Genomic DNA, 252,102 nt, shown 5'->3' with positions numbered 1-252,102 from the left:
GCAGAGCATTCTGTGACTCTGAGCACTCGCAGGAATTCTGTGCCCCACACAGTGCCAGCACCCTGGGGTGCTGCACCCTCTCTTCCAGCTCCCAGGTGTTTCCCCGAGGATTCAGCTGCTGGCTGACAGGACCATGATCTGCACAGATATGGGAATTTTGAACCCCAAGGTGTGGGTGAAGATGACTTCATGGAGGAACAACAAAGTCCCTTGCCTGGTCAGCAGAGAGCTGCTGAGCTCTGTGGGCTTAATCTGGAAACCGGGATATTCCAGGATATACACTGAGGGCATATCCCCTTTTAAGTCAATGAAAATGTGTGTTGATAGAAAATCTTTGGATATCCATACAGAAAGGTCCCATTGCCAGGCTTGGTCAGTGGATGCTGCCTGTTGGCACAAGGTGGCAGCCCAGCCCAGCTTATTTTCAGAAGCACCTTTGCAGGGGAACCTGGGCCCTGGCATGACCTGCCTCTGTCCCCCAAATCTGGGTGCGTGTCCCCTGCAGGATGCTGCCCCTCACCCTGCCAGGGGTCAGAATTGCAGGAGGGACAAGTCCTGCTACAGGGGGCAGCCCTGCCCATGCACACGCAGAGGCTGCATTTTGGCTGTCCTGGCTCTGCTGTACCTTTTCTCTATGAGGGGATGTGGGGACAAGGGACATGCTGGTGGGCAACAGTCCTTCAGCTCCTGGACTAGAGAAGGCTTGGCGTGAGGTCACTCCAGGTACACAGCTGCTGCCAGAATCTTCTTTCAGGGGTTTTCTGAGCAAGAAGGAGCAATGTAAACATAGGGGAAATTAGCCAGCACAGGAAAAGGGAATGATGGATTCTTCTCTGCCCCTGTGTGAGAGTGGGGACACTTCGGAATTTGTGATAACCAGTCCAAGGTGAAGGTGTTACAATGCATTTTGAGTGTTCATGGACTTCTCCCCCTGAGGTGCCCATGCACCTCCAGTAAAGGGATGGAGAGACTCCTTACAAAGTCTGAATGCTGTGGGGACTCCATTGTTTTGCCACCTGTTCTTACCTCTCGGTGTCCACTATATTTCCATATACTATTGCTTCCCCTGAATATGGCAGGTTGGAGGCTGATTTGTGCCTGAAATTCCCTGTGAATATGTTCAATGATACAGCTGTGAGGAGGCATGGCAGGTTCACATTTCTTCCCTCCATCTGTGCTTGCCCTGCAGGTGCATGGTGTATTTTTTTAAGAACAAGAAGAGCTGTGAAGTTCCTGACAAGAGATCATTCAGGGGGTCTCCCTGATGGTGCCTGGCTGAGTTTTGGGGTTTAGCCAAAGCTGTTGTTTGTGCATACATTACTGGACCAACTCTGTTTTGATGTGCATCCTTTCATATTTTGTTTGCTCATCTGTAACGGGGACACATGAGAATGCCATTGATGTGATAGATCTTCTTAGAGACCCATTTACATTTCCTTTGGGTTTATAGTCAAATCTTATGCCTTGTTTTCATCATCATCTAAACCTTGACTTCCTAAGCCAAGAGTTGGGCACCCCCAACCCTTCCTGTCTTTGGAGGGCCCCACTTTCTAGGTGCTGCACCTTAAAAACCTTTTCTGTGATAGGAGTTGCCCCTAGCTTCTGTAGAAAACTATGGCAGAAATATATGCCTCTCTGAGCAATTATCTTCCCTTCTGTGCATCTTAAGCTCATCTGCATCTACATTCATAGTGGAAAACAGGTGAGAAAGAGCCCACAGAGCCACGGGTCAGATCTGAGTAAACTGGTCTAGTGGAAGGGGTTCCTGACCATGGTAGGGGGATTGGAAGGAGATGATCTTTCAGTCCCTTCTGACCCAATCTTACTTCCAGAGTGCCTGTGAGCATCCAGAAAAATCCTGTCTGAGCACCCATGTGCAGACAACTGCTCAGTGTGCTCAGATATGCAAACACACCCAGCACCACAGCGTGGGCATCGTTGCACTTGGGGGGCAGCACATAGCAGAGAGGACAAACATCCCTGCCCCAAATCACTGCTTCTCATGGCCTGTCACCTCTGCTGCACTGGGCTGGGACCCTTCCCAAGGTTTCAGCGTGCTGCATGTAGGCTCAATGGGAGCTGCTTGCTCCAGCTGGTTTGCTGGACAGAGAAATGCCCACACGGACTGTTACTTCTACCTTAGTTTTCTCACTCAAAGGGACATTTGGGAACAAACTGCTCTCAAACTGGGTCTTTCCAGCTCCCAGTGCCTGGCTCTGCCTCTCATGCCTGTCCTTCATTTCAGTGAACACACTCAATCCCTCACCAGGCTCTTGGGAGGATTGAGAATTAAATGATGCAAAAATCCCTGCCAGCTGCCCGCATGGGGCTCTCGGATGAGTCTCACTGGCTCAGCGCGGGCGGGTGCACAAAAAACGAGGTCACAGCCACGGGGGAGGCAGGAGCCATGGCCCCCAGCTCCAAGCACCACAGCTACCCCTGTGCCAAGAGCACCTACCAGGGTGCAGATCCCTGGCACTGTGCTGGAGAGGCACAAGGAGGCCCGGGGGCTGACTAAAGCCCTCATACCCATGGGCTTTTCATTACACTGCTGGAGGATGCTGCAGCCATGCTGGCAGTGACAGCAATGTTTGGGAAGTGGTTTTGGGCTCTCTGAAGGAATTTCCAGCCTGGATGACCTACCTCCATATCTTTCACTCTTAGATCTGGAAAAGTAAAAAAGCACAAGGATAAAGCTCTTCCTAGCAGAACTGGTTTGATTTTAGTTCAGAGAGAAAAAAAATCATTACACCCTGTATGTGACATAGCACTGATAAAACACAGAATCACAGAATAAGCTGAGTTGGGACCCACAAGAACCCACAAGGATCATCATGACCAGCTCATGTTCCTGCACAGGACATCCCTAAGAGTCACACCACGTGCCTGGGAGCATTGTCCAAATGCCTCTTGAACTCAGATGGGCTTGGTGTTGTGGCCACATCCCTGGGGAGCCTGTTCCAGTGCCCAACCACCCTATGTATGGAGAACCTTTTCCTAATATCCAACCTAAACCTCTCTTAACACAACTTAAGGCCATTCCTTTGGGTCCTGCCACTGGTCACCACAGGATGATGATCACCCTTGTGACAGGTCATGTCAACTTATGCCACTAAAGGAGTCCTTTGTGCACCACCTTCAGGCTGTGGAGGCCTAAAGGCACACACAGAGTGTAGTTCTCATCAGCAAAGCTTTCCAGTGTGAATGCTCAAGGGCCAGGGGAGGAAAAGATCACAGCTCTCTTGTTCCAGATACAGGTGGCTGCACTGCAGTGGGAGGCACTGGGCTACTTTTGGGGTAGTCATCCCCAGGCTGTGCTCTCTAAAAATGCCCCACAGGGACAAACTGTTTCCAGGAGCTGGCTTCTTGCCCCAACAGGGCTGGCCTTTTTTCCCCTCTGATCCCTGCAGGTGGAAAAAACACACAGGAAAGCGGAGGGGTGCATGTAGTTCCCATAAAAATGTTGCTCAGTGGCCTTGCATCCACTTTAATGCTGAATGGGTGAGGAAAGAAAAGAGGATAATGTTCATGAATTAAAGTTACAGCCCTTTCCTCCTCTGCTGCTAATCCCCATTCAGATTTAATCAGACAAAGAGTCCTCTGGTCTGAGCTATTGCAGCAACAGCCTGCTCCAGAGCGGCTGTGCCTCAGCAGAGCTGTTGTGCCAGCTCACAATGAAAGGACAAACGTGGCTTTGAGAGGTTGGGATCTGAAACACAGGAGCAGGTAGAGACAAAGCCAAGGGGCATTGAGAAAAATGTCAGACAATGCCACATGGATCTGTGCCTGATAGCTGAGCTAACCAGTCAGGTTACATTTTGGGAGTGTTGCAAGAGGAGTGTGGAGGGATGCTAAAAACCTCAAAGATGACAGGCAGATAGTGGAGAACTGGGAGAGCTGGATGAAAAACACAGGAGGTTCATGTGGTTTCTCTTTAGGACTGCATCAGCCAGATGGGTCCAACATTTGGCAGGGAAAGGATCCTTTGCCACAGAGCTCAGAATAGCTCAGATTGGAGTTTTGAACAGACTCATTTGTGTGAGGGAAGGGGGAAAGAGTAGTGGTGTTTTCCAGGAAGGCTCTGCAAGACCTTGGTCAGGAGGACATGGTTTGAAGTTGACATGTTGGTTATGGCCTGAAAAACTGGCAGGATGATAATTCTGTACTCCGCCATGGAAGGACTTTGTGAATATGAAGAGCTCTGCTCTAACTGGGTTGAACTTGAGGCCAGAGGATGTATCTATGAAGAGAAAATTGTAGGACATTAAGCTTTGTTTTGGACAAAGAAATCTTGGTCTGGGACAAAAAGAAATCTGTAAGCCTGATGCTTTGTGAGGTGGTGCCAGAGGTAAATCATTAGATTAATCTCATGTGACATTTGCCTTCCTCTGAGCTAACATTCCCTAATGGTCAATAAAAGGAGGTATTTTCAGGGTATTTAACCTAGTTTGAATATTCTCTTCAGGGTGAAGAGGACTGTTATCAAAAAGTGTATGCATGGATTATAAAAAGGACACAATGAAAGAGCTCAGAGACACCTGCAGACACCTGCATTTGCTAAATCCTGACCCAGAGAGAATCTCACAGAAGCCTAGGGGCATTCCTGCTCCAATGGACAATGAGGGAATGAGCAATAACGACACAAAACACTGAATCTGTTGGAAAACAGGGTCTCCAGGAGAAAAGTGTGGTCAATGACCCAGAGGTGAAAAATGAGAGAGGGCAAATCATCTGCTCACCCTGTAACACTACAGCAGGACTGCAGCAGGACAAAGACAGGGCTAGAAAATGTTCTCAGGACCTTTGCCAAGGAACAGAGCAGTTCACAAAATCACAGAATCAGAGAATATGCTGAGTTAGAAGGGACCCACAAGGATCATTGAGTCCAACACTTGGCCCTCCACAGGACACCAAAAGAGTCATACCATATGCCTGAGAGCATCATCCAAAATTGTACATGTTTGCACAAACTCAGTGTCAGGATAAAGCCAGATCTCCTGCTTTTGCTCCATGGCCAAGGCACTGGCACACCCCACTGCTGGTGTCGATGGCAGGAGTGCCACGACCTTCCTGAAGAAGTGCCTTTATAAAGACATCTCAGGGGCACAGGAACAGTCCTGGCAGCAGAGTGATTTTCAGGTGTCAGCCTGGCAGTGGTGCCTGCAACGCAGAGAAAAGAGACTCAAGCAGTGTGTGGCAGGTTCCACAGAGCAGAGGCTTTTATTAGAGCAGGGCCCTCTGTGAAGGGAGACAAGGACAGCAGCGAAAACAACGATTTATATAGTGAACTGGGAGGGTGGGGAGAAAAAAAGTAATGAACGGGATACATGTAACTTGGGAGAGTGACAGGGGAGAAACCAATGGGATACAATACATTAACACAGAACAACAAAGGATCCTGGGCAGGAGGGTTTCCTCACCCTGCCTTAGTGTGCTCCACTCAAGGGCTGGCTCTCCAGCGGAGAGCAGCCACTCCCTTGCTGGCTGATTCCTCAGCTCCTACACCCCATACCCCAAACAGCAAAAGCTGCCTGAGTTGTGGCATAAGCACTCAAAAATGTAGAAATTATGAGGCTGAGAGTACCCAAAGCTGATGGTTTAGGAATAAGGTGCAAGGATAAGTTTTGAGAAACCCCTGTGTGTAGAGGGGAGAGAGGAAGTCCTTTGTCTTCCTTTCATTCTCTGAGAGAGCTGCCAGCTCCCAGCTGTGCTGCTTGCTTGGCTTTTGGCCCAGACTCTGGAGTGTATCACAGCCCCCCTTTTCCTTGCTGTTGGGAGGGGCTCCTGGTTTGGCTGATGGCCCAACACACACCTAAAGCACTAGAAAAGCTCTGCCCTTCCTTACAGAAAGATAAGATATGGTACAGTTTCCAGCTCCCCCATCCCCACATTCAGACATAATTAGTACTAAAACTTAGTGTCTATGGGGTTGGCTGCAGAGCATTCTGCAGTTATATGTTTTGGTGTGTGAAAACTCACTCTGCCAGCATGGAATTGGTGAGGCCACAGGGCAAAACTTCCACTAGATGACACCAGAACTGGGCAGTTTTCTGGTAAATCCTCAAATTACAAGCAACCCCCAAGAAACAAATTAGGTTCAACCTACAAGGCTCCAGGATACCTCCAACCACTCAAACATCCAATCCTGCAGGGAAACATACCCTTTATTGCTGCTTGGTGTTCTCTTAGCAGATCTTTGCACAAAAAAAGCAGAACCTGGGCTGCTCAGTAGTAGGGAGACGTCTAGAGAAACTTGTCTACCTTATGGGAAGGTGTATTTACATAGGGATGCTTTTCTTCTACATCTGTGTTGTCTCTGTAGGGTACCCTAGTGCTAGAACATCAATGGCTTTTTTGCAGTCAGGCTTGTGATGGATGCTGCCCGCTGCCATCAGCCTGAGGAACTGAGTTTTCCTCTGTGAATGTGTCAGCCAAGGCTTGGCTTTAAGGAGCTTCTGGATGCAGAATACAGCACCAGTATCACCATATGGGAGCAGGAGGCGATAGCTGGCTGGATGAGAGCTGCAGACTAGAGGGGAACTGCTGGGTATGGGAAGAGGCAGACAAAAGATAAAATTCCTATGATAGAAGCAAAAATTGCTTTATCTGGCATCTATGTGAGACATCAGCATTTTTGTATGACACAAATATTCCATGGTAGATAATGGCAGGCAATTAAGAATAAAAAGGCAGGGAAAAATTATTGTATGTGACTAAAATTTCCTTCATTTTGGATGCTGACTTTTCTTAGATTTGTGTAGTTGCAAGTGACCATTTTTCCGAGCAGAATTTTCTGTGTTAATGCATGTAGCTCTGAACATGAAAGCAAACAACATCTGGAAGCAAACTACTTATGATGAGTGCCATTAAGAATTTCAATCTGGGAACCACAAAATGATCCCTAGCACATGTAAATGACTCCACCAATCTGTTTCTTTCCTATCCACTAAGCATGACAATGACACTATGTTTCTTTTCCTGGTTGGGGGTCTTGCTGCTTACCTTGGCTTTATGAGCAGGCTTGAATCAGCATCTCCCCAGTGGAGAGATGGCAGGAGGACTCCCACTACCACAGGCAGTACCCCAGCCACACAGGCAATACCATCCTAAAGGAAAGCTGTGTGAAGTGAAGCCATTCATAGAACCACAGAATTCAGACAACCCCACTGCTATGGGCAGGAACATATTCCATCACACCAGGTTGCTCATTGCTCCATCCAACCCAGCCTTGAACACTTCCAGGGGCAGAACATCCGTAATTTCTCTGGGCAACATGTGCCAGTGCCTCACCACCCTCACAGTAAAGAATTTATTTTTAATATCTAAACAAAACCCACCCTCTTTCAGTTTGAAGCCATTCCCCTTTGTCCTGTCACTGCATGCTCTTGTGAAAAATACCTCTCCATTGTTCTTGTTGGCTCCCTTAAGGTACTTGAAGGCCTCAATAAGGTCACTTCTAAGGCTTTTCTTTTCAAGGCTGAACAATTCCAGCTTTCTCAGCCTTTCCTCACAGCAGACACACTCCAGCCCTCTGATCACCTTGGTGGCCTCCTCTGGGCTCACTGCAGCAGGTCCCTGTCCCTCCTGTGCTGGAGCCCAGCTCTGGATGCAGTGCTCCAGGTGGGTGTCAGCAGAGCAGAGCAGAGGGGCAGAATCCCCTCCCTGCCCTGCTGCCCACGGGGCTCTGGATGCAGCCCAGGACACGTTTGGCTCTCTGGGCTGGCAGTGCCATGGCCGGGGCATGTGCAGCCTCTCAGCCACAGCTCCCCCAAGCCCTTCTGGGCAGGGCTGCTCTCTGTTCATTCCACAGCCTGTGCTGATTCTCCAAGCTCTGGCAGCATTTAGTCTCCCACTGGCAATGGAAACAGCCTTGATAATGACTAGAAATCCTAAAACCATCAAATAATTTAGAGTCAGGCTCCCTAGGGAAGTGTAATGGCATATGCAAACGGTTACCTAATCACAGTCTAATTACCCAACTGGAATTTGGCCAGGATGCTGAGACTATGAGTAGTACCCCAAGGAAAGGGTTTTAGGGTCTCTGATGAGTGCACACACTTGGGATCCTGGCTCTGTACACTTAGCAGGAATTGTAGAGGGGCAGAAAGCATGCCTGGTACTGCCAAAAAACCACTATGGGCTAAGCAAACGATATTGCAGGTAGGTTACTTCTTCACAGCCTTATACTTCCAGAAATTAAACAGCCACCTCTGCATTCCAGCAGCTCTTAGACTCCCCAAAGATTAACTGTCAGGGGCAGCTTTTGGTTCAGATGGTGGGCCAAGGCTTAACCTTCTGCTGGGTATCCCTCTCATGATCCTATCCAATTATGTTGATGGATGTCACTACAGACTGTGTGGCTTCAGTGCCCAGATTTGAGAAACTTCACAGATGAGGAAAGGGAACATCATCTCAGGAGACTGGGAAAGTTTGTTTCCCACAGGTGCTGGGAGGCTAGACCTGAGCAGCTTTCCAATCCCTCCTACACCACTCTGCTTTCCATCGTGGCACCTGACCTTATCTCAATTGCATTACTGTGTTGCTGCCTTTTCCTCCAGGATTGTTTTCATTTTTGTGTGTGTCCCGATTCATCAGTAAGAATCGCTAGGTTGTTGCACAAGGCAAGACCTGGCAAACTCAAGCCAGTCTAAGGCATTTTTTGCATCCATGTTCTGACTGTAGGCTGTGAGAGAAGCTTCAGCTGAGCCCTTCTTAGGCAGATGGGAAGAGATGAGGAGAAGCAGAAGCACGGAGGGAAATGACAGCCCTGGAATCAAGGAGGTGCTTTTCAGAGTGAAGATGGGGATTGAGGGTGTTGGTGGCTCCTGCTCCTTCCCTTTGAGTGGGTTCAGACAAGTCTCCCAGGTTTGCCGGGGGATGGCTGTGGAGCCACCGTGTACTGCAGAGGCATTGCAGTGAGGCTCAGGGCTGCCCCATCACCCCGCAGTTATAATCCAGTGACCAGGGACTGCTTACCCTCCAGCTTTCACAGCTTCCTGCCAAGGCAAACCATGACCGTGGCAGGATCCTTGCAGACCCCTTATCACAGTGCCAATGTTTAAACACCCTATCTGTCCCAGGCTGTTTCCCTCCAACCTTTGCTGATTTTCCTAAGCAACTTTATGTAACCAGCTGGGCTAGATTTCCATGAGCGTAGAGCAAAGGCTTATTGACCTTGTTTGCTGTTTTATAGATAGAAAAGAAAGTTGGAAGAGCAGTATTTCTTCTTTTATTTTTAAATTACATTTTATTTCTTTTTATCCTTGGCTCTCAGAAGAGGGTCAAAGAATTAATGGATGATGTCCATTCTTATTGTCACATAAAATTATAATATCCAGCCCTGGAAACACAAGAAATTTGGGGTTGTTAGCTAAGTTTTGAATTTTGCTTTTGTATTTGCATTTTATCAACTTATTTAATTCAAAGATGTGAAATAGTCCCCAAATGACACCCATCCTCTTCATGGTGCTTCTGAAGGGAAGATTTCAAGAGGATCTTCTATTTCAGTTATTCTTTGAAGACTCACCCTCTCAGACCTGCCATCAGAGATAGAAGGTGATAAAGAGTTATGGTCCATAAAATAACTTTCAGGTTGTAATGCTGCATGTTTTGTGACTTATCTTCACCTGCAGTTCACTCTGTTATTAAGGGAACTGTGCCCCACAGCTGCCAGCACACTGTATTGTGGACACAGGTATGTAAAATGTGAAGACTCCTTAATTTTAATTTTTTTGTTGTTTAAAAAAATGTTTTGAGGGAGTAATGGGAAAAAAATTACAATATGGACAGGGAGATATTTCTTAATTACTTGTTAATGCTTGTCATACACTGCAGTAATCAGCAGCACAGAGCTAGATATTGCATGGGCATTTAATTAAATGGATAAGCTTCTCTTATCTTTGAATTTAAAATTATTTTCAAAATAATTTTTCTAAATCCTTTGGAAAAAGGGCTAAAAGGGAGTGAAAATCTGAACTAGAGAGACTTCTGGTGAACTGGGGAGAACAGAACTGCAAAATGCTTGGCTTTCTGCACACCTCTTTGAGGAGGCTGGTGGCGAAAAGCATCACAACAGGGCTTTTACACCATTACTGCAGCTCCAGAAGCTTGGAGGAGGGAGGGCCAGCTTCCCTGCCTGGCTGCCTGCTTTCCCCTCTTCCTTCAGGTAGCAGGAAGGTATGGTACACATGCACACTGCAACGCCAGCACTATGGAAAAATTTAGCTGGAAGGTTAAACAGCCTGTTTGCATAGGAAGTGTCGGTCATTTGGCCTCATCTAGAGGGCTGGTGGCTCTCCTGCACTGTGTGAGGTTGGCCTTTCCCTGCTACGCACTTTATTCCTCCGGAAAGTAATTTTACAAGAGCACTATAAAAATTCTCTGACAAAACCTGTGTTATATGTAAATACAGTTAAATACCCTCCCGTATTTTTCATGGGTCTTACCGAAGCATTTTTTTGTTTTAATGTCGAAACCCCTCTCCTGCCCCTGCTGCTCTCAGGTAGCAGGTACACTAAGACAAAAATTCACGTCAGGGAGGAGAAATTCTCAGCTGCCCCACTTTTCAGCAAAGTGAAAGACATCCAGTATTCCTCAGGGGTAACTTTTATGCCTGTGATTCTCTTCCTGCAGGTTGACTGACTTGGTGGCTTTTTGGTGTGGGATGGTGATGCCAGTCAAGCAGGCAGAAGAGCCCTTTGTGGTCTCACGGTGCTCCTTCCTCAGAGCCGATTGCTTCTGCTGTATTTGCCAACAATTTCAACTCTGACAAATAGCTCCTCTTTTGTGTCTGACAAATGTTCATCTTCAAAGAATAAAAACTACAAAAGCAAGAGAAAAGCTACTCCCCTAGGCTCCCCTATTGAAGTATAACCTTCTGCACCGCTCAAATATCTGTTAATGTGAACAGAACAATAACTGAAGACACAGCTGTAAGGCAGGAAATGAGCCTAGGTGGGCTAAGGGGATTTTGCACCTTGCCAAGTTACTAGTGGCTCTTCTTGGAAAGGGAAAATATCTGATTTACTTGAAATAAAATATTTATTGACTCCCTTTTAAGAGGGAAGCCATACTTTTAGACATGAATCCAGTCAAATAGAGTATGGAACAGCAGAATGGGTGTCACCTGTTCCTGTAGAATCAGAAGGTGCCCATCTCACAGGACTCCATAGAGTGTGCACCAAGACCAGGCAATACTGGTTTTATCCTGATGTGGCCAGCTGTGCACAAGACATGCCACTTGTACTTGAGAAGTGCTAACTCAAACTGAAAAGGTGCAAACCACAAGTAATACAGTCAGAAACAGGAATCCCTAGACTTTTTGGAAAATTTTTTTTTTTTTTAATCTGAAAAAGCAAAATTAGAAGATGGAGTTGCTGGCTCATGTCTAAATATTAGAAAGACAGAAACACTACTTTAACTGAAAGGTGAAGCTGGCAGAATGATGAACATGAGTATGTTGGGATGTTGGAATAGTTCCAGTAAAATGGCACAGCAAATACCCAAGCTGTTTTTAAAGGAGACAGAGCTGAGGAAAAGGGGCAGTGTGACTGTAGAAACAGGGGTTCTGATCCCAGGGGGTCTCCTCAGTCCTGTGTCCCATAACACTATCAGACTGCCAGAAAGTATGTATGTGTTGAGCAGGGATAGTGAAGCTAAATGCTGCCAAGAATAAATATTGCTCAAAGTACAGTATTTTTGCTGATCAGAACAATCCTTTTAGCCTAAAGCAGAGGCTTTCAGGGCACGTGAGCATCCTTCAGCTCGTGGATATGCTGTGACAGAAATAGTGTGTCCACCAGGATCAGGGAAATGATTGTGCCTATGTATTTTGCACTGGTGAGACCACACCTTCTGTCCTGTGTCCAGTTCCGGGCCCCTCAATTCAGGAGAAACATTGAGGTACTGGAGTGGGTCCAGCAGGAGCTGGGAAAGGGTCTGGAGTCTGAGGAGGACTGAATGAAGGAGCTGGGGATGTTTAGCCTAGAGAAAAGGAGACTCACAGGGACCTTATCTCTGAAAAGAGTGGTATTGCTCTGACAGTGACCTGAAAGGAGGGAGTAGCCAGGTGGGGGACAGTCCCTTCTCCTTGGACATTTGGAGGAATGCCTTCACAGAAGAGGAGATTAAACACTGGAATGGGCTCCCCAGGCAGGTGTGGAGTCACCGTCCTTGGAGGTGTTTAAAGAAGGACTGGACATAGCCCTTTGTGCCATGGTCTGGTTGACATGGTGGTGTTAGGCCACAGGCTGGACTTGATGCTCTCAGAGGTCTTTTCCAACCTAATTGATTTCATGATTCTGTGATACCTGCTTTTGGGAAAGCAGCAATAGTGGCACTGTGCATGCTGGCTAGGTGAGGGATCACTGGCAGACAGCATCAATCCTAGCATGCTTGGTTAGATCTCAGAGAATTATCACTTTTGTGAACTCTGCTTTGCTGCTCACTGCTTGGACAGACAAAGACCCACACTTCATGTGTGTAACTCTGAGTGTAGTCTGCAGTATAATCCTACTGCATTGCTCAAGGAAAACTGCCTCATCATTAACAAGAAATGCCATGTCTGGGATGCTTGGGATAATTGTATGAGAAATGGGTTCAGTTCTATCAACTCTGCCATGAGCAGTTGAAAGACTTTTCTGCAGAGCAGCTGTAATTGAAAGATCAGTTCCCATGGAAGCTACTCTCATGTAGAGGGTTTTTCCCCCTGAGATGAAAGGACCCCTCCTGCCTCTCTAGCCTTTTGAATACGCATTTGTAATCTAAAAGCTGGCAGGTGTCTTTGCGCTGTTTTAAATGTTTATGCAGTGTCAGTGTCCATGCATCTCATCATCTCTAATGTATTTATAATCAGGACACCCTTTGATACCTCCTTCCTTAAAACTTATCCCCACCTCCATTTTGTGGGTGGAAAATTAAGGCACGAAAACTGAAGCCTACCCAAGTGGTCATGCTGTGCATGGAGGAAAACTAAATTGCTGCAGAGAGTTCCTGAGCATGCCACAAGGAAAGGCTCAGTACAGGGACTTCTGTGGCACAGTGATGGGTTAGACAGGACAGTTGGAGGGGGTCTGCTTCAACAGGCAATTAAAATTAAGCCACAGATTAATGCCTCAAATTTCCAGACCACTGTCACTTCCAGATGTCATCAGTGTTTGGCTGCTTGTTTGGTGAGGGCTGATGCCCTGTCCATCTTGCCACAGGTGCAGAAGTCCTATCCATTCCCCAACCTTTAACTTTTTTTGAACATTTTTGAGTGTTAAAAGCAACATTATAGTTCATGTGTAATTGAGAGGATGGCAGGCTGCCTCCCGGTACATTTCATGTATATGGTGTTTTTCAGCTAGTGCACTGACTATACACTGCAATCCATCCCAGAGAATGGTGCATTTCAAGATGTTATTCAAATGTGTATTGCACACAAGTAAAACACCACACAGGGTTGTAAAAGAGATCAGTTGTCCCCTAGTGGTTGTGCAAATATTACATTTTATTAATAAAGAAATTGATCAGAAATACCAGTGAAAGCCATTTCAGTAGCCTGTTATTTTACAGCCAAATAAATCTGAGGGCTGCCTCCCAATATCAGAATATCAATCAACTGCTTAGTCTATATTCAGCACTGAATTCCTGCCAAATGTCATAGGGTAAATGAAAAGCTTTTTTTCCTTATCTTTAGAGCTTAGCCCCAAAAACCAGGTCTGAGATGATTTTTTTTCTGTCAGTTGCATAACAGTAAAAATGGTTTAAGAGATCTAAACCCTTTCATTTAAAATAAAGCCCATGCGGGTTTGCTACACACTAACTTTCAGCTTGACCCATTCTCTAGCAATAAATACAAAACTCAAAAAAAATGCAGAACAAGAAGAGAAGAAGCAAACACAGTTTATAGACTGCAAATATAACTATAGTATTGCTCTCTGAACAGGGAAAGTAGAGCAAATAGGCAGGTATAAAACAGCTGGCAAGCTGCAGTGACTGGAGTATCACCCATTTATTACTTTCCTATTCAACAGCAGGTGAACTGAGACCAATGGCTGGGGTCTGGGTAGCCAGAGAAAATTAACTCTTGCTCTTCAGGGAGTAAAAAAAATCAGGTGTCACTTTGGAGTTGACAGTAATGCCTCTGTTTTTTGTTTGCAAAATACCTTTTGTTGTTCAGAAAGGCAGATATTCTCAGTGTGTACGGAAGTTACTGTAGTGTGCTCACTGCATTCTTTTTTCTCCTTAATTCAGCAGAAGTCTCCAATAAAAAAAAATACCCTGCTGATGGAGTGTGCTGTCTGTGCTACCAGAACACACTGTCAGTTGCACAATTTAGATCTGGTCTGCTGCAACAGGCTTTAGGGCTTTGCTTCTAGTTAAGCATTTGTGAAGCTGGCATTCCCTTCTGTGGATTTTTAGAAACAAACTTGGGAAGACCAGTCATATTTAATAGCTTGAGAACAGCAAAGAACTTGGGAGTTTTTAACCCCTCTTTCTACTGCAGCTTTTCTATCTCTAAGCTGTTTTTTGTATTTATGACAACAATGTCCAAAGGAAGAACTAAAAACAATAACAGAGCAAGATCCATTGGGGAGTGTCACTTCAGCTGGGAAAACATAAGGAAGTTGATTTCAAAGAGCAAGCATAACTTAGAAGAAAGGTAACTCTACCTTGCAGAAGTTTTGCAGCAATGACTTTACCTTTCTTCCAGCCTATCTGAGATGGAAAGGAGAGGAGAGATGGACGGACACAGAAGAACAAATGATTTCTTTTGATTAGACAAAGTCTGGTAAAACATTTACGTCTAATTAGACCTCAGAACTACAGGGAAATCATAACATCTGTGATAACCCCAGCATTCACTGTTACTGTTGGTGGTGAGAGATCTCATCCTAGCTACAAGACATTTACTTAATTGCCCCACTTGCTAATAATGCATTACTATGATTTTAAAATGCATATGACATCATCTGCCCTTGATGAGATAATTTGCCTATTCTGGTAGCATTTACAAGCTGTAGGCAAGATAGGGACTTGCTGTACCAGGTGCTGTGTGACGCAGTCTGTGACAATTATGGCCTCGAATGTTTTAATTTTTAAATTAGGACAGGCAGAGCAATGGGGCCCAGTAAAGGGAGGAGAGTAGTCATGATGAGATTGTGTGGTTGTGGCAGAAATTAGCTTATGCACAGTTCAAAGGATTTTGTTTGCAACAAGGCTGCAAAAAAGACAGGAAAGGAAAGGCATCAGGGCAGCTCAGGGACCTCTCAGCACACCTTTTGCTATTGAAAAGCTCTTAGGCTCTGAAGAAATGCAAAGGAGCAATAGAGATCTGAAAAGGCCAGGGACATGGCACTATACCCTCAGACACATGGGAGGTAAACAATGGACTTTGCAGAACGAAACACTAACTTCCCTTCAAGTTAACTGGAAAGCCAGAGGCGTGCCCAGCTCACAGGTGGGGCAGCCTTGGATGCTGTACTGCTACAGTGCTGGAACTCTTACAGCCTGCTGCTGCTGCTGCATGTGATGAACACACAGAGAAGCCAAGCAGAGCTTTTGAGGAGTCTAGCAGCATTTCAGCAGCACTAAAGCCACTTCAGGGGCAAGAAGAGGAGATTTCTTCCCTGGCTGCCTCAGTGCTGGCACTTGCAGCTCCCTGCACTGACAGTTCCCATTCACACTGCTAAGTGGAAGTGTTCCCAGTCCCTTGAGTCTGCCTTTGATAACACCCTTAGCACACAGTCTGGTTGATTGTTTGCAGGAATATCATGGTTTATCCTTACAAGTGGTTCCTCTTGGTATCTCAGAGATATGTATGTTTTTGCCACATTCCCTTCACTGATGCACTTCTGGGCAGCAAACATAAAGGCAGAAAGATCTGCTGTGCAGAAATTAAATCTCCCTTGTCTAGGTGTGAACCTTGGGAGGATTGGTTGGTTTTAGAAACACCCAGCTAGGAGTCTTGTCCTTCACACTCTCTGCAGGCTTTCGAGTTATTCTAAATATTAATGGAATAGCAATCCCATTATGTGATATTTTGCTGTTGAGTTTCACTTTCAGAAATTATTTGCTAGATCTTCTGTTTGGAACTCGAAGCACATTCTGCAGTGTTGTGCTATTTATAGTTTGGGATGAAGCAATACTAAAAGCATTAGAGGCAATCAGAGAAAACTACTAGAACTGGACTCAAGGGAAACCACCTCAGGAGGTTCTTTCTGCAACAGGCAGCTGACCTGTGAGTTGCTCAAGCAGAAGATGAGGATGCAAACTTTGGAGGGGCCTGAGATAGACTAGATAAGCAGAGAGACAGACTGGGCATTACCTGCCACACAAGCATGAGGGTTCTGGAAACCCTCAGAGCTGGCTGGCCATTGTAGCTGGGAGGGTATGGCGACAGAGCTTTGGGATACAGTAATCACATTGCTTGTCCTGCTTTTCCCTAGGTGTTGGCTTATGGCTTTTTCCACGTGGGGAGGGTACAGACAGCTGCTGCTGTGCACCAGCTGAGATGCTTCATCATCAGCTAAGCTCCTTGATCATCAGTGGAGATGGGGAAGGGTCTTGACGGGAAGCCATGTGAGGAGTGGCTGAGGTCACTTGGCCTGTTCATCCTGGAGGAGACTGAGGGGAGACCTCACAGCAGTTTACCTCTTCCTCAGGAGGGGACAAAGGACAGGCAGTCCAGTGACAGGACCTGAGGGAATGGCCTGAAGTTGTGTCAGGCGAGGTTTTGGTTGGATTTTGGGATAAAGTTCTTCACTCAGAGGGTGGCTGGGTACTGAACAGGCTCCCCACGGAAGTGGTCACAGCACCAAGTCTGACAGAGTTCAAAACGCGTTTGGACAATGCTCTCAGGCACATGGTGGGATTTTTGGGCTGAGCTGTGCAGGACCAAGAGCTGCACTCGATGACCCCATAGCGTTTCCACACACATTCTATAATTCTTACGCTAGCACACCAGAACCTATCCGAGCACTCCAGCGAAGCCACATCCAGGGCGTTCCTCCTTCATCGAGTTCCCTCACCTTTCGGGAGTGAAACAAAAGCCTGAAAAGAAGAGACGCTAAAGCAGCAAAGCCCCGCGCCCGAGCGCAGCCCGCTCCCCCTCACGCGTCCGTCGTCACTCGGCCCTGCCCCGGCGGGACGGCCCCGCCCCGGCTGAGGCGCCGCCGCCGCCCGGTGTCCGCGGGGCGGCATGAGGAGAGCCGGGGGCGGCTGCCGGGGCCGCCATGTCGCTGCTCTGCGTGCGAGGTGAGCGGGGCGGCGGAGCGGGGGGACACGCCTGGGCAGGGTTTGGCTTTGTCCTGGCTGAAGTGGGTTTCAGCCTCCCTGGAGCGGGGACGGGCGTGCCGGTGCCTCCCCGCCTGAGCCGCGGGCGGCCGCGGCCCGGCCGCCACCTGCACCCCTGGGCCGGAGGTGCCGCATGGCGAGGGAGCAGGTGCGGGTCCAGGAGCGGCGGTCCCGGCCGGGGCGGTCCGGAGCCCCGGGAGGAGCCGTGGCTGACTTTGGGAGTTGGCTCGGACACGAGTTGAATCGCCCAGCGAGCGGCGCGGGCAGGAAGCAGGCTGCTGTCACTCCGTATACTCGCCTTGGAGCGTGCATTGTTATTTCACATACATTCCTAATTACCTCCTCATCCTGTTATCGAGCCTCGTCCCCTTGCTGAACAGGTTGCGGGAAGCCGGCACTTTCTCTGCGCAGTGTATTATAGTGCTGTCTCCGGTTTCCCATTTCTTGCTGCCTTGTGCTAAAAAATAATGATAAAGAAATCCGCAAAAATAAATAAAAATGATAAAGAAATCCGTGGGGGAAAACCATCTGCCAGGGCTCACGCTACTGGGACGTGTTTCCCTGCACTGAACGCCGCGGTCACAGGGCGTCCCCGAGTGCAGCCGTGCCCTGCGGCTTAAAAGTGTAGTTTTAATGTTCTCAGCTCCTTTGCCAGGAATGATAAAAAAACTGGCACTGCTGGCAGTTCAGCTCTTCTGTCACACACACAGGTTTACTGATAACCACTCCTTATCCAGCTGTTCGTCACTCTTTGAGTCAAAAGCCCTGTGTTGGTGATGCCCAGCAGAGCATCTTGAGATGTGCTCTTTTGGGGAGAGCGCTGTTTTTGGGGAGTGTTTCTGAATTAAGTTTCAGCCCTTTTATTAAACACGTGTTGTGTTTAAGGGCTTAGGAGAGGTGCACAAGTGCAGAGTGTATCTTAAATGTGCTTTTCGTACACTTCTGTGTAAAATGTGAAGTGCAGACTTGTCTAGCCCATTTTGAAGGTTTTGCCAAAATCTCTTCATTGAAGCTGAGTGTTACTAGCCAAAGGATGCCTATGTATTATAGGTTTACATATACATAATTCTTTTTGGTGGTTCATTCTCAAAATGTTTTCAGAGTGTCCTTTAAAGTAATGTGGGTTTGATACCACTTGAAGCAGATTGTCTTAAGAATGTATTTACACACTGTTTGCAAGGAATAGTGAAAGAACATGAACTGAATGATTGAGCTGCTGAAAGTGTCTTCTCTTTTCAAGGCGTTTATTCTTTATCTGTAGAGTTTTTAGGACAAAAGCATTTCAGGAGCCTGGAATAGTGTGCCCTTGTGTTTCATTTACTCTTTGTTTGTGTGAAGAGCTAAAGAAGATATAAGAAATTTGAGGTGGCTGGTGACTTTGTGTGAAGAATTACTGTGAAAATTTTATCTTCCATTTCCATCTGCTGTGCGAAGACAGTAGAAGATACCAGCATTCATTTAAATAGATGATATTGAACAACTTTATTATAAGACTGCAGAATGCAGTCAATTTACTAAACGTCAAGAAACATATTTTCTGAAATAGGCATGACTGAAAGGATCAGCTGATGAGATCTCAGAAAAAGCAACCATCTAACCTGATATGGAGTATGTTGAGGTGGGGCAGTGCGAAAAACAAAGACACCAGGAGCTGAGATAAAACAACTAGGGCAAGGAGGAGGCGGCTTTATTAATTGTTACTTTTTAAAAAAAGCCCAACAAAATGGCACTTCTCTTGATTCTTTTACCTTTCCACTGAAATGAGCTAATATTGTTGAGACCGCAGTGGCCTGTAAGAAAGTTGGAAAAGCTGTTTTTTTTTCTATTCAAAATGGTACACATATAAGACTACATAGTAGTATGAGGTTGGATGGTGTAGAGCTGAGACGAACAAAGAAAGACAACAGAAACCCCCACAGAATAAATGTAGGTGATTGGGACACTGTTAATAGCATCTGGATTGCAGTTTTACATATTAAGGAAAATGTGGAAAAAGCCATAAGTGTCAGTGTCACAAGAAGCCTGCCAGTCAGAAGGATAGTGTTTTAGTTTATTGATTTATTTTCCGCCCGTCTTGAATTGTGTGCATTAATAGTATTTTAATGAATCGCTAATCTAAAACAGTGCTCAGTGTTTGTGACCAAACATGTCTGGGTGCTGCCTTTGTTCCTGAAGAACCAGCTAGAATATATGTCTTCTTGATGGAAAGTGCTACATTGCTTTTACTTTCTGTGAGAACAAATAATTTTGTGTGTGTGTGGTTTTTTTTTCTTTTTTCCTTTCGTTTATTTATTTTGATTTGTTATGTGGTGTTTTTTGTTTGTTTCTTTGGTGTATTTTGTTTGCTTTGTTTTGTTTTTTTTTTTTTCCAGAAGCATTGAGGTGTATCTGCTATAGAAATAGGAAACACCTGACAGAAAATCTAAGCTCAGAGGAATTATGAGTCTGGGCTTGTCTGCAGCAGTTCAGGGGATGTGTGAAATAAGCCAGTGGTAATGGGCTGTTGTAGGAGCAAATTAAGGGATTCTTTTCAAGCAGGAAAATATGCAGTGAGTGTAAGTGAAGTGAAGGAGAAAAGAAATCCTGAATATTACATGATTGAGGCTTTTAGGAGACTTCTTCATATTTTGATTCCACTGCTTAAGTGAAAGAGAGGTTGCATACACTCCTGTTCAGAGCAGCTGTGTCTGGATTATGTCTGATAATCTTCTCTTGGCATAGTTTGCTTTATTAGTTTGCATTTAGCGTTGTGTTTGTGAAAATAGTACATATTAAATAAAACTAATCCCAGGGAAGCACTCCAGTGTTTCACATCAGTCTTGCATTGTTAACTTTCTTGGCTTTCTCTTGTAACTGTTGATTTTACCCCAGATCTCAATCAGATAAAATTTCTTTTCCTGATCTTTGCTGTCTCCTGACTTGGTGATGGGAATAACTGCTGTCTCAGCACAGCTTGCAGGGGTCATAGCAAAGTGGACCCTGCTGAGGCTGGTTCACTCGGTCACTGGCTCTATTTATCATTGTCCTGACACATAGTTCATGCCCTTTCACCTGCTCACTTTTACTGCATCCTTCTTTGTCTCCAGCCCTTGCTTCCTCAAAACTGATGGTTCTCTTTTAGTTTTTCTCCTCTCTGCTTCATAGCAGCTTAAGCTGTGTTTTCACTGTCACTGTATTCCAAAGTTGGACCTACCTGGTCCACCTGATAATTACAATGCCGAGGATGTTGGCAGTGGGATTCTTCCCTCATCCCTGTGCACAGTGCCTGACTTAGTCCCATACGGTCACAGTGCTTTTGTGTAACGTGCCTTTATCTTGGGCCCTGATCCACAGTATCTGTGTGAGCTTTGGCTGCCAGAGTTACATGGAAGAATGACTTGGGTGAGCTCTTGCACTCTAGGATTTCAAGTTGACTGCTGTGTGAAATGACATTGTCTGGAGGTTAGAAATGATATTTTTTTGTTTGCCTAATGTTTCTCTTGTGGCTGCGCTGAAGAATTAGAAGAGCTTGTGAGTTTTTTTGTCAAACCAGCTGGAGTGTTGAAATACCACTCCGAGAACTTAACTGTCCATCCCTGTATTACCAGCAAAATTTGAGTTCCAGTGTGAATTGGACTGTGTTGACATCCAAGTGAAAGAAGAAAAGAAGGAAAATGGAAATGGATGTTAATGATAAAAATGTTCATTACAATCTTGTAATGTACTTAGAAATACCTATACTTACAAGTGGCCAAGCATCAGGAACTTCTCTTTAAAGGATTTTTCCCCACCTTGATGTAGTGGACTCGGCTTACCTCAGTGTTCTCTGAAAGTCTGAATGCAGTGCCTCCGGCTTGCTGTTGTGACTGTTCTGAAATGGTCGTAGAATTAAAAAAAAACCCTATCCATCCTTTTGTAGGTCAAAATGATGAAGAAGAGAATTGAACATTAAAAGTAGTAGCAGAAATGCAAAGTTGTAACACTAGGACATTAAAATAACATAATGATTAATTTAGAATTTGCTGTGTGACTACTATGAACTCCATTTCTCTAGTTGTCCTTAGTCAGGTAGTTACCGGTGTAGGTAGTGTTGGAGCAAAATAAAGTGCATTAGAACTTTGAGTAAAAAGGCTAAGATAGAAGTGTTCTCTACTAGAAGAGCATTTTTGTGCTGAGAGTTAAGTTTTAGGTTTATAAAGCTGTAATTGGAGAGAACTTTTAAAGATTTCTGGCTTTTTCTGTTGTTCAGTAAAACCTGCACACCATGTCTGGCTTTTGATATAAGGGTGATCATTTGATTTCCTGTTTAAAATCCTCACCCTTTCAGATTTGGGCACTGTTACTGCAAGCTTCATCAAACAGTGTGGAACCTATTTTTTAGGTGTTTAGGGGACTATGAACTACTTGAAATCTCCCTATATTTCTCAGTGGGATGAAGGAAAGGTACAGAGATGCTTCCTGAATTTGAATAGTGTCTGTTTCTTCTGGCTCTCACCATGTACTCTGAGCTGACTCCTTCAGTGTGCAATCTTCCAGACCTAACTTGTTAAAGTTGTTATTAGCATACTCTTTTTATATGCAATAAAGGGCTGCATTTAATCTAAATGCTGAAAGAACCTAATTTTAAACTCTTAGCTATCCAAGATCTAGTTGCAGCTTATGAAAGTCCAAGCAAATTAAACTGCTTTTTTAATCCAGGACCTTATTTCAAATATTTGACTTGAATGCATGTGAAATGCATATGTCTGATGGTAAATCATCTTCCTATATATTTCCTTTGAAATTTCTTCCTGTGGCCAAATTTTACTGGGTGTTTTGAAAAATACTTTAATCACTCCATAAAAATTGTTCTTGCTGCTCCTCCAAGAGATCTTGAACTGTGGAGGGATGTGTCTAATAACTCTTACTCTGTTGCTTTTTTTTCTGATAATTCCCTGTGTGGTCTTGCAAACAGATTTGGAGCTGCTGTGGAAGTGTCTAGGGTATTCACTAACTCTGCCTCTTTCTTGCATTAGAGCTTACTGGTTAATTCCTGGCATTTTCTTGGTGTGGAAGTGTATGTAAGCAGCTTGCTGTTCTTGCCTCTTGTTAGATGGAAGGATTTCTGGAGTCTGGAGTTTAAAAGGTTTCTCTTTAGCAGTTGGATTTGCTTTTCTTTGCTGCCTTTGCTTTCTGACGGTACTTCAGAAGTTTTAGTAGTGAAATTGCATTTAATATTGTTGTGTTGATCTCATCATTGTAAAATAGAGAACTAAAATCTGCTTTACTTGTATTGTTGGTGTGTGCTTATCCGTGTCTGCTTTAGCCATGTCTACCAAGAGCTTTGCTGAAGTGTTGTTTTGCTTGTAAACTGTCACCTGTAAAATTTGGCAGATGCTTTCTGTGACATGGATTCCTATTCCATAGGTGTATCCTGGAGGTTTAGATCAGCTCTCTTTGCATTTAGAAAGATTTCAGATGGATTTTCTTTTCTCTTAGGCCCTCCTTATACCTGACTAGGCTGCTGTAAATAATTCTGCTTTTATTCTTTGCCTTTTGACTGGCCTCTGTGTTCTGCTTGGTTTTGTGTTAATGGCAAATGCCCAGTTGAGAAGGAGTGAAATATGGCAGGCTTTGGAGCAGGAAACACCATTGCAATGGATCATGGCCAGCCTCTCAAGTAACTTTCTATTACTGTTTCACTGGATGCCCACCATACTATGTCATTTTTCACTTTATTGATACACTGTTCTACCCTGAGTTGTGTGTCACAGAAAATTCCGTGTGTGTGCAGTTTGGATCAGTCTTCCTGAGCTGGTGCTGAATAGCAGGCATCTTTTTTTTTCCAGAACTTTAACTCCTTAGACATTTCAGACCTTTGTTTGGATTGCTCAGTGATCTGTAGGTGCCTGACCTCCTACAGGTGTGCTGTGAGTGTCACCTTGGGTGTCACTCTGCTCTTCTTGGGGTCTCTTTTCTAATCTCTTTGGATGCATTTAAAACAAAGCTTACTGGGCTACAGACTACTCCAGTTACATCCAAGTTACAGTTTTTTAGATCTTCTGATTTTTATTGCTTGCACATTAAATATATAACATTATCTTCACCTGCCATGGACTGAAAAGTACCTGATCTCACAAGTGCTTCTTCATGAGCATGTCACAAATGTTTATGGGATGCTTAATGCTTTTTCACCATCAGCAGTTAAATCAGCTGGTGAGTTGGGAGGGTAATACCCTTGCTGGTGTTTTGTTTCTATTCAGATTTTTTGTTAAGTCCCTTGCTTTTACCTTCATTTAACTTTCTACATCTTGGGCCACAAAACCTATGTCAATACAGTTTGTTTCTTGTATTATACCATGGCTTTACAGCTCTTTGAGGTGGAGTGGAATTCAGCTGTCCTTCTTGCTTGAGGAGTAGTGGCTTTTTGGTCCCCTGGAAAACACCTAATAAATGATTCCTGAATCTGATTATGACAGTTTTGGTTCATATTTATTCTTCTCAGTCAATTGGTTGTAATTACTCTCAATTTTATGAAATTAGCTCCCTCTGAAATGTCCCTTGTGTATTGCTAGTGGTTGTTTTTGGACAGCCCATGTTTTATTTGATTTGATCACAGCTACTGCAGGTAACTATTAAATAATTTGTTTGTAGAAAAAAAAATGGGAGTGGTGTTCCAAAACAGTTGTTCTGCCTGTTTAACAGTTGTTGAATTGGAATGTTATTTGCAAGTTTTGAAAGAACTGAAGTAGTACTGGCAGGCATATGGGCTCTTTAGCATTTCTCTGTTTAACTGTCTTTATATGAGTACTGCTGTCTTCTGTGATGAGCAGATTTCAGCTAAATACATTATGAAATACATTATGTGCATCTATATGTCTCTTTCAGCTGGGAAGAAAGCTTCAAGTCTAATCTGTTTTTTTTTAAAAAGAAAACCCTGAAAAATCTCTGGTTGATAATTTCATGAAAAGATGCAAATGTGATTTACTTGGTGCTTTGTAAACATCTGACATATCTCTAACACATTAGAGACTTTAACTCCTTCACCAAGCTTTCAAAGCAGATTTCTTACTGTGCTTTTAAGTTATTTTCCACATTATGAACTTTGAATAATTGAATAATTACACTTAAAAAGAACAAAATGTTGAGTACCTGCAGATCTTAACAGCCTTTCCCTCCCTTGTAGCATGGAGTGCAAGAGACTAGCTATGGCTAGAGGATCAAGTTAGATGATAAGTCCTCAGCTGAGGAATTCTTTTGACTGATGCTGGTTGAACTTACTAAGCACCATATTATGGCTTGGATTCATGTCCTGCTGTTATGGAAAGCGGCAAGGAATTGGAGCACAGTACTGGCAGGAGTGCTGCCTCTCTGATAGCCACGTGTGGGCATCCTAAAAATGAAAAGGAATGCTGCCAGCTAATGGTTGTGACTTAGTTTATGTTCCCTCTGCCATACTGCTCTTGAGTGCATGTTCATCCTTTTGTTAGGTGAGCTGGGGTGGCTTTGGACACTGTATGGGGGATGTGTCCATGCATTCAGCATGGAAGCATATGCTGAGAGACGTTCAGTTCATGGAAACCCTGTGCTGAGAGAAAATTAAATTGGGGCAGTGTCAGATATGAGTAAATGTTGCCTGCTTTGTTTGCAGGATTTAATTTTGCTGGCCACACTTCAATTTGTAAAAATCTTAAAATTGCTAGGCAGGATGCACAGGGTAGAGGAACTGTGTTAAAGGAATTAAAAATCCTGATTTTGTTCCCTTTCGGATTGCCTGCATATGGGGAGTCAGAGCATTAAAAAACATAAAGAAGATATGGTATTTCATCAGCTTTGTGCTGACCTTGGTTTCTTGATGCTCTTCCTTGCAGTTGAATATACTGTATAAATGGAAAGTGAATTGGACTGGGATGTCTTGTCTGATGAAGGATAAGAGGAGGTGTCTTGTTCAGGATAATCTCTAGCCTAAATCTGTTGGCCAGTTTTAAAAAAAATTTGGCTTCAAGCCTTGACCGTGTCCCTTTAAGGAATACTGTTTTTAACCTTATTACTTAAAGCTCTTGTGACTTAACTCTCTTAAATCTTTACAACCTAAATGCTCTGCTAAACAGACTCCAACACTTCCACCATACAGACTGAATTATAGGTATAATATAACTGCAGAATTATGCTTCTGAGTATTGGCACACTTCTATTTTCTCTGCTCAGGCCAATGTAGTAATACTCAGCTTAAAAAACATAGTTAAAAAAACCTAACATGCTTTGTCCCTTCACTCTTTGGTTGCTGCTCTGTTCAGTCAAAATCTGCACCATATAACCAAACTGCTGTTGTCTTTGTTGGTATCTGCTGAAAGGATTTTGGATCTGGAGCTAAATGTGGTGGCTCAGGAAAGCCTTCACTTTTCTGAACTATTGTGGTGGCACAATGCTGCAGTCCACATGCCAAGGATTTGGGCACGCTTGGATAAGGCAAAGGGAACTGTGAAGGAACTGCATCACCTGGAACATGTTCTGAAGGATATGTAGGGCTTTTACCCAGCATCATTACCAAACTCCATTTTTCCCAATCCTTAAGTACTGGAAGGGTGAGGAGCACAACTTTAGTAATAATGTCTCCAATCTAAGGAAATGCGCACCAACTTCTCCTGTTCTGATCCTAAAGTTAGTAAACCACTTCAGCATAAAAACCAGAAATTCGTCACATATGATAATCAACATAAAGCTGATGAATATGTAAATACTGAATTTCTAGACAGAAACCTATTAGAGACATTTTCCTTTCCTAAAGACTTGTATAAACTTCAGAACAGGTTTTCAGAAAATGTCCGTGGACTTCACATTTTCAGTATGTGTGGTTATTCACTTGTAGTTATCACATACTGTTCTGTTCTAACAACCTCAGTCCTTTGCAAACAAAGTCCTTGTGGAGTGTTATAGCTGCAATTACACACTGGAGAGCTACAAACCCTTGTCCAAATCTTCAGTAATTATTTCTTCCTATAGGGGCAGGAGTACCAGACACATGGTGCCAAGGTAGTTTGTCAGCTTTGTGTGAGGAAGGAATTTGACTGCTCAGCAAACTATTACACACATTGTAGAAAACTGTTGTTCCCCTTTTGTTCCCCTTCCAAATTTCGTGTGTTATTCTTCATTGTAAGATTTCTTTAAAGGCAAGCAGATAGCATTCTTCAGGTGGTTGTTTGGCCTCTTCATGCATGTGGCTTGTCTCTGAGAGTCAGAGAGGTCATAAATTACTAGAAAGCTGAGATTGACTTTGTTTTTGGATTTGGGATTTCTAACCTTACCAAAATCATAATGCCATTTTATAGATTAATAGAGTCAGGGTTTTAAATGAAACATTCAATATTTTGTGGTTCAGACATCCTCCAATCTTGAGCTCCTGATCTGAACCTAAAATTGTAGTGTGTGACGTGAATTTGGCATGCAACATGGAAATCAATTGGAAGGAGGGAAAAAATGGACATGAAACAGTAGATTTATTTCAGCCTTTCCCACCTGGTATAATTTGCTGCATGTGCAGAATTTTATTAGATTTTGACCTATCAAATTAAGTAAGTGGAGTCTGTGTATGGTCCATTTTAGTAGGAGATTTTTTTTGAGGAGATTAACTGCTTAGAAACTCCACAGTTATAAGGTCAGAATGGCTTGTTGTAATCATCTAGTATGACCCTCTGTAATACATAGTAATTTTTTTAGTGTAACAGCCTAGAGTCTAACAGAAAAAGATCAGATTCTGAACTAAAATTGATGAAGGATTTTTTATGGTTCTTGGTAGCTTTATGTTGATTACCATATGTGACAAATTTCTGCTTTTTATGCTGAAATGGTTTACTAGCTTCAGCGTCAGAATAGCACAATCTGCTCCTTGCCCTTCCAATACTTAAGGATTGGAAAAAATGGAGTTTGGTAATGTCTATTATTTGAGTAGAGACAAATGTATATTATATTATGAGTATTCTGACTGTAATGACATGTGTTTACATATTTTTCCGCAGTTAAAAAGAGATCAAGACATGCCATGACCTAATAGAGCTCAGTGTTAAATCAGTGTATTGTTACACTTCTGCTTGGTGGGAGGAGTGTGGTTTACCAGGGCTCGAGCGACAAACCTTTTACTTCTGTTGTAAACTTGAGTTTGAAGTTACTGTTCTGTATAAACCTGACAGTTTAGTCAAAGATGTAGAAATGTGCTCAGGCTGTGTTGGAGGAGAGTAGCACGTGACAGAAGTTTGAATATATATGAGTTAACCCTGTGCAAGCCTCCTGGTGGGCCTGCATTGTATATTTCTTTTTCCTCATAGGATGTCATGGAAGAGCTGGTGCTGCAGGTGAAGTTTGGGTTACTGGATCCATAATAAGTGTTACAGTTTTATGAAGTAAACAGTGTAAAACATTTGAATTAGTAATGTTGAGTTAGTTTTCTTAAAGGGTGCAAACACATTTGTGTTATAGAGCACGATGGGAAGCTTGTGGCTAAAGTGGTGAGAAGGGGGCTGTTAGTTTAGGGCTCAGAATTAGCCCCCAAAAAGTTAGCAGGAGTCACGAGGAGTGGGGGTTATGAGGGGAACAGAGATGTTGGAAGGGCTTTCCTACTCTAGAAAGAGAGGAATAGAGGTGACTGGGAAAATTCCACTGTGGTTTGGTGATGCAAAATTGTAAAGCAGCATTAGTGTGGATAAAAGAGAACCAGCTGGGCTGAAATTGCTTTGGGAAGAGCTGATAAGAGATTTTGCTGTGATAACACAAGAGATCTACTGCACGTAGTCCAGGATTTCAATGTGGGTAAAAATCTCATAACGTAGTTAGAGCAAAGTGATTCTGGGTGTTCTCACTGTGAAAGACTGACTCTCCACACCAGAGAATATATCCTGTTGGTTGTTCTTGTGGTACAGGGAGCTGTGTTATCTGACAGTTTCACTATCTGACAGTGACTAAAGCCATAAAACTGATGGAGTGAACTGTAGATGTGACTTTGAGGGGCACAGAAGGTGCTTCAGGGAATTTGGACAGGGAAGTGAACTTGGTTTGAATGATCACAGCTGAAGCTAAGTTAAGGTAAACAGATAAACAGATGAACATGCAGTTTAGTAATTGTCAAGCCTCCAGGGAAGCTGAAGAAGCTTTTTGGTGAAGTGAGGAGGTTGGATACAGAGGAGGGCAGGAAATTCAGGGAAGCTACAGGGGTAAATATTAGCATCTCAAATAACAGAAAAGGCTCCACCTAGGAAATTACCCCAGAGCTGATGATTCACCTGTTCATTACGTCAGGATATGCTGAGCAAACAGAACCTCTGAGAGAGGTGTGGACAAAAAAACAGTTTGTAGAGGAAGGTGTATGTTGAGGATCAGATAGTCCAAGGCTAAGGCAGGGGCTTCCACCTCAGCAGACAAGGTGGCATCTTGCAAGTGGTAATAGAACAGGTAACAGAAGGCGTTTTGGTCATATGAAAAGGGGAAACAGCCAGCCTGCACAGAGGGAGGAATCAGACTTCTGTGGATGGGGACAGGGAAGTGTGCAAAGATGGGCTGGGTATGGTCCCTGGACTATAGGAATTGTTTCTTATGAAACTGAAAATGATGCATAAGAGTGGGATAAAAAATTTTGATGTCCTGCATTTGAGTCTGGTAATCTGTATCCGAGAGTGCTGAAACATGCAACACTTTAAATCTGAATTCTTCCAGCAGAAATTTAACTGTGGCTGCAAACAAGCAGTGACATCACCTAACTGGAGAGGAATAGATGTGGTTTCTGTGGATAGGTGGGAAGATAAAGGAGATGAGTGATAAATGTGGGTAAATACGGATCTTGACTTCAAAAGCAGATAGGACTGTGGCAACATGCAAAGTTTAAAATGAACTGTTAGGAGAAAGTAATAAAATTTTTTTAGACAGGTGGAAACAATGTGGTAGGATATTTTATGAAATGCAACATGGGTTTGCGAGAGGAAGATTATTCTGGGCTAGTTTCTTGTTTCTAGATGAAAGCATGCATCTATTTCTCACAAATCCTATAGCAGACTTATTTTCAAAGAAAATTGGAATTGGCAAAAGATGTGTAAAGAGTATAAGGAGCTGGCTGTAGCAGAAGCTAGTAATATTGCTGAGACAAGTGGGAGAAGCAGATAAATGTCTTCCACTTGTGTCATGGCAAGAAAGAATACAAATATGTGTGTCAAAGCCATTCTTAAGAAAAGTCCTAATTACATACTAAATTTTGAAGCAAATAAATATAATGCAGGAAGGACTCAGAGACCCCTGAGGAGAGTGAGAATGAAAATGAGTTGATGTTCTGTAAAAAAACTATACACTTAGAGGCAAATGACAAGCATTGCTGAAAAATATGAAACTTACTGAAAGGAGAGATGTTGGGGAGTCCTTGTGTCTCTGCACCGTTCTTGTAAACAGAAGCTGATGGGATCTGTGACTTGTGTCCATTAAAAACATCAGGAAATTAAACATGGAGTGAGGAAAAACATGGAGAGCAGAAATAATGTTGACATAAGATACAGAAGGCATACGCATGCCATTAATTAAAGTGTTGGGTGGAAAGTAGGAATGATTTTGAATGGTGTAAGTGGTCCAGGTGTTGAGGGAAGAAGCGTTAGAGTTGGACCCTTCCAGTCTTGTGATCCTCACTGCACTAATTTGTGCAGTGAGTTACTGTTCTGACAACTAATTGCTATAGACAAACTGTATATTAAGGTAAAATTTTGACATAGTATCTTCCTTATTTATAAACGTTAATAGTAAGGAAAAGAACCTACATGTGAAGGAACTTGCTTATACTCAATTCTTACCTAAGGCTGTTTATTTTGGTTAATGTTTTGATTCTTACTTAACCCGGTGTGTTTTCACCTTATTGTTTATGGAGGTCCAAATGCAAGCAAGCAGCATGGCTTTCAGAACAGTCTTGGGCACACTCCTTGGCAGTAGTAAGACCTTCTTATGATTCAGTTCTTTGTACACAGGCTGTTTTGAAACAGTGTTTTCAAAAGTATTGGCAGGTGAGTGCGAATGTGTTTGTGAGGTACAGCTCTTTTAGACAACAATCTTTCTGACTGTCCTATTTCTGCAATTTGTGGGTGTCCTCCAGGAACCAGTATTGTCTGAGCAGTTTGTGAATGTGAAGATTAAAACAGACTGCTAGAGGTATAGTTTGCCAACAGTGGGTTTTTTATTAGGTCTCCTGTTCCTGCCTGGAATCTCATTCAGTTACACCATAACTCATACCCTAACAAGTTCTTCTACTCTTTCTTAATTGTTACAGTCAAACTTATTTCTGTCTCTTAGATACTAATATTTTCTTTGGTTTGTGAAGCCAAACAGGTAAATATTAAGTAACATAATAATAAGATTTTATTAATATTTTACTTTAAAATACTTTTCATGCTAGACCAATCTTCCTTCATTATTCAGTGTGGAAAACACAGGTGCTGTTTTTCCTGAAAGCTTATAATTTACTCTAGTATGGTGGGATGTTTTGGCTTAAAAAAAAATACATATCTATAAGAATTTACTGAATCCACCAGAAATGTACTGTTGTTTTATTTTTGAGTTTCTCTTTTGGTGAATATGCTATACCACTGAAGTTGAACAGTGATATTTGTTTGTACCATTTTTTAATCTCAGTGCCTTTCAGGACAAGCTTGTGCTCAGTCCTGCTTCACAAGTAGCTGTGTTCCAGTTGGCTGAGCGCTTGCAATCCTGTAACTTAAATCGAAACTACCAGAAAACAGACCAAGGCTGTGATTAGGTGGCAGTCACTACTGGTGTGGTTAGTCAGCAACTCTTTTTTCAGGGTGCATCTTGTTTACACTAAGTCCGAACAGGGAGTGTAGAAACCTGAGTCACTGGGGAGACTGCTCAGGTGGCTTTTGTTGACAGGCGAAAAGCACACGCCAAAGGACAAACACACAAGTGGGTTTGTTCTGTCATCTCTGCTCTTTCCTCTTTGGTACCACAGTACTTGTGTGTTCCAGCAGCTTTCAACTTGGCTGTGACCAGGCTGTGGGATTTGACCTAATAACTCTGGCAAGATTCTAGTAATTTAAGTGGCCTATACCTCTGTGTACAGTGTCTGAGCAGAAGCTGCATGTGCTCTGTGTCTTGGAAGAAATGACTCTGCAGAGAGGTGTATCTTTTTTCAAAATAAATACACTTACCCATTCCCCTCAAACCTGAAGAAACCAACTTCTCCATTCATCTGGTTTCTAAATTACTATTAAGGGTTTTTTGTTATGTTTGGAGTTTGAAAATAATTTTTATATTTGCTCTTTGAGTTTTTTTCCCCCCACTGAAGCTTTTATTGTAAACTAGTTGAGCTGTTGCTTTGTCATCAGTCGGTTTACCAGCTCAGACTGGCTCCTAGCAGACTTGCTACATTATCAGTCTATCTCTTTTCCTGCCTTCTGCTGCACGGATATGGCTTTCATTATGCATATTTCCTTAGTCTTTGACAGCTGGAGGCATATGTGAGTTGCAGTCTGTTTTGTGTAAAATTTAGTAGTATGGGTTTTGTTCCCTTAATCAATTAAGGCATTTCCAGTAACTTAAAATAATACATTTCTGCCACTATCTTAAAATAATGTATTTCTCAACCTTGCAGAATTTGAAAGAAGGGAATATTATGCCACTGAAAATTAGAAGCCTCCTTTACTGTTCTGTCCAGTAGTACATACCTTATACATTTAAAAATGCTGTAAGATTTGCTTGATGTTTATTTTTTTCCATGATAAAGCACAGATTCAGGAGTAGGATGCTGTCTTTTCTGATCACAAAACAGGTAAAAGTTCAGGAGAAATCAGTAACCTGTAGGGAAGTCCTTGAGGCAAAGTACCAAAACACAGTCTAACAGAATGCATCTTCTGGGAGAGTCACACACAAAATAACTCGCTCTAGTACACTGCACCCAAGCTGTTTTTTGACTAATAATATTAAGGCTGCAGGAGAATGTTGGAGAGGCGTGGCAGCTTGGATTACTGCTTAGTTCACCTCTTGGTTGGGGAACCAGGTCGCCTGACAGAGCTGTCTGTGTTGCCAGCGTCAGGAGGATTAACCTTTTATAATCTCTGTGATTTGAATAAGAGATTTTGTTCCTGTCCTCACTGCTCAGTTCAAAGCAGCTGCTGAGCAGGAACTTCAGTGGATCTTCAGAAATGTGTCTGTGTTGGTCAGCTCAAAAAGGAAGAAATAGATGTTGCAAGGATTTCTCCTAGCTGTGCATTTTAGCAACTGATTTAAATGTTTGTAGGCTAAATGTATATAGGTGGATTTAGCTCTGGAATCAGGGAAGTTGGCTGAGTCCTCAGTTCCCTTTTTGTTTGCAAGGTGTTCTGTTACACAAATAGTATCAAATCCATTTCTCCATCACCACGCTCTGCTTCCCCAGCCCCTTGGAGAGCAAACTTTGGACAAAAGCAGTCTTGTAAGCACATAATAACAAAACTTCAGTCTGTGTTTGTTTTCCCACTTCTCAAGGAAAGTATAACTGATCCAGACCAATCAGTTGGAGGTGATGCTCACCTGCCTGTGCCAGGTCAGGCCAAAACCAGGAGGGATTACTCAGTCAGCTGAGGTGTATGTGTTTGCCCTTGAGCACTGGTGGTGCTAGTAATAAGGTACTTAGCTCTCTGCTTAGAGCCCCACAAAATTTGAAGGATTTTTTTTTTTGTGTATTGTGGCTGCAGAAGAAGCTCTTCAGTTTTAAAAAAGCCAGCATCTGTTTGCTCTGTCAAACAGGTAGCAAAGCATCTTGCATCTTTGATAGCTCCTTTCTTCTTGACACAGAGCAATATGGGTTTGCTTGTGTTGTCTACTTTAAAACATCTGATATTGCTGTCAAGTGACAACATATATGTATAGCAAAACTATGAAATAAGGTGTCTGAAGCATGTATTCCCCCTTGCTTTTGAAGAAATACCAAAGTGGAATTCACCTGTAATTGCTGGCAACCTTAAGCATTGATTATGTTGGTGATGGAGGAGGTTTGGTGGTAGAACAGACTGTATGAAACTACTTTCAAAAATGTCACCTGGGTCCTAAGCCTAAGGGCATATTAATTTGTAGAGTAGGTACTGCTGTATCATCATGTCATGCTCTTTTCTGGCAATTGTCTAGATATTTGTATGGATGAGATACAGGCTAATGTATCTCATTGTTTTGCAGCCCTCACTCTCATGGTATGGTTTTTCTTAGTACAAACTCCTGCTGATGGTGTAGAAGGAGCCCCTTGGTTTACAGGGCAGAAGACATCTGTTAGGGACCCAAGTGCAAGATGTCATTGATGTCAAGGTGGTTTTTTGGAGCTCTAGCATCTAATTTGAGCAGTGAGACTGTCAAACTTATTGAAGGAACCGATGTTTTGGGGACAATTAATTACAAATCTGACTGGCATTGTGATGGTGCTGGTAGGGGGAGATGCAGTAACCAGAAGGCAAACATCTGTGAGACAGCAAAAAGGGTCTCTGTGGCACCTTGCTTGTGATTATTCTTGTGTTACTTGGTTGTGGTGCTTCGACGAGAAATAGGACTGACACTTCAGAGCCTTTTCTCAGTGAAGAAAACCATCTGAAGGTAGTTTGAATGGTCCACTGTGTCTTGGAGCTCGGGCCTTTGGCTCAGGCAGGTGGCTGTTGAGGTGACAGCTAGGAGCAAAGTGAAATTTCAGGTACATATTAATGTGTCTGCAGGAAGGTTATGAAGGAGCAAAGCACAATTCTGAATAAGCATCTGAGGATGCTGACTCTTGCCTTGCTGGAATTAACTTGTCAGTTTGCACTGAGATTGTGATTGTTGCTAGATAAGTTGGAAAGGTGAGTAATGAGGAAAGGGCTCTCTGCAGAGTAGTGTGCAGGCTGGAGGCACCTTATACTCCAGCACTGGCTGTGGGGCTCTTGAGAGCTGGAGCAAGTGCTTTGTGCACAGCCTTTAAGGACAATAATGAGATGCATTGTGTAGAGGAAAGATTTTTGTCTGGGCACTGGTAGGCTGTCATTTCAGCAAGTCCCAAACAGACAGAAGTTGGCTTATGATTCTCGATCATTGTTGTAATTACCTGAAAGATAACCTGAACTCTGGGGATTTGTCTGTTTCCTGCTGGCCAGAGAAGTGTCCTGAGACCACCTGCATGCCAGCTCAACTGGGGGACTGTGCAAGCAGGAGAAAGAGGGTTAGATACTCTCAGAGCCTGGAAGAGCATCTGCAGTGATGGGAATTTCTGGAAGAGTATTCTGGTGTTAGGAATTCCACTCCTCAACTGCCACCTCCTCTTCTCTCTCCTGCTCAGCATTTCACCATACAAGCTGCCTGGACGTAGAAGATGCTGCACTTTTTCTGGTTCCAAATATATTTAATGTAAAAACTGGAAAATACTTAATGGGCTGTTGACACTCTGGATACATTGGCAGTGCAAATCTGTTTCAGGAGGTTGGAAAATTCAAGACCTGCATGTTCCTAATTTTTTACTGCTTCCAGCATCTGATTCTAGCTTACTTGGCTGTATGGTTCATGAATACACTTTCCCCCCTGCTGCTGCTCCTGGACAGAAAAAACAATAATGTCCTGCTTATTTCAGCTGCTCTTTATCTGAAATCAATTGAATGCTTCCTACTGCCTTTCAGGAAGCTTGTTTCTGGAATCAGCTGTAAGTAAACTTCTTGCAGCTTCTACTGCAAAGCAGAAGTTCCACTAAGTGCTAATGTTTAATGTAATAAAAATTTGAGCTGTGGTTTACCAAATAGCTTATCAATGTTTTAAGCATTTTATTGTTATGATCTCCTGAGGCTTTTTTGGATAAAATGATCTGCATGCTGGATTTCTTATGCAGTGCTGAATGGTCATGGTGTGATTCATATATTTTGGCAGTGTAGATCCTGTTCTGTGCTAGCTTTTTAGTAAAATCAACATATTTACTTAGAAGTTCAGAGATGAGGGTACTTCTGGGTTTTGGTACCTGTTATTTTGTGAATCTCCTCCCTCCCTTCCTCTCTGTAAACCCTGTCCTAGTTGCTCTACTTCAAATATTGTTCTCAAACCAACAAAAAATAGTCTGACCTTGCATCCTGATACTACTTTCCTGAGAAATACTGATGTAAGAATTTGGGAGAGCAGTCTGAGGACTGTGTCAAGGAAGGAATCAGATGCAGACTTCTTTAGTTTTTCTTTTGCAATTGGTCCTCTGTCACAGTAGCTTTCTACAAGTTGCATGTGTAGTTTGAGTTAGATTTTTCCTGTTCTGTAGTTCTCTAGTAAAAATGTTTGTGTTTGAGATAAGTTTCATTTTTCTGTCCAAAACTGTTCACAGCTGCAATCCCCATATCTTCTGCAGCACTGTTTGTTTTTTTTTTTTTTCTACAAGTTGCATGTGTAGTTTGAGTTAGATTTTTCCTGTTCTGTAGTTCTCTAGTAAAAATGTTTGTGTTTGAGATAAGTTTCATTTTTCTGTCCAAAACTGTTCACAGCTGCAATCCCTGTATCTTCTGCAGCACTGTTTTGTTTTTTTTTTAAATTTCAGTACTGTTTTTCTTCACTTGTGAATTTCTGTTGGTGAAATAGTTCAAGGAGTATTTCAGTCAGGTGAGTTCTTGAGGTATGCAACAAACAAGAATACCTATGAAACCCTTCAGTTTAGGAAGTTGAAAACCTGTGTGATGTTAAGTCAGTGTGTCAAATCAGATCTGGTAACAGATTAACCTGTAAACAAGACCCAGATGTGTCTCTTAACTGTCTAAATCTATTTTGTCATTGAAAGTGTTCAGAAGTCTACTTGCATTAACTGCCTAGTACATTAAACCAGAATAGAAAGTAAATTGTCACCCCTTCTGTTGCATGAAATACCTTTTAGAGAAGTAGAACCAAAAGAAGGCTTCTTTTGCTGATGAGGACCGACTTTTACTATAAAATAATCCCCACAGCTGAACAGCTCTTGCCAAAAGATTTGCAGAGTTTATATGCTCCTCTAGGTATACTGTGAGAACGTGGGGAATATGTGCAAATGACAGAAGGGGTTTCCAACACAGTTTTTAAATTTGTTCTGTTCACGTTATGTAGTAATTTTGGTGGGGATGGAAGAAGTGGAATGCTATGAAGCTATGATGCAAGCTGAGCTGTGCTGTACATATTTACGAAGTTTTATGCAAAAGCTGAGTTGAAAAGTGACAATGTTTGTAGGTGTAAAATTACCTACTTCACTGAGGGGATCTGGACGGTTGAGCAAAATAGTTGTATGTATCTTTCATTTTCTGGATCAGCACAGTGTATTAACTGTGGGCTTGCTCAGGTTTGTGTAGATTTGCCATCATATTGTCCTGCAAGCTCTCCCAAGTTCATGTGCATGAAACAGTGGGGAACAGTCCAGATATCCAGTCACTGTGCAGTGTTGCTCTGATGTTCACAGGCTATGGCAGTAATAGAGATTTAGACAAGACTATAATATATAGCTTTTAGATACAAATGCTAAGCATTTTCTGCTTTGGTTTTAATAATTTGCTCATGAAAGTTTATCCTATACAAGTGAAAATTCTAGCAAGAAATAAATGTTGGGGTCAAGTTCAGTAAGCAGAAACATGCAGCAAAATCCCCTTGGGGCTTAGCTGTGAGCCCCAAGTTGCAGAGTGTCTGGACTGTGGAGGGGAGCAAATGGGGTGCTCTCTTCCTGCAGGTTGTGACTCTCGTGTGCATGCAAGGCCTGGATCTTAACTGACCAGAGAATTTACAGAGGAACAGGGAAGCATCTAGTGAGGTTTGGCAGTGTGGGATGTGTACGTTATGTAGTGCTTTCCTGGAAGTCATCTATGAAATGGTGCTGAACCTTGAATGGGAATATGTGAGTATGTGAGTATGTGTCCTCTTAGCACAGAGATTTGGAAAACCCTGCAAGCAGTCACATGTCCCAGCTGCTATCAGTCACTGTCCAGTGGGCAGGAAGGGTGGAGTGGCTGGTAGAAAGCTGTTTGTTGGAAATTGTATCATAAATCAAATAAACTTAGTAGCTTTGTGTGCCTCTGGACAGGGTAATGAATTTGCAGATCATCTGAGCAGGAAGATGCTAATTCATGTGAATTAGGAAGGATTCTAATTCATTTTCAAGACATCTGGCAATACAGAAATCTCTTGGGTAGATCAATTTGCTATCACAGACTACAGATTAAAAACTCTCTTTTGCCCACCCCCTTCCTGAGAAGAATCCTTGAGTAATGTGAATAATGGCTGGTTGCTGAAGGAAATATATCCTTCCCTTTGTTTGACATGGTTCCCAAGGCCTTGGGAAGGGCAAGTTGATCTGTCCTGTGGGCATACAGAGTGGTGAAATTGAAGAAAGCTCTTTGCTACATGATTGGAAAATGCAATATGTGAGTGCTTTGTGGTATGTTGGGCTTCTTTTTTTTTTAATTTCTACAAACTATTAAAAATTAATCAACTCATATCACATCGATTCCATTTATTCCAGACTACTTATTAAGGCAGATTGATCCCTCGGTTCAGTTGAGGTAAACTTGGCTATCTGGGTTCCCCCACAGTTGTCTCAAAGAGGTAATGGGTTTTTGAAGGACTGTTTCAAGTACTAAATCAGAAGAATTCTGTCCTTAGAATTCTTCTTAGTTCTTTGGGCACTGTTGAAAATCTATGCTATTTTCCTGCTCTCTGCCAGTTACCAAGCAGAGTGGCATTTCACACTGGCTCTTTCTGGCAGCAGAGCAGTTCTCAGATCAGCCCAGCTCTCTTTTCACATTAAGCAGTAAGAGAATGTTATCCCCAGTGTACTGAGAATTCAGTCTCAGCTTTTGGGACTGTTGGTCCATGAAGGTACCCACTGTGTTTCCATCACGTCATTCTCAAAGAGAATACTGGGGCATAAAGTACTCTCTTCCCTGCTTGACTGAAGCAATGTTTATATGTAAACCAGTGGTTTGTTTTGCCTGGCAAAAAAACAAAGTATAAAGTAATGAATGTGACTTAGGTCTTGTGTCTCTCAGTGGCCCCTGAGGCTGCAGGAGGCTTTTTTGCAGTAGCCGCCCCGGCTCTGCTGGGAGAAGCTGGAGACTGCTCTGGGCTCTGCAGCTACAGCAGAAGCTGTTGAGGTGCTGCTGAGTGCTGGCGACTCCCTGGGGCCTCCTGTGCAATTATCCTTCCTCTGAGCTAGTTCAGGGAAATATCTTCCTTCTGAACATAATTTAACTCTAAATGTATGAGAATGCAGTGGAGCCTTTCTTTTTACACCTGTCTCAGACTGGGAATATCAAGGTGGCTTTGTCCCCTTGAATCTTTGTAGCAGACTTGGAAAACCACCAAACTGCTGTTTTATTTTGCTTTTCTTTTCTTAGGAATTATGAAGGGAGGGAGATGAGTTTCATGGCACCGTCAGTACTGCTGTTCTGCCATGGCACTTGGAATTGCAGTTAATGGCATAACTGAGGCTGCTGGGCTTTAATAGGGATAGTGTGAAACAAAACAGTGACAGCTAAAATCACAGGTGAGGTCGCTTCATGGCCTCTGCTTCCTCCAGGCTGGAACACCTTTTGGGTTTGAGTAGTGGAAAATAAAAGGTTTCCTCACTTTCTGGTGGAAGACGAGAGCATGCATGTTTTGATCTCCAGGGCAGGGAAGGAGGTTGTGGAGTCTCCTTCCTTGCAGGTATTCAAGAACCCTCTGGATACAGTCCTGTGCTGTGGGATGACCCTGCTTGAGCAGGGAGGTTGGACCAGATGACCCACTGTGTTCTCTTCCAACATGACACATTCTGTAAAAGGTGCTTGAGTGTCAAGGTGGGATCTCGGTGGACAGAGCAGTCCTTGTTAAAAGTGCCAGTCTTGAGCCAGTTGTCAGCCTGTTGTGGATTTTATCAGTAACTTCGAAGAAGTGAGTAGGAGGGGGTTGATTTTCTGGCTCTGCGGTGGACTATAGCTGTTAGTGCAGGGTTTAGGCAGCAAAATTGTTTCCAAAGGCTGAGTTATAGAAAGTTAAGGGCTGGAGCACTGCCTAACCACTCCATCCCTCCCAGAAGGGTTCTCCTCCCTTCTGCTTGCTTGCTGGAGGGCGCATGGGTGTGAATTTGGTGTGTTGACTTAGTCTTGGGTAGTATCAGTAGCTTGCTTGTGGTCTCTTATTTATGTTGTTTAAGCAACCTTTGCACCTAGTGCTGCATGTCACTGTACACTGAAGTCTGAGCACCTGGGAAAGGTGAGAAAAGCAGAGTGAAATGGAAATATGTATTGATTCTGCTGTTCATCTGGGGAAAGTTACCGTAGAAGTTAGAGTGCTCTCAAAATCACATTAATGCTGCATTTGTGTTTCACATAGAGGAGGAAGCTATTTATCAAGTAGCTGATCAGGAGAATGCATTTTGAATGCTCTGCTTTCAGCATTGCATTGCTTTTTAAAAGTGGTAATTAAAATTGTGCCCTTTCATTCTTCTGATTTCTCCCACTGCCCCTCCATGGCACTTTATCGTCCCTTGGGAAGGGATGTAGGTTTTGTTCTACTGTGGGGAGTGACCGGGTGGTAAGTCATGTGCTGGATTTAGTTAGAATGTAATCTTCTGGCCATCTGCTCAGGCACTCCCTGTGTTGCATTCCTCTCCTTTGCAAGCCAGTGTTAAAGGTGATCTGCGATGTGCAGGTGTTCAGAATGCTTTAACAGAATATGACTATGTGCCTACTTAGGACGTTTGAGCAGTGTTTTCTGAGCCTTGCAGTAATTTGGCATTCTTAATTTTTATTATCTCACTGGTGTATGTAGCACCTGCTCAGAAAAAAACCAAAAACAAACATTCAGACTGTTTGAAAATTATGTGGATAACAAGGCTTTCTCCTTTGAACTGAATTTAAGAATATTTTGGTGTATGCTCTGCTATTGTTTTTCTGTCTTCCCACAGTGATTCTGGATTTTTAGTTTGGTGGGTTGTTTTTTTTTTTGTTTTTTTTTTTAATTTCTGGCTTGTGTTTACCTTTCCTAGTCTTTAGAAGTTTGTCTGACCCTCCAGGCCTTTGTAAGTGATGGCTGTAGAGCATCTGGAATCTTGTTATGGCTTTTAAAAATAATTATTTTAGTTTAGTTTACTTTACTCTTTTTTTAGTAAGTTGCAGGCAATACTTCAACTTAATTTCTATTTTGTGTCTAATTAGAGTAACGCCAAAATGGTGAGAGATGGTTAGAGAGAAGAAAAAAATCTCTGGATGAATTTAATGTTTACATTAAGTTTTGTCTGCTTTCTAATAACTCCGTGGAATAGATGTATCTCTGATACGCTCAAGTCTTTTTTGGAGATTAAATGAATCTTTGTGTGCAGGAAGGGCAGGTGCCTCTCTGTGCATCTCTTTCATGAAGTGCTTGCACATGGCAGTGCAAAGCACTAGGTCTTGCCTTCCTTTCTAATTTTCTATCACTTTCATTCCCTCCCTGGTGTCCTGCTCATCCTGTGCAGTGGCATAGGATTGGCATAGTTCGGTGTTTGCATCCAAGTGGGTGCACTTCGTGTGCTGTGGAGTTTGCTGAGGCAAACCATTTGAAACTGAACAGAATTTGACATCTCCAGCTGGTTTAAAAATGCTCCTTCCCCAGAGAGCAGGAGTACTGTGGGATAACTGGGAGTGAGTCAGGAAATACCTGATCTAGACTATTAACTTACATTACGTTTAGGTTTTTGCTTTGAGGCAATGCAGGAGCAACTGTACCTGTAAAACTTGGTGTTGCTGGGTGCTCTAGAGAATAATTTCATTTTGTGGTACAAGTTTTATGTTATAAAAATGATATTTTCTGTTATAAAAATGTACTGTTACACATGGCTTGATTTCATAGTACTTTCATGCTGTGTCATGTAGCAATGACTTTTCAGCCTTTGCTGTAATGCTGAGTACCTAATGCATCAGTAAGTAATGTAGAGCTTCAGAACTCAACTTCGAGTCCTTCCTATGCAGGCCTGCAGATAGAGCAAAAGAATTACTGATGAGATGAGACTCCCAGGTTTGTGATTCAGCTCTTAGTTATACGTTCTATTTGTTACATGCACTTTGTAATTTATTTACGTGCACTTTGTCTAGAGCAATAGTGCTCATTCCTGGAAGTTGCTAAGGATTCAGTTTTTGACATGTGGGTCTGTAGCAGGCTTGTGATCTTTGTTTAGTCTGGCTGCTTCCCCTGGATATCCATGGGGCAGCTCTTGCTGAAGCCCTAAACAGGCAACCCCTCTCAGCTGCTGAGGCAGTGCAGGGTTTGCTGCCTTTCATCAAAGGAACCTCTGAATATTTTTAGGAGCTGTGACCACAAGGTACAAAAGGCATCTGTCTCTTAGTTTGCATATTGCTGATGCAGAGACTGTGTCTCTTCTCTGTGTTTAGGAGCCAGTGGCCCACTCCAGCTGCTGTTTCAGCAAATAATACCAAATTTCTACACTGGAGTTACCTCTGCTTCCCTGCTAACAGTAGTAGAGCTTATCACAAACAGGGAGAAGCCAGCAGAAGCTTTCTGCGTGTCCACTGCCTGCTTTTGCCTTTTTTCCCCAGGCATGGAAACATGCACTTGTTTCTTTGTCTCCTGCCTCTTGCAGAGGAGGGGAACAGGGAGGTTCAGACATTAGCTTGTGCCTGCCCACTCCAGGGCAGTATTTAATGAAATATCTGCTTTTGTGTGGTATGCAAAGGAACCTAGAAAGTGGATAGATTGTCCTGCATATTTCTCAGTGGTTAAGCAAACTAATACAGAGATTTAAAAGCATCTGCATCTCCAGTCAAGAACAGTGACCTGCATGTTTTGCTTGCACCATTACGTTCAGCATCAGGTGTGCTTCAGGCCCTGAATCTGGGAGAAAATGAACCAATTTATTTTGGACCTAAAGGCTTGTGGGCCTTGTCAGTCTAGGGGAAAGCTCCAGCCCTTTTAACAGTAACGGCTCCTAATGTGCTGGTCCAGCATTTTCCTTCATGCGGGCATCTACTTGGACTGTAAATGCTCTCAGAGGAGAATTTCTGAAATAGCAATCTCAATAGACTGTTGTCACAGTTTGTTGCAGCTCTGAGTGCAATGGTGTCAGGGTATGTAAAAAAAAAAGTTTATTTCTAGAACTTTTATGTTGAAAATTGGACACTGTGAGCCTCCAGTAAGTATTGACAGCTCTGTTTCCTGGACGAAATTTTACTGCACCAGCTTTTAAATATTTTTGTACTTTGGTATATCTTGCTTCCTATCTTGTTAAGTATGTTTCTTTCTTAGGCTTAGTTTTCCACTGGGACAGCTAGCTGGAGCCTAGAGATGTCTTCTCTTAGTGCTTACACGTAGCAATTCTAGTGAGGATATGAGCTTGCAAAAGGGAAATGTAAACAAAATCTCCCCTAGGTAGACATGGACCTTCTCCATCTGGTGAGATAAGAGCCAATACTGTTTTATGTTTTAACAATTCTATTTTTATATATAAATACTGTCCTGGAATTAAATTAACAGAGTAGAGGTTGTAAAAATGACATTTGAGTTTACACTGCTGTTTGTTTGGCTTATTGAATTTAATTGACAATGTCATAGTATAGAGCTACTTACAGAGCTGCTATTCAGGCTGGATGATTTTCAATTTGTGCTCTGCTATACCGTGTTTGGAGAATTTCTTTGTTTATAAAGAATTGTTTATTTTTTCTAGAGTGTTTGTATGTAACCTTGTGAGTGAGGTGGTATGAAATGACATCTTGCTAAGCAGCAGTAACTTCTGGTGGCAAAGGAGTGATTGAGATTGCTTTGCATTAGACATATCACATTGCTTTCCAAACATTAAGCTTGCGATTGTTCTTTTAAATGCGTGACTTTAGAGAGCTGCTGTGGGGTACAACAGAGTTTTTGTCTCCAGATCTGTTTAACTGAGTGTGAATTTTTAGCTACCAGGACTGTGCAGGGGATGTTGTCCAGTTAATAAGATGCACTGTGCTGCTTTAACTCAAAGGAAACTGTAGCACGACAAATTCACTGACAATCTCTTATTTTGTTCTTTTCCTTTTTTCTCTTTACAGTAAAAAAAGCTAAACTCCATGGACCACCAGGTAAGTTATGCTCTTCTGCTTGTTTGCAGCAATGGGGACCCCAGCTCTCTCACTGCTGTTTGTGGTGCTTCCAGTTCGTGGTGCCTCCAGTTTTTCTTCACCTCATCTCAGCTCCTTCATGTTCTCCTTAGGAGTGACCTAATCTACCTTGAGAATCCAGGCAGTTTGAATTAGTAGAAAACTTGAGGCTGTGACCTGGTGTCACAGCAGTAAGAAACCTCTGTCTGCTCAGCCGGGAGCAGGTGATGAATGAGGAAATGTGTTCCTTAACTGTCACCCTTCCCCACCCACCCGGCCCTTTCATCTCATCCTGCTTCTTTCCCTGTTCAGAACAGGGCCTGAAAATATCCACTAAGCAGAACTGGTGTGTGCGTCTGTGGATTTAGTGCCTTCTCAATCCTGACTGGGTCTGCTGGATGGGACTGCAGAAGTGAATCTGAATGTGGCAGTCAGTAATGGCTGTGCTTGGAATTAAAATCCCATCCAGGTTTTGTGTGTGCAACAGCTGGTCACACCCGGAGTTTACAGTCTGGGCAACTTCTTTTCACTGTGGTTCAGAAGCTGGCAAGGAGTCCCTTAGCAAGCAAATAGATTTATCGATTGAAATTTGTTGTACAGTCTACAAAAGAAAAAGCACTTTTATAAAATTGCTATAAATAAAAGCTTCTGGCATAATTTATTCAAGTGTTTGGCTCTGAAACAGTTGCCCACCTGTATTCATAACGTAATTGTTCAGCTTAATTCTTTGGATATAGCCATCCTCAGATTATGGCAGAAGACTTTCCAGGACTCATCCATATTCCACAGCAGATAAAGATCCGTCTGTGCACCAACCTTCAATTTCCAATGAAGGAAAACTGACAGCCCAGACTGGAAGGGAGACAGTGTGCACTTTATCTTTTCCCTAATCAAGAGACCTGCTGACAAATGCAAAAGATTCATCCTCTAGACTAGGTTTAAGTCAGCCAAGGTGTGTGGTGTCACTGACAAGCTCAGTGTCCCAGGAGAATGCAGGAGTTAAATAGACAGGGAGGGCTAATGTAGTAATGAATAACTGGATATGTAGGAATCACAATTCAGTGACTCTGACTCCTTCCTGAGCTTCTGGATCATGTAATTTCTGTTTCTTCCCTTCATGTTAGGATATTGGAATCTGGATGCTGAGGTGTGCTATAGTAACCTACAGCAATGATGCATTAAAATTATACAATCATACAGTCATAGAATACTAAGGATTTGGAAGGGACCTAAAGAACCATCTAGTTCCATGCCATGGGCAGGGACACCTTCCACTAGACCAGGCTGCCCAGTGCCTTATCCTGCCCGGCCTCAAACACTACCAGGACTGGGCATCCACAGCTTCCTCGTGCAACCTGAGCCAGTGTCTCAACACCTTCACAGTAAAGAATTTCTTGCTAATATCTAACTAAATTTCACCTCTTTCAATTTGTACCTATTATTCCCTGTCCTATTATTATGGTCCCTGATGAAGAGTCACTTTCAGATTCCCTGTAGGCCCCTTCAGATATTGGAAGGTTGCTGTGAGATCTCTACACAATCTTCGCTGTGCCAGTCTGAACAGCTCTGACTTCCTGAGCCTGTCTTCATAGGAGAGGTTCTCCACTCTTCTTACCGACTTTGTTTCCTCCTCTGCACTTCCTCCAACACTTGTGTGTCTTTCTTATGATGGAGATGCCAGAACTGTATGCAGTAATCCAGGTGGGATGTCACAGGAGTAGAGGGGCTGAATTTTCTTCTTCAACCTGCTGCTCACACTCCTTTGGTTGCATCCCAGGATACATTTGGCTTTCTGGGCTGTGAGCACACACTGCTGGCTTATGTTGAGTTACTCATCAGCCAGCTTCATGAGTTTGGCACAGTCCCACCTCTCCAGTCTGTCCAGGTCCCTCTGAGTGGCATTCCTTCCCTCCAGAGCATGACTGCACCACACAGCTTGGTGTCATTGGTGAGCTTGCTGAGGGTGCCCCTGATCCCACTGTTCTGTCACTGACAAAGGTGATGAACAGTATCAGCCCCAGTTCTGACCCCTGAGGGACGCCACTTGTTGCTGGTAACCAGATGAGTCACTGACCACAAGTCTTTGAGTTTGGCCAGCCAGCCAGTCCTTTATCCACAGAGTCCTCCATCCATCAAATCCATGTCTGATTAATCCATTTAAAGACAAAGATGTTGTGCTTTGCAACATCAGTTACTCTGCCTCATCCAACAGTGCTGTAGCCCTAGAAGGTCGTCAAATTTGTCAGCTATGTTTCCCCTTTGTAAAGCTACCTTGGCTGTTACATCTTTGTTTTCCATGTGAAATTTTGACAGTATTAAAATTGACTTCAGATTGAACACTGTGAATAGATGCACAGAACTCCAAAGTATTAAAGTATGTACACTGCTTTCTGGGTACTTAGCATGTCTTGTTGCAGGCTGATTGAAACTGATAGATAGGCCTAAGGTGATAATTCCCTTTGAAGGGGAGTGTGTTCCTTCTTGCATGCTGATATTCAGATTTTGAATGTGTCTGTGCTTTGCTGCTTTTGGTTTTATTAGCAAAGAGATAGCAGAAATTAGGAAAAAAGTTCTTCCAGGATTTTTCTTCTGATTTAAAATTAAAAGCAAAACATCTAAACAGAGGCTTTCTTGTCTAGATGTGAGTGTGATGTGGTTTTCCTAGGTCAGGTGCATTTCTGCACATTTACCAATGAATCTGTATTTTTCTTCTGCCCCTGACTGGCCTGTAAAGTTCTTTGTGGACACATGGGTGGAAAAATTGAATTGGGACTAGGAGAGCAGTTGGATCAGGAGGGAAGAGATGATATGACTAACCCAACCTCTTGCTTGTATGGGTCAGAAGGGAGGATATTATATGACCAACCCAGTCTTTTGCTTGTATGTTTTGCAGGTTTGTTTTTCACACTGTTTAGTATACATGATGGGCCCTGTGCCTTTGGACTGTCTCTTCTTCCTTTTGTCTGTATTTCAGGAGTGACATCATACTAAGTGTCTGTGATCTCTAGGATTTTGCACTCTTTGTCCTTGTCTTACTGCAAGTGAACACTTGGGTTTTTTTGTTCATTTATGCTTGGATTTCTAAAAAAGCTGTGATTGGAAATTTGATGCATGTGGAAAACATCTTGAACCTTTGGCTTCTTAAACCCAGTGATATCTTCCCATACGGGCTTTTCATCTGAGGCCTCTCTGGATGCACTGTATGAACTGATAACTTTGCAGTGTTGCAGGTGATGTGGTGGAAGAGTGTGACAATGGAGGTAACATTTTGTGTCTCATCCCCCAGATAAATTCAATACGTATGTGACCTTGAAGGTGCAAAATGTGAAGAGCACGACGGTGGCCGTGCGAGGTGACCAGCCCTGCTGGGAACAGGATTTTATGTTGTAAGTATGGTGGCACAGCACGAAATGCTTGTGGTTGAGTCTTTCTGCAGCCCTGGTGTTCATACAGAGCTGCTAGTGTGTGTAGGAATCGGAATGTTTGGGTAGGTAAAACTCACAAGCCTGTTGACAACCTAAATAATTTTCTTCCCTGTTGTACACATTGGCCTGTGGTGGAAGATGTGTGTTGGGAGATTGTCTCGGCTGGTGCCATGGACTGGCAATTACCAGTCAGGTCTGTAGTGAGAGGCTGAGTGTGAGGCTGAACTGGGAAGTTACTGTGTGGGTTGGGTCTGGATTGATGTTGTCCTTGGCCAGTATGTGCACAGCTGTGCCTGTAAGCTGAGACACACACACACACCTACAACACAGCTTAGCCAAGGACTAAAGGCCCACGGTTGGGTCTGGATTGATGTTGTCCTTGGCCAGTATGTGCACAGCTGTGCCTGTAAGCTGAGACACACACACACCTACAATACAGCTTAGCCAAGGACTAAAGGCCCATAGCTGAGCTTAAATGGAGCTCCTGGGCGGGGGAAGAGTGCTAGAGAGGCTGGTCAGGGCAATTAAAGGCTGTAGTTAGTGCACTCAGGGCCTCTACGAGGTGATCCTGGTTACCTCAGTTGGGAGCTGCTCCGTGAGCAGCAGAACCAGTTCATTCCAGGTTTCCCAGGGCTTCTGGTGCACTTGGCACTTCTGATTTGCTTTGGTTCTCATGGACATGACATATAGCCAAGGATTTCCCAGTATCTTTTAGAATGGTGGGGTTTTTTTCTGGTGGATGAATGATTGATTGATTATACTGCCTCTGCTTCTGTTTCTCTAGCTTTGTAAGGCAAATTGAACTAAATTTACTAAATGGTGGGGGGGGAAATGATGTATTCATTTTGTGGTGTCAGAGCTAGCTAGTGCTGCTGTTTGTCAATGGGTTTGAGGTGTTTACATAGTATCTTACGTAGTAAGAGACCCCCCCCATAGAATTTTGTGAATATGTTTCCTAATCCAGCCGCAATTTGTTTCTCCTCAGTTGAAAGTGGGAGGTTGTTGCCTCAGGTTAAGGTCACCTGGGTCAGTACAGTATTTTCATCACAGCTGTGCTCTCACCTCCCTTGTTTGGTAGTACTCTGCATTTGGAGCAGCACAAGAGGTGTGTGCTCCTGCAGGGAGAGTCTGAGCCTGTTCTTTGGCATCTGGTGAAATGCACATGCTCCTGAACACCAGCATCTGCTCGGCTCTGCAGCTCTTGGTCAGACAGAGGCCATGATGTAAAACATTTCAGGACTGGGTAAGGCTGGGACAAGGAATTGAACCTACCCTTCAAGTCACATGCCCATACTCAAACTACTGACTCTTTCTGCCTGTGATTTGTGTTCATCCTGTAGGCAGGAGCTAGTTTTAGCCCCAGCCAGCTACGAAGGAGACTTCTCAGAGGTGATTTAAGAAAGCACTTGAATGTGTTGGATGAAGGCTCCCGTGGTTGCTTCTCCTCCCTCCCCTCAAGCAGCTCCTGGAGCTGCACTCTGGTACCAGCTGAGAGCTGAGCTAGTGTGCTGTAAAGTCACTGAGACGCTCCATAATTAGTTGCTAGGGAATATGGAAGCAGAATATTAGCTGAACTACCTTGCCATTATTGTCCCTGCTTTAGCCAGGCAACTCTACAGTAGTTCTGGTGTCTCCTTATAATAGAAATATTACATGTGAGAATGAATGTGTTTTGCATGATCCTGTGTACATTAAGTTGTCCTAGGGGAAACAGTGCTGGTATTCCAATACTGCTCTTCTCTAGTTTGCTCTTTTTCTTTCTGGAGTTGGAAAAGGATTTTCAAAAAGCAGTTTTTCCCCAAGGGAAGGCTGCTTCTGCTATCTATGCTGTGTTTACCTTTTTCATGAGGCATAGTAGAAGAACAGACCACAAGGAAAAAAAAGGCTTCCTGTCTGTGTTTGTTGGTTTTGCTGCCAAACTCCTTGTGAGACAAAGCATTGCAGAATTTGGGGCTCTGGGGTTGTTTAGATTTGGCTATGTACCAGACCAGTTAAGCATTTCAATGTATTCCCTGGGGACATCTTTGAATTTTGAAGGAGCTTTAAAACAGCTGCGTATTTGCTGCATATTTGCAGGAAACACCTCGAGTGAAAGTGCCCACTGATATTTAGAACAGTTATTAGATTGGTGTTGAAGTTGTGAGAAATGCCTTTATTTCAATCCTGTGTGTGTGGAAAGTGACAGACACCAAATTTCAGTCTCGGCTCTTTTGTTCTTAGAAGCTGTTCTGCATCTAACCAGAAGGTGGAGAAAGGGAGACACAAAGGCAATCAAAGCCACTGTACAAAAATTCTTTTTATTTATTATTCTTGGTGACCTGTCCTTTGGAGATCTGTAGAGCAGTCCTTTGGGTGTATCATGACCAGTGTCCTGCTCTGACAGTGTATGTTGATGAAAAGTACATGGTTTTACACTGTGACTGAAAATAGAGTATTACTTCCTCCCTTCCCTTTCTGGACTCACACTTCCAGTCAGCAGTCAGCCAGTCATCATCAGCCTGCAATCTGATGAATATCAAGCAGGGTGAGGGCAGAGCAGTGCTGGTACAGCTGTTGGCCACACTGAGTAACCCTGTAAGAGGATGCTGGAGACTCTATTACAAGATGACAGCAGTAAAGTCATAGAAGGCTGTGTAACAGCTTGATTTTGGACAGACTAGGCCACTCAACTGGATGCTCCTAACCTCAATTTCTGTGTGTCAAACAAGAACAGAAGCACTTGGATTTAAAATAGACATTTATATTTTACTGTAACTGTAGAGTTTACCTTGAACCTTGTAGATATGATATTCTCTTTCAATTGCAAAGAGAAAAGTTCAAGTGGATGCTTGGATTTGCAGCAGCTCTTTCTTATTTTGACCATGATGGCAGTCCATAGAAATAAGACAGTAACATGCTTTTAAATGTCCTTGATAGCTGTAAGATAAATATATTTGGGCAGAGGGCAGCAACACTGACTGTCCAAGATGCCTACTTTTGGGGATTAACAGTTGCAATAAATGGAAGCCCTGAGCTCGAAAAATTATGGGTTATAGCCTTTCTTCATGATAGCTGTGAAACAGCTATACTGTCAACAGACAGCTCAGGATTCTTCTCTACTTTATTGTTTTTACCAGTGTCTAATGTATATGTGTTAGGCTATTCTGAAATAGGCATGTTACAAACTAGTATGCAGAAGTGAGGCATAAATGCTATAAAACATTGAGATGAAGCAAATTTGAGATGCATCCTTTTGTTAATAAGAGGAAAGATGTTTATGAAAACTTTAAGGTCAGTATTTCTGAGAACCTGTCACCCAGTGGCCGTGTGGAAGTAACTGGTGCTGGAGCAGAAGTGGTGCCACACAGCCCCAAGAAATAGGTAGTGCTGCTGATGCAGCTGTGCTGGATGTGGGACTGTTACTTTTGGCTAGGAGTACCTCCACTCATGGGTAAGTATTGGCATGTTTGCACCTGCCAGAGTACACTTGTGTTGCTGTGCTGCCAAGGGAGACACTCACTTTGTTAAAAATGGGGTGCCTGATGACAAAGAGCAGCTCACCTCTAGGTTTTGGTCCAAGGTACACTTCCTTCTCCTGTGTACATAGCTGCAGAGATGAGTTCCCTACTGGCAGTTCATGCATGACATAGTTCAGAGTTTTAGTTTGCACTCTTTGTGTAATTAGTATTAACTGTGAGTTACTAGAAACTGGTGTTCCTTGTGAGTATAAGCTGCCTCAGCCACACACTTCCAGGAGCTCTCTGTAGCTTGACACAGCTCCGTGGAAATAGTTCACTGGTGTAATCATGGTGGTAGTGCAGAACATGAAACAAAATTAGATTGTATTCTGCTTTTTTCTCATCTATGCTGCCTTTAACTTTTTCTTGCAGTGAGATCAATCGGCTGGACCTGGGCCTAATTGTGGAAGTATGGAACAAAGGACTGATATGGGACACCCTGGTTGGGACCGTGTGGATTGCTCTGAAGGCCATTCACCAATCTGATGAGGTTAAGCTGACAGAGAACCTGTATTTGCTCCAGTGTTGATAATTAATGCATTACAAGTCTGGCCTGGTGCAGCCTAGACTGAGCTCCTCAGCAAAACTTCCACTTGCAAAGTCAGGACGGCTGAGTGAGCAGAGAGGGCTTCTCAACACATTGTTTTTGATTTTGTAGTGAGATCACAACTGAGAGCCCTCACATAGGGCTCTTTGGTCTCATTTCACTTGTGTGGACTCAAGAACTAGGGCTTGGTCTGTTAAGGAACACAGACAAGTGTCTGAAGTCTGACTGCTTAGTCTAATGGTCAGATTCCTATGACTTACTGCTAAAGACCTCTGTCTTGTCCAGCTGACAGGGTAGACCCAGAGCACATCTGCAATATCTTCTTAGGGCTGCTGGTTGTAGTGTTGGATGAACCTTGTGCTAGTATATATGGGCAAAAGTAGGAAGTTGGATGTGCCAATGTCTGTAAGTGCCCTAATTACTGAGTTTGGCAGTTGTTGTGGCTAAACATTTTTAACTCAAATTTTAGAGTATTTACTTAGAAGATTATTGGATTTGAGCAGGGAGAGGTAGATAATATTTTCCACACATGGAAAAGAGTGGGGATGCTCTGCAGTGTGGCCATGAGGTCTGGCTGGTGCTCAGTTCCTCTTGCTGTCCAGGCGCTCCTCAGTCCTGCCTTTGAGGGTCTACCTTTGCAGTTCCACTGAGAAGGCAGCACTTCTCTTTGCTGCTTGCTCTGGTAGATGCCTCTGAGATTTGGAAGAAATCTGGAAATTTGGAAGCAAAAGCCAGTGCATGCTGAATGGATGTAATTTGATGTTAAAATAGGGTTGATAATGCTGTTAAACTGTATTAGCAAATACAGTTTGGACTGTATTAGTAAATGTGTGAGAGTTGGTGCATAAAGTTCTTCAGACTTGAATGTTCATTCACATAAGGCCTTTGAATCACAGGAAGGTCCTGGGGAGTGGTCTACGCTGGAGGCAGAAGTTGTAATGAAACATGATGAAATCTGTGGAACCAAAAACCCAACTCCTCATAAAATTTTGCTGGACACAAGATTTGAATTACCTTTTGGTGAGTGTATTTCCATAACTTACTCAGGGTGCTGACAGTAGAGTGAAAGTGGGAACAGCTAAAGTTTTATAATCAAGTTGTGTTTATTCTCAGTTCAGTGGAGGTCATGTGGCTGGTATTAATTTTTTGTTTGGCTTCTTTCTAACAAGATCTGAATTAGTATGAAATATTTGAAAGTTCCTGGGTGCTGGAATATTTAGATTAGGAGAACAGTGTTTCAGGATTGTGACATCACACATTTTCTTCCTGATCAGGAGCATGTGCTTCTTTGAATCTAGACAGATTTGGCTCTAGAGGAGGTCAAGTGTGTTGTTAGAGCTATTCTTTAATGAGTGCACATAGCCCTCTTAGACATGTGCAGTTCAGTTAGTGAAACATTAATGCTTAGTGCTCCTGAACATTATCATTAGCAGAGTATATAAATAACTTAATGCTGTAAGAACTGCCTTTCTGGCAGTTACTTATGGTTGAAAAATAGAAAATACGGAAAAGGCGCTAATTGGAGCAAACTGATCTCAAGTAAAGTTATGTGTAATTTAAAAATTTTATTTTGCTTAAGCAAACAAAAACAAGCCCCAAACCAAATAAACTCCAAAAGTAAGGCCTTAGCCAGAATGCATCCTAGGTTAGCATAACTTCTGTTTCCAGCTCTTGGCTGATGCTTGGGATCAAGAGCTGATATGATGTTTTTGGGGTTTTTGGGGTTTGCGCTTTTTTTTTTTTTTCGTGCACTGAACATTGAAGTGTTTCAAAATGTTCTGTCATTGCAAGTCTGATCCCTCTTCCTCTGCCTGTTGCATCCTTTTTGCTGCAATGCCCTAGTCAGTGTGAGCAATTTGTATTCTGCTCTAAGCAGGGGTAGAGCATTTGTGCAGGCAGTGGCGTTTGGTCAGCACCTGTCCAGATTGTCCATGTGTTGTGGGAAGAAGTTAGGACATCTGTGGGTCTCATGCTCTGCTTCCTGGTGCCAGGGGATGATGCAGGCTTGGCCCTGCAGGTGGATAGTCAATCCAAGTTGTGTTTTGTGCTGTGAGTGCACTGTTGTGAGTGTGCACAGTCCCCTGGATGGTTGTACTTCTGGGAGAGCACAGTGTTCTGTAGGAGCAGTGGCACGGCTCTTTAAATACTGTCCAGTGTGCAGTGGGGAAGAGGTACCTGACACCTCAGCTGTCCCAACAGCTGTCTGATGCTGGTCAGGAGCTATCCCTCTTCCCCAGGGAAATATCCTGATGTTCCACTGCTGCTGTCTCTGGGAAGTTTATTGCTGAAGTTACTTTTTATGCAAGAGGAGGATCAAGCCTATCTTACTTCACCAAAAGCCTTGGTTCTTTGGTACAAATGTTGAGGCTTCTGGGAGGGACAGAACAAGCACACAGAGCTGAAGACAAGGCTTGTAGCCACTCCCTTCTCATCTGAATTCATTCTGCCGAACTTGCTTGTAAACTGTCACTGCTTTAAGTTCTGGTGTCTCCCTTTTTATTGTGAGTATCCAAAAGAGGATTGCTTTCTTTTGCTGTTCATATTATGGACTGCATTGCATTTTGAGGTATTTTTTCAAGTGTAAGAAAACAGACTCCATGTAGGTATGTTAGAAAATCTGAATTTTAAAAATCAAAGTACTTCAGGTAATAATGTGTTTTCTCTTCCCATGCCAAATAGTCAAATAACAGGGATTCCACACTGTTGTGTTGAACGGTTTTTGTTCTAGGGTGTGAAAAGTTGTCTGCCTGTCCAGGATTTCATAATATCCAGGAAAAATGGGCGCATGAGTTGGCTCTTCAAAGGCTGCTCTTCCCTAGAAGAGTGCTGCAGTTTTTGCTTTGATCTCTATTTTCAGTCTGATGTGCCATGGCAAGGTCAGAAGCAGGTTGAAAAGCACTGAGGAGGCACTAAGAGTGTGTCATACTCCTCTAGAAAGTGGCATGTACCCACATCCCCTACTCCAGTGGTGCTTCCCCTCACACCATGACTAAGTGTCTCCTTCCATCACCTTTGGGACAGAGAAGGACTCTACACCATGGATTAGGCTCTGTCTTCTTTCCCTTGGAGGGATGCACGGAGCTCACAGCACTGCCTCTGCATCTCTCCCAGTGGATTTGCAAGTCAGTTTCCCTTTAGCTGGATGGCAGCAACAGGGATTCTTAGTGCCCTTCATGTTAAGATTCTTTGTCATATGAGTTGGGAACTGCTGCTTTATCCCTACACAGGGAAGTAAATGGATCACTGATGTGCAGTGGAAGTTCTTAAGTCAGCAGCTGGGCCGTAGAGGCAAGATTTTAATAACAGCAGGTTTGGAGTGACACTTAAGAACATTGTGTGTCGTGTTTTGTTTCCCAGGTGAAGATCTCCTGGCTATTGTAGATGCATAAGAACCAGAGTGATGTGTGGGTTCATGTACAGCTTGTGCTGCTTTTCAAGTTGGGTAAAACACTGCTGCTTGGGATAGCAGCTTTAAAAAAATCTGTGTGCTCTCCTGTTTGGCTGTGCTGCTGTGCTTTTTCTATAATTTCTGGCTGCTGTCTGATTTAGATGCACATAGATGTAGTATCCCAGTTATTCAATGCATTTTAAATATTTCATTTAGGTGGAGTATTTAGGTGGAGCTTGAGAGGTTTTTAAGGGTTTGTAAAAGAGAATAAATTAATTTGAAAACCAGAAAAGCTGAAGTCCTTGATGTAAAACATGATGGTGTCTGAAAAGAGGTTTAGAAACTGGTTTATTGTTTGCACTATATTTATCCCGGATTAGTTTGCTGTTTCTGCTTCCACCTGATACATTCAAGATTCTTCCTTCCTGGTATCTCTTCTACTGGTACTCTGGGGACAGGCAGCTGCTAAAGCTAAAATAAGTGCAAAACATGCTGATGCTGATAGTGATACTGGTAGTACATGATGAAGACAACTTAGAGATTTTAAATTTTTTTTTCTTTCATATAATGTTGTTTTCAAGTATTTACCAGACTTGGAGTTGGGAAGCAGTCATCTCCTAGCAAAGGCTGGTGGGAGTTTAGCCTCTGCTTTGGGTGATAGAAAATAAGCTTTTTTGAGGTCATGCAGGAATTAAACTTTGTCAATGGCCAGATTTGTAATGGGACAAAGAATACTGATGGTGGCCCTCATGTGTGTGCCATTGCATGTTCCAGATGCAGCTGTTGCCTTGTGGTCAGTTAGTGTGACATCAGCACATGCTGTGCAGGGGAGGCAGCTCTGTGGGCCCTTCTGGGTTGCATATCTCTGTGTGATGGAGTGCAGTGCTGGGGACCAGGCTGTCCTATGATGCTCTCTGCCAGCCCCATGTTCCTGAATGTGCAGTCTGACAGAAACAGAACGGCTGGAAATCCTCCGCTACAAAAATCTGAGAAAACAAAGAGTGAGAATGGGAAATGTGAGGCATTATATTAACCAGTAGAGTGAGAAGGTTTGTGCTTGGTAGTCTATTAAAAATGGCAGTAAACGCCTTCTTGATGGCAAGAAGTGGTTGTTAGCCAAGACAGGCTGGAGCCACTTTCTCCTCTGATCATATCTGTTTCCTCTTTGGAACAAAGAGGCAAGGGAGGGATACAGCTTTCCTAGCTAGGTTCAGAAAATTTTCTGGTAGGGAGAAGACAATCATGCTATTATTGTTTTGATGCAGTGAGTGTGTGTTGGCACAGATTTTTCAGGATGCTGCTTTCCAAGTGTAAAATTGTTCTGCTTGATAGCAATTTACTCTGTCCCCCTTTTTTAGAAGTGCAGTGACTGTGCAAATCCCTCACAGGATGCAGTACTCAGAAATGCTTTTGGCTCCCAAACTATAGCAGTTTGGTTCTGTGCCAAGCAGCTTCTAGTTCATAATTGGAGTGAAGATGCTTTTAGTGTTCTCAACACTCCCAGAGTGGGAGCATGCTGATCTGCATCTAACCATGAGATAGGGTAAATGTGCTTTGTTGTTTTAGTGTCTTGGGGACTGAACTGAAAAAAGGCTCAGCCAAGTAATTACAGTGAGAACTTATGAAGATTCCCGTACATTGGAAAAGGGAAGAAATTTGGGCTGGGAAGAGGGGAAGCCAGGTGAACACTTGCAGGAAAATAGGGGGAGAGAGGGTATCATTTCTGCTTTCAGCACTTGTTCTCCCTCCTGCCGAGCTAGGTTTGCCCCAGCCCAGGACTTGCTACCTTTGGAAAACTCAGAAGGAACTAGGTGATGTGCAAGGTTCAGAGCAAGAACCAGAAAACCTGAGAAGAAGAAAAGCTTTAGGGCTGAAGTGCTTGGTTGTTGCCAGGCTAAGAGAGCTCTAAGCAGGAATGCTGTCATATTTAGCTTCCTGAGGGGTTTGACTGAGTGGTCTGTATGAATGCACCAAATTCTCCTCTTTTTTCCTTTTTCACTCTGACAAGTGACTGTCCTGGTGTGTGCCCATTCCAGGTGTTAGGGCACACACTTGCCCTGAGCAGCCCCACCTGGGACCTCCACCCACATCCCTGCTCATGTGCCCAGGAATCCCACATCAGCTCAACTTGGAGCCTTCAATCCTGAGAGATGCTGTGGGAATTGCTCATCCCCCACCCCAGCCATTGCCTTGTCTGTGCCTGCTTATAGACCCTGCAGATTCAGGAGCTCAGAGAAGATGGGGTTCAGCTTCCAGCTGGGGATGGCAGTATGAGCAAGGACAGTAAAGCTTGCAGTGTTTCTGTGTTAGTTTCAAATTAATAAGCACCAAAAGATACTGAATCTATCTGTCTGTCTCCTCTGTTTTTCAGCAATTTTGTTTCACTGACATGAGGCCCTACTCTTTGTGTTCACCAAGTGTGATGTCAGTGTAGACCTGAGATGGCTGAGGCCTCAGGTGGCCTCTTTCTGGACTAGTTCATCTTTTTGTCTTTTAAACAGAAGTTAAGGTAGTGCAATAATTTCCATTGTAGTCAAAAGGTGAGCAGTGTTGCAGGAGCTGGCCAGTGGATGTGGCCTTACAAGCAGTCTGTGATCTCTGTGCTAGGGATTTCCACTCTGCATTCCAGAGAAGCAGCTTCAACAAAACTGCTGATTGAGGCAAAACACAACAGAAGCTTCCTCAAAAACAAACAAAAAAATACTATCTCGTTGGGATTTCTTTTGGAAGGTAACTTGACTCAAGATGATAGGCCAGTTGCTTCATGTTTAAAGTTTGCTGTACAATAATTTTGTTGATGCTAATATTGATGACAAGAGTTTCTCTGAGATCAGGAAGATGTCCTTACAGCAGCTGTTATCTGGACAGTAGCTGATTTTTATCTCTGCTTGCATAAGAGGCTGTTTCAATAGAAGCAGCAGTCCTGCAGTAAAAATCTGACAGCTCTGTTTATGAAATGGGCATCTGGGCTGTGAGATAGGAACAGTAAATCCAAGAGACAAGTGTTGCTCCTTGATGCCTGAGCATGCCACTACACCATAGTTTTTGGAAGGCATTGAGGCCTACCCTAAGACATCCTCAGTTTCTGCAGTGTTGATGGTAGTCATTGCTTCACCCCTCCTGAGTCTCTTTAGTCTTGATTTCAGGCTCCAGATTTGAATTGTTTGGGCTCTGACTTTTAGTCCTCATTTCATGAGTTTTTTTTCACCTCTTAGAGAAGTGATGTCTTTCCAAGACAATTCCATGAGCTTTGCTGTAATTTTTCGATTTCTTCATGCCATTGTTGGAGTTTGTCCTCCTAAATCTCATCAGGTTGAAGTGAAGCCATTCACTTCACTGATACCTTCTTTCTAGATCAGTGGTCCAGATTTGCTTTGAATGCCAGCCCTAATTTGTGCAGAGACTATCTAATGAGTCTGTGCAGCTGAGATCCACAGCCCTGAAGATCAAAAACATGTGTGTGTTTCTACAACTCTAGTAGTTGTGGAAGAGTCTCTCATGTTTCTCTTACCTCGTTTTCTGATGGGTTTTAACAACAAATAATGTACTGTACATCAGAAAGAGAAGCTGGCTTTTTGTATTTTGCTTAAAATAAATTACTTTGGTCTCCCTCCAAGCAAGGAGAAATGGGCTGCCTTTTTTTTTCTATTTATTGCAGGTTTTTTGGAGTCAGATCCTAAGCTTCCATAAAACTTTCTCAACTGCAGAGTATTTTAACACCCTGTGTGGGTGAGGCTAGTTCCGTAAAAATTCAGTGGTGTTCCTGTTACAAAGATGTGGACATGAGTTCATAGTCCAAGGAAGTATCTACTGCTGAAACTTGAAATTCCACTAAATCTGGCATGTGCCTGTTAACAGTGGTTTGTGTTTTGTTCTCTGCAGTGTTTTAGGGCTTGTTGCCTTCCTAAGATGATAATTTGTATGACTGAGAGAGGACACATATGGAACAAACATTCTCTCAGAGTACAAGAAAAAAGCAGTTCTTGGTCCTTTCTGAAAGCATTGTGGGTTCCAATGGAATGCTCACCTGCCAATAAATCTTGTTCTTTTTTTCTGTGAGGCGTGAAAGTGGATGTAACTTTTAGAATCACCTTTTAATCAGGAGGCCACCCTGTCCTGCTTCTCCCATTCTCAGCAATGTGTAACTTAGCATATAATTGTGGTGGTGTCCATGGAGTACAGTTCATTGCAGGGAAGCAAAATTATTGGCTCTTTCTGAGGTCACCTGAAACTGTAAAGAGTTACAGGAGATGGGAAAACCAGCTGAACTGGTATAGCACTATCTTCCTGTTAGCTTGCAGGGCTGGTGATGTTTTTAGCTGGAGCACTCCCTCCATTTCCTTCCTCTGTGAGTTTTGCAGTTTCAGGCCATAAATAGCCAGATTTCAGAAGTTGCTACATTCAGGGATGCTGGCTAGGAAAAAAGCCCAAACAAAACAAATACAAATCCTTTTTTTTTTTTTTTTTTGTTTTCCAATGTTTTCACACCACTCCATCCCTAAATAATTTTGTGTTAAGCTTTTCACAGCAGGTTATCTGCATCTCTGAGCATGTACTTTGAAATGCGAAATTTTGAGTGGCAGAAATCAGTGTTCCATTAGGACAGTATATTACTTCAAGGTGTGAAGTAGAAAATAGTTACCACAGTAAAAGTGACAATGCTTGCTACTTGCTGTCTGCTTGGTAACTCTTCTTGACGGTGAAAGTGATGTGATTCATTTCACAATGAAGCTTTTACACAATGTGGCATAAAAGTAAGAATGTGCTTTCATGTGAATATGACTGCCTGTAACACTGTTTATTCCCTGAAAATATTTGGCTTATTGCTGGCAAAGAAATAAGAGATCATTCATTTTTTGGTAGCTGATTTATGTTACACCAGGAGGTGTGCTATTGGTGTGCATAAGATATGCTATTTAAAGGCAGACCTTGTTCTGCTGGGATTATAAAAAGCCTCCAAAAGATGCTGTTATGTGTTATCAAACATAAGCAAGTGTATTAAAACACACTTGCTGTTGTGAAATGGCTCTCCATCAAACTAATACTTGAATTAAATGTGAGCTTGTCTGTCTGTCTCTTTCCTACCTTTGTGTAAGTGTGCATTTGGTTAATCAGCTTTAAACAAGAAAGCAGGTAAGCCCTTGAACTGTGCTGCTATTTACAATGGTTTTTTTCCATCTGAGTGCTAACATAAGACAGTTCTATTTCTTCAAAAATCACATGTGGGTTTTTTGTGTGTGATCTTTAATAGTAATGGTGATGAATGCAAAGTTTCCTGGTTAATAAGGTGGTGTGACTTACTCTTTTGACTTAGATATCCCTGAAGAAGAGGCCAGATACTGGACCAGGAAATTAGAACAAATAAATTCACTGGGAGATGATGAGGTAAATATCTAAATTGAAAGAATAATATAGCCCTGTATGTCTTATAACTAGCTTTTATTCTTTGTATTAGATCCCTGTGATTAAGGTAAATACTAAATGTTGATCATTTACAAGCCTTACAGAACTCTAGTCTCAAGTATACTGTTTAGTGTTAAGGAGGCGAATATTACTCTGCATGCTGGAAGTTCTTGAATAATGTTTTGTTGATGCAATTATGTTTAAAGGAAAGGCAACACCATGCTTTACCCAAGCAGACAGTGAAACCATTTTTGACAGGCTGTGGTAGGTTCTTTTTGTGAAATCAAGTCAAGAAGGCCTTTATTTCAGTTGACTGTCTCTTTGAAGAAGACAAAGCAAGATACTAAATCTTTATTTGAGCTGAGGACTGTTGGATGTGTTGCCTTTTGTCCTAATGCAGTTGTTAATGGCTCAGTTTATGTGCATCTTTTATTACAATAAGTCATAGTTATGGCTTTGCTTCCCTGGCTCTGGTGTGTACTTGGCTAAGCAGCTATAAAATTACTTTTTTTATTTCTAAGAGAGACTGTTGGATGACTAAAATTTTGTTTGCAGTTCATAGTGTTTGCAGAATAAGATTTAACATGTTAATGTCTGTACCAGAAATGAAATCTATAGAAAACCCCAATACTCATGTGTTGTTGTGAATATCGAGTAAGAGCATGGTATTGGTGAAGCCTTTTTGACAGGTCTCTTTCCATAGCAAGTGTTTCCGTAGCAAGATAACTTGCAAAATGCTCTGCCAATGTAATGACTTTAGGAGATTTTTGTTCTGGGATCCTTCATCTATTCATTTCTACTCATTATATGAGTGATTTGGTTTACTGTGCAGATGAAGGAAATAAGGTGGATTTTATTTTTGACTGAGGACAGACCAATATTCGGGTGGATAAAAACTTGAAGAATTTAGGGCAGCCTCTCCTGCCTTCCTAGAAGTTTGAAAGCCTCTGAGAATCGATGAAAAGCCGAGTCAGTTGTTGTGTCAGTGATGCTGCTGTGATGCTTTCCCCTCTCTCGCGGGCTGGAGCAGCAGTTCAGGTACTACAGTGAGGCACAGGTGCCCTCTAGTGCTTCACTGAGCTGGTACTTGCTGAAAGGTATCCTGAGCTTTCTGAGTCTCCCCTTTCCCTGCCATGCCACGCATCTGCTTGCTTAACTGCATGCTCTTATCAAATTCCAGTAACAAGTAGTATCTCCGTATTTCTGACCTAATGATTTCAGATTTATTATGGATGTTCCCTGTGACCAGGGAGAAAAAAACTCTGCAGGGCCTGACCTCAGGTGGTTTTTCTATAGTTCTCCTCATTTGCCAGCCACCCAGAATGGGGATGAGATCTTCCTTGCATATTCCCCTAAGTGAAAGTGACTTGTAGCTCAGGAACTTCCAGAGCCAGAGGCAGTATCCTTGTTGAACAGCACTCAATGGATTTCTCTTTTGTGGATGCCAGATGCTCTTTAAATGCACCCAGGTCAGTTATGTTTTTGCAAAGGAATTCAGCACCTTAATTGTACATTGCCTGAAGAAATATCTTAATTGCTCTGAGCAAATAAACCCAGTGTTTGAGAAACCAGCTGGAGGCAGGTTTGTTTGGAGAAACTAAATGACTGATCCTCATGCCTTCAGTCCCTGCCACTCAGCTTTACAGACGTCACCTTTTGGGCTGCAGAATCCTGGTCTGCACAATGGTTTTTAGCACAAGACAATTTTGTGCCTTTGTCTTCTTTGTTTTAAGTGCACCTATCTCTGAGATGATGAATGAACAGATGAAAGCTGCAGAGGAGTATTGAAGAAGCAGGTTCATTTGGAGTTCAGATGGTGTCATAGAAAGGCTTTCCAGCCTCTCTTCCTACAAACACTTAATGCTCCATTTTCATTTTGGGACTCTTGATAGCCGTTGGGCTGATGCCTTAAAAAGAGCAAACTACTGCCATTCTGGGATCTCTGAGGATAATAATTCAGAACCCACTGCTGTCCTGTGCTACTGAAATTGCTCATCAGCAGACTTCCTTTCACCACTTTGTCAACCAGTCAGTGCTGTGAGATCCGGCAGTTCTTGTTTTCACAGTCCTGATTAACTCAGTGGGTTGGCAGTTTGCTGATGATAAGACTAACCACCTTTCAGGATCCCTTGTGCATTTTAAATAGCACAGATTGGAAGATAACCGCAGCGGAAGTCTGGGGGTTGTCACCTTCCATGCACAGAACTGGTCATTAATCTTTACCAAATCCAAGGAGAGACTGTCTGGTGGCTGTGTTTTGCGCAGGCTGCAGCACCAGCTTGCTAAGTTTGCCACTTCCTTTGTTGTCAGATCTCTTTTTCCTAGCAAGTACTGTTCCCATTATTTTGGTCAGTTGTCCTAATTTTCTCATATCTTTATGTAATACAAGATAGAAGAGAATAACAAAATAAAACCACTGGCATTCCCCTAGGGAACACTTTGATGCTGTAACAAACAGCTTTGTAAAAAGTCAAAGCTGGCTAATTGAAATATCTCTGTGTTCTCTAATTTAGTATTAAATGAGATGAAAAATTCTTCACTTTGGATGTGAAGTGGATCACAGGAGAGTTTGCAACTGTTGGCTGGGCAAACCTTGTGTTCTTGCACTGCCAGGCACATTAATTACCTTACTGCTGCCATCTCCTACTCTGGATTTGCTGTGAGCCCACACGAGATTTGAACTGGTGAGGCTGTGCTGAAGTGTCTAAATGTAAACAGGCTTATTCCCAGTTTGGAGCTCCCTGTCACACTGGCATTGTGGTGTGGAGTCAGGTCTTTTCAATGTCTAATTGAAGGTCTCAGAATTAGTAAGAGGGCCTGAGCTTGTTCTAAAGCAGACTTCACCTTAAACAGAAGTGCACTTGGTAACATGATTTTGGCACCAAAAAAGAGGACACTTCTGGGAGTGTGTTTACATACAGATATAATGGGGAATATATTACAAATATTTTGCTTATAGAGATTGTGCTTTGATAATACCAGGGATATTTTCTCTTATGTGTGGCATGCTGTCATAAAGTTACCACTTGCTTTCTTATCTCTCTATATTCCTTCCTATTTTTTCTTTCCTTCCTTTAGTATCCCTTTCAGGAGGAAGTCCAGAAGAAACCATTGCCCAGTGCTGCCTCCCAGTGTTGTAAGTTAGACTTATTTCTTCTCAATATTTTTTCCTCTTTCAATGTACTTGATTTCCTTTTGTGGCTAGATGTCAAGTGATGAAACATCAGTGTTTTCTTATTAAAAGTGCTTCAGTTTCTGTGCAGTTATGAAAAGCTGTGCTCCTCAAAATATTGCTCTGCCGCTTCTGATGCCAGGAAGTGAAATCAGGCATTGAGTCTTGCACTTGCTCTTGTCCTTGTGTGCAGTAGGAACAGAAAATGTGTACAAAGTCCCTAAGATTGTAATATTTATGCCAGTAAGAAAACGCTGTGTTTTTTCATGTGGCTATATTAGACTATGTTCTGCTAAAACTTCATCTGTTAAATATAATTTTTATTACTGTTTAATGAAATTTCAAGAGGGACAAAATAAGTGGAGACAAGTACTACTGGTAGCCTTTTAAAATGCACCAGGGGTTTGTGTACTTGATGTCTAATTTCTTCAATATTACTTTTCAATGCTGCGTTGATGGATGGAAAAAATATTTTTACTAATTTCTACTTGTCTTGCATTTTTTATGCTTCTGAAAACATGGATGGAAAAATAATATAGCACTTACTGTATCTGATGATCTGCAAAATTAGATTTCTGAAACACTGCTTTTAACATACAATAGATGAAAGCTCAGTGATGTCTCTTGTGAATGTCTTATCTACTTTTGGCAACAACATTAATAAAATTCAAATCTCATAATTTAAACGAATCTTTTATCCTCTACTTCAAATCCTTTAAGATGTGCATATTACACATTGCGGCTGTTTATCCATTAGGCTGATTATAGGTTCTCCTCAAAACTGATAACATTAGGAAATGCTAATTACTGTTTACCTTTTTTGAGTAGAATTAATTTCTCTGTGTACTATTGTTATGTTATCTTTAAAGTATCTTCAACAACTCTAGACATTAACCAATTGCCTAGGAAACCTGATTGTGCTGTGTAGCTGGAACATGTAGAACTCTATATCAAAGTATTCCAGTAATGCTTTCATTCTAGTTCATTTCAGATAACACTTTGTCCTCCCTTTTTGGAAAAAAAAATATGTAAAGAATAAAGCAGAGATTTTTTTTGTTTGGTGGGGTGTTTTTTTGTTTGGTTGGTTTTTGTTCTGTTTGTTGTTGTTTTTGGTTTTGGGGTTTTTGTTGTTACTGTTATGCTGTTGTTGTTCTGCTTTGGGGTTTTTTTTGTGTGTTTTGTTTTGTTTTTTAAATGGTCAAAAGGTACAGTTGATTTGTTAAGCCTGTAAATAAGAAACATTTTGGGAGAAACTAATATTTGATTAAATCATACTAACCTAGTATGCAGAACCCGTAATGTCAAAAAGTCAAAGAAAAACTGTCTGGTGTATGACGTGTCCAAGAAATGAATGTGTTTTTGCTGAAATTATTTTCCTGGCTCTGTGCCCTGGGTTTTCCTTTTGTTTGAGGGAGGCTGATTTGATTGAATCTCTCAAGCATTGAGATATATGGATAAATTAGAGGAAATGCCTCTATGTGGGGAAAATAGCTGCACCTGTTCCCACATCAGGGTGCTTTTACAACCCCCTGTAGCTGGTTTGTCCCCTGGAGAACCAGCTGGGCTCTTGGAGACAGACACAATGAGAAGCAGCACTATGGCCACCCTTGTTGTGCTGCCTGTTAACAGCCTGCATCTTGCTGGAAAGTGACCTTTTGCAACATTTAGTTGAAGGCCCTGTGGTTTGAACAATTAATGTCACATAGGAATGAATATGATCATTCGTGGGACTAAAACACTCATTAGAATGGATGTTAAACATTTCATAGCAGTCTGTTGTTAATGTATTTAAGAATTTTCAATAAAGCTGATGGCACTGCATGTACTTTGGCTTGTTTACTGCCTGCAAGTATCTGATGTCTATGAATATCAATTTACATGGAAAAAATACAGAATAGACATTTAATATAGTGGTTCGTCTGAAAAATGAACTCTGCCCATATCAACTTGTGCATAAGAGTTGTCAGCTTGCCTCCATGCAGCACAGTCCTTTGAGACTCAAGAGTTTAACACAGAACATGCACAGATTGTATCTCTATTGAAAGCTGACCTGACCTTTGCATGTGACACAGGAGCTCAACCCTTTTTACACAGGAGCAGGGTGGGTGTCCTTTACCACACTAAAATGTGTTCAATATGGAATGTTATTACTTACCATGTGGGTAAGTAATTGGTAGGTGTATTTTTAGATAAAATAAAAACATGCTCAAGAACACTTACAAGGCTCATCCAATTTTCCACCACATCATTTTTCATTTTCACCGTCTCGATGTGCCAGATGAGTTAGGGTTGCTGTTTGGAACAGAACAGCAAACTAAGCATTTATTTAGAAGAAGGAAAAAAACGTGCTCAGTGTGAGTAGATTTTACTCCACGAGATTGTTTTCCCAATCCTTCAAAAACCACAAAATTACCTTAAAACCTGAGGCAATATAGAACAAAAGTTCTGCAAAACATTTTACATAGCTTGCACTTAAAAAAATTATTTATATAATTGCACGTGCCATTGGTGCCCTGCTTAGCCACTCTGGCTGATCTCAGAAGACCATTTTGATGTCCTTGCTCCAGCTAGAGAAAATTCTACTCCAGCAGGCAGGATCAAGTTCACTAATTAGGAAGATACATGTCCTTGCATGTTAAAATTAGATTACACTTCTGCCCTCTTCTGCATCTGTATTTCCACACATCTTTTACCTTTTCCAAACCAGATTTTCTTGTGGTGGTTTCCCACTTCCTGCAGGGATGCAGCTTGTTCTGTTATCTCCCCTGAGTAGAGGGGGGGAAGAAGGATGGAGCAGGATGCGAGAGAAGTGGCCCCATCTGAAAGCCAGCCTCTGATCTGAGGGTGGGTTTTTGTCCCTGGGCATGTATGGGCTGCTGCCTTGGCATGGTGCCATGGGCAATCTCAGCCCACACTGGGAGCTCTAGTTTCCAGAGATTGTTGAGCTTTCAGGCTCCCTTTCACAGTCTCAAATGCTGTTTTGTTCTTAGAAGGCTCTGACCCATAATTTCTGAGATAATGTGGGATTTGGGCTTCTACCTATTCTTAAATGAGGCAGGTGGTTCTGTTGTATATACAGTCTTTTCTAGGTCCTGCTGATTTTGGCACTTCTGCCTCTTTCCTTCATTATAGTTAACCATTTTGTTTTTAACTCCTAACTCCTCTGTGTCCATATGTGTTCCTCCTGCCCCAGAAAGATCATGTGCTTCCAACTGACATAATTTTCAGTGATCCCAGGCAATAAGCAAAGCACTGGAATGTCTATGCATCCAGTTTGGTTTGCCTTTCTATTAAATGTAGTCATAATTATTAATGTTTTGATATGTCATTGTTAGAAAACTGCAGCATCTCCATATTGGCTTTTACCCACAGCCTGAAATTAAATGTAAATTGAAAAGAAAGCAAGGTTTTGTTGTCTGGAAATTCATTTTAAATTATGCAGATTGAAAACATATTATTTGATTACTTTGGCATTGAGTCAATAAGCTCTAAGTTATTTATTGTGAAGAGTTACAGAAACGTTTTCCTTGCATGCTCAAGATAATTTCTGGACACATAGAAGTCCATTATAATCCATAAGTGAGTCACACTGTGACTATTTTAAATGCAGCTCTGACTTGGATCAGTTTCAGTGCAAACTGGGATGAGAAAGATACCCTGCATCTTTGCAGAATCAATTTGGCAGACTTGGTTAATATCAACTGCTGTAAATACTGCCCTACACCATTTGTCAGGGAGTTTACAAATCTGGAAGAGAGAAAATTTGTTCAGTATGATACTCGGGAGAGATAACCTAAGTGTCACTTATTGTCCCTTTTCTGCTTCAGTGTTTTTTTTCCATTTCCTTTAGTCCTTTGCTCTGTGAAATCCCTGGTTACCAGGGCTGTGGTGTGTGTTGATGTTTTTTTGTGGATTTTTTTGTTTTGTTTTGTTTTGGTTTTGGGGAATGGTTTTTTTTTTGGTTGTTTATTGGTGGTGTTGGGTTTTTTGGGGGGGGATTACTTTTTTGTTGGTTGGTTGATTGATTTTGGGTTTTTTTGTTTGTACATTTGTTTGGGTTTTTTAAATGTATTTTTTGGTTTTGGTTGTTTGTTTTTTTTTTGAGTATGTGTGTGTGTGTTTTATTGTAAGTTTTGTTGTGCTTTTTTTTATAAGAAGAAGGTTTTGCTTGGCTCTGGGTAGATACCAACAGTAGGTTGGTACTGGCTGCAAAAGAAACAATAGCTTCTCATATACTGTTTTACTAGTAGGAAGAACCAAAGCCAGCCTGTGCTTGGTCTGCCATAAGATGAGAGAGAAAAAAACAAGATTAGATCTCTTAATGCTCTTTGGAACATGTGTGTATGCACATGCATACAGAAAAAAAAATGCTGCAGTTGTTTTAGATACATAAGCAGCTTTTTATCTACTTAAAATCTGGCAAAATGTTTTACAAATGGATGCCAGTTGATTCTAGATCAGTTTGTTGTGGTAACCTTTCTTTGCACTGATATTTGAGGAAATCTGGTTTTGCAAAATTCTTCTAATTCCTATGCATGCACTGCTATTTCCAAGGTACCACAAAGGCTGACTTTGAGAGGTTTCATTCCTGATACTCGCTGGTTTTCTTTTTGGGACCTCAAATTTCATTCCTGAACAAGCCTTCCTTTTGGGAAGGCTTGTTCATTCCCCTGAACAGACTGATTCTAATGCTGAGATGATGATGCTTCCACTGATGAGGAGTTTTGTCTGCTTAACAGCCGGATGATTGCTTTCCCTGCCCCTTATCCCCAGCAAGCCCCCAGACACTGATTTTATATTTATGCTGTACTGTGGATGCAGCATTTCCTGCTGCCATTAATGTGCTGCTGGGCTGGGGGTATCCAGCCCTGCTGTGGGGTGAATACCATGTCACAACAAATGGCAGAGAATTTGCTTCTTTTCTTCTTTGGTAATAGTATATAAAAAAGTGATCTGCTCTGCCAGTCTCTCAAGGCCAGGCAGTATCAAAATACTTAAAACAGGCCAGAATGTGCCACTTCTGATTGTTCATAGAGGTGCATGATCTGCAATAGTGCAGGGTCAGGCAGCATTGAGAATGCTGGGAGGTGACACTGCCCTCTTTGTTGTTAAGATGTGTGCTATGCATCAAGATTCTTGCTGGCCTTTTGTTTTACCATCCTGATTCTGCACTTAAAACAACAGAGGTCAGCAGCCACCTACAGCATCTCTAGTCCACACCAGTCTGGGAAGGGTAAAGTAATGACAATAATGGTTATTTTACCCTTCTGAAAGGTAGGTTACACTGAAGATCGTGTTGCAATCGTTGTATAGCTGTACTCTAGTAGGAGTAGAACTTCTGGCTGCAGTGCAGTTATAACTTGAAAGACTGTTCAGTGTAAGTGTAATTCAAAACAACACACATGAATGGCTTTATTTATTTATTGATTGATTTAAGCTAGGCCAGGGAAAAACTGTTTTAGTCGATACAAGGGGAACCATTGTATGAGGTTTTTTTTTGTGATAGCTTACTGATGGGCAGGGAAAGTTAGATCCTTGGCCTCTCTGCTTCTGGGTGACTGGCAGCTCCTGTTCCTCTTTGTTTAGGATAAATCCCCTCTGGGATACTTGTTTTACTGTGGCTTTGTGGCACTCATTCTCTGGGCTGATTGAAGGCATGATGGATCTGCTGAAAGGAACACAGATGCAAGGCTTTACTCTAAAATATCTGTCTGCAATTTTAGGATGAAGCTGTTACTTCAGGACTGGATATGCCTAAGGAAGAGTACTCAGCATATGGAATTTATAAATAAAAATACTGGTTGTATTAGGAGATTTTACAGTAACAAAGTTTGATGTACTGCTGAACTCAAAAGAATTCTAGGGCTTTGGTTTTGCTGTTGATCCTCTAAATACGGTTTTTTAGTTGTTGTTTTCCTAGATTATGAGCTGCATTTTGAAAGATGGTGACAAGGAAGTAAAGTTTTTCATTTTAAATAAATCCCAAATATAAGGTTCTTACTGAAATGTTGAACACTGCCACTGCTGATAGTGTCTCTATAAGCAGTGATCATACAAAACAAATATTTATTTAAACACTCTACCTTTCATAATTTGTCTAGTGCTCTTCATGAAAGCTTATTTTTCTTCTGTTGCAGTTTCTTCTAAGGACTTTAAACTTTATTAGTAATTGTTTAACAACATAGCAATAGGAGCAAATAAATTTGAATTTTGCTATGACAGTGAAATATAAACTTTTTGAAAGTTAAAGATTTTAAACTGGTAAAAAAATGATTCCCCAGCTTTATGCACAAGCCATAAATATGTGTCCTCCAGCAGTGAGGTTTGTGCTTGAAGTCCAAGATTAAAAGTCAGGAGAAAAAAAGGCACCAAATCTTTTATCTCTGCTGCTGTAGATTAAATTCCTCTTTGCTATTATGCATGTATGTCATGTTAGGGGATCAGCTATAGTCCAAAACTGTATCTCAGGAAGGGGTATATAAATCTTGTCTGTAATGGTGTTTAAATCTCTTAGCCAAATAGTGTGTGACTTGGTAGCCTGATGTAAGACAAGGCAGCTGCATTAGGCATCACTGCAGTGGTAGAAATGTTATGGTTTTCCATTGAAGATAAAATTAGGTGGCACTCTGCCTTTTTACTATGGTTACTGATGAGTTGCACAAGTTTGTAATAACTTAGTGAGTAGACTGGAAGATTTGATGGTGATCCAAGCCCTGCTTAAATTCTCAGATCTTAATCTGATTTTGTTTGGCCAACATAAAGATGGCCAGAAGGGCCATCTTGTTTAGTGAATTAAAATACTCAAAAAATTCAGCATAAGCTGAATATGGTGAACTGGGGGGCAAGGGGAGCACTCCAGTGTCAGACTCCAGTACCTGTCCTTGTCTTTGTCAGATCCTTTTAGCTCAGCTGCCTCATGTGCTTTCTTATCTCCTTTCATGCAGAGGCCTTAGCCCTCGTCTGGAGTGTTCCGAAACTGAGCTGGAAATGGTGGTACTTGTTATGAAACCTTCTTTGGCATTGTGCTTACTGAAAGCTTGACTTCCTTCTAAAAAGCTATTCAATATATGTTTTCTATTTTAGAAGCTTATTCCACTGAAATACCACCTGTTTAGTTTTGGGAAGTACATGGAACACTGGAGGAATGTAGATTTTTATGCAATCTGAGATCTGCTCACACTGTGTTGAGAGTATTAGACATGGGAAAAAGAGATTTTTGAAACACAGATAAAAGAACTGACCAGAACATCTGCAAATGGTACTTTATCAGAACCAAATATACTATCTTGAGATTAGTTTGCTTTTGTAAACTTACTTAGATGATTTCTGTTTGTGCTAAATGTGGGATATAACAGGAGGATTGAATAATTCACCAGCGTGACTGTCAGTAGTGGTCAGCAGCAAATAGTAATGTTCTAACAGGGGTAGTAGGTCCCAGCCAATCTCAGAGGCTTGTAAACAGACATTAGACAAAATGGCATGCAGGCAGTCAAATTAGATGGCATTAAAAACTTGGAATATTCTGCTTTTTTAGTGTCCCTGCTGATCCAGGCTTGACACTGTGAAGTGGGGAGGAGGAGTTCCTCCTTGAATGGTTGCATAACTCAGGCACAGAACAAGCATATGTTATATTCAGCTAACAGTGGGAACTTAGATGTGCTTTATAAAATGTGTTAATGACAAAAATGTTTTAGCTTCCAAGGCACCAGGCTGCTTGCATTGCTTACTCCTTAATTGGAGGTTTATATGAAACCTCATTTTTTGAGTACTGAAACTTACAGATACAAATAATGTGATAACCAAGACACACACTGTTGGTATTTATGAACACATGGAGTGACTAGTCTGACTTGTCTGTATCATGTATTCCATTGTTGCTGTATGTTGTTGTATGGTTTTGGAATTACAACTTCCCATTTTCTATCTGTCTGGACTTCTGGACTTCTTGGTGTTTTTAGTTTGAGTTTGTACAGGTTTCAGTTTGTTCCAAAGGTGATCTGGAAGGAATGTTTTCTTAACAAATCATGGTTATGAATATTTCTTTTATGAAGCAGAAAAACAACTTGAAAAGGCTAAAAAGAAATTCTGTTTTCATTAACCTTCAAAATATCAAGACTGTCAACCCAGGTCTTCTGCGATTATGCTGAAGGACTGAGATATATACTGTTAGCTCCTGAATCTTAAATGAAGCAGCATATGTGTTGAATCTTTAATAAATTCATTTTTTTCCAAAATGTTAGACACTAAAGTGAAGTAGGTGTTAGTAAAAACAAACAAAAGTGGAGTTTTGAGCTTCTGACTGAAAATCCCTTACTCTCAGTTATTGCATCTCTTTCTCTTAGCTGCTGCAGCTTTGCTTTCCCCAGTCTATAGCTGTAGCATACCCTGGTCAGCCAAACTCAGCTCCTCAGTGTGAGAAAATGTGCAGGCTAAGGAGCTGCTGTCTAAGGGCAGCTGCTCCTCTCCTTGCCCTTCCTTCCTTGGCGTTGGCTGCTCTTTGCCTTGGGTGTGGAAAGTCTGTGGGATTTCCATGCTGTTCATAAGGAATTTAGTAGCAGTGAGGTGGACAGGTAAGTAGCTGCCTCAAGGTCATCACTGTCAGTTTGAGGACTTTCTTATCTGTGGGTAGTGGTAATGCTTCTCCTCCAAGGACAGACCTTGTATCCATGAGGGTTGTCTTAGAAAACTTGGTGGTTTTCTCCTTGTTGCAATTTCAAACGATGGGTGGTGTTATGCCAACCATCAGACCTTTTTCTGTCAGAGAGGTAGTGGTGAGGATCATTCTCAGCTGGATTCAGAGATCACTCATTCCCTCCATGCAGATTGACTACAGCAGTTTGTGCAGAGGCTGGCAGTCTGGGATTTTTATCTTTGTTGAAACCTGGAGGACAGATAAGTCCATTTCCTCTGTGGTTTTTCTGATCTACATAGCAGCTTTGGAAATTTATAGTTATCTTCTGGTGTTTCTTCCCCAGTTGCTCTGGGGTTTTATGCGTGCATTCATTTGTGAATAATAACCTGCGTTTCACTGGCATGTAGCCTGACTGCATTAATGCTGTGTCACTACAGAATTTTTCTAGATCTTTGATGGTTATACAAGCTGCTAATATTTGAATGTTTCTTCCTTTGCCTCTTACTCTTCACCTGAGATACAGACATTTTGATGGAAGGATGTGCTGGGGTTGCTATTACCTGTGTTAGTGTATTGAGATTTTCAGGAATGAGATACATGTAAGCTGTTGTTCAACTTCTGCATTCAATGGGAACTCTTGGTTACAGCAAATCAAAGGTCAGTGCAGGGCTCTGTCAACTTCTCCCTCTTTCCTCAGTCCCTTTTCACATGTCCCTCTCGACTGTCTGTGCTCTCCCTGCCTTTGGTTTCCATACCCTTTTTCCTGGTTGTCTCCCCTTTTCATTTCTTTGCCATGTCTTTTACTTCTGTTTTCTTTGCCAGCTTGATCATGTGTTCCTCTTTTTCTTCTCCTTCCCCCCTGAAATAACACTCAGACCTCTGTCAAACGTGGTATTTAGCCTTTTTGTCGTGAAAAACAAGCCTGAGGTGATGGCTCTGTGGTCAGGGTCATGCAAAGAGTGTTAGGTGGATCCTGGCAGGTTTCTGATGTATTTGGAAACATCTTCTTCTCACCAGCACACCTGGCTCATCTGCATTGTCAGTCTTGCTGCTGAGTGGCATTTGTCGTGTCTGAGGCTGTAGATTGTGTTCAGCATTATACCAGTGGTTCTTTCTAAATCAGCACCATAAAAATTGTCATTCAATGTGTTCCACTTAGTCAGGGCTGCTTCCTTTAGTGACCAAAGCAAACATACATGTGTTGCTTTTTTATTTTTTTGTTTCTCTGACTACTACTATAGGAACCAGAAGGTAATGGCCTACCTTTGAAATTCTACCAGACATAAAAGTGCCACTTGAAGCTGAGCAATGCCTGTGTCTGTGCCTGTGCAAAGCACCACACGTGTGTTTGTCAGAGCCTAATCCAGGGACCTTGAAGTACTGATGTGCATCTGAGGGACTGTGTTGATTTGTAGACCTTTTGTTTCTGAAAAGAAAGGAGCAATCTGGTTATAGCTCTGATGCATCTGTGTGCCTGGCTGGTACTTAGAGATGGTAGCCAGGACAGAAAGCTCTTGCTCGTTTTCTGTCTACATGTGATGAATTTGTTTATTGTCAGCTGTGCTTTACGGATCAACACTCCTGTAAATGTAACTTTTTAAAGTGTTTTTTACACTGTTTTCTAGAAATGCTGGTTCTGAAGCATTTCTTGGAGTTGCAAGTTGTGTACATGATTCTGAAGTGATTTGAGGGCTGTATGTACTGGCTTGTTGCCTCCATGGTACTGACCTAGGGGTAACATGGGTATTGATAAGTAAAAACTTTAAGGTATTGCAAACTTGCTGTGCAGCTTTAGCTTGAATCTGTTTTCACCTTCAATTTTAACTTGGAAAGGTTTGCTTACTGTTGCAGGATTAACTTCATGGGTGTTTGCCTTAGAATGTCATGAGAGCCCTTAAGGTTTTTACCAGTGCGTGTATCTGCCTAACAAAGTACTCTTTGCTTCACATTGTTTACATGCACACAGTTTTTCATGCTATTATTATTGAAGTGATGCTTATCACGGGGTTTACTTTGTTCTGGAAAGGGGGCAGAAATGGAAGGATGAAGTGACTTCTGCCACTTCATTTGCAGAGTTTAGCCTGGAATCAGATACTGCTCTAAACTGGGCCCTGGTTTCTGAGACATTTGAGTATGCTAGGGAATAACAGTGTTTAACTGCTCTTGCTAGGTTGACTGCTAAGTATTTTGTCTACTTGTGTTAATAAATGCATGATTGCTTATCAATTTCAAAAGTTTATAATGATCTCAGTTTTCAGAATGTCTTACAAACAAACTGGATGTGAGGAGCAAGCCCTGACATAAACTTAATGTTGTATTTGTAAAGAAAAAGATCCCTTAAATTTTCAGGCTCACAATCTGTAAGGCATTTTAAATACATGAAAAGTATGCTTGTGGTTTGTTTTTTCTAAGCTTTCTTTTTCCATTCCTATTCTTTTCTGCCATTTGTGTTACATGCAGGCAACTGGAGTTATTTCGGATGGGGAGAGCAGCTGAGTACGTAACAGTTTGATTTCTTGCAAGCTTTCTGATTGTATAGTGATGCAGCATGCTCCAGTACAAGGAAAAGTGGAAATATTCATGCATATAGAAAGTCTGTTCTGTTGTATTTTCTTTTATTTTCACTTAGTCTTCATATTTATGTGGATGGATGGCTGTTCATTTTTTCACTTTTTAGCTTTGTTTTGGTCATGTTTTATATGAGTTGCTTGTGCCTTCTACTGGAATTTGAGGACACGATGGTGGAATTGGACTACTATTCTTGTCCTATAAAGGTGATTCTATTTTTTTGCTTGTGTGTGTCTTCTATGTTGGTCTTCATACCTATGTAAACCCAAATCAGTGTTTGAAGTAATGGAAAAACACAAGGAAATCTGTTGTCATTGTCTTACTAAGATGAGATAGGGTGGAAATATATTCCAAATACTATAAATATGAGTAACTCTGAAAGAAGAAGTGACTGTTGCACACCAGTGAGGTTGTAGGTATTATGTTCAACCTCACTGGGACAAGTATCATGGCAAAAGTTGCAGGCCTTTGCTTTCACTAGTGCTGACCAGACTTGGACAGGAAAAACTCAGATACTGCAGCTGTCTGTGATCTGTAGAGCTGATGCCACACCTGGAGATTGGTGTGTTATCTTTTGGTTATGCTGCAAAAGTTGTGTTCTTTGTTCTAGAAAATGTGTCTTTACTTTCTGAAAGTGCTACAGATGCTAACAGACAAGGTTGAGCAGAAGCTCAAGATACAGTGTGTGGCTTCCATAGTCTATAGAACATCCATGGGTTGATCCATCAGTCTTGAAACAAAGGTGTTTGTTCCCCATTTATGAGACAAGAATGAGAGTGTTGCTTCGGGGAGCATGCAAAGAAAGATCAATGTGGCTGCATCCAACATGCTGCTTCATGCTTTTCCATTTTTGACATAGTGGAATTTGCAGAAGAAGCTCTTACTGCTTCTGAGCCTAATGTCCAGCTAATGTTACAGGGCATTTCATATGTGGACCTGTTCTGCATTCTACAAGTCTTCCACTAGTGACTTCACCATTTCTTCTCCCACAACATTTTTTGCCCTCCTTGTTCTCCTCTCTTTGATCAAATGTAGTTTCTTTGTGCATCATCAGTGTTGACCAACTCACTTGTGCTGTCAGTGCTGGATGTCTTAATTGTCTATTCTTGGAGGTGTGGTATGATTACCAAGCGATAACTAATTAACTTTCTTACACTAATGAAAGAAGGAACTTAGGACTAGTGCCCTAAATAGCTTTATTTTCCATTTTTGGGTATTTGGATGGGAAATTGGGTGTTTAGGCATTAGTCAATGAGTAGTCTAGAAGGGCTGTGTTACATGTATTTCTCCTATTTATCTGGAGAATCAGTGTGTGGTGGTTTTGCTTTACAAGGTACTTGTATTCATGAGGGTCCCTCCTTCCCTCCCCTTCCTCCTTGATGTGTGTCCTCTTTGAAATCATTTTATCATCCTTATAATCAGCCTTGGGGCACTGTTATTGGTGTTTCCAAGTGAACTCCATTAGCTTGACAATATAATGAAAAACATACTTCTAATTGTAATGTTTAAAAAGAAGCTGAGAAGGAAGCAGCAGAAACTGCATGTTGGTAGCTGGAAGACTTTTTCCTGGTGAGAGCTTCATGCAAGAGGAGTGCTGTAGCCCAGACCCTTGTTAGTTGGGCAGAGGGTGCTTTAGGAAAGAGGCATCTTGTACTGCTGACCTAGTTTCATTTTAGGAAAGGGAAAGGCTTGAAGAATTAGGGTAGATGTGTAAAGGGAGTCTTTGCACTTCAGCCTGTCAGTTCTGTTCTTGGCTGTTGAATGTTTCAGCAGCAGAGTATTTTCAAGTGAGAAAAACAGGATTATGAAAGCTCTTAAACTGGAGACTTAGTATTGCAAACATGCTATCTTAAAAATATGCAAATTTCTAATGTATTTTTAAGCTATGAGGGCAATACAATGAACTAATGACCTGCAAAGTTCCATTTAAATAATTTCTCAAAATCTAGGCAGTTTTAGCATAAAAAGATATAAGAGAGCCTCAAAAAAACACCCTTGTGTCCTTTTGAGATTTTTTTCCTTCCTCCTTATTTCAGTAGTCCTCTTTCAGCTAGTATGCTTATTGGTGATAAGATTTTAGAAAGCGTATTTGTCAGAAGTGACCAGTGGTTCAGTAGATGATGGTGCAGTGGCATCTGAGACTTAAGGAAAGCAGCTGTTGGCAGCTATGATGAAAAGAAGTTTAAATGGATGACGGGAGGGGAAGGTGAATTAATTGCAAGGCCCATGGTGTAGAGCTGGCAGAGACTTTTGCTGACCTGGAAGTTATTCCTTCAGTTAGTACACTTTGTTTTCTTCTACCATTATTAAAATAGACAAAAGCTGTGAAAAGCTCAGTGCTTGTTTTGGAGAACTAATGAGGGTTTTTGTCCAAGATTTTGCTCAAGTTCGTAGAGGATAACTAAGCTTGGGGCACTGGACATCAGCTTCCAGGGCCTGATGGACACACTGTGCTAGAAAAGCAGGAGGCAATTTCAACAGGATGTTTTGAGAGGAGCTCCTGCTGTGTCTTGGGACCTTAAACCAGGCAAAACCACTTTTTCAGGTGCATTCATCCAGCCACCACTAATAATTTTGCTGCTAGCTTTCCTTCCTGTCCTGAAGTTTGATTTAAAGAAAGCTGCCAGAGGCTAAAGGTGACTGGTTGAGCTGGTGTTGCAGGACTGTCAAAGTGGTTTTGAGGTCAAGATATTAAAAACACTGTATGTGTTCTACCCTGCAGCAGTCATGTTATAACTTCTGGGGGTGGGAGTTAGGGGGAGGAATAACAATCACAGAAGGTATCTCCTTCCTTGATTTTCCCCATTCTGTGAAATCCTGCTGTGTGATGTGGCTGTCCCAATGGGTTTTCTTCTTATGCTGCCTATATGCATGAATATTCAATAATGAAACATGAACAGCATGCTTCTGTCCTGCCCTTCAGCCTTACCCACAGCTCTCTACTCAGTAGGTCCAGTGACAAAGAAACAGTTTTCATCCCTTGACAGCTCTTTGGTATATGTGAAATTTCTCAAACTGGGGTAAAAAAATTCCTGTCTTTTTATGTTTATTGTTATGTGTCTTGCTACCAATTTTACTGATCTTCCAAGACTGAAGCTAAGTTCCAACTTTGCTTATAGAAGACCTGTTTTATCACCTGTTTGAAGAAAACTACTTGAATTTATTACACCATGTGTGTTGTGAGACATATTTTGCTGAAACACAGGCAGTAATGCCTCCATTTGAAGGGGCGCTGCATCCCCAAAGCTACTTCTGCAAGTTCTTGTCAGTCTCTTAATTAAAATTTAAGCATCAAGTATGTTAATGAATGGGATCATCACTATATGTTGGCATTTCAGAAAACAGTTCCTGGAAAAGGAAATGTGTTCTGTAATCCACATATGGTCCAGGTTTTAATGCTTTGATTGGGCTGAGCAATGTCTTTGTTTGAGAACACTTCTGTTAAATAAAGTGAGAGTGCTCATAGGGTAGCTGCAGTTCAGCATGACTAAGAGTTCTTCGAGTTCACTCTTATTTAGGAGTTGAGGATTTGTGTCTGGTATTAACGTCGGTGGATGCTGTTAGGATCGTGGGGCATACAACAGAGAAAAACCATGTTCCTGCCTCATGGAGCCTTGCATCCTTTAAACGTGCCTCAGGGAGGCATTTTGTGACGTGACCTCAAAGAGGTCAAACCAGTAAAAGAGCTACAAGCCAGTAAGAACTGAGAAATTCTGGTGGTAGCTTTTATAAATGTATATGCTCTAAATGTTTGATTAACATTTATGCTAATCAGCTGTTTTGGGAGGCTGCTTAGAGGTACTGTGGTTTATGTTGGAAATCTTTGATAGTGCAGAGGTGAGATGCAATGACTGGTTAACAAATCCAGACAGTGCTTCTACAACATTCTGATTCATTTGGAATTCTCTGAGCCTGGTCAGCTGGTCAGTTACTGACCCATAGAAGCAGTATTCTGCTTCTTAATAAACATAACTGTGTAAGTCTTTGCACTCCCAGTATTAGTGAGACACTGGATTCAGCATTTTTCACCCAAATAATTTTACTTCTGATCTGTATTTTTTGTTATACATTTGAGGCTAGCTAAATTGTTTATCCCTAAAGCTGTTGGTCTGGTGACTTCTACTAGATCTTAAACCTGTATCCCAGTTAGGCTGCCTTCAGCCTCTAAAGTGTTGTGATGATTATGGAGCTACAGCTGAAGAACTTTCCATCATACCAGAGTTACTTAGGCTTTACCTTAAATGGCAGTTACATCTGATGGGATGGAGAAATTAGCTGAGCAGTGAAGTGAGGCATTAAAAGACTCTTCGGAGCAGTGTGTTTTTCTGTCCAGTAGAAGTAATTATTGTTCATTAGATGGCAGTGGCTCAAGTGTGGAGTAATAACAATGGCATTGCTCAGCTGAGTAATAGCTTGTTATACTTGTGAGGTCAATGTGTGCCTTGTGATTGACAAATAGATCAGCCTTTGCTCTACAGGCTGGAAGTTTGGTGCTCCTCAGTGGGGTTTGGCATATAAAATTATTTCTGTGTAGTAAATATTGAATATTTTTCCTAAGCACTGAGCTGGGATAAAATTGATGGACACTGTGCTTTTAATAAAGCTGAATACAGCAGCATATGATTGATACTCATTTCTATTCAAATGACTAGAGACTGACAAGAACCCTGCAGCATTTAAGCTACAAAAAGGCAGGAGGCTTAACTCCATTTTCTGTGTGGACAAGCAAATTGAATTGGTTCCACTTAAGAGTGTAGAGCAGGTCTTTTTCAAGTGGCCCATATTTTGCAAATCTTTACTGCTCCTTTTCTCCTGTTCCATCCATTTTCAAGTGCTAATCTTACTATGTTGTGAAGGAACTGAAAAGATCACCAAGAACAAATTTTACCTCAGATTAAAAAAAAAAAAGGAAATTGAGTTAGGAATTTCTTGCATGGGGAAGCACCCATGGAAGAAAAGGGGGTTCCCAAATGCTGCATTCCATCTGCTTGGAACTTCAGCACTCAAATGCAGGGTTCTTTAAGGATCTGGCATGTAAAGAGCACTTTCACTTTATTGGTCAGCCTCATGATGAATGACTGTGTAGGACACACACCACTGGATAACCTACCAGAGAGGGCTTTAATTTGATTGTCTTTTTTAGGCAGACTTGGTAGCAGAGAGAATGAATAATGGCTGATCCTTATTTTCTTTTGTTTCAAGCATGTCAATGGTTCACTCCACTGCCTTGTGGTGTGTGTATTTCACTTTGAGCTTGCAAAGATAACCTTGCATCCTGCACAGCCATACACAACCATATATTTTTGATATACCTCGGTATATACTTACCTCGGTATAACTTGGCATTCTCCTTTCCTGAAGGATTACCAAGCAGACGTGTTTCTGCAGGGAGAGGGACTCACTGGAAAGGAGCTTTTTCCTTTGTGAAGGTTATTGTTAGTGTTAAGTACTGAGCTTAAGCTAATTTACCTGTATGTGTTAAATGTAGCAATTTTCCCGTATAAGAAGTAGTATATAATTGTTTACAGGCAGAACTGCTCTCCCAGTTCTTCTGATTTTCCTACTGAGTAGTTTCCATTAATTTATCTTAACTTCAACTAATGCTAAAAAAAAAATAAACAAAAAACCCAAAAAATCCAGAGCCCTGAAGTTCTGGTTTGCTGAGAGTTCAGGAATGCTGAGAAGAAAGGACAGTATTACAGCTTAAAGGTTAAAAAGTTTTCAGAAAGAGCTCCTTTCCACAAAGCGCTTTTGGGTTTGTGTTTTGTTTTGTTGGGGTTTTTTTCCTGGTTTGCTGAGAGTTCAGGAATGCTGAGAAGAAAGGACAGTATTACAGCTTAAAGATTAAAAATTAAATTGAAAATTAAATTAAAAAGTTTTCAGAAAGAGCTCCTTTCCACAAAGCGCTTTTGGGTTTGTGTTTTGTTTTGTTGGTTTTTTTTTTTTTTCTTTTCAGATATATACAGGTTCATTTTGGCAGGTGCAAAGTACCTGTAATTTTGGGTGCTGGGATTTTTTTGTTGTTGTTTGGGGGTTTTTTTTGGTGGAGGGGGTATCTCCTTTTGTTTTAAATAAAGATGTCTTAATCTGTCTGTTAGTAATGGTTAAAGAAAAATAAACTGTAGTAGGAAGGGGGAAAGAAGGGTGTGGATCTAATCGCTGCAGTTCCTTGGTGCACACTTGAGAGAACTGGAGGTTATAGCCAGCTCCCAGATGGAGATACAACCACAGCAGAAACAGTGGTTTATTTGTCATTCTTCCAAAAGTAAACGGGCTCCACTGTCCCAGCACGGCAGCTTGAGAGAGCTGTGCCCTTAAACTGCTTTTTTCTCTTAGCCTTTGAAGATGCTGACAGTGCCGTGGATGACCGGGACAGCGACTACCGCAGCGAGACGAGCAGCAGCATCCCCCCTCCGTACCACACCACCGTGCAGCCCAACGCCTCCGTGCACCAGTTCGCGGGCCCGGCCCGCCTGCAGCAGCAGGGAGTCCTGCGGGATTCCTGTGCCGACTCCCTCCAGAATTATGATCTGGATTATCGGGAGCATGTGGCCGCCAGGTGAGTGCTCTCTTATGGGTAGCTCTCCTTTCCCTGTTGTTTTTTTCCGCTGCAGACCATGAAGGTACCAAGCTGGCAGGGGAGGGCAGATCAAGGGTTCTAAAAGTCTTCTGGTAGGAAGGTGTTATGTGTGTTGTTGACCCTGGGATTCTGGTGTGAACCTGGAAAACCCCGTGAGGGTATGTGTTACACCAGATCTGGCAGTTTAGGGAGTTACCTTTAACAGATGTGCTCAGCTTCAGGTGATTTGCTCCTGGTTGTACTTTCCCCTTACTCTCTGAAGGCCAGAGTAGTGGGTAGTTGCTTGTTCTGGTACCATGGCATAGATGTGCCTATCAAGCCAGTGAAACACATTCTAGCAGAGTTATCCTATTGGGACCTTCTTTCTTGATGCAGATTTATATTCTCTTCTGGATTAGCTCCAGTTCTGTTAGATCTGCCAAAACAATGTATTCAAGAAGAAAGTCTGTAACCGATTGGTTGTTGGGGTTTTTTTCCTTCTGTTCCTGTTACCATATAATACTGCTGAGTGGTGTGCTTTCTCTTTAGATTTACTTTCAGCTGTATGAAAGATAGTTTGTTTGCTCAGAATTTATTTTAACCATAGTTCAGTGGTTTCACAAGTGTTTATAAATTGTAAAAGTATTGAGCATTGCAGGACTAATTTACCAGGATCAATGGCTGTGAGCTAGAGCTAGTTGTGCAAGGTGAAAGCAGAAGATTTTGGACAGTGCTGCTAATTTTGGTCAGCTCGCCTAAGAGTGGATCTGTAGAACAGGCTACAGGCTAAGCTGCTGCTTCTGCCTTTGGTGGGGAAGGAAGAGGCAGCTACTAAAGCACTATCACAGAGGTGCACAGTTTTATTTGTGTTATAACTGATTTCCTTCTGCCTTATCTCCCTTGGTGTGAATGTTCTTGTATTCTGATGTCTGAACCTAAATTCAGTTATTGTCTTGGATGGCTGAGGCTAAGTTTTGTCCTTCTTGATGTATGGCCATTAATGGTAAAGGGTGAAGTTTAATGGTAACATCTAATGTTGTTACTGTTACTGAGGTTTCAAGAATAGAAACAAATGTGCCAACAAAATGCATTTACTGCAGTGTGATGTGTCATCCCTTGTGCTCTCTTCCTAGTTCATGAAATGTCTTATATATAAACAAGTTATTCCCTTTCCCATGCGAGTCTGTGCTGCTGGCTTGCAGTGGTAAAATTGTTGAAAATCTAACTGAGAAGATGAGCTGATGCTTTTTCTTTTTGGGAGAGCTGAGCTGAGCAGTGATGTTGGACCCCCAGTCAGGGGAAGCCAGTGGTGGTGGCATATTTTTGGAGTTATGTGATTTCTTCAAGTGGTGTTGACAATACAGGTAGTTTTTCATGGCTCACTTTGCTTGGAGTCAGTGTGTATGTGAGTTTCTATCTGTATCTAAAAGATAAATGTGTTTGTAAGACCTTCCAAAGAACTACCGCTGGTTTGAATTTTCCACATGCCCAACAAGATTCTTTGCTGCATATTTAATCTTATAACATATGCAAATAAGCTTTCCAAAGAAGGTACGTGGGATTCTCTTACTTACCAGAAAGGTATTTCTAACAAGCTGCCTGAAAAGAAGTATGTGGGTAGATCTGAAATATTTTCAAAACAAAGTTGTAGCTGAGTATTGCAAGAACAAATTGTATTTGACTTTTGTTCCTAGCAGCTCTCAGTGCTTTGTACATGGCAGTCACCTGATGAAATCAGTGTTCCTGGCAGACTGCAGCTGATAGTTGCTGTGAAAATGGGGGCTTGTAGGAGGCTCTCCTAGGCAGACCCAGAAGAACCAGACAAGAACCTGCTGAAACCTGTCTTGAGCTGGGCAGAAGGTTGTCAGTTCCAAAATGCCTCAGTTGAAACTGTCTGTTCTAGCACGTGTATTTTTTTTTCTTACAATATTTGGGTTTGGACAAAAAGTTCTGCTTCTCTTTATTAGCTGTTTACACGTGATCATATTCCTTTGATTGAAGTAATACATTTTCTTCCAACCTCTCCTAAGGATGACAAGCAATAATATTGTTATGTGTCCTTGGAGTGCGTTTTGCTGCCAGCAACCAGTTTGGCTTCAGAAGAGTAGACATCTTTCCCTCATTTTTGGTTTGTGGGTTGTTTGGTTTTTTTTGGTTTTTTTTTTTTGTTTTGTTTCTTGGTTGGTTGGTTAGTTTTGGATGTGTGGGGTTTTTTTTTTGTTTGTGTTGGTTTTTTGTTTGTTTCGTTTTTTTTGTTTCGTTTTTTATTTTTATTGTTGTTTTCTTTTGTTTAAGCACTAACTTTTCTTTGCAATGCTCATTTTCTTTAACTGTTTGTCCTCCATACCTCCTTAGTCTTATTCAGCAATAGCATAGATTCCAGTATGAGAGTCGATATCTGAGTCTTTAGATTTGTCAGATGAGTGGGTTACCCTCTCTGCACCTCCCTGCCTGTCTCCCAGTGTTGCTGCTTTGAAGTGTTCTTGTAGTCCATTTCACCTGATACTTGCTGTTTGCCTCAGCTGGTTTTTAGATCTGTAATAGTTAAATGCTGGGCTGATGTCTTTTTCTCCTCTCATGTTGGGTTTCTCATCATTATTTCTTATAAAAGGGAAGCTTTATAAAAGAGCAGAGGAAACACAAACAGGAAAAGGATGGGAGGAAGGAGAAAGAAAGAAAGATCAGAAAGAAAAGTAATTTTCCTTATGCCTAAATTAGTCCATTCTTTTGGTTCAGCATTTACAGATAATGGCTCTTCAGACATTGATGTAGCGCCCGCCCATTGCCTTCGTGCGAGTTCTGGAAGTGCTTGATCCACTATATCCAATGGTGGCCCTGGGAATCTTTACAATAAAATTATTTCATTTACCAGCTTAAAATAGTGAGCAAGAAGTGTAATAAGTGTTCTAAACTGTGTATAACAGGATTCATTTAAAGTAATGAGCATCTTTCCAATTAGTATAAGTTAGCTAATACTGTTGGAAATGCAGCACTAAAGCAGCAGTAGAAAATGCAATGACCCATCTCTCTTTCAGGGCTGTCCCATCTATATCCTATGCTGGCATGCTCCATGCAATTCTCATGGTGAAGACTCTTGGATTAGAATTATCCATAAAATGCCTGTGTGCCCTTTGTCTTTTCCCTTCTGTGGCACTAGGGGGTGAGGGACACACATGCCCTCATGCTCCTCAGTTCTCAGCAATGGATGATGTGAGGCAAACTTGCCTCTTTCAGATGATCATGTTGATGTTTTTAAATCCACTTTCTACCTGTTTGTATGTAAATTGTCAGAGGCTGTCCTTGTGAGGTTTAGATGAAGAAGTTTCCTTGCTGCTGCCCTTGGGGCTGTTGAACAATTGAGATTATCCTGCTGACCAGGGGATAAGAATTAATCCCAAAATCCCAAGGATCATTTAATTGGGTTTTTAGGAAGCATCAGATTGTTACACAGCTTAATCCATTCCCCCAAAATGGACAATTATAAATTGCTGGATCTGTTCAGATGCATTATAAATGGGAAATACAGATCCTAAAAATCATCTGAGGCTTATGATGGGTTAATATCCAGCACCAGTGTTTTGTTTTTCCTGTCCTGTAAGAGCTCTGAGAATCATAATTTTTGTATTGGTAGGGGTACCTTGAGGCCTTTAGCTGCAGCAAGAGCTCTCCCAGCAAAGAGGACTGGTGAAATAGCTGAAGCTCCTCTTGTTGCTCATGCCCACCGTTTGCATTTTGTCCCCTGTCCTCACTTGCCTGGGATCCAATGACTCATAAGTCTCCAGATGAAATCTCTGCTCTGTTGCCACCCCTGGGAGATACAGGGTCCCTGAAGGCTTTTTGAGTACTGCTAGAGCCAAGTCTGCAGCCCAGGGTGACCGAAATGCAGGCACAGCATAGTGGAATGGTGCGCGTGGGCACTGCATCTCACAGTAGTCCTGTTGCTGCAATAAGTGACTTCTTTTCAGCATGCCTAAAAAAGCAACAGCAGAGTACTGGTACAGCCAAGGCTGTGTGCCCTCACTTGATCACAAAAAGCTGTTCTCCCTCAAAAAGGCATTTCTAAATTTTGTGCAGACATAACCGATGGAATCTCACAACCCATGCTGCTTTTTTTGACTATTTGATTGAAGTGTAATGGTGGTAGATTGGAAGGTTTTCAATTTTGTTATTTCTGAATGTTTCTGATTTTAATTTTCATTTACTTAATGCATGCTTTTCCATTGCTATTTTTTCTGTCCTTCCTATAGCTTTTTTTAAAACTGTTGTTTTTCCCTTCCTATTTTTTTTGCTGCCTCTCTTCCTTTCCCTCCCACTCCCTTTATTTCTCATCTTAGACAAGGATCTCTAGCTAGAAATGAAAGAGTCAGAATCATTCCATTTGACACTGAAGATGGAGAAGAAGAACAAGAGAGTAACTATGAAGAGCTAGGAAAACTGTTAATAGAGGATTTCTTAGAAAAAACTCATAAAACTAGAAGTTGGCATGAGAAAAATATGAAAAAGATGAAAACTCTCTCAAAAAGAGAAAATTTAAATCACTGTGAAAGATCCAGGTACTGCCAAAATGTGTACCTGGAGTCAGGGTCTGTAGATGTCCCTAGATATCCTCAGGAATATGACACAATTGATAGAAGAAGGAAAAAGAAACTGCGATACAATTTTGAAGAGAGAGAACAAATAAGCCTGCAAAATAATGGAAGTCTGCAGTTTCCTAGGGAGAAAACCATTTATTTCAATGGTGTGGCAGCTGGTTCTGAACCCATTGATGATTTCCCAATATATGATAGAGTTAGAAAGTATACCGGGAACTCTGAAGGTAAGGGGTTGCCTGCTTATCCAGTCCTGCGTCCATATAAAAATGGGTTAATGGTTAAAAGTGGCAAGTTGCCCAACAAGCAAGGGATGAACCATGAGGACTCACTTCACCTGAGTAACAGTGAGGACATGAAACACATGAGGATGCTAGAGAACACTTTTGTGCCTGTCGATGTCCTTGAGGAATTTGACAGCAGTGCTTCTGATGAGTTCCAGTACTCACCTGTTTCAGATGATGAAATGGGGGAACTTTCAAGAAGATGGTATGATTCTGACATCAGCCATTTGAGAAACATAACTGCTAATTTCACTGCAAATATGGGCTCCCAGTTAAAAGACAGCTCTGATAAAAAACTTAAAACTAAAGAGAGCAAGCATGATCATCCTGTGCAAGACTTAGCACTGTCACCTGTTGAAGAACCCAGTGAGGAATACATAGACACAATGGATGAACTTCAGTGTCTGGTAGAATCAGTCTCTGAATATTTGGCTGAAAAGGAGGAAGAAATCAGCAAATTTGGTACATTGCCAGAAACAAAAAAAATTGTTGAGAATGTGCCACTGAAGCACGATAATGCTGATAATTCAGCAGAAGCTAAAAAATCTGAGCAGACCAAACATCTTGCTGCAGAGGAGAGTACCAAAGGCAAATCTGAATCTCTTCCGGACTTGTCAGGTGTGAAAAATACAGTGAATTCCCTCTTCAGCTCTTTCACAGAGAAGGTGGGGTCAAGCACAAAGCAACTCACAGCGTCTGTTGAAAAACTTGTGTCTTCCACTCCAGAGAATACAGAAAACAAAAACTCATCAGAAGGTGGAATCTTGAATGTATTTACCAGTAAGGCTAAAAGTGAGAGTTCTGCTTCTGGAGGGGTAGGAGATAGTAAATCTGACGCCAAGTTTTCCATTCAGTCTTTGCTACCACCCCAGGTGAGCGGTGATAAAAGAGCCCAGAACACAAACTCCAACAAGCCAGAAACCACTGAGACAGACAGTAAGGCTTCTGCACCACATCCTCCCCAGCAAACACAAGGAAGTTCTGCCGACAGCCAGCAGAACCAGCATTCAGTTGTGAATTCAGTTCTAGGCATGTTTAATCCTTTAAAGATCTTCTCTGAGAAGGAAGTGCCAAAACAAGAAGTCACAAAAGAGGACCACACCAAGGACAGCCATGCTGTGAAAGCTGAGGAGACAAAAAGGAGTGAAGCACCATCTGGACAAATGCCAGCCAGGACCAGCAGCACTGTTCCAGAGGCACAGAAAAATGAGACCAGAAGTGAGGCAGAGGTAAATGCAAGTAGCACTTCTGTGTCTTCTATCTTTGGCAGGCTTACAAATTCTGTCAGTTCTTTCAGTCTGAAAGCCAATCTTGATGGTCTCTTGGCTCCCAAGCAGCCGGATGTGCCACAGAAGCAACCAGATTTGCATCCTGTTACAAGTCAGCCAGGTGCCACTTTGGTAGAGGGTGCACCCACAGCCAGGGACCAGCCTCCTGCAAATCACTCAGAGGATCAGCATCCTGCAGGCCATGGACTGGCAAACAAGCAAAACAGAGGTAATGTGGAACCTAAGTCACAGCCTCAAGATCAGGGTACAGTATCTGAAAGCTTTTTTAGCCCGCTCAAAAAGTCTTTCAGTCAATTGTTGCTTCCTTCTGCTGAACAACAGAAGAAAGAAAGTACGTCTGAACATTTTAAAGACCGTAAGTCTGACGAGGATATAAAACAAAATAGTTCATCAAAGGAAGAGCACTCCTTTCCTTTTACTGGAAAACTTCCTTTTATCAGTGGGCTGGGTTCATCAGCAAAGCAGGAACAGAGGAATGAGAAGGGAGGCTTTATGTCTTCGTTATTTAAATTTTCTTCTGCAGAAAATCTAGCACCTGCACAGCAGCAAAAAAGTCATCAGGGTTCTAGTAGCAGTTCCCTGCATGAAGGCAGAAACAGTAATTCAGGAAATGCTGTTTCAATAAAATCTAGCTCAGTTCCAAATTTATCAGACAATGAGGAACTTTTACAAAAGAGAAACATGACTAAAGAAAACATATCTACTGTCCAAGTAAACAGAGAAAAACACCAGGATAGTGCCTCTGCTACCCTTAAAGCCAAAGAAGAGCAGCAGAAATCTAAGAGTACTCAAGAGGAACCTAGAAATGTAAAAGGAGGACTGATGAAAGAGAGAGTAAAGGCAGCAGACTTAAGCAAAGGCTCAGTTGAATCCACCTCTTCAGCCAAAGGGCCAGAAGCTCCAAGTGCAGATGATACTCAGAGGAAGAACACACCAGGTTTTCTTTCTGGCTTTCTTCACATTTCTTCAAATGAAAATACAACCAATAATCAAGACTCAACTGCTAAAAGTGAGGGTGATAGCCAGAAAAGCATTTCTCGATTATTTTCTGGCTTATTCAGGTTTGCCTCAAGTGAAAACTTGTCTGAAAGTAAGCAAGAAAAGACAAAACCAAATTCTCTGGGCTTCATGAAGCTTTTTGATAGAGGTGAAGATTCTAGCTTGGAGACAAAACCCCATAATTCAGTAATGGCTTCTGACAGTCAAAGTAGCACGGGAGAAAAGCAGGAAGCTTCCAGCTTCTTAAAAAATCTTCTGCCAAAACCAAAGGAGAAGCAGGATAATGTGAAAACAGTGGAATCTTCCACTACTGACCACCTGTCCAGTGCAAGAGTAAATGAAACAGCTGAGCCTCATGTTCCCCAGAGTGGGCATCCTGTGCTCCCTGAGGCCCTTAATCTGCAAGCCAACATACAGGACTTGTCTGGAAAGTCTGTAAATAGTAGGCATATTCCTCACCAGGATGCAGAATCTAAAATTCTTCCAGCTCCTTTAAACAAAGGATCAAATGAATCTCTCAATTTGACTAATAAAAGCTATAACCCTACGGAGCAGTACTCAGCTTATCAGGAAACAAGGAGCCATTCTAGCTTTGAATGGGAATATGAAGTAGGAGGACTGGCTGACACTCATGGAATAGCAGTACCAGTTTACTACGTGTTAAACCAGAACCCTGTTCTTCCCCCTCAGTTCTTGGACTGGCCTGAAAATGATGTGGTAATGAATCTTTGTAAAAAGGATGGGAATGCAAATGTGATGGATTGGCAGACTAATGCCAATTTTGATGGACAGAGTCTAGATTTAAGCGCCATGTCATATGAATCATTTGACCAGTTAATGTTTCAAGACGTTTGTTTAGAAGAAAATGATGCATGGACTGCTAATTCTCTCAGTGAAAGTTACAGTAACTTTCCACCCTTCGAAAGAGACAGCAGTTACTCATTTGAAGAGTTGCCCATGGATTTGAGCTACTCCTCTGGCTGTGATGGAACGATGTGGACACTAATTGACCAAGACACTTTAAGTATGGATGAAGGCTTGATGTACTCATCCTATAGCCGGGAGTATCAGGAGTGGATAATGATGCTTGAGCAGGGCGTGTGGTGGCCATCAGAAGATGGTGATTGTGGATACTACATGTACAGTGACAACCAGTATGTGTATTCCCTGCTCACTGATCCCACTGGACAGTATGTCTACGTGTGTGCTCCTGAAACTTACTCCTACATGGACAGCTGGGATTATAATTTCCAGATGGATTCCATTCCAAGAGCTGTGCTGGAAGACAACACAATTGCTGTTTGTGGTTTCAAAGTCCCTCTTGGCAGTGAAGATGAACTGTTCTGGTTTGCTGAAGAAGAGTGTCTAGATGATTATACAACAAATAAACCCCTGGATTTGTCAGTAGCTTTGCAGAGGAGCGACCAGCTAATGAACATGAATTTGGAAACTTTTTCACAAATGTTTGAGGAGTCAATTTATTATCAGAGAGAGCAGCCATTAGATTTTTCAGGTTATAAACTTCAAAAACTCAAAGTAGATTTCAGACCTGAGAAGGAAACCCCAAATCATTCAGAGGAGCCTCCATTAACCCTTGATCTCAGAACACATTCCAGGGCAGCTTTCAATAAATCTCTGAGTAAGGAAGTTCACACCAAGGAAGTTGGTAAGGCTGTCCCAGTGACAACTTCTGGGTCATCAGGATTCTTTGGATTCCAGCTGTTTCAGTCTACTCCTAAAGCTGAAGAAACTGCTGCACCTACTGAAAGAGTAACAGAAGCAAAAAAGACTGAGGAAGATAAGAAAACACCAGTGAACAAAGTTAGCTCCTTATTTTCTGCTTTGGGTGGATTAATTGGAAAGTCTACAAGCCCTGGCTCTGAGACATCAGAAGATTCTACCTCAAAGAGAACAGACACACGATCAATATCATCTGAAAATAAGGCTGATGTTTTATCACTTACACCAAATAAAAAGTTAGATGAAGAACAAGCTGGGCAGAAGTTTCCTGTTACATCAGGACCAAGAAGAAATACTTCATCAGAACTTAATTTAGAGGCTGCTAGAAATGAAAAGCCAGAATTACACCAGACTGAAAACATCCGTGTTAAAAAAACAGGGTTAACAAGATCTCCTTCTATACTGAGCCAAACTGCTGCGGATGGCAGGCCCTTACAGGAAGAGAGACCAGTTAAAGCAACTCCAGCTTCCAGGCGTCTTGAAAGGCATGCAGCCATTAATGAACCAAGCCAGCCACAGCCACCTACGAGCCAACCAGCCACTGAGCCTGAGGAGACATTATTTAAAAGTGCTCTGAAATTGTTCAGTCTTGGAGAAGATTCGCCTGCAACCTCAACTGCCAACAAACCCCAATCTTCTGGATTTTTTGATTTCTTTAAAACACAAGTAAGCAAAGTGCCACAGCCATCACCAGAACTAGAGAAGAGGCAAAGTAATAAACCAGAAGAGGTGAAACAGCCAGAACAGAAGGAAACCTCCGGCATCTCATCTTTATTTGGATCCCTTGGAGATCTCTTCAAAGTGGAGCCTGTGTCTTCTCCACCAACCTCAAGTACTACAACTCTGCCAAAACCCAGCAGCAGAACTGTGACTGAGTCAAGGCAGAAACCTGAGAAGACTGGGGGTCTTCAGAGTGCCAGTATGCCATGTCTGTCCTCCACCCCCAAGGAAGAGGTGAAAACAGAAGGCACGGACAAGCCCGTCTCTCTTAGCCCCAGGGTGCAAGAGGAGCAACAAAGTAAAAGAGCCATGGAGAAGTCTCCCGAGAGTAAAAAAGTGCCTCCTGGAAATGTTTCACAGAAGCCAGTGAGTGTAGGTCCCAGAGGAAGCCAGCTGGGCCAGCCAGCTGGGCAGCAAAGCAGCACACCCACAGTCACACCAAAGCAACAGGGGGGTCGTGTAGGAGACACAGCTAATCGGGCAAAACCAAAGCCAGACCAGATGCCCAAAGAGTCGGGTTTCAGTTTGCCATTCAGCTTCTCTGATATCACTGCTCCGAAATCCCAGCCAGCCAGTAAGAGCCTATTCTCCTTCTTCACTGGATCAGATGAACCAAAGCCTTCAGCACCTGCTGCTGCTCCTGCTGGTGGGAAGCAACAAGAAACAGAGGGGCTGTTTCATCTGCCCTCCTTCTTTTCCAGTAGTCCAGCTCCTGAAAAGAGTGCACCTCAAAGAAGTACTAGTTTTAGCTTCTTCAATTTGACATCATTTTTGGATGAAAAGCCACAAACTACTCCAGGACAGGAAAAACTAGCTAAACCAGTGAATTCTAAGCCACCAACTGCTCCTAGACAGGAGAGTAATACAAAACCAGCTAAAACAGTGAATGCTAAACCACATATGAAGCAAAGTGTTCCCACCGACTCTGGTGTAAAAACCAGCAGTTCTACCATGCAACGAGATGCTGACAGTAAAAAAGAAGTTGATGATATTATTGCTGCAGTGACTGGCAAACAAACATCTAATGACCTCATGATCCCAGACAACAAATCAGAAAAGCTGGCAGTGGACAATGTAGAAAATATTGCTGCAGTATCTGAAGAGAGTGGCTTAGAAAAGCTTCCACAGGCCAGTGGCGAGAGTGACTTAGGAAAGCTTCCACAGGCCAGTGAAGAGAGTGGCTTAGAGAAGATTCCCCAGGCCAGTGAAGAGAGTGGCTCAGAAAAGCTTCCACAGGCCAGTGAAGAGAGTGGCTTAGGAAAGCTTCCACAGACCAAGGACTCTGCAGTAACCAGCTTGTCTGTTCCTGGTCCTTGCCTTCAGATTCCCACCGTGCAGGAGGGTTCTCAGGACCAGCAAAGTATTTCCCCAAGGGCAGAAGATGCTTTGGGTAATATGGAGAAATTGGACAGTGTTGCATTTCCTACTGATGAAGAGCCTTGTTCTTCCAAAGAGCAAACTTCTGAAAATGTTGATCATAGCATGGCCTCAGGTGATGACATGAAATCCCAGGGTCTAAATGACTTAAATGGTGTGAGTGACATGAAAAATGAAGTGGTCTCTGAAGAAGTATGTGTACAGAATGAGTTGCCAGAACAAAAAGTACCTGAACAAACAGACAGATTACAAAGGGCACAACAGCCATGTGTTCCTCCTAAAATGCCAGAGGCACCTAATTTGCAAAGCAAACCAAAGGAACCTGAGAGTGATAAATCGGTTCTGGATTCTTCAGTTGAAATGTTTTCAAGTTTCATGACAAAGATGAAACCACCTAAAACATTTTCTGGTTTCTTTTCTCAACCTCAAGCTACTGCACCTCCACCTGCACAGAAGAGAAGCTCCTCTTTCTTTGGTTTCTCATCCCTCCCAAGTGGCCCAGCACCAGCTTTCACAAATGATATATTTGGCATCTTCAAAGGTCCAAAAGAATCTCCTAAAGAGATGCCTCCAAAATCTACCCCTAAACCTCAAAGGACTGGTGTGAAAGATGTCACTGGGTCTGTTCCAGCAAAAGTCTCTAGGGAGCCAGAAAATACAGCTGCAGCCAGAGAGTCTAAAACAGATGTCTCTACCTCTGTGAAGAAGGATGTAGTACCTGCTTCAACAGAAGGGAACTCCACAGAAGAGTCTCCCATGAAAAGAGAAACTGAGGAGAAAAAGAGCTTGGAAACCTCTAAAGAGGAACCTTTGAGTGCCACTCCAGAAACAGGAATCTCCAGTAAGAATGAAGACCTTGAGGTGCTGCAGCAGGATAGTGAAGCACAGCCCTCTGAGGTGGTAGATGCTCTGCCATGCCAGTCTGATCTCAGTGGTGCAGCTGATACAGTGCAGACTGAGGCTCCTGACCAGGCTGATGTAGGTACTTCCCAAGCAGATGTGGGGCCTTCAGGTGTAGCAGAGGAAGAAGCCGCTCCTGCAGACAAGGCAGCCAGTGACATCCTTCACACTGGCTCTACTGATGAGCTCGCACTGGAAATGGAAGCCCAAACTAACAGGGCAGACACAAGCCTTTCCCAGTTAGATGAGAGTGCTACACTTGAATCAGAGCCTGCTGTTGCAGGGGATCAGGCCAATGCTGGTATTGATCAGCAGGACTTGATCAGTAGTGATGATAGCAAACCCACAGCTCCAGCTGATGAGCCCAGTGTTCATCTGCCTGAGCAGAAGGAAGAGAAGACAAGTGAGGTAGAAAAGCAAACTGCTGAACAGGAAAAACACTTAACAATTAATGAGGTGCCTGCAGAAGGGATTGCTTCCAAATCTGACTTCAAGAAACAGGGTAAAGTTAATAGTGTTGCTCCAGATACAAGCAGTAGTAAGCCTGTCTTTGAAATACCGAACATGCCCAGTTTGCCAAAATTTGGCTTTATGTCGTCTTCTGATAGTGGTAAACCTTTTGGCTCATTCTTCTCTCAGCAGCCTCCTTCTGCTAATAAAGCAGGAACAGATGAGGGCCTCGTGTCCAGTTTTAAGAAACTCTCTATGTCTCTGTTTGAGGGAAGTGGTGAAGAAAAGGTGAGTAAGCCAGAGAGTGCCCAAGGAGCAGTATTTGGGAAAAAGCTAGATTTCTCCTTTCCCTGGCAAAAAGACATCAAGGAGACCTCTGCCAAAAAGGAGCCACATGCACCACCGCAGGCTTTGTCAAAACCAGATGACAAGGTGTTAGGAACAGTCAGTTCAGAAGAAAACTCAAAATCTGCAGTCTTGGATCAAGTGACTGACGCAAATATAGAAGTGAGGTTGTCTTCAAAGCAGCCTGACGCTGTAGACAATGAACATTCTGAGGAGCCATCTGGTGCAAGCACTGTTGATGATACATCCAGCAAAGAGCTGGGAGAGAAGCTTGACAAAGAGTCAGAAGATCAACAGAATGTGATTTCAGGTGAACTGCAGAAAGAAGATCAGGTAGAGGAGCGTGTGCCAGACAAGCCTGAGGAGAGAGAAGCTGGGCTTGATTCTGCTCCTGATGGAGCAGCACTGCATCCTGACACACTGGCTGCAGATCTGCATAGCGTGGAACAGCTGAATGAGAAAAGGCTAGTTACAAATGAGGCATAATAAATGGGATTTGACCATTTATAATGCAGTGCTACAGCAGTAGAGAGTGGTCTTGGTGTCTGATGTTTGTAGCTCAGTCCCACTCCCCTACCTGTTGTAGTGTTTGTGATATCTCTGATGGTTGTCATGGACAATATGGCAAACTGCAGTCACTAGTTACATACAAGCCTTTAGACCATTTCTCACCTTTTTCCACTCCTTTTCTGTAAGTGTAATTGAATTTCCTATGTTCTTATAATTTGTCCCACTGAATGAGATGTTCTTAGTGCTAATTTCATTAGCCTTTGAGAAGTTATAGTCTTTGTGTGTTAATTTCCTGCATACCATTCACTTTGCTTTCTTGTTTAGTGATAATAATATTATATTTGATAAGAAAAAAGTAACAGGTAGAGTGTATTGGTAGGGAGGAACGTTTTGTTCTCAAAATGCAAGGTAAAGGTTTTAAATTTTAGAGAGAAATACAACTTACTGATGATACATTATGGAACTACTTAGGTTCAGTTTGTATTACTGAATATATTAAAACACTTTCAGAAATATCAGTGAAGTTATTCTAATGCTTGGTCTTCCTAAAATCAGTACAAAATTTATTTCATGCAGTTATGAAACTCTCTAGAGGAAGGTATCAGTATTTTATGAGTGCATTGAGTCCTGTGCATGTGCTAAGCTATAATTGCCCTTAAAAATCAAAATAGAGGCCTTCTAAACTTAAATTTAAGTATGTATATACAATTCTGTATAATGTAAGTGAAACTTATTCCTCTGCTCATACATCTGCAGCTCTGCACTCACAGAACTTCCTGGCTCCAAATTCTTCAAGACTGCAAGAGAAAATGATGAGTGTTGCTTAATTCTTGGCCATAGTTTTCCTGACTGCATGAGAAATCTCCATCTGCTGTATTTTGTTTGATGATTCTAGGAATTCAGTCCTGAGAGTGGTGTCTTGAATCACAGAGGTCACACCCCTGTGTATGGCTTTTCTTTGAAAATTTTTCCACTTTCGTAAAAGGTTTTAAGTTGAAGGTCTTGACAGTCTTAATCTTGACTGCAACATATTTTATCATAAACTTTTAATACATAAAAGTAAAGTTAACTTTATTTTTTAACAACAGTCACCTTAAATAGATGTGATAAAGACCCCAACTGCAGCAAATCTGCAGAAGACAGAAACACTTCCACTCTGAATTGCTGTTTCCATTATTATTCCTTTCCTGTCTGGTTATTAGAATATCTTCACTGCAGTTTGTAGTTGGTGTAAGGTGAAGCAGTAGTTGGTGCAACAAAGACCAATGTATAGAGGATATGTGAGTGTATACATACATACATATATATATATATGTATGTATGTATGTGTGTATATATATATACACATATATATATATACACACACACACACACATGTACATATATATATCTACAAAAGAAGTATATATGGTCTATATACTGGTGGATTGTGTATTGAGTATTTCTACTGCCTACCAAACTTCAGAGGTTCACAAATCTATGTTTACATAATAATCATAAGAATATAATAGTTAAGTATGACTTCATAGCATGCCTTTTCAGTAATATTTCATATATGGCTCAGTTTTTTACATGCACAGGTTGTTTTGTGTTTTTCCAAGCCATTGTTTTTTCTGATGGACTTTTTTACTCTCTCATAGTCCTGCTGGCAGTAGTAGATACGGCTCCTCTTGCAATGTCAGCCAGGAAAGCTCTCACCTCAGTGAGCTGGAACATTCCCATGAAAGTGCCCATGGCTCTGAGCAGGAGGATGATCACCAGGAAAGGCAGTCAAATCACTCTTACCACAGCTCGAGCAGCTACCAGAAGGATGGTCAGGCGTGGCTCAAAGAGCAAGAGGAGTCTCACGTCAAAGGAGAGGAGGAGAAGTTCTGCAAAACTGAGGAAAAACCTGCAGACCATTCTGCAGCTAAGTTACCTCCAGAACTTGAGAAGCCCAAGGATGTTGATGCAGGAGTCCAAAGGAGGTAGGTGAAGCTGTCAACAAATTATTTTCATCTAGTTCAAAGAGGATTCTTCTATCTGCTGTTTCCCAGGGCAAATTATTAAAGGCTGCAAGTACGTTGTTCTTGCAGCCTTTTATGACAGCTGCGTTGATGTTGCTGATCTGTGAAACATGTGTTGTAGAGGACCATTTAGTTATGGGACATTGGCTAAGCTGAAGCTGTGTTTGCCTTGTGTGCAAAGAGGAACACTTGCTAAAACTGTGGTTTTTGTGTGTGTGTGTGAAGAGGAACACCAGCTTGGAGCTCATTTGGTGGATTTTCTGTTTCTGATTTGATGAACGTACTCTGGCCCCAAAATAGCTGCTTCCATTGCTCATGTAGGATCAGGTTTATGCTTGTACAACCAAGAATTACGTGTTTTCATGGTTAGAGCTTCACTAGTTCCATTCTTGTAGGCTACCACCATTAGAGTTAGTGTTTATGTAGTTGTGGGTTGTAGAGCATGAATAGACATGTTGCTCTGACTCACTGTGGGAGCCTTTCTTGTCCCTGTACTTTGGCTTTCCAGGCTGTCAACAGTATTGAAAACAGGCTTCAAAAGTATTTAATCTAAGTTTGGGTAAGTAGAGTACTGGGTTTTTGCACAAGTTTTACAGAAATTTCAAATTTCACAATTTAAATTTGGGAGTGACATTTTTCCTTGAGGTAATCAAGTCATTGCAGCCACTGGATGTGGTTTTACTTTCATAAGTATGAGGGGTTTTTTTTAAATATGGTTCAATTAGATCCATGGGAAGATGTCTGCCTGTCTATACCCTTTGGAGGGTACAGCTGGTGTCACTGTGCTTGGATGATAGAATTAACTACAGGAGTTCATGTGTAGGCAAGCCTTACACTAAAGATGAAGAGAGGAAAACAAGAAGAGAGAAGTGTTAAACTGTTTTTAAACTCTGATTCACTTTCCTCTTTTCCTTACAGAGCAGCAGGAGTCTTGTCCCAGAATGGCTGGCCTATATTTGTTCACAGGAAAGGTTATTCACATAGTCTACTTCAGGCTAATTTTGGCATCTAACTTGGATGCTCCTGCCTCACTGGCTCCCTTTCTCTCCACCCTCTGACAGTGCTTTCCTGTCTCCATGGAACAGGCATGGAACTGTGCTCTGAGTGTTGATCCTTAGAGCTGCCCCTGAGCTAGACCTGTAGCATGGATGTGTTTTGGTCTCATCTGTGGGGTTGTTTTATACAGTCAGCGCTGTGGGGTAGATGCTTTGCAGGCAGGAGAAGGTGTTTGTTTTTGTGATTTACACCTCAGCAACATACAAAAGTGGGAATGAAACCAAAGGCCTAAGGTATCATAAGCTTAGGGACTGCAAGATGTGCTGTGGGGCACTGAGGTGGAGTGTTGGTGACAGATCTGCCTGTTCTCTTGAAAAGCTGTAGGTAAGAGTGGAGTGACAGAGGTTCAATGCACAGAGGAAGCTCAGGGCTGAGCCCTGTGGCCAGTGTTTCCAATAAAGAGGGGCTGTACATTTGTAGCAGAATGAGTAGGAAGGGGCAGTGGCTAGAAGAGAACTGCAGGAGACATCGGATTATAAAATCTTCTGTCTGCCTCATTATGTCTGTAATTATGATCCCATTGTGTTGCATTGGCTTGATCTGGTTCATAGACTGTTTTTTCAGGTTTTTTTTCCTCATGTTTGCACAAACATCATCTTCCTCCTGGGTGTGGGTTGTGTACAGCTCATATCTTTCAGCTCATCAGTTTCCAAGGTGGTTCCTGAGTTTAAGGAAACCTTTAGCTGCTCACTTCCCAGAGCACATGCACAACTGTGCTGACTGGAGCCTGTTGTTCCTTCAGAGCTGAAGCTGTAATTACACTATATGGTTGAATCTCTAATGCTACGGGTAAGTATGTTTCATGTAGTGATTTCCTCTTTCTTGCTTTCAAGCTACCTGGGTGACATCGAGCCACCACCGTTTCCTCCAGCGAGAGCCCATTGGATTAGAGCCATTAGCAAAGTCCGACTGCAGCTTCAACAGGTAGGATGGAGAATTGCTTTGCTCGTTTTCTGAGCTGCTGTGGCTCAAGGTTTCACTTCTTCTTCACTGTAAGGCACCTCTTAGAGTTTCGATGTTTTGGAGACAAAAAATTTGTCAAATGCATTGTGTTGGACTGCAGCATGTTGTGGTGGTTTTAGAGCTCTCTGATTCTACCAGATGTTTTTAACATCATTGTATGGAACTGGAAGTGAATATCAGAAAAGATGCAGAAGCTGAGAAATTAGCTCTGAATTTGTAAATAATAAAAATGGTGTCTAGGACTTAAATGGTTTATTCTAAATTGTTTGAAATGAAGACTTTTTCCCAAGGCAACTTGAGGATAGCTTGTTAGTTTAGTAGGAGTTATCTGTATTATTTGTCGTGTGAAAATGTTCCTTGGGAAACTTTGCATCAAATATTTTTATATATACTTATTGAAAGTGGGTGTATAGTAAGTCTTGGTATTTCCATCTCATGAAAGTAAGATTTAAAAATAAATAGTCTTGATTTGGGAAGTCAAAAGGAAAAGGTTGTGACATTTTCTATAACAGTATAAACACTCTTGTTTTAGAAAACAGTATTTAAGAACCAAAGAAGTTGGATTTTAAAAAAAATTCTTATGGTTGTATCCATCTGTATGCCCACAGAAAGATAACATATGGTGTTCATGTTCCCTAAATTTTGCCTGCTTGCCCAAGTGCAGAATTAATATATTTCACTTAGAAATACTACTTTCTTCTAGAGATGACTTGTTTTGTTTTTATAAGAGATTTTACAGTTTCTGTCACAATCAGGACTTTTTCTTGTGGATTTTTGCAAATATTCAAGAACTGATTGTTGTGGCTTTGCATCTTGGGAGGCAAAATAGATTTTCTCTTGTCCTGTCTGGATTGTAAATGCTTTTTCATCTAACTGTGGCTTCACTTCTGAGTAGAGAGGATTTGGATCAAAACTCTCAGTATAACATGGAAAATGAAGAACATTCTGTTTTTCTGAGAGGGTAGAAGGGCCATAAGGTGGTTCAGCATTGTTTTGTCATTCTGCTGAATTGGAAGGATGACATGCTTCGAGGTGATTGTTACTGAAAGAGTTAGTTTAGTTTTGATAGCAAAATGTCATTATTTGCTTTGCCTTGAGCACTGCTGACAACTATTGATCAAATTTTCCATTAAACCAAAAAATGTAGTAGTTGGAACTTTCCAGGAGCCTGCTGTGGGGCTTAGCTGCCTTTTCTCAAAGACTTTTCCTTACCTCTTCTCTAGTTCTCTCTTGTTCCATATAAATCCATGTCGCTTGATTAGGACAATAAATACTGGAATTTTAAAGGGCTACTGCAAAAACATGACAAAGCCCCACTTGCTCTTCTTCTGTTAACTAGATGACCCTTTTTCTTTTAGTCTTTTCTTGACAGGATTTTTAGGCACTTTTCCATCAGCCTGGCCTTTTTAAAATTCTCCTACTCATTTCTTTGTTTTCCCTGAAGTGCAGTGTCCAAAGCTGAATTAAGAAATCCAGCTGAGAGCCTGCTCATGTGCACTATAGAGCAACCAAGACTTTGTTCTCCTGTCTGTGGTCCTGATTCTCCAAAATATACTGGCTGTCCTGCTGTGATGGTGCTTTTTTATCACAGACTATCAATGATGTATGGTTAGCCTTTTACACTTTCCAGAGCTGAGGTTCCTTCTGAAAAAGGGTTTTGTCTGTTGTTGCATACCCTATCTTTGTGTTGGATTACAGCTGAATATGGCTTTGCACTTGTCCTTACAGAATTTGGTTTTTTTGGCTTTGTTTTTTTTTTTTTGTTTTGTAAGCACTTTGTTGTCTGTGTCTTCCTTACCATTTACGTGAACAAATCATTCAAGTTGTCTGTGACAAAACCAAAGCTGATTGCCTGTGTGCTACCAGAGTTGCCTGAGGGATCTTGCTTGGTACATTCTTTGAATTTGGCTACCATGATTATCAATTTTTTACTAGTATGTTTGCATCTATTTTAACAGCTTCATCCAGATCACAAGGTATAAAGGTTCTATTATTCTTTCTCTACCCTTTAGAATAATTTAGCTTGTCATATAAGGAAGTTAAATGCATTTGACACAGTTCTACTCTTGATGAAACCATGCTCACAGTTATTTCTCTCCTTTTCATGCTCTAGAAGATTTGCAAATAATTTGATTATTTGTTCCAGTCTTCAATCCCCAGGGAACTGAAGTGTGTGTGTGTGAAGTTAGTGCTTTTATAATTATACAAGGCTTTCTCTTACTGTTTTTTAAGCATAAATACCTGCTTTGTCTTTTTCAAATCTTTGTGTTGCCTGTTTCTCAAATTCTTAGTGCCATCTGACTTAACAGATAAGGTGGTTATTTCTTTCTTTTTTTTTATTTACTGCAGCCTCTTTTTAATAACTTTCTAAACCTTTTTTCTTTAAAAACCTCCCGCAACAATCCAGTTCTGTCAGCTGCCTGATGTGCTTGTCCCTTTCACCAAAGACCTGAAGCAATCAAGGCATCAAATTTCCAGCCTTCTTAATAACACCTGATGATTCGTCTTCCTATGAATGGTATCCATCCTTTATTTGTCATATTGTATGTTCATTGCTAGATGTTTAATTTTGTGCTTCAGCCTTTTGATTCCTTTCCTGTGCAATCACTTTTGTCCTTAAAAACTTCCTCAGGAAGAGAGTTCAAGCCCTCCTAGAAGGCAGAAGGTTTCTTCGCTGGGGCAAGTTGTGATTTTTGTCCAGTGATGCTGTTTCATTAGCTGTTAACAGCTTCCTAAACTCCCTGGTCCTTTAAGCCTCTTTCTCTGGAGCTGTAGACACTGACTTTCTGAGTTTTTATTAGTTTGTGTTCTTGAATCACGTAGTGTTTTCTAGCTTGTCTAACTCCTTTCCTTCTAAGGTATCAGGATGACTCTCACAGTTTGCTCAGATGCATTTGCATCCTCATTTGTCTCTGCACTTATGCTCAAATCTAGAAGAGCATCTCTGCTAGTTGCTTTCTGCACAAGTTGAGTCATCAGTTTGTCCACAGATTTTGTTTGAAAGTCAGTGATACAACGACTTTCTGATGAGGATCAGGATTTTAAATGTCCCTGTGGTGATAGTTTAAGCAGGTGATTCTCTTGGTAGCTAGAAAAGATCATGTCTCATTTCTCTGGTCACTGTATTAACATCTTTCTATCTTCAATTCCTAAGAGCTTTCAGGAGGACTATACTTGTTTGTTCCAGCACTTCAGAGCAGGTGCTTATGTCCTTGGTGTTGGAAGGGATGTCCTCAGCACATTTCTGTGTTCCTCTTTCTCTGCGTGCCGTAACATTTCATGAACACACATAGAGCTCCACCTCACAGATCTGAGGGGCTGGACTCCTAATACATAGACTAATAAAATGATTCTTGCAACCTTTAATTGTTAATGATCTAACTGAAATTTGAAATAATAAAGAAAAAGTCCAAAAAAGAAAAAGACCCCCAAGAGGTTTCCATACATGATGTGATTATAAATCCCCTGAGCAATTCAGCCTCCTACCTGGGAAAAGATTAATATTCGTGTGAATAATGTACATGCATCCTACATTCTGACCATGAGTCAGAGAAATGTAGTATTTTAATTAAGACTTCACAGTTACAAAATGGCACAGGAATTTGTGAGTGTGCATGTTGAAAAAGCTTTGTTGTAGAGTGCACTTATGTTTTGTTCTTCACTTCTGCTGTTTTGCTTTTCTCTTTCTCTGTGAAGAGGAAACTTAATTATGCTAGAATCAACTAGGGTTTTCAGCCCTGCAAGGAATGACTCAGTAATCCTCACCTTCACACTTAGAACTTAGACTACAAAGAGGGATTAATTGATAGTTCATCTGCTGCAGTCCCTCAGTGGGAGCCTCTTTTCCAGTAGAAGAACAGACACATAGCTATTGCATCTTCAACTTGCAGCCCTCAGTGACTGAAATAGCCTCCAGCTAGGGACACAGCTATGTGACTTCTAAAATTATACAAATTAGAATCTGACTTCTGTGTAACAGAAGAACTGGCAGACCAAAGAAGAGCAAAAAATCAGTTAAATCATCAAATTACCTCTCTCACCAACTCTTAAGTATATTTAAATATTAGAAGAGGGTATGGGATCTGGGATTTTCTCCACTTACATTGAATTTGTTGAGGGGGCGAAAAATCTTATGTATAATTTTCCTCTCTCTTATGTCAGCATATTAGATACATAAATGACCTGTTTTTGTTTCAAAACCAAAGTAACAGGAGCAATGTTTCTGCCTTTTAAAAATAATGCCATTTTATACCAATTATTTTGATTTAACTTTTGTCTTTCCCTGTTAAATGCCAATAGTCTGTTCTTCTTGACTGATACGTAATCAGGTCACAAACTGACATGGCAGATGTAGTTCATGACAGCAGTTTTCTGGAATACAAAGATGACTTGCAGTAGCAGGGAATAAAGGGGGTTTTCCTTTACTGTTGCAGGTACCCAGTCATATCCTTAGTCTGATTTTGTCATGCTCCATAGCTTCACCTCTGATCAAGCACCTGCAAATATTTAAACACTGTGAGGGTCCAGTTTTGAGGGTGATGTGTTGGTGATTTTGTAGTGTAAAGCCCTATTTTGATTTTGAGAAAGCAAGCTCTTAGTGCAAAGCACCACTATTCCCTTCATAAGCAACAGTGGGATGCCCTAAGGAGTCCTTGCTGGACTTAAAGTCATGGTGAAGAGACAAGCAGGGTCTGGTGCCAGTTTTGGTTGCAACTTTGATTGTAAGTTAGCTGCCTGTCCCTGTGGGAAATCAACCTCTACGCGTGAACCCAGGCACTCTGATCTGTCAATCCAGGTACTGTGCAGCTGTGGAGAACAAACTGTTTTAAGCCACTCAGCAAAAAACTGGAAGCTGTCCCTTTCTACCTCTCATGGATTTTGCAGTCCATGCAATAATTTACTTTTGGCATTTTATTTCCCTTAAGCTTTGTTGCCTAGGTGTCTCTTCATCAGTCCCGTGAAGATGAGTAAGCTCTGCATTTTCAAAGCCTCCCACACAGTGGCAAAGAAGCAAACTAAAGCACTGTGACTCTAACAGAGAGTTACTAGAAACTTCTCTTCATGCAGAAAAGTACATCTCTAGTTAAATATCTTCCTTCTTTTCTATCTGATGATCTATGGAGGTCATCTTAACCTCCACCAAAATACCAGCATTCCTGATCAAGTGTTCTAGGGATCAGTGTTGGTGGGGATCTGCAGAACATTCTTGTGGTCACGAATTTGCTGTTCCTACCCTCAGGTGGAGGTTCTGTTGTTCAGGCATGATCCAAGGGTTGCTGCCAGCAGTACTGCAGACTGTCTGGTGTTAGGTGGCTATAGTAGTCATATCCTTTCTGGAAATGCAGCTTTTACATCTCTTAGGGATTGCACAACAATAGTTGCTTAGAAAGCATTCAAATATAAAAGTACTGGGGACTGTCTCCTCATGGCATAATATTGGTTCTCTCTGTTGCATCTGAGTTTGCAGGCTGGCAAGTCTTGTGAGACTCTCCAAAGCCCTTTGTGCCTTTCCCCCGAGGCAGCTTTTAGTGTGGGGCGATTCCCTGGTATTTGAACAGTTTATGTCTGTTGTTGCCTCTCTGTCAGGAACAGTTCAGCTGACAGGCTGTGCTCAAATGAGGGAAAGCTTCTTTCTTCTCCAAATGTCTGAAATAAAATACCTGCATATTCACATCTGTTTGGGATAAAACCCGTTTTTATTTTATCCTTTCTGAGATTCCCTAGGAATCTATAGGGAATAATATAATTTTTTTTTAATTTACAGTGAATGTTACAATGAATGTTAGAGCAAAGCAATACTTATTTGTATGTACACACCAGAAAATAGTGTTGTGCCTTCATTAGCTGCTGTTGTGATTTTTGAGCAGCTGTTTGATAACCTTATCTCTAGTGGAAAAGATCAGCAGCTTTTCCCCTTTTAGAGTAGTTAAGCTAAATGATGTCTTGTGAAGCAATGTGCAGTGTTTTCCATGATGACCACAGCAGCTCAGAGCCTGCTCAGTTGCTCTTTCTTCGGGCTTCTCCAAACATATCAATATATTGACACTCATCTCTGTGGAAAACAGTTTTGGTGTTGATGATCTGTATCCCATGGCACACTGGGCATCGGTCCCCTTCAGTTTTCTCAATATCTTCTTGTTGCTGGTTAGAAAAAACCCCAGACAAATTCTGGGGTCTTTGCTTCTCTAGACTTGTGTTGTAAACTTTACATATCTGGCAGTCAGAATTGTTTTGAAGCCTTTAAATGGGAATCCAAGATTAGTTTGCTTTTCTTCCAAAGTTTATTCCATTTATTTCCTTAAAAAGAAAGAGAAGGTGTTTGTGCAACATCAGGGATATAGTTTACAAACAGGGTGTGTTCCACAATCAGGTGCATCTCTTTCTTTGTGGCAGTACTGCACATTATGTTCAGGTAATCCAGTTGGCTGAACTCTGTGCGTCTCTAAGGTCATAATGACAACCCTGGTTGCAAATGAACTGTCATGATATCTATTTATTTTCTTAAGGAAGGTATGTCTAGAATAAGGGAGGAATAGGACTCTTGTTCCTCATCTAAATACTGAGTGACACTGAAAGTTTAAATTGTGTTTGTCATGGTTTAGAAAAGTGCATTGACTGCTGAGATGTAACTCTGCTTCAGGGAACAACTCTTCTCTCCGCTCTGTTTGGACATCTTAGACCAGAGAAATATTCTCATTCAAATTTGTTATGGTCCTGTAAAGCAAGTTTTGATTGTGAAAAGTTGGTGTTTTCTGATGGATAGGGTATCTTAGTCACTTTTATTCCTCTCCATGTAAGTGTATCTCTGCTGATCAGAGATCAAGATGTGGGTGGCAGCAGTGTGGTGGCAATGTGAATAGATGACCTTTGTCTTGTACAACTCCTAGATTCTTGGTAAGACTCTGTATCCATGATTTCTGCCTTTCTTTCTCTGGCAACTTTTCTCATAGGCTATCAGGTCACAGCAGTTTCTGTGGTGATTATGTCCAGAAATGACCTGAGTGTGGCAGGCTGAAGGAACCATCTGTGTGCACATAGCTCATCCCTCTGAACTGAGGTTAACTACAGTATGCTCTTTTCTCTTGTCTGATGCTGCCCAGCATCAGCATTCACATTTGTACCAAGACTCTTCCAAAAACCTTGACCAAGTGATTATCTTTTCTCAGGACCTGCTGCAGTAGTGAATCTTTCAGTAAAAATGAAACCCAAATCTCTAGGAAGAGTGGACTGAGTCCTCTAAAGCCATAGAAGAGCACTAGAAATGGAGCTGAGACAATCATTGCCACCTTATGCAAAACTCCCCCCTTTGCACGTTTTATTGGGGATATAATGGTGAACAGAATTACAGCAGTGTGCTCTGGTGATAGAGGGATGTCTGATTTGGAAGGGGGCACAGAAACCTGTGGTGTCCTCATCACCTCGACATGACACTCATGCCTGTGCTTATCAGGAAAAATTGTGAGAGTTTCATCTGACACTGGAGTAAGCCAGTTGCTTCTGCTCAAAATAGGGGTGCAATGGGAGAGGTGGGTGGGGGGACTCCTACCTGCCACATACGCAGTCCTTAAAAATAGCATTGGCTGTTGGGAGAGCCAGACTTCACACTCTTATTTTTAAGGATCTGTGTGGGAGGAGGGGATATTTCCCAGTTCTGTGTATTACTGAAGCAATCTGTACAAGAAATGCTGCACCAGAGAGATAGCAGTGGGCTTCAGCTTACAAAGCACAAGAGTTGAAAAGATGAGCTAACCAGCACTGGCTGAGAGCATCATAAACGAAGCAATAACTACTCGTGCAATGTTAGCACATGCATTGAATAATAACATAACTTCATAAGAAAAGCCAGAAAGTCAGAAAAAAGGAGCTAGGAGTTTACGTTTTTTTCTTTTATTGCTTTTCTATCAGTTGTCTCTTGTTTTCCAAGCTGTGTCGTTATACAACTTGTTTAGATGTAGGGCAGGGTTGCCTTGCATGCTTTTGAGCCAATTTTTGGAGTCACATACGGGTTGTGTAACTGAAGTCTTCCAGTATCATGCATCCAGACTGAAGTGAGGTGATTGCTTTGTTGTCCTCCTGCATTGTAAAAGTGGTATTCAAAGGTCAAAAAGCTATTGATATTGCATAATACAATGCCTGAAGACATCAGTTCTGCACGGTGCATGTAAAACCAAATCACAGAATCATAGGATGGCTAGCATGGAAGGGATCTTAAAGATTATCTAATTCCAATGCACCTGTCATGGCCAGGGACATCTTCCACTAGACCAGGTTGATGAAAGCTCTGTCCAACCTGACCTTGAACACTGCCAAGGATGGGGCATCCACATCTTCTCTGCACAACCTGTGCCAGTGCCTCACCATCCTCACAGTAAAGAATTTCTTCCTAATATCTAATCTAAACCTACTCTCTTTCAGCTTGAAACCATTTTTCTTTGTCCTATCACTTGTGAATAGTCCTTCTCCATCTTCCTTGTGGGCTCCCTTCAGGTACTGGAAGGCCACAATCAGGTCACCCTGAAACTTTATCTTTTCTGGGCTGCACAATCCCAACTATGTTCCCATGGGCCACTCTTTGAGCTTGTCCAGGTCCCCCTGGATGGCATCCCATTGTTCAGGTGTGTCAGCTGGAAACAGAATAGCATTTTTATTTTCTGCATAGAATTCAAGCAGGTCTTGTGATGAAGGAAAAGTATGCTGCCTATTAGGATGTAGTTCTTACTGAGTTAACCATTACTGGTTAATAAGAACTTTCTTTGCATCCAGACTCATTTCTTGGCATTCAGATGGGATTTTTAAGCCATCTGATAGATACACATGTACTGTCTGCTGTCTGCTCATATTTAGTCTGGATAGTTTTGGGACATTGTGGAGGACCAATCATTTGAGCTAGATTTGGATCAAACTGTGGGTTCATTTCTGTTGCTTTGATGGTTAATGACTGACACTTTGAGAATGGCTTTTCAGTGATTCCCCATTGGTTTAATTTGAAATCTGCAGGTAGTAAAGGTGGGACTAGTTCTTCTTTTCCTTGGTTTTTGAATCTGTAGGAAAAGGCCTGCAGCCTTTCCTGGCAGTCTGTGAGCTGGGTTTATAACACACCTCCTCTGCTGAAAGGCACTTGAGAACATCAGTGTATCAATATCTGTTCTGCCGGAGGAATTTCCTGAGGTTGTTGACAGCTCTATCGTTTGTGTGCTGTAAAACTAAAGATAATTTAGGCATAAAGCTGGGGTGAAATCCCAAATGTAGCTTGAGATTCTCATCTGTTGCTCAAGTGTGCAGGTACCAGATGCTGGAGGTAAATCTGAGTGAAGCTTATTGGGGTGCTCTAGACAGGGAGTCTCTTGCTGACTGGGTGGCTTTAGCTTTCAGATTTGCAGAATGATGTAGTACCAGGTGAGAAGTGGTGCTGGCCTCTGGACTATGGGGGTATGTGCTCAAAACAGGAGTATCCTGTTTAAGCTATGTTTATGCATTGGATCAGTAAGAGAGGGAAGGGCTGTTCTGGGAAACTGTAAACCCCTCACTAGTAGGGCTGTAGAAATAGTTATGAAAAGAAAACTTTGCCTGGAAAATGGGAAATTATTTGCTTTATGCTCCATGCTACACTGTGGCAAACAAGGTAGGCAGCAGGTCTCTTCTGCCTGTATTTCTGTAATATTTCTCATATGACATGTAGGAATCAAATCAAATGATTTGGAGAAAATGGGGACTATTGCAAACATCAGAGAATACAAATTGGAGAGGGGACATCAAGGCAGCCCAGGGTGGGAAGGAGGTGAAGTTGTGTGAGATGAAACCAAACAAGTATGGCTCAGCTTAGTAGACTGGAAGCTGGGAGCAGATGTTGCTGCCATGTACTAACAGAGCATGGGAGTAAATATTGGCAAGTTTGCAGCTATGTAAGTGAAAGGTTACTGTTAGCACAAGAACAGAAGGGCATAAGAAGAAACCGGTCTAGAAATCAGAAAGTGATTTTATTAATTGTTAGTGAACAGCTTCCAAATTGGTTTCTTTGCCCTTTCTAATTAATCTAAAAGAGGTCTTTTTATGAATGCTATTATATGACAGTTGCCTGTGGGAGCAAAGAATAGGGACTTCATCATCCAGACAGCCTCTAAGCAGGCTGTCAGAAATGTCCGTGGAACCACAGCCTCCGTCACTGTTCCTCTTAGCGTGGCCTCCCTGTGTTCACTCTACCCACCTGCCTGCCTTTGCTGTCAAACTGCCACACTGCAGGACCCTGTGGGTTTCCAAACACAAACCAGAGGTGTGTAGGAGAGGTATTTGCTACTTAGAAGCTCTCACTGAACTGGAACAGTGAAAATAATGTTGCAGCCCTTCTTGCTGTGGCTTTTCCATACAGTTGCACAGGAGATGTTAAGGATGCTAGGCTGCCTGAGGGGTTTCTTGAAGAATGGGTGTTCTTAGAGACTCGTGCCTGGTAATGAACCTGTCACAGCTACAATTCTGTTTTCTGATGAATATTCAAGTGGTAATAGTTCAGAAAATATGGTATAGTTTGTAAATAGGTTTGTTCTTAAATCAGATTTTAGGAATTCCCCAGGGGATTTCAATTTCTTACTTAGGCAGTAAATTGCAATTGCATTCGTAGTCATTAAAAGTTTTTTTAAAAGCTAGCACTTGAAAATTATTTTATAGAAGACCTTGAAAAGCAATAGAGACAAAATCAGGGATATGCACTAAAAAGGATATAATAGAGCTGTCCGTCTAGGAGCAAATTTAGATAAATCTGTTCAAGACTGAATTCATTTAGCCTCACTGTGGTTAATATTTTAGGTTGTTGTGTACAAGAGTATTTGAAATACAAATAGAAATTGCTTTATGTGAAAGATCAGTTTATTTTAACCATGTCTCCATCTGGGTTTTATTTTTGTTAATGAGTCAGTATTCACCTTGTATTTTAAGACAGCAAACACATTTTTGAGAAACTGTTATTGAGAAACTGAGAGTGCTAAATTTTAATGCAATTTATTTATATTTTTTCTATTTTTATTGGGTGTGTTATGTTAGTGCAATAGATTGAAATCATGCAAGTTTTTTTTGTGGTATCTCATATAACGGGTAGTTGAGGGATCCAGTTTGGTCTACACAAATACCTATGGATTGGCTGGTGTATTCACTCTGAATTTTTTTACGCCTAATTTAAGGAACTCAATTTAAAGCAAGTACAACTCTCCTTCATCTTTTATGACATGGATACATGTTACTCCTCCAAATTATATCACTTTATTTTTAGCTTGCAGCAGTAATAGCTTGTTAGTATACAACTGTTTACAGCTGCCAGAATCACCCCATTTTAATCTGGCTTTTATGCCCATTTCTGTGGGAGGGTGGAATGGTTTCTGTGACCTGGGAGCCCTGAACAGTGGCAACAGATATAGGAATAACCCCGTCATCCCTGCTCAGTATTTGAGTGTGTGCTTTGGTCCAGGTGTGCTTGCCCCTCCCATCACAGACTTTTGCAAAAGGGCTAATTATCCTTTCCATGACTTGACTCAGGTCAGCTGTGTTATCAAAGCCTGGCTTGTAGTGCAGTTTTCATCCTCTTGAAGAGGCTTTCTTAGTCCAGGCATTTTTATTTTTTGCCTTAAATATTTTCCTCTGTCCCTTCCAGTTAGCGGAGCAGGCTGACTGGACTTCCAGAGCCCCTTAGTTCAGGCCCAATGTGAGCCTGTCAAATGCCTTTACTGGTGGTGTGAAAAGTGTGTCTGAGTTTATTAATATGGGGATGGTTACAGGAGTTGGCTTTGTCAGACCTCTGATGTGGCAGTTCTTTTTTTCCTGTTCAGTGTCTGTGTTAATGGTGTCCTCAGAGACTGGCAGAGGCTTGTATGGAGTTTACAGCAAGTATTTGTGGGACATTTGGGTTCATTAATCAGCTGCTGCCTTCTGCAGGGAATATAAATACACAAAATTACTCCCACAAAGACAAAAGCATATTACTTAAGCCAGGAGACATAAAGGTGAAGATAGGATAATAAACAATGTTTTCTCCCTAGTTTTTGAAATCTGGGGCAATGTGGCAATGAGATGGAAAGTGCTGGTAGTGGACACAACCTGTTAGCAGAGGTAGGTAGGCATTGCTTTGTAGGATTTTTAGTTGTTATTCCCCTGCCATTACATGATGCTGGACAAGCCATTGTGGCTTTTGAAATTATTTTTCCATTTCCTCTCTCTCAGATCCATGAATTGATTTCTGGTTATTTTATTTAAGATTCTGGAAATGAGTTATCAGAGCAGTAAGTGAAGTAGCTGAAAACCCGGACTTCTAGTGCTTGATAGGCTCCCAACTTAATTACTTTGAGAAATCTGGGGTCTGTTGTCATGAGATGAGTGTTCAGAGAAGAAACTCTTGACCTGATACTGCCCTTGTACTTCAGTTCTAGTGGGGACTTTTGAACTTCACAGGTATGCTGTCAAAACACCAATTAAGCTTGAATTGTCGTGCCCCTTAGCTCACTGCATGTAGTGGTGGTGTAACTGTGTAATGGTAGGGTCTGGCTGTGATATAATGAAAAAAGCATGCCATCCTGCTTTGAGTAACACCAAGGAAACAATGTTAAATAGTTTCTTGTTCAGTGAGCAGAAGAACATCCTCTTCTAGCTGAGAAAGGGGGTTTACCTTCAACCAGAGAAAGAATTGTGGAGGTTCATATAGAGTACTACTTTGTAGGATCAATGCACTTCCTTCCTTCAGCCAAGGAAGTGTGTTGGACTGACCTTGCAGAATGCACGGACAGTTCTGTGAGAGGCAGTTTCCATGTTCTCACTGTCAAGCTCAGGTAGGAGAAACGGGCTCTGCAGTGTATGAACTAAGCTGTTGTGTTGTGGGAAGCAGGGTTGTCCTGCAGACCACCTGTGGGCAGTAACGTGCCCTCATGCCTCTTAGCCAGCTCTGTGTTGTGTAGTTTCCTATCTCAGGTAGGCTCTGAAGGATAAAGAGCCATAAAACTGAGATGTGAAGAGATTAACTAGACCACCTATCTTCTTTGAAATCATCCGTAAAAATGTGTGCACTTCCACTGGTTAAAACCTTCTGGGAAAAGAGATTTTTTAGCTTCCCTTGATAATCTATGCTCACTGCTGATTAAAAGCTTTTCCAGGTGTCTAACCTAGCTGCAAGTTAAATCTGTTATTTCTTTTTCTGTATTTACAATAGAAATGCTGAATAGTTTACTTCCCTTGTGCTTGCCTCAAGTTAATGTTGGAAAGCTGTTATGTCTGCTTGAGGTCTACATTTCATATAATCTTGCAACCTTTCATTCCCAGGTTTCTTGATCAAAAAAGCAATTACAGCTCCAACTGAGAGTATAATTACAGGTTTTTCTACACACAGCACATGTCTGTGCCCAAGATGCCTTTGCATTTTAGGGATGCTGATTATTTAATTAGATGTGCAATTAACGCATTGATTGTAATTTTCCAATTTCGTAGGATATCAAGCCCTTACATTTTGGATGCTGTTAGGAGGGAGAGACATGTAATTTGAAGGAGGAGGCAGCAGAGGGAGAGTTTTCTCTGCTGTAAATGCTTCCACACTGCCTGTTGACTTAAGGTACTTAAGCTGACTCCAGTCTGAAAACCAGCGTAATAGTTGGTAATAACTGTTTTCAGAAAGGGGGTACCCAGCTGGTTAAAAGTTTCAAGTCGTCTGAGTTGCAGAAGGCACCATCATTTGTTCAAGAGTCTGTCTTCTAATTGTACTTCATAGTGAAAAGTGGAGAATGATTATTCAGCTGGAGAACGGCTTCTGTAATTTCAGATGGGCAGCCAAAACCCAGGACAAGAGCTCTGGGGTTATCCTGATGTTTCCAGGAGTATGTAAAGAAGGCTTTATATCTGTCGTTGCTGGGGCAAGGAGACAACATGCTTCCCACAGCCTGTCACCTGAGACAGCTCTGCTTTTAAAGTCTCATCACCCTGATTTTGAAGGCTGGTGTGGGCTGTGACGAGTGGGGTTGGCATTGTGTCGGCGACAGCTTCTGACTGGAGCGTGGTGTCTGGGAACCAAGGCTTGTTTGTGCCCCAGAGTGGTTGGAGCCTACTGAATGAGGAATAAAATAGCCTTTTCTGTGAAGTGTGCAGAGCTGATAGTGTTTGGGGTTTTTTTGTGTCCCAAAATCAAAAGTGCAAACATCCTCATCAAGACAAGAAGGGGATGAGCAGGTTTAGCACTTGCATTTAAAGGTTGCCTCACATCTCTGAGGAAAGGCATTGCCAAAATAATAATGATGGCTGTAAACAAATTAAATAGAGGAGATAATATGAGGGTTTCTGACTTTATGACCAATACTCTTAAGGACTTTACACCTTAAGACTTCTCATGTGAGACTAGATCTGTTCAGCTTCTGGAGGAGTTTTTTGAGTGGTGTGGTAGCAGTACCCTCAGAGGGACAGAGATGGGAGAATGCATTGCAGGCAACTTAAAGGGCTCTAATTACTCCGTGACTGATAAAGATTGGCCTAAACTGTGAAAGTGTAAAGTTTGTGGCTCTTAAAAAATATCAGTGCTGTGTTAATTCCTTTTTTTTTTTTATTAACCTCACAAAAATTCAACTCTTTGAATCTTATTACATTCTTGGCTGTGAAAATACTCTTCATTCTCAGGTATGTCAGAAAGTCTTTGTTTCTACTTGTTCATATATGTTGATATCTCAAGGTTCAGCAGATGTCCTTACAGTCGGATGATGTTAACATACAGAGTGTAAAAGTCTTTGCTGTAGATAATTGAGCCAGTGGTTTGGTCTCAGCCATTCACAAGAAATGAACTGAGATTGTGTGTCTTTGGAACATAAAAATTCCTAATACCTCTGTATTAAAATAAAGTAAAAGGTCTGTAGCATTTTTTTTCAATGAGCGAGTACCATTCTCATTGTCTTTCTATAAAGAAAATAATTCAGCTTGTATGAGAGGAAAATATAAACTTTTCAAAGGGTGAGAACTCTGGAAACTTTGGGGTAGATTATCTCCTTCATTTTCTTTAAGTCTTTCAATGTAATTTCAGGCCATTATCAGTTTCCATGGTGCTCGAGGTGCTGTGGGAGGTACCTGTGCTTTTCTTTCCTTCCAGGTTTGTATGTTGCCCTTGCCTTAGCCTTTCCTAGAGGGGAAAGAAAGCCATTAGTGGTTTGAATGGCACTTTATTAAATTTGTTTTTTCATCTGACACCAACATCTTAAGTATGTGTTTCATGAATGTATTCTGGAGCTACTGTAATGACAGCAGCATCATTGACAGGGCAGCTTGAAATGCCTGAGAATATACAGTCTCATCTCTTCCAGGCTCTGTCTCAGCAGCACTTCTTGGGTTGTGTGATCCACAGCTCCTCAGAGATGGTATTCATTGAGGACAGCTGCCAAACAGCGGGAGGTCACTGCTTTTTCATTAACACTTCATCTTTAGACTGCTGATTGATTTAATCTTCTTGCGCGTTTGAAGAAGATAATAAATAGCATGTTTTCACTGCTGAATAAATTGATAAACTTTACTCTCTGTATTTGAGCTTGTGAGGTCTAGTGTAGCACTGATCCCAGGCTACCTTACCGAGAACTCTGTCTTCAGGGAGATGCAGCAGGCAGTGTCACTTGGGACAGATGATTCTTATATTTTTCTCGGTGAAATAAAAAATGAGTTTTAGAAAGCTCTTGGTTCAGAGATGTCCAAGGCCATTTGTGAGATGAATTAAACCTGAGAGTGAGTTGGGCATTTTTCCCTGTAGCTCTGGACAAGACAGACAAGTCAATGGAGAAAGGCTTGACTTCCCCCACTTTGTTTCTTTGTTTCATCTCTCTGTGTAACATTTTTATCCTCTAATTTCCATAGCCACTCATTTTTCTACTTGCCCCAGACCAAGCAGAAATGTTCTTGCTTGTCTACCTGCAGGGAAAAGGAGCATAAGTATATGAGAGGGAGGAGCTGAACCTGTGCTTGAAGGGTGCTCATTTTCCTTTGGTTAATCCACTCGTGCTCATGAAGGAATTGCTTACTTTTTACAATTTTATCAGTAATTCAGTACTTTACAGGAAGTTGGAATGAAATAGATAATGAGGATTAAAAAAGAAGAAAGGGTAACGTATACCTCGCAGACATCAAAGCATTTGGCCTATATAGCTAAGCCAGGCTTTATCAGTTTTAATAATTCCCTGCTGGCTCAACCTAAAATTAAAATCTGTTGGTGAATTAAAAAATTGCAGTAAGAAGTATTTAAATTTTTAAGTGGAAGTTTATTTCTCTAGCAGAAAGCAAATAACTCAGTGCTCTGAGCCTTAAGGTAAAGCACACACTTTCTCATAGACTTTTTTATGTGCAAGTCATGCCTATTTTACTGATGAAATTATCTTAATTATTTCAGAAAAAAATCTCTGACAAACAGAGTCTGTCTCAATATCCTGTGCATTAGGTAAGGGATTGTAATTATTCGAAAGGTATTATCTTCATTTTTTCTGAGGGCACCTGTCTTTTTATCTCTTTTAGCCACATTGTGAGCTGTGGTAAGGGCACTGACATTTCCCAGCACTTCATTGCTCATGACCTCCTTTAGTAATGTCCCCTTGTTCTGTTTATTGAGTCTTGCTCACTTTTCCATGTGTTTTTCTCTCCTGTTCCTGTAAGACAGCCATAGGAATATTGGTATTTTATGCGGCAGTGTTTGGAAATTTGCACGGGCTCTTTGTGTCTCAGGAACTGTGGCTGGAGCATTGTGTTTGACTCTGGTACATTTTTGACTTTGGTGTGTTACTGTCTGGTACTAATGGCTGCAGGGATGGGCATAGACCGAGGAAGAAAAGATGGGAGGGACCGAGGCAGTAATGGCAAGATGACTTGGCTCCACTTGTAGTAGGATCCTTGGAAAGAGTAAAGCATTTAAAAACCTGTGAGGCTTTTAAATACTTCAGGTAGAGTGTTAATGTAAATAAAAAAGTGTTTGGTGGATACCTACTATTTTATTTTTAAACTATTGCTATGTAAGAGACCTCTTTTCAAGATCTTTCTCATCTTACTCATAGGCAGAGCTTTGAAGATTCTAAGTGCTGTTCAAATCCTGGATTTTATTTTCTCAGCTGGGCACAGTTCATCCTTATGTGGATGAATTTGATGCAGAGCTTCAGCTCTGAGCTTAAGGGCTATAATTGCTGTGTTTAGTAGAATCATTCCTATTGCAGTCGGACTCAGTGCTCTCAGTTGGGCAGGAACCCTGCTTTCCTGGCAGAATGCAAACATATAATGAGATGCTCAGGGTCAGACTCTTAAAATCCTTTAAAGTTAAATCACTTTTCAAAATCTGACCTATACTCCCTGCCCTGCAGCAAGGGAAAGAGCAAAAATGAGAGGGTGTTCTGGGAGATGGAGGATATGAGTGACCATGAGGAACATCAGCCTTTCAGAGGATCTGAAAGGAGGTTGGTGGCATGATTTCTGTGGCTGGCTGAAAGGGGCGGTGCTGTGGCTGCACATGGAAAGGAACAGGGATACAGTTCACCAGTGGTGCTGCTGAGACAAAGTATTGTGAACTGTGACATTAGTTCATATGTGAAAGTTGTTACCCAAAACAAACAAATGAGCAGGGACATCAGCCTGGCTGTTACATCAGGGTGCTGGGATAGAGCTGTGGGAGCAGATGGTGACGGTGCCAAGACAATATCCACTACATTTGGATATATTCCTGGACTGCATGGTGCCCTTGCCCCTGGTGAGGGCAGGATGGGAAGCATGGGGATGCTTGTGGAAGAAGTGGTGAATAAAAGTTGACATTGGTGTAGGTAAGATATTGAAGGGGAAGTATCATTCACAGCAAGGCTGGCTCACGAGGAGGTAGGAGGTATTTGAACAGATGGGAGGATAGTGGCATTTCCACAGCTAAGTCATATAGGCCTCTTCAAAATCCCACCCCACACTGTGAAAAGATGCTGTTCTGAAAGATGCAGTGAGTTGTTCTTGAGCAACACCAGCACTCACAGAGTGCCTTTGATGCTAGAGGCAGAGAAACAGTATTTGGGAAGGAGGTGGGTGTTTGTGTTGGGTGCAAGAAGAGGGGGGAGAGGATAAAGGGAGCATTTGTGGGAAGGGGGATATGAACTTGGATCAAGTGGCCAGCGAGGTTTTCTCAGTGGTAGTTTATTAGATGCCTCTGAAGCAGGTTGTGGGGCAGATGAATGGTGCCTTTAATTCAGGCACTTCTTGCAGGATCAGTGCCTGATGCTGCTCACTCCCAGGAGAGAAGTGTCAGTACAACGTGAGTGGATCTGATTCTGTGCACAACACTTCTGCAGTCATTCTTTTATGTAACAATGTGACTTTTATTTTTGGGAAATGAGAGATCAACGGGTGTTCAATCCCCCACACTTGTAACAGAGCTGGTACTAGTGTTCCTTGGAAACTGGATTCATTTCAGCAAGGGCATAGCTGAATCTTGTGGGTTAGTCAGGGGGTGAACAGGAGAGATAAAAATAAACCTCCATCTCAGAGCTGGGCAAAAAAATCTTCTTGGAGCTGGTTAATTATGTTGAGTCCAGGGCTTTTTCCCCCAGCCCCCCTTCTCCACAGTCCCGCTGGATGCCAGAGCGCTTTTCCAGCAGAGATCCGTGCGCTGCGCTGCGCTGCCTGCTCTCGTAATGCCAAAGGAGTGCGTTTTGTCTTTAGTCAGATTGGCTCCATCAGTTCGTATTTCCTTCTGAATGGATAATAAAGTGGAGAATCATTTTGAGGCGAGGAGTGAAGCGGGGAGGCTGCGTGTGTGAGGAGCTAGGCAGTAGGCAGCTGACGAGGAGGAGTAAAGTAGCTGCACAGCTTTCTCTCTGCCTCTGAAGTACAATATTTTCTGTTGAGTCACATCTGAAGAGAAGGATGAAGTTTTAACTGTACTTGGTACAGCCTGAGAAAGGGAAAAGATGCACTGTGGTGGGGAACTAAAGGATTTCTGTTGAGGGATGCTCCTGGAAACCAAAAGGATTTCTGCATTTTTAGCTTTTGCAATCATTAGCTTCTGCTGGTTTTTGCTTTTTGGATTTTTTAGTAGCTGTTTGCATTTTTTATTCCCTTCAACATGCCTTCAACTTTACGTGATTTCTCATCCTAGTGCTGCTGTGGAATGGGAAACTCTCGGTGCCTTTAATGTTGCTTTCCCTGATACCTCAGATGGGACACCAACAATATGTTGATAATCTCCATAGTGAAAGTTCATTATCCGGTGAACCTTTAACAACATTAGGAATCCTTCAGGACTTGTATTTTCTATGAGAGCAAGCTGTTGTATTCTGTAGTTTTCTATTAATTCTATAAATTTCCTTTATATTTTAATATTTTGTTTTATTTTGAAGCAGCAAGGTAAGTGAAAGATTGGAACTAATGAAGTGGCTGGGTATAAACTGCAAGTAGGCAGCAACCAAGGAGAATTGCTCTTTATTTTTAGAGTGAGCTCTCTGTGTGCATGTGTGTGTGTTTACTTTAGCAATACAATAGCTCCATTGGAAGCTGACTGGATTTAAAAATGTGCTTTGTAAAACAATTTAAACTTAGTTTGTTCATTTGTATGCTCTATTTCTTAGTTTTTGATTTCACCCATTAGACACTAATTGTAGATTTCTTATGACTGATATAATTGAGGTTGTGTGTGTTTACTTCTCATACTTCTCTGTAAGGAGGGTTTGTATCTCAGCTGGAATTTGACATTGAAATCACTATGGGAAGAAGAGTTAAAGAGAAAGGAGCTTAGGGATAATTTAAATTTGATCATTTGAGAAACAAATAACTTGAAGTAATAAATTACTACTTTGATTCTTACTTAAATGTCAGTTAGAAAGGGTTTTTTTTTACTCGGCGTATTTGTCATTGGCCTGATTTCTTGTGCTGAGAAGCTTGTGAGTTGATGAGATGGAATGACTGGCATGCAGGAGTGATGAGAATGCTGTACAAGCTCATGAATCAGAGCAGATGGTGTGACTGTTTTCAGATATCTTTTCAGTTTTCATTCCATTTATATGGGCAGGTTTCTTTTCCTAATGGAGTGAGACTTTTGGGGATAAACCTAAAGACTTAATACAGAATGCTAAGGTCCTCAGTCCCTGAGATGAAAAGGAAAGAGCTTATAGAAGTAAAGCTGCAGTTTTTACCCAGGAGGATTTTAGTTGCCACGTGCTACATTTTAATATCATGAGCTGTAAAACCCTAATTATTCCATTTGCTGCATATGGTACCTTCATCCAGCCTGGCTGAACACTGCCAAGTGTCTGTCCTAAGGGAGTGCAGAACAGGTCACAGTCAGTGAGTAAGATTGTGTAGAACCAGTCTGTACCAGGGCTGTGCTCTCGCTGCCTGACAACAGAAGTAGGCTCTCCTAATTCATCACCCTGTACTGGTGAGTGCTGCCTGTGCCTCCCCCTGCCTGAATGTCCCTGTGAGCTGAGGCACTGTCACCTGAAAAACCAGCTCCAAACATCATCAGTGAGTCATCATAGTTTTGAGAAAATCCTTACTGTTGTGTGGTTCATGGTGTTCTTGTCAGAAATGCAGGACTTGGACAACTCACACTGTTGGTGCAGCAGTAGTTCAGCATTGGGCTGTAAGTTGGATTGCAAGTAGAGGAGAGGCACAGCACGTTCTGTTTCTGTTAGTCTAGGCAGAGCTCTTAGCATCATTCAGCATTTTGGTAACAGTGCATGCAAACCTTATTTAAGCCAGAGGTATTGTGTTTGTACTGCCAGTCTTGTCTGTTTTCTTTCTGGTTAGAGGTAGCTGAATAATCAGAAACCTTTCCCCAAAGTCTGGCAGACATTTCTAGAGTTTTCATTCCATAGCCAGCGAACTTGTCAGCATGCCCTGATAATTTTGTTTCGGTTCTTGGAGCTTTTTCCTTTAAACAAGAAGTTGCTCTTTGATCCTGCCCCATGTGTTCAATATAATGCTTTGTTCTTAGGATCCTGATTTGGGATAAAATCTGTTTTAAGGAACAATTAATGCTTTAGGTTGTCATGGGCAAGCCATCTACTGATTGATTCAACTGTGTACAAAGCCCTCATGCTTTGGAACTACTCAGTTCAGGATACTGTTGAACTTAACTATTTCCCCATTTGCTATCTACTGATAGCTGCTGCTCAGGTTTTGTCTTTTCTGGAAGGAAGTGAAATAACTTTTACATAAGATAGACAGAAGCAGCTGTGATGTCTGTTTTCAGTAGTCAGTTATCCCTTTTTGCCTTTTCCTCAGCACAGGGTTGTCTCAGAACTAGGTGGGTGCCTCAGATTAGCTGCTGCTCACCACGCATGAGCCTTTGCACTGCCATGGTCGGCAGCTTGCAGCCTGTGCCTCCCTCTGTGCTTGGGGACAACCCCTATTTCTGTCTCCGGATGCCGCCTTTTCCTGGCTGCCAGGTGGTGACAGACCTCATTTGTTACTGCAGGCGATGCATCACTGTGCCAGGCACTGCTGCCTCCAGCCTGCAGGAAAAGCTGGGATAGCAGGATGCAGAGGGAGTGAGCACACTGAGGCACTGAGGAATGGAAGGGCTGCCTGGTGCTGAGGTGCCCTCCAGGGGTTCCCAAGGCAGCTGGACATATAAGTCTGGATGTCTCAGTCCCACTCCATCTGTGCTCACAGAAGGGATGCTGTCTGGATGACAGACATTAGTCCCCATTTTACAGAAAGCTGAGACACACTTAACTTCTGAGGTGTCCTCTAAATTTGCAAGAGGGTATTAAGGAGTTAAGGCAGGAAGTGCTATCTCCTCGAACTACTACACAGTGATACTCTTCCATTGCATTGGTTTAATTTTATGCTGTTTTGCAACAGAAGTTTTTACATTGGTGAATGCCACGAACCTGCAACACTTCTGTGGGTGTTCTACCCTCATAGTTTGTGATTTTTACTGTTCCTTTACTTAGTAGCTACCCTGATAACTTGCTGGTATGGCAAAGTATTATTCAGAAGTGGGTTTTTTTTCCCTTGGTCAGCAGGCCTTGTGTAAAAGGTGAGAAATAACTGTGATGTGGGAGGTGCAGAACTGTGTTATATGAAGTGTTCCCTGGATCAATTTTCCACCCTGAGGATGACTGATTGACCTCACCTGACCTTTTGTCATTTCTGTCAAATTGCTCCCGAAAGGTTTTAAGTGTAGGGGTTTTTTTTCTGAAATGTGTCAGATGTGAAGGCTGGCTGTCATTGCATTGAAGTGTTTTGTCATAGTTTTTGCTTAGCTATATTGAAATAAATGCTGTAGGTACAGATACAGCCTGTAAAATATATTGGAAGTGTTTAAAAACTTAAGAAAGTTCTACAGATAGGGCTGGGATGTGGTTTTGCAGCTAATGCAGTAATTCCTGAACAGGAAGTGTTGAGGCTGGGCAGTAGAGGGACTGTGAAGGGGTTACCAAGGGACTAAGTAATAGTTGTTCTCCTCACATTTTAGTTTTATGTAAAATTATTGTAATCCTTTTGTAACTACTGTCTTTTCAATGGCATGAATATATTTCCTCTTCAGTCCACTGTAGAGTTCCATGTGTCTCTTCTGCATGTTACTTTCAGCCTAAATATCCTGAGGTGAACGTGTTTCTCAACAGTATGTTTTGTTCTCCAGCTCTGATGCTTTCTGCCCAGGTTTGCTCAGCCAGTATCTTGTTGTTCTGATTATCCATGCTAGGACTCAAAAGTTAGAATTTATGTTAATTATCAGAAGAAGGTTTGAAGAAAGACACATTCTCAGCAGCAAAGCAATAATTCCATGTTCAGGTATGATCCAACCCAAAATTAAATATAATGATATTAATTAGAAAATTGCAGGCTCATCTCCAGAAGTCAAACAGCAAAACTGATGATAACCCTTCATATCTCTGTCAAGCCTTGTTAGGATTCTTTCAGCAATTATTGTGTTTAAAAATCCTGTAATATTCTCAGGAAGAGTCAATGTTTCAGCATGCTGAGTGCTGGGGCGATGTTGCTATGGCAGCCTTAGCCATGATTTCTTTCTCTTCTAAATGCCAAAATTTTTTTCCCCACAACGTCCTGCATTTTAGTTATTGGTATTCTTCATGTTTAAATGGTACTTTATAAAGTAGCAAGACCATTTATCAGGCATTTTATTTATTATTGCTTTTTCTACTGTAATTGCTAGTACAGGTAATGCAATACCACTTTGTGTGGATGATACTGCAAATATAATCAAATCAAAAAGATTTCACTCAGTAGCATGAGTCAATAGCCAGAAAGGCTGCTGTGAAATGCTTTTCTGATCATAGTTAATTGTTTTTATATCCCTTTTCTGTGTTCCTTGAATACCAGATCTACACTGAGGTGCCAGCACCTTCTAACATGATGCTGTGGTCTAAAGGTATTTCAGTATTAACCTTAGTGTGATGAAAACCAGATAGCCATTAACAAGGAATGTCAGACATTGGGATGAGCTGCCCGTGGGAGTGGTGGAGTCAATATCCCTGGAGATATTTCAAAGACATATAGAAGTGGCACTCAGGTGTATGGTTTAGTGGTGGCCCTGGCAATGCTGAGTAAATTGTTGGATTTTATGACCTTAAAGATCTTTTCCAACTTAAACAAAGCTGTAATTCTGAAAGAATGATTCTATGATTTTTGAAAGATAAATATAATCACTTTAGCAGAGTTTTTGTGCTCTCAGGTTTTCTTCCACCAAAGTGCTTTCTGCCTGCTGTAGTGTGGGGCAGTGCTGAAGACACACAATGTAGCCTTTGTTTTTGTAGCCTTTGAACCATGCTGGTTCAGTGTCTCACAGAACTGAAGATGCTGCTCAGAGGAGGTTGCAGTCAGCTCCCCTCTCCCTTGTGAGAGCATGGCTCTCTGTTTTATGCTGTAAGCATGAAACATGGCTGATCCCCAGCTGATCAGCAGAGGTAACATAATTAGATTTTATTCCTTCATGGGATTTCTCATGTTCTTTTTTTCTCATTCATGGATGCTGGCATGACATGCTTTTACTCCTGTTGTCACGGCAAATCAGTATGTCAAGAGGAAAAGTATCTGTTTTTCATGTCTTACAAGGCTATTTCAGAAGTGTGTCCAGTGATAAGCTAATGAGATGTGCAGTGTTTGTGGTAGCTCACCTGTTTCCCCTCTCTAAAATCCTGATCTGTCAGCTTTGTCTTCATGGGAATAGCAAAATAACCCAAACATTGCCAAGTAAAGCAGCAATGTATTCCTTATGTTGAGCTTGAGGCTGGCTCTGTTTCGGGAAGTTGGGGAACATAGAAGTGGTAGTGCCTGTGCATGCTGCTCTCTAGCACGTACAGAGACAGCTGTACTGAACTGAGCATGGAATTCTCCTGGAAGGAAATGCCTGCTAACAAGGCAGTCAGAACAAACTGTGTGTAGTCAGTGAAGGCTTGCAACATCTGGCAGAACACCAGGATGCAAATATTATTTCCTAAAAGACTTCATTTCTTGTTATGTGTTAATGTGACTCCTGTAGTGGTCCTGGAGGAGAAAAAGACTTCATCAGGGATTTGCATCTAGATTAGGTTGGGTTTTTTCCTGGGTGAACCTGCATTAACTTTTGTTGTCACTTCACATGTCTGTGCTACAAAAGAGCATGGCTCTAACACAAACAACACAGAGAAATAAGGGATCTTCATAGGAGACAAGTTGCAGAGCACTTAGTCTGAAGCGTGGAAGGGGACAGGAGCACACACCCAGCCCTGGGTGGAGAGGAGGAGGAGAGGATGTGGCAGGAGGTGAAGAGACACTTTGGGACAAGCCTACAGAATGAGTGAATGCTTAGAACTTCAGGTGTGAGCGTGGGCTTGGGGTGGGGAATAGGAGGGTGGAAGCATGCAGGAGAGGGACAAAGAGGGCGATTCTTTTACTTGATTCTTGGCATTCCACTCAGTGGGCAGTGATTTGATCTTTGGTGGTAAACAGTGATTTCCGTTCATTTCCACCCACTGTAGAGAGAGGTAGAAAGGCTTCCCTCTGAGCCAGAGCTGCTGTCCACGTGTTCTTCTCTGGCCTTGTTCCCAGATTAGGAGGAAGCAGTTTCTGTCCTTCTTGGGGAAAAATGGAAACGTACTGCTTGGTATTTCAAGAGCTTGTCAGCTCTTGAAATCAAAGATGTGCTTTTGAAATCTCCAATGAAGTAGATACTCCTGTGTGTGTGTGTACACATACACACACATATACACACACACCTACATATATACATACAACTATGCCACAAATTTATTATGTAAATAAAAATGGCAGCATTGTACTGTTTGCACTGAGCTCCCAGATTTGGAATGACTGCAATCTTGGAAGTAAGTTTTCAGCAGGAAAAAGTGATTTCTGTAAAAAACTGCTCTTGAGTGTTGTAGCAGACAAAGGAAGTGAGAGTGAGCTCTGTCTTGAATTGATCTTTTTTTTAAACTAAGGTTATCATTATGCCCCTCCGGTGCCTTGAAAGTTGCATGCAGAAGGAAAGATGATGAAGACTGAGCTTTCTGAGGAAAACCTTGCACAAGCATGTGTAGGCTTTTCTCCTAGCACTCGGAGTTCAATATGCTGGATAATATTTGAAATTAGCATTTATGTGTGCTACCCTCAAGCAACATGTGTAGGGAGCCACAACTGTGGAGCTCTTTTTCTTGGCTGCCATTGGATCCAATTCCTTGCTTTCCAAGCAATTCTTGGAGATTCTCCAAGCAATTCTTCTTTCTTCACTTCTTGCGACTGGTGCAGAAGTGATTTTTTATGTTAAATATCAGTTACCCACTCGAGTGAAAGTGTCTAAACTGTGTAAGTGGTGGAAGAAGAGAGTCTGAGAAAATATTTCTTGTCAGCTCTTGTTTTATAAGGAAATAGTTCGATTTAAACAAACAAACAAACAAAAAAAACCCACCAACAAAAAAACCCAAAAAAACCCCAAAAAACCAAACAAACCCCAAAAAACCAACCAACCAAACAAACAAAAAAACACCCCAACGAATAAAAAAAAAAACCCCACCCAAAAAGCCCCACCAAAAAATCCCAATTAATTTTTCTATACCAATAGCATGAAAAATTCTAGAAAATTAAAACTTACTTTCTTCAAAGAAGCTTATAATCAATCTTACAGAGAATTTGTTTGGCCTACAAAAGGTATTGCCTTTGGTATAGAAGTTAGCTGAGATGCTTGATGAGGAAACTTAAACGTGAAGCACAGATGCAACCTCTTTTATAGCATATTAATTTAGCTCTTATTCTAGGGATTGGTATTTACAATGCTGCTTCCTCCAGATCAAAAAACATTCACTCCCTTCCTGCCCACAAAGTGAAACAATAAAAATGAAAGAAAGTCACCATAGGTCTTAAATGAAACAAGAATATGAGAAAGAATACGTGCTTCAGGCAGCAAGTCCAAACTGAATCATCAAATACAGTTTTGTTCTCCAGTCACCTTGCCTCCAGGAGGATCCTGTGTGGGTCTCTTGTGTTCCCTTCTCTCTGGAGGAAAAAAACTGGTTGTATGTTGCTTAATAAGTATGGCAGTAAAAGCACATGGAAGTTTAAAGTCCTTAACATTGTGGAGTTTTTTTGTTTTTATTTTGCTCGTTAGAGAGGGGATTTAAATTGGGGAAAATAATCAACTGCAAAATCTCCAGAGCTGGAGTAGAAGTGACATGCAGAAGCTTCATGCTGTCAGCTCAGCCTGTTTGTGCATATGCTGAGTGTAGCATATTTAAGTGCAGGTTAGTTTGGGAGCTTGCAAGCGTTGAGGGATTTTTTTTGTTTAGTTCATTTTCTGGATTTTTTTTTTTTTACTGCTTCGTAGCAAAATATTAAGATGAAAATACTAAAATAGAGAAAGGTTTTACTCCTAAAATCTGTCATGCAGTCTTCTTGCCACTTTACATCACTTTGTGCAATTCCTGTGGGCTAGCTGGTACTGCGCCAAGTTAAATTTGATTTCTGCTTTGGTTTGAAGAAAGGATGAAGATGTGAACTTGAAAGGAGAGGAAATGTGCAAGGATAGAATTTATAATGTCAGAGCTCTGCATTTGGGGGGTAATTAAATCACACAGTGCGCAATTGCCAGGAGCTCAAGCTTGAGATTAATTTGCAAACCTGGTAGAAAAACGGCCACAGAATTGCTTTTTGAATTTGACCTCTTTTTTTTTCACTCTCTTGAATAGAAGAAGGAGTAAGGAACACAACAAGAACCTGATCTGGGGAGGTGGCCAAAACCAAGACAATGTCTGTACATTTTAAATAGCACATCCTCTTTCTGTCTGATTTTATGTGTTTGCTGGTTTTAGTTTCTGGGGTTTTTTTTTATTCTTCTGCTTAAGTTACCTCGGATATTTCTGTCTGAACCAAACTGTAATATTTTTTTCCCCTCTTTTGGTAGCTGCCTCATGACAGAATAAAAACTGGATGCAAGTTGTGCGTTGAGAAGTGATTGATGTGTGCTTGTGGAACTTGTAGCACTATGAGAAACACAGGTGCAGCTGATGATGTTTGCTAGAAGTAGATTGAAAAAGCAAGAAAATGAATTTTCACTTCTGCACAGAAAACCTGTTGTAAAACTGCAGGGCAGGAAGCAATTCCGGAAGCAAAAACTCCACTTGTTTCTGCGGGACAAAATGAAGAGGCTTCTCCAAGGCCAGGTAGATGATAATTCAAACCATGCACATCGCTGCCAGCTCTCCCCAGTGGAGATTGAATCAGACATGTTTGTTTGTGGAATCAACAGGAGCTCTCCAAGCACTGAATTTTCCATGGCTGGAGGGGACTTTCATCAGGATGGAGGACATGATTCCAAGGGAATGAGTGAAGTGTGTGTTGGTGAAGTGGAATTGAACTGGGGTGGCTACGTAAAAATACCATGTTCAGTTCAGCAGAACAAGAAGGACTCGCAGGGAAGTTCTGATGGTATCACGCAGACCTCTTCAGAAATAAAGGGCAGAGGGTCTGAGGGGCAGGACCTTTCTTCCCTGAGCATTACCATGAGCTGGAGGGATACAGCTGAAAGGCAAGGGCGCTTTCCCAAGGAAAAGACCATTGCATACAAGAGTCGTAGAAGGCAGTCAAGAGACCGCTCAGCTGATGTGGTTGATTATATTGTTAAAGAGCTGCAGGGAATAAGTCGAATCCAGACAGAGATTGCAGAGCTCCGTCAGCACCTCACCTTGATAAAAGGTTCTGTGGATGAAGTCTCCAGCTGTGTGGACACTGTCTTGAGCGAGATAGAAGGCCTGCAAGGTGGTTCCGGTGGCAAAACCCAGGGTACACATGCTCAAGAGCCAAAAAGGGAGGTACAAAAGGAAGAACCAGTGTTATATTTTTATGGCATCCCAGAGGAAGATGGTGAAAACACAGTAGAGCTTATCTGCAGCTTTTTGTCTGAATATCACTGTTTCAATGGTATTCAGTGCAGTAAGTATATAAAAGATGCTTATAGGTCAGATATTGGTACAGGCAAGCCATTAATGCCAAGACCAGCAGTTGTGAAACTTGTGAGTTGTGAACAGAGAGACTTTATTTTACAGAAATCTATCCTTCTGCAGAGCTCAGGGGTCCGGGTTGCTACCAGTGAGGAGCAAAAGAGGCAGAATGGCCAGAGGGGCCAGAAAACAGATTCAGTCTCTTCTCAGTCTGGCTTTAAGAAAAACAACCAGAATTTGGTGAATCCTGATGGAGCTCAGAGAACTGATGCAGCTGGGCACCATCAGACGGACTCATGCCAGATTAAGTATAAAAGCACAAGTGGGAAAGCAGAGTGTGCAGGGGAGAGACTTGATTCTGTGCAGAAGTCAGCCTTGACCAAGGAAGACACCTTGATACTTGAAGCTGGAAAGGAAGTACAAACAATAAGCTGCAGTGAGCAGCCTTCAGATGACAGGGACATGTGTGAGGCCCTTGCTGAACCTCCACAGGAGACCACTTCACCTAAATCAGGTGATGGAAATCACTGCTGCTCATCTGACTCTTCAGGCCATGCAAGCCAAATGTGTGCTTCAAGTAATGGTAGTGAGCAGAGGCTTGACACTAAAAGCATCACTGAGAATTCTTCTTCTCTTCTAGAAAAAGATGAGGGGATAACCACAGAAGAAATTGAAACAGACTATGATAACTCTTGCAAATTTACCAGTGCAGAGAAAGGTGATGTTCAAAGAGAAGATGTTTCTAGTGGGGTGACAACCATTAGCTATGATCATACAACAGATGAAATGGCTGACAGTAGTGACAGCTTGAAAGATATGATCCAAATGGACCTGAATGATCAAGATCCAACTGATCAGGTCTTTAGGGATGTCCTGGAAAATTCCCAGTATTTCCTTGACCACTCCCGGGACAACATTGATCTTGTAGACATGAAGTTTTACACTAATAAGCTTGGGAAAGCTATTCACCACTTCAGGTCTGCTCTGCAAGTGGTGTTCCATAAACTGGAGACAAGTGATTCTGAAATCCTTTTGGAAAATGATAGTGGCTTACAGATGGATGATGACAACACGCTTATGCTGACCAGTTCAGGTATGGGTGGCAGCTCTGACTACTTTGCAGAAACCCCTCCTAGTCAGTCCTCTGAGAGCCAGGCAAACGCAAATGTCAACAGTGAAGCATCTGCTCAGATGCAATTTGCTCCTTCCAGTCTTTCTTCTGTTTCGCATGAGCCTCCCGTTTCCAGCGTGCTGCCATCATCTGTCTGTGAAATCCCTGCTAGGCAGCAGTTACCTCCTGAGGAGCTTGGAGAAGGTGGGAACAGTCTGCCTGAACCAGGAAAGGAGTGCAGGCCCATGAGCCTTGACAAGGTGTGCGCAGAGACCATCTACCTGAACAAATGCATCAACAATTTCAAAAATGTGCTGAGGGAAAAGAGACAAATGCGTAGGAGACTCTTAAAAGAATTAGCACAGGAGGGAAACTGGATTTCTGCTGAGGAGACAAATTCAGGTAAAATGAAAAAAAATGTTTTTAAGGAGATGTCAAAATCTGGTATTTGTGCAGCCAGAGGCCAGCACTTCGTTCTGTGGGTGAACTGTGAACATTTTGTGAGTTTATTAAAAGTTGTGAGGAAATAGTTACAAAGACAAGTACATGTGCTGTACAACAGTACTGACAAAACCCCCTAAAATTTACTGTGTAACACACTGAAATGCCAGTTAGCAAGCTTCGACTTTTTTTTTTTTCCTTTGAGAGAGGAAGATTTGCAGAGCTTCTTCCAAATAGCAGGTGTTAAGGTTTTTCGTCATAATTCGTGACTTGGTTTCTTGTTAAATATAATAGCTAAGACATGTGATAACAAAGTGTGCATTTAAGCTATAAGTAGCCAGATTGCAGTTTTGAGAGTTGAGTGAATCTAGACTTCAAGTGACTCTATCACAAAGTGGGAGTTCTCAGTGTTTAATCACTCCTAGATGTTATCCGAGTAGAGACCTTTAAAATAATAAATACTAATAATAATAATAGCAAAAAAATTGGAACATTTAAACTTGTATTTTGGTATTGTTTCCATAACTTGTCTATGAGATGGAAAATTTTTTGTTTCTGGGGAACTACATCCCTTTTTCCAGCACAAATTTTGAAATGTGTAACCAAAGCAGATGTGAGCTGATACAGTGGTGGAACAGTGTTGCTAAACCATTTCCTGAGTCTGTGGGAGATAGAGCTGACTGGCATCTTTTGATGGGACATGTTTTGACAGCCTTGGTTTGGTAAAACAGAACCTAAAGTTGAAGTGTAGGTCCATCTTCCCCCTTCCTCTCCAGGCAGTGAGAAGGCTTCCTCAGTGTCATCCCTATGAGTCACTACACAGTTAAGGAAAGAGGCTTTGTTTCAAGAGTGGAAGTTATTTTAGCTACATCTTGAAATCTTCAAGTACTTGTTGTGGACCTCCTTGTATCAAATACTGTGTTCATTCTTCTTGTAATTGTGGAAGCTGGTCAGAATGATCAGAGGGCTCCTCTCCCTGCTGAAGGAGTCATCTAATGCCAAGGGCTTTTCCACTGACTCTGCTTTCACTGTGAAGAAGCAATCTGTCAACCCATACTTGACTGCACCAGTCATCTTCTCAGTTATGCAGATCATAAAAGCTGGTAATCAGCTCTCTGCTTTCTTATTTTATACAAAGTCTTTAGTATAGAGTTGGCTCAAACAGTAAGTTTTTAATGAGGGAAATGATGGGATTTGTTAGTGGGCTTGGCACAGATACTTTTTTTTTTTTGGGTAGTGCTTGTATGGTGCTCAAGTCCTGGACATATGTCCTAATTTTAGAACCTGAGGGAACAGGCAGTGGTTTGGATTAGCATGTGCCACAGCACAGCAGAAGTACTGAAATAGCCTATTTCTGAATGTGAGAGGAGGCTGCTCATCTCAGCAGAGTGTGAGCAGCACAGGCATGTTCACAAGGCAAGAAGTAGCCAAAACAATTGAGAAGGAGGAACAGAGCTGTGCTTTTTACCTTAGATCTGGCTCCAGGGTGAATTGGGATTTCTTGTCCTCTCTGGTTCCATTCTTTTGAACATCGTCCAGTGATGTGACAAAAAATTGATGGCATTTGTGTGCCACTCCGATAAAGATAGATCTATAGTAGATTTGGCAATTGAAGCTATAAAATAAGTGTGTGATGAAGTCACAATGCAGGAAATGTGCTCTGAGAGACAGAAGGAATCAGAGATAATGGGAAAAGTGGATGAAGGATAAGAAAAGCAAGACCTCTGGGAGAAAACCCTGGAGATGCCAGGAAGCAAAGCAGCCCAGACCCTGACAGCCAGACCAGGAAGGAGTTGGAACTAGATGTTCTTTAAGGTCTCTTCCAACACAAAACATTCTATGATTCTGTGACTCTGAAACAGTGTTGTTTTGGCATGCATTTTTCAAGAAAGAGAAACTGCAATTCTATGTCCTGTTTCAATGTACTCAAGTTTGAGTCAAGCTTTTATTTTCTTCCTTTGGAAAAAGCATCATACCTGGAGTGCAATGAAATGTTGTTGGTTTGCTTTTTTCCTCAGCTGTAGATGAGTGTTCGTGTCTTACTTTAAAAATGTAATTTGTTGTTAATAGCCTTTTCAGTTTTCAAATAAGGTCCACTGAAAACCCAGTTCTGCAGCTGTTTTCTGGTTTTGAACCTAAACCTCACATTTGCTCAAAAGTTCAGTTCAAGGTATTTTCTTAAATGTGTTTGACAGCAGCCTCCAGCAAAGGAATGGAAGATAAGTTTGAAGGTGTTGGTAAATATGCATGTTTTGGTGAATCAGAGATGATGCACTGGCATAAAGGTTTAAATTATTTATAGTTGAACACAGATGCAAATTACTGAAAGAACTTGGAACTTGGCAGATGCATATAAATAATTGTTGTGTTTAATTGGAAGTCAAAAGAAAAAAAAAATAAAATATCCTCTGAAAATCTGAGGAAGCTTTTAAAGCTTGAATTTAAAAAAAAAAAGTGTAGGTGAAGTAAAAAAAAAAAGTGTAGGTGAAGTAAAGCCCTGAAATGCTAGACATTTTGTGATATTTAAGGTGACTGCTCAAAAGTGAAATTGTGAAAGAATTCTGTGATCAGGGTTTAGCCAAGTTAGTCACCATTGATAAAGCTGTGAGTGCACGTGCCATAAGACACAAGATTTTAAATCTGTGTCAGCAGTTACTCAGAGCTTTGCCAAATGTTACATTTAGCCTGAAACTGTCCCTAATTGCCTTAAACTGATGGGCCTCAGAAATCAAAGATGAATATGGATTTCAAGTCAGAATGCTTTTTTTGTGTTTTTTTTTTTCTTAATTATCCAAAAATTAGTCTAATGCAAGATTCATTGCTTTGTGTTTGTATAAAAATAAGTTTGACCTATATTTGAGAAGCTCTGTTGCCCTGAGGTCTTAAAATTTGGCAGTGCTAGCCTGTGTCAAGGAATTTTCTGTGGAAAATCAACCCCAAATGAGCCGAGTGAATACGCTTTTGAAAAATATGTGGTTTGCATATGCTCACTGGTAGCTTGCTACTGTTGAGCTGTTGCATTGCCAGAGACTCCATCTGTCCTCAGTGTTTTCCAGCTGGGGGCTAAAAGCAGGGTTTCCCTGCTCGACGTGACTGAGAGCCACAGCAGACCTGAGAGGGGACACGAGTCCGGGTCTCCCGCATCTTCTGCGCTTCAAGACTCCACAGGAGAGGCCAGGAAGGAGTAAAGTTCAAAAGCAAAGGAATTTAAAAAGCCAGGAATGAGGGATGCCTGGATCTGCCTGAGACACACTGAAACCACCCCAGGGACCAAGTCAGGAGAGATTTGGCTTGGGTTGGAAGGGCTTGGGGTGCCTGTGTAAAAAGAAGGACAGAACCAAAGGACTTGGTGTGGAATTGTTTCTGTCTAGGTGAGAAAGTTTTGCTTAGTTAAACAGGATGGGCAGGATTACTTCAGAGAACAGTCAGAAGGGTCCATGCCAAACAAAGCACGTTCCCATCTGAGTCTGGAAGGGACTGCAGGTTTCCTCAGTTTCTCCAGGTCAGCTGATCTGTGCAGAGCAGACTGCCAGAACACAGCACTCATGCCACACTGGTGATTGCAGCATCCTGCTGCTTGTGATTTCTCCTCCATTAGCTCCAAAGGTGTAGCCTGCATGGTGGTCCAGAGGCTTTCTGTCCTAGTGAGCATCCATGCAGGCATGTCTTAAGGTTGAAAACAGGATTTTTATTTTAGCTACAATCCAGCACTTCGTTTGCTAAAGTAATTTGACTTCTCCTTAGCGATTGAGTTAAAATAGCTTCTCTATTTTCCTGTCTTAGTGATTGCATGTCTGTAATTACACCCATATAGACAGTAACTTCAAAACCTATTTTTGCTTTTAAACCAATTTGAGTGTCTCCTGTTGCCATGAAGATATTCCTTCCCCTCCATCTTTCATACACAAATGAGTAATAGGATTCTTCTGTGCAGATAGAGAATTATCTGATTGGAAGACTTAAAAAATATCATGTCTGTACCGGAAGTTTTGAGTATGACTCTCATGTAACTTTACTAGCCTTGAAATTGCCTATCCATAAACATGAGATTTAGTGTAGGAGGCTTCTGAATTTTTTTTTTGATCAGAGGAAAATTGCCTAGATGTATAAACTCAGAAAATATCTCTCTGCATTATGATATTTGCAAAAGCAAAATGTGTTCCGTGGGAGCTGCCAGTTTCCTCGTACTGGGCAAAATATACTGGGAGTGAGGAATGGAGCAGGGAGAATGTTTCAGATGCAGGGATGCAGGCAGTGGATGCAGTCTGGGGGAGAGGGGAACAAATTTGTTCTTCCTTATATTAAATCCAGGGTTTTTTTCCTGTATGATAAATGGTGGCTCCAATTCTGTGTTAAGATTACTTAAAATTCTTCAGTTAATGAAACAGGAACAGTAACTCTAAAAAGAGCTCTCAAAAGCATCTATTTTAGTGCATGTGCAGTTATGGATGAAATTGATGAGTTTAACTTGAGGTTGTCTGTTAGAGATTAATTGTCTGGTGCATGTCCCAGGAAGCACATGGGAAAACTCTGCTGCACAAACGTATTATCAACTTGAGGCAAACCTTTACCCCAGTTTCTATAAAAATCACTTTATAGAACTCAGGGCAGAAATCTGGTCTACTAACTTTTGTTCCTCTCTTTCTTGTCTTTTTTTTTCTTTCTTTGCAGAAGGAGGTAGAGGAGAGCTCCAGGTTGTACGTGTTGTCCCTTGTAACCAGCATCTCTTTCTGAAACCCCTGTGTGTGCATGTCTTGTCTTCTGTAGCCCATTGCTCCTGCTGAGGCACTGAGATTCAATTTAGCATGTCATGATTGTCTGGGGTGTTGTTAACACTGTGTATGAGTTAAGAGTCTGTTCAGTGCTGATGGCCTTGTACAAAGAGGAAAACAAGAATGCTTGGAGTGGTCGCCTCCCTTTGGTGCTCTGTGGGGTGCTGTGATGTGCACAGGCACCATGTTAGCAGGACAAGTTGCTCATCTCGTCTTTTCCAGTCTTCCTCTTTATGAATCTTGTTTAAACCAAGTATTTCCTCATTTTTCTTCAGTTACATTATTTCATTTCATCTCTGTCTGGCTTGTCCACTTTCATTAATTAAAGTCAAAGGTACGTCTGGGCTGTACTAGTGAGATTAATCAAACCTGGATGCTGAAAGATGTTTTCTGCAGGTCCAATGCCTTTTAGGTAGTCACTTTGCTTTAGGTAGTCACAGGCAGGGCCCTGTGCCCCATGGGAAGGGCAGAACCTTCTTAATACATACAGTTGTTGTCTTTCTAGTCATGGACTGGTTATCTCTCTGCCCATTATCCTGTGGGCAACAGGTAACTCTTTTCTCCTAGGAGGATCTGCAGAATTGTTTTGTTGACTGCTGTGTGCTTTGTCAACAATTGTGTTGGCAACTGTATCTCACATAGAGAAATTACTGGCTTTTGGAATCTCAGCTGTTTTATTTTCATGACTCTGTGCTATGTGCATTCAGTACCTGCTGTGCTTCCTCCTCTCCTGTAGTTGTATAAATAAGGCAAAACTGGCTTCCAGGAGAAGCTGAACCTTGCACAGATTTTTGGGCCTCCATGCAGATGTCATCCCTTGAGTCTGATGAATTTGCATTTCTAAGCTTTACTGGCTCATATATCAGCAGTTTTGTTTCCTTCTTACTGGTAAATATCTGTTAATTAATGAGTTTTCAGGAATACAGAGATACCTGGTGTCGAATATCGGTGTTAAATTCAGTCCCCTTTTGACTTCAGGGCAAAACCACTGTAACCTCCTTTAAACTGTTCATCTGGCAGCTGGGAAGATGATACTGGATGATACATCAGTTGGAAGGAGCTTCCTTTGGGGCTCTTCAGCCCTTAATAAATGCATGCTATTGCAGAATACAGAATGAATTTAAAATAATCCCTTGACTTGTTGAAGCTTTGGATTCCGTGTAAAATGCAGCATACTTGAGTGAATGAAGACATTGAACCACAAGACTGACTTAATTGGGAAGATTTAGTTCAGTCGGACTCTGTTAATGCCACTGAAGAAATGTACTAATTAGGTATGACCAGAAGTTTAATTTAGTCAGTCCTTGTTTTATCCTGATTCAGATTAACCTATATCTAACTGAGGGTTTTAAAGTTTAGTAATAAAACATAGTATTTGAAAACAAGTTAGGATGATTTTCAAAACAAATAAGATATCATTATTGATTTTTTTTTCTGTTTAAATAAAGCAGCATAAAGCAGCTTTACATGTTTTACATCTGATTTATATTTTAAGAGGATAATGTGCTAGACACAGTACTTAGATGTGATGGAAAATTACATTGTTAGGAAGCCTTTTATGTGGAGAGCTAGATTTATATAAAAGGCTAACAGATCTGTGGATGTTCTTCCTTTCCCTTGTGCTGCTCTGGACTTTGTGATTTCTTATTTTATTTCTTTTTTTGCCCCTCTGTCCATTTTATGGACTTCTGCTTCTATAGAAGTTCATAATTGTTTGTTTAGTCCATTAAAGTATCTTCTTGTGCGTGAGAGAATTTGCAAAATTTTAAAATTGCAGCTTTGTTAAATAACTTCTCAAGTTACTTGTAAGCCCAGCTGCTGCTTTTCCTTAGTAAGCAAAACTCCTGTTTTTTCCTTTATAGGCTTCACCAAACATTGCCTATGACTGAATACTTCACCTTTAGTAACCATGTCTGTTGCCTTATTTAATCCGAGGCCTTAAATTTATGCTGCTCTGTCACTGACATAGTTTTTCTTACTGGTTCCTGGTTGATAAGAGACTTTAATTACCTGGAGAAGACCTTTCAGCAGCTGGTTACAGTATGCTTTACTGTGGATGAATATACTGCAGTACTAGGGGTGGCAAGCACTTCCCCATTTTAAAGTATTTTTCGGACAGTAGATATAAAAATGTAATCCGCCAGCATCAGAATTTTTTTTTAAATATCAAATAAGGATATGATGTCCTGTTTTATTTACATGTTTGTTTCTCCATTGTTTCAGTGCTCTTATATGTGCTTACTGGAGGTTAAAAAAAATAAATTTCAGATTCAGTCTGATGTGGCTGCTTTCAAGGAAAGAGCTGTGCAGAGAAGGCCGTAAGCCAGCAAAACACTTTCTGTGACTTGCAGCATGTGAATGGATGACAGGGTGTTAAATGTGTCTGCTTTCCCTTTGACTTCCCATTTGTCCTTGGGAAAGACAGTGCTAAAAACTCTCACTGGTGTTGCAGTGCTCTTCTCACCTGCCTGTTGTTTCTGCTTGCCCAGGCTCTGACCAGCTCAGGCTGCTGCCCTGGGCTGTACTGGGGGAGACCCATATCTGGTGACAAGTCCCAGGGCAGCTGTTGGAGCCCTGCTGTGTCCTGGTGTGAATGCCACCTTTGGAGAGTTGGAAACTCCCCACCTGCAGCAATTCCATCTGGATGGACAATACTGGTGTTTGCTTTCTTTAAGTGAGGAGGAATATGTGAAGAGTTCTTACCCCCAAGAGGGGTGCAAACTGTGGATTACTTTGTTTAGCGGGCATTAATGGAGATGTCTTAAACCTTCATGCCAGCACGTGTAGCATATACAGCCTCTGGTTCTTTGACTGCTCTGGTTCTTTGACTGACTTTGTCAGTGCAAGAAGGGACTGCAGAGACTTCTTGGTGACTGCCACTGTGTCATATTATGCCATTTCCTTTTTATTTAAACTTCCTAGTGTCATTCTCTAGAACTGTTATGATTTGCTGTCTGCTTCTCCTTTTGAAAGGTTTCTTCTCAACAATCGTTGAGGCGCATCTTTGAATTTTTATCCTCTGTTTAACTGCAGTTCTTCTCCCATTCACTTGCCTGTTGAACAAACACAGGAAAAGGTTCTTTTTGCTGGAGAAAGCAAGATGTTTTGTTCTTCTCCTTATAGGGTTATGTTTACATACTCCAGCTGCCTTTGCCATTTTTCTTTGTGATTATTTTTTACTTTGATGCTGAATAAAAAGATTTCATATGCTTTTCTGAAGGAATATTGCCAACATAGTACAAAGGTACTTTTACTTCTGTAGAGACATTTCATTGGATTTATTCTATGGATTATGTTCTGTTCCTGCCTGGCTGTATCATAGAGGCTTATGGTCAGTGTGATGACTAGAACTCAAACCCATTGTTTCATGCTTTTCTCCACAGAGGAACACCTTGTATCAGTCAAATGCATGGCACCCTTTGGGGCTTTGACCTTTCCATTTTTTCCATGTTTGATCCTCTGTTGTTGCAGTATTTGCTGCCATCAGTTCTTTCTACTGGACCTATGAGTTCAGTGTCAATAATTCTCCTAGGTTTGTCATTTCCAGATTTTATCAGCAGATCCTACATACTCCCACCAGCTTCCTTATTGCGTTGTCCATGCCTGGCTCAGTTACAGTTACTTGTTTATCCACCTGAAAGCTCCTTCCTCCTCCTCAGCTTATCCGGTCTTTATTAACGTCACATGGCACTGCATCAAAAGGATTTTTTTTAAATGAAAATTCGGTTCATCATTCATTTTATAGTTAGAGGAAAATAGTTGCTTTATGAAACAAAACCTGGTTTTCAGTAGCCTCCATCTTAATTCTTTCCTTCGTGTTTGCTCAGAACCCTTTCAAGCTTTTGAAGCCATTAATGGTCCTACACTGATCTGGATCACATTTCCCTCCTCCACACATACACACTTTAACTGTGAGTACTGCATTGGCACTTCTACAGTCTCAAGGCATCACCTCATTTGATAGATGGCAGGTGCTGGTTCTCTTGGCATTTTCTCAGGGAGAAGGCTGCCTAGAACAAATTAGCTCTTTACTTTGCTTTCAGCAGGTGATAACTCCTGCTTTCACACAGCCATCACCTGCTTTGGCCCTGCATCCATATTGCCACTTATTGAAATATCTTTCTTTTGTTTTGTGCTATTATGCCCAGATGATATTCAATCTTGACACTAGAGCTCTGCCTTTTTTTTTTTATTTGCATGTCTGAAAGGTTTGGTAAAAATAAATAATTTTTTGTCATTTTTTTAATGATCTGGAACTCCTGGCAAGTTTTACTTTGTGCATCACAAATCTGGGACATGATGTAGATTTGTTTCCTGATCATCCATTCTGCCCTCCCCACGTCCACATTCCTGGCTGTTCTCTGTTGACTTGTGGTTGCCTGTAGGAAATTGCTTAACCAGGTAACAGCTTTCTCTATATCTTTCCTTCCTCTTTTTTCCCAGAGTCTTGATGCTCGTGTGGTCTCCACTCTGCAGTGAACAGACTGTTTTGTGGTCTGTTAATGTCTCAAATATCAGTCACATTTCATTCTCACATGAAGTGATTGAAAACTTTGTTATTACTGACTCGTGCTGTCAGTGTTACCATGTTTGTGTTTGTCATTCTCTGTCATTCAGCGTAGCTGAGCCAATGTTGTCAAGCTCAGTCCAGTATGAAACCTTTGTCCATTTTAGTGTTGCTTTCTAACCTCAGCTCTTCCAAGTGTTCAGTTGCAAAGGTAGAGGTGTCCTCCCCTCTGTGCTCAGAAGGATCTGGTTGCATTTACTTCGTGAAATCTCTCTTGACCATCAGTTGGTTCAGATCCCCCTGGAGAAAATGCAGATTTCAGGCTAAGGGGTTTTGGTAGCCAAGCTTGATGGAGCCTGGTGTGCTGCTACCACTGTGGGGAAAGGTGCATGGTACTGGGCCCCTTCCTGCTCTGCCTATCTGATCATGTCTATTCCACTGTGGATAACATCATACTGTTCAATCTGTTTAAATACAAAATAATAAACATTACTAATAAGTAGTCTTTAAATCTGCCGATTCCCTAATTTGTAGGATTCAAAAATACAAAGTTTGGACATTTGCTTCTGTTCAAGTTGTTACCTCAAAGAGGACTCCTTTCCTTGGTTATTTCAGTGCTTCTTGGGAGTCTTTGTCTGTCACCTGTGAACAGTGTGGGGTTGCACAACTCACACAGAGCACAGATTAGGAAAAGAAAAAAAAGGAAAAGAAAAAATAACTTTCTTCTGGGGCTGTGTTCCTTTTTCTTGCATAAAGTTGGATCTTATTTCCTGACTCAAGCTCCTTTACTTGACTCTCAGGTTGTGAGTTCTATGGCTGAAAATACTTTCTTTTTCACTGTGTGCAAGTTGCAGCCTCCTTTTTCTCTTAGCAAATGTGATTATCTGAGGTTGGAGTTTCAGCTATTAGCATCGTGACCTTCTTAGCCCTGTGTGAAAGCAGCATTTCTTTCAGGGAGTGCAGGAGAACATATGACCTGTGAGCTGAAACAAAGAGGTTTCCAGTTATGGATAGCTATTTTCCCCTTATCCAGAACATGTTGTTTCTTCCACGTACATTGCAAGTGTTCAAATACTTACCATTTCGAATTAGTCGACTCAAGATCCGGAGAGAAACACTCTGTAAAATGTAGTCTTAATATCAACATAAAAACATGGTTTGAATTCATAAATATGAATCCCCACATTTGTAGTCTGTGGTGTTTTCCATCACACTCTGGGATCCCAGTTGACCTGCAGGTGGTAGCCCTTGTTTCATGCCTGTTAGAAATGAAATACTTTCAAATAAATGAGTGAAGCTGTAATGGGACCTCTCTGCTTAGGAGACTAAAGAATCTTTGCATTTGAGTACGAACAAAGTTCACAAGTGTTCATACAGAGGTTCATGTTAGTCTGTCATTTGTGCATTTCATACAAGGCTTTTAATTTATAACATCTTCATTGTGACCACATTCATGTTAAGTGGTGACCTGTAGTAACAGGAGCTCTCCAATAACTGGAAAGTTGAGGGGAAAAAAAAAGTTTGTCTTCAAGGCTGCCTTTTGAATGCAGAGTTGCACTGAACAGGCTCTACAGGTTCCAGTCCTGGCTGTTCAATGAAATTGCTTAGTCTGTCTGTGTTTCTATGACTTACCCTGGCATTTTGGTCAGTGGAGGTGCTTGAATGAGTTTCTGTATGCATTTGCCTGCATGCAGTGTGGTCTGTTACCCTTTCTGCAGAATAAAATACAAATACATTTTCTGGTGTTTCTGGAAACTGATTTAATGCTGTTTTTTTTTCTCATCTCCCACTTTAGGGCCAAGATGAGGCTGATCCATCAAAACCACCCTGGCTCAAAGGAGGGTAAGTGGTGTTTTGAGATCTTTTATCCCTGTATTTATGATTAGAATATACTTCAGAAGTCTGTAGTCCAGTCTAAATAAAAATAGCATATATGATGTTTTTAATAAAATAATCAAGTGGCCAAGCCTCACTGAAGGCCAGGCTGCTGCTGTATTTCAGTCTCTTCTTAAGCAGTGGAGGTGGCACATGCAGCTCTTCCACAGAGACTTGTGGTTAAGAGCAAGCTATAGTTGCAATGTATAATCTATAGTGTGTTGGTGGCAAGTGCTTATGGCTGCAGTATTAAATAATTGCTGCTGAGCACCTCAGGGTGGTCCCCATTAAATCCTTTCTTCTGGATCAGTCATTGGTGGCAGCAGAGGGGAAAGAGTAGCACTGAAGGAGTGCTGTGTCTTCTGCTCTTAAAAGATGATAGGTTTCGGGGAGTCTTCTGTATTTGCAACAATTCCGTGTAGTAATTAAAACCACACTAACTCTAGAAATTACTGCAATTTGTATTTTTAAAGCATTGCTCATCATGCCTGTTTTGCACAGATGAGAGTGTTCAGGTTGTGCGTTCTCGCCACAACACACTGCTTGCAGCAAATAAAGCAGACAAATTCTGTTTGTAACTGCAGCATGACACTCTGTGGTAATAGGTGCCAGCATAGCAGCTTCCTGGGATCCTCTGGCAGGAAAAAGACAGTGACACATTTTACAGGTTGTGTGGCTGGTACATGGTCAGGGTGATTTGGTTAGGTGGTGGGGCACCCATTAGGAGCTGTCAGTCAGTAGCAGCGAGATTCGCCCTGAAATCTCAGCCAAATGTTGGCTTGCTTAACTTAATTCTCATACTACTGAAGGAAGCTTCCCTAATAAAACATGAAATTAAATTGGAGGCTTCATTATGTGGCTTTCTTCTTTTGGAGTCATTGTTCTGTGGTGTTGGTATTCCCACAAACCGTCACCTGCAGATGCCTGAAGCTGCCTAGCAACCCTCTGCTTTTTCCAAGGAACCTGGGACTTAGTGAGTGGGCTGCTGGAGAATTGGCAATTTGCAGGAGAAGGAGGCAGTGATTTATTGTAACTATAAACAGCACCTTCTCCTGCTTTAACAAGGAGACAGTGTACTCGGTTTATTCGTTCATGCACATCAAATTATTTCTTAGCCTGAAAGGTGGATACACCTACAAGTCCTGAATTACTTAAACATGTGTTGTGAATTCGAGGCATTGTTTGCTCTAGTCTGTAATTTTTTTCTTTTCTATGCAAGATACAGCTAAACAGTCTGGCTAATGTAGTTTTGACAAAAGTTTGTCATACTCACTCATCCCATGCAAGGGATTCCCAGAGAAGGTGGTTGTAGGAGGTAAACCTTTAATTCAACTCTTGGCCACATTTTGGCTTATTAGCCTCAAGTGATATGAACTTATTTATGTTTGGAGTTGTTCTTTCAATGGGAAGATTACAATTGTGGTGTCCTTTGAAGGAAGTAGTCATCCTCTGTTATTGCAAACCACCTTAGCTTACTTAGATTGTCAAGATTTAATGGAAGCCTCTGTGTGATACAACTTGTATTAAAAGATGAATACATGCTTCAAGCAATTTTCATTTATAGTATAATGCAACAGGAGCTCCCTGTCTGTAATCACTGGCTTTGGAGATACCACTTCAAAAAAAAGGTACAGGATACAGTTGTTATTATGGATCAGTTTCTGAGTGTAGTAGCTCATATCTATATCTTATATTTATTAGTGCAAATTATCTTCTCATACAGAAATGCTATTCACTCCTCAATACAGCTCTCCATAATAATGCTATAAATATTACATCCACTGCAGAGGAGAGTTACCCTATTACATATAAAACTGCACTGTGCACATTTGAGGCACTTAATTTTCTTCTGTTATTAAGCAAGGTAGCAGTCATGCTTGAATAAAGGGACTGATGTAGGTAAAAGCACAACATTTTTGAAAATTAGGAATTGTTATTGAGGATTTTTTTCATTAATATTAACAAGCCAAAAGCAGGTCATCTGGGTGTATAACTATGTAGATACTAGGACACCTCTCTTCAGTGACAAATATAAGCACCTTTCAGATATTTTTGTCATCCTGGCGTACCACTATTTCTCTCATAAACCTCAATCTATCAAAAGTATTTTGCAACAAACCAAGTTGTAAGTAGACATGTTTCTCAAGCACAATAATTTATATAGGCTCATCTTGAATTTATAAAGCATGCAGTTTTAATGTTCTTCTTCTTTCCTGGGAAATGTCAGAGTATCACAGTTTCCTTTCAATTAAATTAGAAAAAAAAAATTGAAATCATGTAGGAAAAAACTGTTAGCAGGAGCATTAACTCTGGAGTTTTACTTGTGATCATTTTGTTGAATCTTTTCAGGTTATACACTCTCCCTTTCAGTTTTATATATGCTTTCATAAATCAAGGGATTTACACAAATCCTTGATGCAAAGCTTATCAATAGGCTGTGTTGTGGTTCAGGTAATCCTGGGATTCTTTGCATCATCTGAGTAGTCTGCCATGACATGTATTTTACTCTAAAACTGTATCACCAGTATCAGAAAGGTTTTGTGGCATAAGGGCAGCAGGCAAATGTGTCAATATAAACATATTTCTTCTTTATGTGGGTGAGATTTTTCTGTAATAAGTCAGAAGGGATTTTTGCAGTATGACTTGGTCAAAAAGTTTTTCTAGAATTCTCTATCAGAAATGATGATAGCCTCTAGTAAAAAAAAAACACAGCATGGCCTTGCTGTGAGGATTTCCAGTGTTGGAAAACTGCACTGTTGGAAAACTGAGGAGCTGACATGGCTCTTGCAGTTACACATGACTGCTCACCTTCCCACCAGGCTTGTTCAGCCAGCAGCAGCTGTCAGCTCAGCCATGGCTTGGACACGTCACCCTCCTACGCCCCATCAAAAAAGTCAATTATGCTATTACAATTCTGTCACATGTTTCTATAATAATGGACTGCTTTCCTCTTTGTCACAGCCTCATGCTAGATTGTGACATCCTTGTCCATTCTCATGCTGTAGCATAGGTTTGATCACGCTGGTATTTTTGTTGTTTGGGGGTTTTTTGTCTTTGGCTTTATTTAAGGGGACTTGAGTAGGCCCTGCTCTCTAATGGCTGCAGGTTGCCTCTTGTCATTTATGAACCTCACAATTTTCACGGCATGTGCAAATTTGTAGTGGCAGTTTGATTTCCTAGGTTGTTTTGAAAGGTGGATTTTATGGCTGTAAGAACAGTTTGTCCCATACTCCTTTTTCCTGTAATTTTCCTGCAGAGCATTTTGACTGGGTATGTTGTACCAAATCAACAAAATAACCAGGCTGAAATTGCCAGCCAGTTTATCACACAAATACCAAAACATGTAAGCCAGAGTGGCAGGGGGTGAAGACCAATGGCTAAGGATGGAGAGGCACAGGGTTCCTTTGCAGTCTCTGTAATCAAGAAGAAGACCTCAGAAGCCATATTCTTAATGTTAGCAAGGCCTGAGACCAGAGTCGAGATGGGGAGGGTGATAGAGGCACTGAGAGGTGCTGCAGATTTTGCCTGCTGGGCTGGGTGTTCATTATGGGGAGGAAGCTACAGCAGAGAGGTGTGTACTCAGTCTCCAGCTTTAGGAAAAAGCATTATCTAAAGTCCTTAGGGGTGGATGCATTTACTGAAGGCCTTTAAGCTGGATTAACAGACCATCTTGAAGTACAGGGTTACTTCCATGTGGTGTTACCAGTAAATGGTAGGATCTAGGTATAATTATACAGGCTGGTCTCATTGGGAAGAGAAATTAGGTTAGAGTGTTTTATTTCATTTGGCTCTGACTGTTGCTGGGGTAATCACCCTTTTGCTTCATTGTCACTTCAGACAGCAAATGCCATCTCTTGGGTGTACAGGTCTGCATGGCTTGAAATGCTGAGCACCACAAATGGTTTCTTTTATAGAAATAAAAATAACATATTTTCTCCTCTGATGTCAGTTTTTTTCCTAATAATTATACAGTCCTCAAGGGCCAGTATTAAGCGTGTTCTAGACTAGAATCAGAAGATGGCAGCATCCTGCCCCAGGGCTGATCCTCTCTGACAGTGCTCCCTCCTAACCACGAACAGCATGCAGGAATGTGTGGATTGTTGCTTGTGAAGAAGATAAACACTTAATGGTTTTTAGCATTAACTTTGCACTTTCTTAAGTATAATTTTCTGGCTGTTTTTCTTGCTCCAGTAAAGCATCCCTTTCTTCACCCCTCCCAGCCCTAAATTAATTAGGTTTTTTTTTTTTTGCCTCCTGAATTTCCAGGCCTGCAGGTGGTCTCTATGGCATCGATAGCATGCCTGATCTGCGCAAAAAAAAGCCAATTCCACTTGTCAGTGATCTGGTAAGAGATTTGTTTGTTTCTCTTCTGCCACACAGCATTTACACAACTGGCCTTACTTTCTTGATATATGGGCACATTCATTGTCACTTGAAGAAGCTCAAGCATTTTGTTAAATTAATTCTTATGCTAAAGGGTTAGGAGTACTGCTTGAAAAATCTAAATGAGAATGAGCTATGGTTTTGTAGACAATTTCATTCATTTCACTGAATTAGGGTCTTTTTCATGTTTTTATACTTTTTTTTTTGCACAAAATATTTGATTGTTTTCAGACCTGCATAATTTTAAAAGGTTTTGCTAAAAATCACATACCTTAGGAAAAGTTGTAACGTCTGTGTGAGGTTTGGCAGCTTACCAGAAGGCTGGAATTTTAGAGGATAGATAAACGAGCATATGTGGTTGGATTTTAAAAGCTATTTGCAATATTGCCAGTAGACTTCTGCACTGAGGAAGCATGAGAACCAAGTGAGTAATGAGGACAACTTTCATATGCTTGTGTGATATGGTGAAATAAGGCTTCTGCAGGACAAATGGTTTTCTCTTGGTTGTATTCAGTACACGTAGCAATTTCATACTTGAGAGAAATGCTGTAACAGCTGAAAGACCAAAGTTTCTATATCCTGTAATTCATGTGAAAAGATGCATAAAATTTTGTCTGCCAGCTTATACATGGGCAGCTTGGTATGTGTCTAGCTAACTGCTTGTATCTTAAATCGTTGCAATAATGGCATTAACTTGTGTTACTTCCCTTGAATGCATTCATTCTCTCTCTTCACAGGCCATGGTAAGTGGAGGTGAAGACTATCCATCAAGTCTTTACCAGAAAAAAACCCCCTTACTTTATGTTATTTCCCCCTCTACTTCTTTGCTTTTTGTTTTGAACCTGCCTTATTGCAGTGAATGCATATCCAACACTCTGTCCTGCTCCATCACTGTTGGAATGAACTTTTTCCGTTTCTCTTGAAACAACATAAAGCAGAACATAATGGTACAAAACTGATGAGTTGGATGATTTCAAAGCAAATGCTCCTATCTTTAACTATCTTTCTCTGCCTTTATATTACTAGAGTGGCAGTAGAAATCACTTGAATGCCACTGTGAGGTGCTGCAAAGACAGTGCCCTGTGCTGTCCACAGCTACAAAGCAGTGTTGGCATGATGTGAAAGGCACTTCTCTGAGGGGAAAATGCAGTTCATTGTGTTCAGTGATGGCTGATGAATGTGATGCACCATCACATTCAAACCTCTGCTCCCATCTCACTCCCCTGTCTTTTATCCTCATTACTTGCAACCTCTTTACTGTCACATTTTGGGCTGTTGTATGTTTTGTAAAGGTGGTGAAATAATCTCCCTTTGGATATGAATGAAGTTAGATACACAAAAGTGAGTCTGTTGTAGTGACCTCAGACAGTAGAAGGGCTACTGTTGCTACCAGAACCTAAATGTGGAGATGGGAACCCAGTTTTCATTGGCAATTCTTGCAGAGAAACAAATAGAAATTTATAGAGTGGGAGGCTGATTATGGACAGATGGAAACAAGTTGGAGACCTTTCAGAGTATACATTTGACTCCTCTGAGATGTAAGGAACCAACTTAAATGCAGTAGATTGCTGGTTTGGTGTCTGGCATGACAGATTCCCCTTGCTCACATCTCTGGGAATGTAATGCCATTGTACTTGTAAATGTTGGTGGTGAATAACGAACTTTCTTCTTCCGTAGTCACTGGTTCAGTCCCGAAAAGCCGGAATTACCTCAGCAATGGCTACTAGAACATCTCTCAAAGATGAAGAGCTGGTAGGTGGGAGGGTTACTTGACTTCTCTTAATTCTGACTAAGCAAATTAAAGGGATTTGGCTCTCTGAGATTCAGAGCCAGCTTCACAGATGTCTAGAAATATAGATGCAAAGCTTCCTGTATCATTTGGTCAAAGAAACTAAACACGTAAAAGTAATATTTAATGTATCGATATAATCCTAAAAAATTTAGAAACACAGAATCACAGAATATCCTGAGTTGGAAAGGCACCCACCAGGATCATTGAATTCAACTCCTGGTCCTGCATAGAACACCACAAGAGAATCATCTGTCTTGATGGTGCTGTCAACCACTTCTTGATCTCAGTAATCTTACCATTTCCTTCTGTGCTATCTGCCATAAAGGATAGTGTGTGGAACTTGCTTTATTCAAGATATTTCCCATCCACAAACATTAATTGTTGCCTTCCAATTTTTTTAACACCTGGGGAGACAATTTGGAAGGTGAGGGGTGTCCTCTGACACTGCATGTAAAAATTTGATGCATTTGTCCACCTCAAATGTGTAGCTTTATAGCAGTGGTCATACCTTTTCCTGTAAAACTCTTGCGTTAACCAGCAAAAATAGGCTCAGTCACCTCCCTGGATATTGGTTTACATGTGCTCTTGCCTTTCAGAAATCTCATGTCTACAAGAAGACCTTGCAAGCCTTAATTTACCCCATCTCTTGTACAACCCCACACAACTTTGAAGTGTGGACAGCCACAACTCCTACCTACTGCTACGAGTGTGAGGGGCTGCTGTGGGGCATCGCGCGGCAGGGAATGCGCTGCGGGGAGTGCGGGGTCAAGTGCCACGAGAAGTGCCAAGACCTGCTCAATGCTGACTGCCTGCAGAGTGAGTAGTGGCCAGTGGAGTGTGGCTGCTTCAGAAATTGTTGCCAGAGCCTTCCTAAATGTTCTGCTGATATCTCAGGGATCAGTGAAGCTGCAGTGATTGAAGTGACTGTGTGTTTTCTGAAAAGGTGCCATTGGGCTAAACCTACCTCCTTGGGGGCATAGACAGCTCCACTGATACAGAAAATTGCAGTTGATGTCATTGTAAAGAAGGTTTAATTCTTTACTCTTTCACATGTGTTTGTTTGTTTTGGTTGATTTTTTTGTTTGCCTTTTTTTTTGTTTTGTTTACTCTGTTTCTGTCAGCTCAGGTTGTGTATTTGCTAGCATATCCTGCATTGAAGTATGGGTTGGATGAATAGGGTATGAGGTGGAATATTCTGACATTTGTTCTATCCCCCCTGCCCTGGTATTGCAGTCAGGTTGCTTGTTCCAAACCAGTCAGTCTTTGCCACTGTTTTAAGCTTTTTAGAGCAGCACTGGGCTCCTGCTTAGAGTATAGAGTTCCTATACTTATCTTGGATTATCTATACCAACAGCAGCCTGGGAAGGCATTTTGTCTTTACAACAGGCCTGTTGCTTGGTTGAACCACTTTAGAGACCTAGGACTGAATTAACAGAGATGGTGAGTCAGATACAAAGGTATTGTTTGAGTATATGGTCTTCCTGCTAGCATTTCTGATTATTTTGTTGGTGTAAAAAACTAAGTAAAAAACTAAGTTGTCTCTTCAAGGAACTCTGTAACTTTGCAGAATAAATGATACGTTACACAAACAGTGGAAAAGTTTAGGAAGAATTTGATGAAAGGGAAAAAAAAAGAAAAAAGTATTCATTTAGGTCCAGTTATTCTTATTTGCTTGAAATACCATTTCTTAATTCAGTCTCAAACATATATTCCTGCTTGAGAGCAAAATACCTCAGTCTAAATAGAATAGAAATTTCTTCCATGTGTGTTAAATGTTGAATAGGAAGGTGTAGCTCTTTTTGTTCACTCTTCTTGTCACTGTAGCTTGATGGACTAAGTCTAAGGAATCAGAAAAGTTTGTGAAGTATCGAGAGACTTATTGCAAATTCCTGTCAGCAATTCTATGAATTTAAAAAATCAGATATTGTGATCTGACTTGGGCTGTAGTTGTTTGGGAAAGCCAGGATGAGTGATTCAGCAAGGGGTGCCAGTGAATCACAGGTCATTTGTTCATTCTTACATCTCTTCTTAACATCCAAATGGATATTGTTTATACTTGTATTTTTGATGTGTGCAGAGTCTTAAAGTTGTCAGTTAGGTCTAGGGCTATTTGCAATGGCTTATTTGTAAAACACATCTGATCCTAGCCAAACACCTCTGTCTCCCAGTTGCTCAGCAGTTCTAGATTTGTATTTGAGAGCTGGGAGATGATTTTATAGCATTTATTGCATCATTGGCACCTTAGCTTTGTTGAGATCTTTCTGTGACTGAGCAAAGAGCATTTGGTGCAGGAGAATGTAGTTTGGTCATAGCTCAGTCTTCTATCACAGTCTGATGCACAGGGTCAGTTCCTGAGAATAACCTTTTTAATTCTGGAGTTCACCAAAACTAACTGACAATTTTTAGTGTTTGAGGTGAAAAACTCAAGGCATCCAGGCTGGATTCAGATGCATACCCATGATGCTGTAATGCAAGGGAGTTGTGGTATCTCACTAACGGAGAAATCTGGGTAGAACAGAGGAGAATTAGATTTGCACCAGCAGTGGAGAGGAAACAGGCAAAAAGCTGTTGTACAACTTCCTGAAGTTGAAAAATAACAGAGAAAAACCTCTGTATTAAAGAAATAGCTAATGACTAAGAGGTAGTATGTTCCTGCAGAGGAGGGTTGTGGCTATCCATGTTCAAGAAGGGAGACTGCAGATGGGCATGGGTACTGGAGAGGTTTCAATAGTAATGGGAGGAGTATGAGAATGTCTTGAGAGAGGATGACACAAGATTGTTAATCTTGTATCAATCTTTCAAAAGAGATGCATGGCAGTCTGGGACAGGGTTTCAATAGTAATGGGAGGAGTATGAGAATGTCTTGAGAGAGGATGATACAAGATTGTTAATCTTTCAAAAGAGATGCATGGCAGTCTGGGACAGGAGGGAGGGAATCATGCTGTTTCAAAAAAAGAAAAAAAATGTTGTACCAGGTATTCCCTAACAAAAAAAAAAAAAAAAAAAAAAAAAAAAAAAAAAAAAAAAAAAGATGTTGTACCAGGTATTCCCTAATAGAATGTTTCTAAAGGGATGTTTTAGAGCCCAGGGCAGAGGTGTAGATATGCATGCAGTGCACCTGCTATGACTCTGGCTTACTCTTACAGTTTACAGATATCCATGTCTTAAAGCCTTTCTGGGCAGTAGATACTGTTTCATAGATGGCAGCGATGGCTTTGTGAACAGGTTTAGTCCTTGTTGGAACCTGTTTATGCTTTCACTATGTTGGGGAAGAGGGAGATGAGCTACAGGGATAAGATGACCTTTTTAAGCTTATTGTTTACGAAAGAGTAAAAGGGCTAAATTGGCTGTGAGAAAAGTTAAGGTAGAAGACAACTTCAGTGATTCAGACTCCCTGAGAAAAAGGAGTCTCTGGAGCTGAGACTCTGAAGCATAACCATGGGGAGAAGGTTTTCTTATCTCTAGTTGTAATTACATAGTCTTATGCAATGGGCTGTGGGATGTGATGTTGGCAATAATGTGTGTTTTTCTATAGAATAGAATAAACAACTGGAAATTACTTTTCAAATATGACAAAGCATTAAGTGAGAACTTGTTATTTTATTCAGGGGCTTGCAGATGTTTTCACATTTTCTTTCAAAATGTAAACTCGGGATACTTCATCATGCAGAGTTGGAGAAACAGAGAGGAAACAACTGAGAGTACACCAGGCTAAAAAACTGTGAAGTGCGTAGAAAGATAAAACTCAACCGAACAAAAATTTTACTTACTAAGTTACTTGTAATGTGTCCAGAATGCAGGAAGAGAAACTCTGAGCAGATGTGCAGCGTTACCCACTGTGAATGTGGAAGGTATCATTAGCTGGGATAGAGTTGTAGAGGAAGCTGGAGACGGTAATTGTGTAATGAAAATATAGAAAAGACAGAGGATAGTGGCGGGAGTTGGAGAAGGGGGTGAATATACCTATGGAATGGGAAAACAATTGTTATCAATACTAGAAATGTAAAAGGCAATTTCAGGCAACTGTATTATTTGCTTTGATGTGTTCATGCTAAAATTCTTCTAACTGGAACCCAAGAAGCCAGAGGAAAATGGAGAAGTTTAATTTCTTTTTATACATATGTTTGAAGAACGTAGTCTGTGCTTGAGGAATGAGAAACAGGGTGTCTGGGGGATAAACAACAGTTTAGAGATCCCATAAATTCAAGACTGAACTTTCTTGTATACTGAACTCCTGAGGGATTTTTTCCTAACAGAAATTTTATTGTTGCTGTCTGCAAAAAACCCAAAACATTCTCAGGACGTATCTTCACTTACGTCTGTTTAGGGCTTCCAGAAAATGTTACAGTGGAGTAAAATGAATTTTCAGACTGGTAACAAATACAATTTCATTGATTATACCTTGATGCCTCAGGATATATATTCACTTCAATCTGTGTAAGTCTTGCAGAAAATGTTGCATTGGAGTAAAATGAATGTTCAGGCTGGTCACAAATACTTTTCCATTGTTTATGCCTTAAAATTTTGGGTAGACACCTGGGTTTTATTCCTGAGATTTAGAATGTGCTGTTTATCCATTTTCCATCCTTCATACCTTTCTGGGGAAAGTAATTCTCCAGGTCTTGTAGAATTAAGTTTGATTCTCTCTTCTGAGGGTATTTTCTTTGTCTTTGTATTTTTAAGAAACGTGATTATCTGATACACTCAGCAAATTTATCATCAGAGTGGGACTGCACTGGTGAAAAATTCAGCAATGCTTTGTTGCAATTTGAATCAAACCCCATTGCAAACTGCTTAGGCAGGGCTATTCCATGAATTGGTGGTATCTGAAGTGCAATAACCTGGAATCAGTTGTGGTATGCATACTGCAGCCTCCTGGTTCATAGTGTTGTAGGTACTTAGGAGTTATTATTCTGATAATAGGGCACTTACTTTTTTATCATAAGCTCATAAATACCTGCTCAAGGGACAGTGCTCTCTTTTTAGCCATCTGCTGTTCTTGGAAGTATTAGAAGTTTCTTCCAAATGGGTACTTTTCCTTTCTTACTTGACAGAGTGGATAGAGGGATGTTGTTTAACATCCCCAGGGCATGCAAGGCTTTTGGAAACTGAGCTTTTATCTCTTGCCTTGTGCTTTGGTGTAGTACTAACTGAATTACAATGGGTTGGGCAATTCTGGTATCAAAGAAAGAGTAAATCCAGGGCTGGATGAGTAGGAGACCAAGGAATAAATGCAGAGAAGTAATTACCAAGAGGGTGGAAGGGAAGGACATTATGTGAGCAAGAGCCTGGTAGGAGGCCTGTACAGTTCAGGGCTAGCTTTTTTGATCAATGCATTTTGACTCAGGACTGTGATTGTTGCTTTTGGGATGAGAAACTTGTGTGTGTTGTACTCAGAGTTCAGAGGCTGCAGTTCCAAGACCGAGTCAATGAGTGGGGGGTTAGTCAGACGAATTAAGTCATGTGCTAATCATCTTGACTTCTGAGTTGAATGATGGTTAGACACCATGGTGATGAACAGTTGTTTGCTCCCAGAGTCCTGTGTAGGAAAATATTTGCACAGAAGGAAGAAGGATACCTTTATTTGAAACTTGAATATCTATTTTAAGTTTCAAGAATATATAATTTCTGAGCATTATCCGCCTACTGAACAGCTGCCTTCTATCCTGACAGTGTTGCTTTCTTGAATTCTTCTTAAAGCATAGAATAACAGCACTGGTGGTTTACTAATTGCTATATTGATACAATTCCCAATATAGATATATTTGCTTTCTGTTTCCAGTCATAAATTGACTGATAATTCTGTCAGAGAGAAGAAGGAAAGCCAAAAACCTGTACATGTTACTTGTATATTTCAATGCCTTTCTGTTGCCATTCACAGGATTTGAAAAGCTGATCCATTGACCAAAAATGTCTTTGCAGCTTGAAGAAACAATCCCAGTCCAAGAGCAGGAAAAGCACCCTCTGCCATTCAGTATAGTGACATGTTTTGCATTTAAAACACATACATTATAGCTAATTAGTCCCCTAATGGTTGGTTTAGAAGCCCTCTTGGTTTTGTACCAAGAAGCAAGTTTCAAAATTAAGAAAGAGTGTGTTGTTGAGACTGCAGAACAGAGATTGTCTGTTGTTTGTCTGTGTTGTTAAATAAGGTGTCTGTCTGATTCAGACTTTTGCCCTGCAATTCAGGCACAGTCTCTGCAGGCAGAGAGAGATCTTTTCCAGGGAAGGATTAATGAAGCTGCCTGGGCAAATTGTCTAGACATAGTGGGTAAGCATTGTGGGTGGAGGCTGGGGGATTCCCTCTGGAGTCACAAGGCAGAGCCAAGTCTTGGAGGTGACTAGAGGGCTGTAGGGGTTTGTGTGTCGTGGCTTGAACATCCTGCAACCTAGGGTGCCCTGGACTTCTGCTAGGCTTGCAGAGGGATAAATCCACTGTGCACGGTCTCTGGAGGTTGTGGGGATGTTAAACATATTTTTAATTAGAATTCCTCCATTTGTCTGAACTTGCATTATATGCCTCATTTGATGCTTTTGCAGTGCTTTTGATTAAGGCTAGTTTTAATTGGTTCTTAATTTCTTTGAAGTCAGAAAGGTCAGGGCATAGTTGATTTCTTTGGATTATGACAGATCTCAGAATTCCAGCTAGGAAAGACAAATTGTTCAGTTTGGCCTTCCCCAATTTCCCAGTAGGCTTCTTCAGTTCTGCATAAAAAGCATAGAGTCCGTTTCCATCCTCAGGAGACCTAGTTCTGGTAAAGCTGAATAGCACTTCTTATCTGAAGTTCAAAGCATAGCCCCTGGTATCATTTCAGTTTCATATTCCTTTAATAAATGTTAGGTGCATCACCGGTGAGTAGAAATAGCAGAGACTGTGTAATTAATTCCAGTATTTTTGATTTCATTTCATCTTAAGCCAACAACAAGGAAACTCTGGGGCATGTACTTTTTATTGTACTAAATGAAATACTGAACATCAAGCCTCTAGCAAGGAAAATGAAAAGGTACTCAGGTAATGTAAAATTATGGCTTGTTTCACGCCCAGGTCCTTAATAACACACTTTGGTATGCAGTGTCCTTAATGAACTTCTGACACTTCAGTGGTTACAGTCTATTGCAAATTGAAACTGTTTTTATTCTCTTTGGTTATGTACTGCTGGGCTCCTCTGTGTGTGTGTGTGTTCATAGAACTTTTTTCTTATTTAGTCACTACTTGCTGAAACACTTTCATATGCAAAACTGTAGTTCCTTATAGCAAGAGTACTTCAGATATCATATTGCTGACTTCTGGAAGAAAACAGTTTCATGTATCTTTGTGGATTGATGACTCCCTTTGCACACACCTTGCACCTGCTTTAATACATATTTTTCAGGTAATTTAATATTTGGTGAATATCCGAATGAGAACATTTTTCCTAGGACTAAGCTTACTTTAATTAAACTATCCTGAAGAAGAAAAACAAACAAAAGTATACTACATTAAGCAGAAAGGTTATGATTGAATGTGTTGACAGGACTTTTGTACTGGTTTAACTTAATCTGACTTAAGATCATAATTTGAAATTGCTGCAGACTGTGTATAAAGAGACTGTGTGCAATTCTGAGTTCCTGCTTTTCATTTCACACCTGAGTTACCTGCCCTGTTAGCTCACATTGGTGCTTTTATTGATGCATGTCTCCCATCTGAGACAGTAGTCAATTTCTAAATTTTGACAGTAAAAATGATTGTCACAATTGAGTAGGAAGTATTTGGTGGTGAGAGTAGTCTTATCTCATAATTATATGAACTTTGAAATTTTTTAAGAGGTATGCAAGCGACCAGAGGCTTCTCTTTTGTCAGATGGAGTTGACTACCTGTGCAGTTGCAGACTCTGTGCCTGGCTCTTGTGTTTCCAGCTGCTGGACACTGTGATAGCACTACATACTTATAATGGCCCAAGTTTTGAACTGTTGAGTTTGCTATCTTACAGGCATTTGTTGTAGTTAATATACTTATGCAGTCCTAGAAATGGATTATTTAGTTGTTTCTGTTTCTGTATCAGTTGTGAACTGATAAAATAGAATGGCATCCAGAGAGGCACTCTGTGTTTCTGCAGCTTGGTGCCTGATCCAGACAGGGTGGTTCCAGGCAGCAGGAGACGTAGATTTGCAGTGACTCTGAGCTCAGCAGGGAGCTTTGCAACACACATGGGTAGAAAATGCTGACAGTGGAGACTCACCTGAGCTTCTTTTCTGTGGTGCTGAAGTGCACTGAGACAAGCTCATAGGTACTGTTTGTAATGGAGGTCCTGTGTCTCTTCTTAGCACTTGCCTAAGCAAAGATTTATTTGCTCATAGCAAGGTGCTGAGAGCGGAGGCTCTGCTGTTAATTTAAGAACCTCATTTCTGGGTGTTCTTCAGCTGTAAGGATATTAACCTGTTGTTAGGAGGGCAGTCTGATCCCAGATTATAGAGGAGCTACCGCCTCTGCCTCCAAATGGTCCAAGTTCTCTGTGTATGTTGGAACAGGGGGAACAGAGTGTGAACATCAGTATCAGGAGCCATCATGTGAAGTGTAACTTGTAGCTTTGATCCCCCTGTCCAGATTCAGTGAGACATGATTTGGTGTGTGTTTGTTCCTGATGAGCATTGTGTATTTTCTGGTGCACAGGAGCAGCAGAGAAGAGCTCGAAGCATGGAGCTGAAGACCGGACCCAGAACTTCATCATGGCCATGAAGGATCGCATGAAAATCCGGGAGCGGAACAAGCCTGAGATCTTCGACTTGATCAGAGATGTGTTTTGTGAGAGCAAAATGACACACGCTCAGCAGATGAAGACAGTGAAACAGAGCGTGCTGGATGGTACCTCAAAATGGTCAGCAAAGATCACGATCACTGGTGAGTGGGATAGTCATGGGTTCACTTGGTCTCACTTGGGAGCCTCAAGTAAGACAGTTGGTATGAAATTATAACATAGAGGACTGGCTTCTCTGGCCTCTGTGTCTTTCTACTGAGTGCACATACCAGTAGCAGGTGCAGATACCCCTATTGCAGGTGCTGTAGTGCACCATGAGCTGAAGCTCATCAGAAATACTCTCCTGAGGGATATTCCTGTTTTCTGGCCATTATGAGCTGATACTTCAGGTGGTGGTCGGATACACTGTCTTGTTGCAGGGTGTGGTAACCCTTCTGTTTTCCTTTCAGTGGTGTGTGCTCAGGGTCTGCAGGCCAAAGACAAGACGGGGTCCAGTGATCCATATGTAACGGTTCAAGTGGGTAAAACAAAGAAGAGGACAAAAACAATTTTTGGGAATCTGAACCCTGTATGGGAAGAGAAGTTTTACTTGTAAGTGCTCTGACAAGGACTCTCAGCCCCATGCCACCTGTTTGTATGATCTGTGCCTTGACAGCTGTGTCTTCTCTTTCCCGAAGAGATCCCACATCTCCTGCAATCTGAGATGGTTCTATTTTTGCTCAGCATTGTGTGTGTGTGGAGAGTTGACATCTCTAACAATGTACATAGTGCACACCTATTTATCCCATCTATCTTCCTTGTGTATATACAAATTGTCTGCTTTATGAACACTCCTGTACTGATGTTCCAAGAGACTGGTAAAGGGAAAGGAAAATGTTTAAATCAGCAGCTATTGTTCCTGGCTAAAAAAATTCCTTGTAACATGAGAGTAAAATTCTTGTAAAAGACTAAGGAAACTTCTGTGGCTGCCTATTTCTGGGATCTGCTACTGGTGTTTGGCAACCAAATTTAAAGGTAATTAGTTTTCAATTGTCTGTGACACCAGCAACCTCTTCTTTCAGTTTTGGAACATCAGTGTAACAATAACCTAAAGGAGTTATTGTTGCGAGAGAGCGCTTCCAAGATTACCAATGTATTGAGGTCTGAATTTAAAGCAAAGCCTGGAGGCACAATTCTTTAGATAACATTGTTCCTTCCTGCTTTTATTGAATAAGTAATCTATACCCTCAATTTGTCATTGAAGATGTTAAAAACCAAAATGGACACATGAAATCCAACAACTGTTTTCTGAAGATTCTGGCTAATCTCTTTCAACATCAACAATCTTTATTTCTTTTAATGTGTAAGGACTTCCATTGTACCATCTCTCTCCTTCCTTTCTTTTCCTCCCTGTTCTTTCCTAAGCAGCTTGGGGGGAGCTCTCTCTGCAAAGTGCAATTTTTTTGTGTTTAAAAATCATTTCCATATCAGTCCAGCTTTGTCTTTACAATGTACAGTAGAAACAAAATTATTTTTAAGCAGTTTTGAGCTACTCATTAACGTCAGAAAAATCCTACTGCTATTTTGAGTGAGTAAGCCCCTGGCTTTATTCTTAGTTTAATCCAAGGTAACATTTCTGCTTGGTAAGTAGTAAGAATGCTTATGTGCCATTTGGATAACTCTAGTCACAATAGCAGCAAGTCTGTGTGGGAGCCTTAAGGACCCTGATTTACCATGCCAAGTAGTTACCATGGTATTTGCAGTGTGCTCCCTTCTAATTTTAGGAGCCTCAGCAAATAATCTTTTTAAAGATAGATAGCAGAGTGTGATAAATGTCACCATTTTAATGGTGATACTGTTTAGACTTAATTGCCATGTCTATGATTCAGCAGATAAAATGCTCTTGGGCATTAGAGTTGATGCTACTTTCTGTCTTGCCTGCGGTGGTTGCCTTCCTCGCCTTGAAAAAGCAGGAGGAGATGAAGGGAATGAGCGTAGTTTCCACACTGATGGCTGGAGAGCATTCAGTACTGCAATCAGTGTGTTGTTTCATTAGTAGATGTTAAAGCTCACCTTCTGCTGGATGAGGAGAGAATAATTTAGAAGTGTGTGCAGCACTGGTTTTCTACACACCCATGTTTCTATTTTGCATTTATGGATCTTTTTGCAGCTTACAGCTCTTTAGGTTCTAAAATTTTCTAACCCATAATCAAATGGAAATTTAAATCAACACATTCAGGCCCAAAATACCCATTACATACCAGGCTTTTTTAGAAAAGATTGTCACGTCAATCAAGAGATTGTCAGATTTTAAGGGGTTGGATGGGGAGGTATCTTTGATTCTTGAAATGAGGTCAGTTTCTAGTAGTGAGAGAAAGGTGTGCTAGTAGTTACTGATAGCCTTGCAGTAGACATATGAAATATTTCATGTTCAAAATGGTTAAACAGTTAAAAAGGAGCAAGATGTGTAAGTAGAGAGGTCAGGTTAGTTACTAATGTGTGTGTCAGCAGTGCTGGCTTGGTGGATTTGTTTATTGCTGATGTTCATTAGATGCCTAGTGCCTTTCATGTGATCACAATTCCAGTGTGTTTTCAGAGGTTGAATGTAGAACCAGAAATCTGTGTGCATCAGTCATTAAAGTTATAACACTGTCATTATAACCATGGCATGAATGGAGGCACACATTGTACAAATTAGTGATACAATTCTTTCTACAAGCTCAATAAAGTTTATTAAAAGCAGCTTTAATAGGTTTTAAATTTTTTTTGTCTCTGGTACTTTAAATAGGGGGGTTTCTGCTTGTTTACAGTGATTGGTAGAAAAGTATATAAACTTAAATATCTCTCCCCAAAAATGGCTTTGTTCGTTTTCCATGTATTTTCAGAAAAAAAATGTGGTAGGTTTGACCCAATTCTAAAGTCCAGATTTAGAATCATATTTTAGAAAAGGCAAAGTTCAAAATACTTTGGGTTTCCATTATAAGTGCTTTTTAGGTCATTACTAGCCTGTGTAACTGTAGGCATCTGCTTTGATTAATCACCAGTTCTTGCAGTGTATTCATGTTGCCTGAGCAAGCAATTTGCAGGCTGTTTCTTTCTGAAAATTATGTCTTTGTGTATTTACATCTATAGCTTTAGGAAATAGGTTGTTATGGAGGGATTTTTGTGTATTTCATTAGCATTTGAAGACCTTTGAAAACATAAGGTGTTGATTTTTCTGCTCTGTTCAAAGTGTTACATGCTTGATGCAGACTGCATATGTGGTGCTTGGCAGCAGGAAGCTTGGTGGGGGACTCCAGCCACTGCTGTAGCATTATGTTCTGTGAACATGCACTAAGGAAACCCTGCTTTCCTTGGATTTGCATCCTTTTCCTCTTGCAGTAAATCCTAATTTATTTCCTCTAGTTGTGATGTGCAGGCTTAGAGATGTCCTCCTCCATTTGCTGTGTACTTTTCTCCCCATGCCCTCAGCTTTCTTCCCTTGCCATTAGCTCTGGCTGGACAGAAGGCAGCATGTGTCCTCCCTGCAGCTGGATTCTGAGTTGTCTGTAGTGGGTGGTCCCCTCTCACTACATGAGAGCCAGCTGGCTGTAGGCTTTCCAGGGACAGCAGCTGGTAGGGGTTTCTCTTCTCAAGCTAGCTGTTGGTTGTTTTTTTTTTTTTTCACAAAACCTGTTGGAACATAGAAGCTTTCATAACAAGTCTGCATAACTCTTGTTTTCTTAGGATTCAGTCCAGTAATATTAGAAGGAAGCTATTTTTGCCACACTCAGTGCAATTAAAACAAGACAGATATAGAGATGTTTTAGACTGTCAGTAGAAATTACAGAGTTCCTGGAATCTTTTTTTTCTGTAAAGGCTGAAGCTGAGCATCATTTTGCATGGGTTACAGTAGGAGACAGTGTTAGGAGGACAAAGCTGACCACAGGGCAATTTCAGTTTTAAATGGAGAGCTCTGGGGTTGTTTGGAGGCTGCCTGTCCATACCTTTTGTTCAGGGAATGCCATAGTCTTTAACATTGTGAGCATTAAATGTTACTGTTCTTTCTGGCGTAGGTGCAAAATTACTTGTTCATTTTACAATAATACCCCCTTGAAGTTGTATAGTCTGAGTACAGCTGTGTTTGAAGCTTTGAATGGTGGGTGTGAAGTCATTGCCTGGAACAGATTACATTGTCTGAACAGGTTGCAAGAGGCATGTTTATTCTTTCTCACTGCAGAAGAATAACTGAGTTAGAATGAATGCAGAGCCTCGTGCTAGCAGATAGCAAATATTTTACTTGGATGTGCAGAGCCCACATGATATACATACCTGCTAATCCTTTGAGAATGGTGCTACTCTCAACTAACCACTGGCTAGTTACCCAAAGGCTTCTGTTTGGTCCCAAAATTTTCCTTTTAGCTGCTGAGCAAGTTGTCAAGCTCAACCTCTTTCAGTTATCTCTGTGATTAAGTGTGCTGTTCCAGAGCTGTATTTTAGACTTCCCCTTCTGAGATCACTATGTTTATAACAATTGTAACTCTTCCCCCTCAGACTCCCTTCACTGTGACAGAGGCCATCCAGTTTGTTCTGCTTTCTTTAATCTCCAGGTACTGCAGATACTGAAACTGGCACTCTGATAAAATCTCGCTTGTTTCCCTGCTCAGTTACCAACATGAGACTTAAATCTGAATGCAGACCTGATGTCTCATGGCAAGCACTAGTTGGCAAGCTGAGTTAATGTAGCTAGTGTTGTAAAACGCAAAATCTCTTTATCTGCTCTTTGTAGTTAGAAGAGCTGCACCATTAATTTGTCCGTTGGTGTTGTAACATTGGTAACAGCAAATGATTGTACTTGTTCTCCTAAGAAAAGAGCTTCATGCTAGTAAGAAGTGAAAACTCATTTCTTTGTTCTTAGACAGCAACAGCGGGCTCTCAGGGCATATTATTTTGCTGTCATGCTTAACTTGCAAAGTACTGAGGATTTTTCTTCATTCTCTTTCCACTCTGATTTTGCCTTAGGTGTTTTCTCCACTGTCCTTTTTTCTCCCTAAAAGAGGAGTCTTGTAATCATTTAAAAATGAGCCTCTTCTGAGAAGTTTTTTGCCTTCCATTCTCGCTGCAGTTGGCCACAGCTGAGCTGACAATTGGACCCTGCAATGTTTTGACACTTCATTTGATCCACATTCGAATCCTCCTGCTTTTTCAGCTGTACCATTTCCCAAAACAACTTTTTTTCTGCTCCTCCTCTGTATGTTGTTGCAACTTTTTACTGGTCTTTCACATACTGGTTGCTACAACTACTCCTTCCTTTCTCATTTTCCACAAAATCACTACCCTTTTTTAGGCTTTGCTCCTCAGAAGCAGAACTGTACTCTTCAAATGATCACAGGTCCTAAAATCTTGATGATCTATTCTCTCCTTTGCATTTTCCTACCTCTGGGACTCTCATCCATTATTTCTGCAAGCAGCTCTGCACTTTCTTTCTTTCTTTCTCTTTTTCTGCCATTGTATGAAATGTCCCCTGCACTGGACTGTGGAACTTTACAGGTCCTTCTTCAGAACTATGTCAGCAGGAAGGAAACTGCTCACAGAATATGAACACACAGACATTCACTAGATTCTTTGAAGCATAAATATTTTTGATTCAATACCAAAAACCCCCCAAAATACAATAAAACTACTTAATTCTGGGCTTGACTGACCTATGTTAAAATCTGCAAAATGTTGTTTCTTCCTCTGGTCTTTTACTTTCCTTGTTTGTTCTTGCGTAAATCTACGTGTTGTGTTTTGTCTTTATTAGCCTATCAGTTCTACAGGGTAAAATAAGCAAATTCAGCACAAATGTTGTTGGGGTTTTTGTTTCAAAGAATGAATCATTGGTTCAGAAGTCGTATTCTGGTCATTTTGACACTTCTCCTTTTTCTTTCTCTCCGTGTTTTGAAGGAGATGAGTCAGTGACCTGTACCAGACCCTTGACATCATCCGAGCTCATCTGGCCCAGCCTTTTCAGACTGGCAGAGATCTTAGAACTAAGAATCATTTCCTACAATTTTTTTTCAGAAGTTGGAGCTACATTAGAAGGATACAAATTACTAACTTAATTGTGGGAGGAACTATAGTGTAAATTCTACAGTTGCTTGTTCTGTTTAGCCACCAATATACTAATTAATCTGTGTGTGGGCATGTCACTGTGTGAGCAGACCAGAATTAACCACAGCTTCGTGTGCTCTCGTGCTTCCCCTCAGCTGGGCATGGGAAGAGACCCAAATATTGACAGTGCAGGGGACGTGTGTGGGTGCTGGGGCTTCGGTGCTGTGTAAGACTAAAGGGGAATGTGGCAAAATAGATCGAGGTAGAGAGTGGGATAGTGAGCAAGTCGGCAGAAGCAGGCTCAGTGCAGCAATGACTGGCTTGAGGCAGAAAATCTTAATGGAAAAAAAATCTGATTTTAATTTTTCTTTTAGATTTTCTATGCTGTTTCTGGAAAATGTTACTTCATTTGGTAGCTTGAAGTGTAAAAGTAAGTGCTTTTATAAAAATGGCACCACTCCAAACACTGAGACAATATGGGTAAAAAATAAAGGGTTTGAGCCATGTACATAGCAAACCTGGTTTCCAGTCTCTTGATCTCTAAAATGGACCTGAAAGTATTTGGTAATTTCTTTCTTTTGGTGGGGTCACAGAATGTTTCTTTTCTGTGCATCCTCTTGGGAAAGGCTGTGAGAGCTCAGCTGTAGGAGGGTGGACAGACATGTGTGCACACAGTAAAATCAAGCTTCATAAAAACATAACAAGAAGTGGGGCAGGCATCTTGAGAAATATGCCAGCTCCTGTATTAATGATGGGGAGAGCTTCTAGCAGCAGAGCTTGTTAGACACAGTCTTATGGAGTGATGTCACTGTCACAAATTGGAAGCTATTTATCATTAATTAGAAAATTCTTACCCATCAGCAAGCCCAAGTCTTCCAATGTTCATGATTCTGATTTGGGGTGCTCACTGAAAAGTGAACTGGTTTTTACACAACTGTGTTGTTCACCAAATCAAGGACTATGGTTCTACAGACTTACCCTTTGATGGTAAGCTACCAGCTCAAGGCTTTCAGCTGCAGTAAGAGGGTGATGAAGCTCACTCTCTGGCATGGCACCAGCACAAGGAAAGCAAGTTGAGCATTCTCTTACAAACAACAAGGAAAGGTGTGGTAAAATAGAAGCTTTAGTAGCTCAGTAAATGCTATTGGAAGGCTTCCTGTAGGATGTTGCACTGAGTTATGCTGCTGTCTTTGAGTGAATGATGACAGCCAGACACCTGAGGAGCAGGGCTTGATGCGTGTGCGACTGCTTAAGTTAGATTTAGGTTTGAAAAGTGAATGTTTTCCTTAAGGAAAGACCATTGGAAGTAAAGAAAAAAGACCAAAGTGGTCCTAGCAAAGAGCTGTCAGCCAGAAGGTGATGTCTGAAGAAGTCAGGAGTTAACTTATGGATGCTTGGTAAATGGCTCTGTGTCCCAGTTGTGTTTTGAGGCACCCGTGCATTTCTGAACACTGAGCCTCTACAATACTGCCAGGCTGTACAGCAGTGCACTGTGTCAGGAACAGAGGATTTCTTTTACATGCTTATGGTGTATTGCTGGTAGACATGGCAAATCACTCGGATAAATTTGAGTGCTACAAAGAGCAGCATTCCAACCATTCCCTGCTTGTGATCACTTGTTTGCATGGTTTTGTTGGGAAGACATTCTTGAAGTAAAGGAGGAGGGAGAGGAGAGTAAGATAAGAGACAAACATTGAACTCTTTTTATTCTGAACTCTAAATACAGATTTGATTGCGCAGTGAATGCAGGGAACAGTGATGTGCTCTGCCTGTGATCCAGGCTGCATGGAATTGCCTCTAACCTTGTCCATATAATTCCCATCTATTCCCCTCTACTGGAAAAATCAGTAGGAGCTGCATGGATGTCTCTTAAACATTGTCCTGAATCACAATGGTGGCAGTAAGAGCCCAAATGGTTTCTTGGCAGAGAGCATGCTCATAACCAGCCACTGCCACATCCTATTGACCAGGCTTAGCAGAGCTCTTCTGACCCATTTCTTCTTTCTTCCTGTTGCTTAGCAACAGATGCAGCATGTTAATGTTAAAAAGGCTGGAAAACAGGCCTTCAGCAGCAGTTGCCTGTTTTCATAGGTTTTATTTGCTTGAGGGTAGACATTTGTAGTGGTTATGGTGAGTAATCACCCTTGTCATGGTCTCATATGAGCATTCAAATTGCTTTATTGCATGCCCTGTAAATGAGCAGAGCTGTTATAATACGGTTCTACCCACTTCTGACATCCAAGAGCCTGTGTGGATATACAAAAGGTATCTGAAACACCTGAAAAAGGGGGAGAGTCTTTAAATCCTGTCTGTGCATTATACTGGAGGGTGCTGATTCATCACACAGTAAACTGCTTCTTTTAATGGAAATGTCTTTATTGATCTGCCCAGAGCACAAAGTATCAGTCTAAGCTGTGAATAATAGGCAGAATCAATTCTAGTAATTAAATACCAATGCTGTAACTACTGTATCACACCCGTTCTCCTCAGGCAGTGTGGTGTATCATCTGATTGTAATGTATTATGCATTGATACACTACTGCTTTGTGACTGTCTTTGAAGAAGGAGATCTACCTCCACCTGAACTATTTATCCTTTGTTAAAAACTAGCACAAAGAGTGTTTGTCACAGGTCTTCACTGTGCTAACCTAGAAACTGCATAAAGACAGGTAGTCCTTACAGCCTGCAGCTGAACAGGAGGTTATTGATGGAGAGAGCTGTTGAAACCAGTTAGATGATGATTGTCATTTTCTGCGGGGGTGTATGCTGGCATTAACCAACCTAGCTATCCCCAGGCTTCTGTGGGCTTCACAGCAAAACTGACAGCTGTGAAGAGAATTCCCAAGTTCTGTGGGCTGCTGCTGAGAGTGAGGACAAGCAGCAGAGTCACAGCTGCTTGGGAAGTCAGAAGTTGGTGGCTGAGGTTGGGGCAGGGCTGTCATTCAGCATGCATTTGGAGTATCTGAATGTGTCAGCTGTGACAGCTCCGTGTCACAGGAGCATTTAGAATGCACCAACAAGGTGCTGTGTGGTTCATATCAGACACTCCACTTTTGAATAAATACGCATTGTTTACACTTTGCTAATATATCACTCTGATGTTGAAGGAGTGGGTCAAGAGGAGTACAGAGAATGTAGCAAATAAATGTTGGCTGCATTGCACACTCTTAAAATTACATTTTCTCTTATTTGCAGTGAGTGCCATAATTCCTCTGACCGGATCAAGGTGCGAGTGTGGGATGAAGATGATGACATCAAGTCTCGTGTCAAGCAGAGGCTGAAACGCGAGTCAGATGATTTCCTGGGGCAAACAATCATAGAAGTTCGCACTCTGAGTGGAGAAATGGATGTTTGGTACAACCTTGGTGAGCAGGGCCTTGGGACTGAAAACGTGGTGTATGTTGGTTTCAGAACATTTGAGGGCACTTGGATGAATGTGGACAATTTGCAAGAAAGGGAGAAAAAGTTTGCATGGTTTCAAGGGCATGTGATGCTGCTGCAGAGCAGCTGCAAAGCTGCTCCCAGTTAAAATGGAGTGTAACGTGCCAGAAGGTTGATGTTTTTCTCTGTCAGCTATTTAAAAACAGAGTGGAAGAAATGCTTGGAGCAAGACTCTATTCTGCTGGAAACATGCTGTCCTGTGCTCTTTTTTTGGTGTCAATACAAGCATTTTGCCAGTCTGTAAGAACTTCAAGTGCACTACACTGGGCTGGCAAGTTGGTGAGACCTTTTCCAGTTACTGTTGTAGAAAGTACCAGCAAGCAACCAGGTGGTACTGAGTTGACCAGGCACTGTGAACCTGTCATCTCCTAGGAGATCTAAAAACTTCTTCCAGCAGTTCCCAGGAGTTTAGGATTATGGTGAAGTTAGGGACAAATTCCACATCAGTCAGCGCTGTTCTCAGAAAAGGAATCTGTTCTTGGTGATTCTAGTTCAGCTGACTTAATCCAAGACCCTGTAGCACATTTACTGGCAGAAAGGGTGTCTTATGTCCAAAAATGTGCATAGTTCTAACTAGATGTGTCATATTGAGGTTGTATCATGGCAGTTGTTTTGCTGATGTCTACTTAAGTGTTATTCAATGTTTTGAAAGAAAAGAGAAAGTTTTCACTGTGGTAACTCAGCCCGAGGTTCCAGCAGTTCCTTTTGCCAGTGTTGTCACCCTGAGATTGCTGTGCTCTGAACATGAGCAATGCATGTAATTGCTGATGGTTTTGCTTTCTAGAGAAGCGAACAGATAAGTCTGCAGTGTCCGGGGCTATTCGCCTGCAGATCAGTGTGGAGATCAAAGGCGAGGAGAAAGTGGCTCCATATCATGTTCAGTACACTTGCCTTCATGAGGTAAGAAGTGGGAATATCTGTTCATTCTGACTATTGAAAAAGCAATTTTCTGATTTTTATTTCATTGAAATGTACCTCCGTGCCCTAGGTGAGCTTTCTTTTCCCTGCCACACAGTGGTAACACACTGAATCATCAAACCCACATTTGTCAGGAAGGCAAAGGCAGTTTTAATCTGTCTCCCTGACACTGGGGACTGGCTGGCTCAGTGTGTTCAACTGTCACAGCTGTGCTGCTGTCAGAGATCAGGCTTTGGTTCCACTCAGAGCCATGATACGTTTAAGGTGGAGAAACATGTGAATTTCCTTGAGTGATGTTTTCAACATGTACTTCTGTATTTCTGTCTTTCTTTAGAGGAAGCATACTAAAATGCATTATGGGTAAATTCTGATTGAGGAGAGTCTCTGTCTTGGGCTGTTGAGTGATGCAGGTATTGGTGATATAAACTCTTTTGTGCTGCTGCAGTGGTGTGTAGTTATGAACAGTTGTTGGGGAACAGAAGATTAAGCTGAGGTTTCTGGGTACTGACTGTCTCAGGATGGACTGAGCTAGACAGGCAGTGCTGCAGAAGTTGGGAGAAATCCAAGGATGACTTTCGAAAAGACTGAAGGGAAACCCTGTCTTGGAGAAATGCCCAGTCTGTCTGTGTCAAAGAAAAGGCAGGCAGCAGGGTCAGTCTCAAAAGTGTCTGAATAAGGGAGAGTAGTCAGAGCCCTGTATATAAGAATATCCTGAGGTCAGTGAGGGTTAAACAAATGCATCTTACACAGAGAAGGACAGTTGTATCATAGAGAGGAATGTCCATCTACAGGAACAGCATATTTATTCAGCCGCTGTGCTGGAGGAGCTCTGTGGTGTCTTCTGGCCTTGTCAGGAAACTCTCTATAAGAGAAATATAAAGCTCAGAAAGTACTCTTCTTTTAGTAGGCTGTATTGTATCCTTCAATATACATATTTATTGTTTTTAATTTCGGTGATGGCTACTATTTGGTAAGCTGTTCTGGTTTTGTCCTTTGAACATGCATGTTCACTTGCTTCTTTTTTTTTTTTGCAAGTAGGTATCTTTTAACTATCACTTTTTTCTTTTGTGTATTCTAAAATGAAGATGATTTGCAGAAAGAATAATATAATCAGGAAATATACTACTGTAAAGCAGAGTACTCTAGCTACTAATGAGATCATTAGACTTCTGCATCGCTTACTGTAGGGAGCCATTCTCTGAAAGGTTGATGAATCTGTAAGTGACATGAATTTGAGGATTACTGAGAAGCCCACTGAGCTGAATGTGCAATTTCTGCATAGCAATGATAGCTGAAAACTTTTGCAGTGTTAGATAAAGTGAAAGGTTATGTTGAATAATAATAATGCAAGTGTCTAGTTGTTAGGGGTGATCTTAAGGGTATCCTTTTCAGGAAAAGAAATCTGTTTGGACTGTTGTGTATAATAATAATTACAATGCTGATACAGAGCTGTAACATCAGCTAGTTTAAATAGCTTGTCCATATTAACGCATTTTCATGATGAGAACAGAAATGCGTAGGTTTCGGGAAAACTAATTAGTGTATGGTTTCAGTGCACTAAAGCACTCTTCTGCATCATTCACGTTGTCTGCTGGGTAAAGTTGTAGGTATGCATGTGAAAAATTCAGCTATGAGATTCATTCAAGAGGAAAAGGTAAAAGCAAAAAATACAGAGTGGACAGGGGGAAAAAAGAGGAGGAGAACAAAGAAAGTTGTGATAGTGCCACCACATTAGCAGTTTCACTCTCTTCATGAATCTTACTTAGCGTCTTCAGCAGCCTCACATACATACAAACTTGTCCTTGTTTTGTTTTTCAGAATCTCTTTCACCATCTCACAGATGTGCAAGGGAATGGGGTGGTGAAGATCCCTGATGCCAAAGGAGATGATGCATGGAAGGTGTATTTTGATGAGACAGCCCAAGAGATCGTGGATGAATTTGCAATGCGTTATGGCATTGAGTCAATATACCAGGCCATGACGTAAGATGCATTTCCTGTGTTCCTTAGTGCAGATAATTGGTGTAACTGATTGATGTAACTCTCACTGTTTAGCAGATGAAGTGTATTGATAATGGAAAGCTTGGCAGTGGCAGCTGCTCCTTTTGGGGCTTACCGTGAATGGGAAGAGACTTCCTGTCTTTGAATCACTGACGTCCTCAAAGTTTAAAAATTTTTGTCTGCTGTTCCTGTTTTGAGACTCTCCAGTCTCTCTTTGAGAGCTCTTCTGTTAAAAAGGTGTTGCTCAAGGTTCCCACTGAAGGTTTTTGATGATATGAGAAGGGATGATGTTTTGTGGAAGCATTTGTCCTATCTGTCTGTTGTGGCAAATGTTACAGTTCTTTGAAGAGGCTGTTTTCTCAGGTGCTGCTGAAAGCACTTCCAGTAAGTTTGAGTAATGGTGCCACTGATTTGTTCTCTTTGGAGCTAGGTTAATGCAGTTCTCTGTCTTCAAAGAACCTTTTCCTTGTCTCTATAATTTTACTTGGATTTGGGATTAGTCATTCTTCCTCTTAAAGACTAGTATTGCTATACTTAGCTCATTTCTTATTTCAAATATAATATTAAATGTAGCAGACAAAAGTGAACTTTTTCACATTAGAAGCTAAAAGTTTTGGGTTATGGGTCCTTAGATGACTTAGGAACTGTACTTATGTCACCTTGCAAGCAGCTTTTCTGCCTATTGGTTTAAGCCAAAATGGAAGAGAATTGGCAGGTTTCTCTGGAGGTCTAGTCACTGCTTATAGCAGGGCTGACTTGAAAGTTGAACGAGACTGCTCAGGGATGTGAAAAATTTCCAAGGATGAAGGTGGAAGCCTCTCTGGTTAGATCCCCATTCCTCACAGCTTCTCTTCTTAAATGAAGCCATTTCATGTGCTTGTATTTACGCAGTGCCTAAATGACCAATTGGTATGCAAGTGTTAAGTAACAAGCATGATTTTAAACTTGAAGAGGTTAGATTTGTGATAGATAAAAGGACAAAATATTTTACAGTGAGGGTGGTGAAACAGTGGATGAAACATGGATAGATGAGGCTGCCCAGAGAAGTGGTAGATGTCCTACATAACCTGGAAGTGTTCAAGGTCACGTTGAATGGGATTTTGAGCAGCCTGGTCTGGTTGGAGCAGTGGGTCCCTGATCACTGCAGAGGCTGGACTAGATGACCGGCCCAAACTGTTCTGTGATTCTCTGAGTCCCTTAGGGAGAAGGTTACATTTGTAAAGTGGTTCCCAGATTAGATTAGATTTCTCAGTGAGTATGTCTGCATAAAAATGGTCCATATCTTCTGCCTCTTGAAATGAACTTGGTATTTCCCATGATGTAAGACCTCTTAAGCTCTGATTATTTTTTTTGTAGGACTAACAGATTTTTAAAATTTTTAATCATTTCACAAGCCTGAATGCTCCTAGCATAATTCTGAGATTTCCTGAAGGAGGTTTCCCTGCATTTAATGAGAGAATGGGAGAATGCAAATGAGTGTGCACACTTCTTGCAGGCTGAATGGGTTAGCCATAAGGAATTAAACGTATCAGCGCAGCACAGAAATACTAGTGTGTACTCTAACTGGCCATTATGCTTTCCAGCTGCTGCCACCTCATGACACCTCAGAACCTGTGTCTGCCTCAAGCAGCAGCAAATCGTGTCAATTTCCTTGTGTCAGGCTTGGTTCTAGGAATTGGCATCAGGACCCAGGGCATCACTAAGTCACGTACTGTCGGCAGCAAATGGCTGAGAAGCTGTTTTATGATCTGGAAATGGCTGCAATGAAGGGATTTCTCTTTGTTTTGAGCTGTTGTCTAGATGGCACCTTTCTGAATAAAAACTTTGGGATGCTAGAGTTCTGTAAAGTGATGAAACGTAACTTCCATCTGTTCATGGCGCCCGCCAGCACAAGGGGTCTATTAAAGGGATAAAGTCAAGTCCTGCTGCACAAAAGAGACCAGAATGACTTATATCACTGTCCTTTTGCAGGCATTTTGCATGTCTCTCCTCTAAATACATGTGCCCAGGCGTGCCAGCTGTGATGAGCACCTTACTTGCCAATATCAATGCTTATTATGCACACACCACTGCCTCCACAAATGTGTCTGCTTCAGACCGCTTTGCAGCCTCCAATTTTGGGGTAGGTTTGTGTGTTTGGTGATGTTGCGATTGGACTTCTTTAATTTGCTACAGTGATTCCACCCTTCAGTAAACAACTTGTTCTGTTTAAATAACATTAAATTTGTGAGGAATTCAAAGCAGTGGAACTCCTATACCAGACAGAGAGCATGGGTTTATTGTCTTCATCATCACACAATTCAGATATCAATCAATGTAATGCATTATGATGTTGATTCTTTGTGTTCACATTACAGTGGAGCACAGATGGTATGAAATGAACAAACAATACTAGCTCTGCATGTTAGTGCTGTTGGTAAAATATACCATGTGATCTGGTAATTTCAGAACTTTGGTTTTAAAAACAGCAACTGCTTTCGGAGAAGAAAAGCACCACCACAAAAGAAGTCTAACCCTTAATGGTTAAAATGTTTTGTATATAATTTGTGGTGGAGTTGAGCATGATGGAAAAGTATTTGGAAAAGCTTCCCATCAGACTGAGAATTTATTAATAGATTGAGGAGGTGTTCACAATGCCAAATCAGAATTCAGTGGAGAGACCTGACCTGAAGAAGTTGTGTCACAAGAAGCCTGTAGTACTTGTCACTTGTCTAGATAAGATCACAGAGCTGTATCATTGCTCTGAATTAGACCTTTTCTGCCTGTAATTTATTCATCTCTGAATAAGTATTTTCTCTCAAATACAAGTTTGGTGTAAATTGCAGATGGAAAGTCAGAATGGTTTCTGTTCTGCCTCTACTTCAGAATGATAATGGAGTATTTTTTCTGAAATTGTGATGTTTCACAGACTTCAGAAATAATTACAATTTTAAAGTAAATCCAAGAATTGAAAGAAAATACTGTTTGCACAATGCCAAGTACCCATATTGCTTTCCCCTGCTCTCATGAGACCTGACACTGATTACCTGATATCTTGCTGCTTACTCTGAACATGGATTAGACAGTGGTGATATGTGAATGTTTACTGGTGCTTTCTGCTCAACAGAAAGAACGATTTGTAAAGCTTCTGGATCAGCTTCATAATTCACTTCGGATTGATCTCTCAATGTACAGGGTGAGTGGGAATAAACAGAATCCTTCCAGGTATTCTGGTGGGCAGAGTGGAAACACACCATTTGGATTTCTCTTATGTTTCTAACTTCCTGCATAGTTTGTGTCTTAAGAAATTGTCATGACAAGCTTGTTGCTCAAATGTACTGTTTTGTTTTGCAATGGATTGAAACTTAGACCTTGTTTTTTTCTTCCATTGTAATTTGCTCAAGATTTCTGAAATAATTTGAGCATTGTCCACTGTATTTATCTCTGATACTTCCCCAGAAGTTTCTAATCCAAGTTGGATTGGATTAAATAATTTGAATTACTTTTATCGGCTACTTTGGGTATCCTCTAAAAAGGGAAAATAGACTTGTTCTCCCCTACTATATTTTAGATCAGATATGAACAGAAATGTTTTAGAGCACCATGTTGTCACGTATTTAAGGTTTGGCAAACTCAAATCACGATGTATGGTCAGGTTTGAGATCCCCCCCACTTCAGCAGATTGTGAAGAGATGAGTTTCAGATGTTGGCATTAGTCCAACAAGCTTCATAAACCCTCCACTTTCTTTCTGCTACTCCTGAGTCAATATTGTCTTATCATGTGACTTGGCTGGTTTTTTCCCTTAAATTCCTTGCTATATTATTTCAATCAATGACTAATTCATTGAAAATTTTGAAAATGGTGCCAAAATGTGAGCTTCAACTTTGTTCAGTAATCCACTTCTGATTTTAGCATTTACCTGAAACACAGAAAAACGTATAGAGGAGAAAAACACAAGAAGATAAAGAGAAGTGCATTAGGAAGACAAAACAAAAAGGAAAAGGGGAAAGGTACAAAAGAAGATAAAAGGAATATTGTGTGAAGAGCTATTCTAAAGCTACATTACTAGAAAGAGAAGGCATAAATAGAGGCAGCTGATCCATGGAGTAGCAGAGGGAAAATTATCAACCCATGACAATAGGAATCTGTAGCAGTGCTGCCTTTTTTGTTTGCTTGGTGTTCAGTAAAAGCTGCTTTTTGGTAGCTGATGCAACTGAAATGTGCACAAATAAGTAAGATCTTACATAAAGGACCAGGAAAGATTTGTGTAGTTTAAATAATTTAGGTGTAATTTAATTGACATTATATTTGGAGAAATGACTGAAGCATTATGGGAGCATTTAGTAATTATTTTAAGACCCTAAATGGCAGGTTAAGTTCTGAAAGAAAAGGTGTTAGTTTGCAGCTTTCCAAACAGGAGATGGAAATTTATATCCTTCAGATGGTTTGTATTTAGATCTTTACCCATGGAAGTCTTCCATTTTGGTAAATACCCTGAGTTCCAGAGAACCCATGTGTGGACAGCTTAACTTTTAACAGGAGAGTTGTCTGAGAGGGACCATCTACAAATGACTGCAAAAAGCATCAAATTGCCTGCAGTGGTTAGCTAAATTGCAGTAATACTCAATTACTACTGTCAAGAGACAGCATATTTTTCTGCAAGTCCTCAGTAAAAAGGGAAAACTTTACCCGTTTGCTCTTTTTGCCTTCATATCTAATAATTTTTGAATGTGCAGATACGAAGAGGCTATGTGAAGAGAAGGTTGCCCCTGCTCTTTTACTTGCAGCAAAACCAATCCCATCAGCTTGAATGTAAGAACATGCTGAGGAGCATGAATGGTCTTAAAGGAGACAGGTCCACAGGAGACAGTGGGAATGTTGGAAAGGGCACAGTGCCTGATATCAGAAAGGGAAGAGTGTTGTGCAAGAAGCAAAGCAAAGCTAGCCACATTCAGTATATGTATTTACATATGGCATCTCACATGGTTCTAGCTAGTTCCAGTACCATCTTATGAGAGCAGTGCTAATTTTTCCTTCTTGGTCTTTACTTCTCTGGAGAGGCGTTGAATACACCATACCCCTTGGCATCCCAGAAGAGAAGCCAAAAAACAGACCACTGAGTGCAGAAAGGAGAAGTCTCACATAACCTCAGGCAAAAGACCAGGGCTGCCAGTGGTGAGCTGTTCCCAGCCTGCTCCTTCTACAGCCAAGGAAACCGTTCCTGCCCCAAAGGGCTGTCAGTCTCCTGGCATCCACAGACATTACATTTATGTGAGAAGCTATTTAATTAAGCAAACAGATAAGCTTCTGCAGCAAAAAGGCCTTATTTATTGAGTATTGTTTTGACTGGTACAAGCTTCTTGAGCAGGAAATGTTTCCAAGACAGTTTCCTTTTTTAGCACATGCTTGAAGCCTTGCATGGATCTGACTGTGCTTTTGAACAGGGTTTCCCTTTTTTGTCAACAGAATAACTTCCCAGCCAGCAGCCGTGAGCGGCTGCAGGACCTGAAGTCTACTGTGGATTTGCTGACCAGCATCACTTTTTTCAGGATGAAGGTAGGGATATGGGTGGGAATGGGAATGGCATCTCTGCAGGTTTTTTTCCCCAGGAGTTGATTTCCCATTTTCAAACCATTGTTTCATGTTGTTGTTCTTTGGACACTTAAGGAAAATGGAAATCGTCTGCTGACCATGTATAAACATCTACATTTTGTCTTTACTTTTCTATATTTTGCATTATGAAGATGTAAATTGCTTTTCCCCTATTATTCTTCAGTAATAAAGATGGTACAACACTCTCCCACCTCTCCCTCAGAAAAAACCAAAAAAATTGAGGAGGAGGAAGAATAAAGGGAATTGTCTAGTTTTAGGAAGATAATTTGCTTTTTTTAATAACATTAGGAAGGATTTCACTATCTAGTAAATATTTTAGAGTTTTCCTTGTGGAGGATGAGATACTAAAATGGGATAATATCTCTCAGTAGAGATCCAGGAGAGTTGTTATGAATGCTAATGTGCTGGTTTCATAGTTAAGTTTATTGTTCCAGCAATGTGTAATGAGATTATTTTATATTCCTGATTTTTGGCTTCTAAACTTTTTTTACAAGATCACAACCTAATATTGTTGGTTAGTACATGCCACTTAAAAATGTTTATGTTATCAAAAACAATGCAAGTGTTTCATTTGAGCTACTTCAAGAAGTGCTTAAAATTTTATACCATACCCTAGTGTAAATGATGATTTAGATCTTTATTTTAAGAGTATTCATTCAGACAGTCTGTCTGTGTTGGAAGCTTGATTTATAGAGATTCTCTGAAAAATTTAGAGGTACTGAAAATATCAAAATTGTCAGGTTATAGTTGTATTTGCAGGGTGATGATTGCCTGTCCATTTAGTTTAAAGTACCTCTGCAGCATTTTCCTAAAACAGTGTAACAATGAAATAATGAAAACAGCTGCTGTTGCAAGAGGAGAGAAGGCGTATCAGTTGGCATGTCCCTAATGATTCTGGTTGCTTTAAAATTCAATAAAGCCTCTGATGAAAGATGTCCTTAATGAAAGCTTTTTGTATTTAAAGGCAGACAAGTGGTCTTTGGCAAGACTTTGCAGATCAGATGTAAACTGCTCTGCATGCTTCCAATGCTGGGGAAGATTGCCTGCAGGCTTTGTAATAAAGTCCTATAAATTCAGCAGAAATTGTGTGTTTGGCTCAGGCTATACACATATCAAGCCACATGATCTGTCTGTTCTGGGGAATCTTCCTTGGCACATCAAAATCTCTTTTATGCTTCAAATGGTCCTGTGGGGAGATAAGTGTTGTCACTGCTTTTTTATGCCTGTGGAGAGTGATCCATTTGTGGTTTCAGGTCACAAGTTGCTGAAAGCAGATCCACCAAGCCTTGAGTGGTTTCCAAAACAGTGATGTGTCTTTTCCCTGTTTGACTTATGAACTGTGCTTTGTTTGACTCTCTTTGTTGTTCCCTTGCCAGGTCCAAGAGCTGCAGAGTCCACCCCGAGCTAGCCAGGTGGTGAAGGACTGTGTAAAAGCTTGCCTCAATTCCACCTATGAGTACATTTTCAACAACTGTCATGAGCTGTACAGTCGGGAGTACCAGACAGATCCTGTGAGTAGCTGATAAGCAGGCAGAAATTGAATTTTTTCTGTTTTTCTTAAGATAATAACAAAAATACTAATTGATACAAAAAGCCAGCACAAAGTCGTGTGACTTGTTATCTTCTGAATGCACAAAATTTGTAATCAATTAATGAGCACTAATTAGTAAGGGGAAGATGATAATTGTTTTACACTAACTAATTATGATGTGTTTTGCCAGCCTCAGCAGTTATTTGTGAAGGGAAGGTTTCATATAGCTTTGAGCGAGCGAAAGCCAATTACAGCAAATGTAGGCTGATCAAGGAAACTGTCATTAGCATATGTAAACCTCAAGGACTGAGATTTTACCTCAATTTCAGGCACCCAGTATCCTGCACAGGGTTTAGGAGGTGCCTCTAGACACAAACTGTTCTCAAATGCATGACAACTCCACTGGCCTCTCTGTAGTAATGCACACACAGCATGTCAACAGGGATACAGTCACCAACCAGGTGCCTAAAGAGCAAGTATTTGGAATAGGCTTAGGGCAAAGGATGTCTCAGCAGGTCTCCTGGAGCCTAGCCTGCTCCTGGCATGGTAGATGACAAAACAGGATTAGTTGGGTTTGAGACCACCAGTTAGCAGCATGTTTTGGTGTGTTACTGTGTTTTGCGTTAGATCAGACAAGTTGCCAGCAGTCATTAATAATTTTAAGCTCTTTGGAAGAAAGAGTCCACTGGTGTGCTTGGAATTTGCATGGTGATCTGCATTTGCCGGCTTTTTCTTTTCCCTTACCTTTTATGCTGGTTTTCCAATGTCTTCCTTCTCAGAACAAAACTCAGGACCTTCCTGCCGAGGAGCAGGGCCCCAGCATCAGAAACCTTGATTTCTGGCCCAAGCTCATCACTTTGATAGTTTCCATCATAGAAGAGGACAAGAATTCTTATACCCCAGTCCTGAATCAGTAAGAATCTTCCGTGTCATGTTTGGCTAATGCTAGTCTGTGTCTGCTCTGCTTCATTTGTTAAACTGCTTTCTATCTCTTCTGTCACTTGTGCATTTATAGAAGTACTTATCTTGTCTGTCTGTCTTTCTGTCTTATCTGTCTCTGTCTATATAAATAACTTTTTGATTGGGATGGAAGAGTTTCAAAAGGTTCAGTTACGATGGCGTTCGAGCACAAACACCCTGATTATTACAATCCTGAACTCAGGGAGGCACCTGAAACTGGGGTGAGAGTTCTTTTGGTTTTTTCTGATGTTGAGCAGTTCTGGGGTGCACATCAAGGTACACAGTAGTGCTGTGGTGCCTTACACTGTGGCTTAGGAACATAGTGTTCAGTGCAGCACTGGGAGCTTGCACTGAGTGGAGTTTGCATAGCATTGGAAGGGACCCATTGGAAATGGGTCTGTTTGACTGGTGGATACCCCTGTTACAATCCCACAAGGCAGAGAGAGATAGAGATCCTACAAGGTATTACACACAAAGACCTGGATTGTGCCCTAATCATAATTGATCTAACATGATCTGTCAGCCTAGTAACCCTCAAAAAGGAGAAAGAAAAAAATTAACAAGGAAGGGGAAAAAAGTGCAAGGGCATAAAGATCACATTCCCAGAATGACTGGGTGCACCTCTTCTAGGAAAGACATGCAGGACCTGTCTTTTTGAGTTAAACTAATTTTTTTGTTTACTTAATCTGTGCCACAGAGTCTAGTCCATGATCTCTTATTTTCAAATGGTCCTTTAGGGTGAAGGAAGCATCTCTAAGGTTGAGATTTTCAGCTTGTAGCATAGCTCAGAGCTAAATAAAGAAGTGCCCTTTGCTTTGATGTATGTCAAAGCCTTTTCCAAATGTCCCCTCAGGTTTCCTCAGGAGCTTGCAGTTGGGAAGATCAGCGCAGAGGTGATGTGGAGTCTTTTTGCCCAGGATATGAAGTATGCCATGGAAGGTAAGAGAATGTCTCACTGTTGTTAGCTGACTTGTTGCTGGTCTCTTGTTCTCCGTCGTTTGATGAAATTGAGGCTTAAACTCGTGCGTAGCATCACTGATTGGAGCTGGGATTTTTAGTGTTTGTTTGTTCATGCACAGCTGGTTATGGGTGAGAACTGAGGCTGAGATCTGTATGAGCTGTAGACCTCCATGTCAGGCTGTGTTGCAAGCTGTTCATTGACATCCCAGCTGGTTTGAAATCAGAAGTTCCCTTTGGCCTAGAACTTGCAATGGCTTGGATCATCAGCCAGCAGCAGCTTCGTCTTCCATTGTGCTGTGGTAGAAAGGGTTGGAGAAGTTGGTGGACTCTGGGTTGTGCCATGGCTCTAGTTCCCTGGTTAATACAATACAGGTTGTCTAAGCCATTAGCAGAAAGATACTGTTACAATAATTCCTGCTGCAGACGTCTCCATTTCCAGTTAGTCTTTGCATAATTCCATCTCCTAGGAAGGAGGAAATTTTACTGTTTCTGAAAATGAATTAGGCATGAAAACCCAGCAAATTCCTAAAAGGAATTCTTCTTGCAGTACTCTTCTGATGCTTGGTTTCTGAACTTGATTTTACTTCTATACATTGATTTTCACAATCTTACCAACTTTTCACAAGTTTCAGAGAGCATCCAGCTCCCACTGTCTCTGCAGGGTTGGGCTTTATGATCATTTGTAAGGTGAGACTGTGATAAAACATAAGTGCAAGTGCTGTCTGCGGCATGCTAGCTGTATTTGTACTCCAAACCAAAGTCAAGCTTCTGCTTTTGGCCACTCACAAAATTTTGCTCAATCCACTTGTCCCCACTTTGATCTGAACTCACTTACAGGAGTGACAGCCAATTAGACTCTTCAGATTGCTAGGACAAAAATGCTGTCAGTAAGACAGCTGCGTGCATTTTGTTCTTTGGAAACAGTCTGTGGGGTTGCTCTGTAGGTGAAAAAGATTGACTCCATTTATTTTATTAATCTCTGTCAGTGCAACAGATGTAGAGACTCTGCTGTGGGGGAACAGTCTTTGCCAGGTGAAGGCTTGAATCTGACATGCTGCAGGGCTGGATGAAATGTTCTCAATTCTGTGTTAGAAACTTTTTGTATATGCTTGTACCCCACAGTGCCTTTGTCTTGTGAGGTCAGGCTCATGTTAGAACAGACGCTGGGAAGAAGGACTGTGACCTACTAACTATGTTGAAGAGTCTCTTCTGTAGTGACTGTCGCTGCTTGCTCATGTGTAAGAGATAAGGCAATTGTGATAATTTCATGTTCTCTTTCCCTAGAAACCGTTTGCTCCTGCAAACCCTTTTAGCTCCCCTTTCAATTTTGTCCTTATTTGTCTAGGAGGAAAGGAGCACCTCTTCTATGAAGAAAGACTGAGAGAATTGCATTTGTTCAGCCTTTGGGGTGGCCTACCTGGGGTACCTGAAGGGAGCCTACAAGAACAATGGAGAGGGGCTTTTTAGAAGAGTTATTGTCACAGGGCAAGGGGGAATGGCTTCCAACTGAAAGAATAGATTGAAATTAGGCATTGGGGGAAAATTCTTCCCTGTGGAGCGTGGTGAGGCACTGGCACAGGTTGCCAAGAGAAGCTGGTTTTGCCCCATCCCTGGCTGTGTTCATGGCCAGGCTGGCCAGGGCTTGGATCAGTCTGATCTAGTGGAAAGTGTCCCTGCCTATGGCAGAGGGATTGAAATGACATGATCTTTACAGTCCTGTCCAACTCCAGCCACTCCATGGTTCCTTCTGCTCCTGTGTGCTCTCCTTCAGGAATTTATAACGTTGTTTGCTCTCTTGCATGTTAAAAGCACCTTTATCTGCAGTAGTGAGAATTGCAATTGCATGTCTCCAGATCTTGTCGCTCACCTTCCTAAAGGTTGCTCACCCTTTCTCTGCTGTATCCAAAGTGCAGCTGTATGACTGTCGAAGGGGACATGAATTTTTTTTTCTTTATTTGGTTGTCAGTGCCCAGATTAGCTTGGTCTCCCAGGTTTTCTCTGTTCATGTCTCATACCATGTCCCCACTGATGACTCTGGGCTTATTTTACCTTTTCCTGATATCCTTCTGGTCACTTGTGAGCTTCTTAAGACAAGTATTAGTATCACCCATGAGTTCCTCAGTGTATAGTAAATACTTGCTGAAAAGCACATCCCTCTTCAGAATATTGGTTACAAAAGCTGATACAAATGTTGCTGGTGGACAGGAATTTTGCATTTTTAACAAAAATCTAAAAACTGCATGGTAATTTATTTGTAGTCTAACTGTTCAAGTTCTGCAGGAGGGTTGAACAGTGATAGAGTCTGTGTTAGGATGTGTCTTTTCCAAATATATATTCAAGAAATGCTTAGGGTGCAGAATTCTATTTGAGGCAAGTGTGATTCCTCACACTGCTTTGCTCTCCAGAAACTTGTGAAGATAACCTTTAGAACAAGCTCTACAATAATTCAATTAAGGGCCTTACTACATATATTTTAACTACAGATGATTGCATTAGCTCTCTGCATTTTTTTTAAACTAGGGAAAAAGGGATTAAAGGAAACTGATTAAATGATGTGTAGGATGATAATTAGATTGGCCAGCCTCAGCTCTTGGCTCTGTCATTTCTCAGGTTCAGTTGCTGGTTTTACTACCAGTTAACCTGCACCAGGAGTTTCATATTCCTTTTTGCAGTTCGTGGCATAATCCCTGGTTACATTTCTTTTCTGCTCTGAGAGCAGGAGCTCTGCAACAAAGCTAATCTGTTTTTTAGAGATATGTGCACATGAGCACAGAGTATAAAATTTACCCCTAATCTTCTTCATGGTGTTTTCCCTTATGTTCTGTTCCTAAGTTCTGGATAACATGAGCTCATTCACCTCACCAAGTGGTAAGTTTGTGCTCTGTGATGGAGCTTGTAGCTGTGAATAGACAAAGACTTTTATTTGTTACCTGTAGTTTTAGCTCTTTGGATGTAGTATGTAACACTACCTCTAGAGTTCTGTAGTTTTTATGCCAGAAATAAACAGATGTGCAATGAAGACTTGAAAGACCATACTGCTGCTGCAGAAATGGAGGGCGCGTGCTGTAAGGAGACTTCGGAGGAGAAGGAGTTTAGACCTGGCTGCGTGAATCTGCCCCCTCCCTCCTTCCAGCCTGATGCTTCCACACTGCTCTCCAGTAGGCAGTGTGGAAGAGACTTGGGAGGTTCAAGTGGGAGATGGCTTCTCTGAGCTGGAAAGCAGTGCCTGGCTGCCTGAGTTTTGCTTCTCACCATCATGCCTCTCCCAGCTGGAGCTTACCCCTATATGCACTGTGCAGCCTGTGCAGGACAATGCATAAATACTAATTTATACCTAGAATGTTGAAGGATTCAGACCCGAATTTGTGCCAGCCTGTGGATGCTTTGGACACCTTGTGGAGAGTTAGATTGCCATTATGGACAATGGTGAATCATAAAAATGAAACACATATTCTCTGTATAAATCAGCAGCTGGTAGCAGTAGCCAAAGCAGCACTGTGCTTGACTGCTGGGTATTATTCCTTTGGCTGTCCAAAGGAGACTCAGTATCTGAGACACAGCAGAATCTCCAGAATCTACCCTGCTTGTTTTCTCCCTGCTGCAAAGCAGTGATTACTCAAGGCACCAGGCACAGCAGACCCAGCATTTCCCTGTTTGCTGAGTCTTTGAGAAGTGTCCCTTGTTCCCCATCAGCCCAAGAGTAAAACAGGTTAGATACACGTTGCAGACTTGGTTGGCAGGCTTATGTTATCATGGAGTCACTATAGGGTAGAGGTGATTTTCCAAGCTATACAGTTGGCTTCACCCCTGGGACACTGCCCAGTGCTCAAGCAGCTGGATAGCCTCTGTTAGCACACTAAGTTTTCTCGTTGACCCCCTGAAACCTCTGTCACCCAGAAATCACAAACACCCCGAGCAAAGAGGCTTCTTCTTTTCCTTTGCTAAGAACACCTTAAAACACAGTAATAGAAAATCATCGTCATCCTTGTCAGCAACATTTCATCTTAGTTTGGACACATCAGTATTAGGAGAGCTGCAAATTGGAAATATCTCTGATAAGAAAAGAGACTGAGTAGACTTGGCAGGTAGGATTGAAATAAATCATTCTGCCACTTTCTCACTTCTAATAAGGAGAAGGGGATCAGAGGCACACACAGATGCCAGCTATCGAAAGTGTTGACACTTCAACAGCCCTGGTACCTATTAGAGTTTCTTTACAGAAATTTGGCATTATTTGCTGGAAGTTAAGACATGAAAAATAGGCTAACAATCAAGAAAAAAAAATCTGTGATTGAGGAGTGTGTAGGTAGAAGTCCTGTTCTCTACCTGGAAAGGAGAACTGGACATAATACTAGAAAGTGTGCTGCTAGGCAGCAGTTCTCTATTAACGCCTTAATATTATGGCCTTGGTTACTCCAGAAGCTTTTCTCTGAAGAAGGCTGTTTGCAGCTGAAAACTGCTAAGGAATTGTGGAAGACTTACAGAACTCTGTGGTCTTTTCAGGGTAAAACACAGCCGTTGCTGCACGGTATCTGTGTCCTGTTCTGCTGCTGCTGCTAAGCTCTTTTAAAGCTAGCAGGTTATAAAGCAGAATAGAAATGTTCTAAGACTGATGGCTGCCAGGATCTTCACTTTTTTTAAAATGGGTTTTCAGTGTATGCCTCTGACTGATGTGTTTTGATGTCACCTTCAGGTGTTCTTAAACATTTCCACTTACAAAGGAAGCAACTGATCAAAACTGTGTGTGGTCCATTGAAGGGGGAAGGGGAGATGATGCCAGCTGGGGATGGGGGGGTTGGGTCTTTGTTGGCTTTCTTTGTCCTCCAGAATGTTTGAGCTGTTCATTCTTGTCTTCCCTCTATCACAAGCCCCTCCTATCTTTCGAATACGTAAAGTTCTCTTTTATGGCGGTAAGACCTCTCCTTTCTTTTAGTTTCCTGTAATTTACCCCTTAGTGTCAAGTATCTACTTTAGTGCTTAGGTGGCCAGGTAGTCCTAGTAGCTGTACTTGGGTTTATGCTTGTGGCTGCTTCGCAACTTCTTCTGCAACTTAGAAGTATTTTAGATGTCCTAGAAAACAGGAAAAAGCTTGAATTGCTTGCTTTTATTTCATTGTTTAATTTTGAGGAACTAAATCTGATTTAAGTCATTTTTACATCTAAGTCAGACCTTTTCTCAGCAGGAACAGCACTTTCCACGTGTGGGAGCAGCAGCTGGCAGCAGCACACATCCGAGATAATGAAGTTATAATTGTCCATTGGTTTCCTCACTCACAGGGAGCAGAGCAGGCACAGTTATTGCTCTGTTTGTTGCCAGTTTTAGATCTGCAGAGGGAGTTCTCATTTTCTTCTACCGTTGCTTGAAGTGTAGCAGAGGGTCAGCAGTTCAGATGCTGAGTATACTCCTGCTTTCTTAGTGCTCAAGAAAGATATGAGGTTATTAATGTAAAACAGGAATGGACTTTACACAGTTCCCTGTGGAGTGAAATGGACCGTACTACATGTAATTTGTCCATTGAACCATCACTCCTGAGGATTATGTTTCTCAGATATTGGGCATTTTAATCTCTTTAAAACAAAGATTGGGTTTCTCTTTTTTCTTTTATTATTTTTCCTTTTTTTTTTTGAGATTGTATCTGTGTGAGTCTGTGATGTGAGATAGGAGGAAATGTGTATTACACTCTTACAAAAGCTTGCAAACAAACCACTGGAACATTCAACTGCTTGACAGTTGACAAAGGTTTGTGGAAAAATTTGGCATGAACATTTCTGTGGATTTTGTGTTTTCAGTTGGTAATTCACACTTGATTTGGATTCTTGTGCATATTGATGAAGGTTCATGAGGGATGTGGAAGTTTCTCAATGTGTTAAATTAGTTGCAAGAATTCACATTTACCTGAAAGTAGATAATGTTGTAAGATACACATGCCTATCAGTTAATAAGCCACTCAGAGTTGAGAAAAGTACTCATTTTTTAACATAGCTGAAACCTGTCTGCACATAAGCAGTGATGATTGGATGATTGGAAAGTTACATCAGTGGTGATGCTTCCATTTTAAAGGTCAAAAGAAGAGTCTAAAGTGAAATACTGGGGTAAAAACCTGAGGCTAAGCCAAAATCATCTATGTTTTAGTATAATATCTCACATTGTAGTCAGGGACTAGCAGCTTATGTGGTGCTAGAGTGAACAAAGAAGCTTGGCACAAAGCGTATTCCTGCTGTGAAACTTGGCAGAAGAAAGAGATGGATACAGACAGGAGGCACAGGGGAGCAGTAGTGCAGAATTGATCACCTGATGATGCAGGGTCACAGTACAGGCAAAAGTCAGCTGCTGAGTCCTCTTATCATGAAAAAGGAATTAACTTTATTCTCTTCAAGGAAGAGTTTGAAGAAAAGCAGTGCAATAGAAAGATCTGCCTGTGTAAGCACATGAGGGGTGGCTTGGGAGAAAGCATTGAGCTGATTTTGGGAGAATTTAGCAAGTATTTTAAATACATAATTGTGGGCTGATCAGAGGTGGGAGTCAATTACTGAAAGATGGTAGTGTGGACGTAGGCTGTGAAGAGCCTTAGGAGTGAAAACGTGGACCATACATTTCTCCTGATAAGGAAGGGGAGCAGTGGTCTGTGGAGATGATCTGTGCAGAAACTTAGGTCTGACTATGGCCAGTGCTTTGTGGTGTAGGTGTGTGGGAGGGGTTGTGTTGTGGAGGTACAGGCATTATACAGGGAGAAACTGCATTTTCCCAGCATTGCCTGGGTACAAAAATATAAGGAAACCTGGCAGGAGGAAGAAGCTCAGCAGCAGTCCCTGCTTTCTGGAAGAGAAATACTAATTATTCCAAGTGGGAGCATGGAAGGCTCCATTTCCTGTGTAGTCCATTTGATCTTGTTTGAGTCACGCTGTCAAACTCTTGGTGCTTTCTACTGTTGTCTCATAGGGGATGTAATGTAACACATTGCTATTGCCTTTGTTTACATCCAAGAATGAACAGATTTGCTCGCCTTGATTTTTCCCCTGCAAAGATGGAATCTCAGCTGTGATATGTTAAATGAAAAGGCCATGAGACATTGCTCTGTTTATATTGATGTGACAACAAAAAAATGTTCAACAAATGCAAGTATTGATTAGAGCTGCAGAAAAAAACTCTAGAACCCCAATAGCCCCAACCTCCAAGAGCTCCTGCCTGCTGCTGGAATTGTGTTGTGAAGATTTTGCTGCTCTATAGATGCTTCATCCTCAACACCCTTGTATTCTGCAGACATTCTTCACAAGTCCTTCCCATGCCTGATGTGGTTACAGTGGTGAATTCAAAACCTAAATGCTTTTTTTTCCCCTTCCTTACAGAGCATGAGAAACACAGACTGTGTAAAAGTGCGGACTATATGAATTTACACTTCAAAGTGAAGTGGCTGTACAATGAATATGTTCGTGATCTGCCTGCCTTCAAGGGAAAAGTGCCTGAATATCCAGCGTGAGTGTTTTAAGTCTCCTGTAGTAAATCCCTGCTATCTACTTCCTTTTGTTACCTTGGCGGTAGGGTGGCCATTTGGATCTCGTGTGGCTGCCTTCAAGATACATAATTTCTTACCTGTTAGTTTTCTGTGTTTGTATGCATGTTTTTCCCCTGTGGTGTTCTGTGCCACTGTGCCTCACCCAGCTCAGTCCATTATTGTGCAATATCTTCCAACATTTCCAAAGTTTAGCAATGGCATGGACGGACTTAAAGCTACTCTGTGCCTTCAGTGTGGGCAGTTCTTGCATAGAAGATCTGTATCTACAGATATGCTTTATGTATATATACTGTATGTGGATGTCATTTGTACACACACACACACATTTGTAAGTAAAGATAATGTTTTTCTTAGTAAGACTGGGTGGCTTAGTTGGAAGCATCAGATAAGCTGTTGCTCTTGAGCTTTAAGCAATTCTTTGCAACTTCTAACTTTAAAAGAGCAACAATAGATTTCAGACCTGGAGAAGTTGTAAGGAGGTTGTAAGAAGGTGTATGAGACTAAAAGGTTGTCTGAGCAACCCGGAGAAAATGGTGTAGCTAGAGTCCCACACCTGCCTCAAGCAGCAGCAGGTATCCTGGGTCTTAGCGGTGCTTTTACTGGTTTTCAGAAGCTTTCAGTGATGTTTGCTTCACAACTCCTTTTATCCTGTGCTTCACTATTACTCCTTCACTGGGTTTTGGGGATTTAACATACACTCTCCTTTTCACCCCCTCGAAATCTTCCTTGCTTCAGTTTGTGCTTGTTATAGCCTATATATAGGCTGTATGTAGAGAATAAATTGTTCCTGCTTTACAAGAGGAAAACACTTTGCTCGTGCTTCTTTATGGTATTCTGCTGGTTCTTGTTTGTTCCTAACTTTCCTTCTAAGTGGGGTTTACTCACCTCTTTCAAGACAATTTGTCATAACATTTGGCCTTAAATATTGATGCTTTATCTAGACCTTGCCATGCATTGCCTTGCAGGCAGTGCTGCTGCTTTCATGTGCCACGTACTGAGTTGAAAGCAATCTTTTTTATTTTCTTTTATTCAGAGATATTGCTGACTAGTGATGCTCCCAGTGGGCCACTGGCTGGTCTGCAGACACCCTTAGCATTATGTCCCACCACACTGCTGTTCCCACCCTGTACATGACTGTTCTGTGCTGTCTAAATGCAGCACTTTTCCCCTCTTAACAAACACATTTTTCCTGGACTGTGTTTCCAGTTTGGCACTTTGAATTCTCTTGCCGTGCTGTTGTGCATGCAGTCCCTCAAGCCTGGTGCTAGCTGCATGTTAATCAGACTTGAGGCAGTTGGGCATAATTGCTCGGTGTGGGCTGTGGGCCTGATTAAGAAATCAGGTCAGCAAGAGACATAAGCTGCTCACTGAGCAGGGTGCTAGAGTGACAGTCTCAGAAGCCCCTTTCTCTTTGCTGTGCCTCTAAGTCAGGGCAGTCTCATGCAAGCCATCAGATATTCTTAATCTCTCATTTTCTCCTGTATAATCAGGATAATGATGCTCGGTTTTGTTCTGCATTCTGTTCTGCTCTGCTGGCCTTTGTGGTAGAGCTTCAGTGCTCATGTGCATTTGCAGCCATTGGCTTTGTTACTTCACCCTCCTATTTTCAGTACAATAGCCAAATGGTCAGACATAGGTGATGCTTATCTCAACCGTAACTTTCACCTGTCACAAAGTATCCCCTTGATATGAATTGTCCTTTGATTTGTTTCATCACAAGTGTTTTTAGCCTCAGAACTTTGTTAAACAAAGGAATCCACGCATCAGGTTTGCACATTAGTAAACTCCATAGATGAAACTAAATTGTTACTCTCCAGACAATGGTTGGGCTGTTGATGCCTCAGGTTTTAGCTTTTATATTTTTCAGATTCTGTACTGCTTTAGTGTGTAGTTCTGAGCTTCATATTAGGGGATAGTAACTCTCTTCACAGAGTAGGGAGACAAAACAATTCCTTCTCTAGCTGGGGACCAAGGACAAATGATCCAAATCTCAGGCCCAGGAGCACAAACAATGGCAGAATGAAGAGAGAAAAACAGGAAGGATGAGACTTCATAACCTAAAGCTATAATTGGACAATTAACTCCAATATCCTAATGGACTAGAACTTATAAAAGTGAGAGACCTTGTGACTGGTCGTCCATGTTGTGACCATTTTGGGTTCATCGTGGGTGTAGCTGGGCTCTTGTACTACCCAAGTTGTATCCATTGTGGCCTTTTAATAAATACCTACTTTATTCTTTAATTCTGTCTAGCCTGTGCTCTACATCAGCCTTTACAAGGCATCACTGTCTGTCTACTTGTCAGATGAAAGGCTATCCACAAATTTACTTTTCCAGTTTATAAACTCTGTGAAACTATGTTCCTTATAGCCTTGAGATATGACTGAACAAAGTGCAGGGTCCAAAGTATTGAAGTTGAAGTTTTTATACTCCCTTTATTTTCTGAAACTCAGAAGCGTTTTCTGAAATGGAAGTAGCTATGTAACTAGGAGTGTATCTTCAAAACTTCTTCTCTGCTAGCTAAAAGCTGTGAAGTGTCAGTTCCTGAAAACTCCAGCTTTTTAGGTGTGTAAATACATGTTCTATGCTTTGTTTAAATACTGATCTTAGTGTGCAGATAGCAGTGTAGCTCTGCTGGAGACTGCCTCCTCTCTGGTGGGGGAAGATATTCCTTCCTTTGAGATCCTGTTGACTTATTCTGGCTCTCTTCATCAAACACAGTATTGATTATTTTACTCATTGGAATCCTGCCCGCCTTCTTGCCTCAGCTTTTGCCAAGGCACAGAGATTATTCCTTAGATACCCACAGCAAATGAGCAATATTAATTCACCTGCAGAGTGTGACCCTGAGGGAGCCAGGCTCATGGCCAAGCTGAAATGGTAGCCTTTTGTGTTACCTCGCTGTTGTGCAGCCAAGAGAGGTGACCTTACATTTAGTCCTGAAGTGCCACTGCCTTTCCCAGCAGGCAGGACTGAAGTGTATTCTGTGCAGACCTTGTTTGGAGAGTTTGGCTGTGCCATCTGGAGCCAGGCTGTGCTGACCCCTGTGAGCACAGAATGTCTCTGAAGCAGCACCGTGAGCTGCTGCTGCTGTGTGAGTCATTACAGCGTTTGCTTCCTGACCAATAGTTGAAGCAGATGAAGGAGAAGATATTTGCCATATAACAACATTTTGAAGCTATTTCTGCATGAAATCAGATTATTTTTATTCATTTCTGTGCTAGATAATTTTGTATATTGTTCTGGATATGTTGCCTTTGTAGTCCTTGGAGTCCTCCTGACTTGCTCAGCAGCCCAAGCTGATAGTAAAATATTATAAGAGGTATTTGGCCTAAGATAGTTCTAGGTTTATGTTACAGCTCAAAGCATAGTTTGGCCCTGAATGTACACATGGACTGGAAGTATTTGTAAATTATTTGCATCTCTTAGGTTTTTGTGTCAGCCAAAGGACAAAATTGAGGCTGGCTTTGCAGATGTACTTACAGAATTTCCTGATCTAAGTGGTTCATTCAACATTCATGATAAACCTCTTCCTGAAGGTAAATGCTTTCTTTTATGAGAGGGGGAGCAAATATGCCACTCCCATCCACCTGTACCATTTCCTCTGCCACCTTTGCTTAGACTATTTGGTAAGATAGTTAGGTATACCTAGGCACTTGATTTTGTGTAGCAACATATGGTATCCATAAAAATGGGCAGTGTTCTCAACAGCAAATGGCCCTTTCTTGTTAATGTGGTGCAATAACTAAGGATGAATGATAATTAGGAAGTTGCTCTCCTTCTCAGAGTGAAAACTGTGGCTTCTGGCACAAACAAGTAATCTTCCCTGCACGTTGACCTGTGACATGTGAAACAGTCAGCAGCTCACAGCCTTGGAACTGTGAAACAGGTGGAAGATGTATAGTTGCTTCCTTGTGAAGTGCCTGAGCTCCTTCCTAAGGCTTAAGCTGTTTAAAATACACTATTGCAGTTTAAAAGAAAATGTTGAAAGCTTGAGAAATTTGCAGCAGACTTCAACATATGCTGACTTTTAGGAGCCTGAAGTGCCATTCAAAAGGAATTCTTCCAGAATACAGGAAGTCCATATGTCTGTGACAGTGTTCCACTGTTGCTGTCTATAATACATAGGGCTACATAGACAGGTTGCTGTTGGCATTTTAACACTATGTCAGTTACAATTTCCAATATTAGCATTGATGTGCTTTATATTTCAAAGTATTTTAAGGCTATCTAACATGCTCTGCCTGTGAATTTGCTCTTGATCTCCCTCTTATGTCTGGCACATGCTTTCATGTTCTTTGCAAATTCAGCCCACAATTAGCACAATCTCCATGAACACAGCTGCCTGTGTAAAGAAGGCTGCATTCTCTAGAGCTCATATAATAATCTTTTGTTTGGACTGAACTACACGTGGACACTTTTTTCTCTTGTTTGTGAATGGTGTTTAGTAATATTTGAAATTAAGATTTGCTTCAGCTGTGCTGTGTTGGCACTTGCCTGCAACAAACTCTAGACAGACATTTAAATAAGGTTGTAAGTGCTATGTTACTGCTTAAACACAGGCAACAAAAACACACACACCCCCTTTTGTACTGTGTCCCTTGGAGCAGAGGACAGAGAGACCAGCTGTCAGATCCCATCACTGAAGCTGTTTCTCAGCTTGCCTATTTTCACACTGCCTGTTTGGTACATCCAGGTGAGCAGCAGAACAGGTGCCTGTGGGTCTGGAGGTCTTACTTGTGCTCTCTGGCATGTGGATGGAATGGAAAAACATGACAAAGTGCTTTGAGGTGAAGCAAAGTGAAAGGTGGCTCTCAAGAGGGGTAAAGGGGAAGATCCTAAGAAGAGAAAAGACAGGAAGAAGGACAAAAGCAGCTCAGAACCAGGCCAAGTGATGCTACAGGCCCTGTTAGATTGTGTAGAGGTGCAAGTATATTTGGGAACGTGGACTGCACGCACGGACAGCAGCATTCAGACATCTGACAGCTTTCACAAGCCTTGCTGGGGTTGGGGTGCTCCCCATCCTGCTGTAACTTGCTGTGTTTGCTCCCCTGCAGGTGGTTTGAGCAGTTTGTGATGCAGTGGCTGGATGAAAATGAAGATGTTTCCTTAGATTTCCTGCACGGTGCTCTGGAGAGAGATAAAAAAGATGGGGTATGTAGGTTACTATTTGATGCTACATCATAACAGTGCACAGAACCAAATAAAAGCAAGTAAATTCAGCTGTCTTATAAATGGAGGATGTAGTGCTTTTTGCTTGCTAAACAACTGAGAAACTCATTTATTGTAGTACTTTACAGGTCACAGAGAACTTTTTAATAGCAAGGTGCATATCATTCATTTTTGTCTGTTCTGCTGCTGTTAATCTGTCAGCCAGTGGTTTGGTGCTCTCTCAGCTCTCTCTGTTAGGGAGAAGTAATTGAAATTGAAAATTGAGGCACTTAGCATGTACTTAGTCATGCAGTGAGAATGTGACCTTAATCCACTGACAGACCAATCTTACTCTTAATTTGCTGAGTATTGCCAATGGAGAGAAGAGCTTTCCTGTTATTCAGCGACTGTTGGCGCTGTAGTCTGTGACACTCATGCAACATTCTGTTTAATAGCTAAATCTAAAAAAAAAAATTAAAATACCTCTTTATTCTTTCCTTCTTTCCTCATTAACTGGCAGACAAACCATGCATTGCATTAAGGATCTCCGCATCATCATACATTTCCCTGGTGCTTGTCATGATCATAGTTAGTGAAGGACAGTAAATTTATAATCCAACCAAAAAAAGGCTATTTCTCTCCTCTAGGTCTTTTGAAGAGTTTTTGTCTAATTCTGAGGAAGACGTAGGTTTTGGTAAAGTTACTCTGCCTTCAGTATGGCAGATGATGGAAACGCCCATGGGTGGGTATATTTCCATTTGACAATGACTCTTTGTGCTCTCTTTCAGTTCCAGCAAACATCTGAGCATGCTCTGTTCTCTTGCTCAGTGGTGGATGTGTTCACTCAGCTCAACCAGAGCTTTGAGATCATTAAGAAGCTGGAGTGCCCAGACCCTGTCATTGTTGCCCACTACAATAGGAGGTTTGCAAAGGTAATACCCTCAGCATCCAGATGTTTATCTTTTCTTAATGGGGTATGATTTTTTTTTTTCCTGCTTCCTGGAGTTCTGCAGTGGTAGAGGACAAGTAACAGTGCTCACATCTTGTCTTCACAGACTATTGGGAAAGTGCTAATGCAGTATGCTGACATACTCTCCAAGAGCTTTGAGTCCTACTGTTCCAAGGAGAAACTGGTGAGTTATGCAGAGCTTCACTTTTCCCCCAGAGAATCATGTAATTGTCCTGATGAAACCAGACTCACTTTGCACCTGACCATGGTGATGGTGTGGATATTTTCAGTGTTGTTTTTTATCACCATTTGGATGCCTTTGAAGTTTGAATTCTTGCTTGGACCTAAAATAAAAACAGGTCTTGAAGATGAAATGCAGGGTTTGAACGGGTCCCCTTGAAATTAACTTCCGTGCTGACTTTGTTTTGTGATTTAAAAAAAACAAAAGTGGGCACGATTGCTCTGTAGATCTGGTACTTAGAGAGGTCTGTTCATCTGGGTGTTCTGCAACTGGGAACTGACCATACCATTTCAAGCTGGAGAAAAGTGATTTATTTTTCTTTAAATTATTTTTATATATATTTGAGTGCTGAAATCTGTGCGTGCCATGCCTCCTATGTAACTCTCAGATCTGGTGGTACCTGGGGAAGGGTGTTGAGGCGCAAAGTCTCCCACTGGTGACAGTGTGTTGGCTTCCTGAGCAGTCACCTGCTTTTGTTCCTTCAGCCTTGCATCCTGATGAACAACATCCAACAACTGCGGGTGCAGCTGGAGAAGATGTTTGAAGCCATGGGTGGTAAAGAGGTAAGAGGGCTCAGAGTCTGAGTGTTATCCTCATTCCTCCTGCACTGTTGTTGCTGGGTTGTTTGCATCATATTGGTTCTTGAAGACTTCAGTCATGAGAAGAGCCTTGTGACACCTGGCATTGTAAGTGTGGGGAGATAGCCATGACTGAAGGCTTCCCAATGAAATCTGTCATCAAATGCAGGAGCAAACATTTTGGAGCACAGAATAGCATAGAAGAGGAGAGAAAAGATTGGCTACTGTGCTCATATAGGCGTGGCTGGTGGAGGTCTCAGTACTGTGGGCACTGAATCATTTTATGTGTCATATATAAATGTGGCACAGTGCCTTTAGCATGAAATGTCCAGTATCTAATACATTACAGACATGCAAATGAGTTTTCTGCTTGTGCTTTGAGGGATATTCAGATGTGTCCATTTGTTATGAGATGGTAATTTTTAGAGAAATAATGTTTTACTCCTCCAGGTCACTGGTTTTGTTCTGATGTAATATATGTATATTTTTTTCTCTTCTTTTTTCATTGCTTTTCAAGATTCAGGAAGATGAAGAAAAGCCTGCTGATGCTGATGTTAGGAAAAATTATTTTCAAGTGCATTTTCTTTGGTTGTGTTGTGTTGTGCTATGACCTGTATGCCAAGAGAAAAGTCAGCTTTGCTGATGGACAGCTCAGTTTTTGCCTGTATTGCTTTTCTAAATCTTTCTTGTGTTCAGTGGCAGAATTCTGTGAAGTGGCAAAAATCTCAACAAATAGATTTACCCCATGAGGCAAGGAAAACTGCTGTCATTCTTTCACACGTCACTTCAATAATCCTAATTTCTGAGTCCTGCATCAAGAACTAGCATTATATGCTTCCTGCTGTAATAGCAACAGAAGCTAAATACTCATTTTTGGAAAAAAATAAAGTTGATGAAATGTTTGTGAAGTGGCCTATAAAAGTTTCATGCCTGTGCTTATAATTTCCCTTAAGGAATCAGTTTGCTACTATTTTCTGTAGTGGTAGCCATTAAGTAGGGTTTCCCTGTATTTAAAATTGAAAATGTCCCTTGATACTGTATTAAATAAATAGGGTAAAAAGGTGTTTCTTGAGGTTATTGGCTACTTTCCCTAGGCTAAATCTCTTCTCTGCATTCTGCCCTCTAAAACCTTCCACAGGAGGTGTAAGTAAGGTAAAAAAGGGGTAATGAACCCAGTATTTGCCCTGTACTATGGAATCAAAAGACTGAAAGGGGAGAGAAACCCAGACTGTGAAGAATAAAACGGGAAGAAATGTGACAAACACACTAAGAAGCTGGGGGGTTTTTTGTTGTTTTTTTTTTTCCATTTTCTTTTCAAATGGTGCTTACTGCACTTCACAGGGCTGCCACTGATCACCAGAAATAAATTGTGTTGTGTTAGGAGCCTGCATTATCTGCTGTCTCCGGGGGTTTCCTGCTTGGTGACTGTGTAGTACATTGCTTCTTGACTCAAAAACTGCCAGGTTCTCTGTTTTGCTAGAGTAAACAAGGTCTTGTCCTAGTTTGCATAGTCCTTTGGCTGCAGATTGAACCTGACAATTGGGTAACAATAGGTGAGACAAGAGTTTTGACAATAGAACTTACTGGAAATGCATCTGTAGGTTCTATCCTCCTTCAGGAAGGACAGTTCTTAATTTCTGTGGCAGATTTGTTCTATAGTCATCTATCCATTACACAGTAGCTTGCACAAAAGTAAGCATTATCCTGACTCCTCTATCCAAAAAAACTTCCTTGGGAGAGTAAGAAACTAGCATAGTGGTGTGCCCTGATCTTGAACTGTTCTGTTTTTTGGGTTCTCAAAGGTGTTCTTGAGAGCCAGGCACCAAATATTGTTCCTGTGGCAGGTATGTTACTTGTGCCACGTGTGCAGCCAGACCTTCAGACTGGTTTAAGTTACCGTGTGCTTATGGCTTCATCTGCTTCTGATTCCCAGATCCATCTCGATCTGCAGCTGTAGCTGTAGCACTGCACAACTCTGGAAAGCTCTGAAATACTGCAGCTACGTGGTGTTCTTTGCCAGTGGGTCAGAACACACCCTTAGGGAAATTCAGGTCACTTACTCCCTTTTGCTGTGAGGGAAATGAAGGGACAGGGCTCATCTGTAGTTACCCTGCAGTGTCACTACACTGCAGGGTGACCACAGGTGAACCCTGTCCCTTCATTTCCCTCACTGCAAAAGGAGGGAATATGGAAGGAGTAATATGGAACAGAAGTGCTTTCCTAATACTATTTATTGAGATTGGGCCCCTAGACACAGTGCCTTTCTTTACTCTCTCCTCCACCCACTGCCCCCAGTGAGTTATGGTACCTTTTCCCCTCACTTTTCTTACTCTTTTCTGAACTGTAGTACTCAAAACAGGGCAAAAATTGTCCAGCATCTCTGGGTTTAATGTGTCAACATCATGTGGTCTGTGAACTTTACTAGTCAGAAACAGTAAGCATGGTAGCAGAGCTTTCAAGAGCTCTGTTTGGAGGGATTCCCTTGGGTCAAGGCAAATATATATATGCATAAACACACATGCATACACAAGGAAAAGTACCTTAAATAAATTTTAGGAATTAGAATTAATGTTTTTCTTTCCCTTCTGAGCTGTATTGATCTCATGGGATCAAAACAGCTTCATCATGACTCAGGAGCATTCTCAGACATCCCAAAGGCATGTTTTGGAAAGGCAGTGTTTATGAAATGGCAGATAGCATTAAAAGCATAATGAATAGTGTGAAATGGGGGGGTGAGTCCTGGATATGTTTTGAAACCTTTTATTTCTCTGAACCATCTCCGGTATAGCAGCAGAGATTATAATTTAGGTCTCTGCTGGGATGGGCTACACACATTCAGTGATAGTGCTTGCCTGACCTTGGCCCTATTTATTTAATTATTCTTACTTTACCTAATAAAACCTAACATGACTTGCATTTTCTGCCCACCTCTGTGGTTTTCCAGCAGACTTCAGCCTGCAGTCCATAATTTTGCTTAGCTTTTCGTGAGTGATGAACTCATGGCAGTGAAATTAAAATGTGCTATACTGCATTGCACACTGCTGGAATCTAGATGTAGTGCGAAAGACTACTTTAAAACATTTCTACACCTTTTTTTCCCAAGAGAAGCATGTGAGGTGAGTATCAGAGATGAGCACTGCCTAGGGAACCCAAGGAATTAGCTGCTGAGCAGCAGCATGTTGTCATCATACAATTTTCATGTCTTTGGTTTCAAGCTAATCTTCACAATTAAAGCTTCAGGAAACTCTCCTTTTAATGCTTTGCCAGGGTTAGCCTACATTTTACATCCTAAGTTAGCCACCTGAATAACAAATTGCAGGACAATTTAGAAACAGCCAAGACTTACATAGAAATATGCTCAAAGGACTTGTGTTATTTAGTATTTGCTCCTCTTTAGCATCCCACATGCCACAGCTAAGGCTGCCCTAGTGTTTGAGAAGTTGGTAGCTATTGTTTGGATTCAGTGCTGCATGTTTCTTACTCTTGAATCCTATAGGAAAGTGGGGAGATGCCTGAAAATTCAGTGCATGTCCTTAAAAGGGGGTCGGATCTGCTGTGAGCTCCCAGGGGCTGGTGGAGGGAGGCAGACCAAAAATCAGCTGCTTCAGACTGGAGTCAGATGAACTCCATAACTTGCTAGAGCTAAAATATGTTAGCAGGGCATAATTCTTCAGCTGCTGATATGCCAGATCAGACCTGATGATTTCACAAAGTCGCTGCCTTTTATAGATGGGAATTGATTAACTTCTTTAGCTTTCTAGGAGGCAAGAGTCATGTCTCTCCACCTACACCACCTACACAGAAGCCTTCCAGTTCCGGCCACTCACACTTCACCACTGTGTGTGAAAACCAAAGAAGAACTAATTCCATCTCCTGGAAAACTTGGAAGCCCATCACTGCACATTCTTAGGCTCAGGGGTTCTGTTTCATGCATGAAGAAAGGATGAGAAGATCATCCTAAATTCAAGTTGCTAGCACTTAGATATAAATGCCACCATTCAGATGAGCAGAGGACTTGAGGTTCCAGCCCTAAATGGGTTCAGATGAGACTTTGAGACCCAAATCCTCTCAAAAGCCAAGTCCCAAATAGTTTCAGAAAATTAACTGAGGCTTGATTTCTCCCCTGCAATTTAAATACAGGATTAACTTTTCCCCCTTTGCACCTCAGTTTTCAGCATCATACATCTAGCCTCAGACACAGAACTGTAGCTATGCCAGCCATTATTTCCACTGGAATTGAAATATTTGCTCGGAGATCAGAAGCCACTTCAGTGTGGCCACTGTCCCATGTTTTGCACAGAGAACTTTTCATTCTTCCTCTGAATTCTCTCTCATATACCCACACAATGGAGATCATAAGCTTGCTGAGAGAAATGGTGTGGATGCGACATGTGGCAATGACCCAGCTGCCTAATCCTGTTTTCTGCTATACCAGCCAGATTTATCATGCAGTCCAAGTAGCATTTCCTGCTATCAGTGATAGCTGATATGCTTAAAATTCATTGACTGAGCAGCAACAGCAACACCGTTGTGGGTTCATTTAAGCACTCTTATCAGTGCTTCACCACATTGACCAAGTTTGCAGTTAATACCCACATGCTGCAGTACTCTGTGACTGACATATGATTTATGTATGGGAAACAGCAGTACACACCTACCAGCACCTTCCTAATGAACTTATATTACACTCAGATAATTCCCCAGACTTTGCTTTTGAGCCAAAGCAGGCCGGTGCCTAAGCATTAACCATCAGTAATGTGCTACGTGGAGTCCTTGTTCCCTAGTAGCAGTTGCTCAGAAAACAGCAGCTTTTCTAGCAGGACAGGGGACTTTGTGGATGCTGAAACCAGAATGTTTACTACCAGGGTTTGGCTTCCTGAGGATGAGGGTGGGCACCTCAAAGTTAGATGTGGGCAGCTGTCTTGCCAGTTGTACCCAGAGAGCTGTGTGTGTGAGCTCATGTTCTGGAGGAGTGAGAGTTCTTTACCGCAGATAATGGAGCTCAGCAAAGCATTGTGTCAGCTGTCTCTTCTTGCAGTACTGGGACAACAATGCATTTGCAATGAGGATGATCAGTTTGCAGTGAAATACAGCAGTGAGGGGAAAGCTTAGAGGTAGCCAGGGAACTCTCCAGGCCACCTCACAGTAAAATAAATTGTTGATTGCGCAGTTCATGAACCAGGGCAACAAATTGTTGATCCTGACCTCAAACATCCTCTAGGCTGTGCTTATAAAGAAATAGAAGTAACTAGTGAAGAATAATTGTCTTGTGCCAAATTCTGGCGCCTTTTTTTTTTTTCCCTGACTGGAAAAGCAGTTAATTGAAATGTTTTGATGAATCATGAGCTGGTCCTACCTCAAATCTGTCAGAAATGGCTGAAATCAGAGGGCAATTCAGTGCCATTAATAGTAGAGCAAATCAGGCTGTTTGTGACTCATTGTGCCTTTACGCAGTAGGAGGGAAGGATTAATGTAGGGGCAAGAGAAACCACCACCACCAAATGCTGTTTTTATTTTGTTACCTACAAGCTTGGCTAAAATGAATGCTGATTGTCATGACATTAGCTTCCTTTTGCCGTCACAGAGCAAGAGTGTTACAAAGATGATAGGAAAAGAAATTTAATAAGGGAAAAATAATCAGAGGCAGCAATGCCTAAAGTTACAAGGCCTAAGTAATCATCATTTGCTTGATTGTTGGTTCTTATTTTAATTACTTTTAAAATTCTGATCCAGAAGTTTCATTAGCACAGGTTCAAATGCATAATAGAGTCAATTTTCCATGCCAGCTTACAGCAGGAAGAATGAGCAGATCAGATTCCAAATCCCTTAAGGCTTGGCTTTCTCTGACAGATGCTGAAGCAATATGAAGAGGGCTTCAGCACTGATTTTAGAGGTGGGAGCTCCTGTTGTGTTCAAATCCTGTATAGATGGATATACCATACAAGTCTAAACTGATTTTTAACCACGGTACTGGTACCTGGCTCATTGCATTCCTAAAGAGATGCTCTGCCTTAGAGGAAGCTTTTTGTTTTACAAACATCTTGCCTGCCTGCATACACAGGCAAATCTGTTTTACAAGTTACTTTTTATGAGCAAATGATGCCAAAGCATTAATCCAGTGTTGCTATGTGTACACACAGGTATGTTGCTCAGAAGTGGCCTGTTTGAGGCTGGAGGGGTTGACGGTAGCTGGAATACAAGTCTCTGTAAATCATGTTCAATTTAAAAACAGGTGGCTTTGCTCTGATAAGAATGGAAGAAGCACTTCCTTACAGAGCCTGCCAAGGTGTCAACAGCATTCATGTAGTGCTTGGGGAACTTGTTTTTTGTTTTCCTCTGAACACCTGTATACAAAAAGCTGTCTGGTTCCACATGAGAGTAGAGAACTATGTTTGCTCAATACCAGTAGTTGAGATTATACTTTCCAAATATGATCGACAAAAGTGTACAACAGCTCCTGCCATGATATTGTGGCCAGATTTTCAAAACAGCTGGGGTCCAACCTTCTGAAAGCAGTGACTGAGTCAATCTTCAGTTAAAATACTTGATGGCAGGAGGGAAGGTGAAATACCTTCTTTCAAGATCATACATGGAAAAATGCACAAACATTGCTAGTAACAACCAGTCTGAAAAGCCCTGTGTCCTAGACTCAGAGGTGTGACATGACCTGTGAGCCCAGGGTAAAGCACAGTACTTGATGGATTCACAGCCATAGATGCACTCTTGGCCACAGGGAGTTCACATTCCCTTTCTTCGTCAACTTCACAAACATCAGGAAGGGTATTGAAGGGTTATAGGAGCCTGGGGAAACTACTTGCTGCTTTTTAGGCAAATATCTGCTGACTGTTGCACAGCTTCTGTAGCAGCAGCAGCAGGCAGTGGAGGAGAGCATCCTACCTGGCAGAGTCCAGTGGGGATAGTTCACCTGCTTATTAAGTGTAGCCTCAACAGTGAAGAGAAGCACTGCAGAGGACAGTGGACTGCCCTCTGGGTTCAAACTTAAATGCTTTTTTTTCATCCACAGTTGGATGCAGAAGCCAGTGACCATCTCAAAGAGCTCCAGGTGAAGCTGAACAATGTTTTGGATGAGCTCAGTGCAGTGTTCGGTAACAGGTCAGTACTAGAAGGTCCTCCTTGAAGCATTCCTTTCTTTTGTCTAATCTCATTTATCAGGTTACAAAAGAAAAGAAACTCCTGTGAATGGTATTATATTTTGCTTTTTGTCCTAAATTTATGGCCTTTAATATACAGAGACCATCTGTAGAAGTGAGAAATGTTTTTAAAGTCTTTCTCTTCTGTATTTCTCTGCTTGGAAATGTAGTACAGAGATCTCTCAACTGTGAAATGTATTTGAATTACACAGAGTGGGGTTTTTTTTTCAGTAAGTAGTTCTTGTCAGTAACAGAATTTCCTGCTCCTTTAATGCTCAAAAACAGTTTCCAGCTTAGCGTTTATGAAGCAACATTCTTGTTTAAGCATTCTGCTCTAAATGTATGAAACAGCTGACTGATTTCTGATTGTTAAATGAATACTGGAACAAGAAGGAAACAGGTTTAGATTCTGAGATTGACCTGTTCTAAAGCTTCTGCAAATGTTATCTAGTGTTTCAGGGAGCTCTTTAGAGTATTGCCAGAGTAATTTATGGCAATTAGGTTTTATTGCAAATCATGTTTTCATTTACCTGAGGATAAAAATGTGCTAAACTTTATAAGACTTCTGTAGTGAACTGTAGAGCATGTCAGTTAAGTGAAATCTAAAATACAGAACTCCTGACTGATCTTTGAAAACAACCACTTCCCATTACAAACCCCATTCATTTCATGTTGTGCTGCATAACAGGATTAATGCAGGCATGAACTGTAGTGTAGCTTGAGCATGGGCTAGGCAGAGAAAATTGTACCAACTTGGCCACCTGGGGTTGACAGGTTTGCAAGTCTTATGGCTAAAAAAACCACAATGAAATTTGTCAAAGACTGTTTGAATTTCACCACACAAAGCTAAGCAGGGAGATAAGTGAGCAGTTCCCATGGCCAGTAATAGATGCTGCAGCAAGAAATTAAAAGATTCCAATTGTAACTAAATGGAATCAGAAATGTTCATAATTAGGCAGAGAGTGACCAAGAAATAATGATTAGGGAGGTGATTTTTTTTTAATCTGAGTATTGTCTCCATGGTGCCATTGCTACAAAATAATTTGGGGACAATCTTGGCATATGATAATGTGATTTAAGGAGAGATGAGCCAGCCAGAGATCCAGCCAGTCAGATGTCTCAGGTGCTTAATTTACTCTTTAACAGTCTTAGAGAGTGAAAAGCAGAGCTGCAGTTCACTATATAAGCATGATCTCCTAAAGGATATGAACTTAGGACATAAAGCAGTTATCCACAATATTCTGTGCAGAGTCTGTAAACAGTTGTTCTTTCACCTCTGTGCACACCTGACACTGCAGATCTTAACTCTTCTTCATCTGTGTGAGATTAACTGTATTTGATGAGAAGGCAGTACATATCCAGAGAGCGTCACTACCCTTGTGCTGAGAGAGGATTTTGTCTGGACACAGAAACATTTTCTGCTTTGAGAGGAGATAAGTCTTGGGAGGGTTTATCCTTCATACAAGGCTAGCTGCTGTTTTGTTCTTGGAGGCTGTAAGAGTGAAGGAAGGAATTCCTGGAGGAATTAGGGTGCAGCAGGCCTTGTCTGACAGCATAGGTGAAGTTGTTTTTTTAGCTTGCTGCTGCCAAGGGCTCCTGTTAAGCTGTACATCTACACAAGCTTCGCTTTCAGGTGAACCTGTTGCCACAGTAACTGATCTGTTATTTTTCATAAAATTGCCAACCATTTTGGCTCATATTACATTTTATCCATGAGGGCATTGTTATTTTCCATCCTTGACCTGGGGGTTTTAAAGCATCTTGAAGCAAGGTCCTGAAATTGATGAAGCAGTGGGAGAACTGTGGGGTGGGATTGAGGTGACAGAAGAGGAACTGTTAATGGAATGGGAAATATTTTATGCTCTTTTATCTGATGTGGCTTAGGTCTCTGATTAAGCTGGCATTGCAGCCACAACTGAGTGCTGCAAGACTCTTTCTGCTACAAATAGGGCTGGTGGGAGACAGCTCTGGAATTTCTCCAGTGAGAGGCAGGCTAGAATGGAGTAAGAATGACCATGAGGGTAGAAGTGACAAAGCAGGAAAGGTGACCAGGTGGAGAAGGAAGGTGGGAGCCATGGGACACTCACACCCAACCCACAGGTGTGCTGGTGGCTCGCCCGTAGAAGTTCAGGTTGTTTATGCAGATGTAAAGCTGGCTTCCAAACTTTTGTACCTCCTCTTAAATCTTTACCCTAGCTCCCAACACTGGCTTCTCTTCCTGGTTTCAAACCTCTGTGCCATTAATGGATAGTTAAATGTCACTTGTAGTGCCTGTTGTTAGTAACTGTTCTTTTAAATGTCAAAGCATTTTCCTTTATTTGCTGAATTGATTAGTTGTCAGCTCTGCTGATCTATTCATAATTTTTAATCACTGCATTATTTAATTTTGAATCTCCTCTTAGCAGGAAGAGGTGGAAAAGTAATTGTGCTTTAATGCCTTGTGTGTCACTTCGTTACAGGGAGACTGCACTTTGCACAGCTGAGCCCCACATCCCAGTTTGACACTTGGCATGGACTATATGGCAGTGGACTGGTTTAAGCTGGTGCCTGCCTTCAGGCTCCCTCTGTTATTTTAAAAACTTAAGCTATGATGGGTCATAACAGGATTTCTGCGGATGGACTCCTGGGTGCTCAGAGTGGGGCATGCATTGTGTCATTGCTCCATGTGGTATTCCAGTCTCTGTGGTGGAGAAAGCAAAGGGTACAGCATGGTGCTTTGAGCTAGGGATAACAGCATTTCTTGAAGTCAGGAAAGGATCATTTCTTGCTGCCAGATGAATGAACAAACTCCTCTCAAATGTGCTTGTATCTCATGTTTAGAGGTGGTCAGCTGTGTGCAGGTGGCAGGCATAAGGAACTGGAGAGCATGCCCCTTGGTAACAAATACAGTAAGGAAAAAAGCAGCAAGTCTTGTGAAAGAAAAGTGTGAAAGTGAGTGAACTTGAAATTTTTTACTTTGTATTTCTGCCACTAACAGTATTGTTTTTGCCTCTCTCCTATCCCTGCAGCTTTCAGACTCGGATTGATGAGTGTGTCAAGCAAATGTCGGATATCCTCTGTCAAGTGAAAGGGACAGCAAATTCTGCTGCTAATGCCAGAAACACAGTTGCACAAGATGCAGATAATGTCCTGAGGCCACTGATGGACTTCCTGGATGGAAAGTAAGGGAGTGTTCAAATATATGCTACACATACAGTCATTGGATTGGAACAAGAATGAGGCAGAGGAGAAAATAGCTCCATGCTCTTGGATTGTTGCTGAGATTTCCAGTCTCCAAATTTTCAAGAAGAATTAATAGCTTTTTTTCCCATATCTGCTTCTCACAAGCCATGGATGGGCTCTTCAGCCTTCATTCAGTGCCAAAGCACACTCCCAGTTCTTGCTACCTCTGGCAATTATAGCAATCAGCAAAACACATTGCTGATCAAGCAATGAAAGAGACTGAAAATCTAAATTTTCTAGCTGTGGGTTTTTTCCTATAGAGAATTTACTGTAGCCAGTTAGCAAGCATATTGCAAACAGTGCTTATGCATTTGATACATATTCTGCTCAGTATCACAGTCCTGTCAAATGTGTGTTCTAGTCGTACCTGCTAGTGTTCTGACTAGCAAATAAGCTTCTGAACGATGGGATGTGAACATGGTTGATCCATTGCTTCAATTAGCTGTTGCATTAATAACATGCAGCATGATTCAGCCAGACAAGGAGAGTTAAATGTTCAAGCCAAGTCTTGAACTGCAAAGAGAAACAGTTTTTAATCTTTGTACAAGTTAAACTGAATGCTGATGCACATCAGTTCTTCATTTAGTAAAGGATGACCAGCAATTTTCATAATAAATGCTGCAAGAGATATGAAGCTTTACAAGTTTAAAACATAGGGTGTTTGGTTGCTCTTAGTCTTAATTATCCCATCTTTCTTTTGGGTCACTGTGTTTTAAATGACTCTGCAGCAGTCATTACATCTAGGAGCCTTCTCATTTGATCACTTTCTGTGCATGCCTTCATGAATCCTGAAAAGCTATATTCCTTTGTACCATTGGGAACATGGTATGCTACAGGCTTGTCATTCAGCTGTGGAGCAAGTAACTTTAATTATGATAATCCATGCTTGGATTATTTTCTTCTCTCCTTTACAGAAGGAGAGTATCTTTTTAGTACCTCCTGCATCCCACCCATGTCAGTCCTGTTTGTGTTTGTTTTGTTCATTGGCTGTCTAACCAGCTGTGGGAAGAAGGGAAGTTGGGAGAAGATGTTACACAATGGAGAAGAGTCAGCTGTCTTAGTGGTAGTGGCCACAGAGTTCCTGTTCACAGTGTGATCAGTAAATGCTGAAGTCCAACAAATGTTTCAAAGATGATTCTAGCACTCTTGGTCTTTTTTATAGCCTGTACAATAATAAAGGAAGAAAACCTAGGAAAATGAAGCTCCTTGTGTTGCAGCAGATAAACACATGGCAGGTGATCGGTGAATGCAGTCATGACAAAATATGGAGTTGTCAGAGAAACATTTTGGAGTGGTTTTAGAGGTGAAAGATTTAGCTAACTTCAGCAGCTTTCAGAAGCAATGCAGGAATTTCTGCACAACACTCTGGGAAGTGTTAATTTAGGTATTCATAAAAAATCATTATAGTGACCTCTTGCAGCTTAAAATCTATTATTCTGTATTTATAATTTTTTCTGTATACTCTATAAACCAAATACGTCTTCTTAAAGGTACCTGTTCAATGGTACCTGCTATTGTTTGGATCATATGTATTATTCCAAACTGCCTATCACCAAGTGACACCTTCTGTAATCCCCAGGTCAATAAATAGAAATTATTGAGATCAAAAATGTCAATGATGCATTTTGTGGTTTTAGTGTTTTTAGTGCTAGAACTCCAACAGTGAGCACACATTCTATGTGTTAGAAAAGGGGAGAACAAAGCAATTGTTATGAGAAGCTGCTTTGGACAGGGCATTGAATCTTCTATATGCAGCTCCTTTTTCATTGCGTATTGTGCTCTTTGAACTTACTAAGTTCTTGCTCTTTCCCTGCAGCCTGACACTGTTTGCAACTGTGTGTGAAAAGACAGTGTTGAAACGGGTGCTGAAAGAGCTCTGGAGGGTGGTAATGAACACCATGGAGAAGCTGATTGTGCTGCCTCCTCTTACAGACCATACGGTAAAGCTTTTTATCCTTCCTGACTCATACCAGAAAGTGTTGCCATTGCCTGTGTAACTCATCCCCCTGACCTAGTGAGTCATCCATCCAGGTAAATTTGTCTGCATGTAGCCTGCCTGAGGATAGAAAAACATGTCTCTAAGTTGGTAAAGAAAGGGAGCATCTCTATTTATGGTAGGGCTTCAAGATACAGAGCACTCTCCAGAAAACAACCACAACTCAAAGTCCATGATCCAAAAGAAGTTTCTGTCCAGTGTATCTGATTAGTGTTTTGCAATCCTCTAAGGAGAGCTGTCTGTGTATGTGGGAATTACAGAACAGTTAGGCTTCATGGCCTTAGGTCATGACCTGTAGCCACTTTTGTCCTATCATCTGTTAGCCAGAGTGTCTCTCTATATAGATGTGGTTGATTTGAGCTTTTTTTTTTTAAACCATTCCCCCATTTTACCCCCCGCAGAAGGCTTTAACACAGCATTGGCTGGCAGGATGTGATGTTGGGGAGTTGGAAGTGAGTCCAGATAGTTTTTCTTCTAAGGCAGTCTTTTGTATAATTGTTCAGCTGTGTGAACATGCTGGATGAATGTGTGTTATGAATGTAGTGATGCTTTTAACAATGGAAGATTAACTCTTCCTCAGTTCTGAGAAACCAGAGAAACTGATTAAATGTCAGTCATGCATGCCTAGCTGCTCTGGGGGATGGCACTCAGTTGGAGGCAGTGTGAAGTTTGGGCTGTAACCTCATTATTTACAGATGATCCAGAACTTCTTTTCATGTTGCTGTTAGAGTGAACTTGCAGTCTGTAGCTCAGTTATGCAGCCTTACTTTTTTCCTAGTGGTGGATAGAACAATAGTGGTTTTCACTATTCAGCAGTTCCCTCACATATCTGGACTGGGATTGTTGGGTTGCAGTGTCCAGGGAAGTAATGCAAACCTGCCTCTTGCTATAGGTGTTTCTTGCTCTGAGAGAGAAGGCCCTTGTCTCTGGCCTTGATGATGATGATGATGATTTTAAATAAAACTGTTGGATGAAGTGCATTGTTATACCTACAACCATGAAATTTGCATGAGGTGTAATTTGCTAAAGACTGCTTTCTCTGAACTCAGATTTGGAGTAATCATTTCTGCTTGCCTTTATGATTTGTAAAGAAGAAAAAGAAAACAAATTTAGGAAGGTGAAATTTCTTTGTCTTGGTTGAATTGCCTTTAAAAAGGAGTCTTTGGGGGCAGGTACTAAAATCATCATGTAGAAGCAGCATTAACATGACCCATTTGGAATGGAATCAGTGAGATCAAGGGCCTCAGAGAGAACTAGGGAGGAGCTGTTTGAGCTTTACACTTGCTAGTTTTGGATTTCAAAGGCAGACTAGGAGAGTGATTCAGTACTTGTATCATGAAGGAGGCAATAACTGTGATCAGCCAATTCTTCCAACCTGCAGGATATTGCTATAAGCCACATAAAGGTTTCTTCGTAGCTGCCATCATTTCAGTTTCAAATTGAGAAGCAAATTGAAGTATATGCTCTCCTGTCTGAGATAATACAAAATACTCATAGCTGGATTTCTTGGTGTCTAGTTAGTTGTATGGTACTAAGGAGGCTGAACCAGTCTAAACTGGAAATGAGTTGCTCTTCCATAAGGACAGTTATGAGCAATGCAATGATTAAAATGGCCTTGTCTGCAGTCCTTGAGCAGGGAATTGGTGGTGAGGCTGGATGAGCTGCAAGGACAAAGAGCTGCTTCCACTGTTCTCTGGGGCCTAACCATTTATTCTGTCACCACCAGATTGTCATTATTCTCAGCAGTGAAGGCTAGCAGGGCAAGGCAAGGCAAAATTTGGGGCAGCCAGCATGGCAGAAGCAGTACTTTATCTTTGCTATTCTGTTTCTGTGCCAAGCCTCTCTTATCTAATTTGGCTTGCCTTTTTTTTTTTTCTTCTTTTTTTTTTTCCTTTTGAAACCACATCAGACACAAATAGCCTCGGGCACTGTAACACACTTTCCTCCAAGTCCTCAGCAACAGAAAGCCCTAGTGGTGCCTCTCTGTGTTTGAAAGACCTCTGGCAGGGATTTCCATCCTAAAACTCGTGTGCAGCCCTTAAGAAGTAGGACATATTCAGGGTAGAAAAGAATGTATTTTATGGAATATTTTCTCTTCTTTCTGCAAAACTGCTGGAGTTGCAGAAGTCTTTTTGATGGAGGTCATGGAAAGCACGCTCAGGTAGAAGGTTCCCATTACCCTGCAGTTTGCCTTGCCTGTCGCTTGCATGACCCTGCCACTGCACAGTGCTTAAATACCTCTGTCCAGACTTAACAATTCCACTTAAATTAGCTTCTGGAAGAATCTGTGGTGTGAGGCTCAGGTGAGAAAGTGTTAGCACTGTGAGGGATCCAATGGGGACAGGGCAGTTTTACAACCTCCCACTCTGATGACCTGATCTGCAGCTCCTTCATGATTTTCAGATGAGTGACTTCTCTGAGCATTCTCTGCCTGTGGCTTGTGAGATTAGCAGCAATATGATCCCAGTAACTCACCAAGTAATTCACACCTCGCTAATTTTAAGATCCAGCATGTAATTAAACACCTTCTGTCTTGGTTGAGTGCACATACGCTCTGGGAATCCGTATTTTGGGGCTCAGTGCACAATGCTTGGTGATATTAACAGAATAGTTATAGATTTCTTTCTCAACTGCTTACGATGAAACTGTACCACGCTATCAGTGACTAGTCAGGTGAGAGAAGAAGTGCTTAGTTTACACCCAGGTGATTCCTCTGGAGCCTCTCCTTTATTTATTTCACACAGTACCCCGCAGCCATTCACGTGAGGCTCTGTTTGTGCTTGCTCCTGCAGTGCTTTTTTCTACGTGTCAGACTTCTTCTCACTAAATGAGAACATATTCCAGGATAAGAACTAAATTTTCTTTAAGCTGAGGACAGAATTTGCATTTGACTTCCAGACTGCCTATTTTTCAGGCTCGTCTGCCTGAGCCGCTCCAGAGCTGCTCTGTGGTGGAGGAGAGTGTGGCTTTAAGAGGTTTTCTGAAACCTTTCTGAACTTCTGTTATTTTAAATGAATCCTCTCCCTTGTGCTAGCTTAGAGCAGAAAAGTTGAAGGCTACCTCTGTGATGAGGAGAAAAAGCGTTCTTAGCCTTGAATAAAATTATGGTCTGTGAACTGCATATGTGCCTAGTTCTCTGTACTGACAGGTAATTATTTTCCTCCTTTCATCCCCACTTTTAAGCTTATCTTGTCAATTTTTTGTGGTTTAATACACCACAACAACTAAAAAATAGTTTTGCCTTATTGTGTGCTAACAGACATTGCCAGATACAATAGAGTTTTTTTAATGAACTTAAATGCTGTTAAATTATCAGATCTCATTGTTGTTGAACATAGGAATTACAAAAATATGGGAAATAAATTTACAATATGAGATAAAACTTCCTTTCGGTGTTAGGTTTCATAAAAATAAGCATCACATATAAAACAGTTTCCAAAAAAGGACTGGAATCCAAAAAACTTGCAGTTGGCTTTTGTTTCCTTTGTCAGCTGAGCAGTAGGACAGTTAAGCTTTGGGAGTTTGAATCACTTGGAGTATAAATCACTGCCATTCTGTTGGCTTCCAACAATTAGACTTGAGTCAGCTGATGATCCTTCTCTGCATGCTTTCACTGAAGGGACAAAAAAGCATCAGACCTTAACAAGGAATTTAAAATCTCTGTGTTGTGGACTATAGGTGTGTTTCTTGTTTCTGAAGAGTTTAGGAAAGTACAGCTAATGTCACGGAAGAGCAAGGAGAACCAGCCTGAAGGCCCCTTCCCTTTCCAGCTGTGTTTGCCACAGAGCTAGGCATGATTCATTATAAGGATTTAATTTGTCCTCATATTCTATCCTTGACATTTTAATCAATTCCATTGTGGGCAGCTTTTCTCAAAGCTACCTGATTATTTAAGTTCAGTTGTTCTCACTCTCTGGCACAACTGGTATAAGTGCTGTCTGTAGAGCTTTGTGGTATGTTTTCCACACATAAATAACTTCTCTGAGGATTATGGCATCTTGTTTACAAGAATGCCATTTGTCAGAGGAAGGAGCTGTCCAGATTTTCATTAGATGTTACCAGCACTGATGACAAACTCTGTGTAACAGCAAAATAATTTCTCCTTGCAGATGCATTGACAGAGATTGTCACTGATTGACAAGGATTTTCTTAGCGTGCAAGAACTGGGAGTTATCTGAGCAGCTTTGTTCCATGAAGCATGTCCCATTACTAGCTATTGCTCAGTGTTACTGACCTGCTCTCCTTAGAAGCCTGAGGCAGGAAGACTACGTGCCTGAGCTGGTTAATCTTGTTGTTCAAATGTATATTAAAGAAGTGTGCTGTGAATGCTGAAAATACTGAATTAAGAAAGGTTGATGTCACAGTATTTTGAGACTACTCCCTTTTTCAAAATTCCAGATACAAAAATGTTTTTGTTTTTGTTTGCTGCATGGTCAATGGATTCAAAACCTTGAATTTTAAGAACCTGTAAGTCAACAGCATTTCATGGCAAATGAAACCCTCCTTGCTGGAAATACTTGGAAATTCGTGCTTTTTCAGATTAGAGAGCTGTACTCTTCAACACTACCCATTGGATACTGACAGCAAGACAAGCTCTCCCTCTCATTTCAGGAGCTTTCCTTTGTAGATTCATTGTGTTTGCCTGCACTTTCCCCTCTACCTCTACCAAAAGCTGAGAATTTAATCATTTATCAAGAGCTTCTGTTTAGCTAGAAAATCAATGATGTTCATTCTGTGTCAGTTTGTATTCAACAAACATAAAAGACTGAGGAACAGTGAGGGTTAGCTGGTGGTTACAAGTAGAGCAAATCAAAATGTGATCTGTGGTTTCAGGTCACAGAGTCTTTCAGCTTGAAGAGATTTCCAAAGCTGGAAAAAGTAAAGAAAAGGCCTTTCCTCACCTAAAAAATTCAGTTCTGGCTGCTGTTGTAATTAGCAGAGTGTGTCCAGTTGCCCTAGAGCAAGTTTCGAGTTTTCTTGTGTCACATTTATAAGCTGCCTGTTTTTCTCTTGGTACCCCAGGCAACAGGTATAGAGACTTTTTGCTGAAGGGAAGCTTTTAGAGCGCCTGATGTTCATTTTAATCATTAAAAAAAAAAAAAAAAACAGCAGTGATCTTTGCAGTAGTAGCCAGTTCCCAGGGTCTTCTCTGCAAATCCCTGTGTGAGATAGTTCTTGTTCCACAGAGTACTGACCTAAAGAAAAATGAACAAATACCCAGGAAGGCAACAAAGGAAAGCTGAATGACATTGGCAGGGGCAAAGGGCAGTATAATAATTTGGGTTTACATCTTGCTTCATTACAGTTTGAGGTATTTTGGGGTGGGGTGTAGTCAGGGCTGTTGTGGGAGGGACTGTTAAGAAAGAATAGTAATGTAGAGGGAAAGAGAATTGGATTTAGTGGAGACCTTTTGTTCGTGAAACCAACAGTACTTATGCAACATGCCCCATCCTTGGTTCGATGGGGCTCTGAGCAACCTGACCTGTTTGAAACACATTTTATGTGTTAACATTTATTTTCCAAATGCCTAAATAATGAGTTGGTATGTAGGTAACATGTAGCTTTTAAACCAGAAGAGGGTAGATTTAGGCTAGATAAAAGGAAGAGATTTTTTTACAGTTAGACTGGTGAAGTGCCTTGAAGCAAGATTTCCTGTCACTGGGGTTCATCTTCCCTTTGTGTTTCTTCATTGGTTATACAGCTTTAGTAAGGCACAGTGGGGGAAGAAGAGCCATTAGCCAAACTCTAGAACATTTGAAGGTGATGCTGTAGTATTCACAAGACTTTGGCAATCTCTCACCCCTGAACAGCTGAGGTCCAGTTTTGTTTATGATCTGCTCTGTGCATACCCCCACCATGATGACTGGGCCCTACCTCTGTGGACAGATTCTCATCATCTTGGGGCTGTATGATTTTTTGCTGTGGCCAGTCTTTGTGTGTATTTAGATGTGAAATCTAATGGGGTGGTTGGAGATGGCCTTCACGCCAACCCTGTGCAGTCCACTTGAAGGTTCATCCTGTATAAGTGCGTGGTTCCTCACTAAGAAAGAGTGAGCTGGTTAGCAAGACATTGTGCTCTGAAATAGCTCTTGATATGGTATCCACAGAAAGGCCAGGATTTGTACGAGGTAATAAACTGACAAGGAGAGTCCAGTTGTTGTGCCTGGCCTTGGGGTGGTTATGTGAAGTTGCTGTGAACTGACTTGACTTGCTCAAAGGAAAAATATGTGAAGCTTGTTTATAACCCTTTTTCCCCCCTCCTTTCTTTTCTAACTTCTGCAACCATAGGGCACACAGTTGATTTTCAGTGCTGCTAAGGAACTGGGACACTTGTCAAAGTTGAAGGTATTGTCCTGCATGGCTTGTGTTAATGTCCCTGTGTGTAAGCATGGAGGTGTGGTAGTGCATAGCATGTCCTGTGCTTCCAGTGGTATGTTGCTGAATGCAGTTGTAGAGAAATGCCTTTAAATGCATCAAATGTGCATTTAAATGCATTCTACTAACATTAGCGTAGTGCTTAACATTAAATCTGACTGTGCATTTAATCATCAAAGTAGTTCTTCTTTTCTCTATACACGATGCTAAGTCTGGTACATTGATTTAAAATGAAGAAAAGGAAATTTCTCAATATCTGGCCAGCTCCTCCGTATCCCCATTTATAAAAGGGAGTCCCTAATGCTTGGAAAGACACTTGCGTTAGCTGTGGGTGAATTACATGGACTGTTAAAAAAATAACTGTTGCTTATGGAAGAGAGCCTGTGTCTGTAAATTCCTTCTGCGTGGGCTCCCTTCACAGGCAAGCTGGCATTTAGCATGAAGGCTCTGTTGATGTGTTTTGACAGTGCATGACGTGACAGTGCATGACATGAGCATTATGAAGTGCACGCCACTTCATCATAAGTGAATCAAGCACTAATTCAATGATCACGACAGGAATGGTATGAAAATAGTGACGCCTCACAGCACTTGGATTGGGCTCTGCTGTGGCTGCACTTATGCTACAAGACTGGTATTGTGCAAGAGGAGGAGGTCTAAATCTTAAGTGTCACAGTGGACAGACTGCTGTGAGGGAGATGGAGCTGGACCTGAACTCTGTGTCAGAGCATGACCAAAGAAATCTTCCCAGTGCAAAGGATATTACGCTGATTATTGCAGTTTCAAAAGGCATTTGTCCCTTCCTGTAGTTTTCTGGTTTTGACTTGCACACTAATACAGCTGTCTTCATACACCTGTGTCCCTTGCCCAGCAGATACCTTTTCTCTCCACGTTTATGTGGCCAGTACACAGCTCATTTAAGGCAGTGCTTATTAGCAGTCCTAGCAAGTGATCAGGGCATGCAGGTGTGTCATTAGATGTGCACCTCTTCTCCAGCTACATTTTGAGGCTGGTACATAGCAGTTAATTGTCACCTAGCATAAGCCTCCAAGTGTGTCTCCCCAGGGGAGTAGCTGTCACTTGTGCTGAGTGATGGCCTTATGCACTCCCACGGTCAGGCTGTCATCCCTGGTGACATGGTGTCTCATGAGGATTGTGTTTCCTTTCCTGCTTCCTGTGCTTGCAATGCTGTTTGTTGGCTTCCTTGGGAAAAATGGGGAGAAAGGAGCTTTGTAGCCAGCCTGGGAGAGCAGCACCTGAAACACATCATCCAAATGTGACTTCTGTTTCCTGAGTTTCCCCTTTCTCTTGCAAAACCATCAGCAAGGACTCATCATGTCTCCACACGATGGAAAAGAAGCCGTCCCTGCCTTTTACGTGTACTCCTGGTGTCTGGGGGCAGAGCTCTGAATTTGCTGTTTTTTCCCCCAAGTCACAAGGACAGTCTGTGAGTTCCTGTGGTTTGCTTGCATTCTTGGGCATAGCCACTGAAATTCACTGTTATCTTTTACTTGTTCTATATTTGCTCATTACTGGAATTTCAAAGTGTGTGCAGGGCGCCTTTTGCCAGGAATGGGTTGGAAGTTTTGCTGGTTTCCATTTGCACTGGTTGGGTGAAGGCTGTCCCGCAGCAGCAGCCCTTCTTCAGTTCGGTTACTGTAAAGCTTAACTTTGGTGACTCTGGACTGCATTTTTAGAAATGCACGTAATCATGCAAATCAGGCAAACCCTGGTGTGTGTTCAAGCCTTTATTTGCATATCCGCATATAGAACTGCAGCAGCACAGGTACACAGGATTTTATATGTGGCAAGACAGTCGTGCTCAAGTGTGAAAGCACCTGAATTTTGGAGACCATAAGGGAAATGACATTGTGTCCAAAAATTTCCAGTAGAATAGGAGTGTTATAAGAGTAAAAATTGTTGGAGTCTGTGTAAGAATTGTGGATATTATATTTTTTTGTCCTTTTGTTTTTACAGGCTAACAGGGAAGGCATGGTTCTTCAGACCTCCCCTCTTCTGCATTTTTCAGTTCCGCTAAAAGCCTGGGAAAATTATGGGATGGATTTTAAGCATTATTGGTCTTAAATAGGACAGGGAGAACGGAGCCCTAGTGAATCAGATAACTCAGCTGAAAACTGAGACTGACAGACCTGACAAGCACAGGCTCTCGTCCTGATGACAAATCAATTTCACAGTGTGTTTCAGAATGCACAGAAAGCCAACCATAAACCTGACTCCTTGGTGCCACATATCTGCCTCCCACTTATTATCAAACTCTTTCTGCTCAGTTTACTTAATAGCCAGCAACTGGAGCAGGGAGCAGCTGCCTCCTCTCCCTTGTGCTGCCCCCAGGGTAAACAGCCAGGCTCTGACCACAGAGTTTCTTCTGAAAATACCTGTGGAGAATACAAGAATGAGTCTGAGAAATCAGGAAAAGTTTGTTGGGTTGTTTGGGTTTGGGTTTTTTTTTTCTCATCTTCTGCTTGAACTTGCATAATTATTTGATGTAAATATTTGTTTCTTGCTCCTGGCTGGCAATCTGGGAAGTGCAAGGTAGCACTGTGCACAGTTCTTTATAGGAACAGTGTGGGATTTGCAGAGGGCAGGTATGCACAGGAATGACAGTCGTGGGCTCCTCTCTGAGTAGGTGCAAGTATTACAAGTCCAGTCTCTGGATTATTTTTACACAATGTGTTGAAGAAAATGACACTAGGAAACTCAGAGAAAGCAGAGATGTGTTGCTGTCACTGACAGCCTGGGCACAGGTGGAGTGGCCTCTCTGTGGGGCTGACTGAGCTCTGTAGGTGTTTGAGAGAAAAGTGCTGACCACCTGGTTTCTGTGGCAGCTGGGGCAATCTAACAGGCAGGCCTGGAAAGTCATTTTAGCAGATGTGAAAGTAGCTCTGCCTTGGGAGCACAGCTACCCTGACTAAACTGGCCTTTCTCATGAATGTGGCCTTGGGCTCTGTCTGATTTTGCACTTAATCTGACTGTGAGACAGAGAAAAGAACACTTTACCCTCTGTGCACTGAAGTCTCTGTGTACTGAAGTGTGAAGCCACATCATCTTCAATTGAATTACCCCCAGCTCACAAAGAAGAAGGAGGAGAGCTATTGCTCCCCTCAGGACAGCATATCACAACAGAAGGCACACTGCAGCTCACCAAGTGCTGTGCCCCTGCACACAGTCCCCAGACCAGGGACATCCTGTGTGGGGGAAGAGGCACATCGAGGCACATCTCTGCTACTCAAGAAAGCAGGGTGTGAACTTATCTGAGAAACTGACAACTTGAGAGGCATCTTCTGTGCAGTTCAAGGCTTCACTGTGTAAAGTTGATAGCTAGATGTCTGTGAGAAGTGTGGCAAATGCCTTATGGCTGCCCCTAAACTGCAGAGAGCCCTGTCTCCGTCAGGCAGGAGATGGATTGCAGTGGATAATGAATGGGTACAGCATCAGGCAGTGTGAAGAATCAGCAAGCTGCAAGATAGCCAGCAGGTTTGTCCCTGTGAGATCCACACATGATGCCGCACACTAGGTGTGCTTTACACAGAGGCAATTTAGCAGATGTGTCTCCTGGGAAGTGTCTAGGGATAAACCTTTGCCTTTAAAGTAGGGATAAAGCCTTTGCATGTGTAGGCCTGATTGGCCTACATCTTTTTTATGAATGCTTTAGAACCCAACCTGAAGTCAACTGGCCTGATCCTCCAGCTGCTCAGTTAGAATATGGGTTTGTGCAAAGCTTTGACTTCCTAAAATACACTGTTTTCCCCTGAGATCTAGACTAAGCATCAGAGAGAAAGAGCTTAGTGCAATGCCAAAGGATGGCACATCCTTGTAGTCAGCCAGGACTCTAACGGAGATGTGCTTCCACTGCAGCAAAGGGAATTCTTTCCCAAGTGATTACTGGCTTTTTGCTATTAGAGTTGGTGGATCTTAACAGCAACAATGTCTTCTTTTAGCAAACCCATTTCCTTTTGTTTTTCTTCTTCTACACAAATGATGGAATGAATTAGTGACTTTTGTAGTTGGAAGAGTTAAAAAAAAATTCACAAACTACAGACATATAACAACTTTCACTGATGCCTAATACTCAGAATTCCTTTATTTAGGTGGTATTTGGAGAATTTTGTTGTGGCTTTTCTAGAATGACAGTGGTGTCAGGTAGGCTTCTATTAGGGTTTTCTTGAGAGACGAACTGTGATTTTAAATTGTTTCTTACCTTTGTCTTTAGGTGGTATTTGGAGAATTTTGTTGTGGCTTTTCTAGAATGACAGTGGTGTCAGTAGGTTTCTATTAGGGTTTTCTTGAGAGACAAACTGTGATTTTAAATTGTTGCTTACCTTTGTCCAGTTCTTTCCTTATTTATGTCTTCTGTGCCTGCAAGAAAGAGAGAAAATTAGTTTATTTCCAAGTTAAGCTGTAATAAACGACTCTGAGAGACTCCATTAAGCATTCCTGGAACAGCTGAATTAATGCTGCCACCACATAGACACAGCATGAATCTGGAGAAAGTGGGGATGCTGGGGCCTCCTTTTCATAAGCTGTAATAAATGACTCTGAGAGACTCCATTAAACATTCCTGGGACAGCTGAATTAATGCTGCCACCACATAGATACAGCATGATCTGGAGAAAGTGGGGATGCTGGGGACTCCTTTTCGTTTAGCCTCTGACAGCACACTCATGTCAAATACAATGGTTGTTTGCAGGATCATATGGTGAGAGAAGAAACCAGGAGCCTCACTCCAAAGCAGTGTGCTGTTCTGGACCTGGCACTGGATACAATCAAAGTAAGTGATGCCATTTCTGTTTTTGCTGTTCCCAACGCCATCCCAAGTCCTCTTTGGGAGGACAGTGCCTGTCCTGGTTTGGGAGATGGCAGGAGTTTGTCCCTGCTGTCACAGTGGTAAAGGCTCTAAGTGAGTACTGCCATACATGTGTACACCTGAAGAGGTTCAGGGGACTGGCATCCTGGGAGTCAGCATATTCATGTTTAAGTGCTTTGGAAGAAGAATGCCATGAGCAGTTGGTATCAGCTGGTCTGAGAGCTGAGTTTCCAATACAGAAGCCGTTTTGTGAATTTTTCCAGCTGTTTCCTATCAGTACACACAACTGCATATACACACTGGCTGCTGGTTGCAATTCTTGCTCAGTGCCTTTCCTGTTTCTTTTTACTCTTAGCAATATTTCCATGCTGGTGGAAATGGTCTGAAGAAAACCTTCTTGGAGAAGAGTCCAGACCTACAGTCACTTCGATATGCTCTCTCCCTCTACACTCAGACCACGGACACTCTCATCAAAACGTTTGTCCAGTCTCAGACAGCTCAGGGTAAGACTCTTTTGTGCTGGCAGGGTTCAGTGGAGCTCTTGGCTCTGCTCATAATTTCTCTCCCTTGTACTGCCAGTTTGTAGAGTGCTTTTGGCAGTAATGTTTCTGAAAGTGTGACAGTTCGGAGATTGTGAAACTGGAAAAGAGGGAAAGGGGGTTATTTGCCACTCCATAACTACATTTGGGGAGAGCAGAAACATGAGAAACATAAGGCCTGGGGTGTTTGTGGTCTTTTTTTTCTCTGCAGTCCTCACTTAACAGTCACGTTTCATGAATTAATGTGGGTGGGTGGCTTAAGCAAAATTTGAAGTTACTGTACTGAGGCTTGTGCGGTGGTGTGAGGCACTACTTCAGCAAGACACCATGGCAGAAACCTGTCAGTGCCTGTGTCACAGGCCAGCTGTGTGTGTGGCACAGCCTGTGTGGCCCTGACTGAGGCTGAGTGACAGCTGTGTGATGAGTCACAGAGCTACAGGCTGCCTGTAAAGGGAGAAGCCTCTGAGGTGAGCAACAAATGCACTGTTTTGTCTGCAGCCAGTACAGGGTATGTGGGAGCTAGATGATTACAGATTACCACAACATATTAATAAGCTGCTGGGATGGGTCACCAAACTGTTTGGTGACTCTCTGAGAAGCCTTATGGCTTAGTGGTGCTGTTCCATTGAATGTGGAGGGGTAAGCAGTTAATTTCATTGCTTTCATGTGAACATCTCTATATTATTGTACAGAATAATTTGGTCTCTAGTCAAGGATGATCACAGGCTGACTGTGAATGTCACTATTCTCAGTAAGAGGAGACAGATGCTACAAAGGGCTGGATCTAAACAAAAACTGGTATTTTTGTGGTTTTGGGCTGTTTAATTAAAACCCTTGCATTAAGCTACTTCATCCCAGCCACAAAGTCATACAACTCCCTGGCATGTCTTTCTGCAATCTTTTTGCATAGGATCCTTTTTCTTTCAATCCTTCCAAGCCTCCAAGCCTAAGAGAGCTGGCAACCCCACAGACTGTACTAACCCTGCCAGCAGGTCATCACACCAAGCCCCAGGATCAAGGGGAAAGCACTCCCTAGCTCACATACATGCCCCTGTGTGTAAGTGAGGCTGCTTGATACTGGCATTCCCCTAGCAGTGTAGAGAGTTCAGAGATTCTGTGGGCAAAACAGCGTTTGTTTCTAAAGAGGAAAATTTAGTTTCATTTTTGTTGAGTCATCAAGAGGAGGCTCAGAGAGGACCTGAAACTACCTGGAAGGAGATTGTGAGGTGCAAGTTGGTCTTTTTTGCCTTATCTCAAGTGAAAGGATGAGAAGAAATGGCCTGAAATTGTGCCAGGGGAGGTTCAGGTCAGATATTACAATTTATTTTTTCATTGAACAGGTGGTTAGACATTGAAATAATTTGTCCAGGGAGGTGGTGAAGAAGTGTACAATCTCTAGAAGTGTACAAGAGGTGTCTGAATGTGACATAGTTTAGAGATGTTAATGGTGATGCTGGATTAACGTTGGATTAACAGTTGGACTAGATGACAGTGCAGGTCTCTTCCAGCTGTGATGGCTCTATGATTCTGTGATCTCAGCCTATAGCAGCACAGTCTAGTTCTTCCTTATGTTGAAACATACTGCATTAGAACACTGAAATTAAATTAAAACTCAGTACCTTTGAGAGAACGGTCCTGTAGCTGTGTCCCAACAGAGCAACGATGACATCCAGTGGCCAGACAGGTCAAAGACTGCTACATCCACTAGGGACTCCAGGAGCCTGGCTGTTGCCATCACTTACACAAACCACATTCTAATGGGGAACTTGAGCGCACACTTGAGTGAGTGCTAACAATCTTTGCTGTTCCGTGCACATATTTCCCATTATATATCCAATCTATGAATTAATTGAAGCTAGTTTTTCATGTGGATGCTGTTAAATTACTGTTAAATTGTTAAATAAATGCTGAGCTAAGATATTAGAAAGTGTGCAGCACTGATATCCTGCAGTCCGTACTACAACCTGGAATACTTAAAATTAGAGAAAGAAGAGTGCTCCATTGAAGACACAAAAGTGACATATTCAAAGGTGATATGAGAAGGCAGCTTCATGCAATGCATGATTTGACTGTAAAACTTCACTGAGGGGAAGTATTTAGCAGAAACACAAAGATAATGGAACATTATCATTACCTCTCAGAAGCAGGAATATACAGGGCTGCCACAGAAGTGGGTGCATGGGTACTTATGTATTTTTAAGAAACTTACAAAGAATGAAGCTCTGGCTTTAGGGCACTGTATGCACATGTTATGAGGTCACCAGTTAAATCTCAAAGCTGACTGATGACATTTCTTTGTGACTTATTCTAAACCACTGTAGGAAACAAGTACTGGGCAGCTGGCCACTGATCCAAATCAGTACCTTGTACATTAGTAGGCTTGAGAATTTTGGACCCTGTTTAGGGAATAAAGGATTTGTGCTATACCACCTAATACCTGCAGAATCAGTGCTGGGATGTGTCTGAGAAAGGCATGACTCTGATCTCTTCCCTGTGCTGACAGGACCTGAGGGAATGGCCTGAAGTTGTGTCAGGGGAGGTGGATATCATGGAAAGGTTCTTCAACAAAGGGTGGTTGGGTATTGGCTCTCCAGGAAAGTGCTTACAGCACCAGGCCTCTCTGAGTTGAAGAAATGTTTGTACAATCCTCTCAGGTAGAAGGTGTCACTCTTAGGATGGTCCTGTGCAGGGCCAGGAGCTGAACTCAATGACCCTTGTGGGTCACTTCCAACTCTGCATGTTCTGTGATTGACTCCCTCCCAGCATTGGAGCTAAAGAAGGATGTTAATTGCTTACCATTCTCATTAACCATGGCTGGTAGATGGGTTTAGAGAACTGCACACAGGTTGGAGGGACAGAAGGGACAGCACTGCTATTTACAGCTCGCATCTGCTTACCAGAGCTCTGTGACTGAGGTTTTGCTTTGCATAAGAGACACAAGCTCCTGGGAGGACATGGCTTCATGCAGTATCATTTAAATGCTGTTTGCTTCTCTTACTTCCCTGCTCAGTGGTTGCACCTTCCAGTTCGTGAGGTACCTACTGCTTTCATTTCATTACTGAGTAGTCTTCTATGGCACTATGCTGCTAAATGTTTGCTCTTCAGATTGGATCAGGGCTGCAGTTTAGTTATGGCAGCACAAATTCTGTTCTGTTTAACCCAGACTATGCCTTACTTGCAGACAGCCTTGCTCTCCAAATCCTGGTGCAGAAGATCTAGGAGGATATTTTGTCTGTTAAGAGCTAGAATATTTGCCTTGTGTTTAAGTGACATTGCTAATTGTGTTGTAATTCGTACTCTTCTCTCTTTATCCTGCTTGCTTTCTTGCCTTTTGAATTCATGTCTCAGTGCATGATGGGAAAGGTATAAGGTTTACCGCTAATGAGGACATTCTTCCTGATAAGGGTATGTTCAAGATTAATGTTGTTACCATAACAACATTACCCAACTGCCTTGCTTTTGAAATCATCTTGCCCATGCTCAGAAACCTTTTCCAGAGTCCTGTTCCCTGTAGTTCCCTTGTAGAAGTGAACTTCCACTGAATGCTTGCATCCCACAGACTGAGCCACAGGTTGTGTGGTTTGGAAGTCTGTATCTTGCCTGAGAACCTGTTCCCACGCTTGAGATTTATTCATGGGATGTGAAAGCTGTCTTGAAAATGGACTGTTTTTTGGGAGATGCTGCAGACTTGTTCCCCTTCCCTTTACCATGGGGTGCGTGTTTCAAGTCCTGGGCTTGCATGCGTGTGGTCTGCTGAGAAGGGCTACTGTAATACATGGGAATGTTGGATATGCACTCAAGGTTATGGCCAAGCTTGAACCATCTGGCTTGAAGGGGGGTTATCTAAAGGTCTGGATGCCCAGGAGACCCCTACATATTAAGTCTTGCAGTGTTTCATCTCTTAATTTATTTTTTGCTGTCCAAAGTCTTTTTATTATCTCAGATGAAACACATCTATAACCCTTTGCACGAGCTCAATTCTGCAGTTTCACCTTTCAGCATTGCAATACCAGTGAGGCTTTCATGTCAAGAATTAAGTGTGCTTGTCACTAAACGTACAAGTATGTGTACACACACAGTTACACATGCTCAGAATATTTTTCTTGGCAATCTTCAGAGTAGTTTTTTCTCTCTGAAAATTTCAGTTCACAGAACAAGATTTTTATATGAAAAGACAAGAATGAATGTAGGAAAAAAAACTGTAATATGAGTTTTGTCTTCTTCATAGGTAGTGGAGTGATTCTGCTCTTACTCTTCTGATACATCAGCATCTCCTTTATAACCCACTAGTTGCACTAAAGAATGATAAAGACCTGAATGTTTGGTGGCTGATGTTTCTGTAGGTTATGGCCATTACATACTGTTGGTAATTCTGCCTCTTCCTGTGTAAAGTGCCAACAGTGAAGTGACAGACCCACACCAGCAGATGGATCAGGTCAATAATTAAGCCTACCAATTTTAAAGCTCTGTGCTTATATACAGAAAAAAGCAATATTGCTCTTCTAAGTGGGGAGGAAAGAATATGTTCAAGGCCATCATTTGTTACACCCTAAAGATTGTTCAATGTGCTCGGGTCAAGAATGAGAACCTATCCTGAGTTAATAAGTTGAGGTTCTGTTTTGGTTGCTCAGATGCTTTTACTGGTATATTAATGTGACTTTCACTGCCTACAGTCTTGTGGCATGTAATTTTCCTCAGAGAATTACACAGGTTGGCACTCAACCTCTTGGTCTGCTGCAGACCATTCTTGTGAAAGTTGACTTTTTAGATCAGTCTAATCAAAATGTTTGTGTAATGATATCCTTCAATCTCCTGATGTAGAATTTCAAACAGACCAGTTTTTCACTTAGTAGTGTATCTTACCCTCAAATTTGACAAAATAGCTGCTATTCATAGGTATTCAATTACCCTCTAGATATCTCAATTACAACAGCATTGCTAATTGTCAAACTAAGATCAGGCAGTTATCAAAGAGAAAGTCAGAAAAATCTCACTCTCTTATCAAAACTTGATTTTAATTTTGCAAAGCAGTCATTTTCTGTAATTTACGTGACATCTTAACTTTATTACTCAGAAAAATGTCATTTCCATGTATCACATGATGATAATTGTGATTAAAAGTTTAAAAGTTGAAAAAAATCATAAAATATGAATTGTAATGTTCATGGGATCTCACTCTTTTATGAACATGTTCTCTTTTCCCTCTGAAACTACATCTTGTTTTCTCCCTGGCTAATTGATAAAGAGAAATAAGTATGCAAATTGTGAGTGCTTCTCTCTCATCATTTTTGATACACAACAAAGAAGTGATTCTGATCATCTTCCAAAGGGAAACAGATAAACAGTCAGGATGACAATTTTTAGGTGAGGTACAACATGCAGGAAGGTTCATGTAGGGTGAGACTGCACTATGGCTCTGTGCAAATTATTAATACCTTTTTTTTCCTTATATTTCCTCTGTTGTGTGATGTCCTCTCCTCCTTTTTATTTTTACTGTTGAATTTTTTTGTCCTCCCTTCTTCCCTGAGCAGACAGGAATGCCAGTGCCCACCACTGGAATGCCTGCATGTGTACACAGTAGTTTGGCAGGAACCTCTGAAAAATCCTTGCTCCCTGTGAAGGTCCACTGTTGAGGTCTTTTAAATTCTATAAAAACCTTCACTGGTGTTCTCAATAGGATGCAGTCTTTGTTGGAGTGGAAGAAGTGTTGGTGTTTATGTGTGTTGGGCATGTGAGCCTGATGCTATCTTGCACTACTGTGACATTCTCAGTGCTGGCTGAAAAGCTGTCTCTGAGAGGTGTGCTGTGAAAACACCACATTGTCTTCCTGAGGCCATAAAGACTTGTGCCAATAACCAGTAATCCATGTGTGCATGGTGGGGGTGTCCGTTTCCTTCCAACAGGCTCCGGTGTGGATGATCCTGTGGGAGAAGTGTCCATCCAGATCGACCTGTACACCCACCCAGGAACCGGGGAGCACAAGGTCACGGTGAAAGGTATGGCAAAGCACGTGCTGTGCTCAGGCTCGCCGGGGCAGATCTCCAGCTGGCAGTCTGGGTATTTCTGTGTTAGCTCGTGGGATCTCAGGCCAGAATTGTTTTCTCTGTTTCACATCAGGGACACGTAGGGGAACAGCAAATGAGCTTGTCCAGCCAGTGACATGGCAGTGCACAGCCCGGTTGTTTATTGGCAGCGATGTATGCAAGTAAACAAAAATCAGATGATGGCTCTCGCCAGGCGCCACAGTTTAGTCTGTGCTGCAGAGAACAGGGCAGGCTGATCTTGCGAAACTGCTCAGTTTACACCCAGAGATCACAGAGGCCCTGAGAGTTCAGAGGCTCCTCTCCCCAGTCTTGAAGGCCACACTGGTCCCTAACAGCCACTCTGGAAATAACCAAAGCAGTGATTCATCCCAGGGTTCCTTTTCCTCCTTCATCTCCTTCACTTGAATACAGCATACTTAACTACTTCAATTTCCTCTGAAGATTTATATAAACAGTTCTTCAGGCCTCTCTTCTGGTTAAATCTACACTGAAGTGCAAAAGCTGGTTTTCAGACCTATTTCCTCTGCTTCAGTCTGTTCCCTGCAGTGACCTGAGATAGAATGAGAATTAAAAGCTAATAATTCTGGATCCTGAAACCACATGCAGCTCATGGGCTTTGTTTTTCTTACCTGCAGTCCCATTTTCCTTTTCAACAGAGACTTTAATATTGGCCTCTAAAATGCTCCTTCTTTTACTTATCCCAGACATAATGGTGATGTAAGCATGGAACTGTCAGGGCAGCCTGCCCGGAGCTGGAGGAATGCCTATTTTCTTGGGCTTATTTCTTGACAATCTGTATGGCAGAAGTTACATACTAGTGCAAACTTAAATTCCCTTCACAGAACTTAAACTAGATCAAAAAAGCATATCCTTGCATTACAAGAAAGTCCTGCCCATATGTGTTGTGACACTGTCATGTTTTGAGTTAGAAACAAGAAATTGAAAGCAGGGCAGAGCTGAAGGATGTCCAGAGCAAAAAATACGAATGAGTATTTGCTGTAAACCAGGTTGTGATTATCTTTTGCAGTTGTGGCAGCCAACGACCTGAAGTGGCAGACATCTGGCATGTTCCGTCCATTCGTTGAAATCACCATGATTGGGCCCCACCAGAGTGACAAGAAGAGGAAGTTCACAACCAAGTCAAAGAGCAACAACTGGGCTCCAAAATACAATGAAACATTTCATTTGTAAGTCTGAAAAATATCCTGAGGATCTGGCATGGCAAGTGCAGATGCTGAGGGACAGATAGGGTTGTCCAGTGTCTCCAGACAGGCTGCACAGGCCAAGAAGAGTACATGAACCAGTAGCTTGGTCCTGTCTTTGATGTCTTGGCAGAAAAGCTGGATTATGGAAGTTTTTGCTGCGGGTGGGACACAGAGGTTTGTTCTATAGCAGCAGTGTCCTTTGGCCACCTTCTGAAATGCTCTGTGTGTGTCTTGTGAACACATTTTACTGTGCTCTGTCATTTTAATGAACTTTTTATTTTTTATTGGTAGAGTTGAGGCTAAAAGTTCATTTTTATTTATTTCTTAATCTTAATGTGCGTTTTTATCCCAACTTGACCTGTGGGACATGCTTTCGGAACTTGTTTCCAAGGATACAGCCCTTGGAATTGGTAGCAAGTTGCACTGCTCAAATTGCTGTGTTTCTCAGCATTGAGTATTGATCTCTTCTTATTTCATTTTCTTTCATTATTGCAAGGACATATTCCTTCTTGGGAGGCTTAACAGAAGGAGCTGCAGGCTTGAACTCTCTCAGCTGTACATATAAAAATGAGATGAGGAGAACTGAGGAGAAAAAGGCTATAAACATCTGGGGGAGAAGGGAGAGAAGGGAGTGTTCATATAATTGTTCCATTCTCTGAGGAAAGGCAGGCTTCCTCTAAGTGAAGAGATTTTGTTCCTTTTATTCTTTCAGTTTTAGAAACATCAGAAGGGTTGGGGATTTGTTTTTATTAGCTTTCACATTAATGGAAGGTCCTGAATCTTTAACAAGGACTTCATCTAATTAAAATAGTAATTCTGAAATGAAGCCACCCTTAGCAGGAGCAGAAATGTTTAAAGTCATCTGAGTTGAAAATCTATTAGCATGGCTTTAATGTTTCCCGCTCCTCTCATTTCACAGTTTAACACATGTACAAACACACACAAGTTGCAAAGGCAGCTTGAAGGGGGTTGCTTGTTTTTTCTTCTTCAGTAACTGGGTTTTCTTTATCTGCTATAAATCGGCAAAAATGCCCACATGCTGCGGGTTTTACTTCTCTCCTTCTGACCAGGGTTTTCTGTAGAAAGGAGTTTTCTGTGACTTATCATAGCCCTCCAGTCAGCTGCTGGCACCTTTGTTTTTGCAGTCCAGACACTGTAAGTGAACTTGTGTGTGTTTTTCAGCATCCTGGGGAATGAAGATGGCCCCGATGCCTACGAGCTCCAAGTCTGTGTGAAGGATTACTGCTTTGCCCGGGAGGACCGGGTTCTGGGGATAGCAGTGATGCAGCTCAGAGACATAGCAGACAAAGGAAGCTGTGCTTGCTGGTGCCCCCTCGGGCGCAGGATTCACATGGATGAGACTGGACTCACAATCCTGAGGATTCTCTCTCAGAGAACCAATGATGAAGTTGCCAAGGAATTTGTGAAGCTGAAGTCTGAGTCCCGCTCCACAGAGGAAGGCACCTGAGCTGAGCTGTGTCATGTTCCCTTTCCTCTTCTGCCTTGTGCCAATATGTGCAAGTGTTCAACAATTCTTTTATTAATTGCAAAAGGTTTTTTTTCATGTTGTCTTTGTCAGCTCCAATAGCGCACGTGTGCTGTATAGGAAACAAATCCATCAATCCGATGTGAATTATTTATTTTTTAGTAGCTGGGTAAGACACCGTAGAGAATGAGACAATCTCTTCTTATTTAACATGTAAATTCTGCTTTGTGTATATAAATTATTTTATATTGGAGGCTGGAATTGCTGGGTTTTGTTGATATGCAGCACTGTGATTTTATCCTCTGAATTTGGCAGGCATTAAAAAGGTTCTGCGTAATCACACTACGATGCAAACACAACTGTGTGGAAATTGGGAGGAGATGATTTGGGGCGGTTTGACAAAGCACAGTTATCTCTCATTGAATTCACGTACTGTGGAGCTGCCTGGGGATCTTCTGACACAGATTATGCCAACGTGACATATAGACACCTCAACATGTGCTCAAAGAAGAAGAGGTTGTGGATGGCTCTGAAGATGCACACCGAATGAATGCATGTCCACGGATGTGCTGCTGTGAGCGCGGCCAGACCAGGGCCACGAGCCCGGGGTGGGGCCTGAGATCTCCTCGCCAAGAGCTGCAAAGGCAGCGCACCAGGAGCAGGCTGCAGCTGTAATTGGCTGGGGTGTCTCGGAGAACAGAAATCCCCACGTGCTGCTGGGAGTCCCTGAAGGCCGTGGGAGTGCTGTGAGCTGCTCGGCTCCGTGAGGCACGCTCGGGCTGCCGTGACCGACGCGGTCGGGAAGGGATCAGCGCTAGAGCTGTAGAGTTAGAGCCATTACAAATCACATGGCTGCTATGTGCTTTTTCCACTTCAATATTCTTTTGTTAGTGTTTGACAGAGGATTGGATAATTTAATATTGCAGGCTTTCTGTAGCATTTTATTACCCTGGAGTAGCTAAGACCATTCCTCACTATGAGCCCAGAAATGGTGGCTTGCTTGGGAGAGAGAGGAAAACACCTTCCCTCTGCAAGCCTTCATCTGGAGTGCTGGTCAAGGGGCAGCACGTGCATTTGCTTCTGATCTTGGAGATGCTGTTGGCCGTGCTGTGGTTGATCCATGCTGATTGTTATTAATCTTATAATACCATTGAGATATTTTTGCACTGTCTTAAAGAAGCATCCTGCTTTTGTTTTCTTAAAAAACAAAACACTGTCCTGAGCAAGTAATTGCAGGGAGGTCAGAATTTCTGACAAAATTCGTGAGCAGGAAGGTCTGGAATGGTGATTGCACCTGAGGCATGTTTGTTGGAGGGTTTTTATTGGGGATATTTTTGCTTTTCCAGCTGCCCTTGTGCTCTGGAAAGTGCAGCTGGAACAAGCCAGTCCTTGCCCATAAAGTACTGTAATACTGTCAATAAATTCAAGGACTGCATATTGAATGACTTTTTTTTTCCTTTCTATTTTCTCTGACACTTGTGTAGCTGTATGATGTGACTCCTGTATTTCATGGGCCTGCTTGTAGAGTTCTGAGACAGCACATCTGCTTTGTTCTTGTCCATGGTGTGTTATAATAATGCTCTTCAAAACTCCACTCTATTTGTCATGATTTTGAATCATTGTACGTGCCATTGTTATGAGAACTGTTAGTATGGTCTTTAATAAACTCTTTTAGCAGCATTTGTCTGTTGGAGTGTAACTGTGATAGAGTGTCCTAAACCATGGAGGGCAGAACCACTGCTGCATCTTTGGAAATTACTCAGGTTTAGTATGTAGATTTCTTTAGTGCTTTAGATGCCTAGCAAGGAGTATGAGTCAGACAGCTCCCCCCTCCTCCATGGTGCCTCTGTCTGGGACATCTTTCCCTGAAGTCCTTGGCTTCTGATAGTACTCTGAGACATCACGGAAAAGCATAAAAAAGTAGCTTACTAACTTTTTTTCTACTGTCTGGCCTTTAAGTCACATTTCCTTTGTACCCAGGAGAGTCTCCTGAAGGTGCTGAGTGGAAATACTCAGACAAGGCAGTTGGATACTGTGCAAATAACAGATGAAGAAAAAAAATTATATACCAAACTTGATTCATAACTTTCAGCCTCTAATGAACATTAATACTCTTTAGATGGCATGCACAAGAGATGAAAGAGTAAGCCTTCTTGATGTCAAGTAAACTACTGCCCCTCCTCATTTTTGGGGATTCTGCCAATTTCCAGCAGACAAGGTCAGATAACTCACAGACTCATATTTCATGATAACGTGGGTCTCTGAATTTCTGTGATCTGAAATGCCATTTTTTTCCTTGGTTAGCATATGCTTAGCAACAAAGTCATTTGGGAGGCAGTCCTGAAAAGCAGAGGAATCAGGGAACATTGGATATTCTTTAAGAAGTAAATCTTCAGGCACAAGGTGCAGGAGTAGGGCATCTCCATGTGCCAAAAGATGAGCCAGCAGGGAAGAAGACCAGCCTGGCTGCACAGAGAGCTTGGGCTGGAACTTGGAGAAGAAAGGGAAGTTTCTGAACTCTGGAGGAAGTGCCAGCTTGGGACAACAGCAAGGACTTCTATTGTGAAATTATGCAGGGGGAACACTGAAAGGGCCAGAGCCCAACTAGGACCTAATCTGGCTACTGCCCTATAAAACAATTTGTACAAATACATGAGCAACAAAAGGAGGGCTAAGGACAAGCTCCATCCTGTATTGGGTGTGATGGGAAACATAGCAGCAAAGGATAAGAAAGGCTGAGGTGCTTTATGCCTTCTTTGCCTCAGCCTGTAATAACAACCCCAGTTGTTCTCGGGGTACACAGCCCTGTGAGATGGAAGACAGGGATGGGGAGCAGAATGAAGCCCCCATGATCCAAAGGGAAATAAATGGTCAGTGATGTGCTGCAGCACTTGGATGCACACAGGGCTGTGGGCCAGCTGGGATCCACCCCAGGGCACTGAGGGAGCTGCTGGAAGTGCTCAGCAGACCTCTTCCCATTATTTACCAGCAGCCCTGCCTCACCAGGGAGGTCCCAGCTGAGTGGAGGCTGGCAAAAATAATGCCCATCTACCAGCAGGGCCAAAAGAAAGATGCAGGGAACTACAGGCCTGGCAGCCTGACCTCAGTGCTGTGGAAGGTCATGGGGCAGATCATGCTAAGTGCCATCGTGGACACACACAGCAAACCAGGGGATCAGGCCCAGCCAGAATAGGTTTGTGAAAGGCAGGTCCTGCTTGACCCACCTGACCCCCTCCTGTGACAAGGTACCCATCTAGTGGGTGAGGGAAAGGCTGGGAATGTGTCTTCTTGGACTTCAGCAAAGCCTTTGACACCATCTCCCACGGCATCTCCTGGAGAAATCTGGCTGCTCATTGATGCACTGGGTGAAAACTGCTTAGATGGCCAGGCCCAGTGAGTGGTGATGAATTGTGCTGCATCCAGTTGGTGGCTGGTCACCAGAGGTGTCCCCAGAGGTCAGTGCTGGGCCCAGTCCTGTTTCTCTTTATTGATGATCTGGGTGAGGGAATTGAGAGCACCTTCAGCCAGTTTGCAGGTGGCACCAAGCTGGGTGTGAGTGCTGACCTGCTGGAGGGCGGGGGCTCTGCAGAGGGATCTGCACAGGCTGGATCCATGGGCCAGGGCCAGTTGTGTGAGGTTCAGCCAGGCCCAGTGCTGGGCCCTGCCCTTGGGTCACAACAACCCCAGGCAGTGCCCCAGGCTGGGACAGCGTGGCTGGAACGCTGCCCAGTGGGAAAGGAGCTGGGGGTGCTGCTCCACAGTGGCTGAACATGAGCCAGGGCGTGCCCAGGTGGCCAAGAAGGCCAAGGACATCCTGAATGTATCAGCAATGGTGTGGCCAGCAGGACCAGGGCAGGGACTGCCCCTCTGTGCTGGGCACTGGTGAGGACACACCTCAAATCCTGGGCTCAGTTTTGGGCATCTTATTACAGGAAAGACTTGGAGATGCTGGAGTGAGTGCAGAGAAGGGCAAGGAGCTGGGGAAGGGTCTGCAGTATAAATCCTGTCAGGAACAGCTGAGGGAGCTGGGGGTGTTTATCCTGGAGAAAAGGAGATTCAGGGACGACCTTATGCCTCTCTACAGTGACCTGAAAGGAGGGTGTAGACAGGTGGGGGTCTGTTTCTTCTCCCAGGTAACAAGGGAATGGCATCAGGTTGCCTCAGGAAAGGTTTAGGTTGCATACTAAGAAAAAATTTTGTCACTGAAAGGGTTGTCAAGCACAGGAACAGGCTGTCCAGGGACATGGTGGAGTGAAGATCCCTAAAGGTATTTAAAAGAAGTGTAGGTTTGGCCCTTGGGGACATTGTATAATGGTGGAGTTGGCAATGCTGGGTTAATGGTTGGACTTGATGATCTTAAAGGTATTTTCCTACTAAAATTATGCTATGGTTCTACAACTGTCATGTAACTCAGCTAACTTAAGTACAACTCAAAATACTGCCTTTGTCATGGGGAAGTTGCTGAAGTTGGTGGCATATCCTGAAAGGTGTAGTTTAAAGCATGACTTTAAAGCCCCAGTTCAGTACCTGGTCAGGTGGTTCACAGGTTTTTAACTCATCAGAATTCCCGCTTGTCATCACTTCAGTGAGTGCTGCAGTGGAGACAGGCCAATACAGGGCAATATAAAGGAAAAAACTGTTGCCTGTAACCATGGAGAAGAGACCTGGACAGGGCAGGAGGTCTGGCTTTTACAACAGAGCCTAGAACCCAGCTCTGCTGAAGGTACTGCTGATCCATCAGTCTACCACTCCTCTTGCCACCCAAACTTGAGAGATTTTTAATCATAGCATCAGTTTCCACAAGCATTGCTTGTAACGTGTTTATCTAAATTGTTGGCCTATCTTGCTTCATATTCTTGCGTTTACAGTAATTGTGATGCTTTGGAATTTTCCTTTCTTCCTGAAGAACCTTGCAGTCTACAAACAATCAGGCTTCTGCTGCTACCTGTGGCAACAACACTGTGGTGTGCACATGAATGGCTTTACTCTGAGCATTCTTCAAAATAACAGCTGTGTATAGGACATGCACTGTAGGTATCATATATGTAATAATAAATGAACAAATAGAATACTTATTTTATTAATATCTATATGCTGGTGTACCTAGGGTGGAAATGGCTGCCTTTAGTTGGAAAAGACTGTTCCAGGAACACTGTGGCAAAGAGGACAGGGAGTGGTAAGTGGGTGCTGTTCCATGCAGGAATCATCTGCAGAATGCAGTGACACCAACTTTCAGCAGCACAGCAGTGAGGTGAGAGCTGCGTGCTGGAAGCAGGAGGGTGAATTCTGCCAGTGTTCTCACAGTTCTTGCCCAGGAGCTTTCTGTGAGGCCTGTCACTGGTTTCAGAACATGAACCTTGCCTCCAAGAGTTTCTCTGCTCTGGTGCTGTCCAGAGCAGAGAAAATACAAGGTTAACTTACTGATGTTTCCTTCTGATGCTCTTTGTGCTGCTGGTGATTTTCAACTACAGAGCTGTTCCTGACTCTATGATTCCTCTCTAATAAAGTCTAAACTATGTGTTTCCTATCCCTCTTAGTCCCATTCCATGGATTTACAAGTCCTTCCAGAACATGACCCTTCTTTTATTTTGCACATGATTCCAACTAATTAATTTGACATCCTCCGTTATTTTTTTCAAGGAGATGCTAAATTGCTTGTCCTCCTGGCAATGGAGATATTGTAGATCTCTATCTTATCCCACCCTAGTCATTGCTCTTTAGGGTGGCAGTGTCCTGGTTTCTTTTTTCCCAGACCTTTGATAGTCTTTTTCCTTCTTTGAACCTTTCACATTTCAAAGATCATTTCTGAGCTATGAGGACCAGAACAGCATCCACCATGGAAAATGTGGACCAGCTTCCAGGAGGAAGCCTTTTGAGGATAAGAGTTTTCTCCTATCTTAACAGCAATGATCAGTAGTTAACAAAACACTTTCATTTTTCATCAGAGGATGTGTCAGGCTACTGGGAGGAGCAGAGATGGTGCCAGACCTTCCCAGTGACACAGAGACCTTTTGCAGGATCCCAAAAGAGGAAGCTGAAGAGGTTGCTGCAACTTGGGAAGTCAGCCTGAGAAAGAAAGAGGTCACCCTGATGAGAACTGGTGGATGGTTGAGATCTTTTGACAATCCTTTCATTTCTGGGCTTCTAATATTTTAAAATAGTAAATAATTTTACAGGGACGGAGAGAAAGAAAACAAACTTGATTTTTGGATTTCAGAGACTTTATGATCTTTGGGAAATCACCTTCAAATCTGTGGCTAACTGGGGTCTGTGACATCATCAGAAAACTTTGCTGGAGGAGTGAGATAAGTGGACTCAAAGGGATGATGTGTGCTTGTGTGCGCATGGTGAGGATAAAAGGTCCATACAGGAAGGGATGTTGTGTTTCTGGGTGTGTGATGGATGAGAGCAGAGACCCAAGGGCAGGAGTGGGAAGGGTGGTTTGTCAGCCTTCCTGGAAGAGATTAGCAAATTGATGGATGGAGATAAGTAGGCTGGGAGTGACCAGCTCAGAAGGCAGACAGCACTTGAAATGTGGGATTCCGTTTCTGGACGGCTTCAGGGAGGGAGCAGGCAGTGAAATGGCAGTGGATAGGTCAGGCTGTTTGTGCGATTTCCTCCAGACATGTCATCTTCCTCCTTTTCTGCTCTTATGCTCTCATTTCCTCCCTTCTAGAGAGGTCTCTGGACGTGGCTCTGTGAACATCTGCAGCAGCCTAATGAGGCTGGCAGTATTCCCTGGAGCTTGGAGGAGCATTCACTGTGGGTCTGAGCCCTTCCTGGGGGTTGTGGTACATAATCCCTCAGACTCCTCTTTTGAACTAGGAGTGTGGATGCTGGAGGACTTTTTCAGGATCTCATTTTTCTGGTATTTTATCTTCTCAGTTGTTGCCTGAAATTATATGCAGAATAGAGAAATGTAGAAATATTTGTTCTTGCAGTAGTGTTTTTTATCACAGTAAAGTCTCTTTGAGTAACATTGTCATCCTCACTAGACTTTGTTCTGCCACACCAGACAAGAGCTGGGTTTTTGCACATAAGCTGTTCTCTCCATTTCCAGTCCCATGTGCATAACTTCTTTTTGTTTCTCTAATGTACAGCGTCTCTAGCACAGCCTTCCCCTAGCTTTAAGAAGCACTTCTCATTATCAATCTCTGACTTTGTGGACTTCTAGTATTTCTCTGCCCATTTCTATTATGTCACCCCATAGTCCTTTCATGAGGAATTCCTATTTCACATTGTATTTAATGGAGGTTTTTTTTGAGTCCATCCAGATTTGAGCTTTCAGATATGTACCTAGAAATTAAGTTTGCTCACCTACAATGTGTGGGAAGATTCAGCTGGCTCACATAGGACACTGAATGCCTCTTACTATCCTGTATTTACTCCTGCAAGCAGCCACTGCTCCCGTGTCATCTCAGAAATAATGGAGCCAATTCTCAGAAATGTACACCTTGAACAGGTTAGTGTTGAGAAATCACTGGTCAGAGCCAGCATTAAGCTGCTTCTGCACATTCTAGCTCTGCCAAATCTGTGTTGCATCTCTGTTCTCTTTCCATCCTTCCTTTTACTGTTCTTCAAGACTCCTAAAGCTTTGAATGCTGCTCAAGCCAGCTGCAAAAGTCAGAAGTCACATGGACATAGCATATATATTTGTAAATATATGTATTTCACCTTCAAAGATGAATACACCCTCTCTGCCTTCAGTTCCAGTGTCAGTGTTACCAGAAGTGTAGCATGGAAGTGATCCTTCCCTGTGGATCAGGGGAATTTGAGCCCTCTGAACTTCTAATGACCATAGCACAGCATATTCTATTTCCTTGTTTTCTGTTCCAGGCTGTTTCTTTCTCTGTGGGTGATGTCTGAGGCCAAGTCCTTGTGTGGGAGTTTTTTTCATCTGCCTGTCCTTGCCCACCTTCTTCCTGACCAAGAGCATGTGACAGAAAGGACACCAGGTTCCCTTTGAAACCTGTCCCTCAGCCACCATGACCACAAAAGAGGCTTCAGACTCAGCAGAGTCCCCAGGAACTGCCTCACACCCAAACACCAAGGAAACCCTCCAGCATCACACCAGCAAGCTCAAAATCTCAAGAAACCATGATGACTTATGAGGAGAGAGCAAACCAGAACCACAGCACTGCAACCACCACCTTTGCAAATTCCTCTCTCCTGAATGTGTCCCAGTCAGAGAGGGGCAGAAGAGCAGGCAGGTGAGCTGTGCCTCTCTAACCCAGACCCTGGTGACATCTGTCATCTCACCTGGGGACCTCTATCACCTCTAGCCTGCCGAAAACTGAGCAACAGCAAGTTTGTCAGATGCTTGAGCTGATTCTTTTGCACATTTTGTGTGTTGCAAAAGACACTGAGAATCAGAGCAGCTGTGCTCTGGGAAAGAAGAGCGATGGGTTTTGGCAGCCAGCAAGGTGACAAGGAGAAGTCTGGAAGTGTAACATTGGTTATTTCAGTACAATATAAAACACTTTGTGACAAATAATATAAACATATTGAAAGTTCAATATTGAATGCCACATAAAGTTTGGAACTCCAAGCACTCAGGATATCCACAGGCCTGCAGTACCCATCACAAACTGTGTTGAAGGCTTCTTCCAGTCCAGTAATTGTTTCACTTTGTGACAGAGGCATTAGCTCCAAGTTCTGCCATGACAAAGTATATAGTGCTCAGTACTCTCGATCTATGCACCTCAAAGAATCTTTACATTTTCCTCTGTTTCCTTGGCAAGATTAACTCAGATGGACTTTAACCTGTTTTTATTTATCTTACTTGATTTTTCTTTGTGAAGTCTTTGTGAAGTCAGGTTGTTGTTTCAGAAATCAAAAACCCCTTACTAATCCTTACATATCAACTACAGGTAACTATTCACTGGACAATAGTGCTTTTATAAGTTATTCTTTCTAGTATTTTTGCTTCTTATTGGAACTAAACCCAGAATAACACCTCCGTTTATCATCTCTGTGACTGTGTAGTGACAAAACCTGTCAGCTGTCACATCTGGTAGTGCCATGATTAATAGAAGCTATTCACCAATTGCTGAGACGCTGTTTTCCTGATAACTGTCAGCCAAAAAGATTTTCATCTGTTTTCCATAATTCTGATAATGTGAGAGCACCAACCCCGTGAATGAGCCTACAGGGAGGTGCATCTGAATTAACCGAATTCTGCAAAGAAAGAAGTGCTCTCACTGCCTGCTGAGAATCTTTTTTTTCTCTTCTTCCCCACCCTCTGCCCTTGAGATGCTCTTTGTCAAGGCTCCCTCATGACCCACTGGTGTTCAGCAAACTAAGGAACATAAGCCTTGTCTGTCAGCATCTCCAGAAGCAGAAAATACAATTTACAGTGATTTGCCTCCTTCCTAATCACAGCTAGAGGTGCAGAGAGGTGTATGGCTTTGGCAGCTGGAAGGGGTGATGAAGTCAAAAAGCCTCCTTTAATTTAAGTTGTTGATAAACATGGTCAGTTTATCCTTCTCTGGAGCACAGCAGCTTGTCAGGCTGCAGGTCCTTATTTGGAATTATTTTCATGTGCCTGGAGTCAAGCCTAGGTCATCAGTTTCATCAAAGGAGGAAATTTCTGAGGATGACCATCACAGATGCAATAAAAACACAATAGAAACCAAGGTTTTCTCTCAAAGCTTGGCAGCAGCAATAGCTTATTTCCCTGAGTGTATTTGTGTCTTTGTATGTGTGTGTGTGTGGTTTGAAGACATAAACACCCTCTGTGTTTCAGTAAAGTTCCATGCTCACTTTTCAAACATTTTCCAGCAAACCCACACAGCCCTTTACAAATACCCTCAATCCCCATGTGATACAGATGTGAAGCTTTTGGGGTATTTTCCTCCTTGCCTTTCTTCTCCCCACTGGAAGTAGCAAAAAAGCCATGAGCAGAAGTGGGAGACCGTGGCCAGTGCTGTGTATGAAGCCTCTGATTCCTGCAAGCCACCCTTCCCTGACAACACCTGATAGCACTGCAGAGCAAGCCTTGCACGTTTTTCTGCAGGTGGGAGCTTGTACTCCAGCCCTGATCCTGGAAGCAGGAAAAACAATATCTTGTTCTTTCACTTAGAGCCCAAATGGGCTAAACTCCTGCTATTATTCCCCAAATGAAGGAGGTTGTGAAGGCTTCAGCCACCAGGTGAGTGCTGCACCTTATCAAATCTGAAAGAGACCAATTATGAAAGATAGTACAGCAAAATCCTTGTCAGAGGAAGTTTTGCTTCACAGATTTGTAGCCCCAGTGACTTTATTTCTGGGGGGAGTGCTCTTGAAAAAGGGAAAACAGGTGTGTCAACCCCAGCATAACAAACCAAACCCCTCCCACTGGGTCAGCTCACAACCTCATATGTTCAAATGGTTCCTAAATTTCTGTGCTAGTAAAAGCACAGAGTCCCATAAGCCAGCAGGCACAAGCCACACTTCCCAGCTGCCACCTGATAATTGGCATGATGGCACTTGGTGATCACCCTTCCCTACTCAGATTTGGTCCCCCATCTTTAACAATAAAGAGATGGCTCTTTAAGCAATATACATCCCTTAAGTTTCACAGTTGCAGTGATGTCAACAAATGCTTTTCCACTAAAAACAGCAATAAACAATATGGAGACTGACACATTTTGCTTGGGAAGTCTTTCTCCTCTCTGTCCTTGACCAGTCATTTACTGGCTTTATCTTGTATGTTGACAACATTTTTTCTTGTCGAGATAGCCAAGGTGAGTTGTACTTCTGTTCAATCTTTTTACTTTGACATACAATAGGCATCAGGATTCTTCTGTGCCATCTGGACTAACTGTAGCAACTGGTCATTTTGCTGAAATTTCAAAATTTTTACCTAATAGGTATGAGGTGTGAACTATGGGGAAGTAGAGGGACAGGAGGGTAATGTGACAAGAGGATATCCACCTTCAGTTTTCCCTGCGTGGTGTGGGATGGTGAAATGGGAAACAAAGATTTGTGGTTTACTTCTTGGCATTGATACATCTCAGTCTCCAGTGTCTGCCTGGTGCCATCCTGGTGCCAAAGCAGTAAGAGCTCACCCTTGGTAAGAGCTCACGTCTGTCCTGCAGAGCACCACCTCTATGAGCACCAGTAAACCAAGAGCTAATGATGCTGCAGCCAATTTTGCCTGTGCTGTGGGTTTCATCTGAGTCATGTAACATGGTTTGAGAGCACTGTCAGAGAAGTGGCACTTGGCAGAAATCGTTTTAGTAAAGGTCATCAACTTCTGTGAGAGAAGAGCCCACCACTTCTCTCATCATTTACCACCCCACCATCTGCCAGCTCACAGCTTTTCTTACATTCACCAAAGCAGTGATGACTGCAGGATGTCCCATCCCTGGAGCTGTTCAGGGCCTGGCCTCGTATGTGGCATCCCTGTCCACAGGAGGAATTAGAACGAGATGATCTTTAAGGTCTCTTCCAACCCAAAACATTCTGTGATTCTATGATTCTCTGTAAAACATCCATAAAATTAGAGCAAGGGAAGGACCAGCAGGTCATTTCACCTCAACTGCTGCACTGCCCGGGCCATAGTGCACTACCAGTGAACTCTGCATTGAGCTCAGTGGCATTTGACAACTCTAACAGAAAAATATTTTTTATCCTGCTGCTAAAACTCTAAGAAATGGAGATCAGCTCCTGGTGTTTCCCCTGTTGGTTAATGGTTTGGGAGTTTTTAGTTTTCTAACACTCGTTTACTTGGTTTGAGTCTTTGAGACACTTCTTTATTACACACTTGTGATAGAAGGCACTGGTGTTCAGAGCAAATAAATGGGGGAGTTTAACTGGTGTTGTCTATCTGCAAGTTTACCAGGGCAGCATTAATTGCTGAAATTACCCCAAATGGACTCAACTGGTCCAGAACACAGAAAGAAATGCCATGAAATAACACACCATTGCCAGGCCATGTATTTTGGTATTTCAGAATCCTCCTGGAAGGATCAGAGAGTATCCCACCCATCTCCACCTTAATGAACAGCTGGTTAGAAATAAGCTAAAACTAAATGCAGGTTTCTTCCTCCTGCCTTTCCTGTGAAGCACCAGAGTTGACCTTACACAGTCCTCCATGGTTTATAGGCACCTCAAAGCTTCCCTTTTCTGAAACATTCGTTTGCTGCATGCCATGGTTTAGGAATGATATTCCACAATTTAATAGTCCCACTTAAGAAAAAACAAAACCAAAAACCAAACCAAAACAAACAAAGAACTCCACCAAAAACCACACCACACAACAAAAAACAAACAAACAAAAAACAAAACAAAAAAAACCCCACACTATGAAAAACCCACTACCACTCACTTCCACTCCCTGTCCAGCTGAAAACACAAAGAGATAACAACAATTTACTGGAAAAAGCAACAAGATAAGAAAATTACCAGTAACAGTGATAACAATAACAAAAGGTGTGGGAAAAAGAAGCTATTTACACAGAAAGCCCGTGGCAAAATACCAACCTGTCTTCCCCTCCACCCAAGGCTTCCTCCCAGCTAGAAAGGAACATCCTTCTTCCTGGAAGTGAGTGTCCCTTTCCCCACCCCTGGCAATGACAAGAAGAGGTGTTGAATTCCACAATGTCTTGGCCATGCTCCCTCCCTCTGATCCAGGCTGGAGCCAGGCCTGGGCATCTCACTCAAATTCCCAGGGTGTACTGGTTAAAGGATTTGGGATCAAGCAGTTTTCTTTCAGTCATGTTGACTGGAGGCACAGGGGGTTTCCATCCAGCTTCCCTTCAAGTAACTTTCCCAGCTCCTTTGGCATCCCTGTGCCAGGTAAAACTTTCTCCATGAAAAGACCCAGCCTGAGGGAGGCCTCACAATTAATCCTGCTGCCTGTCATGATTAGGCCAGCCCTCCAAGAACTGAGGTATTTTTGTCAATTAGTGGTTTGGGTTCTTACCACCTTCTCATCTACGCCCAGCCTATTCCTCAGAGCATCTGATCTGACTAGAGAGCTCTGCAGAGTAGGAAACCTAGACAGAAATTCTTTCATTTCCTCTTTTTTTCAAGTGTTGCCAAACGAAAAAAAAAAAAAAAAAGTGGTCACTGGTCTACAAATCTGGGAAGCAAAATTTCCTACAGCAGAAATTTTGCTTTCATTTCTTTCATATCTTGTCACTTTTGGAGAATGGATTTGATTTGGGTGGATTTCTCACCCAGACTACACAGGTCTCTGGGAAGACTTTGGGAGCCTCACAGCCTCCCAGGTGTGTCATTTCCATGGAGTAGTTGTTTTGCAATTATTTAGTGGACTCCTTTGCAGAACTAGAAACACTGACACTGGGTGTTTGGTGAGGATAAAATTTTCTTGTCCAATGTCAGGAAAGCAAACCTCATTTTCTCTACAGCATGGCAGCATAAACAGAATTCCCACAAACCTGCTACTGCAGCATTCCCAAGTCCTGGCCTGCTCGTGGGCCTTCAGCCAGGACTAACACATACTTCATCACTGCTTAAGGTCCTGCCTCTCTTAGGATCCCGCCCTGAGCAGGCTGATCCTGCACAATCCAGGTCTGTGCAGACACAGGGATGAGATCCTGTGACTGCTGTGGTTTTGCTGGCCCACTGCCCCTCCAGCCAGCCCCTCCAGCCTTCTCCCTGCCAGGTTAATTGCATTGCTTTTCTTTGGACCTAGGTCTGGCAGGAATATTGCTCCAGCACACCACAATGAGTTCATTAATAAAGAACTTGGAACAAAGGCTCATGAGGCATGATGAAAATCATGAGAAATCACAATTGTCTGGGAAAAATAAAATGATAGTGTTGCTACATATATAAAATCAATGGTAAAATAACAATTGTTTAAACAGCATAATGTGCTATTTTAACAGAAGAATAACATGGACTTTGGGTAATTTTCATGCTGTCAGGCAAGCTGACTTTTCTGGCTCCTCATGGCAGCCAGCAGTGGTGCCAAAGGCTGTGCAATCATGGCGTGTATCCCTGTATTGAACACTTGGCACGAAATCAACCTGAACTGAAGGCACAACTGGGAGGGTAGCTCTGTCATCACAGAATCTCAGAATGGTTTGTGTTGGAAGGGGCCTTAGAGACCACCTTGCTCCAGCCCCCTGCCATGGCCAGGCACACCTTGCACCAGACCAGGCTGCTCAGAATCCCATCCAGCCTGGCCTTGAACATTTCCAGGCATGAACTATCCACAGTTTCTCAAGGTGGTGAGGGATTACAGGTAAAGGCAATACCCAGCAGAGCAGGAGCTGATATGCAGCCATGATTCATGCCTGGAGACCTGGAAAGGCTCCCAGGTGACCAGCTGACACAATCTTTGTGAGCTGGTCACTGCAGTGAGACAACGGGGCAGGAATCCAAGCCCTCAAAACATTGTCCATGCTTTGCCAAGGTCTAAGCCCCTTTCCCATGAGATTGGAGAAGGCTGCTGGCTTAGTCACAGGTTGCCTACTGGTTCAGGTAGCCTTTTCAAAGTGAAAGATAACACATAAATGTGTGTTTGTGTGTCTGAAGCAAAGGGCAGTGTATCTAGTGGTAGTATTTCACACACTCTGACTCCTGCAAGCAAATTAAAAAATACCCCAAAGCATCTCACAGCTGTATTTCTCCTTGGATATGTCTCATTGAAGCTCAGCATAGAGCCTGTCCTGAAAAACGTCACATCCAACCCAAGTCATCCTATGATCTCCTAGGACTGACAGTGTCCAGAGGCAGTGGAGAGGGAAATTGGAGCGATAAGCAGAAAAATAACTTTCCCCTCTCCTTTGAAGTCTTGCAGACGCAGTGCTGAAACCAGCTCTCTTGGAGAGCACAGCAGCTCGCTGTGTTGTAAATTCACGTACGCTGGGGCTCCTCCAGAAATCTGCAAGCAGAGAGTTGAGAGAGATCAAAGCCTTAGGTAAGTAGGGCACCTATTACACAGAGCATCTATCTTTTCTTGAGAGGAGAGAGCAGGAAGTTTGATGATTTTGCAAATCAAAACCAAAAGTTTATTTCTGTAGCTGGGGGAATATCAGAGACATCTTCACAGAATTTGAATTTGCATCTCTCAACAGCTGACGTTCCCAGCTGCAAGGAACATACTGAGGCACTCCAAAAACACGTAGGGAAAAGGGGAAACGATGCTAAAAAGGTAACATCCTTGTTTCACTGACTTTCCTGACAGTTTATACTCTACTTGGGTTTATCAATGTTGCAATTATTTCTATTGTTCTTATTTGTCAGATGATATTTTTCAAAAGCCTAGATAATATTGCTGGGTTAAATAGAAGCTTTTAGGTATGTCTGTGATATTGTCTTAACTCAAATTGTCCTGGGAGGAGATGGAAATCTCTTCACATGCTCAGAACATGGGAATATGTGAAAAGTCTTAGAAAGATATAATTCCTGCCTAGTTTTTCCTCCCCAAACCTATTCCAGAATCTTGGCACCTTCAATCACCTCTTGGGACACAGCAAATAATGAAAAGCCAAAATCTATGTAAGGTTTTCAGTAGAGCAAATTTGGGAAATTTGAGCAGTGGGATGTATTCTCATATGGTGGACGCTGCAGGTCAGTTTCACTGGGGGCCCTTGGCACTGACTGCCTAATACTGAAGCTTGGAAACAGCCACCTGGCCTGGAAAATACAAAACCTTTGGCCAATCCTCAGTTAGCAATTAGGATGTTGGCTTCATTTCTGACTTCAGCTGGGACAGAAAATGGCCCTTAGTAACTTGTTCCACAAAGGGAAGCTGACTCTCAGGTACTCTGCTTTGCCTGTCATGCTGAGGGAGGGTTTTAACTCAAAGGTTTCACTATAAACATCTTAGCCATTAAGCTTCTAGAAGTCTTTCACCAAAATTTCTGCTCTTAATGGGTTTTGGTATGTTTGAGTCTGCTCTTGTGGGGGATTAAAACTGTATGCACTGTGTTGTTCTCAATGAACACTGTTGTGCTTGTGTATAGCATATGTTAAATAAAAGTATTTTGTGATGTTCTGGAGTTCCCTGACCAGTTCGGGGTGGATGATGCCAGATAGACATATGTCAGCCATCACTTGCAATAATATTTTAAATGCTTTCATTGTAGAGGTTCGTGTGTGTTCAATGATTTCAAGCTTAACATGTGTCGTGATCATTTGTTTGCTTTCACTGTTAGGCCCATAGGGTCAAATTCTAATTTATGATCCCGTTGTAAATTCAAAGTCCTCTCACATTAATGATGTTACCTATGAACCACACTGATGATAATTGTGGCTCATGTTAATGATGTTAATTTCAATTACAGAAAAAGTTATATGAACCTTGCACAAGACTTGCCTCTAACAAAATCAGCTCTGAACAGGCCATTGACCCCTATATGAGGTTGAGTTTCACCTTTATTGGGGATTTTGTTTTGTTACTGTTCTCTAGCTGCTATTTTATCCAGATGCCTCTCGTGGCTTTTAATGTCCTTTTTTTGTAAAATGTTCTCTACATTTAACTGCTGGTCAGAGAGCCAAAAGTTTTAACTTTTCTATTCAGCCATGAATGAAAAACGTCAGTTTTCCTGGAAGCTTTAGAAATTGTTGCTTTGAAGGTTATGTCACTGATATCTCACAAACTGCTGGGAAACTGAGACTTTTCACAGCAGCCAAAGGGAAGTAGGAACATGAATCTTCTTGAAATTCACAGGAAGGTGACAACCACACTATAGCAAAAGTTAAAAAGGAAACCTTGGTCAGGAGTTCTCATGACTGTGGGTTGTAGTGACTACATGACCATGTGCTGCTTTTAGACTCAGACTGTGCCACCCGTCCTTTACTTAACACCTCTTATTTTTAATTTTCCATCATGATGAAAGCATCAGGGAGTCTGTTTGTGCAACAAACATCCGACATGCCTTAGAACAAATCAAACCAGCACTAACAACACCAGGGAGGGCTGTCTGAATTCTAATCAGGAACAACAAACCCATTTCTACAGAGCTGTCTCTCCCTGGGGTCTTATGCTATTCCTTCATATGTTTCAGAGTGAAAGGCTGTTTATAGCCCCATTATAACATGTTTAGCATTAAATGTCAGGAAGCATCTGCTGGAATATTTCTCAGTAGGAGACTTCTAAATTCTGCAAGTGAGTTTGGGTAGCTGTCCTGAATATACATGGGAGTTCCCTCCAGAGACTTAAGCCATGTCTTTGAAGGCAAGTTAATGCTGCCTTATTGCAAATATTCTTCACAGAATAGGGTTCTCAGTAAATGGTCAGGCTGAATATTCAACAGCAGACATTTTGTTCTTCCCTCATTTCTGTAGCATCCAGTCTCTGGCCCATGTTGTAGGCAGCACTGGGAGATTTCTATTGCTGTTATTTCTGACATGGGCGAAGGCACCCTCCCATGACATACTGGTTTCAGTCACAAAGCTGGTTTAAGGAGTAAAACTCCACCTAACCCTAGAACCACGGTTCATCTGACATGGATTGTGACAGTGCAAGACTTTGTGAGACCCTGTTCTGAACTCAGTGGCTGAAAAGATGTATTAAAAAAAAGAAAAAGAAAAAGAAAGAAAATTTAAAAGTCTTTGTGTCTGAATTGTCTGACAATAACTTCAAGCAGACATAGGCTGAAAAAATTTATTAAAAAAAAAAAAAAAAAAAAGAAAAAGAAAGAAAATTTAAACGTCTTTGTGTCTGATTTGTCTGACAATAACTTCAAGCAGACATGACCAGAGCTCACCAGTTGTCACTACATTGTGCAGACATTGCTTTTGCGCCATTGAATCAGATAATAGATTATAGAATATATTGGGTTGGAAGGGATCTTAAATATCATCCTGTTCCAATTCACCCACCACAGGTAGGAACACATTTTGCTAGACCAGGTTGCTCAGAGCCCCATTCAGCCTGGCCTTGAGCACTTCCAGGGATGAGGCATCCAGAATTTCTCCGGGCAACCTGTGCCAGTGCATCGTCACACTCAGGATGAAGAATTTCTTCCTAATATCTAATATAACCCTACTCTCTTTCTGTTTGAAGCCATTCTCCCTTGTTACTATATGCCCTTGCAAAAAGTCTCTCCATCTTTTGTTGGTTCCCTTCAGGTTCTGGAAGGCCACAACTAGACCACCCTGAAGCCTCCTCTTTTCCAGCTGAACAACTCCCACTCTCTCAGCCTCTCTCCAGCCAAGGTGCTCCATCCCTCTGATTATCTCAGCAGCCCCCCCTCAGTGCTGGCTCCAGCAGGTCCCTGTCCCTCCTGTGCTGGAGCCCAGCTCTGGATGCAGTGCTCCAGGTGGGTGTCAGCAGAGCAGAGGGGCAGAATCCCCTCCCTGCCCTGCTGCCCACGGGGCTCTGGATGCAGCCCAGGACACGTTTGGCTCTCTGGGCTGGCAGTGCCATGGCCGGGGCATGTGCAGCCTCTCAGCCACAGCTCCCCCAAGCCCTTCTGGGCAGGGCTGCTCTGGGGCTGTTCATGCCCAGCCTGGGCTGGCACCAGGGCTTGTCCCAGCCCAGGACCTTGAACTTTGTTTTATTAAACCTTACGGTGTAACTTTTGGAGCCAACCTTCATGGAGCCAACCCTCAAGCTTGTCTAGATCAAGGGGGAACAAGGGACATCAGGGGGATTGCACCTTCTTTGACTTTTTTTTTCTGGTTAACACACCCATAGGAGTCCTTCCTGCTTTTCTCTGTGTGCCTTGCCATGTTCAGTTCCAGCTTTGCCTTGGCATTCCTTACCTCAATGCTGCAAAACCATACCTCATCTCCATACTCTTCCCAGCTCACTGCCCTTGCTTCTCCTGCCTGTGCATTTGCTTTCCCTTTAGTTTGACCAGCAATTCTCTACTCAGCCATGCTGGTCTCTTGCTTTCCTTGCCTCCCTTCATGCTCCTGGCTATTGCTAGCTCTTGTGCTTTATGGGAGATGTTCTCAAACCTCTGACAGGTCTGTTCCAATCTCTTGTCCCTGCGGGCAGTGTCCCAGAGGTCTCCATGAAAAGCTGGAACTCTGCTTTGCTAAAGCTCAGTTCAGTTCCTGACCTTTATCTGCTTACCTGACCACATCCCCCAGGACTAAAACTCTGTCAGTGCATGGTCACTGCAGCCCAGGCTGCCTCCTGTCTTAATGTCCCAAATTATGGCTTTTGTGTTGGAGACCAGCATACCCAGTACCACATCCCCTCTGGTAGGGCTGACTATTACCTGCCTCAAGAAGCTATCCTCCATTCCAGGAGTTCCCTGGATTGCTTAAAGCTCCCTGTTCTCCTTTTCCAGCAGATGCTGGGGAGGTTGAAGTCCCCCAGCACGACTAAAGCCTACAAGTGTGATGCTTCCTGTAGCTGGAGCAGGAAGGCTTCAGCAACAGGCTCCCCTTGGTCAGGGCCTGTGGTAACACCAGCCACAAGGTTCCCTTTGTTTCCTCGGTCCCTGTTTCTTACCCACAGGCTTTCAGCTTGCTCATGACTGTTCTGCAAAGACAGCTCTTCACACCCAATCCACCTCTCTATGCAGAGGGCAGCCCCCCTGCCTCTCTTTCCTGCCCTGTCCACTCTGAACAGCCCGTAGCCATTCATGGTTGCACATCGGGATTTATCCCACCAAGGTCAAAGTTTTCTAACACCACACTGGCTTCCACCTCCTCCTGTTGGCTGCCCAGGCTGTGTGCACTGGTGTAAAGGCCCCTCAGCTGGGCTGGCATCTGTGCCACCTTCCCAGGGCAACACCCCTTAATTCCTGTGAGATAATTTCCTGGTGTTTAAGTGGAATACAGTAAGGGAAGCGTTCCAATAATTTTATTTTTTTTTCCAAATCAGCTTCCAGTCTGTAGATAGGGGCAAAGGTGAGCTTCTGGTGGTGGGTTTTGTGTTAAAGTGGATGTCCCATGAAACTGCCCTGGTGGTTTGTAGGAACCTGTCTTTGTTGGCAGGAAGTTCTGTGCCAAAGCGGTCTCAGGTTTGGTGTCCCTAAATCAAGGTTCTTGAGACTCAGTTATGTATATCTGATGAGCTGTAGGATCTTTGTGGCCTGCATGACAAGACCTAATGAAAGAAGTAGGATAGTCCTTGCCCAAAATATTAAATGAAATTGTCTGATTAATGAATACCTCTGTGTTTCAGGACCTGTTCTTTCATTAGATTTTATCCTTTGTTTTGGATATGCAGAAGGGCCAAACCCAAATATCTGCCACTTCATCTGTCAATTGAAACAAAAAAATTTAAAGCAAACAGCAAAAAACTATTAGACAAACATTCCTAATAATTTTGAGCCAAAATTTGGAACATATTGCGAATTTATTCCTCATAGATGTGTTTAAAGAAACAACAATTTTTATACATTTATATACACTGACACCCAAAATTTTTTTATAATCACTCCCAGAAGTCTGCCCAATTTATTGCATCATGGGATAGGTGTTTAGTTTCTTTTAATTACTACCAGAATATCTCTGTTTAATGAATAACTCTAGTTCTATCCAGCTAAACAGTGCTTTATTAAATCCTCTGTCCTGGTGAGACAATTACCATTGATTAAGTTTTCTGAGGTGCACAAGCCTATGAAGTGGGTCCCTTACTGCACCTGCAATGTATTAATCAAGTTTTCTGGGGTGTATAGACCTTTGACTCCTTAACTTTCTCTAGTTATCTTTCTTGTTCTGTGGCATCTAATTAATCTGTAGTTATATGACAGGCATTAAACAATTCTTTATTGAATTTTGTTCTTCAGCTATTGATTAAGTTCTCTAAGAGATATGGATCCATGGAGTTCCTTTCTGCAGGCGCAGTGTCTCAGGGTTTTCTACTGACACTCAGCCAACACAGATATAAATCAAAACCAGCTAAATTCACAGTCAAACATCCCTTAAATAATTAAACATAGTACACTACAAATTTTTTTTAAGAGTCACAAAACTCCTGGCTAACTAAGATACAGCTCCCTGTCACAGCGTCATTCCAAACTTTCTTATCCCAGGATGCCTGGTGTGCTTATTGCTGGCAGGACGAGCATCCATAGTAAATCACCAGAGGTCTGTCCATTGCCGTGCCTCTTTCCCAGCACATGACAGCTGCAGCAGGAAGCCACAGCACAGCAGGATATTTCTAAGGTAGAAACCAAGGGTGAAGAAACTCCCTCTCTAGCTCTGAACAAACAGAGCGTGAAAAAAAAGGGTTAATGGTGTGACCCACTGACCACAGGATGGGAGAAAGCAGAAATGCTCCCAAAAAGCGTTGTATTTTGCAAAGGGGGCAACAACTTTTGAAAGAGCTGCTCTGGAAGAAATCTTCTGGAAAAGTGCTGAGGGTCATGTAAGCAGCTCTTGCAACACAGCTTTTTATCAGGCAGCAGCATGTCTTTCTTTTTGCCTTAAAAATTGCATCATTCTTAAGCAGCAGCTTTTTAACTCCAAACGAAAGGAGTTCTCATGCCACAAAAACATTAATCCAAAGCTGTACTCTCGGCTCCAAATTGTTAACCATTGTTAATCTGAAGTTATTTTTACTTTAGTGACCAACACAGCGCAGACAGGAAAGAATTGTAATTTGGTGTATCCTCCAAGACTAATTCTGAATGCTACATAAAAGTCTTCCTATCAGCTCGCTGACTCACAGCTGCAGTTCTTGGAGGCAAAATGCTCACAGGAGAGGCTGTCATATTTCCAGTTCACTCTGTGGCACCTTTTTCCCCTAAGAAGACCTTCTGTTTCAATAATAGTATCATGAACCAATACAATAACTGGAAACTCAACAGAAAAAGAGCTTATTCACTTGTGCCCAAAAGAAATGTGATTGCTGCCATTTTGGAGGAGAAAAAAAAAAAGTGTTTAACCGGACTTTGGGACAGCCTCTGCCGTTGTTACATGAAAGAGACTTAGAAATTCTCATGTTCTGAGGCATCACTGGTGTGTCTCTAAATACCTTGCAGTTGGCAGTGTCTCCTATTTGGTCTCTTGATGAAGTGAAGAATTATTATTCCCTTTTATGAATAGGAAAAGAGAAGCACAGCCGCATTTATTGACTCATCCAGGATCTCTCACAGATGTGAGAGGGGATTTGAGTCTCAGTTCAGTGTTGCTTGGGCTGTTATCCTTCCTTCTTTAGATCGTGTCCACGTGACCCTATTAGTCATAACCATGGCCCATTATCTACTGGGAGATCTTTAAATAAAATTGTAAGCTTTCACTGCTATGTTTGCAGTCCTGTCTACTGTTCTGAAAGTCAAAGAATAGATTTAGTTTGAAAAAGGCTGCAGGAAACAGTGGTACTGATGAATTTTTTTCATTAATCAAGAACAGACAGAACAAAACCGCCCCAAACAGATAAGGTGGTTAAGGAGGTGTGAATTACCTTTTAGAAAGGCTTCTGATTCAATGATTTAGCATATTGCAAAGAATGTTAAAAAAAAAATTCTTTGAAAAAAATCTTTATCTACTTAAACCTGACACTAATTCGGAAATTTTCAGGCAGAAGGTGTCATTAAACCTAAAAGTTGGTGGCAAAAAGACCTTAAAGAAGTAAATCAAAGCTTGTGAATTAGCACTGGAAGTCTGCATTATCAAAATGTAGGAAAGTATGCAAAACTGGTGTTGCAGATAAACGTCATTACTTAGACAATTTAATTTTATTGCAAATTTTCATATTGCACCCTATCACCATTGTACTTAGGTGGCTTTTTTAGATTAGTTCTGCCTCTTCTCTATCTCAGATTTATCTTTGTAAACGTTTTATTTAGTCTCAAGAGGGCATTGAAACAAAAAAAAGTGTGTCAAAAGCTGAACTTCTGTGTTTTTTTCTCTCACAACCACGGAATCCAGAAACACGAATCAGGATCCTGCAGTTCCTGGCCCCATAAACTCCTCAAACAAGCAACCATCCCACAGAAAGCTGCGTGCATTTTATAGGTCCTTATGGGAGGCAGTGAAATGTCTGACCTGTCAGAAAGAACACATTTTGTGACTGAAATTCTCCGAGTGCTGTCCAACAAGACAGATCTGCCAAAAAAATCTGAGCTCAAGGTCTGGAGCTGCAAGCGGGGTGCGCGGCCGCGTTCCCAGGCTGCGCTTCTCCCGTGAAATCCAGCGTCCTGCCTACGGTGTACGAACCTTCGTAATACCTGGTGTCACACCCGAGTCCAAGGATCACTCGGTTTTTATTTACTCAGTGCTACCCGGTGCCACGTTCCGCCCACAGCCTCGGGAACTTTGCCTTTCCCCTCGCCGTCCTCGCCGAGGGCACGGAGCGCACCGGGACATCCTGGAACGCCTGGATCGCGCTGCCCCGGCACGGCTGTGCATCCCGGGAAAGCGTGCTGTGCCCTCGCCAGCCTCACCTCCCAGCCGCGGGGAGTCCTGTGTCCAGGGAGCTCAACGCAAACTGCGGCTCTTTGCGTGGTGCTGAAAACAGTGCCTTCTGCTCGCCGCGGCAAACAGCTCCAGGTTGAGCACAAGACACACAACAGCCAGGTAGGACAGTTTATTCATTTCTTCCCCTAAGAGAAAAACGTAAAAACTTGCACAGAAACCCAGACTTCAGCTTTTGTTTGGCTTGGTTTTGTTTTGGATTTTGTTTTTTGTTGTTTGTTTGGGGGTTTTTTTGGAGTTGGTTTTTTGTTTTTCTTTTTCTTTTGCATACTGGATTATAACACCATCTCTGAATGTTGCTTCTCAATAATGAGCCTGGTGTCAAGGTTTTCTGTTTGTAGTGCCAGGCCCAGTGTGTCAGCAGCACTCAGAGCTAGAGCAAGCTGGGACCACTGCAGCGTGGCTTTGGTAAAGCTCTCCGAAGTCGCTGGGAAAACACAGGTTCATTTATTGGCTTTGGATCCAAGCCCCTCTTCTCTCTCGTCGTAAATTTCTGAAGGGAGAGCTGGGCTTCTCCTTCTCATTGAAAGGTGCTCTGAATTTTCCCTATCATCACTGCGGGCAATTGCATTTTAATTTAACAATAAACACACAAAACACAGGCCTCCATCATGGAGGGTTTGCATTGGAGCTGGCTGTCTCTGGAGGGAATGTGCTCTCTCTCAAACTGGTAGATGGGCCAATTAGCAAGTTGTTCTCTGGCCTGTGTGTGCTAAGTGATAAATGGTGTCACTGCCTTTAAAACTGGAGGGTATGAGACTGGGATGAAGCATTCGCAGCACTTAAGACCCTTATATAGAAATCACAGTGTTGTGTTTCTCCTGGACAGTCTTTTCTTAGAATAGTTATTTTTGTTTCATTAAGCCAGAATGTGACACGCTGCAAAGTCAACTCGTGGATGCCCGAAGACTTTGCAAAGTTTTTGCTAGAGGTAGCACATCCAAAGTATCTTCTGCACTACTGAGAAAGATCACCTCTTTCCCCCAAATCCTTCTCATCTGATCTACTAAGTCCTCCAAAGTTTCCTCACATCTGGCACTATTTTGACTCACATCCCAGGAGTAAGACACTTTAGCATGCATTGAAGAAGGATTTTCACCACAAAGCACTGCTCTTCTCTCTCTGCCCATGATTATTCAGGTATCCTGGCACCTGCAAAAGAAGTCCCATGAAAGCCAGAAGGAGATTTTGCTAAATGAGGCCATGGGAGAAGGAACGTTTTTGTTTTAGGTAAAGCAAATTTGCAGGGATACCTAGCTCTGCAAATATTAAATTACTTCAAAAACAGTATTGACAGCAGAGATTAAGACCATATTACTGATGATCAGAGGCACTCTCTTTATTTCTCAGCATTAACTTGGTTGCAAAGCATCAGAGGAAGGTAACACTTCATTTCACACTACTGAAGTAACTGTTTACTTCCTTTTCACTGGATGGCTTATTTTTCTTAGTGATAAAAGCTCCCTGTGGATCTCTATGTAGTCAAATGTGTGACTTACTGCACTTTAGGTCTGGTTCTAGGTGTTGGTTTAGCCATGACCTACACACAGTTTTGCATTACTGAAAGTCACTATTACAGGCTTAAGCCAAACAAAGATCACTGGAAGGAAGGAAACAAAGATGTAGGCTAATTTGCTGGTATCACAGTAAATCGTGCTGTTTGGTAACTGTACAGCTCTCTTCAAATCAGCCAGGAAACAATGCTCACAGCTTCACTGGGAATAGTTTGTCTCTATCAGAAAAGACAGATCCCTGGTTATGAGCAGGCAGTCGGCTGTCTGTGTTGGAGGGACACTCTGGACTCACCTTCCACTCAGTTAGATTGGCAGTGTCTAGTCTGGGTATCAGTCCAGCTCTTACACTCGTGAGTCCAGTCTGGGACCCCTAAATGTTTCCATGTGCTCGGCACTGGCTGCAGGAGGAGCAGGATTAGGTTCCTGCACACGTGTGAAGTGGTGTAGAGGTAAGGAGGAAAAGCTACCTGAGACTCTTGCAGCAGGAAAAGTCAGAGGTGAGTTCTGCTCTACAGTCTGTAGACCTATACCTAATCTATATGTATCTTTAAATGTTTAAAGGTGATTTTCACAATTTAAAGGTGGAATGTTCTGATTTTGCCAGTGCTCCCAATGCCATACTCTAAGCAGGAGCAGTGAAAGGGTTGCAGACAGGGCTGTGATCCATAGATAAACAAGACTCCTTTTCCCTTCCCCTGACTCACTCCAGGGACCTGTGCAGCTCCCTGCCTGTCTCCACAGGTGATTCAGTGTTACTCTTGAACCCATTACTTCCTTCCTGCTCCGTTGTTCGGGTGGGTCTGAGTTTACTGGGATGTGCAGTCACTGCAGGTTGCAGTTTCAGTGGGAACCTGGATTACCTACAAGTTTAATATTTAGACCTCCACTTGCTTTCCCCTGCCCTTCAGTGAGAGCTGCAGTGTGTAATTTATACTCTTGCTGTCTTGTGAAATGCTGCCAATGCATTCTTTATCTGCCAACTCACTTCTTAGACAAACAAACTTTGTTCACTTTCCCATCTTAAATGTACAGATTTGGCTTTACAAGAGTACAAAAGGTACAGGTGTGAGGGGAATCAGAACAATAGTTTTGCTTAATTTATGCATGTTTGCAAGAGACTGATGTCTTGCATTCCAATAAGGATTGCTCTCCCTTGTCTTCTAGAGCCCTCCACCCTTCCAGCCGTCCTCTGAGTGTTTTTCCCCCGAGGGCTCTGTTTTTGCACTGGCTGGGATGGCTGTATCCCAAAGGCTGTTCCCCTACAGCAAAGCCACCCAAAGTGAAGTGCATCTCTTCCTGAGCTGCTGAATTTGTAGGAGCTATTATGTGAGCATAAACTGAATCTAATGCTGATTTATATTTATTTGTGGGACTGCAAACCATGATTACTCCAATTAACATCCTTTCTAGCTCTACCTGCTGCAAGATCAATTGATGCCTCAATGCCTGTGTCAGATTTCTCAGGTACCTTTCAGGAATCTCCAGGCTCCACTGCCTGCAAACACACAGGCATTCCACATTAAATTCACTGGTTTCCAGTGCCTTTCCTTACTAGTATATCCATCAAGCAATTTGGTTTATCTTTAAATTTATTTCTAATTCTAGGGCTGTTTCTCTTCATCCTGGTTCGCTCCTAAAGTGAATTCTTTTGCCTCTGCTGCCTGACCTTCACAGCTCCATAAATGCATTCCTTTCTTCTTTGACTCTTTGCCTTCACGTGATGTAGAGCCTCCATGGAGGCCTCTTCTTGTTTCATTAACAAGGAAAAGACTTGAAACAAATACCAAAAACCTGAACAAAATTTTAGAACACTTGCAAGATCAGGTGCTGAAACAAGTTTCCAAGAAACCATTAATCCCAAAACTTTCCACTACAACAGATATTGATTAATGAAGCAATATACACTTTGGTCTATTTAAATTTCATGCCTCACCGGCATGATTGTCTCATGTCCCAGGCATTTTTGGGAGTCTCAAGGTATAGCTGTGTGAAGCACAACTTCACCACATGCTAGAGAGATTTCCCAGCTACAGCTGGACACCAGACATTACTTTTGACTTTGTGTGCTTGCCAGAGATTGTCATTCTCTGGATTGTCACCAGTTTCATTTCTGATCAACCCTTGCTGCAAAGTTGTACTGCAGGTCGGCTGGACAGGCAAATGTGCTTTTCTTTATTTGGTTTACAAACAGCATTTTTTCTCAGCATTTTTTTGCTGGACCAGTGTAAATACACTCTTCCCAAATATGCTCTGCAAACTCACTTGGGACACTGCCTTTGACTATCCCCTTTGTGTTTAATGCTGGTTTTTTCTCCTATGGCCAAAACAGCAATGTGATCGTAGGAAAAAATTCAAGTCTTTGCCTGGGTAGACACCACCTGTTAAGCAGATGGCATCCAAAGAAACACTCAGACCTCTGTCTGACCTGTTTACATCTCTGTACCACTCTCATCCCCAGAGCTAATCCAATCATGCTTTTCTGAGAGAAATTATGACTTTCATTTATTGACACAAAGCATTTATTCTGTTCTGATTACACCATCTTTACAAAGTCTTTAGGGATTACATGTGTTTTCTAGTACTTGGCTTTACCCAGGGAACTTGGCCAGATACTAACAGTCCTTAGAAGACATTTCTGCTTAACTCAAGCCCTGTGAATATTTGCTGCCAAATCAGCCTAAGCAGTTACACAGGCAGCTGGGCACGGGGCATACCAGCAGCCCTGTGTGGAGCTGGGCCACAGGCAGAGCATTGCAGAGCTCTGCTTTTGAGATGTGACACATCTGGAACGAGGAACATGTTGTTTTTGCCAAGATTCAAGGTTGTAATCATAGAATTACAGACCGGTTTAGATCTGAAGGGACAGTAAAATAATGTATTTCCAGGCCCCCTACCATGGGCAAGCACAACGTCCACCAGATCAGGATGTTCAAAGCCCCATCCAGCCTGGTTTTGAACATTTGCAGCCACAGCTTCTCTGGGCAAGCTGTGCTACTGTCTTACCACTCTCACAGTAATAATTCTTCCTAATATCTAATCTAAACCTACTCTCTTTCAATTTAAAGCCATTCCCACTTGTTCTATCACTGCATGATTTTGTCTGTAGTCCCTCTCCAGTGTTCTTGTAGGTTCAATTTACATGTAAAGAGGCTGCTAAGAAAGTTAAAAATGCAGATTTGGAAATAATGGAACACAGCACAAAAAGAAGCTAAAGTAACAAAACACACCCTGGAGATTTTGCTTAAGAGCACAGTTCCTCTTTGCCTGCACTAGTCCTCATGCAGTTTCCACCTCTCTTTCTATTATTTTAAGCTGGGATATCCTGTGGTTATCTAAAGATTATCTCTCTCCTTGTGGGGAGGAGGGACCAAAAATGGTTGAGCTTTTATGCTTTAGTGCCACAGCAAGATAAAGGGCCATGGGTTTTGTGGGTTTTCTTACTTCCTTATTAAGAAAACTACGTTCTTTATTTCTCCTGACTACGCATTTGGTGCTGCACAGTACTGCTGAAACCTTACTTCATTCCCTTTAGTCCCAGAGTCTTTTGATAATGTGGTTTTTTTTGTTGTGTATCTTCATTAGCACATTACCAGTCTGAGGCTGTATGTCACTGCCTTCTGGAGATACACCAACAAAACCTTGATTACTCTGTCAGAAACAGGAAATGCTGTCCCTCCTTATGGGGCCCACAACTTATTCAACCCTTAAGCAGCACATGAAAATCAGAAGTGATATGACAAATGGTAACACTGGGAATAGGGGTGTTTAAATACTTACCTCTTCTATTCCTGTATCTCCTTGTTTTTAAAGGGATCTTCTGTGATACTGCATCATATCCCAGCGCAAGAAATGGCAGTGATTAACCTCAAATGAGTTACACACCCAACATCCTTGTGGCTGTGTGCATTGCACATTTCCCACTGGCTTAGCTGCTGCTGTCCCCTTTGGGTTCTCCTGAGCTGCTGGGTGAAGAGCATGTCCTCCTTAACTCTGCCATCACATCCTGAAGGCCCCAGGCATCCATCATGTTGTTCCTCTCCTTCATAAGGCTGCAGAGGGATTCACATGCACAACTTTTATCCAAGTTAACAGGAATTCACTGCCTAAACACTGACTGTCTTTGTTCACAGAGATGGGAATAATATATTTCGTTGCTCTCAGCCAAGCAAGTGCAAAGGAACATGCACTTCTATTAAATACCTGGAGAACAGATGCTGGAACAATATAACATAAATTAAACTGAATAAAAGCAAAGGCTGGCAGTGCTGGGATCTGGCATGTGCTGCGGCCATGCTGGCACAGCTGTGGATATATATGGCTTATTTACTGCCAAGGTGGTGCTGCAAATTGAAGTGCAAACTGTTGATTAAAATGTCATGCAGTTTTGTTGGGGAAATATCTAGGGAAATAAATTGTTTTGTGCTTATTTATGTCATATTGTGTTAGCACAGATATTTTAGATCTTCGTTTAATTACCTGAGGTTTCAAGTTCCAGAGGGAACCCAAGTTCTCTCTTGTCAATATATTAGGCTCCCTGGGCTTTGTTTTATATGATAGCTATTTTTTTTCCAGAGCATCCTCCTTTGCCACCAGGCAGAGGTTTCCTTGTTCTTCTCAAAGTTCACAGAACTTGAGTTCTGGCAGATCAAGAAGCCAACTCAGTCCCAAATTATTGCAGCACTACAGTATTATACTCCTGTGTGCTCACATCCCCTTTTGGGATCATGGCTCCATGGAATGCTGGTCCTGCTGCATATCCCTAAAGTGAACATCAGTTGGTCACCCCCAAGGCCCTCTGACCTCTCTGAAGTGGGCCAGCTTATCATGATCTAGCCATCAAAAACTATAATAACATAATAAAGACCTAATT

General features: G+C 41.9%; 1 protein-coding gene across 13 annotated transcripts; it reads left to right on the top strand.

Moving 5' to 3' along the window:
- Window positions 1-17,149: 17,149 nt before the first annotated feature.
- UNC13B (unc-13 homolog B) lies at window positions 17,150-222,949 on the top strand. Of its 13 annotated transcripts, XM_039700727.1 has the most exons (41): window positions 17,150-17,238; window positions 43,242-43,271; window positions 46,576-46,675; window positions 50,584-50,701; window positions 51,655-51,778; window positions 59,461-59,531; window positions 62,628-62,685; window positions 80,258-80,480; window positions 95,324-95,650; window positions 97,579-97,669; window positions 138,714-138,760; window positions 143,060-143,138; window positions 143,914-143,919; window positions 144,854-144,928; window positions 145,565-145,784; window positions 153,619-153,846; window positions 154,153-154,294; window positions 162,950-163,119; window positions 163,980-164,095; window positions 165,932-166,095; window positions 168,085-168,235; window positions 169,220-169,288; window positions 171,560-171,649; window positions 173,083-173,217; window positions 174,017-174,150; window positions 175,051-175,136; window positions 182,504-182,630; window positions 187,728-187,824; window positions 188,610-188,753; window positions 188,877-188,954; window positions 189,497-189,574; window positions 196,614-196,702; window positions 199,749-199,901; window positions 201,779-201,902; window positions 208,247-208,303; window positions 213,042-213,122; window positions 213,514-213,661; window positions 217,046-217,102; window positions 219,601-219,693; window positions 220,769-220,928; window positions 222,129-222,414. In XM_039700727.1, exons 1-41 carry the CDS (start codon window positions 17,217-17,219, stop codon window positions 222,412-222,414), a joined length of 4,848 nt encoding a protein of 1,615 aa, XP_039556661.1. In that variant the 5' UTR covers window positions 17,150-17,216. The 13 variants fall into 13 exon arrangements, with proteins under 13 accessions (XP_039556661.1, XP_039556662.1, XP_039556664.1 ...); XM_039700728.1 differs by lacking the exon at window positions 143,914-143,919; XM_039700730.1 differs by lacking the exon at window positions 217,046-217,102.
- The last annotated feature ends 29,153 nt before the right edge of the window (window positions 222,950-252,102 follow it).

The sequence above is a fragment of the Passer montanus genome, unplaced genomic scaffold (assembly GCF_014805655.1).
Source record: "Passer montanus isolate IOZ18808 unplaced genomic scaffold, ASM1480565v1 scaffold143, whole genome shotgun sequence".
In the NCBI taxonomy this organism is placed as follows: domain Eukaryota; kingdom Metazoa; phylum Chordata; class Aves; order Passeriformes; family Passeridae; genus Passer; species Passer montanus.
This window is presented reverse-complemented; position numbering and strand designations above follow the sequence as displayed.

Excerpts from the sequence above, each read along its gene's own strand:
- UNC13B (XM_039700720.1), top strand. The coding sequence starts at position 125,155 with ATGATGTTTGCTAGAAGTAGATTGAAAAAGCAAGAAAATGAATTTTCA. Across the intron at positions 144,929-145,564 it reads CTCTCAAAGATGAAGAGCTG|AAATCTCATGTCTACAAGAA; the intron begins GTAGGTGGGAGG and ends CTTGCCTTTCAG. Across the intron at positions 169,289-171,559 it reads TTGATCTCTCAATGTACAGG|AATAACTTCCCAGCCAGCAG; the intron begins GTGAGTGGGAAT and ends TTTTGTCAACAG.